General features: G+C 48.3%; 9 protein-coding genes and 2 long non-coding RNA genes across 26 annotated transcripts in view; 6 read left to right on the top strand and 5 right to left on the bottom strand.

Moving 5' to 3' along the window:
• Positions 1-7548, bottom strand: part of ARPC1A (actin related protein 2/3 complex subunit 1A) — a 15248-nt gene extending 7700 nt beyond the window's left edge. The window contains exons 1-4 of one of the 2 annotated variants that reach the window (XM_075165373.1): positions 7365-7548; positions 4007-4111; positions 3312-3416; positions 810-1032 (exon numbers count right to left, since the gene is read on the bottom strand). In XM_075165373.1, the coding sequence (XP_075021474.1) occupies positions 810-1032; positions 3312-3416; positions 4007-4070 (392 nt within the window). In that variant the 5' untranslated portion in view covers positions 4071-4111; positions 7365-7548. The remainder of the gene's footprint in view (positions 1-809; positions 1033-3311; positions 3417-4006; positions 4112-7364) is intronic. The other variant, XM_075165375.1, reaches the window with a different exon arrangement.
• Positions 7549-13601: 6053 nt separating this feature from the next.
• LOC142089202 (uncharacterized) lies at positions 13602-47672 on the top strand. Its single transcript, XR_012676127.1, has 3 exons — positions 13602-13664; positions 13791-13904; positions 46463-47672. It is a non-coding gene; the product is annotated as an uncharacterized LOC142089202 (long non-coding RNA).
• Positions 16260-45904, bottom strand: MYH16 (myosin heavy chain 16). Its single transcript, XM_075164914.1, is given in 37 exon segments — positions 16260-16371; positions 16373-16434; positions 17253-17379; positions 17381-17437; positions 17865-17894; positions 17896-17960; positions 18092-18152; positions 18154-18220; positions 19478-19579; positions 19582-19627; positions 19629-19700; positions 20974-21106; positions 21992-22188; positions 22960-23087; positions 23281-23392; positions 23724-23820; positions 23822-23967; positions 24560-24614; positions 25965-26124; positions 27447-27576; positions 27715-27788; positions 28196-28313; positions 28975-29075; positions 29078-29164; positions 29720-29785; positions 29788-29896; positions 31461-31544; positions 34038-34157; positions 38909-38926; positions 38928-38980; positions 39580-39721; positions 40910-41028; positions 41630-41717; positions 42469-42479; positions 43264-43327; positions 43976-44068; positions 45788-45904. Coding segments are annotated over 37 exon segments (3423 nt in total).
• Positions 47673-59485: 11813 nt separating the features above from the next.
• On the top strand, positions 59486-68414 carry KPNA7 (karyopherin subunit alpha 7). Its single transcript, XM_075164877.1, has 10 exons — positions 59486-59551; positions 60252-60389; positions 60955-61040; positions 62464-62732; positions 63239-63321; positions 64530-64793; positions 65159-65392; positions 65735-65917; positions 66630-66779; positions 67843-68414. The coding sequence occupies exons 1-10, from the start codon at positions 59486-59488 to the stop codon at positions 67921-67923; spliced, it is 1554 nt and encodes a 517-aa protein (XP_075020978.1). The 3' UTR covers positions 67924-68414.
• A 4368-nt stretch (positions 68415-72782) lies between these two features.
• On the top strand, positions 72783-118649 carry SMURF1 (SMAD specific E3 ubiquitin protein ligase 1). 9 transcript variants are annotated; one of them, XM_075165365.1, is made up of 19 exons: positions 72814-73017; positions 100298-100336; positions 100990-101098; positions 101706-101839; positions 101947-102012; positions 102881-102956; positions 103306-103544; positions 104333-104417; positions 105353-105424; positions 106736-106882; positions 108148-108352; positions 108608-108711; positions 110445-110559; positions 111514-111692; positions 112555-112692; positions 113064-113184; positions 114700-114901; positions 115722-115806; positions 116559-118649. In XM_075165365.1, the coding sequence occupies exons 1-19, from the start codon at positions 72963-72965 to the stop codon at positions 116656-116658; spliced, it is 2271 nt and encodes a 756-aa protein (XP_075021466.1). In that variant the 5' UTR covers positions 72814-72962; the 3' UTR covers positions 116659-118649. The 9 variants fall into 9 exon arrangements, with proteins under 9 accessions (XP_075021471.1, XP_075021470.1, XP_075021472.1 ...); XM_075165364.1 differs by having other exon boundaries at positions 103291-103544; positions 115731-115806; XM_075165363.1 differs by having other exon boundaries at positions 103291-103544.
• On the bottom strand, positions 73290-73657 carry LOC142089201 (uncharacterized). The gene is made up of 2 exons (XR_012676126.1): positions 73575-73657; positions 73290-73496 (listed from the first exon to the last, which is right to left on the bottom strand). It is a non-coding gene; the product is annotated as an uncharacterized LOC142089201 (long non-coding RNA).
• A 2601-nt stretch (positions 118650-121250) lies between the features above and the next one.
• LOC142089463 (urotensin-2 receptor-like) lies at positions 121251-122852 on the bottom strand. The gene is given in 3 exon segments (XM_075166052.1): positions 121251-121705; positions 122067-122270; positions 122273-122852. Coding segments are annotated over 3 exon segments (1239 nt in total).
• Positions 122853-124547: 1695 nt separating this feature from the next.
• On the top strand, positions 124548-207476 carry RNF216 (ring finger protein 216). 7 transcript variants are annotated; one of them, XM_075165358.1, is made up of 19 exons: positions 124550-124730; positions 125230-125445; positions 133906-134110; positions 140357-140485; positions 141686-141819; positions 142922-143779; positions 145562-145638; positions 149334-149436; positions 150337-150501; positions 151502-151616; positions 151902-152041; positions 153041-153091; positions 154111-154248; positions 155253-155401; positions 155863-155941; positions 191656-191753; positions 194245-194467; positions 203285-203354; positions 203990-207476. In XM_075165358.1, exons 4-19 carry the CDS (start codon positions 140419-140421, stop codon positions 204307-204309), a joined length of 2787 nt encoding a protein of 928 aa, XP_075021459.1. In that variant the 5' UTR covers positions 124550-124730; positions 125230-125445; positions 133906-134110; positions 140357-140418; the 3' UTR covers positions 204310-207476. The 7 variants fall into 7 exon arrangements, with proteins under 7 accessions (XP_075021462.1, XP_075021459.1, XP_075021460.1 ...); XM_075165359.1 differs by lacking the exon at positions 133906-134110 and adding an exon at positions 127072-127119; XM_075165354.1 differs by lacking the exon at positions 133906-134110.
• Positions 207477-209385: 1909 nt separating this feature from the next.
• FSCN1 (fascin actin-bundling protein 1) lies at positions 209386-221180 on the bottom strand. Its single transcript, XM_075165362.1, has 5 exons — positions 220324-221180; positions 212950-213106; positions 212336-212457; positions 211897-212064; positions 209386-211796 (listed from the first exon to the last, which is right to left on the bottom strand). The coding sequence occupies exons 1-5, from the start codon at positions 221144-221146 to the stop codon at positions 211594-211596; spliced, it is 1473 nt and encodes a 490-aa protein (XP_075021463.1). The 5' UTR covers positions 221147-221180; the 3' UTR covers positions 209386-211593.
• Positions 221181-245198: 24018 nt separating this feature from the next.
• Positions 245199-250177, top strand: ACTB (actin beta). Its single transcript, XM_075165353.1, has 6 exons — positions 245199-245404; positions 246876-247004; positions 247331-247570; positions 248091-248529; positions 248864-249045; positions 249426-250177. The coding sequence occupies exons 2-6, from the start codon at positions 246882-246884 to the stop codon at positions 249567-249569; spliced, it is 1128 nt and encodes a 375-aa protein (XP_075021454.1). The 5' UTR covers positions 245199-245404; positions 246876-246881; the 3' UTR covers positions 249570-250177.
• Positions 250178-255580: 5403 nt separating this feature from the next.
• FBXL18 (F-box and leucine rich repeat protein 18) overlaps positions 255581-280130 on the top strand; it is a 26149-nt gene continuing 1599 nt past the window's right edge. The window contains 7 exon segments of the mRNA XM_075165352.1: positions 255581-255646; positions 255648-255725; positions 255727-255885; positions 257144-257344; positions 258241-259781; positions 262629-262847; positions 274633-280130. The exon segment at positions 274633-280130 is cut by the window's right edge and continues 1599 nt beyond it. Coding sequence (XP_075021453.1) covers positions 255596-255646; positions 255648-255725; positions 255727-255885; positions 257144-257344; positions 258241-259781; positions 262629-262847; positions 274633-274789 — 2406 coding nt within the window. The 5' untranslated portion in view covers positions 255581-255595 and the 3' untranslated portion in view covers positions 274790-280130.

The following is a 280130-nucleotide window of genomic DNA, read 5'->3' as shown; positions in this document are numbered from 1 at the left end:
ATCTCCACATGGAAGACTGCACACAGAACGGTGGGCACAGACACCTGTGTTTTTACGCATGTTTATGCAACCCAAAGTAATAGACACTCAACATACTGATTTCACCTACAGATGATATGGTAAATGTAGCTCCAACACATACAGCTACAAATGTAGCTCGTTAAAAATCAGAAACACTAAGTTTAGATGCCAAAGAGAAGAAAATGGTGGAAATATCTGTGATAGTCCTGCCTGAAATCTAGAACTGTGACAAGAATATATGACAGAATGCAGAACAGGTAGATGACAAGCTTGAACATCTTCTAATAGACCACCCTGGAGATAAGTGAAAGATGTGAATTCTTTAACGACAAGAAATGGCCCAAAATAATCTATACGGAAGAAAGATTCAAGTCAAGCTTTTTTCATTCATTCTGGAAGGAGGTAGGGGGTGGGAACATTTCTCTTTTTTCAATCATACAGTTGTGGTAAAGAAATTTGTACTCTGCAGAAATTCTTGCACTTTTAGAAAAGCGACATATGTTTATGGCAGTCAGCCGGAACACATCCATGCCAACACGTATAACCTGAAAATAGGCTAAGTCCAAGGCCTTTAGGTGCTACACCAGAGTAAAGAAGTAAAAGAGGGAACCCTACCCCTAAGATGTAAAAAGTCCATGGAAGAACTGATGAGGCCTATCCCTCTATATTTCCTGAAGATTTTAGGAATTGGGAAAATAGTAACCTGGTTACCAGCATTAAACTCCAGGCTTTAGCTTTCCCGTGCAGACCTTAGAGGTATAAATGGAAATTAAACTCAAGCAGCTCACCAGTCATTTTCAGATTCAAAGTAGCACACAGATATAAGTCGAGCTCCACTTCCCACAGCAAATTTATTCTCCAAGGGAGACCATTTCACAAAGGTGGCTGCACGATTAATTCTCAGGATCACAAGGGTTGGTTTCCACACGCCGTCTTTCTGACTCCAGACATAGGCATTACGGTCTGCACCGCAAGTTACAATGCGATCGCTTTTGGGAGCCCAGTCAATACCTGCAATTTAGAGTTCACATTAATAAACTTTCCCCTTTACACTGTTTGCTTTACAGTAAGCCAAACCAGAGACAACCTCACAGCCTTCTACTACAGAAAGAGTTATTACTGTTATGTTAGTATTCCCCTTCTTCACTTATTCTCCAGGCACCATTTTAAACTGTTAGGCATATCAGTTTCTCCCACTAGCTTTCATCAAAATCGCAGATCCCAAAATTCCAGATTGCACAGAGAATTTGCCCGCTAAGGAAGCCCTCTGACGGCTGGCCAACAGGTGGAGCTCTGCAGACTGGCTAAGGCCTGTCCGCCCGCAGACTTCAAACCACTGATTTCTGCAAGAGACCTGCTTCAACAGCTGAAACCCAGCAATTCTAAAACTATGCACAAACCTCTAACATAGCTGTCTGCTTGCTGCCAGACCGCAGTCATGATCTAAAAGTTAGACAGCAGGGGTTTTTTTTGGTTAGAAGTTATCAATCTTTATGTACTGATACAATCCTTACATCTTTTCCACGCCTATTTCAGCTGTGCCATGAGAAAGAAACGTTTACCAAGAAAAAATAAATTCAAAGACTAAAACGAAGCCTTTGATAAGTCTGCCATTGCTTCTTTCTTCATTTCTCCTATGCAATGAAAGATGTTCTCAACTGGAAAGTCTTACGGCAACATTATTTTTCATCTCTTCTTTAGCATCCTTCTTTGAGATGCAGAGTGCAATCCTTAACTCTTCTGCCACAAAATTATATTTCAATGGTTTTTCATAACTGTGTCCTGTATTCAAAACATTCCTTAAGCACACAAATTGAAAAAAGGATAAAAGTTATGGAAAGAATTTGTACTAATTTTACCATATTATTCATATATGGTCTACCTCAAAATAGGCTTATGCTTAAAAAGTTCAATTTTGAAGAGGTTGGTAGCCTGAAATCATAGTTACACAAGTCAATCTAGCACTGCCTTTGAAAGGGGGACCATCCTGCCTCTTTTTACTTCTCTTTCCCACCACCTCCTTTGCACCAGCACCAGTGTTATTCTGACCCATGGCAAGTTCAGCTTTTTAGCTTAGCAGAAAACTAAGCCAGCAAAAAGAGTGAATAATGCTCTTCCTGTAAGCGAACAGAAGCAGCTCACCACAAATCTCTGAATCAAGACACAGAGGCAAGACAAGGGACTTCGTCCCTTGTGATCAGAAGCTGGAGTGGCAGCAGTTGAATCACTCCTGTCAGAGGCAACAAGCGGTTTGATCAGTCTATCTCCTGCGTCTAACCACAGTTTAAGTCTACTCTTTACAACAACCACAGCATTTAGTATTCCAAAGGTATACGCTATGGAGGAAAGCAGAGAGAGCTCTTTTCCCAAGTCATGAATATTTGGCTTCTAACACTAACAGGTACAAGTAAAATGCAGAGAAATGTCTTTGGGGAACAGCACATCATTTGTAAATTCAGCCCAAGTGACTCTTTACAAAAGAGCACGTACAGTTGTGGTCTTTGACAGCAAGAATCAGATAAATTGAATAAAGTTCCTGCAAAATGCTGTTAGGCAGATACTTCTGCCCATTAGTGAGCTGAGAACAGAATAAAGGATATTGCTGTTTTGGGCAAGTGCTTGTATTAATTACTTTCATTTCCTTAGAGAATAAAGCCCTTATAAAAATATCACCATGAAAAAATATAAAAGACTACCACAGGACAATCACATTTTAAAAATAACACCTTGTGACTCATCATGGCAGCTCTTCTTACATTTTCAGTGTGGATCTACAGATACTCAGGGCCTGCAGTAAAATGTGCTCACTGATGGTCTGTCACAAGTCCAGGACTGACCACTTCAAGTCTTTATACAGTCCCTAAAAAAGGATATTTATTGCTGTTGGAAGCCACAAACCAATGCAACAGTTGTATATTTGATGAAGTTTTAATACTAGCACTTGAAAAGGAGCAGCGTGTATCACCAGGAGAGTTTGTGACACAACCAGATTACTTCAGTAGACTGAAAGTTTATTCTCCTTATGTCATTACGGATGAAAAATAAGCAATAGGTAAGAAAGAAAGGCTCAGTTACTCTACCGAAATGTCTGGAAATGAAACAGGGCTTTTCTTCCTAACATTCATTGCATGCAGTCCAGAAAAATGCCGCAAAGCGCTCTGTAAGTGGGAATGCCAACCTATAAAAAGATCTATTTACTCAACACTTGCAGATTTCCTGTTCAGATTCTCAACTGGGGAAAACAGGGGGCAGGCAAACTTAATGTCTGGCACAGCACAATCTTCTCTTACCTGTAATGTGTCCATTGTGTTCCTTTAGCTCATGAGCCTTTACCCACTGGTTTCCGCTCTTCTTGTAGATGTGGACTTCATGATTATTAGGGCTAATGGCAATCTCTTGAAGAAGAAATAAAGCAATCCAATAGTCAGAAGGCTTTTTAATAACAAATGCTTTACTTGGAAAGACTTTTCCAATCTATTCTCAAATTTCAGAGCATTAATCTGGGTCAGAGCATGGGTTTTGTAAACAAAGGGCCAACACCCCTGGATAATCTCAAATAATTATGGTCATAACATAGTCATGAGTATAGTGCACAGAAAGATAATATATTTGAACATGACAACCCACGTTCTAGTAGAAAACTAGGCTATTAAAAGAAAGGGCTGGTTTGGAGTACAGAAATGGAGGGTCAATGAGGGTAAGGGGCTAGGTCATTCTCATGAGGTGTGGACCAAGAGGCAAAGTTTTCGGGAACACTAGTAAGACTAGATCTGCTCATACACCAGAGTTCCAGTAATGGGTTTAGAAAAGTTCAGATTTAGGAGATGCGTGCTTTTTGGATCATAAGTGGAACATTTAACATGCAGCACTATGTATTTGACCGTACCTTCCCTAAACATGATCCAGAACATTACAAGGTCATAAACTGACAGCAAAGAGAAAATAGCAATTGAAAAAAAATTAAAAATTGAAACATATTACTTACGAGTACGGTCTCTGTTCCATGCATGGCAGGTGATTGGCTCTAGTAAAAACTGATGTAGAGACATTCCGAGTTAAAGATATTCCTATGTTGTAAAAATTGAAAAAGCTGAAAGGTGTAAAATTGAAAACAAAACACTTCAAAATTAGATAATTATTAAAACAAAATCAGCCTTCAACATTTACCAAGGTTGTTTCAGTCCAGTAGTACAATTTACTTACAGAAGATCATAACTTACTCAGTAAATATGTTAAGGCTGCTAAAGGGTTGTCTTTGCCGTATACCCTGATATCTTCAGTAGGCTGATGAATTTTAACTGTCCTGCTTACTATACCTAATTGCAATTGATCCAAAAGCCATATACGCGTGCTCCTTAGCACATACTCACAGACGAGAGAGTGGGTTCTTAGGAAATCTAACAAACCTAATAATTTTACTATGGAAATAGAATACTTGGGGGGAAAAAAAAAATCTAGGGGCATAGCTCAGTGAATTGATTCAAAATCCTGACATGTATCAGGCTCACACGCTGTACTACAATAAAATCTTTTTCTTATTCTTTTTCAGATGTTAAATTGGTGTCTCCAGAACATTGATACGTAACTGTAATCTGCTGATGTATTATTTCATAAAGTCATTTATATGTATCATAGGGAAAAATTATTAAGATTAGTAATTAACTAATTACTAATTTCTTCAAATTAATTCTAGCACTAAACTGTTTTATAGTTTGGCTTTTGCCCCCATGAGATTCAAACACAAAAGAACAAGCTGAATCATTCTAGTTTGTAAGTATTTAATTTGTTTAAAAAAAAGCCAGATACCTAGCTTTTTCTTTAACTTATGACTGCTACAAGAGACAGTGCTGAACATCTGCAATTGGAAGTGCACCAACCCGCAAATACAAAGTTGTTTAAAATATTATATTGTATTCTATGTCCTGTACTAACCAAGGGCAGCATAAATGGATGGAAGATAACATCGTAAAAACTCAGGGTCACCTGTAATAATTAAAATGTGCATAGTTCAATACATACAACTTGGATTTGTCAATTCCTTCCATATATTCCACTCATTTTCATAGTAATTTATCCTTGGCTGATGGATCAAAGTCTTTTTACCCCTACATATACATCTAAAAAGAATTATCTCTGTGATGTCATTCCAAGACATCCACACCCATTATAGCCTGAAATTACAACATACCCAAGTATGGCCATGTTAGCAGAGGGTGGAGACTTCAGGACAAGGTAGGAATTTGGAAGCAAACAGGAAATGAACGGCAGTCCAACAGAAACTCAGGAGTGAATGAAAGATGAGTACATTCTTACGGAGCTTAGCAATTACTATCACACCACTACTTTAACAAATACGCTGAAAGCGCTGAATCTTGGAGCAGAGATGACACAGTACTTCGCCAATGCAAATAACTGGAGAGACTTTTTTTCTTTTTTTTTTTTTTTAAAGAAATCAAGCACTATTATTTTAAAGAAATATAACTTACTGTTACACTTCAAATGTACTTCAAATATAACTTTTAACTATATGAGCTTTAAGTCCAGTTCACAATTTTAACCAGCATGATTTTCATGGTTCTTCTAATAATCATATTCTACCAATCAAATGAAGCTATTAAATATATGCACTCCTAAGCAAAATAATCGATTACTTTTTATTAATGTGAAAACGTTGACATAATCCGAGTTACCTTTGACCTTGAACAGCCATGATTTGAGATTCCATGTGTTAATATAAGCAAAACACAACTGCAAATTGCTTTTTCCACGATCTTGCTTTAGTTCATGCCAACATTCAGTAGCAGTACATTTCCATATACAGGAAAAGTTGAAGAGCTGTTTTACCAACAAGGAATGCTTAGCCTTTTCTACTCTTTCCGAAATAAAATGTAAAAATATCCAATCTCCCCTCCCCAAGGAACACAGCTATTTTGAAACGCTTTCTAATACAACCCTGGTATTTTCTCCACAGATTGGCACTACATATGAATGATATGGTCCCATCCTAAACTCTAGCTCAGAGGGTTTTACTAACCTACATGCTGTTCCCAAAGACAGCCTAGACAAGCAATATGATCCATTCCTTCCCATTGAGTTTCCTGAGCACTGTAACTTGTAGCGAGCGACTGTTTTCCATTTTGGTTTGGTAACAAACTCATAAAAAACCACAGTGGTGATAATCTCAAAAAGCACTACTATTTCTGTCATCTGATAGTTGCAGTGCTATTTTCTTTGGGAAGATAAATCTTAATGAAGTCTTCCAGTTATATTTATTCCTTACCAACACACAGACAAAATCAAACTCATATTTCACAAGAGAAAATGCAACTGCCTTTATGAGTCTTGATATAATTCGTATGTAGTAAACCCCTCAATGCCTTCCTGTCAGCCAACCTCAGAATCTCACACAGGGAAGACACTGTTATGATAACTTTGTCAGCCAAGTCCTTAACGTAGCTATTCCTGATCTTTTTTTGAAATGCAAAGTAACTGTCCTTGAGTTTCAACAAAATTAAAAAAAAAAGAAGAAGCCTTGCACCTTTCTACAGCAAGAGTTCTTTCAGTATGTTGACTGAAAAGATCAAGGTTGGGAAGTACAGGACTCAGCTGTTGTCATCTCTCAATGGGGTGAGAAATATGTGGTATAAGGCCATCCCTGGACAAGCAACTAGCGAGGATGCAGACTCAGAAGTGGAGACAGCAAGTGTATGTGTGTGAGAGAGAGAAAGGGATCTTTTTAATCCTTGCCTATTTTCAGAGCACCTACATCACGTTCAAACATCTGGAAGAGAAGTGCCTATAATTAAGGGCTGCCTCCTACTACTGTCATTCCCTTCCAAGTCACTCAGCGCAGCTTTCCCAAGAGGGTGACTTCTCACAGGCAAGCCTACTGACACAGGACACCATTAGCATTATAAAGCCGACCGGTTTGGGATGGATTGCGGGCTGCGGCCCTGCCCCGCGCTGATAACACAGGTGCACAGCGCTGCTGCGGAGGCCACGGCGGGGCAGGGGCAGGAGGCAAGGCAGGAGCTGCCCCGTCGAGGCCCGCCCGGCTGCTCCCTCCCCCGCCTTATCCATCCCCCCGTGCGGCCCCGTCCCTTCAGAGCAAGGAGCATGAGGGGTCCCCATCGCCTCACCCTCAGAAGGCTGCCTCCAAGCCCCGCCGTGCAGCTACAGGGCTGGGCACGGCCTCCCACTCCCGGGCAGGCCGGGGCTAAGGTGACTCCCCCCGGCCATCCCCTCAGCACCGGCGGGCCTGCAGGCTCCCCCCATCCCTCTCCGGGCGGGGGCAGGCCGGCCCAGCGGCGCCGCGGAGAGACGCCCCCGGCGCGGGGACTCACCTGAGGCGGCGGGAGCGGAGCGGGACTCGCGGACTCTGGTCAGTCAACGCGACTCCGCTCCGGGCGGCGGGAGAGGGAGCGGCCGGCGGCGGAGGCCGAGGGGGGGGCCCGGCACTGACAAGGGAGCCAGGAAACGCGCTCTGCGCCTGCGCGCCGCCCGCCGGCCGCCCCGCGGGCTGCGCCTGCGCGGCCGCCGCGCTGCAGGGGCGGGGGAAGCCGGGGCGCGCCGGGGAGCCGCTCTGCGCCTGCGCGGCGGGAGGGCTGGCGGGGCCGCGCGCCGTGCCCGCGCTTCACACAAAGGCGGCGGGCGGGCGGGGGCGGCGAGAGCGTGCGCATGCGCAATGAGGTGTTCGTCCCCCTCACGGGGGGGTGGAAGGGGAAGGCGCTAAGTTCTCCCAGGGAAGGGAGGTCCTGTCATCCCTGGTGCATTGTAGCCTTGTGAGGTGAAGAAGGCCATGGCTGCCTCTGTTGGAAGGGGCATGAGCTAAGTGTCTGCAGGTCCTCTGGGTTTGGGGAGGCCCAAAGTGCTGCTGGAGGGGCTGGTTTGGGTGAGGCCTCCTGAGGTGAGGGTTGGCAGGGCTGTGAGTGGCAGTGCCAGGGAAGAGCCACAGGCTTGGGAAGGAGGTTGTGAGGAGTTGAAGGGAGATCATTTGGGATTCTTCAGTATAGGCTGACTTAGAGTTGGAGAGGTACCATGTGAGGAGTCTTTGTGACCTTCCTCCCTTTTGGAAGCTGAAGGATGGAAGGAAGGCGCTCTCCACTGCAGGGGATAACAATCCTATCTTAACTCATTCAGATGCTGTAGGACCTTCCCTCCTATCTGGCTGGAATATAGAAAGAAGTGCATTTGCAGTATATTGCCCTGCTCCTGATCCCCTTGAGGAGTTGCTTGCTGTTTGGGGTCTCATGGTTTGGCTCCTGTAAAACTTCAAATGCCATTGCCTGTGAGGTTTTGTGAGCTCAAGTACAGAAAAAAAAAAAAAAAAAAAAAAAAAAAAAAGGCAAGTCTGGGGGGAATTACTGACTCCCAGATATACTGAGGAGCAATAGAGTAGTGAGTTTAATTTCTAGTCTGAGAGAAAATAAACAATTTATAAGCATCTAGAAGGGAACAAGAAGGTGAATGCTAGCCAGTATGGCTTTGTCGTGAATGAATTGAGCCAATCTAATTTCCTTTTCTGGCAGCATAACGGGGCTTGCAGATAAGGGAGAAGCAGTAGATGTCATATATCTTGATTTTTAGCAGAGCTTCTGACACTGGCTTGCAGAATATTCTAATAATAAACTGGGAAACCAGTCTAGATGATACCCGCTCTAAGGGACTTGCAAAACTGGTTGAGGAAAAATGTACTTGATATCAGTGCTTGTACAGGGAATTACCCTGGGTCCATTACTCATCCATGATGAAATAAAGAATGTAATTACTGCATTTGAAGATGAGATCAAGTTTGAAGGCAGAATAAACACAGTCATAGAACTAAGATTCAAAATGGGAACGCTATGGAAAAAATAGAATGTGGTTCAGTAGCAGGTGCACGGCTGTAAACTTCAATGTGATCAACTTCAGAATTACGAGAGTAGAAAGAATTGGGCAGCTGGCTGTGCTGAGGGAAAGGATGGAGGGGCTGCCGTGGGTCATAAGCTGAATAGGAGTCCATAATATCTTGCAGTTGCAGAAGAGGCAAACACCATGCAGGTCCATATAGGTAAGAAAATACCAGTAAGATATACACAGGAATCCTGCTCTGCTGAGCTGTGGTCTAAGAGTATGTCCCGTCCTGGGCTCCGCACAAGAGAAACACGGATATTTGGAGACAAAGATGGCAATAATGATCAGAGTCTTTGAACACATGACTTTTGCTGAGCCTGTTGAGAGGACAGAAAACTGAGGAAAGATGTGGTAAGCCTTCAAATAGATAAAAAGCTGCTGCTATGAGGAAAGGAACAATTTGTTCTCTATGTCCGCTGGGGGTAGGGCCAGAAGTCATAAGCTAAGATAACAGCAAGGCAGATCTAGGTTACAGTGAAAAAAATTCTCAGTGATTCCTTTGAAGTAGTTGAGCCCTGTGTTGGACTGACTTGGCAGGATGTAGGGCTTTTCCTACTGGTTTTTAAGAATGGATCAGATAAATATTTGTCAGAATGGCAAAAGTGCAATATAAGATCTTGCATTCGGGAAGGAGGCTAGAGTCCATGATTTCCTAAACCAGTGTTACTCTGGTTCTGTAACTGTGAGATATGTAATCGTTGCAGCCCTTATTGGCTTAACGATAAAACTAGATCAGCTGCACAGATTAAAGATACGCAACTAGGCCAAGTAAAATTGCGTAACAGGAATGAAATTACATTTTAAGTATGGTTTTATGTTTACAAAATTATTTTCACCAGATGGGGTGAAAGTATCTAAATGAGGAACTCTGCAGAGCTTTTAAGCATTAAAAGCTAAGGCTCTGTCTCCAGTGGAGCTTTCCGGAGAATTTTCCACCTTTGTTCCTGCCGTATTGCTGAGAAAATTATGCTTTGCTAATCCAGAAAGGATGCCAATGTTTTTGAGATTAAGGCATCAGAAGCAAGGCTGAACTGATCTTAGTGAAAGTAGTTCAGATGCAGATATATATTAAAAAAAAATGAGCTGGGACATCCTTTGAGATTGTTTTTATTTTTTAAACAGCAAATGCATACAGATGGGTAGCAGGTAGTCAAAAAGAGGTCTTTTGGAAGCAGGCTGTTTTATGTACGAACAGGTAATTGTGAACAAAAATACTTGCCTTGAGAGGCATTCTAGATGTGCGTTGTTCACCCCAGGGTTTGAAAACGTAGCCATTTCCAGCAGATCGGAAAAATCAGTTTTCATCAGTAATATTCTTGAATTATCAAGAGCATTGACTTAAGATCAGATAAAGTCACTGATGATCTAAATAACTGCAAATCTGGGATTTTTAAGCAGGGAAAGTCCATGTATCCAAATATCCTGCTTTTTTGCTATTTGCCGCCTTGCCAACTCCTGTTTTAAGTTTGTGTAATGTGTGCAATGGTCATAACACGGAGTGAGAAAGAAGGAAGACTGCTCCCACTGCGTGCAGCTTCACCAGACTTTCACTGTGCAGTCTTTTTGCATACTGGCTTTCTAGGTAGTGATAAGCTTGATACTGACTGCTTTTCGCCCTGCCAGAGATCTGTGGTGCCTGCGTGCTCAGGCCGGCAGGCCCCTAGGCTCAGGCTGTAAGTGACCACCTTCGGAGCAACGTGTAAAGCATGTGACATCTGGCAGCATCTGCGCTCTGTTAGCCTGCTTTTCAAAGGTTGTATGCCTAAATGCATTTGTTTCAGTTGTCCAAGCAGGGCTTGATGAACAACAGCAAAGTGTTTGGATGACAGCAGTGTTTTACTCTAGCTCCTACAGAAAATGATCACTAGAAAAGAAACAGCAGCAGTGTTCATCACCGTTTTTTAGGTGATGACAGCAAAATTATATGTTGGCATTGTTAACATTGGCTAGTTCAAGGCATTCTAGGGGTCAGCCCTCCTAGTTCCGGAGTAATTCTCCCACAACCAACAAAGTTTCATGTCCTGCAGACTGTACCCCACTGTGCTGCCACAGGAGCTGTTTCTGCCTCCCAGCTTGTCTGAATTTGTTCTTTTTTGTGCCACTCTGCCCTCCTGTTGCAGCACCCGGCTATGTCTAGCATCTTAGGTTTGAGCAGAAACCCCAAACACTATGTTCTGCTGTCTCGCTGCGAACAAATTCAAGTTTTTCCCCATACAGTAAGCTTTATTAAGGCTATGAATGAAGGCTATTGATGAAAGGAATTATTTGCAAGAGACGGCCCAGATTGCACCTTATATCCTTGACTTGAAAAATCCCCAATCTGTGTTACTACAGATCCTTTTCAAGTAGTGTTGGATGTCTTCATTCCAGGTACTGGAATATTTGAGAAGTATTATTTGCAGGTTTTTGGGTCTGACACACAGATAATTCTTCCATCTGCAGATCATTGTACACTTTTTCTGTCTTCTGGTCTTTTTCCCAGGTAGGCCACTTTTTGGTGTCTCAAATCTGTTGTTTTAATCAGTACTACAGCATTTTTTCAATGGGCAGCTCTTGGCAAGATACACAGTACTCTGGAAGAAAAGAGAAGATTGAAGCTGTGTTGCAGTAGCATATTATTTACCTGCCGAAACCTTGCTCAGAAAAGGTAGAAATGCTATAATATCTAGGCACATGCCCATAAAACCTCTTGCTATGTAAAGAAATCACTTTGATAAGCAATGATGTTCAACCCCATGTTTTTACCCCAGGGGAAGGAGGAGAGGGAGTGGGAATTGGGTGGTGCTTGCTTTGCGTAGTTTTGGACCCTGTCTTCCCTGCTAGACTGTTGGAGTGTACAGAAGTGTCCTTGAGTGCCAGGATGAGGTGGGCTTTTTCCTAAGAGAGGTCCTTGCTGTGCAATTCTGGTGCCCTTGAGAAAAGATTTAGCCCTTAATGTGCGTTCCTTTTGGAAGTAGAAGGATGCTGCTCTTTTCCCCTTTCTATTTTACCATTAGTGAAAACACATCTGTACTAACCATTAGCCATTTCAGAACTTATCTCTGTGCGTAAAGAGACTTGTGGAATATCTCTGTTCCCTTTCATAGGGAACTGTATGAGTCGGCTGGTGTTGAGAACACACCTATGTTTTCCTCATCTCCGTCCCACACCCTTTTCTGCTCTAATAAATTCATGGCAGGTGGGTTCAAACATGTGAGCTCCAGCTTCGGTGCCTATTCCTGAGCCAGTGACACAGAGGAAGAGGGTTTAGGCACTGGATAAGCTCCCCAGTAAGCGAGTCCTTTGCTTGCTGAGACACAATGCCTGGTGTGCAGTTTGTTTAGGGCCGATTCAGCCATCCCATCTCCCTCTCCTCTGCGTCATTCAGTTCATGTACGGTGTTCCTTTACGTGGCAGGCTCTGGATAGCCTCCTGTTCCTGTACCAGAAAGGGTTTGATTTAACAAGAGAACTCTTTGCATTGGAAAAAAACTGACCTGGAACATGTCCGATATCTCTGCATAACGACATCAAGGTGAGGAATATAGTCATGACCCTAAAGAATGGTAGTTAATAGCTACTTTTTAAATTGTGTGTTCGTATCTGTGCACATATTAGAGACTGTATTTGAGGACAGAAAGTGGCTGCAAGGAAGGGAGAGGAGAGTAATCCTTTGTAGAGAATGATGCACATTTTTGGGTGACTGTCTCAGTAGGTGCTTGCAAGTCTGCAGTGAGCCACATGCCTGGGGGTGCTATCACTAGGCACTGAACATGTGCTTCCTGCACTATGTGTTTTGGAAAGGCAAAATGCCCCTGGTGCACAAGGTACAATTGTGTGATGAAACAGTGAGCTGGAGCAGGGAATATGTACAACCTCCTCAACTTGTCTCTTGTAAGTTTACAGTTTGTTCTGCATCTTTTCCAGCTGCTCCTGCATGCACTAGTTGGTTTTGTGGCCAGCTTTCATGGGAGACAGGCTCCTTTAGAGGCCTCTGGTTCTTGTGCAGAATTTTCAGTGTCCACGTGGTGTTTCTGTTTGGAGTCTAACTCTATTTCCAGTTCCTTCATCTGAAAAGGAGCAGAAAGATAAATGATTATGGAAGGGATTTGAAGTGTTGATGTGGAATTATGAGGATCAGAAAAAGAAATAGGAAGATGGTATCTGCCCCAGGAATTTGAAGCTACTCATGCTCTAGAGTTTTGTTGCAGTTGAAAAATAAATGGCAAGTCGTGCTGCTGATGACAGTACACCTTGCAAATTTTCCTTCGTGGGTGTAGATCCACTGCTGATACCAGTGGCTTGTTACTGCTGTACTCAAGCACCATAAAGATTCTGATCAATGAGTTCTGCGCAAGGTGCGAAGTGCTGAAGTTATCTTGCGCTCCAGTGGGCTGAGAGTGTCCTACATGCCTCTTTTCTGCCTAGTCTGGATTTCCTTAAATTAGTGCATTCCTTTTGGGACATGTTGGCTGTTAAATGAAAACATTCCTTTTCGGGTATTTGTGCTGAATGTGGAAGCTCAGGTGCAGAAAGAGTTTCATAGCTGTTCTGTTGGAATGATCTTTCTAATATATTTGTACATGTTTTTCTTACCCTGGAGTTTCTGATGGTGCTTTTTTTCTCCTTTCAGGGCTAACTTCTCAGCCTATTGTATCTTGACTTACGTGTCTTTTATTGCAATTTAATAGTTCTTCTTAATCTTTTCCAGGTGCACGCAATGATTCTGCTCCTGACACAGATCTTTTGCCACACAGGAAGCCTGTGAGGAAGGTATGAAACAGACTGACAGCACAGCTATTTATGCAGAGCATTGAAAGCTAGGATATGTAGACCCGATATCTGTATGTTACCTTCTGCGAAATTTTGCCATATTTTTAATTTTTCTGTGTATCATAGGCTACCTTTCTAAAGGCTGGATCCACAGTTGACTGAAATGAATGGAAGTAATCCCAGCTGACTTGGACAATTCTGGATTGGTACGCTCATTCAGTATCACTGGAGTAGTCAAAGGTATTATCCCCACCTATTATTAAGTCAATAGCTTCAGTTCTAATGACACTTCAGGCTTTGGTTTCTACCTTTCAATGGAAAGAAGGTGGCTGAGAGTGTGCTGTAGATGGAAGGTGAAGATATTGTCTGAACATGGAGTAGCTGAAAGCGCAAAGGTGGCAGAAGGCTCAGCCTCACTCTGGGAGGAAATGCTGTGCATTAAATCCACAGCTAGCTGTGATATTTCTGAAGTGCCAGTTGTCAGCACAGTGCCAAAGGAGCAATCTGCTCAGTGCTGGCAACATTTCTCCCCTCTGTGCCAATTACGAATGCCATTGACTAGCTAGAGAGGGAAGCCGGCCTACTCTTTGTTGGAGGCCTGATAGGTGTGATGAGTGGAGTTGTGTAATAAGCGAAGGAAAGGATAAATCGAGAGGAAATGGAGGAATTCCTCAGGGTGCCATCTGTGATGTAGATTACCAGGGAGGCAGAGAGGAAGTGGATTTCTTCTTTTGCAGATTAATTTTGCCAGGCTGCAATCAGTGAGCTAATGTGCATTCTGCTTTTCAGGATCATAAAAAGCAATGCAAGTGCTGACATGTATTATTAACAGTGTGCTTTCAAATCAGCACTGGAGAGAAATAACGGAATATATACCTTAAGGCTTCCAGCTACCAACGTAAAGGGCAGAAAAGTGGGGAGGTGACTTACATCAGCCACAGCTTTCCTTGCTCTCTCATCAGCTGCTCAGCACTCACTGATGATTTCCTCATGCTCATTAGTAGTGCATTGAAGGTCAGGCTCCAGCTTTCATTTAATAGTAAGCAGACTGATTCTAGAGAGCAGAAAGAAGTCTTAGAGACCCAGAATGTCTTATCTGTTCAGCTCTTCCGTTTGGCTCTCAAAGAGATGATTTGTGCATCACAGTTTTCTGTAGAGTTTTTTTTTTCTCTATAAAATTGTGCACTGTTAAGCCAAGTGGGATTCATCCCCACTGGATCTGCATTGCAGAACATTAGGACCTGTGTATTTACTTGCACGGTAAATGAGAGCTAAAATTATGATACACCTCTGAGGCAGAAATAGACCCTGTTGGGTCTAACAGGTCTTGAGTCTGAGTTCGTTTTCTTGAATTTTTGTGTGTATGAATTTGAGTTTATATACCAATATTACTTATTTCAAAGTTATGCTGCGTAGCAGCAGCTGGCTTTAGACCCAACTGAAACTGTATTTGATTGCATTCTCAACAAACATAGTCTCTGCTCCACAGTTTACAATATGTATGTGTCTTTTTATCTCGTGGAAAATATGAGCCCCACAGCTCATTTAGTGCTTACTGTTTACTGATATGAATCATTGAAGGACTGTTGTTGCTGCTGTAAAAATAATAATAATAAAAAAACACTCTAAGAAAGGAGAACTACAAAGGCTTTAATAGAAAAACTGCATTCTAGCAACACAAGCTGCTCTTCAGCAAAACAACATCAAGTAAATGTACCATTGTGTTCCAGAATGCTGCACAAGTTCTGTGCTCTGTAGGTTTTGTATAACAAATAAGTTTAAAAACTCAAATTTGCTATGGAGATAGCAGTTCACCTGCTAAAAATGAATCCTTTTATCATCAGTCAATTGGAAGTGAATATATTGGTTGCATTTTTTAACCTATTTGAATAAAAACCACATTTACGACTCAATTTTTATAACTGATGTCCCATAATTGCAGCTGAGAAATGCTTCTTGTATTATCAGTCCTTTCCAGAAGTTATACTCTTCTCCTTGGAAATGTTAGCATGTGTGGTCTTTATGGAAAAGAAATGCAGACTATAATGGTGAATGTTAAAGTAGCTTCTTAAATCTACGCACAAAATGAAATGGCAGGTATGTTACTTCATACTGCAATCTGTAACGCAAGAATGCTTAAAATTTCACTAAAATGGATCTCGCTGTGGGTTACAGTCTGTGGAAGAAATCCCAGCACCATGGAAACAACTAGTAAAACTATAGTTTCAATGGAGACAGAATTTTACACTGTCCTTTTTAAGGTGGGTTTTTCAGAAGTACTCAGCTCAGTTAACTACTGCTGAATTTGCTAAAAGTCTTTTCATAGGCCTTGCTAGGAGCAAAGCTGGGCCAAGGTGATGTTTTTTTTTAAATCCTGCTATCAGTATAATATCTCTAAAGACTGAGCTCTTCATGTTCCATAGAGTTATCAGACCTATCTTACAGACCACTGTTATATTTACCCATCATTGGCCTAATCCTGCACTTCTTACCCAGAGTTAAGATTTAATGTTAAACCACATGCACATAAACTCTCTGACAAGGTAGCTGTTGCATAAATTGTTCTACTTTCTCTGTACATGGACACTGAGTTAATTATGTGTTCCCCATGACCTCTGCTTGCTCCAGGAGTTTGCGAGAGTGCTCGCTGCCCTCCAGGCCGGTCTGTACTTCTTCCAGCTCTGACTGTAGTGGGCTGAGGCGGCACGTACTGCTGCTGCAGCTCCTCCTCGTGCTGGCGAGCATCCTCATCCGTTTGGATCCGAAGGTCCTGAAAGCAGATGAAAGATTAATGTAAATAATGAAGGGAGAGGAAGCTGAAAGATGTAGGAGGTCTCTCTGCAAAGCTGCTCTTTAAGGTGTTGCCAGATTTTTGAAAAAAAAAAAAAAGGCAAAAACCAAAACCAAACCCCGCAAAAAACTCCCAGCACTGGATCCCAGTGTCATGTATGCCTGTCTTATATCATTGTAGCCACATTGACTTTAAGAAAATTACTTCTGACTGAGAGTGATGTAACTGAGGACCAGTTAGGTTTGAGTGTGTGTGTATATATATATATACATGTGTATAGAGAGAAAGAATCTTTGTTGTTGCTCTTTAAGTCACTAAAATTGGATTTTTGGCAGCAGTTGTATCACTTTATTCCAACAAAGAGACTAACCTTTTACTTATTTACTTACTTAGTTTTATTTTAGAAATGAAGAGCCAAAGAAAGCTCCTTAGTTTTACATCTCTGTTAGTTTCTAGTCCATTTCTTGACTGTCCTGTCCAAACAGCAATCACAACTTCTGATTGTGAAGAAAAGCAGAACTTTTTTGTTTTAATTACATATGAATAGTTCTTTGGGTTTCTAGTTTGACAAAAGCTGATAGTAATGCTTGTCTTGTATAAGATTTGTTGGAGCTACTACAGATTGAAATTGGTATGAGTGGGAAAATAGAAACAGGGCTTTTGAATAGAAATTCTCAATTTGTTCAAGATGTCTGTCTAAACAAGAGTACATAATCTACTGTTGTGTTGCTTAAGCTATAAAATAGAACTGGTATGCTTTTCCATCCAGGGACCTGCTTCCACCCTCTCCAGTTTACTTTGACATGATGTTGCACTTTATTCAGTGTTCTGACAAGCTCACTGTTGTTCCTGTTGGTGTGATCCAGTTGCACTTCCATGCTGGTCAGGTCAGTGTCCATCTTCTTGAGCCCGAGAGCTTCAGCACTCCACTTCAGTCTCCAGACTCGCCTGCAGAGACTCAGTTGCACGCTGCTGATTATTTCTGTGGAGTCCAGTGAGCCATATGGTACAGCATTCTGTTATGTTGAGTCTGATCCAGCTTTTGTATCAAATTATTGCCCACCAAGTAATAAAAATACAGTAACTTCTCAAACCTGTTTAAAACCGAGATACCGGGATTTTGCCATTCATGAATACCTTCTTTTAAAACATAGGGCTGGGAGAGCTTTCAAGAGGTCATCTTAAAAATCTACTGCCTAAAATCTGGATCATCTCCTGCTAAACCAGTCCCACTGGACAACGTCTGACCAGACTGCACTTAACTTCCAATAATGGAGACTCTACAACCTCCAGACAATCTGGTCCAAGGAATAATTCCCCTTAATGATTATAAAACTTTCCTAGTGTCTAACTCAAAACCTCCATGCTGCAGCCTTTGCCTGTGGCTTAATGTCGTATCATTGCTGTACCTGGTTGTTTCAAATTCTTCCTTCTCATGTTCTGTCAAAGTCAGCTTTAACTTGAGCCAGTGTGAGCTGAGTGCAAATCAGTTTACTTTCTTCAGCCTGTAAGGAAGGGTGCAACAGATGGACAAACAAATGCCCTTTGTGGGGTTATACATACAAAATCCATCTGATGGAATGTGGGCAGCAGCCACCGGGCTGGTGTGCGGCTGTCACATCTGTAGCATTGGTACCTCCAGGGAAGACTCTTCCTCCAGTGCCACCTGCAGTTCATCCTTCTCAATCTCCAGTCTCTATCTTTTGCAGCTCATGAATGCTTTTCCCTCCCTCCCCCAGCTGATTGATTAGATCCTTAATTTCCTCTAGGGAAGAAAACGGATATTTCATATGATAGGTTTATTTCAGGACTATGAACTTTACCAAGTGCACCAGACAGATTCTTTGAATGGAAGTGGCATGAAATGTTTCCAGTCACTTTATATCAGCTGCCCTTTTCTTTCATTGCTAAATATTATCCTGGATTTCTGAATGAGCCCTGCTAGCTGCATGTGTTCATGGAGGTGGAAGAATGAAGCCTATGAAATCAAGAGATTTTTTCCAGTTTTTATCCAGCCTTTCCCTCTCCCCCTTTCAGATGGTTGCTCTTACAAAATGAAAACAGGACGCCACATCATCTCTGTGCAGCAGAACAGGGCTTTCTGCCAGCCGATGCAGGCCAGAGCAAAGGGTTGGGGGAGATAGCCCAGAAAACACTGGGTCTGTGCCAGGGAGTCCATCACTGTTTTCTGTTGGCCGCAAGGGCAGCAGATTGTAGCATTTTCTAAATATTTACAGTGTCATCTTCCAGCCTCCTGTAAGAGATCAATTTTTGCAATTTATGGAAGTGTTTTTTTAAAAAAACAAAACACAACACAATACAAACCCAAACATCAGCCAAGGCAACTGGTCTCCCTGTACAGCCAGTGGGGGAAAAGTGATGCAAAGAAGGAGACTCTGAGCAGGAGTTTAACTGATGTGCTCTGAACTGATTCCTGGAGATGCCTAATCCTCCCCACTGAGGTTAAAGGGAACGTCATCTTCCCAGGGCGAAGCTGGCCATTGTTAATAGTCCCGTAAGTGAATTTCTTAGAATTAGAGAGAATGCTGGTAGCTTGAACTGGGACTGCAGCCTGTGTCTTATTTAAGCCTAATGCTGTAACCGGTCCATTATTCCCTTATGCGGAGCTCTTGTGATGATATGTGGCCCAGCCTGGAGTGATGACCTCCTAGTATAACAGTGAGCACAACCAAGCTGCTATTGCGATCGCATTTTGAGGGTTCAGAAAGGGCAGAAGTTACCTCGATCCTGAATGTTATCCCCAGAGTCGGTTCCTTGGAAGCAGTACCTGGTGCTGGTTACAATCTTGGCTGATCCGATAGGGGTGGCGTGTGTGTGACTGCAGACTCTGTCCCAAGAGCAGAATCTAGCCTGCGACTTTAAGTCCATCAAATGTATGTTCCCAGAGAGTGAAAGCACTGCTAGAAATAAGAAAAGTGGAATTGGTGCTGGAAAACGCCACAAGAGATGATTCAGTAGGAATCAAGGGGCTTACGATTTGCAGAGTTTTTTAACATCAAACCAGGACTTAACCGTGAAGAGCCCTTGTTCTCCTTTTTCATAGATTCTGGGTGCTCCAAGGATTCTTCATAGGCAGTCTTAAGCTCAAAATTTTCAGTTGTGTACATTCCTTCTGGGAACTATCCACTTCCACCTGCAGCTCTTTGCATTTTTTGTTGCCATTCTGCCAGCATCTTATCAAAGGCTCTCTGCTTCTTGTCCAGGGCAGCACAAGCAGCATTGGCCTGGAAAGATAAAGCCAAGCATTCACCAGACACAAGTTTTCTTTACACTTCACTTCTCTGCATGTCCTGCCAGCTAGTCACAGTTAAATTGGCAGCCACTCTAATGACTGGCAGAGTTTCTCTTGGTCACTCTGAATGGATGATTAAAATGTTTACGAGGCTTTCTTTCCTCACCATTAGGAATTTAACAAGATCACCCAGTTCCCATCAGTGAGATAGTCTTCCTTGCTCCTGCGGTTATAATGATGCTGCTGTGGAGCAAATGTTTTCCACTTCAGATATTCCTTGTGCAGATGTGCTGTTAGTAATTGCCTGAGTTGATTAGTGTGACTCTTTCTATTTCAAAGACGATTCAGTTACAAACAAGATGTTATTCAAGACTATTTTAGACTGTGTTTAACTGCTTGTCATGAAGGGAAAGAGTAAAGGTACATTTTTCTTTCCTAGGAGCTTTTAATCACAAATATTCTACATATCCTTATGATCCGTACATGCGTTCAGATACCATGGTGACAAGCACACCATAGAATAAAGAACTGCTTCATTAAAGAAAGTGATGGTGAAACAGATTTTTTCAGCCCAGTAATGTAATGCTGTATGTGGGATTTTCGGCTCTTGAGACCTGTTCTAAAGCCAACTGCAGTCATTGGCAGATACCCAAGGACTTCAGTGGATTTGGAGCAGCCTTTGTGCCTATTTTAAGTAACGTTTTTATTCAAATGTCCCATGGTTGCACTACTATTCATGCTCTTACACTAAAACTAGCAAGAGTAGAAATACTAATTTAATGAAGGAGCATTTGTTGCTAGTGTTTAAACTACATGTTGTTTAGATCTGCTTTGAGTATGGTAGTTAATAACCAGTGGCCAACCCACTCGTACTGCAACACTGAAAAGTTCAAAGCAGGATATCATTATCCTTAAAAAGAAGATGAATACTTTGCCTTGCAATAAAGGAGGGCTTTTGCTTTAGCTGTACTCTTGCTTCTGGAAGTCAGCTAATGAGCTTACCAGAAGCATGCTGTGTGCTCCTAGGAATTAGCTGCGGCTCTCATTTGGGTTTTCTCTTGATGTGATAAATCTTAGCCTTGCTTCTCATGGGCATACAGATTACTTGACATTTAATAGGGAGATCTTAAAATAGTAAGAAATAAGGGACCAGTCCAAAGCTGACTTGAGTTAACAGAAAGACTCTCAGGGCTCCCAGTAACAGGTCTTAGATCTTGCTGGTCAGGCTTGTGCTGGATGCACTCTTGAATGGCTGGATTTCTTGCCTTCTCGAGGTCAGCAGCGAGGTCCTCCACTTCTTTCTGAAGCCTCTGCTCAGTTTTCTCTGTGTTGGTAACCCAGACTTGGACTGATTCAGGTGTCTCCTCTGCTTCTTGGAGCCTCACAGCCAACTTTGTCCTGAGGGAGGGAGGGCAGAAATATCCTGATGAGCAAGTAGTTCGTGGTGTGAGGAGTGGTAGGAGTCAGCAGCCCTCATCTCAAGCAGCATCACTTTTTTCACCAGTGAAAAGGTGAAATCCTGGCAGCAGGCTCGGAAAAAGGACTGTAAAACAAGTGGCTGGTTCTTTCCCTCCACTGGTGGATATGGCATATTGGGCCGCAGCTCAGCTCTTTATTGCTGGATTGTAACCTGGTGATAGATACTTCCACCTTCCATTCAGGTATCTCAAGGACTGGGATAGTGTCTAAGAGCAAAGTAGCCTCCCTCCCTTCTGAATATCCCTGGGACTCAGTACAAAGTCATGCAGAGATGTAGTAGCTTGCTCCATTTGTCTCAACTTATTCAGGCGCACAGTGAAACCCTCCAGATGCCTTAACTTTTGTTGCTATTATGTGAAAGCACCTTTATGTTAGCTCTGTTAGAGAGACTGCTACAAAGATTGGCTCAACTTCTAGACTGTAATACCAGCTCTCAAGGACCGGATTCTAAGGGGTTTAATCCGATTTGATTCTTGCTTTATTCTTAGGTAATGCTAGTGGCTTTTGTAGGGCTGCTGGAAGAGTAAAGTCCTTGTTGGAATAAAGAAAGGCTATCCAAATTCAAGCTTTTATCAGAAGGAATCAGTGTTGGTTTTCTGTTGTCAGTGTACAAGTGTTAGGTCTCAATAGTCCCTGTTTATTATTGCAAGTATTATTTTCTTTCTCTTGGCTGGAGCCCTTTGCTTTCTCTCTGTCTTACCAAATTGAGTCCTAACAGATCACATCTGTAAGCTGTTACTCAGCAGCCAAACTAAATAATGAGACTGCCATAAGTCCCAGACTCCCTGAAAGCTGAGTGCTCACTTGGTTTCTTCCAGCTCTTTGGTTTTTTCAGTGGCATCAGTCTTGTATTTAGTCCTCCAGATTATGACTTCAGTATTGAGTTTAGAGACCAGGCACTGCAGTTCAGCTTTGCTCTCCTCCTCTTCCTCCAACTACTCTTTCATTGAGTCCAAATCATGCTGGGCGTTGGCCAGGCTCACCGCAGCAGTAGTGCAGGACTAGAGATAGCACAGCCATTACTGTGTGTCTGTCCTATTGGAAGTACGAATACACTGACCTCACTCCCTAGAGCTGGAGTGCTCCCTTGGACAACTCAGCTCTGGACCAGCTAGAAACATCTCAGGCTTCAAAATATCTTCCTGGTCAGGAGCCCAGTTCCTGTTCTCCATACCTGTTTTTTACTGTACTGCAGTGAATTGAATTGAGCTCATACAACTGAAAACAGAACTTGCCTTGTCATCATCACTGTTTTCTCTCAAGCAGTGTTTCAAAAGAGTTATGACAGTAAATCCATTTGGCAATTGTTCTGAACACAGAGAGAATTCTTGCCAGACTTTTGATATACAGGTGCAGCACTAGAATTACTCTTTGGAGATAAGCAGGAATTTCCAAGACAGATGTGTCAGACAGAGACCTGAAATACTGGTATATTTAGAGCCAAACTTGTGTGATCTATGCAAATAAACTGCTGTACGATCCACTGAATGGACAGTGGACTGAGAATGAAGAGGTATGTTTTCTGCTGTTTGCTGCTGACTCATGGGAGATTCTGTATCTTATTTTCATACCCATACAAGGCTCATGTCCCCCACACTGCCTCCAAGATCAGCTGGTAACAAGCCCAGAGATTAATTTGGATGAGAAAATTTTCCTTTGTGAGAGCTAACACAAAAGATTTGTTACTCTGAAGTGGACAGCATGCAAAAGAGCAGGCACTGCATGTCCCATGACAGCAGCAACTTCGGTAGGCAGTTGGTGGTCCCCAGTACCTTTGACTCTTCATCCAGCTGCCTCTTGAAGTCATCTGCTTGCAGGGTGAGAAAAATCTCTATGTGGACAATCTGGTTATGCCTGCTCGGAGCTTCCTTGTGCTCCCGACTCAGCTGGCTGCTTTCGGCTGTGGGAAAAGTGCATAAAGAAGCAGGAGAGGAACTAATTCAATCAGACTGGAGAGAAAGAGAAGCTAAGGATAGAAGAATTGGGCAGATTTGCTAGAGGAGACAGGGCAGGGATGCCAGAGTTAGATGAAATGTAGGGGAAGAGGAGGATCAGAGGGAGGTAACACTGCACAAAGCTGTCAAGGAATTTACCTTGGAGCCTGATGGCATTAATTTCAGCTTGGCTCTTCTCCACCTCAGCCAGCTGGGCATTGGCTTCAGACAGGTTATCTTCCAGCTTGTGAACATGAGCATCTGAGTTCAGCTGTAAGACACGAGTCAGTCATATGGTGCCGAGTAAGGCTTGAAGGGCCAAAATATCCTCCCTCTCTTGCAAACTCAGTTTATTTCAGTTGGTTGTAATTATAATGGGATGACTGTAATAGCCAGGGGGAGTGCAGAGTGTTTTCTGGTCTTTAGCGAGGGAGATGCCCACTCCATCAGCCGGGACAGGCAGTGTTCAGCACCACCTGCAAACAGCTGCTTTCTGGTATCAGTTAGCTCGCACTGCAGAGGGCTGAATTCTGCCTTGCACTGATGGCTGCACCCGTGGCTGCATTGGTGGTTTGTTGAGGAATTCCCTGCTGGCCTCTCACCTTGGATTTCTGCAGAGACTCCATGCTTGCACTGAGGTCATCCATCTCTGCTTTCGTGACCTGTTTGTTCGTCTCCAGCTTCACTTTCACTCTGGGGATTCTCCACGAGCTCTGCCATCTCAGCCATGGCAACTATGTGCTTCCTGCACAGGGTAGAGCCCATGACCTTGCTCTGCAGGGCTACTGCCTCCAGCTGAAGGAGCAGCTTCAGGAGCCCAGCTTCCCGCTTGCAGTTCTGTTAGATCTGAGAAGGGGCCAAGTATGTGTTGTCAGCTGGGATCTGGCAGCCTTGGAGTCTCAGTAAGGCCCTCAGGGATGCTTATAAGAGAGGCTTCTGGAAGCCTTTTATTTAGCTTTAATAGTCTCTTTATTTGGGACAAATCCCATCTTCGATATTAATCCATTAGAAGGTCAGTGGCTGGTATCTTCCAGAAAGATTAATCATCTCTAGGCCTCCTTGCTAAAGCTCAGAGTAATTCTCTGGACTGCAGGCCGTGTATTTTCCTTGCAAAAAAATCGAAAATACACCTAACAGTCCTGCCTCCTTTTTTTACTGTGTGCTTCTGAATTAGCAACTTTCTAATGAATCTCTGATCACCTTCCACTCCAACTCTATAGGAATAACAAAGCTCACAGTGAATTTCATGGAGCCTTGGTGCTTTACCCCTTCCAAGGTCTGCAGTGTGAGAGGAAGATTAGGTAAGGTCTGCAGGATCTGGCTCGCATAAGAGCTCAGAGAAGCTGCTGAAGAAGCTTCTCCTTTGGAGAGTCCCAGTGACGTTTCTCATTCTCTGAGGAAAGCGAGAAGATGCTCACATGTGGGGAAGGTGTCTGACCTGAGCAGTTGTTGCAACACGAGCTTCTTCCAGGCAATCTTCCTTGTTTCTCCACCTAGTGGGAAAGAGGGGAAGAAATCCTTATTTCATGCCAAAGAGCCTGTGTATACTTAGAAGGATAACCCTTTTGGAAACAATGGTAGCAAGCGTGAGGCATAATCAAAGAAGGAACAGGAATTCCCAAATGCTGTGCTCTGCTTTAACCGACATTGCTGCTTTTTGTGTCACTGGACAAGTTCCTTTACCTCTGTTTTCCCACCTGTGCAAGGTGTCTAAAAACACTGACCTATCTCCTGATACAGTTGAGAATTAATTAGCTAGCATTTCTAAAGTGAATTGAAATGGAAATGTTACTTATTATTGATGCTATCAATTTGTATTAGTCATTAGAATGTGTTCAGAGCATTCTATTAAAATATAACCTTCTTGGGACTAAATTATCTTCAGGCTTTTCCATTGTTAATGAATCTGATTATATATTTAACAACCACATCCTGGCAATTTACGTAAGATTTATTAGAGTAGATCCATCCATCACTATAGAACTGTAAAAAGTGGAGGGGGTGATTTGATAGCTGAAGCACAGGACAGAGAAATGCACATTTTCCCCAGCCTGCTACTCTCTTGCTCTGTGTAGGACTGCCCCATCAGTGGCTGCCTTCTTCAGAGGTTTCTATGAAAGGAGTAGCGTGTGCAATTTATAACGGTGTGTTTGCATAGGCTAAAACTAGAGTTCAAGATTGTTGTCCATCTTATTACTCTTTCATGGGGAATTTTGTTTTTTAATTAGTAGCTTAATGTTGTCAGGTCTTTTCAGAGGTGTAATCACTCCCCTGAGGAGTTTTTTCCTCCTCAGGTACTGTTACCTGTTTTCTTATAGCATGCTCAGCTTCCAGATCTTCTTCCAATTCTTCAATATACGGGCCTGGAGGGCACACACAAGCACAGCAGTGTCTATGAGCAAGAGATGTGAGAGAAATTTGTGGAAATACAAACAAGAATCTTAATTTCTTCACTCCCTTCTCTATATGTTTGTCAGCTCTACTGGATTTTCTTTCCTGGGAGACATCTACAGCTGGGAATACCGAGCCAACAAAGCAGGAAAGACCTGGCCAGGTGTCTCAGTAGACAACTGATGTTATCTGCAGCATGGTTAGCTTCCTGTATCATGTTGGAATTTGGCCTTCGGGAATATAATCAAGCTGATTTGGTTACTTGAGGGAAATAGAGGCTTGTTCGTAGAAATAGCTGCAATCTAGGTTTGTGGGTCATGTTTTTGTTGAAATGCTGAGTTTTTAGCTAAGTATTTGGGCACTGCAATATGTTGGATGAAAAACATATTTGAATTCAGAATGATAACACTGTGCATCCTGTGAGCTGTGGCCTCATTTCTGGTTTTTTCCACCTGTCCTTCCATAGTGAGAGGGTGAGTGCCTTGCAGGAGCCTTTAGCATTAAAGTGGGTGAAGAGGTCTATCAGCCGTCTTTGCTGGCTGCCTGCAAGCAGAAGAGGAGGTCCCTGCAGCAGATCACCTTTCTTCTGGCCATAGCAGTATGGCAGGAAATCTGCCGTTGAGCGTACAGTTCCGCAGACTTCAAAGAAAGTGAAGTTTAGAGCGAGTAGATAATATACAAGACAAGCTGGATCTCAGAGCTGGCTGAAGTATTGATTCACTGGAAGCTAAAAAGGCAAATGTTTCCAAGCTGAGGGCTTCGCAAGCTCATAGAGAAGCAGTCAGAATCTGCTGTAGAAAAAAAGTGAAGATCTACCTGGGGAAAAATAAATACTAGATCTCAGCTGGTTCTGCTATTTAAGGGTTTAAAGGGTGATAGGCTACAGAATCCATTTTAACAGGGTAGGCTTAAAAAGTCTGTATTAATCTTTTATGCCAACTCAGTCTTATCAAAAAGATAAAGTTGCGCAAGCAGGCTACTGAAGGGTAAGAAAAGGTAGGATGTTAGAGCAAATGAGTTAAGCCAAGTAAGTGTTTCTACTCTGTAGTGAATAGGTTAATCTTTGTTGCAAGTGGGTTGAGAGCTAGTGTCCTGTCTCCTTAGTGGGACTGGCAGGGCTTCCTTTGTTGAAGCTCCTCCTTACTCCATCATTAACCAGTCTGCAAGTAAAGGCACAAGCACCCCAGGAAGTTGAGTCGTCTGTTTGCAGCTCTGAAGGACTAACACCAGCACTTAATTTTTCTTCTGGCACTTAAGTGTCCCAGTGGCCTTGCTCTGAAGCACAAGTATCTTGTACTCCCTGTGGAGTGCTGTGTTAGAATTTGAATTAGCAAAGCTTGCCAGTATTTATTAATGATTGTACACATTGTCTTAGCTACTTAGCTCTTTAACTAGGTAAATTAGTGGCTTGGATAATATAGAGTTGGAAATACGTATTCTGGGAAGTTAATTTCTAAGAGGAGGTTTGTCAGAGAAATGCTGGCAGACCCGTCACTAAAGTAGTCAATAGTGACACTAAATAAAGTTCTAATTTGTGATAATATTTTGAATTTCTAAAACAATTTTTATCTGAGGATCATAAGGCCTTACATAAACATGAATCATTTAAGCCTCATAACTTCCCGGTGATTATACACATTTTATATGTGGGTGAGTGTAGAAGATGAATTACAAATATCAGACAATGAGTCAGAGAAAGACTTCGGAAACAAAATCCCATATTTCTGATTCTGCTTACCTGAATTACTGAACTGTACTTCTGCTTGTCATTAAGTTAATACTGAAGAGATCAGGGTATGACTATGGATTTTGCTGGTGACTTTATGATCAGGTGACTTTTCAGGTGTAGGTAATGCTGTCAGAGCTGTGATGTAGCACAGCTGCACCCAGTAGGATCCTGGGAAATTCTGTTACAATTGACAATTCTTTACAACCTCTTCCAAGTTTGGCTCATTTCATCTCATTGAGGTTAGCAGTTGTCATTTTGAGGTCACTCTCTGCTTTATGATGAACCTTTTCCACCTTGCCATGGGTCTTCTTTTCTTGTTCCCACTTGTCCTCCAGCTAGTTGAAAAAAGTGGAATCAGTGTGAAAAAGAACTTTATAACACACATAGAGGTGGTGTTTCTGAGAAGGGCCCAAGATGTCCAAAATAGACCAAAGAGGGCCATGTAAAATATAGACCATAGGACTGCACCTCACCTCATGCATCTCAGTGGTATATTTGCTGTCGTTCTTGGTCAGGTGGTTCATCTTGTTCTCCTCACCTTGCAATTTTCTAGGAAGGGAGAGACCAAGGCTAGTGAACAGAGTTGGGTGAGAAACTAACTACCCTGCCCTGGCAACAGATTGAAAACCCAAATAATAGATTCATCTGAGGTGCTTCCTGAAAGCAGTATGCGCTTTGTGTGTGCATTTTCAATAGGCCCACAGGAACTCGGTCCAGCATTGACTCTTACAGAAGAATCCTGCTTGCCCTCAGCAATTCACGTAGCTCCTTTGGGCAGTGGTACAAATTGGCAACATTTCACTGTGCTGCCATGAGTTAATATCTAGAAAAACACGGCCCCCTTCCTGTTTGTGCAGCAAACTGTAGTCTCACAGTATTTAAGCAAGCAATGTTTTTTTTCTCCTTTCCCCAGACTGGGAGAATGAGAATGGGAGAGAGTAAAGAAAAATGGAGCAGTTATTTCTGCCTGATGAACTTTCTCCAAAGCCCTCTTCTCCTTTTGGAATTTAGTGACTGAGTCATTCTGAGCAGAGAGATCTGAAGTCAGAGTTCGAACTCTGTGGTCTAATGCCTGCAGACAGGAAAGGGAATATCACGCAGGTTTTGTGGATCACACAAGCCGTTAGCAGCACCAGGACAAAATGTCACTGGAAACTTGTATTTCTTTAGAAGGAATCTGAGATTCAGTTAATAAATTCTGAGACATATGAGGCATCTGTGAGTTTAACATCCTGTGGATGTTAACACTGACTTCAGAAGAAGCAGCAGACAGCCACATGGCTGCTACAGTACAGATTTAAAACTTCTCCAATTACATTAAATAAAAAACAGCTCAGGTGCAGGAGAGGGAGAAGTATTCCCCAAGGCTAGGTGGAAAGGAGTTACGTGGCTATGGAGGGGGGCATTTTATAAGTAGAGGCCTACCAGCATTGCCATGTAAAAGTGGGTATAATTAATAAAGAATGTAGAGGATGCAGATGTCTTTATGTAGAGAGATCCCTAGAAATTGCTGTGAAATGACTATTACTATGGGGTAGAAAGGTGAAGTGTAGAATTAAATCCATCCCGGGTTATATGAGATGCTGGAAGACAATATAAGAAACTGTGGGAGAGATGAGCTGAGTGAATCTGAGCATCCCAAAGGGTGCTCTGCCTGGAGGAGCTGTAATGGTTGTCGGGGTTCATTTCCCTGAAGGAATTAGGCAGAAAAAACTCTCTGTCATGCTTCGTACCTGCTTTTCCTTCTCAGTTTTAGCTAAGGTAGTCTCCAGCTCTTCCAAGTCACATTTCAAATTGTTGAGCTAATCCTCCAGGTTGCTGGCACTCATATCGGCTCCTTCATATCCAGGATCTGGCTCAGTAGGTCCGTCTTTGATTTCATCATTTGGGCCAGACACTCCTCAGCATCCAACAAGTTCTCTTGTTCCTAATGAAGGTGTGGGAATCCAGTGTTCATCCTATGAAAGGCTGCTACAACTCCTGCCTCTTATGGCAGCAAACTTCCATTAGCAAGAAATGCAAGATTTTGCCTCTTCTGCAGAGTTTATTAAGATTCCTTTAACATACCTGTTGTTATAGTTGATCTGAATCTCCATGACTCAGGCCATAGCTTCTTAAAGTTAAGCATCAAAAGATCTGTTTGTTTTATACACACACAGGTCCTTGAAGAAGAGTTTGTATTTTAAAAAGACGCCACTCTGACTTGCCGTAGATCACGCTAAGCATCAGTGATTGACCAGGAAGAGAACTCGGGACTTGTGACAACAACTCCTTTGCTTTAGCCATGACCCTCTCAGTCTCCTCTGTTTTCTAAGGACTTAACTTTATTTAAGATACAGTCAGGCTGTCTGTGAATCTCATGCGTCATCCCCATATGCTCTTTATTCATTACGTATTCTGAAAAGGAGCCTCTTATGAGTCATTTGAGAAAGCCGATGCCCTGGCTAAATGAATACTAAGCCTTTAACCATTGATAATGCTCGGCCTACAGCTGGATGGGGAGGTCATTCTTCTCCTGGCTGAGGGTGGCTGTCTGCTCCTCTGGTCTTTTGCGTGTTCTGTGAGCTCCCAAGTCTTTGACATGATGCTTCTCAGCTCCAATTCCGTCGGTTACATTTTCTTCTCCTGTTGGGCCACATTCAGCAAAGGCTTCACCTGGAAGTAAGGAGTTCAAGCAATGAGGTTCCCAAAACAAGCCTTTTCTATTATAATGGTCCCTGAAAGCCCTGAGGTGGTCCTTTTATTGTCAGATCCTAGTATTTTTTGCATACCAGTGGGAGGCCTGGTGTTTCCCGAAATGCCTGTTTAGTGCAGAGGGTTTCATATCTATAGTGTGAGTAATACAACTCCTAGAAAAGGTTGTTATGGTGCACAGTAGCAGATCTGCGTGCCAGCATAGAAATCAGGACTGTATTCAAGATTCTGAACTGATATAAATGCAGAATGATTCTTATAATGATCTAGATTCATACTAGTCCAAATGGGACCAGAAAGCTTTTTCTTTCTAAGGCTATGGAAGTTCCTTTGGTTTGCACTGGAGTTGGGAAGGTGTGTCCCCAGGTTAAAAGGCAGATTTTGTTTCACCTTTATGTGGAAAATTGGCTTTAACATAGTTTTGTTTCTGTATTGAGTCTGCGTGGCAAGGTTTTGGTAGCGGGGGGCTACAGGGGTGGCTTCTGTGAGAAGCTGCTAGAAGCTTCCCCCATGTCCGACAGAGCCAATGCCACCGGCTCCAAGACAGACCCGCTGCTGGCCAAGGCCAAGCCCATCAGGACGGTGGTAGCACCTCTGGGATAACGTTTAAGAAGGGGGAAAAAACCCTGGGCAACAGCAATTGCAGCCAGAGAGAGGAGAGAGAATATGTGAGAGAAACAACTCTGCAGGCACCAAAGTCAGTGAAGAAGGAGGGGGAGGAGGTGCTCCAGGTGCCGGACCAGAGATTCCCCTGCAGCCCGTGGTGAAGACCGTGGAGGTCCATGGTGGAGCAGATATCCACCTGCAGCCCAGGGAGGACCCCATGCTGGAGCAGGTGGATGCCCGAAGGAGGCTGTGACCCCGTGGGAAGCTCGCGCTGGAGCAGGCTCCTGGCAGCGTAGAGAGAAGAGCCCACGCTGGAGCAGGTTTGCCAGCAGGACTTGTGACCCCATGGGGGACCCACGCTGGAGCAGTCTACTCCTGAAGGACTGCACCCCGTGGAAGGGACCCACACTGGAGCAGTTCGTGAAGAACTGCAGCCTGTGGGAAGGACTCATGTTGGAGAAGTTCGTGGAGGACTGGGCAGCAGGGGAAGAGTGTGAGGAGTCCTCCCTCTGTGGAGGAAGGAGCAGCAGAGACAACGTGTGATGAGCTGACCGCAACCCCCATTCCCATCCCCCTGTGCCACTCGGGAGGAGGAAGTGGAGAAAATCGGGAGTGAAGTTAAGCCCAGGAAGAAGGGAGGCGTGGGGAAGATTTGGTTTTATTTCTCATTACCCTACTTTGATTTGATTGGTAATAAATTAAATCCATTTTTTCCCCAAGTCGAGTCTGTTTTTCCTGTGACAATAATTGGTGAATGATCTCTCCCTGTCCTTATCTTGACCCATGAGCTTTTCGTTACATTTTTTCTCTCCCCTGTCCAGCTGAGGAGGGGAGCGATAGAGCAGTTTTGGTGGGCACCTGGCATCCAGCATTCACTTAAGCTTGAGTATCTTGGTCAACACTTTCTTTTCTCTCTTACCAGAATATCAACTGAATTATCCATCCTGGAACTAAGTGAATAGAGGCTGAGCTGGAACTGCCCCTTCATGCTGTCAGTGTGGTCCTGCTTAAGAGAAGTGAACCAAGCAGCTTTGTTTCAGCTTTTAAATGTTAATGAGTAGTGAAATCTTGTATTGCCATGCTCATAACCTCACCACTTCTCTCTATGCTGTTTTTAGAAGTGTGAAGTCCAGGTCTTGAATTTCTAAGACACTCTCTTTCCACTCCCTGGAGGTAGCAGGCTTAGACTCAGATTTCAGGGTTTTCTCTGTTTACTAACTTTTCTGGCATTGATTTGGAAAGAAATCATTCAGGCCCCTTGCCCTATTAACAGTTAACAAGAAAGTCACTAGCTTTCTCAGTGTCTTTACTTAAGTGAACATGGCCATTATTTTTTCTCCCAGCCCTTATCTTCCCTGACCAGACATCCCAAGGTTCTCAGCATCTGTAATTGCCACTGTTTAATTCTGCAGAACAGGACATCCTCAGAGTATTTTCCTCATCCACTGTACAATTTCTGCCCTCCCCAGAAAAGCAGCTGCAGAAACTTCTGGACATTCCTCTGAATTGCCATCAGGCCAAGCCTATAGCAAACAGAACTTCTGTGGTTTAGAAACAATTCTGTTTCCAGGCAATGTATGTAGGGGAGCTCAAAGTGTTCACGCTCAATTGTACACAGCAGAATGCTGGAGTCAGTATGTAGTCTCAGTCAAATGGAGTAGACCTTGATGCCCCACAATTTTTGGCATGCAAGAAGAGTCATAGCAGTTTGCTGACATAGGAAAAAGGACAACAGAATTGAATTTGTTTGTTTAAAAAGTGCTACAGTGGATGTAGAAATTGACGTTTTCACGCACTAGAAGAGACAAATACTGCTGGAAATATACAAATAAAAATATACAAACATACAAATAAACTGGAAGCAAATTGAAGGGTGTTTTTTGCCTCCCGTCTTTCCTCTCCTCTAACCTGCAGCCACAGATACCATAGGCAGGGTCAGAAAAAGTGCACAGATCGAAACCAAAATCTTGTGACTCATACACGTATGTATTGTGGTTGAGTTCCAGGAGACTCACTGCATCACCATGTGAGTTAGGGTTTCTGGACAGGGATAATGCTCACTACAAATTACAGAGATACTCCAGCTGTTGATCTGTGGAGTGGATGCGCAGGAGGTAACGGAGCTACCCAGTTATCTAGCTGCAATATTGTTCTACTGCATGGAGCCATGTGGAAAAAGCAGGAAAGCTTTATTGCTTTGCTGTGTACTGGGTTTGTAGAACTTGGAAGTCCCAGTTTTCATTTCATGGTTCTTGCTAGTAAATGAATTACATTAGTGGTTGGTTTCTAATGCCGCCCTGGATTCACAGAAGAGTTTCTAGTTTTTTCCCCAAGGATACCTTCTTTCCAGCATCTTTTTGTACTCAATCCTCATCAGGAAGCCATGAGCACAACATTGCGGCATGGTTGTGATCTTTGCCAGAAGTTCATCTCTCATGTCTTTCAGCGTGGGCAGGATCCCAGCACAGAAGAATGTGTTGGAAGACAGGAGACTGTTAGAACCTGGAGTTCTAGGTAGCCTTCAGGACTATGAAACTCTGGACTTGCTGTGTATTAGCACTCAGAAATGAGGATATTTTACTTCTTTGGTCTTTACATGTCAATTTACCTCATTGTGATCTTGTCTCTTCTGTGCTTACATTTACAAAAAGGATAAAGTTTGGGGAGGTTATGGGAACGGAAGACTAATATTTAGGAATTGGATTCCATTCACCTTTAGCATGGATTTGCCCAGCGTTCTTTAGCCTTTTCTGAGCCCATCGGGATCATCATAAGATCTAGCTAAGTGACATGTAGTAAAGCAGGAGTGGAAGTCTTCCTTGATGAAACCCGAATATACCTTGTGCTCTCCTGTGCCAGGAAACGCACTAAGTAGTTTCAATGACAAAGAAAAAATAATAGTAGTAATCTTGCGGCTGTTGTCTTTAAAACTAAGATCAGGGGCAGTGTCCGGCCCACTTTAACCTCCATCCGTAAGTTGAAATTTAAGGATAGAATAGGCTGGAGGATTGATTAATATTGTGTAATTATTATAAAAGTTGGGAAATGCAGATTTTAGGTTCATGCAAAGAACAGAATGCTCCCTTCTGCGTGGCTGTTACAATAGCTACTTTCATTATGTTATGACAAAAACATATATGCAGAATTAATGATATATGCTGCTAATATTAGACAGCTACAACAGTCTCTCTCCATTTTCCTTTCCAATCTTAAATTGGATAAATGATCCGTTAGTAGGATTTTTGCCTGACTAAGGAATAGTAAAGAGCAAGTGAGATTTATCGCATAGCTTAAGGTGCACTTCATTTGCATTATATTCACTGTACTGTCTGATTAAAAGTCAGTTTGGAGAGCATGTGTAAGAGAGAACATTGTATGCATGAGGAAGAGGGTTGCTGTAGAAACTCTAACTCTGCAGCTATATCTACACCAAAGGCATGCTGAGTCATAACTGCCATCAATTTATTTAGCTCAATTTGGTAGGAGTAAACAGTACCTTGTTATATCCAATTCCGTACTTGTTCTCCCCCAGGTCAGTAGAGCCAAGCAGCAACTCTGATGCCTTCTTATTGTCCACAAACCGTGGAGGATTATGCTGGGATTTAGGCTTTGGTATCTAAAATGAGAAAGACGGGTATAATGATATAAGAGCTACAGTTAGCGGTAGTGCAGAAGGGCTAATCACTGCTTAAGATCTTCTCTGGTTTAGCTTCCTAGCCCCAGGGGCATGGCACTGAAATACTAGTGGTAAGGAAGCTTCCACCTGTCTGTGCAAAGTGGAAGTTGTTGGAGGGGGATGCAGAAGCGTTAGAAGTAGGCATTCATACCCACTCCCTCTGATTTCTCATGGACAAGATCACTGCACAGGATGCATACCTCCATCATCCGAAAGTGGAAATGTACATTCAGTAATAGTGCTGGAATTCAAACAACATGAGTAACTGCCTATTCATAGCAGATTTGTTTGCTGTTCACTGCTTTCCATTACTTGCCCTTCCACTTTATTATATCATAGGTGAAAACTTGCGTTGCTCTTCCCCTCTGCAATTCACTGTTTCCGTGGTTGATCCTGCAAAAAAGGGGTTGCGGGAGGCAATGCAGCCTAATAAATAATGGTGCCAATTTGTCTAGTTCCAGGTCGTGTATTTCCTAATTCTTTGTGCTTCTCTCATAAAATGAGAGGTTTATTAGACATCCTGTCTCTAGACCTGGCACTTGGAAGCGTCTCTCAGACATTCCCTTGAAGGGGTACAAGGTAGTCTGTGAAGTGATGATCCAACTTCTTTCATTCCTGAATAAAGATCTGCTGTTTAGCCAGCCAAAGCTTGTGCTGAAGGCACTCTGTGGCTTTGCTTGAGGATTGCTGCAGACACCTACCAGCCTGTTTGAATTCATTTGGAACAATGCAGTGGATGAAATGCAGGGATGTGCTGTGCAAAGCTAGTTCAGCTGCTCCTGGAATGAGACAAAGAGGAATGGAGTGAAAAAACTAACAAGAGTTACCAAGGCTGGAGAGAGACGACCTTCTGTGTTGTGAAGTTGTTCGTGTTTCACAGCTGGGAAAAAGAAAAACAAACCCCACACAACACGATAGAAAATGAGCCTGGTCCTACGTGGCCCAGGGGAACAAGCTTACATGCATGGAAGCAACTTTGGGCATGGTGTGAACCTGAAACAATTTCAGGTAAGTGTTGTTTTGTGATTCTGGCTTATAGTATTATATAACTATTCCTTCAGGGATTACCGTCATATGAAAAGTTAATAATGAAAAGTCCTGCTCTCCACTAGCAAGCCTAGAGGAATAGCTCCATGAACTGATAACAGCAGTCGGCTTTTATTTGCTGGGTGGACCAGCCTCTGGAGACAGAAGCATGCTACAGAGGACAGGCAGCACACAATAACCTCGTTTAGGCTTATGTGGAAACTGGCTGTCAGCGATCAAGAGTGCGTGAAATGGTGCATAATAAAAGCAGACAAGGATGTCTGAAAAAACTTGATTGAACTCGTCCATAACTGTATCAGCTAGCACTCAGCTTTGGATACTATAGAAATAGTAACACAGGACTTTTCCCGTAGTGTATTTCCCCTCTTCATTTGTGACTTTCAAGCCAAAACATAACAGGCTTCTTTAGATCTTTCTTGTCCTGTTTCTAGCACTCATGACAGCAAATCTAAGTACTGTGACACTAGCCTCAGAGAGATATACCACCTCCTCCGGGTGCTGGTCTGCATCTCAAGAGACTGGGACATAATTCCCTGCTCTGCCATATCCTTCCTGTGTGACCCTGCAAGTCTCTTAGAGGGGTTTCAGTTGCCTAAACATAGTGACATTTTAGATGCATCACCAGATACATGCTCCAGAAGAGCACAGGTGTCTTCTAAGCTACCTGTATAGTATCTTTTTGCCCCTTGTGGATGTCCCAGATACCCAAGGGCATTTTAAATGACACCAGTGACACTAGATGCCAAAGTTTCTGTAACTGAGCCACCCTCTGTCTTTTAGTTCTGCATTGGTAAAATCAGGGTAATGGCATTAACCAGCCTTGGGCACGGTTGAAGATAAATTAGGGAGACTGAGCTGCTGCTGGACTACAAAGGCATTGATGGCAGTTTAAGTACAAAGGCATGGATGATTGCTTACCCTGTAGAAGTTGGAGGCAGTCACAAAAGAGGGCCCTCTTTCCTGCCTCTTGCTGCCACCAGCTAAAATCAATATTATTGCACAGAATATGTGAGAGAAGCTCTTGAAAAGGAGTCACACTGAAGTAGTATACTGTAGCCTCTAATGTAAATCTGTCTTAACTGACTTAAGTTAACAGTTCAGCGCTGTCTGGATGAACTACTAACCAAATAAAAATGTGCATCATTTTACCTGCATTCTGCTTTGGTTTAGAGATTGTTCTTTCATTGTTTACTACTCTAAAGAAATCCTCAAACCAGAAGTGAACATAGTTCTTGGAAAAGAAGAGAAGAGAAGAGAGAAGAGAAGAGAAGAGAAGAGAAGAGAAGAGAAGAGAAGAGAAGAGAAGAGAAGAGAAGAGAAGAGAAGAGAAGAGAAGAGAAGAGAGAAGAGAAGAGAGAAGAGAAGAGAAGAGAAGAGAAGAGAAGAGAAGAGAAGAGAAGAGAAGAGAAGAGAAGAGAAGAGAAGCTGCATTCACAATATGTTGGCATATGCAATTTTTTGCACTCTAAGTCAGTCTCCTCTCTCTTACACTGGTGCTGCTTTACCAGTTTAGCATAGGCTGAGATGGAGTTGCACATGCAGGAAGTAGAAAAAGATCCGACCCTGTCTATTTGATAGCTTGAAATCTGAAAAGTGGTTTCCTAAACTGTTTCCCATTCACCTTTCAACTGCAGAGTCCTGGGCTGGGCTGATGACAACCCTAGTAGGCAGCAAGTTTTTCTGGTTGATAGAAACGTGACATTTGTCTGGGCAGCAGAAGGCCACTGCCAGGAGGGCATTATGTAGCCTGTCATTAAGTCAGGATTGCACTCACGCTTCCATCTGTGCAAGCGTGTTTCTGCAGCAGTGTTTGGTAGTGCCATCACTGAGCAAAGTGAACACAGTGTGTGCCGTCTGCCTCTCTTAGTGCTGGAGGGGCAGAATTTTCAAGGACAGAGCTAGATTGTCTTTCAGCCCCGAAGAGAAGTATGCAGAGGCAGACACAGGCTGTTACCTGGATGAAGAGAGTGTTACAGTGACAGGCTTAATCCTTTCCACAAAAGAATGATGGGGAAGCACTGGGCACAAGCACTGATGACATTTGCTTGCCGACACACTGAGCTGACAGTATTGATTGTACCGCATAATGTTCACTCTACCTGCGGCCTCCTCCTTTTTAAAGAGGAGGCAGAGCAGAGGCATGCTGGATTTCTGGAGCAAGCCCATCACTGCTTCATTCAGGGGATCCTCGTTCTTCTGTAGCTACTCTGTGATACTGTGTCACATCTGGAAAGGAGCAGGGGAGAAAAGGCCTGACCAGTTAAGATCCAACTTGAGAATAGCCCAGTAGCAGTGCATGAGAAAGCAGATTTCTGATTGTTAACCTGCATAGAGAGGGGGAGAAATCCTCTGTGGGTATAGGGAAAGGAAGCGAGTTAATGCTGGCATGGGAATAGCATTAATGCACTCTCTAGAGTCTCAGGACTTATGGGGGGCCCTGAATAAAGGATTCTGTAGGACTGCCAAAGGAAGGGATGTTGCAGAGAGATTATATTTTTACCTTTTAGGCTCATACTTTCATACGCTGACAGAGGGGACAATGTGGCTTATAGACTGGTATAACCAAGCACAATCAGAACATATTTTGGCACAGTCAAATGTCACTTTCAAAAACCTGCTTGGTAGCAAAGAAAGGAAATAGTTGCTGAGTGTAAAAAAGATAGAGCAAAGGGCCTGTGATTCATGCTCTGATCATGTTCTGTCAGTATGGCTGTGCAGTGGAGTATATGAATAACTGGTGGAGTTTGATAATATGCTTAAATACTGTTCCCACTGCTAAGCATTAGCATGGCTGCTTGACAACACAGCAGAGAGGCAAGTCACATACACCAGGAAAAGCTGGGCAGGCTGCAGTGAACTGCAGGACTCTGGCTCTTCCAGCAACACGTAAGCAACAGAAGCAAAAATGAATTTAATCCTTTGGCTGATGTGCCTTTTGGGTAGCTTTCCTACAGCTTTGTGTTACTAGAAACAAGCCTTGGCTTGAGTTTTTGGGGTTTTGTTCCTTTTCAGAATATCTATAAGGATTATATTTTTAATTAAGGCCAGTGGCAACATGTTGAAGAGTCATGAAACGGCCTTGCTGTTCTTTGTACGTTAAAATGCTCAACTGTTGTGTCACTGGTCAGACATTTGCACAATCACTGTTTTCGATTAATTGTTACCGGAAAGGATTTCCGAGATGCACATTTCTGTGCGGCAGAGCCAATCTCTGGCTGCAGTACTTCTTTAAGGCAACAGAGACACATTAATTTGCACCAGCAAAGTACTTTTCCCAGTGTTGCTGTTAAAACCTATGGAAGTTTGATGTGACCTATTCATGCAGGGGGCTCGGCCTCGTATCTGACCTCGCTAAGTGCATGCTCCAGCTTACTCAGGGTTAGGGGTATGGCAGAAACAGCGCTGGTCTGCACTTACAGTGCCAACGTAATGCACCGCGGTGCTCGGGGTGAACTTCTTCGCCTTTGCCTTTGGGTCCGTTGGGCTTGAGGAAGTTGGGTGATTTGCCCAGATGGTCGTTACAATGGCAGCCTTCAATGGCCATCAGTGGCCTTGGGGAACACGCACATGCTGGCCAAATCCCTCGTTCTGGCACTATAGTGCCAAGAGGGTGCCTTTCCACTCCAGCTTGTTCCCTGCTTCACCCTGGGCCTGGTGATGCCCCCTCTGGAGCTCTCCAGACTTCAGACCCATGAGCTGAGTAACTTTGTCAGCCGCTATTGGAGGGAAGGTTAACATGTTAATCTGAGTAACAGAAAGAAGGTCGCTCATTGTCCCCATCCCCTTGCTACATACTCAGAAAAATGGTTACAGGCTCTGCGCTCAGGGGCAGGCAAGCTCTCCAGCCCCGCTGGGAACTCACTGGGAAGGACAGGAGGAAGCAAGTGTCAGCTCTGTCCCTTCACACACACACCATTCAGCAGAGCTTGCTGGATGGAGCAGGGGCAATAATACACACCTCAAGGTGTCTGGGCTTCCATATGCTCTGGGAGGTATGTGCCTGTTTGCTCCACCATGGCTCCAAAAACACCTGCGAAGCAGGGCTGTTCAACAAAGAAGTATCAAGTCCTTAGCTGACAGCTTAGCCATCTGGCTAGGCCTGCTGCCCTGTGGCAGCTGTGAATGCCAGCTCTGACTCTCAATAGCACATCTGTTCATTTAAAAAAAAAAAAATCAGTGTGTTGTTTAAGGTCATTTTATATTCCCTGGAAATGAGAGTCTGGTTTTAGCAGCTTTTTCAGTTTTAACGAACTGGCTGAGCTCTTAGCATGCTGGCTTTGTCCTGGTTTGCTGTCACCAAGCATAAGATCTCAACCTACCTCCGTGTTCTCCATCTCTGCCTGCTCCTTTCTTGGCTTCTGCTTGAACTTCATAGTGCCCAAGTGCATGATACCCCTACTCAGCTTGTAAACACAGATCCTCTCTTCTGGACTGGAGCCCAGGACATCAAAGGCCACCTGGCAGAAGGGACACGGACCCACACAAGGGAATTCTTAATGTGCACCATAAGCTGGAAGCCAGCCCATAGTGCTAAACATCTAAAATAATTTTCCAGCCCATTGAAATTTGACCAGCCAGGTCCCTTCAGACTAGCGTGGGACAGAGTAGCTTAATGTTGCTACTCTGCTTTTCTTTTGTATACTGATTTATGCTAGGTAAGAACCATGTTGCTTTGACAGCAGTTGTTCGAAGTGTCTCTGATACCATGAGCAAAATGCAACATATCATCTGGGATATCAGCTCATTCCACTCTTCACCATGCTTTTTAAAATCAGCAGGACATGAGCAGCAACATCCCCTTATAGCAATTATCCCACATCTCAGCTAGCACAGATGCGGAGGAAGCGTAGCTCTGCTGGCAACATTGTGCTTTGCTCCTATGGCATGGCCGGAGAAGGGAGAGCGCACGACTCTGAACATGCCAGAGAATCTTGCAGCGTGTTACTCGTGAGCCATGATTTGGGACTGCCTGTCGTAGTGGCTATGAAAATCATACCTGCTTTGTACAAAAGGCTTGTTTGCAATGTACAAATCCTGGAAGCTGTAAAATACCAACAGCTGCTAGAAAGGGCACTGTAAGTTCAGCAGCTGGAGACTGTTTGATCTCTCTGTAGCTCAAGTCCTGCTTATAATAACAGTCTCAGGAGCCAGCAGATATTCCCAATAAGCTCTTTTCAGTAACAGATACTCTTCAAAATGATATTAAAAAGGAAAATGTGTGTCAAAAACAGACAAAGGGTCAAGTCTTCCTCTTACAAAAGCTGCTCCATGAGATTACATACGTATGCGAGATGAGCAGGTTTTAACCCATGGTCCCTGCCACAGCTTTCAGATCTGTCAGTTTTCAGGCTTCAAACAAACCCTATAACTAGCCCATTTGAAGTCCTGCAAACCCCAGGCCATTGAATGTTAACCAGGAACTCCTACGTCAAGCTCATTCGCTCTGGAGCAGATCTTTTACATTCAGGCTTCAGCTCACAAGACAATTGAACAAATCTTTAGACTATCGCTAGCTGCTCTTCCAGTAGTTTATTTATCCTCAGGTTGAAGAAGCTGAATTTTATTCCTAGAGGAAACTTAGGCCGGGGGGGGGCACCATTCTGTTTGCTCTATTTTCAATTTCAGTGATGTTTCTCCAGACTTACATTACTGAGAAGTGGCTCTTCCCCATCATCCGTGTTGTCTGCTGTGATCACACCTTGATGCACCCAGTGGTAATGGTTAGGATTGGGCACAAGAAGCAGTTTCTGCAGGAAGAGACAGACTGAAAGGTGATTACACCAATTGCCATCAGTACAATCAAGGCGTAACATGAGCTTTTTGACTGGAGACTGAGGGTTCTTCTAGGTTTCATTTCCTGAGCACGTTTTGAGTGTATCACTGAAGAAAAAAGCCTTTTGTGAGATGAGTTTCTTAGGCTACCTAGGAGATTTTAACTTAGCAGCCACGTCAAAGTAAGTGGGATTGAACGCCCAAACCTTTTCAACAGTATTGAAAAACTTGTCCTGGCTGTCTTTCCTGTCCTGAGGAGATGTAAGCAATTGACATGAGGCAGCTCAACGCTTCAGTTTGAAAATGATCATTTTTACCTTAGTGGCAGCCCTGCCAGATCAAGCGGGACCTCACCATGCATTGATCAAGATAAGGGAAGACAGCTTTCTTTCCTCACTCTGGCCTGCCTAAGGAAAAGTCACTTGCAATCCTCTTCTTCCTGGATAATTAGTAACAAACCCCCACTGCAGAGAACCTATTTCAATCTCTAGCCAAGTACAGTTCTGGTGAGTAGGTTTCTTATTCTAGAAACAGAGGATCGAGCAGGGATGTGTGCATTAAAGGAAGTGAATAACACACGCAAAGTGCCATACCAGTAAGTTTAAGTTTCTTTTTGGAGAGAATCTGATGGAAAATATGATAATATCTCTTAGCTGCTTCCTGGGAAATGACACATGACTTCTCCAGACCTGGAACACAGAGGGAAACACATCCAGGTGTAAGTAGCAGCCACAGATTGAAAAATCATGGCCCTATGGATGTCAGTGAGAATTTTGCTTTTAATATCAGTGAAATGAGCATTTCACCAAGGTCCTTTGGAAGTCCTGTGAGTGCAGCAAGAACCATAGTATTCTTCAGTGATGCTCTCAGAGCATGCTTTTAAACTTCACAACATTCTGACTGGCACAAGTTTTAGTACAACTACTTTGGTAGCTAGTGAAATGGAGGCAAAAGATGCCATCACTTGTCCAGTTATGTCAGTGCTGGGTTCAGGAACAGATCTCCAGACTAACTCATCCTACTTCTAACCATCCTCTGAATTGGATGCTCTGAACCAGTGCATGGTTTGTAAGTTTGACCTGTGAAACATGTCCTTATACTGCCCTTTCTTTCTGAGAAGAGCTCTGGAAAACATGTTTTGTACCCTGTAATCGATCCGTCCATACCTTCTGTCAGGCACTAACATGCTTAGTTTGGCTTCTCGTCTCCACAAAAAACAGCCTCTTCTAGACCTCACTGTATCAATTCATTCAGCTGTACCAAATCACCAGACCTTGCTGGCAGTCCTAGCTGGGCATTTTTCATCCTTGCCGCTCAGCTGAAGCCTTCTGTCCATATAGCTCTGCTGGTGAACGACATCATGCGAGTTCTTCAGACAAATTTGGGTTGACTCAAACCACCTTTATTGACAATTTTAGTTAGTCCAGGTGACTTCAAGGAGCACTCATACAATCCCTTCTGCCAGCAAAGCTCCAGTGGGGGTGCAGAAGGACCTTGAGCCGGTGCTGCTGCTTGCACAGTGAAGGTCTGTCCACGCCCTTGCTCTCCAGGCCAGGCTGGAAGAAGCTGCAACCTGCCAGTAAACAACCTGAAACTTGCCTTGGCCCACTGTCCAGAGAGGCAAATCCAACATATGGTCTCTGGGTGTGATGCAAATCTGGGATGAGTTGAAAGTAGGAGGGATGCAGACAATCCCACATTAAAGAATAACCGGTCCATATGTTTCCTCTCTCCTTTTTCTGTATGTTAATGGGCTTTAGTCAGGAAACGTGGTGGGGTCTTTTTACCTTGAGAGCTGGGATTTGTGGTTCTCAATTTAGTCTTGGATGCACGTGTGCAAACAAAGAACAATGCACCTTCCCTGGATAGCTATTTTTAGGGTCTTGGTTGCAAGACAATTATAGTGTTGTACTGATGAATGTGAGTAATAGTTGCAATATAATTGTAGAATGAAAAGTGTACAGCTTTTGGGGGAGGCATTGTGTCTTTTATGTGTTCACAGAGTCTCATAGGCAACTAAAGAAATAAGAAATAAATTTGTCATCATCTAAAGCACGTAACCTCACTGTGGAAGTAGGGGCAGATTTTGGTTTCATTTGCAGCAGTGCAGATCCCTCAGGTTAACAGTTTCAGATTTGCACATGTCCAATGTAATCAGAACAGGGTCCATTCAGAGAAAGAAAAAATCCAAAGCAAAATTAATGTAAAGAATTATGTACTTACTTACAGCTCTCAGTGTTAGCCCCAGCCAGCTTGCCTGTGCTACCAAAGTGAATTCAGATAAATTTGCCCTAGATGAGAAAATAAAAGATGAGTCTGTTAATCAAGATTGCAATATCTGTAGGAAAACAGAAAGTAGCTGAGAGGTTCTGAGCGTTCATCAGGGACAGACAGCATTGCCAGTAGGGGCAAATTTGCAAGTCAGTGAGAGGAAATCTAATCTTTTCAAAGATCAGATCTATAAAAAACCTCTTTCTTCTTGGATTCTGTATTAGAGCTTAAAGAAATCCTCCTTTCTCTGCAGCATATGGCAGAAGTGTGTAGCGCACAGAAACGGAGGAATGATACTTCAGTTGAAAACCCCAATGTTTTACATTTTCACTGACAATTTCAAAATTAAAAATAATCTGCAAAAAATGAAAGCATTTTGAATCTTTGCAGAAGTAAACAGTTGAAAGGGCATTGATTTGGGGTTGGTCAAAACTATTTTTTTTCTTTTGACATAAAAATATGAAGTCACCACAAAATCAGCTGACAAACTTAGTTCAAGAAAATGGGAACCAACAATGCTTCATATGAAATGTTAGTAAATACAAGCTAACTGTAGTGCTTGAGGAAGCATTTAAAAATAATTTTTCTTTTTATTTCTTCTGAGGGAACATCTTTGTATGACCTACCAGTGACCTACCAGTGAAATCCAGAGAGGAGCTGGTACTTACAAAATGGGAAGAATTGTTCTTCCTTGTAGTTTTAGCATTATCAAGGGTCTCCAGAACAGGATTCACCTTAATGATTTGATCTTCCAGGGATTCCTACAAAAAGAAGATAAGTCAGCATCAGCATCAGGATGCTCAACACTGAAGACTTGGGCTTTGAGCACATCTATTCCTCACCATCCAAAGCAACCCGTTAAATACATTTTCTGTCAGTCAGCTCCCACAGAAAGCTGAATTACTGCTGTGAGCAGTAATTCCTTCCAGGTTCAGCCCTACCGAAGGCTCTTCACAGAGGTCCAGCCTTGTGGATTTGGGGCAGGCAGGATTCCCCAGTTCCAAGAAGCAACACCAAAGTGTAATGCAGTTTTCAGTGCTTAGTACTTCAGTCTTCCAGAAAAGAGTTTTGGGATGTGCTAGGATTGAGAGACCCACAGGGGAATGGTAGGGCAACGCTGGGATCTGCAGGCAGAAAGCTAGGAAAGAGGAGTGAGGTTTATTGCTTGTAGGAAGAGGAAGGTTATTCCAAGGGTAGAGGGCAGCATAAGACAGAGCTAGGAACGCGTGTAGGGTAGGGACAGCCTCGGGGGGAGAAGTTGTGGAGGAGGAAACAGGCGCAGAGGTACAAGCTGGGACATGACAATCCAGAGCTCTGGTGGTGAGGAAGCTGGAAGGAGAAATAGGAAGCCACCGAAGGAATCCCACAAGGCTAGAATAACAGGATTTTTGCTGCAAGGCCAAGGCTGCTATTTTTGTCTTCAAATTCTGAATTGTCTGACCCCCATACTAGAGATAGAGGGGAGAGGAAAAAGAAAAAGAAAAAGAAAGAGAAAAAGAAAAAGAAAGAGAGAAAGAGAAAGAGAAAAAGAAAAAAAGAGTGAAAGAGAAAGAGTGAAAGAGAAAAAGAGAAGAGAGAAAAGAAAGGGAAAGTGAAGCGAAGAAGAGGAGAAGAGGAGAGGAGAGGAGAGGAGAGGAGAGGAGAGGAGAGGAGAGGAGAGGAGAGGAGAGGAGAGGAGAGAAGAGAAAAGAGAAGAGAAGAGAAGAGAAGAGAAGAGAAGAGAAGAGAAGAGAAGAGAAGAGAAGAGAAGAGAAGAGAAGAGAAGAGAAGAGAAGAGAAGAGAAGAGAAGAGAAGAGACCACTGCTTTCAGCCTTAGAAGCTGCAATGCCTCTCATGTTGAAGCAGCCATTAGCATGGAGGGCTTCTTTCTGTTTGCTACCAAACAACGTACTTCTTTGCTATCAGGAGAAAAAAGACCAGGTCTCCCTCCCTGATTATTGATGCTTATGTCTCTTTTATTATTTGGACAACTTGCTCTTCACAATGTTTTACCCAGATAAAACACTTTTTACTATGTTTTGTTTTTGCAGGTGGCAGGAAATAAAGTGCTGGGAAATCCCACCTGGCTGAGGATCCCTGAGGCTGCTCTACAGCACTGTTGTCTCAAGAATCTCCACGCTCACTGCACACACTGTGATTATTCCTCCCACTGCTATTTATTTCAGTTTCCAGACCACCTGCAAGCCCCCAGAGCTCTGTGTGAGGCTAGATTCATTGCAGCCACAGATCAATATCACTCTCTGTTTTATGAATGGGAGAAAAGAAATGCAGGGAATTCATTTGAAGACAGGGCAGAGCAAAGCAGAGAACTCAAATGTCCTGGTGCTTTGCCATTTGCTTTTAATAAGTGACAGACAGGCAGGGAAAAGGGGCTTGGACATGAGCTGACGTTGGAAGATTTAAGTCTCACACACACCCCCAATGTACAGCAGCACAGGCTGGCCCTCTGAGTCAGGACCGGTTCCTGTCCTGCCATTGCCCCATGCTGCTTTGCTATTCCCCTCTGCCCTTTCAAATCATAGATCCTCATGTGGGTGTAGTGCTGACATAGGTTGTCCAGGACGCTGGCCTTGTTCAGGAAGGTCATGTTTGCCATGTCATCGACCTGGTTCAACTTGGGCGGTTTCATTATCCAGCGTTCCATCCATCTGCTGGACATTCTTCACCATGTCGGTCTGCAGTGTTGGGGAACAGGAAGAAGGTGGTGTTATCCCAGATAGGTCTCCATGGACCACATGGAAGACACTTTCTTGGACGTGCTTCCACTTCAAGTCTTGTTCTAGCTGCCACTGCCTCTGGCTGGTGGCCTCAGGAAAGGAGTCCCACAAATCGGCTGACCCACAGAGCAAAACAGGTCTCGACTCAGACATGGTTGCACTTCCTCTGGGGGCAGTAGGCTACTGCTTTCCTGTTGAACCCATAAAGTAGAGCTTAGCTGGTTGATTACCATCTTCACCATGACTTTGTCATCTGGATCTCCCCAGCAAGGAAACCCCCTTTCTCATCCTTCACCCAGCAGGATGTCTTGATGTCATAGGGCTTGTTCATGGCCTCAGTTTTCTCTTTCTCAGGAGGAGCCAGGAACTGCATCATCAGTCAGCATCATCCACACACTCTTCCTTATAACCATCAGACATCTTGGTTTCTCTTCTAGGCAGAAGGTGAAACTAGAAGGAAAAGAGAAGGGGAACATTGCTTCCCACATTGCTGAGAAAACAGAGATTGAAGAAGCCTGGAATTCCCTGTGGTGCTGTTCTGTTCACACCAACAATACCTTCCAGTTCAATAGGAACCTGCAGCAGAAGGAACAGGCAAGTCAACATCCCAAACGTGGGTGGTAGTTCCTAAGAGGGGCCAGAAAGTGAGAGATGAACTGAGGAGAAATAGGGAGAATATTTCCACTTTCTCTTCAGCCTTTCTCCTTGTCCAATGCTGGGCCACTAGGAGCCTGCCTATGGCTGAGAAGGAGGGCCTTTCTCCCATCTTTTGTTCCTGAACACTGTAACACCCTAAGGCCCAGTTCTGGTGAGGGCAGTTCTTGGATGGGGGGTGCAGTGGGATTTTGGGAGTACTGAGGGTGTTAGTGGTTTTCTGTGGTTCCCAGAGAAACCCATGAAGTAGCTGTAAGTCAGAGCAACCACAGAGCTTCTCACTGCCTCCCTGGGATAAGGCAACTCCCGTGCAGATGCTCCTGTGCAGTATGGGCATAAACCCTCTTAGTGTGAAAGACTACAGCAGTGCACAAAATGGCACAAATGCAGGCACAGCTGTAAAAGGGGTTCAGAGGAACCTGAAAGGGAGGACCTGGTTCATCAGCTCCTGTCCTCAGCCATCAAAAACAACCAGGGCCACCCAGGAGAGTCCATGGCACATCCACTTCACATGCCCCTTGGTGGTTTTCACCCTTGTCAAAACCTGAGACCATACCTGTGGCAAAGCCATTCCACAGGAGGGAGCAGGGAAGTTCAAGGACATGACTCATGTCCCAAGGCTTTGCATTTTTTGGGACCTGTTCCATGTTGGGAGCAGACTATGTCCCACACTCCAGGCAGTCTTCCTTCCCCCACCCACACTAGCTTTAGAGTTGTCAAGGCAACAGTCAAACTGCTGATGGTGAGTAGTCTTTGTCAGTGTCCAGCTACCTAAAGACGTGCCTCCTGGGGACCTACAATACCTGCTCGACTTGTTGCTCCCTGCAGAGGCAAAGACGATTTCATCACTACTATGCATTACTTAGATTAAAGGGAACATGGACTATGCTGCGGCTTTGTTTTGCTGTGTGGACACACTGCCCAGGCCAAGGGCTGTTCTCCTCTCCACCTCTGCAGCCCCCGTGATGACAGCCCCAAGCAATGCTTCGCGCCAGCCTTGTGAGTCACGCTGTCTGCACAGGAGTTAGAGGAGTCAGTCTGGGGTGAGAGGGAGAAGCCCCTGGGGTGGGCGGGGGACTCTTTGCCAGCAGGGTCTGGTTTTAGAGGCTACTGCTTGGGCTGAAGTCAGAAGAGCTTGGCACTGGTTAGAGATGATGATGGCGCTGGCCCTTCTGGTGATCTCATTTTCCCCACCATCCTCCTGAAAACCTTGGTGGTCTAAAAATATATGCGTGCAAGGATTCCAAGGCAGCAGTGCTGCACCTTTGGAAACAGGTTTCAGGGCTCAAGAAGGTACTGGTGTAAGACTATCAATTGCAGTCTGCTGCTCTGGAATGAATTTCACCCATAAAGCAGGAAGGAGAAACTTTCCTCTGTCTATTTCCAGTTCTGATCAGGCAGAGATAAGGAACTATAACAATTCAGCAATCATTTCCCCCCTCAATCTATATAGTTAAATCTGTAGACATGCTGGTTTTAGATGCCCATATTTGCAGTGTATTTTGGGACTTGATTCTGTGGTCCCTTTCCACAGAAGGCTCAGGACTACACTGTGTCACCTCCCTGTAATACATGGACTAGCGTGGTCTCTGAAACAGATCAATGTAATGTTAAATGAAACACCCACAGGGGATAAATGCATGTGACTGAAAACAGTTCATACTTGCATCAAACAGTTTCTTGCGTGCAGGTCGCAGATCTTTAAGGAACTTTAAATTCTTTATGCCTCACCATCCTTTTACAGCTGGGGAAACTGAGGCACAGCATGACCACAACTTAAATCTTCACAGTTGTCCACCCATTGTCAGCCCCGTCTTTGGCAGACAAAGTATCTACAAAGAGACTGTTTTATTCTGGCCTTTCAGTCTGAATTCAGTAGGAGTGACCAGTGCTTAGCTTCTCTAAAGGCAGCCCTCAACTGTGTTGTTAAGGTACCCAGAGACAATATATGTATTTAAAAACTTAGGTGTAAATGTAGTCCCAAAAGCCATCGGACAAGGAAGTGGTAAGGCCATGCCAACAATTGGGGGTGAGTTAAAATTCTGAAATTTCATTTCCCAAAAAATTCTGTGGAATTTAATAAACTTCCAGTTAAAATACCTGTGAGTTCAAGTCTACTTGTCATAAAACACAGTGAATGTAAATCCAGACGGTCTTCATGTACACCTGCAGGCATTGTGCTTTTCTCTTCCTGCATCTGCTTGCAGTTTCTGCCCCATGGAGGTGTAAGGTCCTTGCTGATCTCCACCCCACACCTCTTCCCAGCAATCACACACAGCAAGTGCCTACCAGGCTAAACCCATGACCCTGGAAGATGTGTGTTCACAAGGGCTGGCCAGGCTCTTTAGTAGCTGTCCAAAGGGCCCGAGCCATCACGTTTTAAAAGAGACGACACATTCCTTATCCATAAGTTCAGCAGGCTGTAGTGCTGGGAGCCTGATTGGGAAAGCTTTGGTCCCTCAGGAGAGATCAGATAATGCTTTGTTTCTTGGAGATTTCTCCTTGTCTTTCCTTTCCTTATAGGGTGTTTTATGAACTCAGCTGCTGGAGTATAGGGACAAGAGGCTGACACAGAAAGACTGTCTAGTGAAGCCTTCGTTCAAAGTCACGTCTTTGGCTGTGCCCTTCTTGCCAAGGTGGACTGGATTTCGTCGGTGAGAGGAGCTGATCTTTGGCAGACAAACCTCAGACTGGATCCTTGGCAGGAGCAGCCACATTGGTGATGGAATTAAAGTTTCATTTTTAAATCATTTCTAGGCCCCTTGTTTATGATGAATAAGTTCTGTGTGTTTGCTACAAGCAGAGAGGATAAAGACTATTGTTGAGTTACAGTCTTACTTGTTTCAGTTGCTCAGTGGATGTGAACTGCCCTGAAAGACAAATGCTTCTGTACCAGCTTTAAGTATTTCTCTGCTATATTTGCCTCAGCTGGAGTGTCTGGGATGTGGTTGCTCTGCAAGTATTGCCCTGGTGGGTGTTTCGGGTTAATATGCTTGGGATAGAGTTTCCAAGCAGGAAGATTCAGATAAACAGCCGCTTTGAGGTGAAAATTAGAGAGTTCATGTTACACCCACCTCTTGAATTTGTAACTGACTATTCACCCTGAAAATCTGATTCTAAGAACTCAGCGTGTCCCGTCAGGAGCAGAATAATACCACAGAAACCGTGGCCAGCCTGAGCCTTGAATATTGAGAATTGTGATTAACTTCTCAGGAATGTGTCCGAGACAAGTCATATTTTCTGGGCTTTTTTAGGTAATTATTCCAAACATTGAATCTGTGAATGAAGGTTGTAAACAGTTCTCAACAAACATCTTAGAGAAAGACGTGAAATGCGTCAAGTAAATAATGGGTTCTGACCTGTTCACTCACATGTAACGTGCATAAATGTCTGTTCTGACCGCTTAGGAGGAATGAGCTGCAAAGGGAGCAATCGGATCTCTCCATGAAGTGATACAGGTCAAAATGGCAACCCTTAAATAGCTACAAGCTCACTCAGCCCACGGACAGATCAGCAACGGCTAGAACTCAGCCAAATTGCTTCCTGAGCAACTAGGATGCCTCTTGCTGAGTTTAATGAAATGTCATTGCAGTTTCCATAGCACAGGCCCCGTCCTATATCGTCCCTGGCCACGCTGTTCTCCAGCACATCACCGCACTCTGTAAATCCCGCTGCGACAGCCCGGGTTGGGCTGCAGCTGGTTCATCCAGCCACATCCCGTTACAACAATTATATTATCTGGTAAAGGAGGTTTTTCAACGTTCTCTTAGAAAATGAAGGAGACATGTTCTGCAGTGACATGAACTGATAGCACTGCACAGCGAGCTCTGCAGGCAACCGATCGTGGGGAGGGAGTTGTCTGCTAAGCAGGATGTTTGCCTTCAGTGTGGGCTCAGTTTCTTGCTCTGACACAGATTTCTTCATCATCTTAAAGTGAGACTAAGAGTCCAGCTTTCCTGCCTGAAGGGATGGGGAGCATAACTATGTTTTGGATTGGGAAATGGTCTTCAGATAAGGGGCAAATCAGCCCATATAATACAGACCATGTGGAAGAAAGGCTCTGATCTCTCCCTCTTAGCACTGCCAGGGATCCCAGGCTAAACACAGCAGCCCAGGTGTGCATAATGACATTCCCAGTTACAAAGAAGAAGGTTGTACATGTACAGAGGGCAGGGAGAGGAACAGGCAGTACAAAACCACTTTTGACGGCTCGCTGTAGAGCCTCAGCCTTTGCGCTGTAGTGACAAGCCTTGGAGTTACAAGGAACTCCGTTCGGATGTTGCCTTTCAGGGCTGCATTTCAGTAGCAGCAGCAGCAAACTGATCTCTGGTGGTTAGGGAAGGAATGGTATCCGGATCAGAAAGCCCTGCTGAAGGATCACAGGGTTATATAAAGACCTGGCCCAGGAGACTGCAAGATGGTTTTGCATTTATTAGTCATTTAAAAAATAATGCTGGTTCTGTAATAAAAGCTGTATCCTCATTCTCAGCTGTTGTCTGATGCTTGCTTGGGGAGGATCAGTGTATTCCTGTGAGGGCTGGAGGGGTATTGGCTGTACGGAGACACGACCAGTCTCTAACCAAAGAAGGGCAGATCGCTGCTCCTGAGGCACAGAGGGTCTGATGGAGACAATGCCAAGTACTTTCAGATCCCACTAGGTGCTCGGTGAGTCACGGGTCCTGCAGAAGACAGCCTGTGCGTTTGGTTAGATGATCAAAAACTCTACGGGGAAGTGTATGCACATGAAAGCCAAGTTAAAGTCTTTCCGGTGTCTCACTTTTCAGTGCTCAGCTTTCCAACTGTAGCACTCTTTTAATGCAAGGAATTATGGAGGCAAAACAAACAGCCCCAAAACTTCTGAAGGTTTTTTTAAAGGAAAAAGAGGGGAAAAAAACCTCTGAAACCTCTGGCATGTGGAATCAAATTGATCCCACACAGACCATTGGCAAGGTTGGGAATTTTTAATCCATAGCTTAGACTTTGGCCACTTGAGCTCAGGCAGCGACACAGAGCTCTGCTGAGTGTCTCTGCCCTAGGTGGACCAGCCGTACAGAGGGCTAAGCCAACTGTTCCACCAGGGTTTAGCTGCGACTGCCAACAGCAGAGGAGTGTTAACAGTCAGAAAACAGGTCTCTGCCCAGATCTGGAAAGGAGTGGGGACTAACAGCTAGTGCTCCTGCCCGTGCCTTCCTGTCTGTCCTACCTTAGTCCTCCAAATGTATCTGGAGATACGTTGGAGAGACAGTGGAGATACACAGAGGTCAGGAATAGCCAAAACCCTCAGAGCCCACACTAAACCTGAGGCAGATCTATCAGTTAGTCTTCCCCTAGCCCCAGCCTTCAGCCACAGGGCTCTATGTCTAGTTCTAGCCAAGGACCACCACCAACCAAATCCTTACAGTAGCCAGAGACCATCGGGAGCCACAACCTCATCCCGGACAGGGATGTCTCCCAGTGCCCAGCAGTGGAGCTGGGCCAGCCTCAACCCACAAAAGGGCCCCGAATCCCAGCCCTGTCCTGGGACTGTCCCTGGGTCAATCCCTTCCAGCACAGACCTGCTTTCTACCCCGTCTCTGACCCACCATCCACAGCCCTGGGCGAGGACACCAGTAAAACCACAGCCCTACCCGTCACCACGGGCTATGATTACCGTGGTCTCAACGTGGGCAATCAGCAGCTTCATTAGCAGGTCTGCAGGGGCTTCACCATGTGGGGACATGACCTGCTGGAATGATCCGCGGTGCTGCGGGCACCTCCTGTAGCATTCAGGAGCAGAAAAGACGAGATGGAGCGGGCAGGAGGGAGCTCTGCCATTCCTCCTCCCCTTCTTGCCCTTTTTCCCAGGGACTTGTGTACCTCAGCCTCAGAAAAATGGACCACACGGGTCACCTGCCCGCTCAGAGCGACATGCAGAATTTGAGTACATATTTTTACATATTTAATCCCCGAATACAAGCCACCCCAGTTAAAACAAATCTGCTTGGAGGATCACACCAGCTGGATGATGCTGCCCAGGGGCTGCGCTGGTGCGGAGGGAGCTGCTCCCACCGGCGTGTCGAGGACAGACCTCAGAGCAGTGGAATGGCAGAAAGGAGATGGCACAATGAGATGTAATTACTGATGGGCCTCCCCCCCTGAAAGCTCATTACCGCATCAGTGTGTGTATGAGATGTGAAGCAGTTGAAACAGAGACGAATATTGCCCCCGGGCTTCGCAAAAATTATCTTCAGCTCCTAGGATCAGGTGGAATATGCATGTTGAATCCTCTTTTTTAGCATTTCCTAAGCATGGCTTTCAAACAAAGGCCCCTCAATACACATTTTAGATAAAGACAGTCATTTCTGTTGAAGTGCTGTCCTCAGCTGTGATAATCGGAGGTGCCAGAACAAGGTGAGCAGACGCCGGGCAGCCTCCCCGCCGAGGAAACCGCAGGGACAGCACTGTGCACGCAGAACGGGAAAGCTCATCTCCTCGTCTAATGAAGCTGCACATGGACTCCCTGACAGCAAAGTGGCATCCAGAGGCTCAAGACCCCATGGTTTATATGGGTTTTCTGGGGTTTTCATGGGGTTTCTCGTCCCTACGTGATTTACAAGGTACTGCATTCCTTTATAGAGCGCCTTAGCCTTTCTCCTGCTAGGTGCCATGGAGCAAGGTCACGCACGATTTGTACAAAATTATGTGTTTTTTCAGTAATTCCAAGGTTTTGCTATCACTCTGTTGTATCTCATCCCCAAATTCACTGTAGATTTCTCTGTTTCAGTTCCTTGAGTTACAGATTCAGGGACTAAAGGAATAATTATTACTGGGCCTCGTTAGGGGGGGCGGAAAAAAAAAGTAAGATTTTTGGCCATAGGTGATTATAGTTTCCGCAGCTGAATAAATCAGTGTCCCATAACTGACAGAGGATAATGGGTTTAATAAATAGCTATGATTAAGTCTGATGTTATTTTTAAATAATTTCAAAAACTGTTACTCTAATCCCTCCATGGCTGGCAGAAAGGATGCTGCTTAGAAGTTAAAATTAGCTCCTTAATGTTCAGCCTGGTGTGGAGTTACAGGCCCTCCAGGGCTGTGCTGGTTTTCTGGAGCATCCGCTTACACCCTCCGACTAATGGACATTAACAGCTGCCTTTGGCGAGTGGGAGAGGGCTCCCGCGGCTCACACCGAGCTGTTCTCCTTCCCGGGGCTCACTCAGCGCCGCCGGAGCTCCCACCGACTCCGGCGCGCCCAGCTGATGGGATAATCGGTTGGCGTTACACTGCACGCTGTTATCCGCTTTACAAGCTCTCTTCCCGCCCAGCAATTCCCTTCTTAATTCCCAGGGAATTACCAGCTCTGCCAGGCTTTTTCTTTTTTTTTTTTCTTTCCAGCACCTACCTTTCTGAGTGAGTGATCCCGTTTCTTGGCTGCAAAAAGGCAGTGAAGAACACTTTGCCTTGAAAAGCACCACACAGAGGGACAAGTTTCCTGGTCCGTGTAACCTCATGGAAGTGTTAGGCGTGAATAATCTATTTGCTCAACCAAATAAAAACTCCTGGCAAACTTGAACTAGGATCGCAGGAATAGGGATGTCCCACAGGCGACCACAGCAGAGTTGTTATTTATCAAACCCACTTTAACGGGCCAAATTCCCAGGTATTTGGGAGAAAATTAAGTTGCCTTTAAGACAGGCTTCCCTCCTCCCAGTGCCACCCCATCGCAGAGCCCTGGTACCGACCGCAGGGACGTGGCCCTGGACTGGGGACCAGTTTGCCCTGACCTGCCGTAACTGCCGGCAATGCAAGACGCGATGCTGTGCTGCCACCCGCCCTCGGGGACACCTCTCCTCCTTGTCTCCCGGCTCCAATGGTCCCGTGGCCACAGCAGGAGCTGTTTCAACAAAACTGATGAAAAACCATACTTATTTCTGTATTTTCGTAGGTTGCTTTCCTTTCGAATGAGCTGTCTGAACTGACGCATCCGCACGGCTCCCCGGCTGCAGAGGAACCGGGGAAGAAAAAAGCAGGGGAGGGGGAGAAAAGCAGCGGAGGGGGAGAAAAGCAGGACCACTTTTTTGAGGCCACTACACTAAATTAGGGGAAACAACAAGCTGCACCTTGAGCCTTGGAAAATCCAGCTGCAGTGCTCGGCTTTGCCTCTGGCTCAGCAGTAAGACAGGGATAACAATAAATCCCTTCTCCCACCTTCTGCATGTCCTGATTAGACAGACCGTAGCGGAGGGGGGGCTGTCACTTATTATGTGCTTGTTTAGTGCCTGGCACAATGCAGCTCTGATCTCGACTCCAACCCGCGGCTGCTGCACGAACAATAGGGCTGACATGAATCTCGTGGCTGGCGGCGGGGAGGTCACCGGCTGCCTGACGTCTGCCTCCCCGGGAGGAATCGGTGCAGGCTGCAGAGTCAGCGCTGCCTCCCTCCGGGATCCTGCGCCGGGAGGATGCATCCCAACCGAAAAAGGAGGAATTTCCAGGCTCCATCCCTGCCGCGCTTGGGAATTGCCCCGCGTCCCCCAGCAGTTGCCTCGGCAGCTGGTTCAGGAACCCAGACAGATATTTCCTTGGTGTTCCTGTAACAAATAAGTAAAATTAATTTGTTGATGTTAACTTAATGGACTACGTTAGAGCTGACGGAGAAAACATGCTGTCTGAGAGCAGACGTTCAGGGGGTTGGCAGGAATCCCTGCCTTTGCTCGCTCTCTGCCAGGTGAGGTTCTCCTTTCACAGAAGGATTGCTCAGACCCGCTGCAACCTCCCGCGATGGAGCCCGGGCTCCTGCCTCGTCTAACCCCGCCTGAGACGCTGACATCTTTCCTGACCAGTACCTTTCTCCGCATGCAGTGAGGATAAACCTGTTAAAGAATCGTGAAAAAACAGAGGAGGAAAAATCAGTGCTTTTATCTCAGGGCTTAAAACTGGTGTTTTCAAACCTGCCACCATCAGGGTCTAATTAACCCGCAGTGCCCTGGTGGGAGCGCGGGGCGAAGGCTGGCAGCCACAAAGAAAACCTCTAAACTGGAACCGCAGCTTTTCATACCTGTCACGATGTGGATTTTCAGCTTGAACACACAAAGCTGAGCTCAGGGGACACTGTCATGTAGATTTAGGGTTTTATCTCCTTTCCTCTCCATTAGCTGTGATACCCTCTTATTATGCTGAAAACCGAAATGTTTTTTTTTTTTTCCTCCAGCGGTTGTTCCCTTTCCCGTTCGGCAAATATCGATCTGCCCGGGGCCTCAGCAGGGGTTGAAATCAGCCCCGCTCATCCTCTGCCTGCTCGTGGGGCCGAGCGCTCGGCAGTGCCACCTCTCATGCCATCAGTGACCGAAGCGAAGGCTTGCTAATCAATATTTACGTGTTTTTCTCTCCCCATCCTCTCCTTCCCTGCCCTGGCAGTGACAGAGGACTGAACAGGATGGGTCTGATCGTGCTTGGCAGGTGGAGAGGGAATGGAAAGGGCAGAGAGGGAAAGAGCAGCGCGGGATAACAAACTTCTTGCAGCCGTGTTGCACATTCGTGTCCTGCAGCACCCTGGGCGAGGGAGCTCTGCAGGCAGAGGAGCGAATGCTGGGGGCTGGCCTATGCAGGAGGCTGCCCCCACTTATCTTGGGGCGTGATTTTAAGCCAATTTAATTAAACTGCTTGGAAAGGTTGTGAGGATGCATCTATTTCAGCTTGAGCCAGGTCTGTTTTGATTTAACGTTGGCTGATTAGGAATTAGCTAGAACAAACCGTTCAGAAAACAAAATTAGAGGGTGCACGCTAACTTTTGCACGAGATTAAGTTGAATTAAAAAGCAATTGAAATGTAATTTTCCTGGCCCAAGCAGCCAAGAAACAAGATAATGCAACTGGTGGCACCTGAAGCTTAAAAATGCAGCATCTAGGATTAGCACAACTGGCTTTCTAATGCCCACAAACAAGAAGATTTATCTGAAGGTCTTCTCTCAACACCCCCCCATCACCTTCTGCACAAAGCTTCCTACAACTTCTTTCATTTGCCTGGAAAGGGAGAGTTGGTATGACCCTGGGATTTGAATCCATGCCTTACAGCAGCCTGGGTATTGCATAGCGTATTTCCATAGGGATTTCCATGCTGGAAATAGCCACACGGTGAAAAAGTTGTTCCCTGTAACTCATATAATTTATTTTGAAATGGCTCCCGTGCACACGGCTGGCAGGGTACGCAGGCCCAGGTTGTGTTCCCGGGGTGCGGAGGGTGCAGAGCCCGGCGGTGGGTGCTGCTCCCACCTGCCTCCCACCCCCGTCCCGCTCCCACCTTCCTGCGGCGAGCCCATGCTGTGCTCCCCATCTCCCTTGCAGAAAAAGATGTCAAGTAATTTAAAATCAGGTTTTAATTAAATATTTTAATAGCTGCTTTCCCTACCCATTTGGCAAACGCTGCTCCTTCTCTCCCCATCGGCTGGACCGGGCTGGCACCTCTGCAGACCCGGAGGGGGTCTTACGGGGCTTCGCTAAAAAGGGTGATGGCTTGGAGGGCTTGCAAAACCAGGATGCCTTCAGCACTTCAGAGTCCCCCAAATTGCCCGCAGTGCTGTAGCCAAGCCCCGCTGCGAGGGGTTATTTTGAGGGCAGGGATGCTGTTGTCCCCGTTGGCCGGAGCGGTGGCATGGGCACGAGGACAAGCTGTGCAAGTAGCCTGAGCATCGGTGTGTAACTGGTGTTGGGGCACAGTAAATGCAAAGGATCTCTTGCCTATAGGTGATGGAGACGTGAGATAGGCACGTAACGTAGTGTGGTAAGAGCTGCCCAGCAGCTCCTGGCCCAAATCTAAAGGACTCATGGAGATAACAGGTTCCTGCTGGCTTTCTCGCCATGCTACCTCCTGCCGCAGCCCCGCCGCGCTCCCACCTGCGCCAGCCAGCAGCTCAGCGCCTGCTGCCGCTCCAAGTTTCTTAATCCTGTCTCATCCCGCTTGCAACCTCCGCTCGGTCGATTCCCCCCAGCTACCGCCTGGCTCCATGGTCCCAGTCCCCGCTAGCCGAAGGCGGCTACCCGGACAAAAAAGGGGCATCCCCAGACCGCCCATCCCCTGCACTCCCCCTCACCTGCGCAGCGATGTGACTGTCCCCCACCTCACGGGGACATCGTACAGGTGCAGGCTGGCATCTCCCATGAAGGGTCTGGCCACAAAAAAGCCAAAGTGGGCAGAGCACAAATGTATGGAGGAGGTGTCGGGGGATGAGCGGGGTGGCCCAGGCAGGAGGGCAGCTGGGGAGGGAAGGCATCACCGTCCATCCTCCTCCAGGTGCATCCTGGTGGCCATGGCAAGGGAGCAGCTGGAGATAACGGGAGCCTGTCCTGGGAAGAGCCAATGGTGGGATGGAACCGGGGGGTGCGTGGCTCCATGGGGGCAATAAAAGAGGCAGTTTGAGGGGGATGGGGTATGAGAGAGGGTTGGGGTGAGTGGCTTGCTTCATCTTTGGAGTGCTGGGTGTCCGGTTGTTCCCTTCCACATGATGAGTATGGGGCTGTGCTGGGTCTCCTGCTTGGCTGGTGTCAGTGTGGGGGTTGTGGTGCAGAGGTGGGGTTGGAGGAAGCTCCCCCAAAAGAAGAGGCCTTTTGGGGTGTTACTGTGGTCCCCTGTTGGAGGGGAAACAGGGGAAGGGAGGCTGAAGCAGGTTTGGGTGTAGGGCTTAAGGCTATGGGCTATAACTGGCTTGAGCCAAGAGGGGGCTCGTCCTGGCCCCTCTGTGGGCTGGAGGAGGTCTGCAGCTTGGTGGGTGGCTGCTGTGTTGGTTGCTGGTATCCAGCCTTGGTTGCTGGGGCAAGAAATAGCAAGAGAGGACCGAAAAAAAACCCCACCAAACCCCTTAAACTTAAAAAGATGGAATAAGGGGAGCTCTTGGAGGCTGATCTGAGCTACAGGTGTTGGCTGTAAGCCTGGAGGGAAGGTGAAGATGCACCAGCTGGGTGTGATCAGCACCTGAGTGTATTTATGCACAACTTGGGTTTAGGGGGCCCTTGGTGGTGTCTGGCTGCTCTGAAAACACCCCTGCTTCTGCTGGATGGAAGCCTTGCTCTTTCTGACAAAAACCGTCCGAAGGCCTGCTCTTGGTCTTATTTGTGTGTACGTCTGTGGTTCTTACTAGGAGAGGCTTAGAAATTATTTCTACCTGTCCCTATTCAATGTTTTTCAGCTGGCAATCCTTCCTAGGAGCTGGGCTTCCAGGAGAACTCTTTGCTTAGTTGAACTTGGTCACTTAATGCCACTGCCTGTGACTTTGTGGCTTTCCTGTTGGGGGGCCCCGGTGTAGGAAGCCAAGCTGTGTGGTGGGGTAAGAGAATAGGCTTGGATGTGGCTACTTGTCCTTAAATCAGACCTTGAGCTGATGCTTTTGGAGGCAAGAGGCTGTGCCAGGCTTGGGCTGTGTTTCTAAGTAAACCTAAAAGCCCTGGGATCAGAACCGGAGGAAGGTGGTGTCACCGTGACCATGAGAAGTGGTGTGTCCAGCTTCCTCGGGGGGTTACGGCAGCAGCTGTAATTTCTGCAGCCTGGTGTTAAGTGGTAGTTTGTGCTTGCATTTAGTTTGGTGGCTCAGCTGCAGTGTGTGAGCTCCTGAGCTCTGCTTAGGGCAGGAGACCTCCAGCATCTCCCTTGCTCGGGGGGTGGGGGGGGTGGAGGAGAAAATGTGTGGCACAGGCTGTTGGTGGGAGCAGGGGGGGTCCCAGACCCCTCTGTGGATGGAGCTGGATGTTGCTGTGCCGTTGTGACCTGACCCTGCTCTGTCCTGAACCCCAAAAGCACGTGAAGGCTTTCAGCTGGTACCTCTCAAACCTGCCAAGATGCCGGTCGTGAACGGGCACAGTGAGCGGATGAGGAAGTTCAAGAACAAGGGCAAGGACGCAGCCGTGAGTACCCACCTCCACCCCGCCTCTGCCATCCCCCTCGGACAGCGGCAGAGCCCGCTGGGGGTTTGCCTGTTGGCAGGAGCTGACGTAAAGGCTTCTGGAGGGCCGTTGGCCCCAAATCTACCTGTACGGGGTAGCAAAGGGGGGGTGGCTCTGCAGGGATGCTCAGTTAGCTTTTGAGACGTGGTGTGGAGCTGGCTGGGCTGTGGTGGCAGTGGCAAGGGGGATGTGAGTCTTGGGTGGGCGACTGAGCTGCGCTGGTGAAGGTGCTGGGGAAGGGAGATGTGGACCCCTCCTGCCGAGCCCTCCGCAGCAGTTATCCCTGCGGAGAGGGGGCTGGTATGGGATGTCAGACCACAGGATCTGTCAGCTTGCTTTAAGCCAGTAGAGGAGATGAGGGTTTGCCTTTCAGGTTCAGCGAATCGACTTTTAAAAACAGCCACTGGTTGCTGGTTCCTCCAACAGCCCGTGTCCCTGGGAAGCGCTGAGGGAGAGGTTTTATTCTGTCCCATCTCCTACGTAACTCTCCAAGCCACAGCAAGGAGCTGCCCGAGAGCAGATGCTGGCGCTCTGCCTTCCTCTCTTGGGAAACCTGGGGCGGAGGGTTACAGAGCTGAGATGAGCTTCTTGGGGAATTGGGTGATGCAGAAATTGGGCGATACGGACCCCGCTGGGGTGGTGCCCTTCTCCTCCCCTCCAGGCCCTGCGGAGGCAGAGAGCGGAGGTGAACATCGAGCTGCGAAAGGCCAAGAAGGATGAGCAGATCCTGAAGCGCAGGAGTATTTCGTTCGGTTTGATGGATGAGAGTCTCTCTCTGGGAGAAGAGAAAAAAAATGAGGTGAGTGCTGGGTGCTCTGCACCCAGGCAGGATCAGTGCTGCAGCACATGGCTTGTGCAGTAGGTATCATCTACTACTTGGACCGCTACCAAGTCCATTCAGGTGACCTGGATTAAATAGCCAGTGCCATTCCTGATCGCCATGCCCCGTGCTGGGGAGTGTTTTAGACTGCCTGGCCCTTTTTCTGTGTTATTTTGCCTGGAGATGATGTCCTGTGTGGCTTCCCTCGATGGCAGGTAGAACTGGCTGGTGCTCCAGCTCGCTGGGAGCTGGCGGAGCTCCTGTCTGGCTCCTTGCACAGCGAGGGGTAATTACTGAGCTCGTAGGCCCATTATGGTGTGTCAGTGACTCCTTCCATGCTTGATTATAAGGATTAGTTGCCTCGAAGGCTTTTGTGGATTCTCTTCCTCTGCCTCATCTCGAAACTGCGTTGCATAAAGAGTAGACGTTGCTTAGATATGAAGTGGTGACTGACTCGGGTCTAGACAGCTGATTGACTGCGGAGATTAAACTGGAGGGGAGTCCTGGCTTGCCATCTGACTCTGAATCATCCCCTGTGACACAGATTGTTCAGCTGTCCTTGGAGGAAATTGTTGAAGCTGTGAATGGGAGCAACACCGAGCTGCAGCTGCAGGCTACGCAGGCCACCAGGTATGCTGCCCGGCTGCTCCGCGCCGGGAGGGAGGTGGCTGGTGGAGCCGCGGTGGGTCCTGTCAGCAGAAGGCATTTCTTCCTGTTTTAAATGCTCTCTGAAGACGTGACAAAGGGGGAAGGAGCCTTGGTAACCAAACTGCCCTGAGGAACCTCAGCTGGTGCCTGTCTTGTGCCCTGTGTGCCTTGCTTGGCTCCATCACCGTCCTGCAGTGCCTGTGGCAGGGACCTGTCTGGTCCGACCCAGCCAAGGGCTTGGCTGTGGCTCCTGGAGATGTCCCCCTCGCTGTGCTGGGACGGGGACCATGTTGGATCCCACCAGCTGAGGAAGCGGTTGGGAAGAAACCAAGTGCCAAAGGCTTGGGCAGGACAAGGGCTGGAGAGCCTGGCTCTGTAAGGGTCACTACTGAGCAGGGCTGTCCCCACCTGGGTAGGAGGGATCACAGGGTGCCATCGTCACCCAGCTGGCAGCAGGGATGTCTTCCCAGGGTCCAGGAGAGGCTGCGTTGCTGCTGGTGCTTCCTTGGCTGGCTTGAGCTGCCACATTGGCCATCTCCCCATGTGCCAGGGGACCAGTGCTGTTCCCAAGGGCCGTGAGGATGTCTGCTCATGGTGAGCAGGTCAAAAGCTTTGCTCCCAAGGTGTTAACTGGAGGCTGGCCAGAGCTGACCCTAAAGGGGCGAGTCATGACTAGCTCCCTAAGGTGCTGTGCAGCACGGAGCTGGCTTTCTGCCTGCCCCGAGAGCACACCCAGCCGTGGTGGGGCACCGCTGGCAGCACTAACGCAGCCCTGAGCCGTGGGTTCGCACCTCCGCAGGACCCTCTGCCAGCACTCACGAACCGGGCTGGGAAGCAGATCTGGCTGAAAGTGTTTCCTTTTCTGGCTTTGACTCGATCAATGCCCTGATCCCGGGCAGCTCCACGTGCTTCTGCGCCGGTGCAAGGCAGGAAACAGCAGCGGGGGGTTGGCGAGTCTGGTTTTTAGCTGGAAAAGCAGTCTGTGAAACTTCACTTTTAAATGTGAGCTCTGGTCTGGGGCCGGCCAGCGCTCCTGAGCCGGGAGCGGCGCAGGCAGGCTTGCAGGCTGTAAGAGAACAAATTGCAGAGATTGATTTTTTTTTTCACTGTCTCAAACTCCTGCAAGGTGGGGAGCATGGAATAATGTTGTCATGGTGCCAAAAGGATGTGTGAAGTATTGCATTCTAACAGACACCCTGCTCTTGCTTCAGCATCGTCTTAGATGGGTCTTCTGCAGAAGCCTCTCTATGGCAACTCCTCTGCTATATGGGATGCTGAACTCGCACCTCTTACAGGTGCCGCTTCCCTCGCAAGCCACAGCCTTGTCCATGGCCACAGGGTTATGATCTATCGTGGCACCACACAGGGCTTCTCATGGCAGGCTATGCGGTGTCCTCTCTTGCAGGAGAATGCTGTCCAGGCAGAAGGACCCCCCTATCAATCAGATCATCGAGCTGGGGATCATCCCCAGACTGGTTGAGTTCCTGACCCGTGCTGACAATGCTCCTCTGCAGTTTGAAGCAGCCTGGGCACTGACCAACATTGCCTCTGGCACCTCTGACCACACCAAGGCGGTGGTGGAGGGAGGTGCCATCACAGCCTTCATCTCCCTCCTGTCCTCCCCGCACATGCACATCAGCGAGCAGTCCGTGTGGGCACTGGGCAACATCGCAGGTAAGCGGAGGTCTCCAGGCCAGTGCAGATGGTCACTGCCCAAGCCAGTGCTGGGGAGCTAAAAATATTGATGTTCCTCAAGATAGCTTTGTCTCCCTGCAGCTTTGTCTCCAAGCTGCTGCCCCTGTTGAAACCCCTAACCCTTCTGTCCCTTCACATGGCCTTGGCAGCCTTTGAGACTCTGTGTTGGTTCTGTTGGTTCTGCAAGAGGATTTTGGCCAAAGCCAAGTGCAAGACTCCGTCCTGCTGGGATGGTCTAACCCACTCGTGTTGTCAGTAGGGAGAACAGAGTGGGTCATGTCTGGTTAGCCTGCACTAACTAGCCATGATGGCACTCCAGTCTACCTGGTAAATCCTCCTCACCTGAAAATACTTCGTGGTGTGTGGCTGGTGAGCGAGCCCAGTCGCCCAGCCCTGGTGTGTGCCTGCAGGTCTGATTGCTATTTGATGTTGACTGTCCTGTGACCTGGGCAGATGCAATAAACAATCCTTTTTCATCTGTACAGGTGATGGTCCTCTATACAGAGATGCTCTTATCAATTGCAATGTGATTCCTCCCTTGCTGGCTCTGGTGTCACCTGTAACTCCAGTAAATAACCTTCATTTTCTTGACTTAACAGCTCTTAATCACTTGGGTAATGGGTGAATGGTGGTCTGTCATCTGCCTTATAAACAACAAGCTGTTTGTATAATTGAATGAGTCCCTGACCTAAGCTGCTTTTAATGACCCCACTCCTCAGCTATATACAAAGCTGGGGGTGCCAAGCAGACAGTCTTCAAGTCAACGTGATGTCTTCTAGTCTTAGCTTTCCTATCCAGCTTTGACCATCTCAAGCTAGGAATAAAATGAAACTGGTCTAAGGTAAACTTGCATATGCGTGTGGAAGGGCTGAACTTGCCCTAAGCTTCCTTCTGCTGCTTTTTGGGTAGCTCTAAACTGCTGGATTTGCGGCTTATCTCTGCCTTTCGGCAATGGTGCCTGCCCCACTGCCTTCTCGGTCTCTGGGGGAGAAGGACCTTCTCAGAGAAGCATAAGGTGGACCAAGAAGCTCTCAGGGGCTGTAACAGTGGTACCGATGCCTCCAGGTGTCCCACCCCTGGGTGTGGTGGAAGCTGTATGCTTTCTGTAGGTGTAACTATGGCCTTTCAGGCTGGTGTTAAGAAAACACCCTCTAGGCCTTCTGTGAGTTTATATTGCAAGAGGTTTTTTAAAAAAACAACAACCAACTTTTCTGGCTGCTTTGTTCCTAGCCCAACTCACCCCTGCCTCTTAGGAAGCCCTGTGGAAGACACATGACAAAACACCAGTCCATATATACCAGTCCATATACATACACACCTTGTAGCTACGATGCCTTGAATGTAGCTCCAGTGCTCTCCTGGGAGCATCCTTACTGGGATGAACTGTCCAGCTGATGCAACTTAATCAAATCCTTGAGGTGCCCTACTCTAGAACAATGATCTGCTAATATTAAAAAAAAAAAAAACAATCTCCGGATCTTGCCCAAAGAATGCTCTGTAATTTGTCCAAGGACCCAGCAAATAGCGGTTTGGCACCTTTGTTAGTTATCATAGCTTGTCACACCACCTGAAGTTATTGGAATTTAATATTGGGGAGGGAGAGGGTGAATCTACTGTCTTGGTCACTTACCTATTTCATCTCCCTTTTTCAAATAAGCCTTAAGAAGGCTGCTTCTGGCTCCTGGGTAACATCTCTGAGCTGTAGGGACCAGAAGCAGGGTGCTACCTCTTCATTTGTTACTGCAGTGAGGGTCTTGCACCTCCCTTGTGTTTCAGGTTGGGTTCCTGAGGAACATCACATGGACACTATCAAACCTCTGCAGGAACAAGAACCCCTACCCTCCCCTGGATGCTGTGAAAAAGATGCTGCCAGTCCTCACCTGCCTCATGGAACATGAGGACAAGGACATAATTTCTGACTCCTGCTGGGCTGTTTCTTATCTGACTGATGGCTCCAACGATCGCATCCAAATTGTGGTGGATACAGGGATTCTCCCAAGGCTGGTGGAGCTCATGGCCAGCCCGGAGTTGATTGTTATGGTAGGAAACAATCAGCAGTTTCCAGCCTCTGGTCCCTTAATGTAGGAACATCTGAGGAGAGGGAAGGCATGTCTCCTTACTGTATGCGGCTAGTGTGGTCTGCTGTCTCCTCAGACTGCAGTATTGATTGCTTGTTTGTAGATCCACTGCTCTGTTCCAGCTTGCTGTGGCTGGCAGACTGGATAGAAACCGTAAAGCTGCTTAGAGCAAAATAGGAGGATGATGGGTCTGTAAATACAACGGTGATCACCCACGATGCCTTCCTTATTTGAAGGATCAAGCACTTAGTGAGGGATCTCGCTGGACTTTCTGGCATGTATCCCTTGAGGTAAGGGTTCTCCTCATCTCCTTTAATCTCTGCCTAGACTCCAGCTCTCCGTGCCATTGGGAATGTAGTCACAGGGACTGATGAGCAGACCCAGGCAGCTATCGATGCTGGTGTCTTGGCTGTCCTGCCCCGTCTCCTGCGACATGCAAAGCCAACTATACAGAAGGAAGCCGCGTGGACGCTCAGTAACATTGCAGCAGGACCTTGCCAGCAGATCCAACAACTCATCACCTGTGGGTTATTGCCACCTCTGGTGGAGCTGCTTGATAAGGTAAGGGATGGGTGCAGTGCTGCTGAGGTTCATAAGGTCCAAGATGCCTCATCTGTGAAGCTCTCAACATGTGCCCAAAAGCCACCTGAGCAGTCTGTTTCAAAGCTGTTGAGATCCTTGGAACAGCCTGGGCATTTGGATTTGTCAGTACACCTGCATGAAAGCATGGCTTGGAGCCGCTCTTGGCAGCTCTGCTTGGACACTCCAGGTGTCCATCACTCAAAGTGCCAAGGAAGGTGGGTCACTCCAAACTGAATACAAGGGAAATGGCTATCATCACCTCACACTGATCTTGGAGGGATGCTAAAGCTTGGGAGTGCCTTCACTGTGCTGCTCTTCCAGGGGGACTTCAAAGCTCAGAAGGAGGCGGTGTGGGCAGTGGCCAACTTCACGACAGGAGGCACTGTGGAGCAAGTGGTGGAGCTTGTCCGGTCTGGGGTCCTCAAACCTCTGCTCAACCTGCTCTTGGCCAAAGACAGCAAAACTATCCTGGTCATCCTGGATACCATTTCAAATCTCTTCCTGGTAAGATCTCCTCTCTCTTGCATTCCTTCCCTAAGAGAGCAGCGAGGTGTGAGCCATTGTGTGGCTAGAACAGTTCCTCCTTACAGCAGTGACTGATCTTGCAGGAGTAAGGGTTAGACTTCATGTTGAACTTGTTCTTGGACCCTCTTGGGTTGTCCAAAGGGCTTGACAAGATTAAGATCCCAAAGTGTTCCTCTTCACCTCCTGTGACTTTAGTCTCCTGGAAAGGAGAAGAGGTTATGTGTTAATCCCCAAGCTGGACAGAGGTGAAGGTCTTGCAGAAATGCAACGACAGAGAAATCCAGTGGTCCTGGGGGCATTTCAGCTCAGCTCCCTGCCAGCTGATGTCTATGTGCCTCACTTGAAAGCCTGTTTCTTGTAGCACCTTTGAACCAGTGAAATGGCTTTTGCAAATGAAATAGTGGGTGGCAGGTCACGCCTGCTGCTTCTCAGTGTGTGGATGGAACTGGGAGTAGGGCTTGGCTAGCTTGGTTGGTTGGCAGTCAAGCCGCTGTGCAGTAATCCCAGCAGGGACTGGTGTTTCATGTAGTCCTACCCGTGGGATCTCTGCTAAACACAAATCAGGTGGGGACTGTAAGTGCAGGACTGTGGTCATTTGACTTCTCTGGATCAGGGTCTTACAGTAAAGACCATCTCAGACCTGTTGCTGATGTGAGGTTGTGTTTGCCTGCCCGGTTATCTGATGTCACAGGCAGCTGAGAAGCTGGGAGAGACGGAAAGGTTGTGTCTGCTGGTGGAAGAGCTTGATGGTCTGGAGAAAATTGAAGCCTTGCAAACCCACGACAACAACATGGTCTACCGAGCTGCCCTGAATATCATAGAGAAATACTTTTCTGGTGAGGTATGTGAGCTCTTGCTGTTTCTCATCAGAAAATGTGAAGCTATTACCCACTGGAATGAAGCACAGGCTTTAAGGATGCTGAAAGAGGTTTTTGGAAGAGACCTCTACATGACTAGAGTAGTCCTTGCAGCTTGTTCCAGTTGCTTTTAAAGGTCTGTAAGAGCTCTGAGTTGTCAGCTGATGAGTTGCACAACAGATAGGGATGCCTTGATAGCATCTTGCTGCTGGAATTTAAACTGGCATCAGCTGGAGTTACTGCAGTTGCTGATATGAATACCAAATGTGGAGAATTTTCCTCCTTCGGAGCTGAGCTAGCTTATCACTATGAATGGAAGCCTCCTACTCAGCTGATAACCGTGCTCAGGTTGCATTTGGATTACTTGACCCTTCTCATGCTAATGAACTTATGGAAAAAGAGGATAGGACACCAGCTAGCAGTTGCAAGAGAGTCCTGTGACTGTCAGAGATGCCATGCTTGGTCCTAGCCTTAGTCTTGCAGATGGGGAAACATCAGGGAAGAGGCTTAGCAGTTTGACAGATCTCGGAGCTGAGGCTCAGTCTAGATGTGAACTGCAGCAGCAGGGAGCAAACGTCTGTGTTTAGTCCTCTGCCCAGAACAGGGTCTGCAGGATGTCCCTGCGAGAGGGTGTGGAGGAAGCTCTCCTACACACCGGCACCTGCCTGAGGGGCTGGATGCCAGGGGAACATCTCTCCAAAGCAGTCCTGGCTTGTTGCTGTTCCAAGCAGGCTATTTAATTTGAGCTCTGCCACCCTACTCTTTTCTTCTACTTCTGGTGTCTGAGCCTGTAGACCTGGCTGCTTTTTGTGAGATGCAGGGACACTGCAGCTTCAGTGCGCTGTAAGGAACAGGAGGACTCGGTCTGGTCTCCAAGGGTCCTGTTAGAGTCAAGCTGATCTTAACAGCTTGTTACAGCAGCAGAATTTTTAAAAACAAGAATAAAACAGTAAGCTGCTGTAAAAAGCTTTAGGCAAACTCTGGTACAAAAAACTGAGGTTTATTAAATGCAGAACCTTTAACTGATGGCTATCAACTCCCCCCTAGGAAAATCCAGATCTGCAGCCTGGGACTGGCCAGGAGGGACTATATGATTTTTCAGTGGAGAAGCAAGACTTCAACTTCTGAAGATGAAGCACTACACAGCTCTGAGCTGGTGGGTGGAGGCATCTTGGTAGAGCTCAGACATCCAAACCAAAAGGAGCAAAGGTGCTGAGTCTTTTTACTTTTGAAATTTGTCAATAAATTGCACTTCTAGCTTTGTACTTCTTGCCTTTGATTTTTTTTTTTGTCTCATGAGCTGCTGTTGCAAACAGTATAGACTTTTTTCCATGGTGTCTTAAGGCTCTGCAGAAATATATTGGAGCTCCTGGGCATGTTTTCTGGGTGGAAAGCGCAGCCAGAAACTTTCTGCGAACTGCATTAAGCTGCTGGAGAGGAGGGTGTTACCACCAAATCCCACTGGGTCTCAGTGCTCGTGCTGAAACTTCTGGGCTTGACTTGGAGTGGCTGCAGCAGCTCTGAAAAGCTATTCAAGAGGTGTTTCACCCTTCTGCAGGCAAAACCATCTCCATGTGAGAGGAGATGCTTCTAGCAGAGAAGGAAATGGGCCAGGGGGAGGTGGGTCACTCTCATCCCTGTGTGTGCTCATCCCTGTGTATTGGGGTCTGGGCACAGGAGTAAATGCTGGCCCTTTGGCAGCAAGGCTGTGTCAGAGGCGGCTATTGCCATGGGAGCTAATTTGCCTCCCACGGCGGCTTCCCAGATGCTATCCACTAGCCTGGAGCCCATTGATCTGGCTCTGCCTAGAGCTGCCCTTCACTAGAGAGGACCTGTATTTCAGGTTTCCATTGCATGTCACTGCCCCTTGCCGAGAGGAGTCCTCCCTCTCTCCAAGCCCTCAAACTTTGGTCTCTAGCTGGAGGCTGAGCAGAAGGTGAGGACAGAGTTGATGTGGCTCTTGAGTCCAGCTTGCAGCAAGCTCTGGTGCCCTGCGTCCATCCCTGCAGCTATAGGTACCGCTCTGCTAGCGGATGCATTGCACAAACATTATGCGCTGCAGGTTCATAACAAGCTGCTGGACGCTGCTCCATCCTTGTAGTGTTGATGGGTTGTAGAAGGTTCTGCTAGGATCCTTCAGTCCCCAGGGGTTGAAGCTATCTCAAGGGCTTTGCTCCATGCAGGATGGGGGTGAGTGGCAGCTTCCTCCTCCCTGTTCTGGCAGGTTTGACTCTTCAAAATAACCTTGGATGGGTTCAGGTTTTGCTTCCTCAGATGCAGTGGGAGATGTGACAGATAAACTTAATCGGAAGGGAAAAGCTTCTCTCCAGGAAGCAGAACCTCTTCTTCCACCCTGGATCTGTTCACCAGAGGATTTATGCGTTTCTCCTCTGGGCCACCTAGGAAAAAAAGGGAGTTAGGTAGTTAAAGCCTGCTCCATGCCCTGCATGGAGGTGTGCAGCCCTGACCCTGTGTGCTAGAGCTGGATATTACTTATTCAATATTAATATGCTGGAGCTGGTGAATTGCAAAGTGCTTCTTGATTTTTAATTTTTTGGATCCAAAGCTATGTACTTAAAACTGCGATAAAGCAATGCCTGAACAGGCGGCTGAAACAAGTGCCTATGAAAATCCTTTGTTTGTGCCCATGGGTTAACACAAAGGGCTCCGGCTTGTAGCATGCTGCTGCTGACGAGGCTGATGCTGCCTCTGGAAATGGTTGGATTTCACCAGGTGCGAACGAATCTGAGGCAGGTGCTTCCTCGGGGTAAGTGGAGATGCAGACCGGAGCTGGGGTCCGCGTGGCCACCCTGACTTTGCACCGTGGTCCAGCGCAGGGCATCCCAGGTGGCTCTTCCCACGGCCAGGCAGGGCTGTCCCTTACGGGTGCTTGGGCAGCAGGGCTGCTGTTTGCTGATGCTCTGCTGACTTAAAGCAAACCAAAAAGAGAAAGGGCAGGGCTATTTGACTTTTTTTTTCCTTGTTTCCTGCATGTGCTGGAGATGAGCCTGGGGGAGATGGTGTTACGCAGAGCCCTAGGACCAAAATGGCTCACGTCCACTGTTGTGTCCTTAAGCTGCAACAAAATAGTGTCCCTGTAGCCCTGACTGCGATGGAGAGAAAAACCTGCCCCTTAAGAGTATCGGTATGTGCCTACCGTCCTGTGCCGCAGGACAAGCACAGCAGAGGAGGTGTTTGGGGCGGTACCGCCGCTGTTGTCCCACGGCGGCTGGAGAACCGGGACGGGTGCCTGCCGGGATGGCGAGGTGCTGGGCTGTACCCGCCTGCTGCTGCGCCGTGGGCGTGCGAGCGACCTGCAGGCATCTGCTTGCCTGGTTAATTGGAGCTGCTCTCCTCTGATCGCTGCCGGCCCCGGCTCTCCTGCCTGGGGCGCAGGCAGCAGCCGCCGTGGCAATTTTGGCTTCGGTGCTCTGCTCCGGGGGGTTGGAGCCACCCACGGGATGGGGTAGCTTCAGGGACAAGGGGTCCGTGGGGACCACTGAGGGTGAGATGCTGCTGTGCCGCTTCCCCAATGCTTCCCCAGAGCAGCTCAACTTCCCTCTAGAGATGCACAAAAAAAGTAGTTTTTCTAATTAAAGTTTTCTAATTAAAGCATCCTGTGTCCCGACCCCAGAGGAGCACAGCGACGGCTGCTCGGTCCCCCCGTCACTGGAGAGCTGGAAAAGGTGCTGCCAGTGCCCGTGATGGCCGTTTGCCCCAAATTAGGACCCAATTAATTTATGCATACGAAGCAGGGTCTCTTCTAAAGCACTCTTATGCCTAATTGTTCATTTCCTACTGCCACGGGTGCACCCTGCAGCCTCCCCGGCACCGTGCAGACTCGTTACCCGGGTCTGGCTTTGCAGGAGCGGGTGGAAGGGGGTTTCTGGGCTGTCCCCGAGGCCGCGCACCCGGGGCCTGCAGGAGCCGGTTTGGGGAGCTCCGTGAGGGGAAAACCAAAGATTGGTGAGAAGGAAGAGGAGGTGGGAGAAGTGGCTTTGGGCAAGTTTGGCTGGGCAGGAGGCAGGGGTCTGCTCGGGGCGGGCAGCATCCCGCTGCGGGGATGGAACCGGGTTAGTGCTGGGGAAGGCTGGGGAGGGGGATTTTAAGGAAGAATTTGAATGGTGAAAAGCACTGCCCGAGCTTCCAGGTCTGCTGCTGCACCCGACGCTTGGCCATAAATTGTTGAGGCTTTCTCTTCTTCCCTATCGCTATTTTGCTTTCTCCCTGGAATTTTATGGGGAAAGGCTTTTTCCTTCTCTTGCCCCTGGGTAAGGGGTGGCCAGAGCAAAGAAATAAAAGCTGGGGTTTAAAATGGGAGATTGCCTCTGCTCGGCGCAGCGGCAGCACCTTGAAAGCCAGAGTTACTGCCTTTGCAGGTGGGGATAACAAACTTTACCACTAACCCCCTCCAAAACCTGCGCTCAGCCGCCCTTGCTTCTATTTTTGTGCTGAAAAGCGGGGATGCTCGGAGACGATGCCTCCGCAGCCCTGCCACTGTCACCCTGCAGCACCCAGTGACGGTCCCCGCTCGAAGGCAGGCAGGAGCGATGCCCAGCCTGTCGTCCTGCTCCCAGTTCAATAAATCAACAGGGGCATCGCTCTGCCTGCAGGAAAAATAGAGGACATTTGCTCCCCGGTGGTATTTACTACTTGTGCCGGGCCGTGGGTGCCCTCGGCGCGCACCGGAGCAGGCACCCCAGCCCAGCCCAGCCTCGGCGGCTCGGCGTGAAACAAGGCTGGTCCCAAGCTTTGCTTCCGTGCAGGGAGCTGGGAGGATGCTCGTGCCTCTGGAGGGCTTCAGGATTTAGGGATTTTTCCGTTGGATGTGATTTCATTTCTGGTGGGAGTGGGAGGGCTGGTTTATGGGATGCTTTGGGGTTGGTTTTTTTTTTTTGGCAGTTCATAAATCAATAGTCGGGGTTGGGTCACGGCGGAGCTGGCGGGCAGCAGCACCCGACGTTAGCGGCTGTTAGCCTGCAAGGGGGGGGACGTGGGGACCGTTCATGGCGGGTCCTGGGGGCTGAGCTGGTGGTCCCAGGGTTGTGGGTGTTGCTCCCCGACCCCACATGCTTGATGCCCATGTGTTCACACACGTCCCCTTGCCACCTTCCATGTCACCCTCCATGCCACAGCCATGTCACCTCTATGCCACCTTCCATGCCACACCCAGGCACCCCTCTTCACCCCCATGCCACCCTGAATGCCTCCCAGCACGCCATCCCCATGCACCCCTTTTCACCCTCCACGTCACCCCCATGCACCCTTATACACCCAGCGTGTCACCCCCATGTACCCCCATGCACTTCTATTCACCCTCCATACCACCCCAATGCCACCTGCATGTCACCCCCTATATATCCTCCCTGTCATAGCTATGTCACCCCTATGCCACCCCCAGGCACCCCTGTGCACCCTCCATGCTGCCCTGCATGCCACCCTGCATGTCACCCCCATACAACCCCCAGGCCACCCCCCCTGCCACTCTGCATGTCACCCCCATGCACCCCTATGCCACCTTCCATGCCACCCTCTATGCCACAGCCATGTCACCCCTATGCCATCTTCCATGCCACCCCCAGGCACTCCCGTGCACCCTCCATGCCACCCTGAATGCCACCCCCATGTCACCCTATATGCCACCCACATGCACCCCTATTCACCCCCATGCCAGCCCCAGGCACCCCCGTGCACCCTCCCTGCCACCCTGCACGTCACCCCCATGTACCCCTGGGAACCCTTATACACCCTCCATGCCACCCCCGCGCACCCCTATACACCCTATACCACCCCCCGCGTGCCACCCCCAGCCCCGCCCCCCCGCCAGGGGGCGCTGCCCCGCCCTCAAACCCTGTCCGTCAACGCATGCGTCCCACCCACCCTCCGACCTTCCCATGATGGCGGCGCGGTGCGGCCGCGCCGCACCGCGCGCTGACGTCACCACCCTCCGACGTGCGCGGGGGCGGGGGTGGGGGCGTGGCCAAGGCGCTCTCCGCGGCCGGGCCGGGCCGGGCGGGCGCGTCGGTCTGGCGGCGGCGGCGGCTGAGGCGAGCGGCGGAGCGCGGAGGCCGGGAATCAACGGCAGTCGCGACGAACCGACGGGCCCGCATGGCGGGGGTGCGTAGGGCCGCCGGTTGATCTCGGCGCTGCCGCCGCTTCCCGGCGCGATGTCGAATCCCGGTACCCGCCGGAACGGCTCCAGCATCAAGATCCGCCTCACAGGTAACGGGGCGGCGGCGGCTATATCCCCCCCCGGCTTGGGGCCCGGCCTCCCCTCCCCTCAGGCCGCCAGGCCGGGGAGGGGGTGACCGCCCCCTCCCCGGCCTGGCGGCCTGAGGGGAGGGGAGGCCGGGCCCAAGGCGGGGGGGGGGGGGCGGCGGCATGAGGGGAGGCCGTGGGGCCGAGGCGGCGGCAACCGAGCTCCGATCATTACTTAACTTTTATCCGCCGTTTTTTAGTCCCGTTTCCACCTCCGTGGCCCGGTGGAGCCTCTCTTTCTTTTTTTTTTTTTTTTTTCTTTTTTCTTTTTTTCTCCTGGCACCCCCTCCCTCCCCAAACTTCCCCGCTGTGTCCCCCACCTTGGGCTGACACAAATTTGGGGGGAGTGGGGGGCTTTTATGAGTGGGGGTGTGTGTCCCTGTCTCCCCCTCTCCTTCCAGCAGGCCAGGGCACCCTGCTCCTTCCTGGGGTCTCTTCTGCACCTTCCCCTTGGGGGGGTCCCTCTGCCCCCTTCCCCCTCCCCCCCGGCACCCTGCCCCTTCCTGGGGTCTCTTCTGCACCTTCCCCTTGTGGGGGGGGTCCTTCTGCCCACCCCCCCAGCACCCTGCCCCTTCCTGGGGTCTCTTCTGCACCTTCTCCTTAGGGGGGGTCTTTCTGCCCACACCCCCAGGCACCCTGCCCCTTCCTGGGGTCTCTTCTGCACCTTCCCTGGGGTGGGGGTGTCCTTGTGACACCCCTCCAGCAGGCTAGGGCACCCTGCCCCATCCTGGGGTCTCTTCTGCACCTTCTCCATGGGGGGGTCCATGTGACACCCCCCAGCAGGCCAGGACACCTTGCCCCTTCCTGGGGTCTCTTCTGCACCTTCCCCGGGAGGATTTCCAGGGCTTTCAACGAAGCCTTTCATAATTTGCCTTGCTTCGCTTTAATTAATAAACCCCCCCAGCCTCCCGTGTGCCGCGGAGGATAACTCAGTTGCTATTGAGAAAACGTGCATTTGGTTGCTTTCAGCTTTTTTTTTTTTTGTGTGGTTTTTTTTTCCTCCTTCCACGCAACTTGCTCTCGCTTGGCAAATCACACATTCAACTTTTGAAGTTCCTTCCCCGAGCGAGAGGTGACACCAAAAGCGGTGCGTGTGTCGTGCCTCCTGCCAGGGTGCACGTACGGATAAGCCAACTTATGTTGCACCCTGAAAGATCTGGATTAAGTCTTCTGGAAGCTGCTCCGGTCGATGCCGAGCCTGCTTCTTCAAAGGGAAGAGACGCAGTTTCTGCTTCTTGAGACTGCTGGGTGAATTATTAATAAATAAGGCCCAGTCCAGTCTTTCAAAGGCAACAGGTGGATGCGTGGAGATCTCCTGGGCTGAAGGAGCCACGGTGCTACCCCGAGTCACTGGCATTGATCTATGTAGAGCTGTTTCTGTGGGTGCATAAAACATTGTCAAATAATGAGAAAACGGCGCTAGTTAAACTTCAGTTACAGGTTAACTTGTTTCTGGCACATAACACAATCAATCAGAAGCAGCTCTTAAAAAAAAATAATCCTGGTTTTCTTTTAATCCTTTTTTTGATTCTGCACTGCTTGTGCTTTAGAAGACCAAAGTTTGTGAGGATAATACAAATCTGAAAATCCTTTTCTTGGACGTGAGAAAGCTGAAAATATTTTTAGGGTGTATGGATGATGTTTGATCTGAAATTAGTTTTGTGGTGATGTATACTAAATGTCAAGTCAGTCATTAATGTGGCTTATTTTTATGCAAGTCAGTCAATAAAAATGTTGTGAGTTAAGTAACTTACACCGTGGTCGTAGCCCTTCTTCTGAGCTGGAGGATATAATTTGAATAACAGATAGAAGCTGTTGGATTTAATTTTAAAGGATGAATGCTGCATCAAAATGCTTTTTTACTTGTAGCATGCACTAGTCTTCTCTCCTAACTGAGAACATTTTCTGGAAGAGACTGAAGTTTCAGTTTATTGAGCAACTTGGTGGATTTTTTTTTTTTTTAACTCTCTTTTTTTAACTATATTGAAGAAATCTCCTGCTTGCTCAAACACATCTTCTGTTTTTACAAGCATACAACCTGGGTGGTGTGACAAAAGTTGCTGTATTTAATAAAAAATAAATTGCTTTGGGAGAGGTTTAGCTTTAGAATCGTTAGGCAATGCTGTATTCTTGGCTTCGCTGGAGACTAGCGTGCTTGACTTACCTGTTTCAAATAGCTGTACCTAGCGTGGCTTTTGTTTTCTCATCTGTTTTGCTGTTGGGGGATTTGAGCAGATTTAAATCAAGACAGAGGACCTCTTCTGTTATGATTTACTACCTGCATTGTGTTTCTCCTGTGATTAGAAACCATTTATGTTTTGCGCTATGGAAAATAGCTGCATAAATACCACTTGGTCTGAAGGTGCCTGTGAGTGTTACTTTGTAAATGGGAAGTGAATGGTTGTAGAATCTTTCATGCCTAAAGATATAATTTTTTTCTCGTATATTGGAACGGTATTTGTATTAGCAGCGTGTTGGGATTTTTTTATTTACATGACTATATCTAAAAGTTTTGGATCCTCTGATGATTATCAGAAATGATCTTCCAGCTTATACAGAATGGTGTCAGTCCTATCGTGATACGAATCATAATGAAGTAAAATGGCAAATAACGCATCCTGGTTAGAAATATATAAAAAAACCCACATCAGCAAGTAAGTTGGATGGCAGCTTAAAATGACTGTGGATCTCAAACATGCTAATCTCTCGTCGTATCACAGTTTCTCCAAAAGCCTGTTCCTTTTATTTCCATTGGAGCTTTCACCACTGCTGGTGATGTAGGAGCCAGACATACTCAGAGCCTTGCCTCTTGCCGCTTGGAGCAGTTCTAGGCAAAGTAAGGTAAAACTTATTGTTATGTCCGTGGTCTCTTTGTATCCGTACTGTCATCAGGGTAGTGCAACAGTGGTGGAACTATCAAAACAGGGAGGGAAATAATAAAGTGATATTGTGAGTGCATGTGCTCGAAAAGTCCCCTTGGGATTTTCTGGGTCAGGGAGGAACGCGATCCACAGGCCGGGGGACCTTTGCGGAGCATGTGTCCCTCTTCCGCTGATGTGCTTCTCTGAAACCTTTGTTTGCTGCTGCAGTCGCTGCTCCCTGGGGAAGTTCCAAAGGGTTCATCATCTCCAAGGCTCACACGTGTCTTGCTCATACTGTTATATCACCCAGAAGTACTCGTGAAAACTGCAGTCTCATTGTGCTGGGTATCGGAGACGTTCCTGTTCCAGGTAGCTTGCAGGCGGAGGTTGCAGATGGAATTGGAAAGACTGTGAAGAAGTGGACTAAACATGTAATTTTTCTACCAAGAAAAGCTGCAAGTTGTCTTCTGGCTTCATTGGTACTGGCTTTTTCAGCAGGGTCTCAGCTGAGGTGTTAAAAGCTGGCTGGCTTCTGGTGCCGTTGTGGACCTGAGAAAAGATTGGGAAGGAAAAGGCATTAGTTTAAACGTTATGGATCACTTCATAGATGGAGCAGGAAGCGGGGAGGATCTCGCGTATAAGGTCAGATGGCCATGTCGAGGACTGATGGCAAAACCAGTTTCTTTAACAGAAAAGCCGGAGTCGGTATAACGGGAGACTACAAATAATCGTCTCCAAGCATCTCACTTAGCTGCAGTTCAGAGTACTGGAGAGTGTAAAAATGCATTCCTCCTCAGCAGAGCTGGCCTGGGGAGGTGCTGGGCTGCTGGTGACTGTTGTTGTGGCAGTTTTGGAGGGAGGGTAGAGGTGAGAGCCCTCCCAGTTGCGGGGGCGAGGAAAGTGCAGTGTCGGAAGCATCGGGGAGGAGTGAGGAAGACGATGAGGAAGCGAGTGGTTTCTGTGAGGTGAGGGGAAGAGCCGGAGGGGGTTTGTAGGTGACAAGTTTGATTCTTGTAGGAAAGGTGGTGGTGCTTAGCAGTGGCAAAGAAAGGGAAGAAGGAAAAAGGTGATGCAGACGAGCATCCTGAACGCCACTTTCAGTTCACTGCAGTCAGCACAGTTTAGGGAAGTCCCATCTACAAAACCTGACCAGTTAGTAGCTGGTAAATGGGTGGCTTCGGGTCTTTTTGCAGATATGCATTTGTAATTTAAGGAATACATAAAAGAATACAGCGACTTCAAGTAGAAAATAAAATATTATGTTACCTTAAGAGCAGTGTTCACGTAGGATTGTTATAAAAGCACAGATTAAAATGTGTCACGAATGTCAGTGTGTGTTGCTTCCCTTTCATGATTAATGTATTGATCAATGCAGCAAAGTTAACTGACTGATCAATAGCAACATAATATTGGTGACCTGCACAGTTTTATGTCCCGTGTTTGGAAACAATGAATATCTGTGTAGGGATCTCTGTATCAGACGTTGTAAATACTTCATAGGCTGGCTGTAGTTTTCTGTTAGTACATTAGGAAGACTACGGGTTACAGGCTAAGAGTGCTGGTGCGAGAAGGCAGAGTCGGCTGGCCGGTCAGCCCGGCCTGCCTTGGCATTTGGAATTTAATATTGAGCGGGTTTCGTGCAACGAGGAACACGGTGGGAAGCAGCAGTTTAGTAGCTGCAAATTTATTTTGCGTGGTAATCTGGGAGTATGTTGAAATCTATGTCTTGTTATTTTCTTCTCGTAAGGATTTTCTCTGCTCCACGTCTTCTGGGAGCGGGTTGCCTGGTTGTGGTTGGAGCGCTGGGCTGGAACTCGACGCTGAGCTTTGCCGCAGATTTCCTGTGCGATGCTGAGCGAGGCGCTTAAGCTCTCTCTGCCTCTCTTCCCCATTTGTGTTACGAAGTAGTAGCATTTTTGTGAAGGTAAATTCATGGCTATTCAGAGGCCCGTCGAGATGGGGATGGCAAAGAGGCTTGGGACTTATAACTAGGGGTCTTGGAGGAGGGGAAAAAAAAAAAAAATTTTGCTTTCATGGGGGGAAGTGGAGAGAGCAGCCTTTGCAGCCGGCCAGCTGGCATCTTTGGGCTGCCGGAGTGGGAATCCAAAGAGCAGCCTTTTCCTCTGGGCAGGCTATGGGTAGCGACTCCCCTTTTTTGTTTCTCCCAGTAAGTCAAAGCTGTGCCAGCACCATTGTCCTGGTGGAAGTAAATTAAATCTCCAAAAGAAGTTTGTTTGAATATCCCCCTCAGGAAGGGAAAGTAGAAACAATAACTACTTTATTCCTAACTTGAAACTTTCTTTTCTCAAATTGAATGTCTTCATATAAAGAAATGCAATTTGGGATGTGGTTGAGCAGTTACTTAATGATTTCTTCTTTTTTATTCCATACTACCCACCAGTTTAAGAACAGTTTTCTCATCCGGTTCCTTAAACAGCTTTATCACATTTCTAAAGTTTTGTAGCATCATACTTTCTCTTTGTGTTGCAAAATTAAGCATCAATTCCGGGATAATATAAGCAGTGTTTCCAATTTCTCAGCAAGGAAGTCGATTTTACACCAAAGTGTTACGTGTACCAAGTTGCTGACCTCTTACTGACAGCAACTCGGAAACTGCTAAAACTGCCATTATAAATAAAGATAAACAAGACCCCTTGGTTGTTTCTGTAGCTGGCTGGAGGTGTGGTGGGTGGGTCACAGAATGAAGAAGTACTGATTGGAAATACCATCCGTCTATGTGTTTTGGAGGCTTACCTGGATCGCTGCCCAACCTGAAGCAAGTCCAGTTGACATGCTTAACGTTGGATTAATCCGGTTAGATTACTTGCTGCTATTTATGGTTCCAGAGTTAACTACTCACTCGGCTGCCTTGTTGGTTTGGGCCGTGTTGGTTAAGGTGGCGTGATAGGGCAGAGTGGTTTGGAAAAGATGCGGTTAAATCAGTCGGTGTAGTATACTTGTGAGGTTTAGGTGTGTACACAGCAGAGCAACTCATTTAAGACTTGAGTGAAGAGAATATTAAAAAAAAGGCTAGAAGAGAAGATGGCCATCTGCCATCTTTTTCCCTAAATTAGGAATTTAATCTTTTTAGTTATGTTTTTCCATTATGATTCCTCTGGAAATAGTCAAAATATTCCTGTGAAAAGGACCAAATTCTGGAATATCATTGAAAGCTTTTACCTGTATTAGTGCTTTGATATTTTTAACAAAAACTGGTGCTGATTTATTCTCCCAGAGTGAAACAAGCTTTTATTGCCCTGTTACTGAAAATGGTTTGTTCTTTCCTACACCAGCAGTTGTAGGGTGGGGAAGGAGTCAGTGAGATCTTGTGTCTCAAGATACTTGTTGACAACCACCGCTTGTTTCTGCTGTTGTGGATCTCTTTAGGTTTTAGGGTATGTCCGTGTCGAGGTCTTGCGTGTAGTCCTCGATGCTCTTGCCAACACCGGGATGCCTCCTCTGTTGATGGTGAGGACAGCACTACAGTTCATCGACTTCCAGCGTTTTTACCTTGATATCATCTCACCTTCTTTAGCATGTATATTGGAAAGCCTGAAGTTAAGCATGTAGGTAGTCGACATCGAGCACTTGTGTTACGGCTGATAGTGAGGAAGCTCTGCGGCTCTCAGATTGGGATGTTTCAGGTGCTTACAAATGAACTCCTGCAGATGTTGCTGCAGTAAGTCAAGATGTTATCTCCTTGCTGGTCTGCTGACCTCCCATTGCCAAAAATTTGTCACCCACCATGAGAAAACTGGCGGAAGAAAACCTGTGCTCGTACTTCAACTGCTTCAGTGCAGGTTCAGCTTCTCCATGTAAGCCTAGCTCAAGAATTTAAGCTAAAATTCTGGGCTTTGAAAAGCTGAGGTATGTGCATGTGTTGCCTTCTGTTGGAGGAGTTGACTTTGGGAGGGAAAAACAGAAAAGGGAGAGAGTAGTGATTTCTTAAACCAAGCAGCAAGGTTTGCCTAGAGCTTGTTTATTAGTATATATCAATTTATAAAAGATTTATTTAAGTAGTCATGTAATATAAGAAGAAACCTGCACATATGTTTGCTAAAGAAGAGTCAGTAGGTCCATAACAGGTTAAGATGCTACATGTTTATAAATTTTGTTTCACATCACTTTGAAGGGAAATTCAGTAATTTCAGAGAGGAGATCCCTGGGGATATTCTTCTCTGTTTTCCATCTCTATCTTTCTTTGTGAAGTCGTAAAACACAATGGGAGGACAGAGCAAAAATGTTGAAAGTTTTTCTTTCAAATATTCTCTTATGAACTGGCAACTACATTGGGAATATTTGGGGATATAGGACCTGGATGATAAATTTAACGATACTCTAGTTGAATTGGCAGAATAAGCATGCATGCTGTTTTAGAAAGAATCTCTCCACAGGACTGTAATAGCTTGATGCCTTCCTCTTCAGTAAGTCATTTTTGTCAAGTTAAAGGCCAAAATTCAAACTGGCTTGTTGTCAAGGACACTAAGCACAGCAGGCAAAAATCCCCAAGGCTACCCAATTCACAGCATAGATAGATAAAGCTGGCAGAGCACGGTTTACTCTTCCTCCCCTCCCCCATGAAAAATCCTCTTGCCTGGGGTTGTTTTTTTTTTGAGGATATGGACACTATTATGCATACTAATACAATTTAACAGAAAATATTTAAATGGAAGGTTTGTTCATCTGTTTGTGGGTAAAACAATCCATTATTGTTTGGGAGTAATGTTAAAATAATGCACAATCCCCCCAGTGACTGCGTGGTGCTGCAGGCTGCTCTGCCCTTCCAGCTGTGCTCACCTCTGCCACAGCTGGAGGGAATTGTCATTGTCAGAGGACTGGCTCCAGCATCTTGTCCTGGTGAGCACTGGCCCTTTACGTTGGCTGTTGTGTGATGAAGCAGTTCAGATGGGTTAAGCGCATAATCCTAAATCGTGCTGTTATGACTGTAAGAAATGATGAAAAATCCTGTGGAATAAGGTGTTTGTAATAGCTTTCTATGTTACACTTTGGTTCCTGATTCTCTTGTAAGAATATGCAGCAGCCCATTTAGGAATAAAGGGCAATGTTAAACCACACGATTAACTTCAAGTGGTATTGACTGCTAGAATACTCCAGGAATATTATGTGTCCCTGAACGTCCTCACTAATGTGCAGTTTTAGCCATGGTTGGTTTTTTTGAATGGTAGATGTTTCTTTCCCAATTGATTATGAAGAAGCCCTGCTGAAGAACAAAAAATTTGTTTCTCTTTCTTTTATAGATAACCTGGTATTATTTTTCTCTTGCAGTAGTTTTTGCTTTTACTGGTAACCAGCAGTAGGTAAAGAAATATTTTTTGATAGTATGCAGTCTTTTTTTTTTTTCTCAAGTTGATGAGGTCTTTCTCGATACCTTTTATTATTTGGAGTAAAATGGCATTTTTGTATGAGTGAATTAGGAGGAATAGCGTTTTCTTTGACCTTTTCATACGTTTGCATTTTTGTCTTCTGTAAAAATCTGCCTATTTCCTCTACTGGTTAGACTAAAATAAAATGCATCTTATCAATTCTTATCAATTTAAAGTTTCTATCTCTTGTTTACTTCACAAAATGGCAAATTAAATTTGCATGTGTTAAAATCTATTCTTCTAATTAATCTCCCTAGTTTCCAGGACACTATATTAAAAGCTCTCCTCAGTATTTTTCTCCATAAAATAAAGGTTAAAACCCCATTGAAAATAGTTACCTTTTTATTTATTTTGAATTCAGGGCAACTGCTAACGTCAGTCTGAACTCTCTTTTTTCATCGTCTTGACTTTTCTTCCTTGCACCCCGAATGTGGTCTGTATGGCAACCCCAGAGTAAACCAGACATTACAGCAGAGAAGTCAGTCCCTGTGGTCAGTGGTTTTGCATGTTCTAGTACACAGGGTGTATGACCCAAAAAGTTTCTTGGAAAGGAAACGTCTTTTGAAATGCATGTGCTCCATTTTACTGAAGAGCAAAAGCAAAAAAAAAAAAGTCCAGACTGCATATGAAAATTAACTGAGTGTATGGATTGTGCTGCTGCTTTAACATCTCTTTTTTTTTTTTTTTTGACTAAACAAGTGCAGAATTTAGAAAACCGAGGAATTTCAATTTGATTCAGACTTGCAGTGATTGATATACTTCCAGGCGAAGCCTTGTTCTTTATCCTTATAGCTGATGTGTTTTGTTTTGTTTTGTTTTTTTTTCCACATGTGCAGACATTTTTATAAGAATGTGGGAACTTCAGTTTAACTTAGAATTAAAATCCAGAGGTCTCCTAGTCTGCAAGTGTAAGTCTAATGAGTGGATACTTTGTTGTTGAACAAGGCTTTTTGGGTACTTTTAGCATTAATGGGGAGAGAATCCATTAGATTTGGTAAACTTCAGGTTAGGAATTGAGTACGTGAATGTAAGGTAAAGCCTTTGAAAGAATAATTGGGTGAATTTTCTGGGTTCTTGAAGTGATAGTTACTTCAGCGTTATATAGTAGTAGAAATTCCAAGGAGTATCTCTTGTATCTCTCTCTCAAATGTCTGCAGACAGGTAATCATCAAGCTAAGTACTGCAGTGGGCATGTTCATAGTTCATGTGTCTGTAAATACCCTATCAAACAACAGAGCAGAGAGAATAGAAATGGCTTGGTGAAAAAAAAAAAGCCTAAGTGTTGGGGCTTTTGGAATCTGCAGAGAACTTCTGCGTATCTAATTTTCCATCTCCCAGCTATTTCTTATGTGAAGAGTTTTTATGCTGTGATTTGCTGATGCATTTAACCCACTCCTGAAATTGTTTTTAACCAGAGTGAAAATACTTATGTGGGGGTTCCTCTTTCACAGATGAGTGCTGAAATAGAGGTGAGATAAGGTTAAAAGGTGTAAGTGAAGTTAAGGAGCTAGTAGGTGCCAGCGAGTGGCACAACTGTTTGAAACACGGCGTGGGCCATCAGCCCGTGAATGTTCTGGAGTCAGAGAAGGGGTCCGAATTGTGAACTTACTCTTTAATGACTTTGTTCAACTTGGTAGTTGTGTAGTGTAACCAAGTTAAACTCAGGTTTAAATCTCTGCCCCTGCACCTTTTTCCAGAGATCCCATAATTCGTTAAACAATCTAACATTAAATTTGCTACTGCAAAAGCACAGGCTATAGGAATAAATGCCTGGCTCTTTGTACTGACTTCTGCGTATTGTGCAATAATTACCTAAAACCTAGTATGCTACATGTACACCTAATATGCCATAATAGGAGCACCTACATCTTTTATTCCTTCTTTCCAAGATTTTTAGGGAATTGAATGTTAATAGACTTTTTTCGAGACATAATTAGATGTCTGTTACAGCATGATAAACCAGCACAGGTATGAGAGTCAGTCGGACAGACTGACACCAGCGTGCAACCTCTAGATCTGCTTAGGGTAATGTAATCAGTTCCAATAATTGTGCTATTGCCAGCTCTTATTAGTAGTGCTTTTACCTGGTCTAGAAGGAGACTTAGGCAAACAAAAGAAACATGTAAATGGGCACTTTTACATGTTGTATTCTTTAGTTTAAAATTAAATACCTTCTTAGAGTTAGAAAGGTCTGTCTGGTAACAGGATAAATAATACTTCAGTATAATCCAACAGCTTGGCTTGGGCTTGCAGTCACAAGTGATTTTTTTTTTTTGTTCAATCACAGAAGTAATTTGACTTGTCTAGAAATAATGTTTTGATAAACTTCAATAGAAATTAGCAAATCAGCCATCAAATGGGATTTACAAAAAGTTGCTTGGGAAAACGTGTTGTAAGTAGTCTGCAATTCAAGGCATTTCCTTCGCAGGATGCTTATCAAGTCTGCATGTGCTACTTCCAGATTGAACTAGAGCATAGATGAGAACTATTTTTGATAGAAGGGGGGAAAAAAAAAATAAAGCCCAGTTGGAAAGTAGTACCAGGATTTTTTTTTATCATTGCCTTAGGATGTAAATCCTATAAGTGTGCGGAGAGAAAACAGACTTTGAAACACCAGAAGGAATCAGATTAATCTGTGATGTTTGAGACGATGCTGGTAGTGTAAATGTGATGGAAATAGTCATTGTAGGAGTGGTGAGTAAATATATTAGAAGCCTTTGGATAAACTGACTTCTCTTTGATAGTCTGTATACCAAGTAAAGACAAAATGTCCTGCTTGTTTCCGTGATGTTTCTTCACCAGGGTGGCTGTATCAGGCGGAGCAGCTGCCAGTTTTAAGGACAGTCATGCTTCCAGATGCCGATGTAGAGCTCTTTTTTTATGATAGCGGCAACCAAAGACTTGCGCAGGAGGTTCCAGTTGTGGCTGCCAGCCTCTTCTGGAGTGGTGGAGTTCAGATGTTGGAAGACCAAGGGGAAAAGGATCCAGCAAATGTTTTTGCGGGGATTTCTGCTAGGTTGGAAAGCTGATATTAATCAGTTTTCTAGGCTTTTGTTGGTTTCACAAATCACGGGAAAGCTGGCACGGGAAAGCTGTCTACAGATTTTGGGAGACGGTGCTGCCTTAGTTCACCATCAGGCTAATGGATAAACTTACGGGACAAGCTTAATCTTCTTTCCAGACAAAAAATACTACCAGGCTGAAAATGGGATCACACCTGCCATTCTCCTTAAGTAACTTTTGGCTCTTCATCTGATTTCAGTCACATTTGATAAGGGCAGAGATGTTATGCATACAGGGTCTCCAAGACTTGTGGAGATGAGTAGCTTGGTAGGATGAATCCTCCGTCGCTCGGCCTGCCGGTGCTGCCGGAGGGGGCGAGGAGGGGTGCTCAGTCCGGGTCCCAGCCCTGCAGACAGGAGGTGTCGAAGGCGCAACCTGGGAGAGTGGGAGAGCAGCTCTGAGGTAGGAAGGGGAGAAAAATATGTATATTAAGTCCACCGCACACCTGCAGGTAAATCGAGCTTCGTGAATTAAACTCCTAATCGCACAACTAGACTGAGAGTGTTTTGGGTTTTTGTTTGTTGTTTTTTTTTCCTCCCCAAGAACTTAACAACATTCTGTGAGGGAAACATCCAGATGACTTTATCAAGCACCTGTAATAACGTTTGTTTTGACTTAGGGGCTTTGTTTTGCTTTTTAACCCAGATGAAATTGTGTGTTAATTCCTTACACAAAGATTCATCTGCATCCTGTGAGCGTGTTGCTTACAGCATCAGCCAATGCATCAACCTCCTACTGGCATTTTTTAATTAAAAGAACAGCACTATCACTTCAAATTAGTGCCACATAGCTTATTTTAGTAAGGAGTGAAATGGTGTTTAAAGGTTTCTCTCGTATGAAAATTGTTTATTAAATTTTGCTCTCTTTTGGTTCTATCTAGTAGTTTGCCATTCAGTGCTTGGACAATATCAGATTCCTAGGTGTGCGAGTCCTGTTAGTGATACGAATGCAAATAAAAGGCTTGCTTTTAATATCTCAACTATTTGATAAATAGGAATCACCTTCTTAAAAACAAACAAACATCATATTATTTTATGGTTCCCCCAAAGCACGTGTTAGCCTGTTTACAAATGCATTCCCTGTGTTGAGAAGGTAGTGAAGAAATAGATATTTCTGGGAGCTTCTGTGTCATGGACTGTGAAGAGATGGTTTTTTGTAATCCTGTTCAGTAAAATTGTTAGACTTCCGTTACACTAAATTACTGTGAGAGCAAGTAATATATCCAGTGAGAGCTAGCCGGAGTGAGAATTTTCCTCATACAGCATTTCATTTTATCTGGAATATTAGCACTGTTAACCATCCGTGCAAAATGTAATGTATTGACTCTATTTAATCAATTTAAAATGGAAAGCAAACATCTTAGGCTTTGACTGAACCAGCTGTCCTTATGTATTGTTTTTTTTAGATATTAAATTTTGGACTTTGGACGTGTTAATATAATAGTTTGATAAAGAACTTTTTGTTCAGGAGAACTTTCTGTATATTTTTTGTTGCAGGATCCTGCAGCCGAGTGGTGTCACTTGCAAAAAATCTTATGTCTGAATATGAAACACATACGTTAAGGTCGTATAGGAAGAGGCACGGTATCTTTTCATCAAGCTCCAGTTTATTTATATAATACCTTTGATCGAGGTATCTCGAAGCAGTACTGGCATTATAATTTATTGATGTAATGGACACTGACATTTTGTACAAGGAAAATAGCAAACAGTTGCTGTTGCAGGCAAAGTGATGAATGTATAATGTTGAGAAAATTGTAACCAAACATCCTGGTCAGAGTAATGCACTAAAACATTTTCATCAAGATCCCAGCCTTTGTGACTGCAGATTCACTTGGGATTAGAAAGGGGGTTTCCTTTATTGAGTAGCTTGCAAATTGTTCTTAAAAAAATTGCCCCGGGGGGGAGGTCTGCATATGTTGCTGTTAAGCCACTGTTGAGAAACAGACTTTGCAATGAAAGCATTTGTTTTTTTAATTTAAAAAAAATATTTGCTAGAATGCTCTATGCATGCTGTACATTATCTGTTTTCGTTCTAAACTCTATTTTTATTTTGCTCTCTGAAGCCAGCCTGTAACTAAAACATTCCTAGCATCATTTGGCTGGAGATTTAGTCAAGGACGTTTTTCATCCTGCTTTCAAGAAGATGATTCCAGCCTTTCTTGAAGCTGCACCAAAGGAAATTTCCTTCCTTAGCAGGTACAGTGTCAGTGAGGGAAGTCACTGCTTATGGTCCAAAGGCTTAGTGACGTCCTCTTGCTGTTGTCATGTCCTACCATGCTTAATCTGGAAACAAATGGAAATATTTAACATAGCTAGATGGTATAAGATAAGGGTTGGAATCACTCTGTATCCATCATGTTAATTCTCCTTGAGCTCACTCAGCTCACGAGTTGGTTGTTAGCAGAATAATATGGATAAATGTTTTATGGACACGAAGGAAAGGGACTGTGTCAATGACCATAGCGACAGACCTCCTTCCCCACCTCCCGACTAAATCGAAGGGTATTTGCTGTCGCGGATTGGTTTTTCTTACTCAACCATAGATTGGCTCTAACCAGTCTGTTTGTTTTGTTGTTCATCCCTGGTGACTGTCAATAGCGCTGGGCTGAATAAACAGAGACTATTGATCAAATTTGAAGTCATTAACTTGGCAGTTTAAATAGATGCTGTCCTATATAATTAGAACAAGGGAGTAACACATAGGCTGATACGGCTTTATTCTGAATAAAAGCCTTCTTTTCATGAAATCTTGTTTGGTGCTATTCAGCTCTCAGTTTTGTGCCTCCCGTAGGACACACAAGAACTGGACATTTTGTTTAAAGTACCTAAAGTGAAGAGGATGGCTTTGCTTGTGTAAGAGAGTGATGACACTGATGTAACGTGGATCTGCTGAACTTTGATACTAATTGGAAATTGTGTTTGGAAGCAGGGGGTGCTAACGTGAGGTTATTGGTTAACCACATCCAGCTAGAGCATGTCTTGGGGAGGAATACCGCTCGATATTGCCTTCTGTCTCCAAGAGAGCAGCATTGCTTCCAGCTCTGAAGCAGTAGCGGTTTTTTGATGGTCCATCTCGCTGCTGCTCAGCTGAAACACCTGCCTGTTAGATCTGGATGTTTATACTCAAACACCATGGGTGATTAATTATTTCTGAAGGAAGAAGTTTCCTTTTAATGGCTACTGTCGTGCAATGTGCCTGTGAGCCTTCTAAATCATTTTAACATTGTAGATGGAGCATGGCCGTAAGACACATGGAGTATTTTGCTGTATGTGTTCTGGACTCCTTGAAGATCCGTTACAGACGACTGGCGGTGTAGTGTGAACACACGGGCAAGGAGCAGCAATAATCTCATTAATATATGTGCAGCGTGTGCCTGCAGACAGCCCGGTGCTCCTGAGTCACACTGCTGGGAGTCCCTAGAGAGCGTGCAAATTCAGCAGTAGGATGCACGCGTATTGACCCACATTTCCTCGGGCAGAGCAGCAGACACGTGCATCTCATTGCTTGGAAATCAGATGAGAACTGATGTAACTTGGTTCATCCAGCATTTGCATGACCCGAGCCAAAGTGCTTTTGGGGATTTACCACTTGTGTGACTAATACGTGATTAAGTAGATTGTAGAGAGTGCGTCTATGTGCTTTTTGTAGACAAGACTTACCGTATAACAACGGCAGCATCAAAAAAGTCTCTTGTGCATCATTCTCTTATTGTAGCTTTTAACTAGGACTGGTTATTAAATCAGATTTTTTTTTCTCTACATAAAAGCTTTCATACTAATTCCTAGGAAAGTTTGTTGCATAGGGATGTTTTTCCTGCAACAGATGAACAAATGTCCTATAGAAGAAAATAATGATTCTGTACTGGGCTTAATAAAAAGAACAAAAGTAGGTGAATGAATGATAAAAATTTGGCTTCCAAAAGCTATTAATATCTCTGTAATTGCAGTCTTTTTTTGGAACAAGCCTCGTTTCTGTCCTGTTCTCCTCTCCCCTCTGCCACAGCTTCCTTATTCCTGCACATACACAAGCACCCCCCTCCTTCCCCATTAACGGGTGCCACCGCTGTCACCTCCCGCTCCCCACGCACCCCCTGCGAGTTCAGCAGTGCTGGCCCGCGGCCCGGGCTAATAAGCCGAGACGAGCTTTTAGACTGGCAGGTATCCAGCCTTGCTGCTCACCTTTTAGCATCGGTGCCCTTCACAAATACAGTCGTGTGTTTGGTGCTTCCTGTGTTTTTTCATTTGTAAACAAGGAGGGTTTAAGCTGAGCTTTCTGAACAAATGAAAAAAAAACTGCTTAAAGAAAGTGGAGAGTGATGTGTAACATCTTGGGCAGATGTGGAAAGGGATTATAACAGACTGAATAATCACGAAACAAACTACTGAAGATTTTAGAGTTGAAAATTTCCAGGAATTAAAACCAATATTCAAACAGCTGATGTACTTTATTCAAAATCGGAAGTGATGCCAAAAATTTAATTTGAGCGAACACAATTTTCCTTTCCTCTTCCTCAATTTAAACTTTGCACCTTTATTTTAGGTTTTTGTATTGGAAATTACTAAAGTAATTTTTCGCCTTTTGTAGCTAAGCACTTAATCAGTTTGAATTACTTTTAAAATTTTACTTGGATAGTCAAGGTTTCATTTTTCCAGTTTTTTGCATGTGCCTCTTGAATCTTCTGGAACCTGATGGATATAATTTGAATATGAAATGGTAATGAAGACAAAAATAGATGTGTGGCTGTGTTTTGCCCAAAGTCAGTACGCAGAGTTGCTGTAACAGGCTCGCGGTTAGTGTTCCTGCAGAACGTTGGTCTGACGGTGGGTGCTGCAAGGGCGATCCTCCTCCGTACTGATCGTTTGTGTGTGACGGATAAAACTGCTCACCTCCTTTTTGGTACGGACTTGCTACAGCAGGGTATCCAGGTGGTGTTTTGAACAACTCTGTGGCATTTTTTTGCAGTAATACCTTACCTTGACGGAGTATTTCAGAACAAATGCAGTCTTCCCATTTCAGTAATCTATACTGTCTGTTCTGTATTGACAGCAGCTGAAACCCAGCAAAAGAATGGAGGTTAAAACTGTTCACTAAACATAACATGTACAAAAGCTGGTAACAAGGTAATCATCAAGAAGAGAAGTCAGTAGAATGTTTTAATTCCATCTAGCTTGGGCAAATCCTACAGTTTTCCCAACAAGACACTAAAAGCATTTATACCTCAGTACTAAGATCCAAGTTAGGATCAAAACTTCATTTATTATGGGCTATTAGGCTATGCTACTTCTTTCCAGCACCAGCTTGATCTTGATGATCCATATGTTTGCTATCCTCAGGTTGATAACGACAGCCCAGGGAGCTATGGGAAGAAAGAAGTACTTCTGAATGAATTCCAGCTGGTTCAATTTTTGGCTGTCCATTTGCGAAGTAGCCTAGAACAAAATGAACTCATGGCTCTAGGCTTTTGTACGCTGTTAACTCTTCACTGAATATTGACTTTCACCATCCTGATTTTTAAATTGGAGCTCGCTCTCGGTCTGTTCAGAAAGTACTACTCAGTCTCATCTGTTTGTTATCATGCTTACCGCAAAACGAACAACAGATTTGCGACTAAGGAAGGCAAAAGCTGTAAGAGCATGAAAAAGTTTCTTTGGCAGTGAGGCCCATGGCTTTGAAAAGCTTTATATGACAAGACTTGAAGCTTTTTATGTTTCTATCCAAACATGCCAAGAAGCACTCAGCGTACCTCAGTTAAAATACGAGCATGGAAAACAACTAGATGCGCTAGAAATTAGGGAAAGTTTGTAAGTCATTAGTTAACCCGAGGTATGTGGTTTTAAAGCAATGATATGGTACTGATGTGTTGCTTGAAAGAAAGAATGCTTTTCATTTACTTGCAAAAAAATTTTGGGTGTTGACTGTGCCTCTTGAAAAGTTATCCAGTACCTGTTGGAATTTGTTCCAGTAGCAGTTACTGAAGTTGTTAGTAGTGCTAGAAGAGGTGCTTGGTAAGTGTTATTCTTTGCAGTAGATTTCTAGCAACTGCTTGTTATAAGATTGTCTAGTTATTAAAGAAATGCAAAATGAATCTGAGTTTTACTAAAACAGCTTAATCCCAGTGCACTGTTTTTCCTGAGGTTTGTTATTTTTAAATATCTGATATTCTATAGGCTAAATTTCTTTTTCTGTGGAATTCTGTGTTGGAGATTGCTCACTCAAATGTTTCAGAATGAACGAAGAAATGTGGATTCTTGAATATTGTGACCATGGTGGTCATCAGTGATATATATATATTTAACTGCAACTTCTAAAAATTACTCTGGCAAAATTTGTTGTTTCCTATTTTCAGTGTTCTTAAAGTTTGTTGGTTTTTGGTTTGGTTGGGTTTTTGTTGGTTTTTTTTTTCCTGGCAGTTAATTTCAACATCAGCAGGGTCCCAGGTCACCTAAGCAATTCTCTTGCCAGCCTCCTGTGCTTGGTTCACGGTGCAGCTTTAGTTTAACACCGAGTTGAGCAGTCCTACTTTGACCAGAGCCAAACCTGTATATTTAGTTTTAAGGCAACGTTCCATGTGAATTGTTTAACTAAAACTCCTCTACTGATACATTTAAGCCCTCCTGGGATGAACTAATAGTTTACATAGTTTACAACTTACACATAACTTAACGCCATTCATTTTTTAAATAACAATGTTCTTGCTTCTAAGCAATCTACTTAGTACTTGATGAAAACCAGACATTAATTTTGTACTGTTTATTAAAATAACCCCCACTGGAAAATTTTGTTCCTATAAAGTTGATTTTGTACCTTATTTAATTGCAGTAAGATATCAAAGAAGCTAAATACTCGTTCTGTCTGGAAAAAACAAATCTCAGTTCTTAAATTGAGATTGAGAATGTGTTAATTTGCATTCGTTTTTCCTCCTTTAAAATAGTGTTTAACATTCAAATTGCTTTGTTGAAATACTGACACTACCTGTATGTGAAGGGCTGTAAATACCAGCCACTCTTTGGAGATACAGAACATATGTTTTAGGTTTTAAACTGAAAAATATGCTTCATTTTAGCTTGGAAGTTTTAGACCTTTTACTGTTTGACAGAAATTCAGTGTGTCTATTGAAATGTTGCTTGGCTATATCTAATGAAACTTTGCCAAGATTTTCAATACTAAGGTTTCTGCTTTCACAGGTTTTACATGTCTTGCAGTGGAAGGTCAGACTCTTTTTCTGCTTTCTGCAAATCAGGCAGATATTTTGAGGCAAGGCAATATGTATATGAAGAGAGCTGGAGATAATACTGAGTTAGAAAGTACGAAAGTTGTGTGTTCTATTCCTTCACTTAAAAAATTTTGCTCGTGGACAGGATCCCGGGGCTGGATCTGTTTTAATTGGTCTGATTGCTTGGGGTTTCTACTAATTCTAGGTAAGCATCTGCAAATGTGTTGCTTCTGGTTTTGGTCTCTTGTTCTGCACGTTTTCCTCCTGTATAAAGCAGCAGAGAGCAGTTGTGCAGGTTTTCCTCCCGGACTTGGGAATGTCTTGTAAAACTCTAAGTCCATTAATTGGATGGTGTTTCGTGGGAGAAAAAAAAAGCTGCTGTTAATACAGAAATGTACTTGTAACTTGAGTCTCACAAACTGGTTATAAAACATATAGTTGTAGTAGTGGTATGGGCAGCCCCATAGAGAATATCGGGGAAGAAGGGGAATCTAAATTTCTGTGGTTTATAGTGAACATAATATTTATTGGAAAAGCCTTTTACGTACTGAATTAGCAAGCAAATGATCAGCTGCACGGGACAGTCCTTATAAGCTTCTTTTTGGTAATGAAAATAAGGTGTTTAATGCTTTATGCATTTAACTTATGAAAGTGGAGATCAGAGGCATGTGAAATTAAACACACCTAAATTAAATGCTGACTGAGCAGTAGACTGTGCTGCACAGAGGCTCTCATTCTCCGTTAGAGGAGTGTCAACTATTTAATACGTAATTTCTGCCTAAGTATTATCTGGAGTGTTTGGGGGTTTTTTTCCCTATATTTGATTAGTAATTCACTGTTGTTCATCTAGCATTTTCCAGAGAAACACATCTATATGTCTGAAGACTTGAACAGTATTTTTAGAAAGGACCTTTTGTTTACTGGGAGTATGGGAGTAGGACTAGGTTTGAGCTTGATCCTCAGCTCTGCCTGGGACCTGTTGTGAGCAATGTTAGGTTGAGTGCATGGTCCTGTTAGGTATTGACATTTGTAGAGATTTGAAAAAGGTGCTTTGAAAACTCCAAGTGTTAAAAGTACAAAATATTTTTGGCAATCTTAGTAAAATTCAGTTTGGAATCTGAGTTATGAGCGCATGTGGGTGGAGGAACATGTTTTTCATGCTTTAGGAATTTTTTTCCAGATGCTTTCTTAGTGCTTGGGTAACTATAAAAGCGAAGTATTAAGACATCAGCATGGATTTATTCCTTAGTTTTAATGTAACTTAAGAAAATTGAGCCACATAGTTTCATGGCGTGTTTTTAACTCTATTATGGCGATGATGTCGCACAGCGCACGTTGGTGTCTGTTTCAAAATGCGAGCAAAATTCAAGTATGTGCAAGCCGTGCAGATAAGCCTATCTTGATAGACGCTACTTGCTTGAAAATATGAATTATTCAATGCAAGTGCACATGGTTGGAGATACAAGAGATGTACGGGAAGAAACCCAGAATTGTGTTGATCCCAGTAACTACGACTTAGACAATGAAGTGTGGAGTAAATGTAAAAATGCCATTTTGTATTTCCAGTAGGAATTTTGTCATTGAAATTGTTTTGTTTAGCTGTCAGCTAAGAGACTGTATTTGCCCTGAGAACGGGATATTATTCTGTGTGGTTTTAACAGAAATTTTGAGTACTTTCCAGATATTTCTATTTCTTACTAATGTATACAGAAGCTGACACTATAGCTGAAGCCTGAGCATATACTTTGTTTTCAGAGAGTTGGGAGACCATTTGTGGACACTTTAACAAAGGAAAAATTTGGGAAATCTCTCTCTACAAAATTATTATTCCACTTGGTTGTGGTTCTGGTTCTGGCAGATGTGTTGGTGGAGTGGAGGAATGAGTTTTAAAAACCATACAGGAGATATAAATGACTTTATGCTCTGTTAACGTTTTCTCCGGTGTTTTTTGAGAATGGCTGTAAAATAGAGATAGTAATAACTGACTTACCTCTTGAATTCCAGTTCTCAGATAAAGTGGTTGTGCTTTGAATGTGTTGGGAGACAGTTTGCAAAGAAAAGGTACGAGTATGTGAGGGAAGATGGTGCTTCAAGGGCATTTTCTTGATGACAGAGTTACAGTCACCAGTTCACCAGTTACAGTCTCGCTCTTGTCCCAGCGTCTCCGGCGGTATTTCTTACAGCTGGGCACTCACTGTCAGGCCAAGAAGAATGGTTAGCTGAAGGTGGTGAAGCAGCAGTTTATGAAAGGTTCCTAAAAGATAAACTTTTAAAAACAACAACAACAAAAAGCCCCTGGAAGTACAATTTGAGTGAGAAATAGGAACTTAACGTAGCTGGAGTTTGCCCCGTGGTACGTGGGGCAAATAAATTCCCTGGGCAGCTTCTGCTTTTGGAGCTGAGGCTGGGCTGAGGGCATGTCTGTAAGACTCAAGCAGTCGGAGATGCTTGGGTTTTATGTCTCTCTAGGAAATAGGAGACTGTGTAGAGAGTATGGGAAGGTTCTTGGCCTGGATTAGAGGAAGGCATAGCAAAGTCATACGAAAACTGATGTAATAGCTAGGATTTAATGAAAGATTTAATCTGGGAGGTAGCCTTTATCTCAGGCATTTGTTATGGGTGAGCAGCGGGGGAAGAAGAGAAAGAAAAGTTAGTATGAGGGATAATTGGATATGCTTATTTCCACCTCTCTGATTTGTGTGCCTTTCTCTGATTCTGTACATCAGCCTTAATTCAGCTTCCTATTGATCTCCCTTTTTTAATCTCTGCAAAGTTCTTCAGCTAATTCCATAACTCTTACTGTTTCTCCAAGTTTTACATCTCAGCCAGTTCATTCTTAAACTTGCTTTACTGGTCTTGTGTTGCATGCAGTCTCAGATAACTGGGAATTTAATGAGTCTTGTTCTTCCAATAGTCCTATGCTGGTTTTTTTAATGATTTATGTTATTGAGGGCTAAATCACCCTTGCTGGTGTGTATAGGAAGACCTAGTGTTGGTCAGTGCGCAGGAGGATTTTTCAGTTTGAGTTATTTTGTCACCTTGGTATTGTTTGCACTATGAGGACTGACTCTCGTTCGTGACGGGTTTCTGCTTAGGTAGGACGGAATTTTGATTCCTGGCTAAGTAGATACTTTAATGACATGTTAATGGACTAATAAAAATGACTTTTTCTGGGTGTGTGGTTTTTTGAAGATCTCTTCAAAGTTGTCTAGTGTTTGCAACTGGCTACACGAAGCCAAGTTCCAACCCACGAGGAAAGCATGCCTTGAAAAGAGGCTTTGATTTTTACTGCAGCCTACACAAAAGGGCCACAAAAAGCCTTCATGTATCAAATCTAGCAACTCTCTGAGAATTGAGGTTTTTTAATGAAGCATTGCTTTAATCTGGTAGTCAAGGTCTGTTTTAGCGTGAGTTCAGGTAGAGTCTTCCAGTGTCAGGGCATGATATATGCTGGTCCTGAAGTCTGAGGGGTCTCGGGGGTTTTTTTGGTCGGCTTACGTGTCAGATTGCAAATCTCGTTGGCACCACGATGCTAAGATCGAGTGAAGGCCACTCAATGTACACGTCTGTATAAAATTAGTTCTGTACAGCTAATTGGTTGATTTGGCAAATGTAACAGAAGACTTCAGTTTTGTTTATCTTTTTCTGCATGCTAGGCGCTGCAGTGATTCAGATTTGGGTACTGAGAAGTTAAAGCAGTCCGTGGATTTATGCATTTCAGTCTCAAGCACACAAAGAGAAAGACCAAAAGTATTCCTAAAGCAAACAAAGAAAGGACTAGAATAGAAACCTTGGCCTTTGTGGTGACAATTTAAACTTCAATTTGTGAATAAAGTGGTGTATTTCAGTTCAGTGATGTGGCTAGCTGTAAAGAAGCTGTATTTTTACACACTTGGTGCCTTCAGCCATCTTTCCTTTCCCATTAAACCCTTTCTTTTGTACCCTACTAAATATAAATGATTGTCACCCTTAAAAAAACCAGAACACTTAAAACCTTCATGGGTTGCCTAGTAGTGGAAATAAAAACAGACGTTTATCTGCAGTGAAGTCTCATTTAAAGTTATGTGCAGAGAATAGGAACCGTAAGCAGAGTCACTTGTAAAGGCAGTTCAGAAAGGGTGGCTTGTGGTATTCAGAGTATTTTCCACAAAATACGCTGAAGCGTTTGGACAAGACGTGATTTCACATAACAGATTCAGCAAAGATTTTAATTGTGGGCCACAGCGCTTTAGGGCGTTAGAGCAGCATGTGGTAAATAGCTGATGTTTGCTTTCTTTCTTTTTTTTTGGAGGCTTTTTTACACTTCAACCACATTAGTTTTGCCGTGCAGTCTTCTGAAAACTGTTTTTCAGAATGGCAGAATTTTTGCTGTGGAAGCCAGCCTGTAAGCTAGCGTGCACGGGGGGCTGTCCCGCTGTCATACAGTAGAGCTGGAGCAACCCTACTCCAACACAGGTTACCAGCTTCACAAGTCAAAAGCTAGGCAGACTTTGAAGCATTAGCAGAGATGTTTCCATTACTTGGATGCATCAAATTTGAGCTGCTTTGCGGCCTTTTTTATTTTTCAATGGTATGCAGTAACTTTAGTTTCATTTTATGTCAAGATCTTTATTCCTCTCTCCTCCAAAGCCTCACTGTTCTTCTTTGCTTCTTGCTTATATCTTAAAACAAACCAACCTGTGATGCTTTTAATGATTATGCTACATATCTCTATGATTAAAGATGGTGTGCACAGAAGTAAATATTAAGTAAAGTCCTTTCTACGTCATCAGCCGGCTGGCCTGTGTTTATCTTCTGTCAGAAAGTAAAACGAATGTATCCTGGAATCTAGCTGCCTGTTTGTACAAGCACAAATGATTAACCTGGAATATCAAAGGGAAGACCAAAGATGGCTGAAAGGTGTATTTGCTAGCATCGTTCAGTGTGACCTTCCCCCCTTTCCTAAGGAAGATGTGGACGTGCTGCTGGTTCGTCTTGTCTTCAGAATTAACCCGATTACTAAATTGAAGGCTGTTGTTAGCTCAGATCCTGTCCACGTGTAAAAGTCCTTAATTTGAGCAAGAAGGTTCTTACCTTTAACTCGCAAAGCATGAATGAACACAGTCCCAGGAGCGAATCTGCCTGCTATTTTGCATTGGTACGGGCTGGGACCTACAGAATATTTTCATTGCTTACCTTTTTTTTTACTTTTCTTTCTTTTTTCCCCTCCTAGGTCCCAAAACACAACTACCTAGTTTTTACACTGTGCAGCTGAAAATCGTTGTAGCATCTTAGCACTGTGCCATGGGATGGGGTATGTTATGTGTGAATAAATCCGGTGTCGATGCAGAGACAGCAATGTGAGGACTCATGCAGACTAGCGGCCATCCTTGGAGCGCTGACAATTCAGGAGGAGGAACTTGCACACGAAGGCTTTGATTTTGTAGGCTGGGACTGTTTACTAGGGGATATTTGAAATGGTTCCTCACGCAGGCTGTCTTTTCTCTGCCTCCTTTCTGAAAATGCTGGTCTTGCTGCAGAGATAGGTGTCTCGGTGATGAAGCAGCAGTTTTCTGATGCAATTCTCAGCCGGGTTGTTCAGACATTGGTGCCACTCTGTGCTTTCCTTACTACACCCATCTGTAGCTTGCTCCTGCGGCACCTCCTGAACCACAGCAGATGATTCATTTCTGCTTTGGAAGCAGGGTGGACAACCGGGGGCTGGCAGAGGAACCACTCAACTCGCTCAAGTTACAGCTGCATTGAAGACATCCCCAGGGTGAATACTGACTTTGTATAAGGCTTGTCCTTTCTTCACCTCCTGCCAAATATGCTTTCACACTAGTACTTTACCCAGCTGGCTAATTTGGCCTTTGAAATTATCTCAATAATGTCAGGTACTTAGAAAACCATTCCCGTCCCTTTATAAATATTATAATCTAGATGTGAAGACATTGTTTCGGTGTTGTTCGGGATCTGTTGTATTAAAAAAAACAGTTCTTCAGTGCTGTGCAGCAATCCAGAGCGGAGTATAAACAAATACTATGTCAAGCTGAAACAAGTTGGTTGACTTTGAGAAGGCAGAATGTAAATGCCCAAGTCAGGAGAATTAGTACCTTTTGTAACGTTGCAACAAATGCAGGGAGATTGCTCTTGCTGACAAGCCCTAACCCTTTCTTGTTTGAAAGAAAGAAAAACGAAAAGAAAAAGTTCTTTGGAAAGATGGAAAGTAGGCAAAGATGGGTTTTGTGCAAAGCTTGTAGAAAGCACGTCTCAGGTGCCTGGTTTGCAGGTAAGTATCCGTCCCATTCTCCTACACCACCTCTGACGCAGGGATAAAATTAATAACTTTTTAAGCCTTTATAGCTAGATCTACCCGAGTTCATGGGATTCGGGCTTGAAGTAGCAGCAGTCAGATCCTAGTAGCAGTCTTGCTGAAGTCCTATTGGAGGCAACGTATTTAAGAAGAAAATCTGGCAAATACACAGCTTGCAGAGCAGGGAGCGGCTGTCTGTTCTGCCGCTGGCATGGTTTCATGTCCAAGTCTCCCGTTGCTGACCTTTGTCACCTGTTTCTTTAGTGGAATTTAGAAATCTATGGCTTTTAAGTGATACGGCACTTGAAAATATTTTTTGCTCTAGTGGGTTTAATATGCAAACAGTGGAACGGAGCCAATGGTCCATCTCAGGCAGCCTGATTCTAGAGATTGCTCCATAAAGGTTTATTTCAGCTATAAGCTGTTGTGCCAGTATTTTTCTTACAAGAAAAAGTAATGATTTTTGCAACCTAAAATTGAGGGTTTCACAGGCTGCAACTGGAAAATTGGCAGCCGTGCCCCTCTACCGTAGACTGAAAGCCCGTGGCAGAGGGAAAAGAGTTAAATGAAAAATATAATTCTTCAATAATAGCTTTAGAAACCTACACTGTGAGTTAGCTCTAGAAAGCACACCTGAAATATAGAATGAAGGTAATAATTATATAGTCAGACTATATGCAGATAGTTACAGATGGCATACTTTTCCAGCTCAATAATGTATTCTTAAAATTGAGGATGGGGAAGTAAAATGAGTTATTTGATTTAAAAAAAAAAAACAACCTCCACCACTCACAGGAACTTTAAAATTCTTTTTGGCTAGTACTAGAACATACAAGTTCTGATTTTACCTGTACTTACTCCCTGTTTTTCTGGTATTTTGTCCTCTGAAGCACTCGCGACAGGAAGAGGATATTAAAGGTTGCTCTGTCATGCTTCCATAGAACAGCGGATGCTGATTCTGTAATCCTGTTTTGTTTCAAATTGAATTGCCATAGTCCTGCAGACTTCTCTTTTTCGGTCAGTTGTTAAAAAAATTCAAGAGAAGCTTTCTCTGATGCAGTTTGCCAATGTAAGAAATAAGTAATGTTTAATCCATTCTAAAAATAGTTTCCTGGTGCGGCTGCTTTAATTATTACTAAGATGGAGGGTTTGTGTACTTTTTCCCATGAACATCTGGATTAAAGAATGGACTTCTTTGGTCTGTTTGCTTGACATGTGAGGTGAGGCAGTTTTTATTCTGCCAGCTATGTTAGGTGAGGAACGGTGCTCTGAAGTTGAGAGGTGGAATTCTAATAGAAGTGTAAAAAAAAATAAAATAAATATTTGTTCCCATATTGTTGCTACTGTGTCTTCACTTTCCCCAATATAGACTTAAGGTGAGACTGAGTGTAAGTCAGGAGCAAGGTGAGATGGAGATGAGAAGAGGTCCGTACCAGGGGAAGTGGCCATTTGAGTATCTTCTGAGCATTCATTCTCATGCTGAAAGATCAGAACTGGGTAGAAAAGAGACTACCTCAGAAATAGTTACGTCTTTTATAGTTATCTTCCTCTCTTGGATTCTAGTTTTAGATAAGTTAGAGCTCTAATCTTTTCATCTTTGGCTCTGTAGTTATTTTTCTTGGCCTGTTATAAGAGATTAATGGATACTGAACAACTTGGATTCCTGAGATCGTACTGAGCAGTCCTTATTGAAAAGCAAAATTAGGCTTGTAGCTGGTAATAGACCTAGTAGAAATGGAGATTGATGCAAGTTTCCTGATCTAATTTTTGTTTAAACTACTGTGCTATTTAGTAGAATTGGAGAGAGGGAAATGATGTCTCATTTGTGGCCCTTTCAAAGGAAAACATATTGATGCAATTTTTTTTCACTTTATTTCTTTCTCCTGAGTGAGGTCCTGTCATACTTGCCCCAAAACCTTTTTGTATTTGCAGACTGCTTACGCTGCTGTGGCACACCTCCCATGTTTTGTTTTACGACGTATCACGTACCTTTTGTGTGCGAAGAGCGGGAGTTTGCACTGTATTTGATGGGACTTAGCATAGAGGTGTCCTCCAGGACTCCCAGAACCGTTCTTGGTTCAGAAACTGTTTAGTCCTTGTTGTCAAATGGGTAGGGTCTGAAACAATGCAACAAAATTCTGGTTTAGCATTTGTGTAAGCATGCAGTATAGAAAATTAGGAGGTTTTAACACAAAGGGGCATTCATTACATCTTCTGTATATTGTAACAATAGAATAAAAGCAAAGGAGTTTTCTTCTTTATGTAAATACATATTCCAATCACAGCTAGAGAAAACAATGCTCACATTTCATATTTGAGTGGTTTTTTTATGAATTATGATCAGGTAGTATTGTAGCTGGTATGATTGCTGGAAAGTTTTTTTTTATGGTTTTAAGATTTCTTTATCTGATATTTTGTTTTGCAGTATTATGTGCCAAGAATCTTGCAAAGAAAGATTTCTTCAGTAAGTATAACTTTCTGCTCTTGATTAATCAGATTTATTTGTAGATTGTGCATTACTGTTGTGGCTCATCTATGTATGTCATTTGTTCTGTGGTTCCATTTTTGCAGTAACATTGCACTACTAGATGAGTAGATGTTACCCTGAATTGTATTTAGAGAGCGTAGACTCCAGGATTGGAAGGACTGAGGACTCTCAAATTCCAGTTGGAAGTCTGGCTGATGAGACCACAAGCAGGTTGCTGCTTACAATTCTGTGTGTGGGGTACCAAGAGCATCAATCTCAAAGACGGCTCTGTTTGTAAAGCATGCCGGGGATTTGAGTAAAGTACCCCAGTGCTGCAGTCTCAGTATTATGTTAAGGACTGAATAAAAATGCCTACTTATCAGTATGCATGGGTATGCACTGTTAAATTAAGCACGTTTAACCTTTTGTTTTCTAAAAACTTTCACAACGTGTGGCAGATACCAATCTGTATCACAGAAGCACGTTATCTAATTAGGAACTCAGTTCTCTGTTTTGGATTTACTAAAATAGTTTCAGGATAATGGCAATTTTCCTTTCGCGTAGGGGGAAGCAGAAGCTCATGATAGCATTATCTTGGAAGAAACTAAACAAAAAGTACTGTTTTTAATAGCACCTTTTCCCTTCCACAGGACTTCCTGACCCATTTGCAAAAATAGTTGTTGATGGGTCAGGTCAGTGCCATTCAACTGACACTGTGAAGAACACATTGGACCCCAAATGGAACCAGCATTACGATCTGTGAGTTGTTTGTAAGGCCATAAGTAAACAATATTCCAGAGATCTATCTAGTAGGTGGATTGCAGGGCTTGGCACTGCAACTTCATTTTGCGTTAGCAAGAAGAGTCACATTTGCTGAGGAGGACTGATTTTTTGCAACAAGAAATTACCTGTTAATAAAGGAGTGGTACTTTGCTTTTAGGTGTTTGAATTTGGAAATATTTGTGTGTCAGGTACACAGCACGACTGCTTAGAGTAAGCTCTCCTGGAGCCGCGCAGTCCAGCTTTTACAAAAGATTGTCCTTGTAGTGATTTATTTTCTTCAAATTATTAGAAACATAAATTTTAAAGTTTTGTACGTTAATCGGCTTGTTGCATAGCTTTTAATGAGGCTGTCTGTAGTTAAATTCATGCTGCAGCAATATCAATTTAACATGCTGTGTGAAATCATAGTGCAGTAATTCATTAATAACACCATTTCAGGCTTAAGCACTTCCATATTTATAATAAAGCAGCATGACCAATGTACTAAAATGTATCAGAATTTGTAGCAAATAACGCATAAATTCTGTGGAGTAAAAAGAGATTATTTTTTCTAAAATTACTCTTCTAATATGTATTTTTCTAGATATGTTGGGAAGACAGATTCCATAACCATCAGTGTATGGAACCATAAAAAAATCCACAAGAAACAGGGAGCTGGCTTCCTGGGGTGTGTCCGACTCCTCTCCAATGCCATCAGCAGGCTAAAAGATACTGGATGTAAGGGCAATTCCCACCTGGTGCAATCAAGAACCTTGTATCTGAGTAGTGAATAGTATTCCCACCCCCCACGCTGCTTTGTTGATCTTTCCTATTCTCATTTGCAGACCAGCGTTTGGATCTATGCAAACTAAATCCCACAGATACTGATGCTGTACGAGGCCAAATAGTGGGTAAGAATACTCTCGGCTAAACTTTCATCTTCTTGGGTAAATACGCCATATGGACAAATGTTATATTAAAAAAGAAACCTGTAGTCGTTATTGCTTCCATGCCTTTTCTGTGTTGTTTCGTCTGACTTTAATGGGATTAAATTACATAACCTGAAAATTTTCGTTGTACTCCTACGTAGGAGTTTGTTTTCTCTCAGTTGATAATGGGAAACAACATTAAAAAGAGGGAGTGCATCTGGCAAGGTTGCTAATGCAGCTCTGGAAGGTTAAATGTTACTGTGAAACTGATTGCATTTGGACCAAGGTGACAGGCAAAGAGAATCTTACGTGGAAAAGAGCATCTGGAGGAGTTAAAAGAAATTTTGCAAATTGCTGTTTTAATACCTTTGACTCATGTAACCTATTTCCAAATTTCAACAAGGCAGTGCTAGTTTTACGGCTAATTTACCCCATCTTACCATGTTTTGCTGCCCCCCAACCCAAGCTTGTCATTGATATATAAATATATTTGGCAAAACCCAAATTCTCACCGTAATGATGACATCTAGTGGTGAGTAATGTCTTTCCAGCTTACCTTTCTGCATCCTCGTCAAACACAGATGTAGAACCTGACATTTGGTACTTACAGAAATAGACTCAGCTTAAGTTCTGATGTGGTGATGCCTCTGGTTTCTCGTCTCCATTTTTAAAAATCAATAATGCTTTAGGGTTATAGAAGGAGTTTTGGTAAGTGGTGCGCTCTCGTGTGTAGGATATAGCTTTCCTTAATATCTTACCCGTATAAATGTGGGTTGTTTGGCTTTATGTTGTTTTTAAGGGAACAGTTGTTCTTTTTTTATTAACTTGTGTTTGTGTTTTTTTATTTCAGTCAGTTTACAGACACGGGACAGAATAGGCACAGGAGGTTCTGTAGTAGACTGTAGAGGGCTTTTGGAGAATGAAGGGTAAGGATTGTTTTCTTTACACTTAATTAGAAAAATGGTTTCTATGTGGAAAGATTATAATTAACACTAGAAATATTAAATATCAGTATGACTAATATTTTGTCTGGGAATATGTAGCAGGTAGTAAGGTTATAGCTGGATACTTACTTGAAGAAAATAAGCTAGGACTTGATATTTTTTGTTACCAGTGTTCTGGCACTTCTATGAGAAATTTGGGGTATAACAACATGAAGAAAGTGGCATGTCTTGGGTTAAAAGTTGCAGTGCTTGACGTAATGGAGAGAAAGAGAAAGTTATTTCTGCATTCACTTCTCTGTGATGGAAACTCTTGAAGTTTCCCCATTTTCAGAACGGTTTATGAAGATTCCGGACCGGGAAGGCCGCTGAGCTGTTTTATGGAGGAACCAGCACCATATACAGACACTACGGGGGCTGCTGGCGGAGGCAACTGTCGCTTCGTAGAGTCCCCCAGTCAAGATCAGAGGCTTCAGGCACAGCGACTTCGGACTCCTGAAGTCAGAGGTCATGTACAGACACCTCAGAACAGACCGCATGGTCACCAGTCGCCTGACCTACCAGAAGGCTATGGTAAGAGTTTTCCAGAGCTATAAAATTGAAGTTTTTTCAAAAGACTTCAGAGAAAAATTCTCCCATTTTAATATATAGGTGTGGTTTACCTGTTAGAACATGCTGCATCCACGTGTATCTAATGGTCTGCATTTTGGAAAAGGAACTAAGCAGTGCAGATGGGAGTTTGAGATTGGCTAATTAGCAACTGGCTACGCCAGGATACACTGAGGGGTTGATGGTAAATTAAACATGAGTTTGTGGTATGATGCTGTTGCAGAAAATTCACTGCTAATCTTGGCTGTGTATCTAGGGAGAACGAATGTAAAGAGCTCTCTAAACTAGAGCAGTAATGCTATTTTTTCCTTCCCCCTTGGCATGTTGTGTAGGTTTGAGCCCACATTTGAGAAAAGATCAGGAAAATATAAAAGCAACAAAGAAGCCAGTAGTACAGAAGATTAGGGAGGATAAGATTAAGGAGAATTTAAATCTCGGAAAAGAGCACACCAAATCTAGGAGTAAAGAAATCTAGTTTGGGGATTTGGATTGTCTCAAAATCTGAAAATAAAAATACAAACTAAAACATGGTGGTGCATGGATTTGTGAGTTTCAAAAAGAATGTTGAAATATGTAGTCGAAATAAATTTGTGAAGGACAAAACAGTCCATGCTGCAAGAGATCAGGGGGATGGGTCAAGTACTTTCTCCTAGATATGATAGAAAGATAATATTCTAATGGCTTTAAACAAACTGTTTATTCAGATTTTTTCAGATTTATAATTTAGAATAATCTTTTTTCCTTTTTCATAGAACAAAGAACAACGGTACAGGGACAGGTTTATTTTTTGCACACACAGACTGGAGTTAGCACATGGCATGACCCTAGGATACCAAGGTATGTATTTATAGTTACACAGTCAGGGGTTTTTGGGGTGGGTGGGGGTGTGGGGGTGTGTGTGTATGGCAGTAAGCTGAATCTTTAAGAGCAAAAATCTATGAAATGGCCTGTCTAAATTTAAAGGGAGAGCTACGAGCAGAGCAATGATTTTGGATCTTTCTAGTTACCTTTTCACCAAACATTAAGGATTCCTCTTTTTGAAAGAAAGAATTATCTACTTGTGAATCATGTAAAACAAAAGGGAAGAAAATATGTAGCCCTTCAGGAATTCCCATTTGACAAATTCTTCCTAAAATGTCAGTGTGACTCCTTTTTTTGGTGAAGCTACAGATTTCTGAATCTTACCTAATTTTTTTGTGTGTGTGAAAACAGTTTGGACTGCAAATTGAAGAAAAAAGTGACTGCTTTCTTAAAGCCATTGTTTCTTGAATATTGAACTTGTAACTTTTGCTCTAATAGTGCTCACTTATGTATAACTGAAGCAGAGATTACTTGTCATCTTTAAACTTGAAGTGGTGTTGAGGTTTTTTTATGCTTTAGACCAATGATTTGCAGCTAGAAAATTGAACCCTCCACATGATTAATTTAGTAAAGCCTCTTTAAACCTTAACCTGCAGTTAATCCAGGTCTTTGACTAAGGTCTGGCACTCTTCCTTGAGGAGCTCTGAATCTGGGCTGTTTCTCTGGACCACCTGCACACCAGATTCAAGAGTGAAACACAAAGTTTGTAACTCTTCAGCTGCTGCGCTGGCTGGATGATACATGAACGTGGTACAGGATATTAGAAAAATGATATAAAGTAGTGTGGGCAAAAGTGTTGATAAAACCACAGTATATGGAAGGATATGAAAAATAAAGTTGAGAGAGAAAATAGCTGATGTTAGATTAGCTGGTGTCGTTGGAAGAAGAAATGACAATGCTCATTCATTCAGGTCACTCGTGTCAGGTTTGTGTGCCCAAAGCCTTGTCTCTTCTTCAAGTGATGCTGGTTGGCCTAATGAAAGGTATTGCTTCTTCTCTCCACAAATCTTAAAGCCAGGTTTTCAGGACCAGCAATGTTAAGTGGACACAGCAGTGACTTGTGAGTCACAGGTCACTCTTATTTTAGTTAAAGGTGGCTTTCATACTACCAACTTGCAGTGCAAAAACCTAACCTTGGCATTTAGCACAGATGCAGGTTAAAACTTGCTGTAATCAGATGCCTACAGTACTTTCAGATGCACAGCTGATTGAAACAAATGGTTACAACCATAATCTTCTTTAAGGAGCCTAACAAAGGCTTGTCTGTCTGCCTGTGTATCCCCTGCTGGCTTATGCTCACTGTGACACTAATGAAGCCTTTGGTGTACAAAGTGTTTCTACCTTTCTAAGGCCTCTCAGTTTACTCATTTATACTGATGTTGCACAGTTAGATTTAGGTAAGGAAATATATAGAGTGGTGTCTTCAACCCTGGATAATAGATGAATCCATGCCAGCTGTCTGGAGAATACTTTACTTAACAATAGCTTTTCTGTCTAAAAACAATCTTCAGATTTTCCTCCTTCCTTTTCTTGCCACTCTTGGTGTTTTCCTCTGTTAGGTGGCTGGGGCCTTAAGTGTTTTCAATTTTCTGGGTATAAATACATCCTACTTACTTAATTCCAACACTACTGGAAAGTGAGTGACTACCTTTAGCAGCGCTTAGAATGATACCTGAAATTTATCTAGGATGAAGGGTGAAGCCTTACTCTCAATGATTTATCAGTCAAATAGTTGGGATTCCAACCTTGTCTAATTAAAGAGGTGATTTTTTTTTTTTCTAGGTGATCTTAGTATTTGGCTGCCTTAGCCTCTTAACTTATGGGATCTTTGGAGACAGTGGTTGGTGCAGAGGCCTTTGGTTAATTGTTTGGTTTTCTGCACGTGGATCACATTAGTGTTAATGGGAACTTTTCTGTGAAATTTTTGCTATGAAAAAATGTCTTTTCCTCCTTGCACAGCCCTCAGAAGCCCTGTCATCACCTAAATGATGGTGTTGCATATTGAAGTTACTTTTAGGCTGTATGGCTTTGTTGCTTTCAAAGCCCGAAGGTGTTTTGCTGTTTTACCTTTCTATTCATGTACCTTTCTACCCATGTGCGTACATAGGGGGTTGCACTGCTTAGATTGAGGATTCTAAAAAGACAGCATTAAAATAGCTATTCTGTCCTTCGTAAGACTTCCATAGCCTAGAATCACTAAGCACCAAATTCATTCCCCCCTCTCCCCTGAAAGTAAATTGGTTTCATCTTAACTTCAGAAGTGCTTTAACATTTTGTTTGCTTTTCTTCTTAAGAGACCTCAACAGTGTGAATTGTGATGAACTAGGACCTTTGCCTCCAGGTTGGGAAGTTAGAAGTACAGTTTCAGGAAGAATATATTTTGTAGATCATAACAACAGAACCACACAATTCACAGATCCACGACTACATCACATCATGAAGTAAGAAACTGGCCTGATAAATAATTAATGTAAAGTTTGGATTCTTGAACCTTTTATTTTTGCCCAATTTTAACTACAGTCGGGGAGTCGTGAGGGGCTGAAAAACTGCATGATAACAATATTGGGGAACAGATGCAACCAGTTAGTTAGGGTCTGAGCATTGGTTCTCAGTGCTGGTTTTATCTTAGCTTTTTGCAGAGACTCTTCAAAAATGTTTTTACTATGCTTTGCAGTCCTTAGGTTTAAGGGAGGGCTTGCTTATTTCGGCACAACACTGCTCTCTTTAAGCTGGTTTGACAAAATTGCAGCAAGCTGTGCTGGAGCGAATATGCAGTTCTGGAAATGCTGGGGTGTGGGGTAGAGGGTCTGCCAGGAGGTTCCACAGCAGTCAGCTCATGCCTGTCTGGGTTAGCAGTTCCAGTTCTGTGCTAGCTATGCTAGACCTGAACTGGCTTCGTGCTCCCGTGAGCTCCAGACAACAGGAGTATAAAGCCAGCTGGAGTCTGGTTGCCTGGTGCTGTGCACAGCCAGCTCAGGTTTAGCAGGATTTAATAAGCTCTGCATCGTGCAAAGGCAGCTGAACTGTTACAGAACCGACCCTGGAAGCAGCCTGGCAGTGCTTGTTGTGCCCAAGATTGGACTTTTTCCTGGATCTGAGTTGTCTGTGCTTGAAGCCGGCTGGGGAATCTCTGTATCTAAAAAATCATTGCTCCACAACCCAAATGAAGCACCGATAGATAAGGATAGTTGAATGTATGAAGCTGCAACTATTTGGGACAAGTACATCTTACTCTTTTAATGACCATAGATGCAGTACTTTCCCTGTGTCAAGAATCCCCAGCTTTATTTTGCAGGGAGCTGGAATAAAATTCATTGCGGTTGTTAAATAGTTCCATTTATAAACCTGTTGTTTGTTCCAGTAGAGGTCTCTTTTCATGTTATGCTCTTGAAAGTTGTCACTATGTGGGAGAAATACCACACACACTTTTTAATTACTGCTCAGTCAGCATTCAGTGATCATGCTCCACAGCCTTCCACAGCCATACAAAAACTGAGCTGAAAAATGCTGAAACTCTTCTTTATTGTAAATATCTGTATTCCTTATGGCCCTGAATGTAGGGTAATGATGCTATAGAAGTTACCCAGCTGAATATACATTTCACTCCAGGTTCCTCTTAGAGAAGCTTAATCAGTTCTTCCATCATTGTTTTACATCTTCCTTATTGTTACGCTTCCAGAACAAATATTTTACTTTTCTTTCAAAGCCATCAATGCCAGCTAAAAGAACCCAGCCAGCAGCCTCTGCCAGCTCCAAATGAGGGGTCACTAGAAGACGGTGAGGAGTTGCCTGCACAAAGATATGAAAGAGACTTGGTACAAAAGTTGAAAGTTCTTAGACATGAGCTCTCTCTTCAGCAACCGCAGGCTGGTCACTGCCGCATTGAAGTATCCAGAGAGGAAATATTTGAGGTATTTGATTGACTTTTTACTACTATTAGCAGCTTTTGTAACTCAAGAGTTAAGTAAAACTGATCTTTGGCTATAGCAGTCTGCTTCACAGAAGAGATGGTGAAGACAGAGTTGTCATTGGAATTTGCTTCAGATTAGCACTTTAACAGAATAATGTTTTCTGTAGTTGAGTAACAATCTATGTATTACAGTAATGCATCTTAGTAGACTTAATTATAGGAAGGAAATAAAATGTCTGTAAAAATACACATACAGGAATCCTACCGTCAGATAATGAAGATGAGGCCAAAGGACTTGAAAAAGAGGCTTATGGTGAAATTTCGAGGAGAGGAAGGCCTGGATTATGGAGGAGTAGCAAGGTGAGATTTGGGGGTTTGTCTGACACTTTTTAACTGTAAAATTGTCCTTAAAGTGACCTGTGGCTGATATAATTCCTTTTCAAATTATCTCTTAATGGTATATTTAAGTTGTTTGTGATCTAGTTTATAGGTGGTGGTTGTAGGTTCAGTCTTCGTTTCATGGTAGATTGGAAAGTGGAAGCATGTGATTTAACAGTTGTCCCACAGCCCTCCTGGTGTCAAAGGCTGGTACTAAATTATTTTGTTTCCCTTGGATTTGGGAACGTTACTGGAATTAATGCCACATTGAGGTGTTTGTTTCCCGTCTTCCCCATACGTACTCTGTTTTCATCACCGTTACCCAGTGAGTATAAAAGGCTTGTTTAGGATAGGCTATTGATCTTATTGCAGAAAGTGCTGATCCCAGCAACAGGCTCCAGTTTCGTAAGTGAAAGTGTGATCAGCTCAAATTGTGATGTCTTTCAAGAAGCATATAGACTCTGAAGTAAAATCCAAATCACAGTAGAGGTTCTGTTAAATACACCTGTCTGATTTCCAGCAAAAGGGTTGCAAGACAACAGGGGTTCCTTTTTGTCATGTCTCAGCCACATTCAGGAGAGTCCTCTGATCTGTTGGAGCAGGAGTAGAGATGAACTAATCCTAAACAAAGGCTAAAATTTTAGAGCAGACTTGCCTCCCTCTTAAAAATAATAATAATTCCCTATGGGTCGCATCAGATCTGAAGTTCTGCAGTTGATTGTAACATCATCACCAAAATGTTCATCTTTGCGGTAGCTCAGATGCATTGTGTAAATTCACTGACAGACTTCTCAAATCCACAAAAGCGACACCACCCATTTAGGTGTCTTTCAGTAATCAGTCGCTGGACAAAGGAAAGAAGTTGGAACATTCTGAGCTGCCTTACCTGAGGCGACCTTGAGTGTCTCCGCTGTTGACATCGTGTTCCTCTGATGGCTTTCATAATTGCCCATTTGCTGCAGCAGACTCTTTCAGATCAGTACTGCTCCACTTCTGAGCGTTAAAGTTGATAGTTCTCTCAGAATATTTTGGACCTGGGATGGGTGTCCAAATTTAATAATAAAGGGGTATTTGTCATGGTGAGTTTTGGGAGGTCAGAAATAGCTTTAATTCCGTTCCGATCCTTGCATGTTACTGAGGTGGGAGAATTTACCTAAGCCCTCCTCTTTTAATGCGTTTGGGCTCTCTGCCCCTTATGGTCTCTCTGCTGAAGGCAGAGATTTTCTAGTCCTCAAGCATTTGCAGAAAAACAGCTCTTCTAAAGACCTCCAGTGATTGCGCTGATTTTGAACAACAGATTTTTCTGAATATTTCCTTATACTGTACAGGTTGCAGAGGAGCGGATCTCTTAGTCTCCAAATATCTGAACTCTGTACAAAATCAAGATTTTTTTTTTTTGGAAGTGGGTCTTGTTCAGACTCAGTTTGTTGATGGCGTTGTCCAACAGCTTGCTATAGCTTCTGTAATTGATGTTAATCCCTTCAGCACTTGTAAACTAAAACAAGTCTGCCTGTGAGTGGAGTAAGACACTTTATGGGTTTTTAAGCATACCTTTTTGGTCTGCAAATGGAGGGCAGTACAAGGTGATCTGATTTTGAAATAAGCATTTCATAACTGATGACTGGTTTGATGATTCACAATAATTGTGTTGTCTGAAACTTAAGTGGAAGTTGCACCCTTCTAAAATACTTTTTTTTTTTTCCTTTTTTTGGCAGAGAATGGTTGTATTTACTGTGCCATGAAATGTTGAATCCCTATTATGGACTCTTCCAGTACTCCACAGATAATATTTACATGCTGCAAATCAATCCAGACTCTTCTATCAATCCTGTAAGTATTAACTTCTGAGCGACACCTACTTTAACAGATGTCCCCTGCAGCTTTTTGTTGTAGCTGTTCTTCCATGACAAGAGTGTAAACTGAAGGGTAAAGCAGAATAAGGATGTGTAAATAAGTCTCATATTGATATAGTGTGAAGCAGAGGGGTTTTGTTCAGAAATGAAAAACATGAGAGAGGAGGTATCCTTTGATAAGTATCTGATTTCTTTGAGACTCCTCAGTACTGACTGGGATGCATGATGATTCTGAGAAGATACACGTAGGTGAAATTCATCTTCACTGTGAATGCAGGTGGTTGTGTAAACAGCGTTGCATCCCAAGCAGTGACTGTAGGGGCTTGTATGCCTTGCTTGCCCTTTCTCAATAAGCTGTTCTGCTTGCTTTTTTTTTCTTACTGGAGGATTTGTATCGATGCAGACCCTAAAAGGAGCAGCAATTCTGTGTTAGTACAGGGGAATTTTTCCTGACGTGACATTTCCTGACATTTGCTCTGTAAGATGGGGAAGATAGATTGGAAGAATCTCAACCATAGTGCTTACGCCTCAGTTTTCAAAAGTCAGTTTGTAAGCAACATGAAAGACGTGAAGGAAACGAGCACATGGCCTGCTTCCTCAAGAGCGAAAGGAATTTGATGGTTAAACAAAGAATAAACTAATTTGTTTGGAATTGTCATATCTTGGAGTCTGGGGATTTTCCCGAGTTTTGCCCTTTGAGAGGTCTAGAGGACTTGCATCCAATTTATTAGTCAGGTAATGCACAGGGACTTGTTTGAGACATTTAATCATTAAATGCTTCTGTTCTTGGTTACGTTATGGGGAAAAACGGTGGCTCCTCTTGCCCAGAGGGTTGCAGATAACTTGCACTGAACGTACAACTGACGGCGCAGATATAACCACAAGATGTCAGTGTCTTCCCGCTGCCTGATTTTCTCTCCTCTCCCTGCAGGACCACTTGTCTTATTTCCATTTTGTTGGTCGGATAATGGGTTTGGCTGTGTTCCATGGACACTATATCAATGGGGGTTTCACGGTTCCCTTTTACAAACAGCTTCTGGGGAAACCCATTCAGCTCTCCGATCTGGAATCTGTTGACCCAGAATTACACAAAAGTTTAGTCTGGATCTTGTGAGTACTGTATTTATATATTGCCTTGCTGTAGAGAAGATGGGGTAGAGTATGTTGGCAATAATGAGATAACGCTTTATAGAAAATGCTTGAAAAAATCTTGTAATGGGGGAGATCTGTACAAAATTATTAAACTAGTGTTTCTATCTCAGAAAGCTCAAGGTACTTCAGGAAAAGTTCTTACTGCAAACTCTGTATTAGCTCTCCTTGCAGCAAAGCAGATACTAAACTATTAAATGTTGCATGGGTGCGGTAGAATATCACAGTATCAAAATCCAAACTCAGGACAGAGTTCTGAGGGGAAGTACAGTCTTGTTCAAGAGAAAACAAACTTTGATTAAAAAGGAAATAAATGGAATTAATTTAGGCTTCTGTACACTTACAGGTCAGAACAAAATCCACTATTCGGTGTAGCTTTGGGACTCTTCAACTCCGCTTTGTATTTAAAGTTATTGAAGTCATTGAAATTCACTGCATGCTGTCTCTTCTGTGCTTCACACTGATACATGACAGCAGATCAGTTTATTGCTCTGTGTGTGTATATATATAAAAATATATATAAAAATAGAATATATATATGTGTGTGTGCATTTGTGTATACAGGGTTTAATTCATTATTGTGAGTACTACTAGAATTAGATAGATGACTCATATCTGGTCAGGCTCTTCAACATGCATTAAGCTATACAGAAATTGGTGATTGTGGCAATATTTCTCTAGTGGTGTGAAATGCAGATGGCTAGTGACTAGGTTTATCCTGAAGACTAACTAAGTGTTCCAAAAAACAAACGGTCAGCATCACCACTGAGAGTTACCTAAATATCAAAAATACTAAGTTTACCTTTTATCTTTCCATTGTCAGAGAGAATGATATCACCCCGGTTCTGGACCATACTTTTTGTGTGGAACACAATGCTTTTGGGCGGATTTTACAGCATGAACTCAAACCAAATGGCAGGAATATTCCAGTGACAGAAGAGAACAAAAAAGAATATGTCAGGTATTGCAGAACAAAAATATATCCTGCAAATATAGTGGAAAGAAGGTAGTAAACAGATTAATTTTTTTAATATAGTGAAACTAATGAAATAAGTATTTTGGGGGGAAATACTCAAGTCATAAATGACATGAGCGTTTTCACACAATGCCCTATTGTAACACCTGGGAAGCTGTGAATTGTACTTTGTTTTTTTTGTTGATGGTGCAGTAATTAATTGTTGATGGAAAAAGGAACTGATAAGCACTTCTTTCATAATAGAAAATGTGTGTATTAAAACAAGTTCCTCTGTAAAACGAGCATTTTCCAGCTCTGCTATAAAAAGCCCAGCCCTATCTAGCTCATCATTCCTGACTTTTTCTTTTCCCCCTCAGGTTGTATGTAAATTGGCGATTTATGAGAGGAATAGAGGCACAGTTTCTGGCTCTGCAGAAAGGTTTTAATGAACTTATTCCTCAACATCTCCTTAAGCCTTTCGACCAGAAGGAACTTGAGGTATATGTTTCATCCATGTAGAATATTGTTTTGTAATTTATTTGATCCACAATCAAGCACTGATTTTAAAAAACAAAACAAACAAAAAACAAACCCACAAAACTTATTCCAGTTTACATACCAGAAAGCTGTGTATTTGTTTAACCAAACCCTTTTTGGTTTATTCTGGACATTCTTTGGGTTAACGTTATTGAGAGGGCTACTTAAACAGGGAAAGACAAATACACCATGTTGTCTAACCAAGGACTAATGCTTAAAGCAGGTGGTCTGAGCAGGGAAGGGAGTACCGCAACTTTGAGGAATTGTTGGCAAGACCTAATGTGTTACCTACCCCAGAACTTGTTTTCTTCAGTAACTGTTTTCATGCATAGTTGTTTCTATATTCACACAGGGCATGGTTTACAGGGACTAAAAGTAGAAGTGTAGAGCATATAGAAGAGAAATTAATTTGTCTTCTCATTTAATCCTGAGATGCAGAATGCTACCTCTTAAAATAATTCCTGTTAGAGCAATTTTTCCTCTGTTTTTGCCTTTTTAAAGAAAATAAGGCAACCTATGGAATATGGACCATGTGTGGTATTGGAAACACTAGCTTTGTGCTAGTCGTTCGTGCGTACTGATTAATCCCATGAAGTTATTGCATTCCATTTGCTAGCTGCTTGAAAAGGCAGATTAAAAATCCATTAAATCTTTCAATACTCCCTGTGTCAGAACAGTCACAACTGTCCTAATAATGTAAATGAGTGTAAGTGGGTGCTGTCTTGGTGGCACAAAAAGGCAGCTGCTAAATGGTAGCTCTCGGAAATGTGATCCTCAATATGAAATATTATTGGAAATTTAGAATATGACGCACATTTTGTTTTGAGTGATGAAGTTTTCTCTATGCCATTTATTTGTCGTTGCCAGGGGAGGTGGTTAGATTCATGGCCAGCAGTGACTTCCTTTTACACTATGTGGCAACCTGGTGTCATCTGGAAAAGAGACTGAAGTAATATGTCTGGTCTGTGTTAGAGCCTCTCACAAACAACATCAGAAAACATGAAAAGTTTCTGTAGTTTGTTGTGGGTTATGGAACAACGAACCAACTAGGATGTTACCATAAAAGGAGCAGGATTCTGTCATAGTTGGTATTGGCACCTCTAGGACAAACCCGCATCAGGACATGGATGTGCAGCGCAGCAGATGGCATGCCTTCCTCCAAGTCTCTGCTGTACCCTCATAAAGATACGCTGTACTTTTCGGGTAGAATAGATGTAACAAAGCAGGTCTTGAATGGGCTTCTGACTCTAGTTTCTTGTGAAAATTCTGGTTCTGGTAAGTGTACTCCTTGGCCTCAGTTTCATTGCAGTTTAACCGAAGAGATTTACTGCCTGTTCTAAACTATTTTAGAGCATCAAAAAGGTGGTTCAAGAGCATAAAGAATGCTAGGCTTCGTGAAATAGTTGGATGTATGTTTTTATAGCTGCAAACCTGAAATGACTCTGAATGTTAAAGCATTTTCTAATCCTTTAACAGCTAATCATAGGAGGGCTGGATAAGATAGACCTGAATGACTGGAAGTCAAACACACGTCTAAAGCACTGCATGGCAGATAGCAATATCGTGAAGTGGTTCTGGCAAGCAGTGGAAACGTTTGATGAAGAAAGAAGGGCAAGGCTGCTGCAGTTTGTGACGGGTTCGACGCGTGTCCCACTTCAAGGTTTCAAGGCTTTACAAGGTGACTGATGTGGAGGCTGAGTTAATCTGTGGTGGGAGACAGAGATAAAAATCACATGGTATTTACTAGCCCCTTGTAGAATATCAGCGTACTACTGGATAACTCAAGCACTTACAAACTTCAGATCCCAAGAGCAGTTCTTCAGCTGTCAGCAGCTCTGCTGATGGCGAACAGTTTAGCCGTTGCTGATAGAGATAGGGGCTGGTCAATCTGTCATTCTGTAGCACTTTGACTGGGGTCAGTGTTAGCTTATCAGTCTCCTACAACTCTGTGGACTGTTAAAATAATTGCATGCAAGCACGCACATGATTGTAGAGCTGACCGAACAACTTTTTCACATGAAAATTGTATTCCCTTCATTGTTTGGCAACAAATCATTAGACTTTAAAACAAGTTCCTGAAAATTGCAATTTTTGTCATTGGAAAAGGTGGCAGTGTCCTAGGCTGTTGTGATTCTCCTGGTAACGTTCCATCCATTGGCTGACAGTAAACGGATGTTCAAAATGAAAATACATAGTTCTGTTTTATAAAGAAAACCTTCTTGGACTTAAGCCTTTTCATTTTTGAAGGTGCAACTTTGTTAATATAGCATTTAGCAGCTTTCCAAAATACTGGTCTGCAAATCCATTGTCATGAACAGCCCTAATGTTTCTGCCATCCCTTCATCAGCTGCAAATCTGATCTACAGATTTAGCCTATGACATACTTATGTTTGCAGCTGGAACTGTAATTTTCTCTCTTGCCTTTTTAGAAATAGCAAAATCTGTGTGCATGAATGATGTTTTGTTGAAGTGCATTAACTAGAATGTCTGTCTGTAAGGTTCTACAGGCGCTGCAGGACCCAGACTGTTTACCATCCATTTAATAGATGCAAACACAGACAACCTTCCAAAAGCCCACACTTGGTAAGCTGCAAACATTCTCATGTCAGTGCTCGCTTTCCCTTTGTCTTGGTTTAAAGGAGTCATCTCTGTTGGTTCCAGCTATGGATTAGCCATGTGGTATGCATAGATGAATCCAAGTGTGCTCTGCTAGCTTGGAAATATCTGTACTCTGCAGCCAACAAAATAATTGACTTCTCTTCGTATAGCTTGATTTGTCTTCTATACTTTCTGTGGTTTTCACTTATCCCAGAGTTGATTATTCTGGATAGTGAGATGTTTGTAAGTTTATTTCTACATGTTCAGCAAAAGTATTCACTGAGAAATGACTCACAGCAATGAGCCCTCATCCAGGGTTACAAAGAATAGTTTTCAGATGTAAAATGCAGGAAAAATGTGCTATTGGTGCAGTATAGACACAGAACTGAGCTCTTGTACGGAAGTCTCACCCTATCAGAGACAGGAAATCATTTCAGCAGAGGCACAGATTGTCTGCAGGCAGAGCAGGGAGTGCGCCTGTCTGATGTCTTGCTTTCTTTGCGAGTCTCCTGCATCTGCCACCTGCCTCCTCCTCCCAAACACTGCCCTATTAAGTCGTGCGTTCCTGCTGCAGAAGTACGGTTGTTTTTTATCTTGTCTCCTTTGGCCACTGAAGTGGCTGAGGTTTTCTTTGATTTTTACATATTCTATCTATATATAGCTGATCTAGATTTTTTTTTCAATAAATGTTGAATTTTAGATTCATATGCTGCAATGTGTTGTTGTTTTACCTCTAGCTTTAACCGGATTGACATTCCGCCTTATGAGTCATACGAGAAGCTTTATGAGAAGCTGTTGACAGCTGTGGAAGAGACATGTGGGTTTGCTGTGGAGTGAAAAAGCAACCAAAGGAAACAGATGCTAGCTCATGGACCACCAAATCAAAAGCTAGAAGAAGCTTGCTGTGAACTTCCTGCTAAGCTGTCTGAAGCATCGGAACTCTAGACAACTTAGAGATGGGGCTGTTTCCCTTCCGCCGCTGGTGGATGAGGGAGGGGGTAGGGGCTTTTGTTGGTGGTTTCCAACTCTCTTTTCTCCCCTTTGTTACAATAACCCCTTCCCTCTTCTTCCATCCACCATAAAACGAAATGCAGCCAAGTTCAGCATTTGGCTTTGGTTACACAGGATATTCTGCTAGATTTGTAACACATATTGTGATAGGGTCAGTGACCTGTGGGGTTTTTTTAATAGGAGAATCAAAGTGTAATTAAGAATGAGCTTGATTTGCTGAGGACTTGCAACTGGTAGGTGTACTGGTTAGTTTGTCTTAAATCAAGCTTGAGCCCTTGTAGAGTCCGGCGAGTGCAGAGTGTCTGACTGGCACTGGAATTTGCATTGCACATTTTAAACACCTGTTTAAAAAGTAAACTTCTAGCAGAAAATACCTCCATATGAACGCTTAACTGAAAGGTAAAGAAATCCAAGCTCTGCCTTAGCAGGAAGCTCCCAGTGGAAGCTGTGGCTCACCTTGAGAAAAGTGAAGGAATCTGGGACAGCTTAAATGGTATTGTATGATTTCTTTTTGGTTGTCCTGGCTGAAATCTAATTGTTTTGCACATTAAAACAATGATTTCCTCCTGCAGAATTACTTTCCGTAATTTGTTCAGATGTAAGTACCTTGCAGAGAAGCCTTGTGAGAAGGAGACAGAGGACAAAAATCTATTCAATCCCAAAGCTGTGATTTCTGTGCCACTGTTTTACCCGAGAGGTATTTGTGTGACTTCAAATTCTAAGATTCACATGGAAATGGCTAAAAGCTAAGTTAACAGAGCAGACTTCTGTTCTGAATTTTTTCGACTTGGGAAAGGTTTATTTGGAGGTTGAGGTAAAAGGGTAACTATATAGTGAGTACATTTTAAATGTTATGGAAAGCTATTGGAAGAATTTATGACTTCAGTTCTGTAGGGATGAAAACTTCTCCAGAGAGCCATATAAGGCTATTTTTTCAAATATCTGAAACTAATATTGAAAGGTTTGTTCTCTAACACATTGCTAAAATGACTTCCCAGGGGAAACAAAAGCAAATCAAATACCTGAATCACTAACATTTTTTCCAGTTTGCACACCACGATGAGACAGTATTTTAACAAGTAACACGGCTTCAGAAAGACCCAGTTATCTATCAAATATGTCTAAACTTAAGTAAAGCAGACTTGCTTGTGTAGGATTTTTTTCTTTGGCAAGCCTGATTTTTAGAGAGATTCATTACTGAAACATTTAACAGATGTTATGTTTATGGAATAGTGCATTGAAATTCAGCTGTGGGTAAGAGATCGTTCTTAGATGATGTCTACTGGAATATTCTATTTTGTCTTTTTTAATTGAATTTGATAATAGCTTTAAACTGTGATAGGACAGAAAGTAGACACTTGTCAAAACCCTGGCATCTCTATTTTGTTTGTTTGTGGTTTTCTTTTTTCCATTGACCATAATTCTTGTGATTTGTTGTCGGGAATAAGGATTGCATCGGAGGTGTAAAATTGTACCATATTGTGAGATTTGCACGGGGTGGCTAAAGATGCTCATCCTGCAAGACTGTACAGGAGAGGCGTATTTAGACCCATGTTCTGTAGGAATCTTTTGGCACTTGGGGACCAGTTTCTGCAGTGCTGGTTGTTGGGACGTAAATGAAACTATGTGACTTTTGCAGAAAAGAGAGGAAACGCAACTGTCTGCAGAGAAGCATCTGTACGGTCTTGGGCTGAGTAGCAGAATCCCCACAGCCCTGGCTTTTCAAAATGGCTGTGAAGTCGTACCTGTTCATAGAGTATATTGAATCCTTTCAGTACGTTTGAATGTGCAATAAACCAGTCAGATAGGAAAAAAAACGCAAAATGGATTATTGCCCAAAAGCTTTGCATGCAGTCTCATGTGGATTTTTCACTAAAAGAGTTTAAAAAACCAGATACTAAAGCCCACTATTAACAAAAATCCTATCACGCAAGCTCTACATGCAGCACAACTGGCTCAGTAAGAACCAAGCAAGGTGAAGGTGAAGGCCCTTGATTTGGAGATCTATAGGTCAAGTAGCTTTATGTCAATGACACAGTTGACATATGATAGTTCCTAATGTCTTTGCTAGGTCAGTGTTTTATTGAATGCACAAAATAAGAATAGGCAAGGATTGTTGTTTTGAAAAGTCCGTCTGTTTTTTGCTGTATTTAAAAGCCCTTGTCAAGGTACCTCCTCCATGCTGACAGTAACGAGAATAGGGCGCTGTCTTTTTAGTTGTTTCGGTTCTCTTTTAAACAGCTTCACACCTCTCCCATCCTGTTGTCTTTGCAATTTTGTGCCACTTCAGCGACGATGAAGACATTTTTTGTATTGTTCTGTACATGCATTTGAGGCAGGCCTTAAAGCTGGTTGGATGGATGGAGGAAAATAGAGAAGTGAGGCAGAATGGGTTTTAAGCGATGGCTCGTTCTTCCTACGGCTGGTTTCAAGGCCAGGGAAGGATGAAATGCGAACAAGAGTTTGCATAGCTTGAGCCATTGACTCTCTGAGGTCTTGGGAGCTGTTCGGATAACCTCAGCTGTCTGAATTTGTGTGTTCATTCCCACTTGGTCTGCCAGCACTTGAACTGGTTGTTACTTCTCAAACTTGCCCAAAGAATAACATCAAGTGTTCATTTTGTCATTACACGTTCCACCTTGTACACGGATACTCTTGGATCTGACCTGAAGGGAATACAAGGTACTGTCTTTTGTTCCTGTCCTAAAGGCAAACCTAAAAGCTGGTCCATTGGCACAGACCTTCAGTGCTTGCCCTGGTACTGCTCATCAGCCTATACTATATGCTCAGGGATGTAGGAAACCACCACTTCGCTCGTGTTTTAAATCGGGAAGAAACGAGGCTGTTCTATGAATGTTAGCGTTAACTTGGGCATTATGTTAGACGAGACCCTGCTTCCAAAAGGCTGCTCGAAGCTCCAGATGGTGAAATCAGCGTTTGCTCAGCAGTATGTACTTAGTTCAAGTCGAGGTGGTTATGAAATCCAACAGATTTTGTAAATTAGTGATCCAGCCACTGGGCCCTCTGGGGCCAGTGCCCAGGTTCAGGGCCGTGTGGCACAGCAAGTTCCCAGAATCGCAGTATGGATCTGTTTTTAATTTGTTAATTTTTTGTTCCTCAACCACTTTATAATGTATTTTTTTAATTTATTATTTTGTAATGTCATGTTTAAGTATTGCTGCTATCCTTGTTATTCTTCCCACTGTTTTTATTGCAGATTTATTTTGTGAAAGTTGTACACTAATGTTTCATTTTATGTCTAAATCAAAGTATTTAAAGAAATACTAGTTCTATTTAATGTGGTTATGGAACCAGCTGGAATAAACAGTGATTGTATAGTAGGCTGGACCCAGGAGGTCATGTTCATTTTTGTTACATATGCAATAAACTCACAACTTTAAAATCTTGGTATCCACCATTTTGTTTGTTAAAATATTTATGGAAGTCACAGGCAAATTGATACGCTTGTAATTAAAGTCTGGTTGTGCCGTGCTCAGCTTAGCTGGAGAGGGGGGTGGAGGATAAAGGCAGAGTGTTAAAGGCGGCAACAACAGAAAAAGGTTGCTGTCATTAAAAATTCTGTAGCATTACAAAGTACTGAGGAAGGTTAAAAAAAAAAAAAATATCGTTTGTTTGACAGACCCAGAGTTCAGTGTGATGAAGCTGTCGTGGTGTTGGCAGTGACTGGGCTCATGAAAATTGAGCGTCAGTGTTTTCTCACAAAACTGGCTCCCGCTGTTCTGGGTACCAGCATCTCTGCGGTGGGACTGTGGTTGTGGTAGCTAACTCAGTGCACGAGGTACGGAAACGCACCTGATTTAACAGATTTATAGGGACTGCCCAGATACAACTACTCCTTTCCGGGTAGAACACTTCATTTCATTCATTCTTTAACTGATTAATTTCCAGTCTTAACCTTTTTACTTTATTTGTCCTGTTATTTTTGGAAAAATCTCAGTTTTCAGGGAAAACCTGATAACCCCCCCCTTAATGAGAATTGAAGAAAGATTAATGCTGATGAATCTCTGCTTTCCTGTATTTTTTCTAATTAGTACTGTTTTGCAAGTGGAGAAAGACGAGTCTGAGGTCGGTGCTGGCAGTGATCATTCAGTGCTCGGTATCGGTGGATGCTGCAGCAGAGCCTTCGCTCTCTAAAGCTGAAAGCTAGGATTTCTTTAATCTCTGCATATTTTGTTTTTTGTTTTTTTTTTTTTTTTTTAAAGGGGGGGGGACACAATTCAATAATGTTTTTTATTCTTTGAGCAACTTCACAGTGTGATCAAATACACTAACATACAACGAGCGAAGGACTGGGGAGCTGGTTTCGCCCACCCCCTTATTTCAGCCAGCAGCAGGGATTGAACAACTTTTGCTTGATGATTTGGAGCAAGAAATGCTGTCAGTCCTTCAGTGCTCTGTCAAACACTGGTCCTGCTTTGTCTTTTCTTTAATAAATACTTTTTGGGAAGTATTCCTGATTTCTGGTATCCTTTTGGTATGCGGACATAGCCTAGAGAAAAGAGGATCCCTGTAGTCTGCTCCAGTGGATGTGGTATGCTGTAGAGGGGTTGCTGTAGGACGTCTGCACTATGTGAACTTTTTGAAGACATGATCAAAAATTCATATTTCTCTGAAGAAATCTTATAGTGCTGAAGTAATTGACTGTCTTTTTTATGGAAGCTTGGCAAGTCAATTAAATTCCTCAAGTTAAATTTTCCAGTCTCTGCCTCTTTCTGCAGGACGTAGAAAGCCAGGCTATGAGCGGGAGCACTGGTCTTGTAGTGGCAGTTTCTTTTCTGATTTATGACGATGCCCCTGTGTCCCGGGCACTCCGCCTGCTTGGGAGAAGACAGCCCCTGCCCACCAGTATGTACTTTAAAAAGACACGGCAGAATGGGTTTTAATTCACAAGCAAACCTCTTTATATTTTCTGTTGGTGCTTTACAGTTTGATGCCTAGCTGAACCCTCTTGTTTCCCTGTTCAACCTTTCTTCACTGTGGCTTAGGATAAAACTAAAAGCCCAAAGCTTTGCCAATAAATAATCCCAGATGAAATCCTTTCAGGTGTGGTGGGGGACGGAGGGTGGGAGGAGAGGGTGCTGCCTCTCTTTCTAATCATGCTAATTTGAAACAAGACCAAACAAGATCAGAAGGGGGTTATATAAATTTATAACCCCCTTCTGCAATTTCGCAACTACTGGCTGGGTGGGTGATGCAAACAACGCCCAGCGGACCCTCTCCCAGCCTCGGCCACAGCGTTATCGTATTGCTTATATCCCTCCAGTAAGCGAGCACGATGCTGAAGATCATACACAGGACCTTCTGCTTGGGACATCGGCTGGTTTCCTCCATCCCGAGAACAACAGCCAGCTGGGACCTCCAGCAGGTCCTAGCCAGCTTGGTGTACAAGCAGCAGATGATGATGCCCGGGGTGAGGAGTTGAAGAGGACGGTGAGATACACCTGGTAGGTGGGTGGCTTGGTCACCCTGTCATGGTGGCTGGTGTGCAGGATGAGGATCATGGTGGGGAGGGCGAGGAGGAAGGCCACCAGCCACACCAGGCAGGTGACCGCCCACCGGCTGTCCCTCAACCTGCGCAGGGTGTCCAGAGGCCTGACGACGGCCGGGTACTGCTCGGTGCTCATGATGGTGAGGATGAAGATGCTGGCATGCACAGTGAGGAGGTCGAGGCTGAAGGGGACCCTGCAGCCCAGGTCTCCGAAGCGCCAGTCCCGCACGAAGCACGTGCAGGCCAGGAAGGGGACGGTGGGTAAGTACAGGAGATCGGCCAGGGCCAAGGCGACGACGCACACGTACGCAGAGCGGGTGCACCTCATGGAGCCGGTGGTCACCACCAGTGTGTAGATGTTTCCCACCACCCCAACCACACAGATGGTGGCCAGGATGCAGCCGAGGAAGGAGGTGACCAAGAGGTCGTTGGCGCTTTCGGAGGAGGTGTTGGACTGGGTGGTGGCATTTTCAGGGTGGCAGCGCACCGAGACCCACGTGCTCGGCTCCATCCTCCCTCGCCGAGAGCCGCCCCGGGGAGCTCCTCCGGGGGAAATCCCGAGCCGCAGCCGCAGCTCCCTGCTCCGGCCAGCGCCGCTCTCCCTGGCGCTGCCTGGAAAAGCCATTTGCTGTCCCCACGCGTGGGGGGGACCGGCCCCGGCGGAGGGGGGGTTTGTCCCTCTGCCCTCGCCGCAGGAATGCTGGGATGCCCCAGCCGCCCACCAGCCCTTCCCGCTGCCCCTGGACCCCAGCCCCGCTCCTTCCATAATGTGTGTCAGTGCAGATGAGATGAGACTTTTTTTTAATTACTATTCTTCTTTATTTTTCCCCATCTCCCAGGTCTCTCCAGGTCTGCGGAGCAGTTCGGCCTCAGGCTGGGAAGCTTCGCGGGAGGGGGATGTGGCCCAGCCCTCGCCCTCCCTGGGGGGGCTCAGCGCCCCATAACCAGGTATCAAAGGGGAAATTGATGTCATCAAAAATTCACAGTGGTGTCTTGTCCCCAAAGCTGCTCTGTCGCATGGCCGGGCAGGGGGGACACAAGGGTTGCTGGATTTGGGGGAGTTTTTGGCATGGGAACCAGCCCCCACCGCCCCGGTGCCGGGAAGGAGGCGGCTCCAGGGTCCCAGGCAGGAGAGAAGAGTCCATGGGCCCGCTCGGTCCTTAGGAGGCGCACGTGGGAGATGGAAGCTCCTGCCTTCACCCAGGCTTCTGGGCTGAATTAGCAACGCTGGTGACGGGGGAAGTAAACCCGCCCTGGTCTGCAGGCAGCGAGGGCGCGGAGAGCACCCCAGGGGGGACCTGCCCCCCCCCACCCCCATGGCAGAGCACCCCCATAGGGGACCTGCCCCCCCATCCCCATGGCAGAGCACCCCCATAGGGGACCTGACCCCACCCATGGCAGAGCACCCCCATAGGGGACCTGAGTCCCCCCCTGCCATGGCAGAGCACCCCCATAGGGGACCTGAGCCGCTTCCCCCATGGCAGAGCACCCCCATAAGGGACCTGAACCCCCATGGCAGAGCACCCCCATAGGGGACCTGCACCCTTCCCTGACGGCAGAGCACCCTATAGGGGTTCCCTCCACCCCCCCATGGCAGAGCACCCCCATAGGGGACCTGAGCCGCTCCCCCCATGGCAGAGCACCCCCATAAGGGACCTGACCCCCCATGGCAGAGCACCCCCATAGGGGACCTGACCCCCCATGGCAGAGCACCCCCATAGGGGACCTGCACCCTCCCCCGATGGCAGAGCACCCTATAGGGGTTCCCTCCACCCCCCCCATGGCAGAGCACCCCCATAGGGGTCCTGTCCCCCTTGGCAGAGCACCCCCATAGGGAACCTGACCCCCCCCCCCTTGGCAGAGCACCCCCATAGGGGACCTGACCCCCAGCAGAGGACCCCATAGGGGTTCCCTCCACCCCCCCTTGGCAGAGCACCCCCATAGGGAACCTGACCCCCCCCCCCTTGGCAGAGCACCCCCATAGGGGACCTGACCCCCAGCAGAGGACCCCATAGGGGTTCCCTCCACCCCCCCTTGGTAGAGCACCCCCATAGGGGACTTGCCCCCCCCAGCAGAGCACCCCCACCCCTAGGAAACACGTGCAGCTCCTCGCCCCGCCCCTTCCCCTCAGGCCCCGCCCCCTCCCCGAAAACATTGAACGCCCGGAAGGGGGCGGGGCGAGGCCTCCTGGAGGACCGCCCTCCCCCGCCTCTATGGTAGATTTTCCGAGACGGGACCGCTCGGGCCGCCCGTCTCTCCCTCGCCGCTCTCCGCTCCCCGCCGCTCCTCTCTATGGTGCGGGGCGGTGCGGTCACGTGGCGCGGGCAGGCCGGAAGGAGCCGGGCAGCGGCGGCTAAATGAAGCGGGGCCGGAGGGGCGGACGGGCCCGGTGAGTGCCGGCCGCGGGCCCCGGGCGGGGCGGGGGAGAACGGCGGGAGCCGGGCGGCGGGGGAGGGGTTCGCTCCGGACGCCGGGGTTCACGTCGGGCCGCCCCGCCTCGTCCTCTGGCCCTCGCCTGCCGCCTCGGTGGGGGGTTCGGTCGCTGTCCCCGGCTGGGGTCCTGCCCCGCGGGTCCCCCCTGAGGGCCGGGTCCTTCCCCCCTTCCCGCCTCAGGGCCGGGTCCTTCCCCCCCTCAGGGCCGGGGTCCCCCCCTCAGGGCCGGGGTCCTTCCCTGGTCCCTTCTCCCCCTCCCCGGGGCCGGCCCCGCTCCCTTCTCCCCCCGGGCTCAGTGGCTGGTCCCGGTGAGGCCCTCACCTCCCGCCCGGTCCCGGGGTCCTGCTGAAGTCCCGTGTGTCCCCCCCCAATAGGGAGGTGAAGGGGGTGGGGGGCACCCAGGTACAATTTCCCGGCGCGGCTCTCCGTGGGCTCTCTTCACCGGCTCGTTTCAGGTGCCCTGCGCTGCGTGTTTATACTCGGGAAGAAAAATAGCGTCGGCTCCGGAGCTGGTGGGGAAAGGCGGATATAAGCTTGTTCGTCCCTTCTGACCCCCTGTTGTGGAAACTCTTGGTGCCGTTGGGACATCTTGACATTTCAGGCATCTGCTGTGGGAGCTGCTGCAGAAAAGAAACCCAAACCACAGCTGTCCTCAGAGTTGAGGGATCTGTGTAAGAGATACTCCTCCTCCTCTTCCTCCCTCTGTCTATTGATTTGAGTGCTCGCTCAGCTTGGTGGGAGAGAGCAAACGCTGGAAGCGCTAACGTTCACGGCGTTTATATAACGGAGGTGTCTGATGGGTGTTTCTGCCTCTGGAGCCGCACTCGTTCCCCCAAAAGGCTGGAGGAAGGTCGGGTTTTCACGCAAAGTATTTTGAGACCAAAGAGTTGTAGCTAACTCCTGCCTGTGTCTGAAGAGAGGAGCGTGAGCTCACCCCGGCCGCGCTCCTGCACGTCGATTTGGGATGGGCAAAATGTAGGTCGGCTTAAAAAGTCGCCATCGTCCCGCGGATCCGCTGGCTTCGCAGCTGCGCTCGCTGGAACCCCTGTGCGGCTGTTGGGCGGATAACGGCCGCTTGCGCCTGCGAGTCTGGTCCAGGAGGTTTTTCTTTTCATCTCACCTTCACTTTATGACCTGAAGCGTTGTCTTCAAATGTCTTCTAATACCTTATCTTAGAGTCTTACTGAAAAATCCTTATATCAGAAACGTAGCTTTCACGTGAATGAGTTTAGTTGCCGATGTTTCTATTCAGCTTCCTTACTGCTCGTCAAGCAAGTTTCAGTTTCTTATGTGGAGTGTTACATTTCGGTCACTGGTTTGAGATCTCTGATGCTTTTTAAAAAACAAAAGTTAATGTTGCTGCTGTGCACTTTTATTTCCATTATCAAGGTGTAATGCTGAGGGACCATAGCTCAGTTGTCTGTGTGGTTTTCACAGCGTCTCTTGTGTTTCTTTTCCAGCTTACTGACTGCTATGCAGAACAGCAGACTCTTCTTGCTTTATTTCGGGCAGCAATCCTAAAAGCAACAGCTAATTGCCTTGGTGGCAGAAAGGCATGGGCAGCATTAGTGCTACAACCTATGAGCAGATCCCCGTTTCTCTGTTCTGCTCTGCGGTGGTTGGTTCTTTTTGCTTACAATTTCTGCTATCTCAATCGACGTACTTTGGAGCCGTTGCAGGTTTCCAGCGGTAGCAATGGAGGAGAAGGCAGGCGTCCCCAGTCAGGTGGATAGACTTTGCATGCTCAGTTATAAAGTGGCCTCCTCCTGCTTCCAGAGAGGATTGCATAAGAGCTCTTTTCCTCCAGTGACCTATCTGGAAGGTGAGGGGGGATATTTGGGACCGATCACTCTGCAGACCCAAATCTTGAGCAGGTTCTGGTACGTCTCTGGACAGGTACGTGCCGTGGGAGCGTGCAGCACAAACCATATGGACCCATTTTCTCTAGGACTAGTAGAACTGCAGGGACAGCTGTTAATTACAGAACTGTGGGATTTACAGCTTTAATCTGAGCTTTTCATTTCTAGGATGAATGCCGTGCAAAAATTCCACTGCCTTACATCAGGCCTTTCGATATTGTAAACATCTTAATAGATTTCATGTGCTGGGTGTCTGCATGGTGTGTCTAGATGTTAATAAACAATCATCTTGACAGGAGTTTGTGCCTGGAATACCAAGACTTGGGAAGGGACTCAGACCCACTTCCTCAAGAAGATCTGTAGAGACATTCAGCCCGCTTGGTAGTGCTGCATTTTGGTAACGGGCCTTCTTCCATTTTTTTTTTCTTTCCTTCCTAGGATGTTTTCCTGTCGGCCTGGCTGCAGGCATCCTTCTCGGGCAACTGTGTAAGTCAGGGGCATGAATAACAGTTCCTGAAGAGTGGTTGGGTCAGGCTTTACTGATGATAAGGTACATTCTGGTTTCCAGCAGGGTGCTGGCAGCCTGTTCCTGGGCTTGTGTTTCAGAAGCTGCCTCGGAAGTCCAAATTCCTGGGTAGACCAATGCTTTGTCTGCCTGAGAATGCAGTGGGCGTTACTGCCGCCGGCAAGCTATGATTGCTGGCAGCGTGGCTTATGCTTTGAAATTGGACACAAATCACTAAAAAGTCCTGTGGCAAAAATAGGTGGAGCGAGCGTGCAACTCCGGCGACTTCGGTGCAGCTGGAGAGAGGCAGGAAGCGTATCTTGGGGGCCGGGAGCTGATTAGCAAGCCAGAGTAGCACAAACCCAAGTGCGAGAGATGTGGAGCCCTTTGGGTGTTTTTTTAGTGCCTGCTGGAAGAAGCTCCCATTCATTAATTTGGAATGGGCGTCTTATTTTTATTTATTTCTTTTTAAAGTCATTGTGAGTGGTTTACTGTGTCATAGCACCGGCAGCTCGGCGCGGCGATGGGCGTCGGGGCTTGCCACCGGCTGCATTCTTTTCGGGACAGTCAGAACTGCGCCACTAATTCCTCTCGTCAGAAGCTTGGGGGTTTTTTTGCACGTGGATTTGGTCTGGAGATATTTTAAGTCTCCATTTAAATTATTGAATTCTTAACTACTTAAAGGAGAGGCGCTAATAATCTCAGAAGTCTGTGCGTGCACTAAAATCAGTGTTGTGTATTGCCTGCCTTGGTTGATGGGTGAGCTTTTCAAGCTGCTACATGTAACTTCAATTACTCTCAGTAGGATCTAACCCTGGTGGGGTAGGTGCCTTTTTTTACTGCAGCGAGCAGTGGAAGGTGTGAAACATGCAGCTGACGGGGGACACTAGCTATCTTCCAGTAGCAGCCCGGGAGATAAGGTTATCTGTGTACTGACGTGGTGGTTCCTGTGTTTGAAATTGAGCTAAATAACGTGCTGATCAGCATTAGTCTGACGAGAAGTAGAGTAGTTTTGTTTTAAGCAGGTTACTGGGACGGGGAAATCTGGGAAATTGGGGAGGGGTAGGCAGGGAGAACAGGAAAAAGAAAAAAAGGCCACTTAGCAGTGTCCTGGTGGCTTGAATAAATTATCCTTGCCAAAGCACTGAGACGTGAGATAATAAGGAGTGTTTTACTGAGCTGGGATAATCTTGCTCTCAGCAGCCTTCATGTTGCTTTTATAGAATTTCACGTTTATTTTGGAGTATCTCGGGAGTGATGTTTTTCCTCTGGGTCAGTGCTTAAGAGCTTGCTGTGGTTTTAAATTTGTAAAAATCCTTGAGAAAGCTTAACTCCTGAGAACTAGAAATCATATTCCTGCTGAATGACACCTTTCTCCTAATTACCAGCGCTGCTGTGGTTCCTTCCCCGCGTTCGTGAGGGGAACTGTCAGTGTCTGATTAAGTTGAAAAAGCATTGGGCTTTGGGGACAGATTTCAACACGGGGCAGCTGCTACCCTGAGTCATGATGCCATCTCATAGTGTTTCTGACCCAGGTTGGGGGAAATTTAAATAAAGCGTGGCTTCCTCGCTGGCTTTGAGGGAGCCTGACTCCATCGCTGATGCCGACGGTGCCTGTCTGTTCACAGGGTGACTTTTGGAGGCTGTCGTCGTCACTCGTAACGAGAAGCAAAGTTGATGAGCTGAAATAAATCTAGGAACGTCTGTAGGTGTCAGGGTGACCTGAAACATTTTCACTTGGCTTCAGAGGACAGGTGCTGTATTGCTCACACTCGGTCTGCTTACCTCTGTAAGGAGGCCAAGCTGCTGTTTGCATTATTTAGACAAACATTTGGACAAGATCTGTAGAGGCATCATGTGATATTACTCTGTGGTATAAGGTGATCAGGATTTGTACTAGCTAGAATCTTTGTTTGGGGAATCTAAGGATGGAAACTGGCCTCAAGTAATATATTTTGTCTAAAGGACTTCTCACACAAGGCTCCTGTACTGCTTTGTCAATACTGACGTGCTCTTACCAAGCTGTGGGCGCTGTTATTGCTGTTTCTTGATTGGAGAAAGGAAGACAGCGGTTGGCTTTTTGCAGCCTTAGCAAAATCAGAGTTAGGAACAGATTTACACTTCTGCTTCCAAATACCATCCCGAAGATGTGATGCATTTTTATATTTGGTGGAGGGGGGAGGGAAACCTCTCTTGCAGATCATTTTTGCTTGAAGGTACCCGAAGGCCAGTAGCGGAAGGAGCGCTTACCCACATACCTGTGGCAAGTACAAAATGTCGTTGGATAAATGTGTTACAGCGGGATAGTGGAGTGGAACAGTCAGGGATGTTGACAGCTGCCTGCAGCAGAGCAGCGATGCTGCCTAGAAGACTTTCCTCCTCTCCCTGCTCCCGCTGTAGTGCTCCGTAATGCAATTTGAGGAAGATGACAGCAGCAGCATAATGGGGAAGCAGGAAAAGAAGCTTTCTCTCCCTTGCAGGAAACCAGCAGCATAGGGCGTTTCATACCTCCCCTGCTGCTAGGATTTCCAGCTACAGATGAACAAGAACTGGCAAGACCCATTAGCAGTAACTTGGCTACCATAAATAGTTCATGTCCTCTCTATATATTGTTAAACCGGAATCCTATTGTAGTGGAGCAGGCTTCATTGTGTATAAACTGGGAGGTGCCCTTGGATCAGCCACGACTAGCACAGACTAGCTTGCGACGGCTGGAACGCACCTCTGACTTGAACACAGTGTCTGAAGAGTGCTCCTCAGCTTAATGTTTTTGTGTTTGTTTAGCAGTCTGTGGCTGCTTTTACTGACCCTCCGTCCCAGATGGTTAAATAATCTGTTTGATGTTGTACTGTTGCAACACCCAGGAAAAGAATTTATATTCTGCTATGTGAAGGTTTAAACAGTGTTGGACACTTGACTGCGATGACTAAGGGGTAGGAACGCAAATTTGCAGCCTGAAAACTGTTGTGTCCTTAGCAAATGGTCTGATTGCAGCCTATGTAACCTCTTAGCTGTGGCCTGTAGTGATTTTCTTAGTCTTGCATGTGCAAAACGTTTGTTTCCCTTGGAGTGAAATTGTTAGGTACCTTGCAATCTCCTAAATCTGCATGACTGTCGACCTGGAGAATTAATGTGCTGTGCTTCTTTCCTTGCTTTTTAGCTGGCCCGCTGATAACTCATTCATTTGTGAACTTTAATAGTCTCAGAAGAGAATAATGCTGGATGTGGAGCATCTCTAAATCTGGCCATGATCCGATTTCACTGTTTTCGGTTCTGAGGTAGTGGTGTGCTTCTCTCAAATACAAACCCTTTGCTTTTCTGCTATTTTAACACATTCTGCTGAAACCCTGCAATGGCCACTGCCACGTGGCATGGATGAAGTCAGACTGGACAACTGTCGTGAGCCTGGAAGGCTGCCCTCAGTTTCTGCTGCTGAGAGCCTGCTTGCTGGGCTGGAATCGGTTGGCCGCAAGGCTAACGCGTGGCTGCAAACAAAACGAAACCCGGTTTTACAAAAGCAGTCGCTGGCTGGCTTGAAGATCTTGTAACAACTGGTCATCTGCAGTGCTTGAGCAGTAAGGACTAGTTACTGTTCTTCAGACGGGTTGGTGGCAGTCCTCGTGCAGCAGTTGGGTGCAATAGGCACCAGCAGGAATCGGTGCAGAGCATGGACTTGCTGCTCAAGTATTGCGCGTGCCTTACAAGGTTTCTGTCGGTATTTTACTCTCAGCACTTAAGGCAGTTTAAGACTCATTTCACTGTGGAGTGAACTTGGCCTGTTGGCTCAGTATGGCTCTAAGCTGGCTCTTGTATGTATTTAAGCCCTTCAATTGAACGTGTAAAAGCATCTTTCAAAAGCAGAGCCTGGTCTTGGACTAGGAGCGCGTATAGTTTGAATGCTAGTTAGGTATCGGTTGTGGTTGCATAGTGTCAACTGTTAGGCTGCAGTTTAAGGTCTTCCCCCTTCTTGCAGTTTATTTTAGCATCTTAGTTCTGTTCTCCCACTTAAGCCATGGTGGATGTGTGAGGAGAGGATCTGAGTATCTACAGATAATCCTACAAAATCCTACAAAAAAGTTTTCCAGGGCATTTCTTTTCAAAGCTGTAACAAATGCTGGCAGAGCTCAGCGTGAGAGGAGGCAACAAGCTGTGGTGTGGGAACGTGACCATCTTAAGCAGGTATTGCAGTGAAACCCTTCTTAACATGAAGCCACCGCTTCTGGCCACCACTGGCTACTGACCCCTGAAATTATGGCAAGTGCGGATGCTTAACATGGCTCAAAAAAAGGGTACGGCTATAATAATCAGAATGTGTGACCTGTGAAGTCATTCTTCTTGGAAGTTCCTAATTCTGGAATGTTTGACATCTGGAATGGCTGGTGGTAAGCTTTTAAGTCGATACGTCTAAAAGTACTGTGCAGATCGACACAGAAACCTTCCTTTTTGCTAAGGTGGGCTACTGCAGTAAGTCGGGTTTTTTTCCCTTCTGTGCCACCTCAAGGTCAAGTCTTAGCTTTTATATTGTCAGCAGCTTTGTGAAATGAGGTGAGGTGTGCTTTGCAGACTGCAGCCATCCTTGAAAGCAAAGTTTCTTGTGATAGGTTCAGGACGCATTTAAAATAAAATAAGAAAAATACCCCCTCCCTTTCCACATTTGCTCCTAGTGATGCCTTATGCTTTTTTCTGGAACACAACTTCCCAAGTGCAGCTTAGATGGTTATTTCCAGAGTTGGTCTGCTGGGCAGCAGCTTAACATCTAGGATGCCATTGCAACCTATCAATCCTTTGTGATTTTGAAGTCCTCTGGCTGTTACTGCAACTAAAACTGACTCTTTGTGCTTTCCAGTCCTCTTGACTTTGGCCTAGTTAGTCCCTCGCTGCTGCTTTTAATAGCAGTTTGCTGGTTGTGTGCAGCCTGTCTCTCTTCTTCTTGCTCCCGGTGCTCCCTGCAAACAGGGCTGCAAGCGGAGCAGGCTGCTGGTTGCTCATCTGTGTGAATGTCGGTGCCGTAGCCTGTTAGGGTTACTCTAACCAGCAACCTTGAACTCCTTTATTTCTCTGTTTCCTCTCCAGTGAAAAACGGTGCTAAGATGGTAAGCTGAAGGTCCCCGTGCATCCAACTTGTTAAATAACTACTTAAAAGGTTGCACTTGGTTTTCTTTGTTCTGTTATACCTTTTAAAGGTGACATTCAGGATCCCTTAAAAAACGAAAGAAAAAAGGAGAAAAAATACTAAGGATTTGGAGAGGAAATGCTGTGTCCTTTCTCCTGGAGAGCTCTGTGAAGTACAAGTAACAGAGGAGCACTCTCATGTATATCCTGGGGCGCGTAGGGCACTTCTCTTGCTCTTTTCTGTGTGGCCGCTGGGTTGATGGGGAAGAGAAGGCAGTTGCAATTAATGTTCTGTAGAGCCCTGGCAGGTATGTGCAGCACCTGGTAGTCCGTGGAGTCTGGCTCTTTGAGACACCAGTGGGTTTAATAACGGTGCTGCTCAGAGAAAGGAGCCTCTGCCCCCTTCTCTTGGGATACACATGAGTTCGGGGCAAGAAAAGTGGAAGTAAAACTCGCTCTGGAAGTGGCAAAACTGCAAATCACATGGTTTCACATGCTCTTCCGTTCATCCCCACCCTCATACCACAAAATTAGAACAAAACAGTTCTTTAAAGTGATGATTTGGGAGATAGGCTGTGAGCCCAAAGAGGTTGGTTTTGTGTGTATGTGGGGCCGTAGCTAAGTGCTGAGCTGCTAGTGTCGGAGTTGTTGCTTGAACACGAAATGCCAAGCTGGCACCTATGTTTGTGACGTGGGAGGCAGGGTTTGGATTTTGGGGATTATACCGTATGATCTTGCACATGCCAGAAGTCTGAGGCAGGCAGAGTACTACCCTTTACAGGAACTAACTGCAGAGACACCTTTCCCTCCCTCAAAGCCTTGAATTTTCACTTTGCTGTTAAAATGAGCTGCTCAAGGCAATGGCATTAACTGTCCTTTTTATTCAGACTTTGTAAATTTAACTTTTTTTTCAGGACTTAATTTGATAGGAGGGGCAAATGACTGATCCAAAGCTCCCCATGTCTTCTGCAGAGCGTGGTTTTTTGCACACATCAGGATTAGCAGTCTCATGCCGGTCAGAGAGATGTGACAGTATGGAGCCCTGTTATTTAGTAGAAGGACTGATGGGGGTCGTGGGAAGGCACTGAAATGTCCAGCCGTTGACCTTGATGCCAGTCATCAGGGAATAGCTTGAAGGCATCACAAACTTTCAGTTGAGTTGAATTAGCAGTTGCCCATTTTTGGAAAACAAATACATCTGTTTCAAAACAGTCTTACATTTTAGAGAAGAGCTCCCAGAGCAGAAATTGGTTTCACTAGGAAAACTGGTATCGTTGTAGGTGGCCAGCTGTTAGATGAATAAGATAAAACTGGGCAGATTTCTTTCCTCTTGTACTTTGCGTTAACAGATGCATTAAAAATGGAGATTGACTATTTTTAAAAAAATTATGATTAAGTGATACTGTCACCTTAATGGAATAATGAACTGCAAGTGAAGTTGATTAGAAGTCTTGTGATGTACAGACAGTCAAGATGTTTCCTGCAAGTCCTAAGTTGACTTGCAAAATGGGAAAAGTACAGTTAGGGATTTGAACCCAAGTAATCCCTAAAAATCTGTGCTCTCAATTGCTTCTGACAAAGCAATTTCCATTAGGCTGGAGCAGTGACACATAGAGGTAGCTCGTACCCTGTTAATCCATAGCCTCTCTTTTCAGAATACGTTCTGATGTGTTCTTGGTAACGCCGTTGACTGAGAATTGACTGTAAAAATGCCCAGCAGAGCTCTGCACGACGGTACAACACGCCGTACAGGATTTTTGTAAAGCCGGACAGCCCTGTATTAGTGAGCTTATAGTTTGCTTTTCATGGATGCAGTGATCACGGAGCACTCTGCAGTTATCAAGAAAGCCCACATCAATGGTAAGCCTTGGTGGAAAGGGCATCGCTCGCTTCGATGTGTGTTTCACAGCGTGGCTTTTCTTCTTGGGTAAGAGAGGGTGAGGAATAGGGAACCTTCATAAGGTGACTAGAAGTTGTGATTGCTGCTAGAGAAGCTTGAAGACTGCCTGTCCCTCTTGTCCATCTTAATAATGTTCTAGCCTGAGCACTTCTGAAGCCGGTTATGATGCTGGTGCGGCCGCAGAAATAGCGGCCGCTCTTCTGAGATACTTTCTGAACAACGCATGTGTTGGCCGTCTTGTACGTATGGGGAGGTAAACATTCAGTTTTGATTTACTTGCCACAAAACGCTTCTAGTGTTATATTGTCTTATGTTTTGGTGTGACAAAATCAATTCTCTGGCCTTCTGCAGTAGAACTGTGTTACCTGGCTCTTAATGGACAAAAAATTGTTCGCTTCAGCTTCTGTTCCTTGATTTTTCTCAGATCTCAGGAATCCTGTCTTCTCCTTCTTAGAGGGTGTACGTGTCTGTCCAAAATCATTTGGTAAACCAAGCCAGCTGCTCGTGTCTTGTGAAACACTTAGGGAGTGTTTTAAAACTTGTAAGCAAATTCTGTTATTAAGTGATCTTCTAGTATGTTGTTCCTCTTCAGCACATGCTACGGGTCCAAAAATTGGTGGCAGAGCTACATGGATGCAGTTGTCATAAGCCTACCCCTGTTCTGTGCTCCTAAGAGGAGCTTTTGTGTGGTATCTGTGCTGTTCTCTTAGCAAACCGAGCCGCTGCTGGAAACTAGGTGGTCTTGCCTGTGAGCCACTGCCCACACGCTCCTATCTTCAGGAGACCGGGGTAAGGCTTTTGGGTTGGGGCCAATGCTTTTGTTTTGGCGTGGTTTCCCACTTTTGCCTGAGCTGTGGGCAGGCCTCCGTGCAAACCTGCTCAGCAGAAGCCCTGCTGCAGTCCACATTTCAACCTCTGGCTCGCAAGGTGCGAGGCTGTAGCTGCCTTGTGCATAGCAAATAGGACTTGTTTGTGCACAGCGGTTCTTGTTGGGCTTACGATCAGGGGATTTCTAATTTTCGCTTGGGATGATGCCGCTTAACACGATCAACTGCTGTTAAACTCTCCCTGCTTTTGTGAAGTGACTGTTACAAGGAGCAGCCCCCAGCAAATCGTGAACCCTTTGAAATGTTTCAATGAAATGCTTGACAGTAACTCGGGCTGGTTTATTTCCCTTCTGTTGTGCTTTTTTTTTTTTTTTTTAAGGGCTGAATTTTTAGCTTTTCATTTTGCTGGTTGTCACAAGCCATGCATTATTTAAGTAGCTTCTCTTTGTTTTAGCAGCTTGAAACGAGCCAGAAATTCACCTTGCTCGCAGGCTACCAGCAGACACGTTTGCTGCCCGCAGGCAGAAAGTAGGAGTTGATGCTCTTCTGTCAACGTAGGTGAGCAACAGTGGTGTTGCTGTATGGGGGAGACGGTAAAACACACAATGATTTGATGTTGCTGACGTCTCTTTCAGGTTGCGCTTTTTTTTTCCCCCCGTTCAGTTGCAGTTTCGATTCCTACCTCCCCGGCAGTGCTTTCTGTCTAGTCCTGTTGCCTTGAGCTGGAGCTAGAAAAGAGCACTTTGAGGCTAGTCCCGTCTTGGGTATGTGGGAGTTCAAGCTTTCAACGCTGTAAGTGGAGAAAAAATACATCACACTGTGTCTAGGAGGGGGGTCTCCCCTTGACTGTCGCTTTAAATTCCAGCACTGCTTGAAGATGCTCATTGCAGCACAAATGTGAGGTGGAGGGAGCGGATTTGAGTTCTGCTCCAATTACTGCAGTTCAGAAACGCCTGCATATACCGGGAGTTTAAATATATGCACAGTACCGATGCTTGCTATTTTGAGGTTAGGCTAAAAATATGTAACATGGTGTTTGCAGGGATTTTGAATGGGTTTTGGAAATCCTTGTGTAAGCATTCTGTGTGCACCTGAGACCTGCTTCAGCTCTTAGCAGCTGATCCGTCAACTCATAGTAGTGGTTGGGACCAGTGGCTTTGTAGATTGTATTTTTACGTGTATGAGAAGCTTGTTTGGAAAGTACGCGTGACTTCAACTGCCAGTCTGAGATCTAGTCTGTTCAGAGAACAGTTATACCTAAGTCCCTGACGGTCTCTGATTTTTCTGGTAGCTGTTCTGTTAATGGGTTCTTCTCCTCTCAAGTTACTGTAGGAAAATACCTTAATGGGGAGGATTTTATTGCCTGTGCGGTGAAACAACGTGGATGTGCAGTCATGAATACATGGAGTAATGAGGGAAAATGGAGGGGGGAGTTGGTGGAACCACATCTTCAGTGTGGCAGTCTTCACTGCGCTGTCAGTGGGTGGCTTCGAGGTCGTGACAAGAGCTTTGTGTCACCCTGATACTGCATAGGGATTCAAGTCCCAAGTCCAGTTTGTGTGCTCTAGTGCAGGTGGGAGTTTTTAAGAAAAAGGGAAAGGGAAGAAAAAAAAAAGCTTCCGAAGTGTATATCTGCCTGCTGCCAGGTCTTTTTCTTTTAAAATGGTTCTAGTATCCTGTCCTTGACTGTATTGCAAGAAAGCTGATGGTCATGTTAGAGCTTGGTTATAGGTAGCCTTATTCTTTACCTATAAATAGGCACTGAAATCACTGAGGTAGTGTGGGATAGCTTCCTTCCATCTGTCTTGCTTGTTTTTTTTATTATGTTGTTTATGTAGGGCAAGACCCTAGGGGGGCTTTGATCTTGTTACTTCATGTTCTTGGAGGCCTAGTGCTATAAACATGAATAAACTTCTTATTGATGCCACTAGATGGAACTGGCCCGTGCTTATAGATATTTGTTTAAACTTGAGCTCTGTATTGAGTATTGACAAAATGAATTGGTAGCTCTCGGTGGAAGCTTGGCTTTCACACTCAAAGCAGTGCTTTATTAAGCTGCTTGGGTTTTTATGCAGTCTGTTTTGAAATAGAAAAGCGGTACATTGCCAGTTCTTTCCAGGCTTGGCTTTTTTTTTTGTTGCCTTGACTTGTGTATTTCAGTTAATGCTATTTATTATATTCCTGCTTTTAAACCATCATGAGTCTTTTGGTGATGTGTGTGCATCTTGCTCTTGTACACGGGGGTAGACAGTCTGTTATCCCAAATTTCATTTCAGATTATTTCCTGTACCTCTTTCTTGATGCTCAATGTTGAAGGTTCTTCACTACGGGAACCAGATTTGCATATAGAGAATACAGTCTTAATGTTAGTCTTGTGGCTTATCCCTTGTTCTTGGATGAGAACAGCTGTGGTTTAGCCAGCATTGGACAAAGCACCATTTGAGTGATTTGGGAGAAGATGTTTTGGTGACTGTGCCGAGCGTTTGCGGTGTCGACCCGCCCACGCGTACACGCATACCCAACTCTGCTAACGCGTCGCGTGCCCCTGTAGCGGAGAAATAGCCAAGCCACTTAGCTTTGCCCAGAGCAAATCTGAGCAGACGCCTGTCTAGCCTCTGTCACACCGCTTGATGTTGCGAGGGCTGATTTGTAGCTTTCACGAACGTCCTTCTTCCTCCCCAGCCTTTCCTCGAGTGATCCTTTGCCGTTTTTGCCTGCCAAGGGGTTCCTTTGTTGGGTGTGAGCCTCCATGAAGGCAGCTGAGACAAGGCGGGTTCTAGCTATGCAGGGGGTGCTGGTTGTTGCAAGGAGTGCTTTGTAGCACCAACCTGCTGGGAAGCAGAAGTGGTTGGCATGGGTACATGAGCTGAAGAGGCCTGGGTGCCGCTCCTGGCTTTGCTGCTAGCCTGCTTGGTGGCCTTGGCCACACTGGTCCTTTCCGTGCTTCCATTTCTCCATCTTTTAAATGGCAAGAAGCGTATTGATCTTGTTTTCTAAAGTACTGAGAGGGCTAAGGATGGAAAAATACTATGCAGGATTAGGTGGTAGCTATTCCTGAGTACCAGGGAAAATACAACTGTAATAATGTGGATGTGACCTTTTAAAAAGGACAGGTTTTTCACCAAGTATGCTTACAGTGACCCAGCTACTGAGCTGCCGCTCCAGCACCTGTCTGCAATGATGAGAACAGCGCTTTCGTGCCATTCTGGCAAATAAAGTAAGATTTATTTCTCCTTGCTTATAAGGCAGAAGCTGAAGAACTAGTGGAAACACTCCCAAAATCTTGCTTTTGAAGCGTTTTCAAAGCGTCAATATGCCCATGATACTCTTACTGGAAATAGGGTATGCTACTGAGGTTTCAGGGCTCAAATGTAGGGGTAGTTGCGTATTTGTAGTAATGCTGGTTAGAAGAGGCCTCTGCAGCTCCCTAGCCCAATGTCCCACTCAAATTGGGACCATCACCAGTGCAGGGACCAGGTGAGCGTGGCTGTTTGTAGCCGAGCCTTGAAAACCTTTATGGTGGAGGTTCCCTCCGGAGAAGGCTGCTTCAGGCACTGAGCCGTGCCACTGGCACCCTTTGTGTGTGTTAAGCAAGCGTCCTGCCCTGCAAACGGGAAAACGCTGCCGCCTTGCTCATTTATCCCGCTGCTGACGGTGCGAGGCTCTGGACCGTGTCTGTGCAGGCTGCTCTGCAGGAGGAGGGTGCGTTCCGGCCCAAAGCCGGCCGACACTCGGCACTGCTGCGCAGCGTGCGCTTTCTGTGAAAGGTGGCTTGGGTTTTGGCTTTTTTAAGTGCTAAATTATACTTTTTTATTTTTGTTATTTTATCTTGTATTAAAATATTTTGAAGATGGTAATGACTAGTTCCGGGGGGCGGGTATAGATATAAGTACATAGTATACATCTGAACTGATTTCTTCATCTTCTGTCCTAGCTGCAAATCCTGTTCCCTGCAGAGGAAGTTAAGTGTAATTATTGAGAGGAATTCATACGGCTCTTGTGTACTAGCAAACAGGATTTTATAGCAGACTCTCCATTTTCTTCCAGTTTATGCATCAGTAAATATTTAATAATACCAATTCCTCTGTTCGCTAATAATGAGATGAATACTTCTCAATAAAAAGACCTCCTTTCTCATTCCAGCGATCAAATTGTGCTCGGAGTTCACATACGTATTGAGCTGCTCTGCGATAGCGGGAATTGAGAGCTATAAGCTGACAGAGCATAAAATGGAAACCTACTGTTCAGGTTGCAGCGATTCCTCTGATCTCCTAATCCTGTGCGGGAGCCTCCAGTCGGCTCATTGTGCTTCCCTGAGAACAGGTGGGGGTAGCGAATTTTAGTCCCAAAAGCTCAGTCCTGTGAAGGACCCTGATCCCTGTTGTGCTCTCTTTTCGGTTTGAGAGCAGGTGGCGTATCCTGGAATTTGTACCAAACCCTCATTGAGGAGGGAATGTGTCATAAATCAGGGAGGTCTCTTTAAAATAGCAGATGATGGCAAGAAAGTGTGCTCTGTGAATGTGACCTGTTCCCGTGCCGGTTCACAGTGCAGGCACAAAACACGCACTTATGTACTGCCTTGCCAGGGGTGCAGCTTCCTTCTGACCTGTCAACAGCATGGATGTTGTGGAAGTGAACTCAAAGCACCTCTGGTCCCTCTGAAGTTGTGCCTCAGCTTGGCAGCACACAAGGGAACTCAGGGTTTGAATGGTGTCTCCATTTCAGCAGCGTGGCTCGCTTCACGGTTCAGCTCCTCAGCAGCTGGGCTCTCAGGTCTGACCCATAACATTGGCTGTTCACCTCGGCGCTAGCATTTCTGCGGCACTTGTGCGTGGTATGACTTCATGGCATTACGTGCAGTAGGGGATGGTTGCAGTGACGTCAGTTGGTTCGTTTGTGATGCAGGCTTACACGGTGTTTGCCCTGTGGCAGCTCTGGCAAGTGGCTTTTGCTCCTCTCACCAGTAGATGGTGGCAGAAACACCACTATGTGACTTGATGCATCAGGTTCTTGACTTCTCGGAAACAGGAGAAGATCCACGTATGGGGAGGGTTTGAGTCCTGGCTGGACAGAATTGCATCTCCCCCCTGCCTTTCTGTGAGTCTATAGCTATAAGCATCTTCGTGTCTTCTCCAGAGAGGTTTCTTGGGCCTGACTGCACTCTTCAGTCGGCCGTCTTAACTGTTGGAACAGAAGACAACAGAAACATGTCTGCTTTTAGGCACTGAGAAGGTGGTACAGAAAAATATCCTCATGGAGAGGCTGTGCTGGGAGAGCCAGAAGAACCCCTAAATAATCTAGTGGCTCAGTCTTGGGAAAGCCCGATTAGGGTGCTGCTGAGTGTGCCTTACTCTCTCCTGGTTTTATTTTGTCTTCTAGTTCCTCATGTGAGCCTGACTGCCATGCCTGGGCATTGACACTTTCGGGTACAGCAGTTTAAAATGGCAGAGAGAGGTGGAAATGAAGAGGTAATTAACTTGAACAGCTTCCGTAGTCACAGAGGAAAAGGTGAGTACCGATTTGTGCATATTTCCGAAACTCTGTTTGTAAAACTCTACTTGCAAGCGGGAGGACTCATAGATGCTAAACTTGCAAGAGTGCTGTTAATGGGAACCTGCTAGTGGTCTGTTTTGCTGTGTTGTACACTGCTCTGTGGCACTTACTTCACAGCCACCTACTGAAAATTCTCTCATTTTATGCTGACATGCAAAATATTTTGCTCTTGTCTTTCTCATGTTGTACTGCCTTAAGGCAGATTGCTAACTTCTTGGGAACACCATGTAGAGGTATTTCAGCAGATCTGAGGGGCTTATGGTGTTCCACTCTTCTGAGGACCTCATAGGGGAGAGGCTGGCTTTGCATTTATATCCTCATAGGGCTGTATGCATTGGCACCCCTTCCTCCAAGAGTGGAATTCAAAATGATGCTTTCTGTGTATGCCTGAAAGGTGATAAATGAATACTCATGAATACTTATGCTAAAGCATAAGCCAAAACATCGTGTCAAATGATAGGGAAAGCATGGTTGTATGCTGTCTCTGCGGTACAGAAACCCTCTGTTTCTGGCTGGAGTGTGTCTTCTGAGCTCAGTAGCTGTGCTCAGTAGCATCTAAATTCCACTCTTGACAAGCCTTGAGTGACGAGGTTGTCATCTAGTAAGAGGATATCTTCTGCACCTGCAGTCGGGGGCCCTATCTCTGTCTTGCATAAGGTACTCCTGCAAAGTCGCACTCTTTCAGAAGAGGCTGAATTGCACAGGGAACCTTATCTCTCCTCTAGAATCCACTGCACGTTAATAAAAGAAAATGTATTGTCCCTGAGATACTGAATGTTCAGGACTTCTCTGCAAAAATTAGGAAGTACTATGAACGTGGCTTGTTCAGAATAATTTTTGCAGCAGCTTGACTCGTGCTGAAGTTTGGGATAGAAGAATCCTTGCGTAAGCGTCAACGAGTGACTGTTTCATTCATGTGCCATTGTGGTCTCTTGAGCTCTAGTTTATGCACATAGTTTACTCAGAGGGCCGAGGGAGGTAGGAATGGCTGTAACAGTAACTTGCAGAGGAACCGGTGACCTTTGAGCTCTTCTTCCCTGTTGCTGCAATGCAAATATCTTCGAAGATTGCTTTTTCACATGTTTTGGTGCTTATGCCCTGTAATTTCAGTTATTTACTTTTAGCAAATAGCTAACTTAACTTACTTTACTACAGACTGGATAAACCGCAGGGACGAAGGTCTTATCATGATATCAGATTCCTCAGATGAAGAATTACCTTTGTTGCTGGAAACGCCAGCACAGCAGCAGCGTGAGGAAGATGATGATGATGTAGTCATCTTGGCAGAGGTAATTTTTCATTCTTGTACTTGTCCTGCTTTATTCATGGCCTTTATAGCCAACTCTTCTGCAAATATCTTGATGCATTCCTTTGAGAGTCTTGTCCAGCTACAGTAATTTACTTAGGATGTCTGAAATGAATGTTGAAATGATGGCATTTTGCTGGCTTTACATGTTTAATCATATTTTGGGCACAGGCGGTGAGAACTAGATTGTTAAACTGCGTTGTATTTAAATTTATACTTAATGAAGGCTGTAGCTTCCATAAAGTTATCTATCTTAATCCAGAAAGGTGGAGTGCTTTGTAAGAGGACTTGATGTTCCTTAGAACATCATGTTCAAAACATGGTCAAAACCATGCCTTGTTTGACCTTTCATGTTTTATATTCCTCTATGCTGTTCCTCTATTCTTGTTGGGCTGTTGCGGGCACTTACATTTTTGCAGTTTTACAAAGCCAGACCACCTGATAAATCCCTTTCCACTGGCACAGGCAGTCACAGAGAGGAGGGCCAAAGGCTTTAGCATAACTCATTTTAAGTGTCTAATTTCATATCTAAGCTATATGAAGAATATATTCCACTTTTCTCTTTAAGTAACCAGAGGCATTGAGAAAATTGGTTGTGAAGCTGACCTTTCTGTTTCTTAGTTGAAAACAGGAGCAGAGAATGTTCAGGCTCTGTTGGCATACAGCAGTCTGTCTGCCAGAGGCAAGAACAAGGCCAGAGATTAATGTTTTGAGCTTTGGTTCCTGCCGGTTTAAATAAATTGGTGAGAATGCAAATATGCTATCAGTTAGTTCCTCCTTCCCAGACTATTTACTGGGAGGGAAGTGGGGACTGAGGTGAGCTCAGGAAATTATTCCAGTCTGAAAGGCCTGTGCATCCCCAGTTCTGCCAAATGTTCTCTTAGCACCTGGGGACAGACTGAGGATGGAGTTCAGTGAAACAAAGATATGCGGGTTGCAGTTTTATGCCTTATTAAGCACCTTGCTAAACAGACTTTTCATCTGTTTCCCATCAGAAATTTGATTAGATGCAAAAGATCATCTGGAGCAAGGATTCTGACATGCAGACAAGAACTCCTACTTATTCTTGTCTGTCTTCTTTTTAGACCCCAAAGCATCAGCAGCTTCTGCGTCCCAATGTCATCAGACCTGCTGCTCAATGGCAGGGTGCAAACACTGTGGGAGAAGGAGGATCTAAAAGTGCTGTTGAGCCCTTGAGGAGTATATATCTGCAAGATGAGAACTTAACTCTGCTGTGCCAGGGAGACCGGTATAATCACATCGTGGAGAGCAGTGCTGGACCAAGCAGGGATGAGAATATGAACTTTGCCTTGCAGCAGCCTGGACCATCTGAGCTTAATGGCCCCAGGTTTGAACTTACAAGTAACCAGGAGGCTGGCCCAAGTTTGCTTCCAGCAATAAAGACGAGTCCACAGCCTGTTGTTAACAGAGAAATCATTAGTCTGGAGAATGCAGCCCTCCCACCACAACAGGAAGAAAAGGTGGAAGCCCAAGGATGGCAAGGAGAGGACTTGGAGCCAGAGCAAAACCTCGGAGGAACAGGTGCTGCAACTACCACAGGCCAGGAGATCCACGAGAACAGCCAGCTGGATCACCCATACTTCCAGCCATTGGAAGGCGAGCCTCATGCTGTAGTAAATGGTTGTGCTCCTCAGCAAGGGCAGCCTGAAGCAGACCCAGGGTCTTTGAGGGCATACGGAGAGGAGGCTCCTGGGCCAGCCTTTCCCCGACCTGAACCTCAGCAGGATGGGATTCCAGGTCCCGCTTCGCCCCAGCCGGCGCATCCACCAGAAGAAACGGGTCAGCAGGCAGTGATAGACAACGAACAGCCAGGCCCAGCATACCCTGCACAGGGCTCTCACGAACTTGGCTCTAGTAATGTGCCAGAACAAGGAGCTGCTGGGCAGGACCAAGACCTCACTGCGCTGCTCATCAGAGAGACGGTAAGTATTCCCAGGGCTTGTTCGCCTTCAATGTGCATGTTATTTTCAGACAGGTTTTTCGAGGTGTGTAGTGCTTCACATGCTCAAAGCACAGCCCTGACTTCAGCTGCAAATCCTCTTCATTTTGGCTGAGAGTCAGCTATGCACCAGGTGAGGAGCATGCAATGAACTGTCTTGGAGAACTTTGGTTTGAAAGACTAACCCCAGCACTATGGCAGAAGTGGTGAGAGGACGCGAATCTTGAGGGCACTGTTTGCTTCGAGGTGGGCTATTGGCCAGGGAGATTTAACAGAACTGATTGCAGGGTCTCAAGGGCACAGTGGGGTAGAATAATATGGGTCTGTTCCCTTAAAGGCTACTGCACTCTGAGTTCTGCTTGTTTGTTTTCGTCTGGCTGATTCCTAACCCAACTCTGTGGAGCTGCTTTAGCGATGGATGTAGAGCTAAACGGGCAAAACTGAGACACTAAACACTGGTAGAGGGATAGAGGGGTGGGGTAGAGAAGGCTTAGAAACACATGGCTGAGAGGCATGGCTGCTTTCAGCTGGCTTTTCTAGAGTACTTTGGTCCATGGCCGTGTAAAGGCCGCCATAGCGGTCAAGAGTTGCCCTTGCAGTGTGGATTTCCAAGCAGTAGCACTGAGGAATTACTGGATAAGCAGCGTGAGGACTCGCCTAATGTTAACTCTGCACGCTCCTTTCTGACTCTGCGTGTGAAGCTTAGCATGAGGGGCTCTAGCTACAAGAACTGAACCACCCAGAAGGGTACTCCTTAACCTTTGGTATGTTCAGCAGCTTGGGCAACATGGTGTATATGTAAAAAACAAAACAAATGTGGTGATGCTTCGCATGTCTCCAGTGCACACTCCTCCCCTTGATTGCTAGGGAGGAAGGGTCTCTCTTGATGCCTTATGGAATACTTTTCTGCAAATAAGCATATTTTACTGCATCTGTATCTTACAGCACCAACCCCATCCCCTCCAAGTCTTCCCTCCACATCCCATATCTGATTGTTGAGGGGTTGAGAAAAATATTCTTTAAGTAGCAGTCCAACAAAATACAGTTCTTTCCAAGTGAGACCTTGCCGATCAGTGACTTGCTTTGAGATGGGCAAGTAGATACTCTTGCATTGTCAGGGTTTCTTGAGAACCCTGACTAGTCCAGTCTTGCAAAGCAAAATATCATGTGGTGCAATCGATTGCAATACCTGTACAGAAACTCAACGAGAGAGAGCAGCAAGGGGTGCTCTTTGCTACGTGGCTAATGCTGGGAGAGCTTTCACAGAAATGCCAGGAGAGGTTTGTTGTCTGCTCTGATCTCATTCCTAGTGTGTCTGGGTGCTTTGGGTGGGTATACGTATTGTTGGGTTTTTTCCTTTTGCTTTGGAATGTTGTATTTCAGCACACAATCTGGAACTCCTTAATCTTCTGTCTGAAGGTAAATATTAGCTTTTCTTGTGTTGTAGATCATACCTACGTGCCTCTTTTCTTTCCATCCAGCCTGAATCACTCATTACACCAGCTGCTCATGGCCATTCGCATCACTATCCATACTGTTCTTGTGAGAAAGTGCTGTTAGCAATCATCTTGTGGAGCAAAGGAAAGCCAGCAGCTTGCAGTATCCAGGCTGGATGGTTATAAATGGTCTCTTGAAATCCATTTTGACCCTCGTCTCAGGAGCATGCTAGATAATTACCTATAAATCTCTGTCTTTGGTGCTGTTGCTAGGTTGTGCTACACAGCTCCTCTAATACCTACGTAACCTTTAGCTTTTCCTACTGCAGGAAGCAAGATTCCCAGATGTGAAGAAGGAATATATTGAAGAGCTAATCAGCATCAAGAACTGCTATGACTTAAATGTGTAAGTATAGAGCTAAGAGCCAGGGTGTATCATACAACAGTCTGGCTGCAGTCACGTTTCCACTTCCCCACCTGCTAACGATGCTGTTCTATAGCACATCCAGGCTGGGAGTCAGCACTGCGCTGATAGTGCCAAAGAGCAGAGAAATTTTTTTTCCTTCTAATAGAGCTTTTCTTAAATCCTCTCTAATTCTGATGTTGTGCTGTAGCTTCTCTGCTTTTAAGATCATTTGCTTATTTAAAGATATTACATATAATTTCCTCTTAACTATTAATAGGGTTCTTAAAAAGGGTGGATGTCAGGATTAAGGTGTTGAGATGACTTCTATAAAACATAGTACGAAGTTGGTGAGTTTTGAGTTGGAGAAAATAGTTTCCTACCTCTTCATTTCACTGGCTTTTGGCTTTTTCCAGGTAAAGCTGACACTGCTTTGGACTCCCTTATTTAGTGTCGTGATGTTGGCTTTTATCCCCTTTACTTAATCAAGTAGCAGTTGTACTGTTTGAGTTCTCTTACGTCACTTTTTGCAGATAGAATAGAGGAAACACATTTAAGGGCTGGTAGGATTGATTCTAGATATCTGTTGAGGGACTGATTTTGGTCAAACTGGGCAGAAATGTGAGCCAAGAAGAGAAGTAAAAGGAGTGGAAAATCAGTGTGAGGACTGTTCTTTCCCAATTGTGTTAGCAGTTCAAGAATACCTTAGTGTTCATCATGCTTGATATCTCTGGGAGTCATGTTAGAATCAAAAGTTTTAAAAAAGTCATTAACCTTATTGATAACTTGCATCATCACCCTATTCTTTTGGGTGAAGCTTGCACAGCTGAAGAGCAAAGGATTGCGTGTGTTGGCACCAGCAACACGGAGGGGAGAGTGGTTTGAAGTAAATCACTTGTGACTCGTGTCTGATGCTAGGTGACCCCTCTCTTTCTCTCTCTGCAGCTGTCACTGCTGTCTCCAACATGTTGAAACTAGTTATTATGTGATGCAAGAATGAAGAATAGGTGGTGGTTGCCAGAGTATTCACTCTATGTGGTATGAATCCAATACCCTTTCCAGTTAGCTAGGGCACTAATTAAGCAGTGTTCAAGTGCGTGAGGCTTAGAATTAGTTATTGGACCATAAATAAGTTAACTGGCAAGCAACTAAGGATGATCCCATCCATTGGGCCCAGATTTCCTATTCTGCTGCCTTTGCCTGTGTTGCGAAGTCATGTCTCCAAAGTAGGGCTTCTTGGTTAGAAAGTCATCAGACTGTAACTTCTTTCTTGTCTTTTGAAAGTGCTTCCCCTGCAGCGGTGGCGTGGTCAGCGTGAGAGAAGCTTTCAGGTGCCCGCACCGTGTACTTGGTGCACCTCGGCCTGGATGGTTGTGTTGGGAGTGTAGAAGATGGGGAGGGCCATTCCTCCGGACGATCAGGCCGTTGAAGTTAGGCATCTGGCTGCAGGACCCTCTCACAGATTGTGTGAAAAAACTCGTTATTGTGTCCTGTAGGGATTTAGCGAAGCCTGATAGAATTAAATCCCAGTATTGGCTTCTATCAGTCTTAATGTGTTCCTTCCCTTTTTGCTCCCGAAATCTCTTCTCTCCTATTGTGTGCCACAGACCCAGTGAGATGAAAAGGTGCTTACAGGCTTCCCTGTAGGCCATCTACAGTGTCTGCTCAGCGGTGCGTTACCCACTTACTGGATGATAAAGATTTCGTCTCCATATTTTTATTCCTTTAACCAAACTATCTTTTGAGTTGTCACTGCATCTTTTGTATGAGAACAAATGGGTCAAAGCACTGGTCAGCCTCACTGGCAGGGTCTCTTTGATCTCCATGGTATGTCAAGCTGAATCAGGCTTGAAATATAATAAATAAGGGTGGCTGGGTTTGGGCAGGAATGAGGCTTTTAACTGGCTCTGTGTCCTGTGGTGCAGATATTAATGAACAGTGCTGCAAGTGTGCGTGCATTGCGTGCTGGGACCCACTTAACTAATTGTCAGACATTGAAGGTTAACATCTCTGAAAATCCTGAGCATTGAAATGGCAACATGCAGAATAGTTCAAATGTATTCTCACTGCCCCAGCTGAAACCCTTGCGTTTGAGCTGCAGTGATTTGAGCTCCTTGAAGCTTCTGTTTTGTTGGGTTAAAACAGTTATCTTTTACAAAAAGTATGGGAGGGGGAGGGCTGGAAGCTATTAAATGCTCAGTGCCAAGATATTTTGTTGTTTTCCAAAACGATCATCTTAAAACTTTCAACTGATGTGAAAGATAAGGTGTGGGAGCTCCTCTTAGCAGGGTATCATCTATTCAGCTTTTGTGTGCAGAAGCATTCACACTCAGTCAAAAGCTTCTGGCTCAATATGTCAATACCTGATTAAACAAAAAGAAATGCCTCTGCTTTGAATGTGAAAGCAGGGCTAAAGTAATCATGCCTTGATAGTGGGTTAATGCTTCAAGCCAGTTCAGATTTCTTAATTAGGGACTGATTTCTGACATTAGGAATGTAAATTAGTTGCAATTATGTCTTTGCTGCAACCTAGCACCTTCTCATTCAAAGTTTTACAAATGTTAATTGCTTGTCCTAGCTCCTTTCAGAAGGATATTATTCTACAGCTGGGGAAACTGAGGAACAGCTTATGTTACTTGACCCAGCTAGCACAGCTGGTTAGCGATGGTTGAGAATAAGCTGTGAAAGTCTGATTCAGTCAGATAGCCTACAGCAAGCTTCCCTTTCAAAAGGGCTTCTGAAGTATTTGTGGATCTCCAGCAATGGGGTATTCTGAAACGACTTGCTAGAGTCTTTTCTAAGCTGAAATACTCAGTTAAACTAAATTTACCTGACAAAGTTATGATTGTTTGTGATAGGACCTCAAGTATGCTGCATTTACAGGCTAGTATGCATTTTTTTCCAGCCATTTTTAGTGATTATTTTCTAACTGCTGTTCTCACTAGACCAGTTTCTAGTGTGAATGGGACGATGCTGGTGTGATTTCAAGCTTTGTTACAATGAAACCTATGTTCAGAGTACATATTGTGTGTAAACACAGTTTAAACTTGTTTCTGTCTCTGCTCTAATGTTAAAGTAGATAGAGACTGGAGGCTTTAATTAAAATATGAATCTGTAAACTTCTGTTGAGGAAGACATCAACCTTTCACAGATTTTGTAGGGGTTCGTATGCTTTTTCCATAGATGCGCTTGTATTAGCGACAGCCAGATTTCAATTAATGCTGCTAATGCTGTGACTGTTCTTTCTATGGTCTTCATAATGTTAATTCCAGAGCAGCAGGAAGTTAGTACACCTTGACTCTTAGTCGTGCAGGGTTTGACAGGTGCTCAAAGGAGGCATCACTTTGCGTGGTTTTACCCATGGGTGTGAGTGGGGAAGTAAGCCTGGTTGTTCACTTCTGTCATGGAGAGATGCAGGTTGGTTAGTAGCTCATCTGTACAAGCTTCTCTTATGTAAATGTAGTTGTTGAAAGACGAATCTATTTGCTTTTTCTTCTGCAGTCATGCAGCTGTTCATTCTTTACTTAATTCTTAGTCATTTACTTTCAGTTTGCTCTAGTCTGAGACCTCCCTTGGTTCTTCCAGGGCAGGTTGTGACTTGCCTGCCCAGCCTCTTAATTATAAGATACTAAAAATTGGACAAGCAAGGAATGAACCTGAGCTCCCAAACCCTGAAGTAACTATATTTATCTTTTCAGACTTTGTAACTTTCTTCTGGAAAATCCAGATTACCCAAAGAAGGAAGGCAGAGTGGTTTTAAATCCCAGCAGCAGCCTGCTTGCCAGCCAAGATGAGACAAAGGCAAGTGATAGTGTCCTCATCTGCAGCATGCCTCCCATCAGTCTGTTCAGCCTGAGCAGATCTTGGGACGTCCGGTTCTATTAGTTTGTATTTGTAGAGTGCCTGGTTGAGCCTCCATATAGGAGGCCTCTGGGTGCATTTAAGTGTTAAATAGCAATAGTTAGTTGCTTGCAAGATGACTTCAAGACTTTCCTGTTTTGCTGTTGTGTAGCTGCACCATATCTGCTCTTTTGCCTTCAGCGAGACCCTCTGCCCTGCCTGCCTGCCAGCCACCTGTCTGAAGTGTTCCTTTTGATAACTGATACAAGAATTCCTTGGTCATTCTGTCACATGAGGTAGACTTGGCCCTCAGGTCTCTCTTGTGTGGCCTTTAGGCATTGCCTTTCAGCCTCCTAACTGTGAATTTCCTGACAGTTTCTTGATTTTATTTTTTTTTTAAAGTCCATTTGACAAAAATTTCTCTCTGAGCTGCTTTGAGTATGTTGAAATAGCTGCATGTGTCCTGAGAGAGAGAAATGTCGAATACCTCTTTCTACTCTTGAAAGCATCTCTCAACCTCAAGCCAGTAATGTTGTTCACCCTTTATAGCAACCTAAATGCATCCTCTCCTCGCTGTCTCATGCAGCCACACGCAATGGCTTTAAACTACGTGGCGTGGGTCCTGCTAGGAGCAGAGCTGCAGCGTGGTGCAGCTCGGGGCGGGTTACCCGCACAAGTGCCTAGACCAGTACGCTGTGCTCTCAGCTGATGTTAGTGCTGATAAGTGCTCAGAACTTGGGTGTCCTGTAACCTGAATTTTGGGTGGTCTTGCAGAAGGTCCTGATCACTGAAAGAGTGGTTTGGGATGTTCTTGTGTGTATTTATAGCAGCCTTTTTATATCTTTCACATTTTCTCCTTAGGTGCCTAAAGTGGACTACTTCGACTTTTCCAAACTTGCCCCACTTGATCAGCGGTGCTTTATTCAGGCAGCTGACCTCCTTATGGCAGACTTCAAAATGCTGAGCAGCCAAGACATTAAGTGGGCACTACATGAACTCAAGGGACACTATGCAATCACGCGAAAGGTTCTGCGGTTCAACTCTGTTTTCTTTCCTAGGGTTGTCTCTCGTGTCTGTGGAGAGCAGTGCGATGTCTTTTGCCGTACTGTACCTTCTGTTAGTGTGTGGTTATGGGTTTTTTCATAATCTTCCTTTTAAGGAGTATTAATCCACTTAGTAGAGACTTAAAAAAATTATTGGCCAGACAGAATGCTGCAGGAAGTTTTTACTTTTCTCTAATAGGAGAACTGGGGAAACACCAGCTAGTTGATGGTAGATGATGGATTAAACACAGGAGTGTTCCTGTACGTCGCTGCTGAAGTGCAGTATAATTGCCAGTAAAGCCTAGACATTTAGCTAAATCTTAAAACATCTAACTGCTGCTATTAGTAAACTGACTGCATGTAATTGAAAAGAAGCCCTAGTCTCACTGTCCTATTTCTTCTTATTATGACTTGTAGAATGAGCCCTATATTCTTCCTAAAAGAGTTTCACTGTAATGGAGCTGTGAAGAAACTTGTTTTAAGTATCAACAAACTGAATGTAAATGTGGCTTCAAGCCTTTGACTTGGATCTACTCCTCTGATATGCTCCTCTTGCTTGAGCTTTTTTCTCTACTATTCCAGAACTTAACTAAAACAAAAATTCCTTGTCTCTTCACTTGCTTGATTGAGCACTGAGTATTTGAGCTTCATTTTTTTTTTAAATGAAAAACCATACCCAACAACAAAAAACCGCTAAACCAGCTCTGTTGCATCAAAGTGGACACCAGCTGTATTAGAATTAATAGCTGAGGTGTTGTGAAGTATCATTCAACTATTTTGTTTTTATGGAATGATTGCTTTACGAGTACATAAAGCAACAAGGTGAGCAAAGGAAAGAGGTATACTTGCCTCTATATGGGGTGTTTTGCTTTCCGGTTTTGGATCACTTATGCACATGTTTGTACCGTACTTCAGTCTGAAGTATGTGCTTCTGCTTTCTTCCAGAGAACAGACAGGATTTAAGTCTGTATGTTGTTTTTTAGGCCTTTTCAGATGCCATCAAAAAATGGCAGGAGCTGTCTCCCGAAACCAGTGGGAAACGAAAAAGGAGGAAAGAAATGAATCAGTATTCATATATAGACTTCAAATTTGAGCAAGGTAGATACCAAGCCGTATGTATCGTGCTCTCTGCATGGTTATTGTAAGCAGAACTGGCTTGCAGCAGAAAATACTGTTGTTGAAAAGGGATGTGGTCCCAAAACAGCTATGTTTCTGTCACTGTTTGGTATCTGTTTTGGAGATATTCTTCATTAGTACCTCTGCTTGGCACAGTGCTGTTTGAGATGCTGAAGTTATGCAGCTGGTGGCGTACGGAGGAAGAGGGATTTAAGCTTTGTTCTGGCTGCTCCATTCCTTTTCATTGCACCTTTAACTCTGCTTTAGGAGATGTGAAAATTGAGAAGCGCATGTTCTTCCTGGAGAATAAGAGACGGCACTGGAGGTCCTATGACAAGCGCTCTCTTCTCCCACCAGTGCTACTGGAGCAGGAATTCTATGAGCAGAAAGTTAAAGAGATGGCAGAGGTGAGTGGGAGGAGCTGCTTTGGTCTTGTGGTGCAAACAGCTTCAACTACTGTAGAGGTCTTGGCCCTAAACATGCAAATCTGCCTCTTAAAGAAATTCAAATACTGAACAAAATGTGGAATAACTACTTTTGTCCCTTTACTACCTGTTAACATGTATGACTCTTCCCAAGTAACTCGTTTTTCGAGGAAAAAACCAAGCACAGAGTTTCATATTTACTTAAATATACAGCTGCTACTTTTGCTGCAGAAAACCTTCCATATATCTGCTAATGTTGATGTATAGTCCATGATACAACACCCTTCTGGACCTTTTTTTTTGCTACAAGGTAGTAAAAGCTCTACTAATTAATTATTTCCTCTAATTGTTAGCAGGCTTCTCTGCTTCTTTAGGGCTTGTAATTGCAGGTCAGTGTTGGTGGCGAATAATGACCAGGCCCAAGGCAGTCTGTCCACTCACTCTGCCCTTCCACAAGTTGGCAGTCCTGTGTCTCCAGAACGTCTTGTCCTGTGCTGAGGACCATGTGTTTTGAAGCAGAACCCTGCAACACTCGCTGGCGTGTTGTCTTCCCCTCGTAGTCCGAGGGAAGACTGAATTCACAGCTCTGCACCTACAGTCCTTTCTAAAGTAGCTTCTTAAAGATCGTTGTCTCTTAGGCTGATGGATAGTGTCTCCTTTTAAACACAAAGCTAATGTTCCTTGGGGCTTTCTCTGGAGGGGCCTATTGGGTGAGATCATCTCTGCCCATGGAAACCTGAGCCAGCAGCTCTCCATAATATAGAATTCGGTTCTTTGTTCTTGCTGCCTTTGCTTCTCCCATCTGTTTTAGCTGAATCATAAATAGCTTAATGGATTGAAAGGATGGGCTGAGTGATATTGTAAGCAGACAGTGAGCCTTTTATGGTGGTTTGTAAGTCCTGAGATAATGTAAAAGAGTGTAGAGGCTGGAAAATTGCTTTATCTATTCTGTAAATACAGATGCTTATGTCTCTCTTACAGCATGCAGACTTTCTCCTTGCTCTGCAGATGAATGAGGAGCAGTATCAGAAGGTCAGTATCTAGAATGTGGTCTCTTGAGTTCAGCTTATGCATAAACACCGATCTGCACTTACTCCTTCAGGCTCTTTTGGCTTCTGGAGTGGAGCTTTTCTGGAGCTGCATTTGTACTGTGCTGCTTTTGCTGAGCTGGCAAAACCTGCATACTGTGTGTTGGCTGGCTTTTAGAAAAGGTAGACAAGAGCTGAGTCCAGCGAGACAGTATTGATGCTTGTAATGATCTGTAGTAATTCAGTCAGCTGCTGCTTGTATCTTCACTGGCCAGAACAAACATTGCAATAGAATAGTACCGGCCTTGCTCTTGCTACCACCATTATGGCTGTTTAAAACAGATTTGCTGCTGTTGGAGCTCTGCCAGTGGAAAGGCCTTCCTCATTTGCAGAAGGGACTCTTTAAAAACCTGAAAATCAGGTCTTTCCCTTTAAACAAAGAGAGAAAAGTTAGAGATCAGTTCAGCGGCTGTGGATTACCTTTTCGTTCTCAATGCCCATTTCTCTTCAAACTTTGGAGATGATGTTGGACCTTTGAAGAAGTGGGCATGCTTACTCTTTAACAGTGGCAAGCTTCTCCACCCCTGCAGTGAAGAGGCCGAGACAAGGTCTTTCCAGGCAGGTGGGTAAATATTCCTTTAGAGGGCAACAGATCTGAAGCTTGGTTTTCCCCATAGGAGTGGTCTGTACTCTCTGCTGCTTCCCTGCGATTGCAGCTTCCCAAACCCAAGATGCTTCTCTGCCTGTGAGCTAAGAATTATTAAAAAAAAAGTGTTCTGTAGCTTTTTGGAACCTGTCAAGCAGGACATGTAAATATTAAGTTACTTAAAACTGAGTCTCTGGTTGTACTTAGTGAGTTTTGACCACCAAATACGATATCTGATGGAATGGTGTATATCTGTTGGTCTTTTTTAGAACTAATACTGGCATTGTTTATGGCTTGCAGTTGTATGTGCCTTTATGTTGCTATAGCTGTCGATGTTTTGATGATGATGATGCTAATACCTCTGTTTATGGCTGCAGGATGGTCAAATGATAGAGTGCCGCTGTTGTTATGGGGAGTTTGCATTCGAAGAGCTAACTCAGTGTGCAGATGGTCACTTGTTCTGCAAGGAGTGCCTAATTAAATATGCTCAGGAGGCAGTCTTTGGTTCTGGGAAGGTAAGAATTTCCTAACTGGATGAGGGGAAAATGGGTAAATTGCTATTGGGAGATCACATTGCTGTTTGGGTGGTGGTGTTGCTTAAATCGGATGTAACTGCACTTTCCAGGAAATATCTGAATGGAATTGTGTCCTGAAATCCAAATCCAACAAGTCAGTCTCACCATCAAGTGAAGCCAACAACTTCACAATGGGATCTTTGCTGAATAGGATTTTAGTTTTGCTAACCTCCATCTTTTGTGCTCTAGGCTTAGCAACTTGGATTACTAGGAAAACTTTCTACAGCATTCATAGTAACAGTAATAACTTGCACTCATCTGGTTTTTATTTTCTACTTAATAAACGAATGGTATCTGCACAGAGAACACTCTCTTATCTCTGACTTGGCCAGTCTCCTCCTAGCTAAGAGTGTTTGTCCTTCATAATATCACTGTGATCCCAACTTAATTTGGGGGTTGGTTGCTCTATGGTACTACTAACCGTCTTAGTCTCCAACTTAGCTAGCAATTATCCTGGTACTTAGCTGAGCTATAAACGAGTCATTAACCTGCTCTGAGGTGTGCATGCTCCTTTGCCTCGAGATATGATGATCAAATTGTGGGATGCTTTTGTACTCTGGGATCTATATTTTGTGTAAACATATAGACTGGCAGCGGTATTTTATATAACCGTATTGACAAGAATACAACATGGAGGTTGTGAGCAGAGTGCTAGTTCTCAGCAGAGACCGTACAGTAACAACGGGCCCCTATGTGGTCACAGTGGACTTGGAGCGAGTGAACTGTGATCCCAGCTTCATGCCCAGTGTTTGTTTGAGGCCTGATCTGTTTAACTAGTCTTGTTCTTTCCATAGCAAACCCGTTCTCTGGCAGTCATCTGCTGACTTAAGCTTTATTCTCTCTAAGCAAGGCTCTGCACTGGTTTATTTGGAAATATTCTGGGTGCTGAGTCTTGTTTGTCATTAGCATCATACTGAACCTGAGCTTTTTCCTCCCAACCCTAGTCAGAGCTCAGCTGCATGGAAGGCAGTTGCACGTGTTCATTCCCCACCAGCGAGCTGGAGAAAGTGCTTCCGGAGAACATCCTCTGTAAATACTATGAGCGGAAAGCTGAGGAGGAGGTGGCTGCTGCCTGTGCAGATGAGCTTGTCAGGTAAGTGTCCAGCCGAGGATGCAGACTGCATTTCTACTGTTGTCAAAAATTGTTCCCTGAAACCCGAAATATGTGCTGACTATGAGATAGGTAGCTTTCAAAGAGCTGTGTTATAAATTCAGGCTTCTGCCTTCCCAGGCCTATTTTTATTCAGGTTAGTCTGCCTTTGACTAGGAGCAGATTAAAATTCAATAGACTTGTCTCCCCCAAGACTTGCTTGCCAGCTCTGTGCTGATCCTCTAAATAACATGGTCAAAAGCAGTGCTGAGCATATAATATTTTGATTGCAAACAGGGAAGTGATCGAAGAAATACGAGCAAAAAGGCAGTAGTCAGCACATCCTGGCGGCAAGCGTTTGGTTGGCAGCCTTATTAACTACCACATAGCTATTTGACTAAATCCGCTTTCAGCAAAGATATGTTTGGCACTCTGCATTAATGGCATCTTATTTTGGGCTGCAGGTGTCCATTCTGTAACTTCCCAGCTCTATTGGACAACGATGTGAAGCGGTTCAGCTGCCCTAATCCCCGCTGCAGAAAGGTAATTGGGGGATACTTTGCCATTTGGTCTCTTCTGGAGCCTTGGGCAGGAGAGCTGGGAGGACAACTCACACTTCCCAGTAGCGGGTGAATTAATATCTAATGTGACTGCATGGGGCAGCAGTCAAAGTATTTGCTGGATCCTACTGATGTTCTATAAAATTATGTGGCTGGACAGATGAGACAACAGTATTGCTTTCTTTCCTTCGAAGATGTTGGCTAAAAAAGCTTCTAGATGCCTTAGGTTGCTGTCTTGCATATACAGAAGCATTGTAGGTGAACGGGAAGCTGGGTGTTTAAAAGGCATAAAACCAAATTGTAATCTTTTATCTAGTGAAACTTCTGCAGAATGAGCTGAAACAACCTTACGTGCTATCCTTAAGAGAATTAGCATCTGCATTTTTCTTTCATGCTGTCGCCTGAATACAGATTCAGTTTGAAGTGACAAAAAATTTGTTTGAAGAGCTCACTTAAATGTGTCCATTCAAAGGGCAGAAGATCTTTGTGCTTCTCTCAAAGTTTGCTAACAGCCATGGCCGGAGAATCGTCAGGCCCAATGGGGGGACGGAGTGTGGAAAGCTTGCCGCTGCTGCTTCTGCACCATCTGTTCTGGGGAAAAATAGAAGCATAGAAGTGTGTTTCCCAGTCTCCTGAATGTATGGAGAACCCCGCTTACATCTGGTGCCAGTGAGCCAAGGCCAGTACAATCAGTGTTTAGCACTGAAGCTACAAGGCGTCTTGTGTAACTTTGACCACAACAGTGAATTCTCGTGTGATATTCAGGGAACTGCCTGTCCCCCAGCAGAGATTTCTGCTAATCACTGAAATTCCTCTTGAGTGCATTAACCTTATGCTTGTGGCTGCTGTAGCTTTGGGTTCTTGTTTTGACGTGATACCACCATTTGCCTGTATTGAGAAAGTAATAGGAAGTCAAATTCTGTTGTCTGGAGAAATTGAAGTTACCAGCAGTGAACTTTGCATTCTGTAGTGAAAATTGAACTTACTGGCAGGGGAAAGCTGCTTATGAAAGACGCACAATTCCATTTTAGATCTCTAATCTCCAGATATGTTTTGCTAACATCCATCTCTAGCATTTGGGAAAGAAATGTGATTCTGATGGATCATCCAAGTGTCATGAGCAAGGAGGTTTGCTAGTCACTAGGTGGCAATGTTGATTCATGTTTAAATATTTTTTTTTTTTTTTTTCAAAAACAGTTGTTTTCAAAATGTACATATGTCAGCACCACAGAATAAAATTCAGGCTTGAAGAACATGAACGCTTCAATGTGCAAAATGAATTGAAGTCGCTTTTTTTCCTAAAATGTGTAATGCGGCACAGTAACTGTGGTAAGAGGGGTCAGTGCTGAAATATTCCTTTCCTTCTGGTTTGCTGTTTCATTTCCTTCCTAGCGTACTGCCTGTCCCCCCTCCCTGGGGTTGCAGCATTCCAGTGGGCTGGATTTCTGGTTTCCTGGACAGCTTGTGTTGATTCATTAGCTGAAAATCTGCTGAGTAGCTTTGTGCTCTTCTTAGAAGTCTTGAACGACTTTAGGATTTGAAGTCGAGGGTGAGGAATTCAGATAGCAGGATGTGGTGTTGTCTCACAGCAGCAACTGCAGTGGTTCTTCATCTTCCTGCTATCTTGTCTCTCTCCAGAATGAAGAATTTCGGTTAATGCTCTTGCTTGCAGGAAACTGTTGCCCTTAGGGAGGAAAGGGCTAATCTAGGGAACTCTACAGAGGTTGGAGAGGATGCATTGGCTTTGCTAGCAGTGCCTCTGGCAGGCTCTGTGGTGGTGATGACTGATCCTGGAAGGAGTCCCTCTCTGGTTGGAAGGACTGCACTTGCACAGCTGAACTTAAGTGAGGGGAAGTGTGGAAAGGGAAAGGTCAAAATGTGCCTCTCCTGAAACCTCAAGGCTCTTCGAGGGTGGGGAGAGGAGGACCAGATGGTGGTCCTGTTGTATTTCTGTGCTCCATCACCTGGATCCTTTGTCCTGCTTTGAGAGTTCATGTTGATACTCTCAGGCTTTCCTTTAAATCTTGCAGAGCGGTTGATTCATGTTTGGGGCAGCTATGTATGTATTGTAAGTGATGGGAACCAGCTGGAAGCCTTCATTTTGGCTGTATATGTCTGTTGGGCTCAATAATAAGAGCTCTAGGCACACCCAGGACACTGCTTATGCACCTCACCTGTAGCTCCAGTCATTCGCACCTTGTGGGGACCAAAATGTGGCTAATGGTAACCTCAGCAACAGGCAGAGCTGCCGGTCGCCTTCTGTGACTGAACGGCTGCATGGAGAGCATGCAGATGAGCCTGCACCATCTGCCAGGGCTACTGTGGCTCCAGCTGTGTGGCGTGAAGTTTGGCTCCTGGTTAGGTGGCCAGGGCTTGAATCTTAATACCACGAACTGCAGGGTGGAGGAAAAGCTTAATTAGCCAAAGGAAAACGTTGCCCAAGCCACCCTATGGATGCGTTCTGTGTGTGTGCAGTATGAGCTGGTGCTGGGGGAGAGGCAGCTTTTGCTCAGACCTTTTTGAGTCTTGAGGTTTTGCTCTGGAACGGGTCGCTGACCGCACATGGAGCCAGGCTTCCCAGTGTCAGGAGTTTTTGCCAGCCCGCTCGGTCAACCTCCATCTTATTCTGCGCAGGGATCCCTGCGCTTGAATTTCTCATCTCTAATGATGCATGTCTCTCCTCCCTCTGCTCTGACAGAGCAAACCAAAGCCGGCAATTCTGGTAAAACTAGGAAAGGCACATGTTGCTTGTTGACTTGTGCAGCACCGGGAAGCGAGCGTGCACTTTTGCACGTTGGGGGAAGTACTGTTTCCCACCAGAAAAGGAAGTCCTTCCTTTCTGCTCTGCCTCCCTCCTCCCGAGACCCCATATTGTTGGTGAAGACAAGGCTTTTGTTCCCGGGCTGCTTGCTGCTATCCCCGGCGCCGTGTTGCGGGTGGGGGAGATGTCTCCCCTCTTTGCAGTCTCAGCACAAAGCACTGCAGGGCTTTCAGCCAGCGAAGAGATGAGGAGGTGAAAGCTGCCGTTGCCATGGAAATAATGCATGCACGGAACTGCGCTGTCCCTCCGGTGCTGGAGAACTCGAAACCCTCAACGCTCGTTTCATAGCCAGGCCACATTGCGGGGACTTGTATTTCCAAGACTTTTCCTTAAAACTCCTTTGCATAGCTTAAAATTTTTGTTACTTTATTTTACGGAGTTGTTGTCTGCCTCGGTGCTGGCTGGACGCGAAGAGGTGATGGCGTATGGTTGCATGGTGCAAAATTGCGTTGCCCTCGGACGGGGCAGCTGCCCCTCTCGTTCAGGGCTCCTCAGTGCCCTGTGTTAACGAGGCCGTGTTTCAGGAGTGGGTTTGCCTGCTGGGTGTCTGAACTGTCAGGCTGGAAAAATGAGCATTGATGTGCCTGCGTCAGATGGATAAAATCTCTGCTCTTTTGCCTTTTCGTCTTCGGGTTAGGCTCTCTGGCCACAGCAATCCTTGTGTGTACTTTTAATTTTCAGGACTAAGATGTGGTATTTTTAGGGGACTTCTTTTTAAGCTGCTAGAATGTCTCAGGATTGATTTCAAGGTGCTGGTTAGGAAGAGATGCACCCAGCTGCTTTTAACCTTCATTTTCTCTTGGAAGCGAGACAGGTTTAAGCTTGTACAGAGTTCTGCCTAGCAAGCTGTGTCTGAACACTGCTGCTCTTAGCAGGGTGCTAACGCTGCATCCACAACCTATGTTAATAAGCATAAGTCGCGTTGTACGGTTTGCAGCAACTTTGATGTGAGTGGCCTTGCTGAAATAAATTGTTGCATGATCAACAAGACTTAAAGTTACAGGAGGAGCTAAGGGGCATATTGCAATGCCTGTGATCTCTGTACCTGGTGCGGTAATGGGGCACGCAGCTGCGTGTGATTCAGAGGTAGGTAACAAGGCAGCCCCAGCCACCTATGATCCAGTTACAAGTGTTTTATAGGGTGCAAGGGGAAATGTTTGTGTAATCAAGTACCCAGCAGCAGGGGATGTGTTCAGGATGACATAGCCTTCCAAGGGTGTCAACCAACACATACCCATTACTTCTGTGCTAGAGGCTGGCCCGTTGCTGCCCGGAGCTGCCCTGCCCAGCTCCAGATGCACTGTGGTTTTCGGCTTAAACTGTATCAAGATTTGTCACTGGCAGGGTGCGTGTGCAACATGGAAAAAAAAAGAATTTGTTCTGGTTGGAGAAATTGAGCTTGTCCAAAATGCCTCAGAGTAGGATGTGCATATGGAGAATTACTTAATTCTCCTTGTTTTGCAACATGTTTTCCCAGCTGTTGAAGTCTGCTGTCTCATTCAGCTTCCTGACAGCAGTGCAAACATTTTGATGGTCCCATGGCCCTGTCTCATTCTCTGTTCAGCCATTCTTATTGCTGTTCTCTGTATGCTTTTCCTTGAGCCTATTTATTTAGATTTGATTGTTACTTAGAGCTTAGCCCCACAGCTTTAGTGGAGAGCAGAGCCAAAGGTGGCACTCAGTTATGGCAGACCCCTGTAATTTCTTTCTGGTGGCAATGACCTCAAGAACCAACTGCCTCGTTTAAATTTCCATCCTCTTGCGTCTGTGTGAATGCGGCTTAGCAGAATTTGTTGGGATGAGGAAGAAAGGGAAATGCGGTATGGAGGACCTTGCTACGTGTCTTACTGGGGGGTTTGGAAATGGAGTGCTCGTGCCTGCATACACTTTTGTCTGGAGGCCTGTCTCCCACTTGTCTGGGCTGGCAGAACAGTCTGTCATCTTTTCATGACTCTGCCATCTTCTTCCTCAGCGCTGCATCCCTGAAACCTCCTGCGCTGGAGCTCTCTGTTCTCTTCCAGCTCAGTGCCTTCGCTGCACCCTTTTTAAATGAGCGGTGCGCATGGGAACACGCTCCACTCTATTACTGCCAAAACCACAACAAATGGCAAGTTTCCGTCTGTCATCTCGGCTCGGCTCTGAGGCACTCCGCGGCTGGGCAGGCGATTTTCATTTTTCTTCCATAAAAGGACATTGAAACTCGTCTGCAGCGGCGGTGCTCTGTGCTGCAGGCAGGGCGAGCAGCGATGCTATCGACGGCAGCGCCAGCAGTACTGCAGCGGGAGCGCTGGCGATTTCCCTATCGCTCCTCAAAGGGATGGGCAGGAGGGAGGGACCAAGTCCGAAGGTGGGGTTGAGGTGATTGTAGGCAGCGGATAACACCCCAGTAGCTTTTATTGCCAAGTCCTAAAGGAAGATAGATAACAGGAGAGTGCTCCTGGTACAGCAAAGCCTTAAAAGTACAGTCCCATGTAGGAAGAGTGCGCGCATGCTAAACCACGTGGTCCGTCCCATCGAGGCATGTAGGGTCAACGTTGCCTGGGGAGTGCTGAGAGTCAGGAGATCTTCTCATCCCCAGCTTTATGCACAAGATACTTACCTTTTGGGGAGGGCTGCAAGGGGAACAAGGGAAAGCCACGTGCCAGGGGCTCTCTTTCATAGAATCATAGAATCATTAAGGTTGGAAAAGACCTCTAAGATCATCGAGTCCAACCGTCAACCCAACACCACCATGCCCACCAAACCATGTCCCTAAGCGCCTCATCTACACGTCTTTTAAATATTTCCAGGGATGGTGACTCAACCACTTCCCTGGGCAGCCTGTTCCACTTCCCTGGAAGCTGGACAGTGCATGCCCACAGCTTGCTCCCTGGCTGAGAAGGAGCATCTAGGAAAGCCAGGAACTAGGAGTGATTTGTCCCCCTTGGGGGAACTCCCGAAGCTTGCTTTTTGGTGTATGCTTGGTCTGGGCCAGGAGCACCTACAAGAATTGAGTGGTGCCAGCACTAGCTTGCTCCTAAATGCCCCTTTCCAGAGAGGAGGCACAATGATCAGCCCAGAATCGCTCCCTGCCTTGTCTATATTCCTGCCACCCTTCCTTGGGAGATGTAGGAAGGGGCTGTAGGAGCTCTGAGAATACCTCACCTGAAAAGAGGGTAGGAGTGGGCTGGATTAATTGCTGTGGTGGGGTGGAGAGACTCCATCAGTGGGAGCTCAGGTGCTGCTACTTTTACAAGGTCAAGTGTATTTATGCAGTGGTATGTGGAAATGCTTCACTTGATAAATGAGTCTGACAGAGGAGGAGAGGGCGAAGCCCAGCCTGGAAATGGACCTGAGGAAAGAGGTCAGTGTAAATGGGGTATCTGTCTTTTAGAGGCAGGGGGGGAAATGCTGCTGAAAGCAAGAACTCAAAGTAGTCTCTTTAAAAATAGACCATGTAAGTCAGTGCAATTTCAAGCAACAAAGCTTGCTTTCTGCCTTATATAGCAATATCCATTCAGGGAAAAGGCAATTCTCCCACTGTTTACTGACCAGTGAATACCTCTTTGTCAGGTCCATAAGAGGTAGCAGTGCTATCTTCCCTTCGTATCTTTGTCCTTTGCCGAGGAAAGGTCCAGAGGTAATAAGCTGAACGCAACTTCATGTGGGGATGGAAACTTCAGCCTCAGCAGTCTGGTCTCGCCTTCTCTCTCTGGGCACAGCCTGCAACCATTTAGGCAAAGGAGCCACTGTAACCAGCTGCAAACCTGCGGTGGTCGGTGCAGACCTGTGATGACAATGTCTTCATTGGAGATAAGCTGATGGACTCCAGGAGGGGTTGGATAAGAGCACCATGGGTGGGTGGTGCTGGGGTGTGAAAGGTCCTTGGCTGCCTTGAACGTGGCAAGTCGCCGGAGTGGTCCCGTAGCCAAACTGCTGGCACTGGAAGGAGCCTGAAATCTGTAGTGCTAAGGGTTGAGCAGAGACCGAGACCTGCTGCAGGCTGAGATGAGCTGTAAGTTTTGCTTTTTTCCTCCTAGGTCCCTTTGAAAAAGAAAGGGAGGAGTGGTGTTCTTCCATTTCATGCAGGGAACAAGAGAGGGAGTAATGTAATGTGATTGCCTTAACATCAGGGAGACGCCCTAAAGCTCTGTATGGACCAGTGTGCTCAGATCGCTCCATTTGTTTGATTTTTAAACAGTGAAGTAGCTTAGCCTCTGTCACTTGTCTGTCCTCACAACAGGTAGCGATGCCACCGGGCTGCCCTGGGACTGCTGTGGGAGCTCAGTACAGGTACCCTTCACGGCAGAAGATGTGAGTTTAAGGTTAAAACTCTGCCTGGTGCTACTTGTATTTGCAGAGCATTGGAGCAGGGTTATCGTTTCGCTGCTGCAGTGGAAATAGAGGTTGGAGAGGATGGAAAAAGGCTGTTCCCAAGCCAAATTAAAAACATTGTTCTGACCTTAGTCAAGAAGCTACATCTTCCCTCTCTTTCCTCCCCCTCACATTCCTGTCGTAGTAATCACGATCTCTAACCTCAGCTTCATCTGCCACAGCTAACCACTTAAAAAAATGCCCTCAAAACCCCCCGACTCTCTGCATACACCTTCTCTTGCTGTACCTTAGTGCTTCCAGGGCAGAGTTATCGTTGGAGGGGCCTGAGTCAGCAGCGGAGGTTTTGAGTAGTATTGTGTCAGGGCAGCTGATGACTGTCTCCTTTGGGCCAGAGCACTGAGATGGCCTAACCCGGCGTGTGTAGTGCAAGGAGGTGTTTTGCTTCTCCTTTCTCTTTGCACATAAACAGATTTCAGCAGATGACACAGTCATCAGACTTCCTGAGCTAATACAAGGCTGCTGCAGATGATGTCCATTTTGGAGGCTGTCAGTAGAGTTTGTTTCCTAATTTGGTCACAGTATGCTCAGGGCTGGCCTGCTTTCCTTTTTTCTTTTTTTTTTTTCTTTTTAAAAACACCCATCCTTTTATATCATTGTCGTGGAGGGGAAGCTGTTTGTATCGGAGAACCTCCAGCTCCTCTCACTTCTTCTCTGCAGAGGAAGTGATACTTGAAAGGTCTCTTTGAAAAAGCAATGCAGTTCTGAAGCTGATCTTTCCAGTTTTTTTCCCCTCCTTTGCCACTCTTTCGTGAGCTCATCTCAATGAGCCTGCTGGCTTTTTATCCCTTCTGGGTGGTCATCTGAGCCCTTAGTGCTAGAGGACTTTGCAATAGTTCTCTTAAGTGACAAAGGGAGCTATGCTGCAGTTAAATAATAATATTGATAAGCTGATATATTGGAATATATACTGCAAGGGGGAGAGACGTGTGATTTCAGCTAATGGAAAGAGCATATACTTTGTTTTGTTTCATACATCGCCACTAATGAGGCCTGGTACCATGTAGGAAGCTGTAAATGCCAAACACTGGGAGACCAATAGTGTGGCTGGTCAGCTCTGCTAAATGACCTTTAAAAGTTAGCTCATGTGTCTTGCAAATCCTCAAGAAAACCAGGGACCACCAACCCCTTTAGAAGATGCCTGCTTTTTGGTGTTGGACCGGAGTCAGCCCCAAACAAGGTGCCTTCCTGGCGTGCAGGAGACAGTTTAGCCCTTCCACTGTCAATGTGAGTTTTCATTTAGCAACAGGAACAGCTGAGGAATGAACACCAAACCTGTAGGCTCCTTTTTTCTTTTATTTCTGTGCTTAGAGGAAGGAAAAGGAGCAGGGGGGAAGTTTCAAAGTGATGCAGTCGAGGGTGCAGCTCCAGCAGCTTTATTCAGTGCTATCAGGAGGCTTGTGTGCCTTAGGTGGTGGTGAAGCTATTGCTGTTGAGGGAGCTGCTGTCTGTGTTGGGGAAGACTCCCTGGCCTTGGAAGCACAGGGAGATGCTGGGTTACCTACTCAAATTCAGCACTATTTTAGGTTCAGAGTATCTGTCATAAACAGCTTCAGCAGAGCCTCAGGTTAAGGTACACCAGGAGCAGCTCGATTACTGGCGTTAAAGGTTTGGCTGTAGATGGGCAGGTATGGGCTGGCATCTGCTGAAGTTCCTCTGGAGAGATGAAACTTCAGTGTGAGTCATGTGTTGGATGCCAGGTTACCGTTGACCTCTGAAACATGAGTAAGAGAGAAATGGGAACGTGAAGTGGTGAGGCAGCAAGTTTAGGGGGGGAAAGGGAAGGTGAAACAGAAGTTTTCTTCTCATTTAGTAAAAATCACCTCTGTGTGTCATTCTTATTTGCATATTATCTTCTAATTAGCCATGACTGACTCACCCACCACTTCCACCTGAAAGGAATAATGTGTTTTGAAGTATATGGTTTATAATCTCCGTAGGCCAGCATTTCTTCTCTTCCTTCTCCCTCCCCTTCCAGTGCCCCCCAAAATGCATTCTCTTACTGCTTTTAACCTTCAAGCCTCTTTCCTTCTGCTCTCGGTCTCTTACTACTCTTGCATTATTAATAGGACTGTAGCAATCCAGCCAGCACACTGACATTACTAATTACTACTTGTAGCAGAGGAATGAGGAGCAAGATAGAAACCGGGTCAGGAAGTGTTGTCATCGTAAAATGATAGCTTCAGAACTGGGGAGCAGAACTCTTTGTACGAGCGGGTTTGCACTGGAATCGGCTCCTTCGCCCGGTGGCATACCTGTGCACGTTCACCACGCGCATCCTCCTTGCTTGTTTGCTGTGTGCAAGTGGGAAGACGGTCTCGCACACACAAAAAGGTTAATGGACCTGTAATTTCCAGGAGCAGAGGAGTGGAGTGATATGTTGTATTCTGCCTGATAGCACTTCAAGCATCACAAAATTCATGTGCTCTTCGTTGCTGGCGCTGTAGTAGGAAGCCCCTTCCCTTGTTGGTGTGAAAGGCTGAGGAATTGTAAGTGGCTGCGTTTATTTTTGCATTCAGTGAGAGGCTGTCACACTCGATGCGTTCGGATCGTCCTTGGTAGTACCAAGGGCATCCTACAGCAGCAAACAGCTCTCTGTGCTCCATGTGAGAGAATATGGCTGCTATGAAATCAGAACAAGAACATTATTTGGGGGATGCAGCCATTAACTTGTGAATACTGGGCTGCTGTAAGCATAAGGAATTGCCTGTTTCTGGTTAATGGAGCTGTGCCTCTTCACTCAATTGGGCAGAGCATCCGCTTGGGAATCTGGCATCCCTGGGAGGCCTTGAGAACAGTTGCGCTGTCCCGTTAGCTTGCTCCTTGAGAGAAGGGCACATGTGAAAAGGGAAGTGTCATTTACTGTAAAATGTATCAACTCTTACAGTGATAGTTAGAGAAAGTAATCTCTTTAAACGCATGCTGTCTTCTTTGAAATAGTTAAACCAGCTAAAATACGTAGGTCAGCAAGAAAACAAATACAAAATTGATCAGTGTGTGCTGGCAAAAGACTGAAGTCTGTCTCCCAAAAAGATGCTTTAAAATTAAAAAGACAAACTGAAGTCTAGTCTCTCCCAGAGGTATAAATTTGCTTGCTAGTGATGAGGGGACGAGAGCACGTCTCTGGGTGAAATGGCTGGCTCGAGGCGGCAGATTCCTTAGAAGTCTCTTGGAGACAGGGGAAGGGACTGCGTGTTTCTTCCCTCTCTGTGTTGCTGGTCCCAGTATGCGTGACCGCCTGTGCGTGCGTCGGCTGGGTGACACTGCTTTTGGATGAATATGGGGAAGCATCGAAGCAATTTGCGCTCAGTCCCTGCTAGGCGGTCGTGCATCCAGATAAACTAGTAGCGTGCTTCATTTATATTCTTGACAAAGCCGGGAGGCCGGCACATGAGCAGCATGACTCCCTCGCAAGTCAGATGGTAACTCGCACAAAGCGAGCTGGATATTTAGGCTGGGCAGACTTGACAATATCCCCTTTCAAAGATTATCCTTTAAACTGTCCTAGTCGCACACCGCCTTTGGCGCCTGCCTGAGCCTTTTGTAAGGATGAACAGTATTTAAAAGAGAGGCTGGCTACGCTAATCTCTTCTCCGTGGGCTGAAAAATTATCCTGCTGTAGCTAGCCAACTTTATTTCTCTATTTCTCTAACTGATCATAAGAAGTGTAGGGCTTTTAAATCCTGGCTCATATTTTATCCGTGGTGTTGGTGGGGCTGTCTGTTACCTCGAAGTGAGCCCAAAGCAGAGCTTTGCTAGTGCAGCTTAGGGCTTTTGAGGGAGAGCAGACATTCCCGTTAAGCAAGAGCTGATGATAGGCACTTATTTCTACCACGTATTTAATAAAGCCATTGTGGAGTGGGAGAGGTCTAGAGTTTACAACCTCAGTATTCTTTTTTTAAAAGGCAAGTCCTGATTTGCCATTAAACCGAGCATTGTCAGTAGGGCAAATGCTTTCTCGGTCCAAAATTTCATGTGCACGTATTTGATTAAAAGGCGACAGGGTTAATGAAGCTTTGAGTGCATAAGGCCTCATTCCCTGAATTTAATTTTCTTTAATTGCTCCAGAGATTGAAATTCCCAGCTGTGGTTGTCCCCTAACATGTGAATTAAGGAACTGGAAAGGGACAATTTGAGTTGTCTCATTCAGTGCCAGCTTCTTCCTCTTCTACTGATTTTTCATCTCTTTGGTTGAAAGAGGATTAGATAAAAATGCTTTCTTAAGTCAGTGTTTTAGCTTTGCGGTGGAATTGGCAAAGCTGTGAGCTGCCGACACCTTGGACACTGGGAACGAGGTGAAAAACAGGGAATGTTTGGGCAGATTGTGTCACTCATCCCTAATGTATTACAGAAGATCGAGAGCAAATAGAGTTTTTATTCTCTTCCCACCCCAATACCTGCCACCACATTCAGCATTGGGGTTGGGTTGACTGAATTGCCTGCCACAGCCCAAATCAAACCAGCCTTCATTAGCGTGCAGTTTAAAAAGGAAAAAAAAAAGGTGGTTTGGGGGTGGGTTTCTTGCTTGTTTACAGGGGCGTTTGAATAGTGGTTTTAGTGCCTAAGACCTCTGTGAGAATCAAGGTCCTCTCCTGTTAACTGTCGTGTGAGCTCATAGTCCAAGCTCTGCAAAGCTCTGTAAAAGGGCAAAAATCTAAAATGCAGCAAATCCATGTACCAACGAAATGATCAGTGATGGAAACAGCCGATCGTGTTCCTGATTTCATTATAATAAAATCTTACGACCCCTTGCTGAATGTCCCCGTATGTGGTGCTCTCTGTCTCTATTTGTGACAGATGCTGTCAAATATTCCAAGGCTACTGTATGTTTTTATGTGTCCTCCTGGGCTTGTTAGCAACTATAGCCTTGACTAGATGGTTAATAGAGAAGAAAGCTTCCAGCAGCAATAGAAGACATCGGGGGTTAATTTAATGCACATCTAACATTGGAACAATGGGAGCAACCAGTGTATTCGGGTTTTGCCATAGGTTTGACTCCTTTTGGAGGTCTTAGCTGTCAAAAGTCCTTGGGAAAATATGTAGTAGCATCCCCTTGATCTGGTGGAGATTTGCCATAACCAGCTGGCATATGGTACTGATAAATCAGCAGCCCGTACATGAAGAGGTGTTTTGGAGCTGTCAGGCTTTCCCAGTCAGAAGCTGGTGGCTGCTGGTAAGCTGTGGCATATAAGGTGGTGCCTGGTGTGCTTTTGGGGGCCTGGGGGGATTGTTTTGGACGAGCTGTGCTTTGCTCTGGGGAAGGTATCCTGTTTCCTCCCATTGCTGCAGGCAGAGCCGCCCCGCAGGTACCCCTGCCCCAGAGGGGTGCGAGGGTGGGTTTGGCACCCAGCACCCTGGTGCATTTGGAGAGGAGGCACGAGGAGAGGTGCCCTCCAAGTGTGAGCCCTAACCTGCATTGATCAGCCGTATCCATTGAATCTCTGCCTGAACACATAAATCCGTAAAACCATGGGGTTAAAAAAATTTAATTTTTTTGGCATTTTTTAATTCTTTCTTATTTCCAATCAGCCTGTTCGAGTTGGCACAAATACCTCTCTCAAGCTTGCCCTTCTGGCCTGAAGGAAACCACCTTCTTTGCTACTAGATAACACCTCTCCTGCGCCTTGATGGTTTAAGCGACCTCTGCGCTGCCGAATAACTAATGGCCGGGTCGTCGTGCTGGGGGCCGGGAGGTCCAGGGCGGCTGCTCCTCCCGCCATGGGCTCGGGGAGCAGAGGTGATGCTTAAGTGGTCTCCGTGCTGCTACCAGTGTAAACAGAGCAGATGTTTCCCCGAGTCGGGGGAGCATTAATGGAATGCGTCGGCCCCGGCTGATGTAAAACATCGCTGCGAGTTTTGGGGATGAGGTCAGCGGTACTGAAAGCTGATGGGAGTTTAATGTCGAGTCTGCCTCTCCGAGACGAGGGGTCAACAGAGAAAGCCGCGGCTAATGGAAACGCAAGTACACTTGTCATAAATCAGTGCCAAAATACTGAACAGGCATAGCTGCCACTGGGTCCTGCAGCCAGCGACGTTTCTGTAACCACCCATGAGCTATTCTGTGGCTGCTTTCCTCGCTGGGTGCTCGTAGTGTTTGACTTCAGAAGGGACAAATAGAGGCTGAAAACGGAGGGTTTGGGGAAAGCTTTATCTCCGTGTGCTGGGAAGGCCCTGCCTGCTTCACTGCCTTCCCCCCGGTGTTTGTTGGGGTCCCGTGGCTACTGCATCCCACCCATTTGGGGAATAGCAGGAGGGCAGCTGGGATCTTGTTTTAAACAAGTCCTTCTGGTAAAAGGAGATGGATCGTGTTTCTGCCACGAGGTTGCTAGGGAGTCCCGAGGCATCCAGGAAAGCATCGAGAGGCAGGAGGCAAGGCAGGCTTGGCGCTGCTTAGAGATCATATGGTTTTTTTAAAAACAAACAAATCTTGTAAAAAGTAAAGAGCGGCATTTTTCTAGACAATGAAAAGTCAGTTTGCTCTCCAGACCGACCAACGTATTTCCCGTAAAGCTGGACCATTTGCCAACAAGATAAGATGGTCGTATTTGTTCAGTGATTTATCCTCTGTGAAGCTAATCTGAAAGAATGCTTTATTGCTCTATTTATTTTTTCAAAAGAAGCTTCTTTGACCTCATTTTTTGTGTTGGAAGCATGCATGCCTTTAAGCTAAATCTCAAAGCCTGGTCAAAATTGGGGTCTGTCTTTAGGGTTGCTGCTTAAAACACAATATCCGTGGGCTGTTCGTGGCAGAGATGCCATTCAGAAGCAGAGAGGTGAGCATCTCTCCCCAAGGCCTTTTCTGTATTGAAAAGCCTCCCCACGATATCCAGCCCCATACAAACCAACAAAGCCAGTCTGCAGCTAGAAGCGTTTCGGTTGTGTGTTGTTTTTTTTTTTTTTTCTTTCTGGGTCCTCCTTAAAGGGCAGAGGTTAAAACAAAACAGATGCTCTTGGATGGTCTCTCTGCTCTGCTAAGAGGCAGTTGCTGTAAGAGGCCTTGGCTCCTGGCACGTGAAGCGAGGATGCTACCTGCTATTTGCAAGCGGATGTCAGGTTTAATAAAAAAAACAATCTGAAAGAGCCAGATGATCCCCCCGAGTGGGGCGAGAGGGGAGTATCGGTGGTGTTACTGCATTACCTCCATCCTAAAGTTTGTGTATGCAATTATCCACGTAAGTAAAACCCGAAAGTGCCTCCTTATGGCACATTTTCCCCAAACAAGGGAAAGGATTGCAGCTATCGGAGTGGCCGTGAAGAAAGGGATGGATCTTTCAGGTAGCTGGAAGCCGTGCCAGTTTGTGTGTTTGCTGGTAGCCTGCTACTATATTTAGTTTCTCTTGGCCTCCCAGAATGAATGCATTGAACCTTTCTAGATATGGAGATAGGCACACCACCAACCAGCCTGCCAGCTTCTCGGCTTTATAGTTGTTGTTTTCAGCCTTGGTCCCTGCCGTTCCCGTCTTTGGGGTAGAGGATAGTTAGATGAGGTTATGTGAACGAGAATTGTTTTTGTAGCTGTTCTGTCTGCACATGAAACCTGGGGTATTTTTTTTAAGAAAAGCTTCTTTTTGGAGTATGTTTTTATCCTGTGACTTTAACCCTTTGTGGTGTGTTTCAAGTGTGCAGGGCGAACAACAGGCGCTTTGCAGGAGTCATTGGGAAACTTTTCCAGTTTTGTACCACAAACAAGCATGCAGATACTTTCCGAGGCAACTTTATTTTACTGTAAGAGATCCCTGTCTTGAAGAATTCTGACTTACCCATGTAATTAAATGAAGCATTTTTTTCCTCCTGGAACTTTATTCTGGTTGCAGCTGTTGTTCAAGCTATAGATTTCTAGATTTGTGTCAGAAAACCATGACTTCAGACCACTGGGATTTTTGTGGGTGGGTGAAAGTGATAACAGATTAATGAGTTTTACTTAGCATCTCCATCTGCCAGACTAAACCATGTTCTGCATAGGAGATTTAACACAGCTGTTTTGAGCTGGTCTGCTAAAAGCAAAGCACCCTTTACCTAGTCAAAGCTGACCTGTGATCTAAAAAAACAAGCATTGCTCTTTCGACAGGCAGTGCCTTATATAATCATATTTACTTTCCTTTTCCTGATCCAAGCACTGTGATGAACTCAAAGTGTGCAAATGAGGAAAAGCGATGATATGGAGAAATGCGGGTGATCCCCTTAGGACCAGGTACAAGCCCCGGGTACTCACCAGACACATGGATCAGGTTCTTTGTCTGAAATTTGAACTCTTACATGTTGCTGTGACACTTGAAATTACCTACCTTGTGCTTTACGTCCATAAGCAGATAAATTAAACCGTGTAGTATAAAATCGGTTATCTCGGTCCCAATGTGGGCGACTCGTACCAGAGCAAAATGACTGGCAAGCAGTGCATGGCCATATGTGTAGAAGTGTATGCGCTTTCTCAAATTGCAGTTGGCTCAAATCTCTGTCGCTGCGAGGGGCAGCCTAAAAATCCAGCTGCGAGCAGAGCCAGGGTGAGGAATGAGATGACCTGATCAGGCAAAAGCTGCTGTGCATTAGCTGTAGCTGTTAGCTTTTCTGTTCCCTCCTGTGAGCTCTGAAAGTTAAATGGGAATGAAGTAGCTGCTGAATAAGAGACATGTTATCCTTTGCCTGCATCCGTTTGTATGTAGTAAGTTGCCATGGCTAAGACACCGATCAATTATTGTTATTTTGAAATTGGGGATTATTCTTCAGGGTTTTTTTTATGGAAATGGATATCTGTCGTCTCCAGTGTCCAGAAAGTATCTGCAAAAGCGAGTGCTGATATTAATGTGTGTGTGCCTGCACATACACACTCCCCAGCCGTTCCTGGACACCCTTTCTCTAATTTTTTCATTGCCTGCGAGGCTGGATAAACAGCCCCGACCCTGAGGAGCCCAAAGGCGCTGGCGAGTTGGACGGTGTGGGGGAAAGGCTGGCTTGGCTGATTTGGCTATGTAAAACTAAAGGTGTTTACTCAACGCATTGGGTGGACTGTTCTTGTATGTAACGAGTTGTGCAACTGCACAGCTGTACCAAAACAGACCGAGGTCCTCTGACTTGTCTCCCACATGGACTCATTACAACTACTTCTCAGGAAGATGCAAAATTCCCGTGATCTGTTGCATGTGTTAACTCCAGATTGCTTTCTGCTCAGAGTGCCTCTCTGTTTGGAGTATCAGTGGGTCTTCTCACTGCTTTCTACGGGCTTGATGACAGGTGCTACCCTAAAAATTTGGACTGGACAGTTCCTCTGAAGTACCTCACATCACCATGGAGAAGTGAAAGCAAGCAATGCAGTTACCAGGAAAGCTGCTGTAGTCCTTGGACTTGCATGCTGGGACATGTAGAGTTGGAAAAAGATCGTATTTTCTTTACATTATGGCATTAGTGACACCAAGTGTTTTGTTCTGATTCTTAGTAAAGAATGACAGGAAGCTAGAAGACCCTTAGAAAAAGTTTAAAAGTATTCTCTGCAGTCTAGAAATCCTGCCTTATGGTAAGATGTAAAAGCTAACTCTTTAAAGAGAAATGTTATGATATCACACAGGCTGTAAATGCACCTTCAGAGATGTATGTAACATCTTAAATGTAGCAGGTAATGATAAGATAGTCTAAAAGGTAAAGCTGGTTGAAAACCTGTGCTTTGAGTCAGCCTGGAGCTTTTGGATCAAGTTGGATATCTTGATTGAGAAGGAGGAAGGGAGATTTTAGACTTAGTTGTTGTCACGGTTTAACTCCAGCCGGCAACTCAGACCCACCCAGCCAGTCGCTCACTCCCCCCCCGGTGGGATGGGGGAGGAATCGGAAGGGTAAAAGTGAGAAAACTCGTGGGTTGAGATAAGACAGTTTAACAGGTAAAGCAAAAGCCGCGCACACAAGCAAAGCAAACCAAGGAATTCATTCACTACTTCCCACCGGCAGGCAGGTGTTCAGCCATCCCCAGGAAAGCAGGGCTCCATCACGCGTAACTGTTACTTGGGAAGACAAACACCATCACTCCGAATGTCCCCCCTTCCTTCTTCTTCCCCCAGCTTTACATGCTGAGCATGACGTCATATGGTATGGAATATCCCTTTGGTCAGCTGGGGTCAGCTGTCCCAGCCGTGTCCCCTCCCAGCTCCTTGTGCACCCCCAGCCCGCTCGCTGGTGGGGTGGGGTGAGGAGCAGAAAAGGCCTTGACTGTGTGTAAGCCCTGCTCAGCAGGAACGAAACATCCCTGGGTTATCAACGCTGTTTCCAGCACAAATCCAAAACACAGCCCCACACCAGCTACTGTGAAGATAATAATTCTATCCCAGCCAACACCACCACATTCATAAATGGAATTTTTGATATAATGACTAGATGCTTTTATAGGACTTCCTACTTTAATGGTCACTTTTGGCTTCATTCTGGATTGAAGTCTATGGCTTTAACATCATTGCAATCCGTAGCCCCACCATTTCAAGCTGTGATTCAGCTAGATTGTCCAGGCTAAGCCGGGCTAGATGTGAACAGACGTGGCTGGCTGACAGCCAAAGAGCCGAAGAACTGCAAGAAGTGGTAGTCTGAATTCGATAGGTAATGCTCTCCCAGGGATTGTGTGCTGTGTTAATTAGCACTACCAAGGGAGAGACAACCTTGGAACATGTGTGATTCAAAGGCCACGGGACAGACTCAAAGAGAGCCATTAGACAGACCACCGCCGATGGTGCAGTAAGTCCCTGGCCCACGGAGAGCAGCGTGCAGGAGCAGCACGCCTGCCCTGTCCGTAGGATCAGGTCTAGACGAACTTCTAGTGTATGATACCACACTAGGTCGCTAATTTTGCTGGTGGAGAAAACTAACACGATCTTGATATTCAGAAGTAAGAGATCTGTATGAAAAGGGCTGTAGGTAATCACTGCATCTAAAGCTCCGCAAAACTCTGAACTCTGCAAAACAGCCTTCCTTTTGGCACAGTGGTTTGTTAAAGGGCTGTTGTTCCAGGCTGAAGGTAGTCGTTTCTGCACATATATACTGAGAGAAAGGTTATGCTATAAACTGGGGTTCCTCGATTTCTGCTGCTACTGAACCGATGCACGTGGATGTGGGCGTGCAGGAAGGTCCTGCTGTGGGTTCTTCTCTGCCTGTTTCTGTTTGCGACTCTCCACTTAGCATTGAATACAGATGTTTACGCACATTCTTAGAAAAGGCTGGTCTGGAAATAAACTCCTCTTTGCAGCACTCCACTTCCCGCTTTGTATTTTAAGACTTCATTCTCTCGTAGTAATTTTCCAAGTGGATTAGTGCAGGTCACCAAGGCATCCGCATCAGTAAAATACAGCGAGATGTTACTGTCATCTCCTGAAACACTCCAGCACCCCACCCCATCGCTTATCAACCCACACTCCAGTAATCCTAATAGCTATGTCATAGCAAGATTAACAGAAAATCCAGGCAAGTATTTATGGTTCCCTTCAAGGTACGTATTAATCCGAGAATGTGAAGTGGGATAGATGCATTATGAGGAGAGCTTGGAAACCTTGCTCCCGTGGGCTGAGAAGGGGTTCTGCCAGGCTGGGTAAGCTGCCGCTTGCTGGCTTGGGGAAGAGGCGTGAGGCAGCCGATGCTGCTGCGGTTTTAGTGAGCGTGGAGGGGGGATGCAGGGGCTGGGCAGCCTCGGTGTGTAGCATCCCCCAGGTGGGGATGGGAGAGGAGCAGCTGCAGCTCACATCGGAAAAAGGGGGGACAAGAACTAGTCTCGGTTGCTCTCAGTGCTTTAGCAGCATTGTACAGCAACTCAGGGATGAGAGTAAAGGAGAAAAAACACTAAGGCAAAGCAAAGGAGGAGCAGCTTGAGGCTGGAAGAAAGAAGCAAAAGAGCTATACAACAAGGTGGCATCTAATAAATGCCTGGGCAGGCAGTATTGGATGGGAGGTGATAGTTTTAATCATGGAGAAGACTGATTCTTTTTTGTCTGTGGGGCTGTGCAGGTTTCTGGAGACTAGGGAGTGACACGAGAGGGCTAACGAGGTGCGGCCTCCTTCCCCAGAGCACCTTAGTCCCAAGGTGATCAGGTGCCAGACTCCAGTCTAGCTAATGGTGAGGATACTCTCCTAGTTTTAAAATCCCTGTGCTCATAAAAAGGTCTAAACTAAGATTTTAATAGCAGCATGTCAACACATGTGAGCCATGCACTTGGGAGCTGCCGCGGAGGAAGACCTAGTGAGGAGCGTGGTAGATGTTGCAGTTCAGCTGAAGTCAGGCAGAGACCAGCCTCTGAGAGCTGGAAAAAGAAGAGAGTCGGTCTGGCTGCAGCTCTAAACTCTAGGAGATACTTGTAATGTCGTTAGCGTGCTATAGTCAAAGAATGCTTTGTGCTTGGCAAGGCTGTGGTAATCGCTAATGCTTATAAATATTGTCCCCTCTTTCCCAGAGGTGGGGAAAAAAGCAGGATTCCTTGTAGTTTGTGTGGGTTTGGGGAGTGTTTTTATTCTGAATCAGCTGCAGAGCTGTGACACCAGAGGGAGTAAGTGAGCCTGAAATAATTGCTTTCAACAAAAACCAGCAGCAAATAATCACAGCCTTTGCAAGAAGTAAATTAAAACCATCTCCAGCCTGGGAAACATGCACAGCTCAGCATCTTTCCTCCATAAATATTTCCCTGCTCTTGAATCTTTGTAACCCCTTCGGCGCCCAGCAGCCGTGCTCTTCCCTGCTAGCAGCGAGCCAAGCGCTGGGCAGAGATTTTGACCCGTCGATAACTGAGCTCTGTGGCTCTGTTGGACCTTACTGGCCTGGAGAAGTCAAGTAACGGGTTGGTATGAAACCAGTTCAGCCTTCCTGCATGGCACTGGGCAGCCTAACATCCCTGTGGAGCGGTCGTTAGGACTGGAGCAGTAAATTTAGTAATTTCCTTAGCACCCCTCATGCATTTCTGTAGCTAAAGCAACACTTTAGCTTTGGAGGAGGTTGATCTCGCTATCTTCTGTTACCCCCTTTAACACGGGGGTTGTCCAGTCTTTGCACGCTCATCAGGAGCAGTCAACTAGCTGGAAGTGTGGGTTTTTAACGTTCGTGTTATCAAAGCTCAGTCCCAGCCAGGTGATGTTCTTTCCCACCCTATCTCAATGGCGTTGCATCCTTGTCTACAGAGAGATACCAGGAGGCATACGTGGGATTTTGCTCCGAGGAAGCTGAGAGCAAGCTGCCGTAAGAGGGCTCCAGAGCCCTGTTCTTGAGTACGCTCCTTTGTGGAGCGATCTTCCCCTTTTTCTTTACCAGTATGTACAAGCTGCCTTAGCAAAGCTCTCTTACACCTGCTCTAAATATTTTTTTTTTCCCTTATATTGCTCAGACTGGTTATGAACCCGATCTCTTTATTTTAACCGGTATAGATGTACATACTACAAAAATGCCTTGTGCTAATAAACCTTATTTCTTTGTCTGCATAGAGAAATTTGACTTAGTAAGACTCCCTCCCTTCTACTGTTGCGACTATACCCCATAGCTGTGTCGGGTCAGCTTCAGGGAGAGGAGGCCTGAGACCACTTTGAGAGGCGCCGTTCATCTGTATGCAACGTGCTGCGTGCCTGTCTGGTAACGAACACAATGAGCCTCGGGGATGGGGTTTGGGGCAGGGGAGGGAGTTGTGTTGCCATGACAATACAAATTGCAATGGATGACTCTTCAGATAAAAGCATCGCGTTTTTCAAAAGAGGAAAAAAAAGTAGGGTAAAATAATAGCAGTTGAAATATGGTGAGAATTCTAGCTTCAAGTAGATGTGGCTTGCTAGAAAAACGTGGGGTTGTAGGTGTTAATTCTGGAAATGTGCTTCCCCTTGGGGTGTTGAGGGAGCATTAAGAAGATCATGCAGGAGCCAGGCATCCTATGAGTAAGCGTCCAGCAAGTTTTCCATGCAAATATTTGGACGTGCAGTAATGAGTGCCAGTAATAGCCGACTGCTGACTCGTACCATGGGAGATACTGGGAGAGTAGGGACCGCGCACTGATAGCGTGCTTACAGAGAAGATACAGCTGCCAGTCCGGTACGTCAGGCGCAGCGCAGATGGCTAACTATTTATATTTCTGCTGTGCCTAGAGCAGATTCCTCCGTGTTACCACTGTCTGGGGGAAAGTAAATGTCCCCTGGAAGCCAGAAGCGGTAAGGATGTATTTACGGTAAAGATAGTGAAGTCCAATAGACCTAGTCCTGCTCTAGGGAATCTCCTTGTTGATCCTGTTTAGTGGAACATTTCTAATCCTGCTGTGAATCCCTGTTAGAGGCTGGTTTTGTTTTCAAGCATGGCCAGTGTAAGATCTGTTTCTGCTTTGATCTGGCACCTAGCTATAAGCTTGTCCCTTTTTAACATAGACTCCAAAGACTACAGTAAAACAGGCTTTTTTAAACTGTTGTTCTCCCAAAGTTGTTCACAAGAGAAACTAAACTTATCCAGCTGCCTGTAATTCAAGATGTGCGATGATTGCACTGGTGAGGCAGCCTGTTGTGTCTTGTTAAGCACAAATAGAAATTCCAAGGAAGGATGGGATAATTAGAAGCAATCCAGTGATTCTTGTGACTGTATAAAAATAACAGGACTTTTTAAGGATGAGTTATTTTTTAAGGCTGACTTATTTTTAGCAGCCTCATGTCAAAAAAGCTTTGTGAGGTTTTGCATCTGAAAACAGTAAAATGAGGTATTGTACCTGCTTTTTTTTTTCTTTTTCTTTTTGTTCTCCGAGTATGATGTGTGCTGAGGCTCTTGCTTCATAAAATAAATCGGCTTCGGAAATTGTTGGGGTAGCCAGCCTGCTGGCTGGCTTACAAGGGGACATCAGCACCAGGTTTAGCAGCAGGACCCACAACTGGCCAAACACTTAGTGGGTAGTGAAGGTCTGATTTAAGAAGAATATGTTTTGAACAATACACCCAAAGAAACCTTGCAGCCTGAAGCTGCCTGATGTCCATCTGATCTGTATTTAATTTTGGTGTTTTATTGTGTCTCAGGGAGGCTAACTTTTTTCTGTTCGCCTGTATTCTAACGAGACTCTTCTGTACGACAAGGTGTTTTTCAGGCTTGTTCTTCCAAGGGAGATGTTCCAGATTGGTGGCCAAAACCAAGGAGTGAAGGTTTCGTGGGTTTTCTGTTATAGTATATCCTCTTTGGAAAGTCAAGTAATAGTGTTTATGTATATATAAAAAAAAAAAAGCTGGGGGGAGAGGGTTGAGGGTCTCAATAGCTGCTCACTCTGGCTGCCAGGCAGCCTCTAACCCGCCACACCAAACCGTTTCACGAAGGTGCTCGGTGGTGTTGTGTGTGTGTTACCAAAGGTTAAGCTTATGTGCCTGAACAAGGCTAAACAAAATTCAGGATAAACACTGGAAGTGCTTTTGGGTGCTGTGCTGGGAGGACTTTTGCTGGAGAGCAATCGGTGATGTTTGGGAGCTGCACAGAGTGAAGCAGCTTGTCCTAAGGTCTGGCGTGGGACAGAGCAATATTTCCTTCGGTATAAAGGGGAAGGATGCCGATCCTTTAGTGTTGTCTGGCTCCCTTCTTGCTGAAAGTCTTCTGGTTTGAGTGGCTGATGCTGGGCAGGGGGATGCACCACAAGACTCACGCACGTGGGCAGCACAGTAGGAGAGAAACTCGGAGACATTGCGAGTACAAAATGATAATGCTTTCACTTTCTCCAAAATGACTTTTTAACATAAAGCTCCAGCGAGGTAGTTTTCTCAGTAATAGCAACCTCCTCCCAAAAAACTACGATAGGTGATGTCTTGGGATCTTATCGTGCCCTATGAGCATTACACTGACTTTTCTCCCCAAATGCCGTTGTGCAGACATCATCTGCTTTAATAAGACTTGACAAACCGAAGCTCGGGTTCGTTTTTAATTCTGGAGTCATAATCAGTTTTGTGGTTTCCACCCAATACTGCTGCATTGTTTTATGTGATTCTGAAAGTGAAACTAGTGCCAAACAAAAAATGAAATTGTCCTGTCAGCTTTGCTTGTTGATGCATCTGAAATGCAAGGTGTACAGTGCTGATGGCAAACACCGAGCGATTTTAACTGCAGGGCAATTTGGCCTTCATCTTTGTGTAAGTATGGTTTGTGTAAGTAAGGGTTTAAGTATGGCTGTGTTTAGTGGTATAAAGGTAAGAGAATAGTTTTTCATTTGAAAAAAAAAAAAGAGCATAAAAGCAAAGTTACTCTTCCTGAATAAAATTGCTTCTGACTGCTCTTATTTTTGGATTGAGCATCTCTGCATTTAAGGTCAGGAATTCGGAATAAGATCTGATGGAAGAAACTTAGGGGTTTGTTAAGCAAACATAAACATGCACTAACTGAAAGGCCAAATGCCCTCCTGATTTAAATGAAATTCTCAGCTTGTTAAACATCGCAGATGCATAAGTAGAGTTGCGTGGAAAGGAGCATCTTGGGTCACCTGGCAAAATGGTGCCTCGTGCATCTGAAGTGCCCTCGCAGAGGCTTCCCAGGCCACGCGCGGGAGCCCAGGGCAGAGCTCCCCGAACGCTGCCCGACTCTGCCTGTTTGCTGCCGTCTTTTTTTGTTTCCCCTCCTCTTTTGTCTTCCTTTAAAACGAGACATCTGTGCTCCTCCACGGTCTGCTCTCATTGCCCATGTGCATCCCTGACGGAAATGGGAGAAAAAACCCTTTAATCCTTACGAGGGGGATGGCGGTGGCCTCTGGTGTTTCCGGAGTTTTAAGGAAGTCGCTGAAGTTCCTCCTCGTTGACTCCTCTCCGCAGAAATGTGACAGATGGGTCTTTTCCTTTTATGGCCAATAATGCTGGTTTCCCTTTGCAATAAAATCCTGGGTCAGAAGTGGATGCGAGAAGTCGGGCAGGGGGAAGGGGCTGGTCTTACCAGCTCCGAATGGGTGGGGATGTGATTTGCGACATAGTAAATTCTAGGCTAAAATAAACCAAGTTACAACATCTACCCGGAGGTGCTGGTTTTGTTTGCTTGAGGGTTGCCTTAGGTTTTCAGTCCTGTTGCTCAAGACAGCAATTAGGAATTGTGACTCTCCATAATTTCGTGGGGAGAGGTTGATCTGGTCCAAACCCAGGATGGTTTTCAGATAGTCTGAGTCTAGATAACCTGATTGAATCTAGGTAAGCACAAGAAGACAATACCCACTTCTTTTTGACTATCACCTTCAGTCCTTTGCCAAGTGAAATGTCTTGGCCTCTTATGGATGTCTTGGAATAGTTTTCTTCCTGGACCCTAAAGTGCCATTTTCTACAGCGGTTAATGTGGTCTTTGTGCCTGACACTTGGCACTGGCTTCACTCATTAGCTAAGAACAGGTAATGTCCCTCTAGGTGGTAATTGCCCATGGTGTTGGTAAGCCAAAAGCCAGCGTTGTCAGCCAATAATGTCTTTTACAAATCATCCATGGCTGCAAATGGTTCGATGAATTTGAACCTTAAAAGTATTTTTCTAATAAAATGAATCTCCTGTTTCTTGCTACAAAGTGCTTCATATCCTGTTTCACGACGTTAATGCAAATGGCTTGTTTGGCGATTGGTTAAACTGCTCCATTTTTGAGTGGTACAGCTCGTGTTTCTTCCCTGCAAAACCTGTTGGCTGCCTCTTTAGTTTCAGTTCTTATTCAGCACTTGAGCTCTGAAATTAGGAGGGGGAAAAAAAAAAAAAGAGTAACTGGTTAGGAGAGTCCATTGTGACGTTCCCGGGACTGTCCGTGAGCCTCCTTTGCTTCTAGTAGTCGCTGACCTAAACAAAATGGTTCATTTATGGGCTCCCCCGCTCCTTCCTCTGGCAGCAGCTGAAAGACCATTCTTACCCTGGTCCAACTGGTTGTTGTTTCCCTACTTGCACCTTTGAACAAATGAATCAGACATTCAAAGTGAAGAGCGGTGAACGTGGGCTCACACAACCCTCTCAGTACCTTATGGATCTCGTGTTTAATTCCAGGCACCTCTCATTAGATCACCGCTTCCAGTTGCGGGTGTACGGTTGGGGCTTGTCTTTCGGAGAAAGGTGTTTTGAAGGGTTCCATTCCTTGGTGGTTGGCTGTAGGAAGGGCAGTGGGGTTTGCTGACATGGAAGGCGTCTTCCCCGGGGTTACTAACTGGTCAGTAGGAGCTAAACACTTCCCCACGTGTTGGGGAAGCACTTTGGAAATGGTTTTCAGTAGCATCTGCATATTCTTCAACTCTGTTTTAACGATGGTGTGTTTGTGATCACACTTCCCCTCCCACCCCCCCTTCCTCTCCTTGCCTTTGCAACAGAGGTCCCGGGAAAATGAGAACAGGATCTGTAAGCTACTCTGGGGCTGGGAAATGGCCAAAACCAGGCCTGTTTCTAAATACTTCGCTTGTGCTGCCAAAATTCTTGATTTAATCTTTCAGTATCCCACACTCTGCGTTTTTGTCTGTGGTTCGTACCCCTCAGAGGGTATTGTACTTAATCCTTTCAGAAGAGCTGCATGTACAGCATAACTTAATAATCCACCCTTTTGATAAGGTAACCCCCAAAGCACCAGTCTTCATCCTTACCTACATTCAACCATACCAAAGCACTCCCTACTTGCAGTTCTTTTTAATTTTTTCTTACTGTATGGGTGTAGAAGGAGGGGCATGGTCTGTGTGCGGTAAAGGTGACCAGCGGACCCCCGTCTTGCAACAGGAGCGTCGTTCCTCGGTGGCCGGGGGTGGTAGGGTGGCTTTCCTTCTCCTGAACCAGCCAGGATTCTCCCCTCAGAACTGAATTGATGTCAGCGATACAACATGAAATATTCCGGGGTTTTTTTGCCGTTGTGGTTGGGTCATGGCAGAAATGACTGCTGCTACTTGGCAATGAGTGCTGGGTCTCAAACAGATCCCTGGAGATGAGGTGGCTTGTGCTTGCTTTTTTTTTTTTTTTTTTGGCTTTTACAGAAAACAGGCTTGCAACATCTCTGGTTTATAGTTAAGTCATGCCATGCAAAAAGTTGAAAAGTGCACTTAATTAAACTTCTTGTGTGCTCTACTGAAGCAGGGGGAGAAGAGGGGAACCGGTCTTCCTGATCAGTGTTTGTAAGCGTAACAGAAAGGGAACTGCTTGCCCTGGGATTTCACAACGCAGAGGGTTGCAGCGCGCTCTTCCCGTCTCACTTCTGTTGCGATGGGTCGTCTTCTGCACGGCGCTGGGACCTCACAAACGTTTCAGGGTTCAAGGCATCGTTTTCGGTCCCGTTTTCCCTGCCTCTTGCCCGGTCTCACATGATTGTGCGGAAGCGAGCCTGTCTTGCTGGATTACCAGCTTTTGTTTCAGAGCTGGTGCAGGTGGAGAGGCTCCCCTTGGAACTGCTAGCTCAGTTTAGCTTCGATGTCCGCAGATCCGAGGTGGTCTTCCTCTTATTCCAAAGTGTCTCCAAGCCCCAGATTTTTCTGTGACTATTTAAAAAAAAAAAAAGTGAATCGAAAGGGATTATATGACTTAAATGAAAATTAAATTACAGATTAAACAACTTGTTTAATTAGAAGACAAATGTGTCCCAAGTTACCCTTGTTTGGCAGGATATTGCAGCAGCGCTGTTATTAACCTGCCCGTCCTCCCTCAGGAGCTAAGGCGGCTGATCGGCTTTGGTCAAGATTAGACTGGTCTGGGGGTAAGCAGGCACTTCGCGCGATGGCCTCGGATTGCCGGATCCCCTCTGCCGTGCTCCTTGCCGGGGCCGGCGGGTTTGCGGGGTGTGCGCTGGGCATTCCTTTCTTACTTCAAAACCTATTATTTCAAACAAAAAAAGGTTGGTATGGTCCTGCCTGCAGAATACCCCTATTTGTTCGCACGGTGCTGGTGCAGTGACCTACGGGGATGTGACAGCCTACACCTGGTAAGGGCTGAAGCTGGTGTTTTCCCCCATTGCAAGGTGTGCTTTGGGTAAGAGATGCTTTTGATCGCTACAGCCTTTGCTCGATGGTTTTGGACATCACTTTTCTCACTGCATCTCCTTCCCAGTGTCCCTCTGCTCCCTGCAGCCCTGGGGAGGCACGTTACATCTACCGAAGCTGCAGGGCCAAACGGCCTTAGCAGGGCTTGAAAAACCACCTCCAAATTGCAGGTTTGAGGCTTCTTTGCCACCTCGGCACCAAACAGAAACCCAGGCCCAGCTGGTGTTAGGCTGGTCTCACGGGTGCTTTAGGTACGGGAGGGAATGGAAACGTCATCTGGGGGCTCCGAAAGAGGAATCAGTGAGTTGCTGGCACATCTATTTCCCTGATTAGTTTTCAGTACTTTGCTTTATTTTGGTGCATACTCGCTTGATATCTTTTTTTAATTATTATTATTATTTTGAACAGGCATCTGAATAGCTGCTGCGGTGCGGGAGGAAATCCAGTGAAATCCAGTGCATGTCTGCACTGGAGTTTCAGGTGTAAACTCTTCCATCACGCTGCACTTCTCGGTGGTTTCGGCTTTTTAAAATCTCACGCAGCGCTCTTTCTTGCTGGGATGTTTCAGCAGGCTGCTGGTACGGGCCATCGGCTTTGGTTTTACCACTAGCTTATTTTAGCGTAGCAAATGAGCTGCAGATGACTCACTGTCACATTGGTGAATTTGGAAGATGGAGGTTAGCAGTTCAGAGGGCCATTTTCAGTTTATCTGCCGTAAATATTACAGCTATAAATACTATAGTTACAAGGCTGGCTGCTGTGGCTCGTGCTGTATGGCTCGGTTCAGGGGCTACAAAGCTGTCCTCTTACTGTCTGCACAGAGCTCTTGTCAGGAGCAGCAGGTAAGAGGTAACTCTGTACCAGGTAGGCGTTAAAACAATAAATAATCTGAACTTCTGAGATTTCAAGGAGGTCAGGTATCACTTTGCTTTCATTTTTCTTCATCCTTGCTAGTTCTCTCACGTTTTTTATTTATTTTCCTTTTACTATGGTCAGTATAAAGCTAGGAGCGCCTTACTTCTGGAGTTTAATTTCCCTGGCAAAGCAAGCTGTACTTGCCCAGTTTCTGAGGCTGTATTTGTGCCGAGACTAAAGCTATTTACCAGCATGGCTTCTCTGCTCAGACAGTTCACCTTTTCTCACTCCTTGCTGGTGTTATAATGATCTGGAGTGTTAACTTCTGCTGGAGGTAGAGAGTACGGTTAAAAAGGCTCTAAACTGAAAACGAAGTGTGTTAATGCTACTAAATTACCATCAAAATTGCCATATTGCAGAGACTCATTAAAAGCGGCTGTAGGTGTGTTACATAAACCTGGGTCTCCACGCAACTGTTGATGGAGGAGAGGACATCTGTAACCGAGTTTCTTGTGCGATCTGTCCGAAATACAATAAAATCTGGGAGACGGTAGGGGGAGAGAGAACCACGAGAAAAATAGGACGGGTCCGGAGGAGGCTTTCTCCAGTTCCTGCCACCGAAAGCCCTGGGTAGGGATTTGTGTCTGGGGCGGGGTGACGGGGCGGGGGGGGATTTGTTTATCATGTGGTGGTGTAAGAGGGAAGTTTCAAAATTAACTTCAGTAATTGTTCCTCCTCTCAGTCTCACAATGCATCGTTAGCAGGTACCTCTGCAAATAAGATACCTCGCTTTTCTTACACCTTAACCTTCTTGATGTCACTGGGTGCAACCCCTTGAGAGACCTTCCAGAGTTATCCTTTAAAAATCAGGTTGCTTGTCTTGAAATCTAAATCTTTCCTCTGCTAAGGTCACTATTGTTTCCACCAGTTCCACAGTTGCTGCCACTGTTATTTAGCCCCGCATGATTTCATCAGCGTTCCAGCTATTGGAAGCAGCATCCCTTTTTGTGTGAGGTGTGTGTAGGATTAAATCGATAACCTCTTAGATCTCCTCTGCTGAATGGGGTAAGGCAATTTGCATTGGGGGAAGATGCAAGAGGGTCACCTGCCGAGTGCTTTGAACTAGTTTGCTAGTATTTAATTATTTACGTTGGCTGGAAAGGCATATAGCTATTATCTGCAACCAGTTCACCAGATCTAAAACCTGGGCTTAACAGCTACAGATGTATTTCCAGTAGCATGTACTGAATTTCTCTTAACTTTCTGCCCTGGGAAGGAGCAATATGACCTCAGGTATGCTGATTTAGACGGCATCTTCAGTGTGAGGTGCCAGACTATCTTTAACCTGCCTTTATAAAGTGACCAGGCGGTGGTTTCCTTACCTTCACTGCAGGCTGACTCAGGTTGGTGGGTGACCGCCTCTGGGTAGGTCACAAAGGCAATCCACGCTGGCTGTATCCAAACTTCCCGGTGGGCCGAGCTGGAGAGATGCTGTGTGCAACATCAGTCTGCTCAGGGCAGGGCACTAGCTTCTGAAACATGTTATTTTTAGGGAGGAAAGCTTATCCTTATGAGAAACACTTGTTTCTCAGTTTCTCGGTTTAGGGGAAGGGATCCCGGTGCGATGAATGTGTGATGCAAATACTCTAGTGCTCATTTACACAGCCGGCCTGCCGCCTGCAACTTCTGATGTATTCCTCACATCTCTGGAGCTTGAGAGGAAGTAGCTTTGAAACAAAAATTCTTCTTTCAAAACATCCCAAATAATGAAAAAAACTTTGAAGTTTTGTACAAGGTCAAATTCAGTCATGATCCTTCTCAGTGAAAGAGCTGTTTCTCTTACTCTGATTACACTACAGTAAGCGAGCATGAGATCAGTGAGCAATTTCTCGTGGTAGCACAGTTTCCACTTCTGACCAGCTGTAGGGTGATATTGGTGCTGAGCAGCACTTCTTGCGTGAAGCTGCAGATATTTTTGCTCTACAGGTCTCTAACCACTGCACCCAAACCAGCAGCTGATCTAGCCTTTTAAAGTCAGGCTCTGGGGAGGGGAAGAGCTTGCTTTGGTTTCATATATGTGTTTCGGGAACTTCTGAATTACAGATACGAGATAGTCCTACTGACTTAGGCAAGCGTGGGGTGGGAGTTCCCACATGTTTCTGGCTCTCATATTTTAACGCAGGTGTCCCAAACCTCTGTGGGAACCGGCCTGCCGGTGTGTTTCTGGAAGCAAAAGGGCATTGCGTATCTCCAGTGTCTTAAAGATGGGGAGGGAGTACAATATGCTTGATTTAACAAGAACATGCAAAACAGGAGGCGTTGGTTGGGGTCATCGTTTTTGGTAACGGGGTTTAATACATGGCCATAAAAGCTTTAACCAACCCTCCTGTTGGGCATCGGATATAAATGCCTATTTTCCTTATCCAGCTTTTAACTCTCCCATCACTCGCAGGTCTCCATTGATGTTTAAGCACATTCTTCCAGCTTAGTCCAAGGATTGTGCCTTTGCTTTATTTCTCCCTGCAACCCCTCCCCTCCCAGAATAAATGATGGCCGTGCTAAGGAGAGGAGACCTCAGTTTTTCCTGGGTTTCTCGTAGCTGCTTGTCTCCTCCTTTCTGTCCCGGGGCCCGGAGCTGCGGTGTGGCCAGCGGCCGCTGAGCGGCAGCGCTGCCCGGGGAACAGCCTTGCTCGGGGACCCGGCACAGCTTCCTGGGGGGAGCAGCAAACCCACCCAGCACCGATGTCCTCCCAGCCCCTTGCTCCTTGCCCCCTCGCCCATCCGAGGCACGGCGTTTGTTTCTCCACGCCGGGGGGATTTTGAGTGTTTGGAGTTGGTACTGCTGCCCATCTTGCCCGTTGCATGCAGCAGTGCCGGTGGCTGCGGAACCGGAGAGCTGCTGCAGCAGTTTGTGCTGGAAGGAGCGCTCTCTGTACTGGGTGGTCAGGTACCTGTGGAGCTGGGGTCCCGCATCCCTGCGCTGGGTGTTTGTACCTCTCTAAAGAGGGGTCTGTCACCAAAATGGATTGTCTTGAGCTGGATTATAGCCTCTTTATCCCAGCTTAATGTATAGGAAATCCCAGAAACAGTCCTGAAGGAGTTTGCTCATGAGAGCTTATCCATGCTTAAAGGTTGCTTTCATTTAGCTACTTCTGCATCCATTTTTAGTTAAGGTCAGTGCAGCTTTATGGACAGTGGAGACTTTGTGGAGAAGACGACTGTGTGGTTCTTTGTTTTCCCATTAATTCGTCTGGTTGGGAATTGCAGCCCTTTAATTAAAGCAGCGCAGTATGGACTGGCCCTGAGGTGCTATTCTAAGCCTATTGCATTCACATCTGCTTTTGGGTAAAACTTGGCCTGTTTGAGGTTAGCCTGCGCTATTGTGTGTCTAAAAGCAGGAAGAAGCAGAGAATCAATCACTGGGGCTCCGTCCCAGCGTGCATCGAAGGGATACACAGTATGTTTTACCTCCCTCGCACTCCTAGCAGGGAGCGCAGCAGCACGTGTCCCCGTGTGTGCAATCGGCAGAGACCGCTGGAGTGTGCAGCTCGCCCTTCCTGGGGGATGCGGGGAGTCGCACGGCGCAGCGGCAAAAGGATTTAATTAACCAGCATATGGAGAGCTAAGGCAAGTGCTGGACTCCGCTCAGAGCCACCACTGAGAGCTGGAGGGCGGTGATGACAGCCTAGTCCATCGCCTGCTGTTGTTTAAGTTGAGCTTCCCCTCCTCCCTTTGCATTTTGCTCGATCAGTAAATGGCTTCGTGTAAACTCCTACAGAAGAAGCGGGCACGCAGGAATGCCGTGGGCAGTCGGTCAGTGATCTATGTGTATCATCTGATGTTTTTGTCCATGTGGCATTTGTTTGGGTTGAAACCGGGAAAGCTGGTGCATCTACATTGCCAGCAGTGCGTACAACAGCCTGACTGTAGCCAAAAGGACCTGGAGACTGGCAGGGAGAAGTCGATTATTTGGGTTTTGCCCCCTACTGATATGTGGGCTGGACCTTGGAGAGTTATTTTTAGTAGATGGCGGAGTGGGGAGAAAAAACATTTAGGCTGTGTTTTAAAACTGTAGCATCCATTGCAAGTACCTTTAGAAGTGCTGAGGGAGGTGGTAGGTTCCCACAAAACACTCCCTTCTACCTTCATTAGGTGCTGGACGTTTAAGGATCGCAATGCCCGTGCTAAAAGCAAACTGGCCGCCCTTAGCCAGGCTGGCCCTGAGCACAGAAAGCTGCGTATCCGCACCGCTGACCCTGGGAACAAAGGATCCTCCTGAACCCAAACATGTTTGTGTTAATCCCGGCTGCTTCCTGGCGGCCAGCGAGAGGAAACGGAGCCACTACCTCGAACAGATGTACAGTGAGGAGATTACAGTGTGCGATTAAACACCCTCTCCATCACATCCTCCTCTCCGCCGTCCCAGCCCAGCGCATTAATGGACTGTCCCAGGCTGCCTGCCAAGCTTGGGCAGATGTAACAGGCAGCAGATACTTAATCTCCTGCATCCGTGCCTGGTTTGGAGCCGTTTGCTGATGCCAAGGCTTCTGCAAACACGCCACCCCTCGCACCGAAAGCGTGAGCTGTGTTAGCTGTACCTGCGAGGAGTGGGGTGGGGAAAGGCAGGAGAAACACATGGAGTTCACACCATCCAGAAACAACGAATTGAACTGAAAAGCTGTTAAAATGAAAACAAAACGTGCTTTCCCACATCAGGTAACCCCTATGCTAGTAGTAAGCCAGGGCTTGCTAGCGGACAAGGCGCTGGAGGAGGAGTTGGGCAGGGTCTTGGTTTTGGTGGACTGACTTGCTTTGCGGCTGTTAGGTTTGGAGTAGAAGATTTCAGGGTTGGGAAGGACTCATTCCCGCTCTGTGTGGGTTTAGGCGCTGCCTTATATTGCGGTAGCCAGTCTTGGTGCCAAGTGCTGCTCTTACAATAGAAATAATCTAGGCTGGTTGCAAAAAAAATCAGCCATCCTACTGTCTGTTTAGGTTAATTAGTATGGTAATGGCAGAGTATGTTTCTTTATCAAACAAAAAGCTGTTTCTAAAATAAAAGAACCCCCTGTGGAAATGGTAGAGATCACAATTGTCATCACGTGAGATGTGCAAAACCCTCAGCAGCCAAGCGAGTTGGATTCAAATAAGAGTAAAAATTAAAAAAAGTCACTTTTCTTGTCTCAGGCGAGAGCTGTGACCTCAGTTATGGCGCTGGAGCAGTTGCCTTTGTCTGAACTGTGGGCTTTCTCCCTGCTTTTGTGCAAAGAGGTCCAACACAGGTTCCTGTAACTGCCAACAATGTGCCATTGTCTTGGGTAGAACAAGGGGAGAAGTCGCATCGAGTTCTGCTAACGGCACATGTATTGTCCATTTTTCCCCTGCCTCTGTTTTGGAGAGGATGTGGCTTGGTCAGAAGCAGCACCAGGTGACACTCGGAGTTAGGAAGCCTGGGGACATCTCCTTCGTGGGGTGCATTGGAACAGGCAGGCAGAGCTGCCCGTGGGTTTGCAGCTCCCCATGGCCAACACGTCTTGGGAGGGATCCCAGAAACGTGCACAGCTGCGATGGCACTCGCGGTCACAGTAACGCGGAGAACCGGACACCTCCTATCTCATGCCATCCCAGCGCATTTGGGAATCTGCATTGCCGTGCCTCTTCCCTTTCTCCTCGCCTGCAGCGGAATCCCTTTTCCCGGGTGTAGGAGACAACTGTTTGGCAAATATCAGCAGCCCCAGCTCAAGGGAGAGCATTGTTTTTAAATAGCTGCAGTGTGCAAAGCAAGGCTGGTGGTAGTAACAAAAGGCAAAGGGAACGACTTGGTACAAAAGTGTAAGTGGCACCATCTGCTTCGGAAGGGCATCGTTTCTAATTCGGCAGCGAAGGAGGCTCCTGGAGTTAAGTAATTGGGAATAGTAGGCTCCTGGCTGGAAAATGTGCCAACCCTTCTGGCAAAAAGCTGTTAAATCTTTGTTGCTGGCGTGTGAAAGTGGTTCTGTGTGGCAGGGCTCCAAAGAGTGTTTTTAACCCTTGATGTATGTAAAAAAAACCTACAGCACTTTTGATCTTGGAATGGCATGTGGCCGGGTGTTGAGAATAAAAGGTGGGTCCTCATCGAGGTACGCGAACGGCTCCAAGTCTGATCCTCCCGTGCTGATAACAGCCAGACCTGGCCTGCCACCAAATGCGCACAAAATGGTGCCTGTTTTAACAGCTTTAGCAGGAAAACGCAGCGTATGATGAATGATTCATGAGGATCAATAGAACCAAGGCATTTACTGCCCCTTAAAACTAGTGCCTGCTTGCCAAAGGGTGCATTTGCAAGGTGAGTGGTCACAAAATCCTCTGCTGAGCTTTTGGGACGCAGTCACACGCTTGGCCCTCCTCTTACTACAGCCCATACTCTGCAGTCTGCAAACATGTCCGGCTTACCAGCCAGGACGAGGAGCCTTTAATTCTCCAGATGAAAGCACAAGCTGTTACGCATCTCCCAGCAAGCACAAATACAAACAAGTCAACATTTTGCACCCTCTCCTAGGGGTGGCTTCCTTGGAAGCTTTGGTCTTCATCCTGTTTGTCTGATTTGCGATCAAAAGCGTGTTGCTGCCTACGTGTGTCTTTAAGCAGTTACTTCTATCGGATCTCATATAAACGTCCAATTTCTTCATTAGAATAAAATGAAGGTAATGCAATCAAAAAAGATCTATCTCTGCAGTCGTCGTCTTTCACTAGTAATGCGACCAGAGCTGAGCAAAGCTCTTTTGGGACCTTCTTTGGTGTGGAGGGGAAGAGGATGCTTCACAGCCCTGTGGGTTTTCCTGCCAGGGGGAGAAAGTTGGATTTAAAAGCCTGAGCCCCAGCCATCCTGAAGATGAAACAGTTGGATTGCAAAGCGTGTACTTTTTCCAAGTTTGATTTGGATGTTTTTTAATCTTCCTCAAATTAAAGGAAAATCTCTTGTTTGACCCAAAACAAAATTATGTTTTCTTTGGCCAGCCAACTGAAAACATCAACTCTATCCCCAGTGTTAGTCCAAGTTCCCTTGCCAGTAGTGCCTCCCCAGCTCTCCCGCTCCACGCAGCTTTACCAGTCCCGGATTACAGCCTCTTTCCTAAAGAGTTTACAAGAACAGGAGAGTTCAGTCACTTGCTCTAAGTTTAGTTCAGCTGTTCTGGTTAAATTCATAAATATTTGTTCATATTCCATCTCTGTTTTATGGACATTTGTCCACATCCTGCCTTTTTAATCTGTTTACTCACATAAACTGCTTTAACTTCATTTTGTGAGGTTTTACAAAGCATAATATGGATTTGCTTGTGTGCACGGTGAAGCAGAGTTTTTGATGCAGCTGCAAGGTTTCCATCGCCGGCTGAACTAGAAGCCCTTTGTATGAAGGTGAAGGATTTTGGTCAGGAAACAGATGAACTTGATGTCCTTTAGCACCATGTTTTTATCTCCGTAGTCTCCTTGGGGAAGTAACCAGTGGACCTGGTAGCTGTTCCATGAGTTTTAGGTGAACTAGGATTTATGGAGTCATTTCGTACCTGGGTTCTTGTACCTTGGAAACCCCTTGGCTCCTGTTATTGACAGACTCATCCTCGGTGGAGGACAGACCTGCAGACCTCTATACCATACTGCCAACCCCATCCTCAACTGAGAACCTGCAGCGTGGTACGGGAAGAGATGGGAATTTTTCCAATTCCTAATGCTGATCGTGGTGTGCTGGGTCTTCTCTTTAATACTTGTTACCCTCCTCAGGAAACATGTCGGAAGTGCCAGGGGCTGTGGAAGGAGCACATGAACCTCACCTGCGAGCAGCTGGCTGAGAAGGACGACATCAAGTACAGGACGTCCATGTAAGTAAACTCCACCACCAGGCAAAATGGGGCGGGTGGACGAACTCCTAATCGCAGTACGCTAGGCAATACTCTCCGGTGTGGAAGGAGGGAGAAACCCCTCTGTTCTTGTAGAGGCCCTCAAGTTCTGCTGGGTGTCACTACCTTGCATCAAAGGAGGTCCTAGGGATGTCAAAGCCGAGGGGTCAGAAGGCACCCAGGATGGGATTTCTTTCTGTGAAAGATACTTGGCAGCAGATCCAGCTGGTAATTTGAGAACGTGGGAGAGTTGTCACCAGACCAGCCTGTTCCTCTGGCTAGCCCGGTGTCTGCAGGCTGGCACCTGGTCCTTCTCGGAGGTGAGAAACCCCCATTAGTCTTGCTTCAGGGGGGGAGAAGGGAGGTGTTGCACAGAGGCAAAGAAGTGTATTGAGTCACAGTAAGGCGTTATTACCCTTTGAACATCTAGAGTGGAGACAACGCGTGGTTTGCTCAGCTACTACTTTCTGGCTTCGTGGGAGGGGATGTGTTTTCTTACAGAAGCTTGTCTCTGTTTCTAACCGGTTTGTAGGAATTGTTACCGAATGGAGTCATATTTTGAAATACGCAGGTGTAAATCCTGAGTGTTTCCCTAAAATCTTTCGATGTTTGATCTCTCTCGTTGCTACAGTAAATGACAAAATCCTCTGCCTTTAGGAAATAAGGGAAGGTTCATCCATGGAGCTGCATGTCTGGTGCAGTCAAATGGGACTTGCCCACGTTGCCCAATCCTTTCCTCTCTGATTTAGAATCTGTCTGGCATAAGTAGAGGCTGGAAAGCTCCAACACTGGGAGGCTGAGTGACTGTTGCTTGCTCATCCTGCAATCCCTAATTCAGAACAAAATCTTTACAGATTTGATATGACTTTTTTCTCTGCCACTCCTTTCCCTGGAGGAAAGAGGGGTGAGAGGGAGGAGGAATGAGTTGTTATGTCCCTAATAAGGAAAAAAAAATCAGTTTCAAAACCTTTAGCAGGAATGTTTCTGTGGATAGATGAGTCTTGCTGCCTGATACAATAAAAGCTTCCTTTTGAAGCCCTGCGTAAGGAAAGGGAAGCACAGCTGGAGTTCAGGCCAAACTTCCTGCCTTGCTCAAAGTTTCCAAAAAAAAAAAAAATCTGCATCAGCAGCATCCTGTTGAGTAGCGGAGGGAAGAGCAGCTGCAGCTCAGAGGAAAGTCAGTCTCAAGTTGGTTTTTTGTCGTCTCTATTCTTAGCGTATCTCCAAATGCCTGCGTGTGGGTCATGCCAGGTATAACTGCGTGGGAGCTTTGTGTGGCTGCAGGGCAGCCGAAGTTCCCACCTCGCCATTCCCTGCTCCTCGGGTTGTGCTGACGGAGCGGTTTGTGGGGCTGTGCTGTAGCCTGGTTTGCTGCTGTGATCCTCCTCCCTGTCATCTCCCAAACATATGTTGACTTTGCAGGTCCGCTAAAGCAGTTGGGTGGAGATGCCTGGCTGAGGACGATCGTTCCCCACTGTCAGGTCAGCACAGCCAGAGAACTGTGCTTCCCTCAATGAAAACACAGTCTCCTTACTCTTCTGTCATCAGATTTCACTTCTAGGTTGTGAATTAAATTGTAACATGATCTCCAGCGGTCAGAAAATTGGCCCTTAGGATGACAACTTATATTCTTAAGTCTTTTAATTAAATGACCGAGGCTTTCCTCCATTTCTGTGCCAAAATAGTATTGCCACGGGCTGAGCCGTTGCGCTGGGGCGCGTGTCGCTGCCAGGATGTCTCTTGGGGACAGGGACTGTGCTTTGTCCTGGATTCCCATTTGTGCTCCGTTAGAGTAAAACCCGTCTCTTGAACCTAAAGCAATAACTTCTGGAAAAATGTATGTAGGGAATCATAAGAGAAGGGGGAAAGCCCAGTCTCTGTGGGGAAAGATGTGATTATTTTTCAGTTACTGATTTAAATTTAACAAAAACCAAATAGATCTGGAGCGTCGCAGCCAGGGTTGGGGAAAAAAAAAATAAATATATGGTCGTGGCAACTTTGTAGCCAGAGCAACAGGCAAACATAAAACTAGCTTGCCGATGACAGCCAAGGGTTTGCTTTTCCTGAACTTTATCTCCCAGGCTGTATTTCTCCGCAGCCAAGTCAAGCATCCACGTGCCCTTTGGCCCTTCGACTTACGGCTTAAATTCCTCCCAAGCCAGAGCCTGGCGCTGCGGCGTCTTGGCTCGCATGGAAACCAGGATCGGGTCTGCAGAATGCAGCCAGTGATTGACTTTCTTTCACTTAATTTGTTCTTGAGTTGTCATGGGTTGGCTCCAAGTGGAGCTGAGCCCAGACCTCCTTGGAACAGCGGTGGACCATGGGGATGGCGTAGGAGGAAAGAGGAGGGGGAGAGGTGCACTGGGGGAAGGGGGGTTAAAGCATTGCTGGGATAGCCTAAGAGTAATTTTACTGCAGGCTGGTGGCTGCAAACACCCCTTCTCTAATTCTTCTCCCTCCTCTTGCGTTGCAGAGAAGAGAAAATGACAGCTGCCCGAATTAGAAAATGCCACAAGTGTGGGGCTGGTCTAATTAAATCGGAGGGTTGCAACCGCATGTCCTGCCGTTGCGGTGCTCAGATGTGCTACCTCTGCCGGGTTGCCATTAACGGGTACGACCACTTCTGCCAACACCCCCGGTCGCCCGGGGCTCCCTGCCAGGACTGTGCAAAGTGCTCTCTCTGGACAGATCCCACAGTAAGTAACGAAGGACTTTTGTGAATGATTCGCACCCTGATTTCAATTACCGTTCCATGCCAGCGCGTTGAAATACATGCCTTCCACCAGAGGAAAATGTCTGTTTTTAGACAGCACAACTTTTTTCCTTTCCCAAGGCAGCTAAAAAACACACTGGAAGCCAACATCAGCACAGAGTCACATCTGACCGCAACTTGGAAGGAACTGGTGTTGCTTTAGGGAAAAACAGCTCCTGTTAGACGAGGGCTTTGGTTGGAAGTGCTCTGAATGTTGTTCTGGGGAGTGGGCCTTGTGGAAGGAGCTGGTGGGGAGCGTGTGCTGGCACCAGGCACGGTAGCCAGCATTGGGATTACTGGAACTCGTTCCTAGTTTTGCAGCTGAGTTGCAGTTTGGTACGGCTTTGCGTCTGGAGGCGAGGGGAGTCTCGTCTTTTTGGTGCCCAGATCATCTGCTCGCCCTGCGAGTCCCTTCGCAGAGATGGAGAAAACTGCCTGCGAGCCAACGGTCTGAAGTTACAGTTGGGTCTGTTCTCACGGCTGTTATCAACAGCTGCAAAGGGAGAACTGAAGCTTGGACTGAGCTGTGAGGGAAGCTGTAGTAACTCAATACACCTTGTAGCTGTGACAAGCATGGGAAAACTCAGTGCAGCATCTCTGTAAATAGAGGTCTTCAATACCAGAAATCTGGAAGGGGTGTAGGTAGGAGCAGGAGTTGCATTCCCTGATTTCAGCAAAGCAGTAGAGCAACGTGAATGTGGATCTGCCCTCCCAGGGCTTGTCTGAGCTTCGTTTCTCCCAACACTTCTTTGTCTCGGGCTGCTGCAACTTGCCAAAGACTGCTACCAGCCCCTCTTTCTGCAGGGGATGCGCGCAATCCTGCGCCTGCACGGAGCGAAGGAAAAGCCACTCTAAATCTCTCCGTTCTACCTGCAGGCTCTTGGGGTCTCCCAGCGGGGACCCAACGGGCGTAAACCTCCTAGTCCTCTGCTTGCCTGCCTTTATTCCCTGCATTATCCTATCAATGCGAGGTGTTAAACTGAACAGACACCTCCTTCTAGGCACCCCTCTAGCATTTCCGACACCTGATTATGCGCTCCCTGGATTCCTGTCCCGCTCCTCGCCAGTTTCCACCAGGATGCGATGCAGGGTTCGGCAGCGCTGGTGTCCTTTGTTCCCATCGGGCTGCTGATTGTGCTGGGTGATGGCATTTGTTCAGAGCCAGAGAAAACATGGGGCCTCTCAAAAAGCTCGTACTGTACTTTAAAATAAATAAATAAATAAGCAGCACAAAGAGGGCACTGTCACCAGGCACTTTCCAGCTCTTTAATTAACCAATGTTATGGCAAAGAAAAATTTCCCACCGTCAGCAAAGAGCTGGCACTGCCTGCTCTTTTTTTTCTTTTCCTTTTTGGATGACGGAGCACTGGTGGGCTGGGGAGGTGAGGTTGGGTGATTGTCCTCGCTGCGGTGCAAAGAATAACGTGAAACTCAACTGTTGGCTTCTAAGACCAAAATGACGGATACCTGTGTGCATTGTCCCCCTTCGTAAGGGACTCACCCAGCGTAAGACACTAACCCAGTCCCACCTGGGTGATCTGCCCTCTTGTATGGGACGTAAACAGGAGTTAACGTGGTAGGTATGAAGAGGGGGAGCGAATTTGAATCTTGACACGGGGATACGGAAGAGCAAAAGGCCATTTTATCAGTAGTGTCTTGTTCTTTGTCAGGGACAACGTCCATCCAAGGGATTACCCCATCCCAGCTCTGCCGGCTGCTGCGTTGGCATCTTCTTGTGCCTTTCTCAACTCCTCCGTTTCCTCTTTTGGCTCAATTTCTTTTATTCTGTTGAAGTCAGTAGACGGCTGGTGCTGCGCGTACGGAAAGAGAATATCTGTTGTGGGCTTGTGCGTGTTTGCAGCCATGTTCTGTGTGTGTGCCAGCACCGAGAAGACAGGACCAGGTCATCTCGTCACCTGTGGAATTAGGAGCCCATCGCTTAGGAGCTGGCGCTCCTCTCCCTGGATTAGGGAGAGTTCCTCTCCCTCTCTGTTGCAAAATGGGGAGGGCACACGTCTGGCACCAAAGCTCGGTTTATAAAGGGTGACAGGGTGTTTTTGTTCTGATTTCTGATGCAGTCATGTACAGCCTCAATTAGAACAATCTTCACAGCAGACCAGCGGCACCGTCACAGTACTATGGTCTTGTCCATTTGCGTTTCACGGTTGTAGACTCCAGCTTTCTGTCAGACCTGGATGATTTAATACCTTTGTGAAGGATCTGTTTTGGGTCTCGCTCCTCATTATTTACAGCAAAATTCAGGTTTCTTTAAAATAGGGAACCTTTGTTCTTTTCCAAATGTTTAACGTTTTCCGAGTCTGAAATGATTCTTGTGAAAGTATAAGTAAACCTATTCATTAGCTTGGGTTAAAAACAAATTAAAGACAGTCCTCTAGGAACTGCAGCATCTGTTAGTCCTTGTTTCAAATGATCTTGAGAGAGTAAAGCAGACGCTTCAAAATTCCCCATAATAGAAGGTTAGTTAAAATCTTGTCCCTATGCTGTAATCAGACTTGAGTCTAATTCAAAAGTATTGGTGCAATATTTGCTGGCTCAGAGACAAGCTGCAATCGGGCTGTGGTCAGCAGCTTCCAGGATAGCAGGCAGTAATCACTAAATCACTGCATTTCTTCTGGAGCTAATTGGTGCCCTGCACCCCCATAGGATAGGAACACGGGCCAGGAGCTCTTGTCAGTAAGCTGCTTGGCCAAAAGTCCTCGTGTGCCTATTCTGCAGCCTGTGCTAGCTTTGGCTCGGCTCGCTGAGACGTTGCTGGCTGCAGGAGAGGCTGATGCAATACTGCCAGAGACAAAGCTCGGGACGGAGCGGTGAGAATTGGCTCTGCAAACAGCAGGCTCTGGGACTCGGGGGCTGTGTTGTCCCTGATTTCTAAATATCTGTAGCAAACCTGAGGCCGATGTGTGCATTTTAGCTGGTTTGTACAAATTCTGTGATGCAATTTGACTAATGCATTCTGACTGTTTTGGTAAACCAGGTTCTGCTCTCATATGTAGTCGTCTTTGGACTATCAATAATATTGCATAGCAGCTTTTTTGGCTTTAAAGTTTAAGATGTTTTCAGTAAACTCTTAAAACACTCCCAAAGGCCCATCATTAAAGTTCAAAGCAGAAGACTAATCATTATAAGGTGTTTGCAATTATCCCTCCTTCTAGCGTTATAAAAAGAAGATGTTGAGCGAAGACTGTGTAAAACTTCAAATGCATTAAGGAAATGCATGAAGTACACAGCACTGCCTTTAGGATTCGGAGGGAGGGAAGCACCCCTAAATTCAGGGTGGTGGTGTTTTTTTTAACTATAAAAAATAGTTATAAAATGCTATAAAATGCCTTAATCATAAGCAGACGGTTAATCCCGCAGTATTCACAGAAAGCCATCAATATGGGATGCCTCTTGCTAAAACAACTCTGCATTTCTTAAACACCAGCGTGTGCTTTGTCCCCGTCCTGGCCCCCCTTTTCCTGCAGCACTGCGGATGCCCTGTTCCAGTTACAACACAGCCTGCTTTTATCCCCTGCTTCCTGCTGCATGGAGGAACACGCCGGAGACAGCCGATGCCTGTTCTTGCTCAGGCTCTCCGCAGCTGATCTGGGAATGATTTGAAACAAAACCCCTTAGTCCTTTGGAAGCCTCCATCGTGAAAAATCATTTCAAGTTTATTAGTAACGGCTGCGGCCACACGTACGTGGAAAAAGAAAGCAGTAAAAAGCCAGAAGAGGGGAGGCAATGGTGGCGAAGGCACTTTCTAAAGACAGGGGAGGGGTTGCGCAGCCCAGAAATAGTTACCAGGTCTCTTGTTTTCCCTCTTCCAGGAGGCGGGCAGCCGCTTTCCTGTGACACTTAATAATTAAAGATAACGAGAAGCGCAGTAGATAAAAGCAGAGCTTTCAAAAGCTTCATCGGTGGCACTGTTGTTCTGGGAAGAGGAGGTTTTATTTGGGGGGAGGTTGTCTCTGTGTGACTTGCGGAGCTTTTCTCTCCTTTGCTGCTGTATTTTCTTGTTCCCGATGGGCTGTTTGTTTCTCCGGCGGCTCTTTCTGCGTGCGTGCAGGGCCCTGCACGGATGCTGGACGCGGCTTCTCTGTACCAGCATTGTTGAAATGGGCCTCCCGGCCATGAGAAGGTGCCTCGCTTAGCAACCCAGCCCAGCTCCTTCGTTAATCCATCCACAGACCCCAGCCGTCCTTTCTGCTGTGGTTGGCTCCGTGCTCGCCGCATTTCCTGGATTCAGTGGGAGAGGGCTGAAAGGAAAAGCCTCCTCCGGGCTTGAGATCCTCTTGCAGGTGGGGAAGGCGAGGGCAGGCTCTCAGACTGGCCAGGGACAAACACTTTTTTTGGCTACGGGACTGGGGCTGGTTCCTGCAAAGAGCATCCTGCTGTCGGGTTTGCGGCAAAGCTCGGCCCTGTTCTGCCACTTAAAATGCAGCTGCTGTTCATAACCGCGTTTGGTTTCTGCAGTGTTTGCAGATAAGAAGGGTGAATACATCTCCTAGATCCTTTGCATTTTTCTCTTGGCCACCTCCCTTCTCCCGTGATGCAGCAGAGCATGGGGAAGGGCCACGCTATAGCATTGCCCTGCATTTCCTCTCTCAGGAGGAGAGCCAGGTTACATCCTTGCCCAAAAAACACGCGGGCTGGCCAGTGCTGAGACCCCCCAGGGTTTTTGGGGGTTGCTTTTTTCTTTTTTCTTTTTTCTTTTTTCTTTTTTCTTTTTTCTTTTTTCTTTTTTCTTTTTTCTTTTTTCTTTTTTCTTTTTTCTTTTTTCTTTTTTCTTTTTTCTTTTTTCTTTTTTCTTTTTTCTTTTTTCTTTTTTCTTTTTTCTTCCCCCTCTTCCCCCTCTTCCCCCTCTTCCCCCTCTTCCCCCTCTTCCCCCTCTTCCCCCTCTTCCCCCTCTTCCCCCTCTTCCCCCTCTTCCCCCTCTTCCCCCTCTTCCCCCTCTTCCCCCTCTTCCCCCTCTTCCCCCTCTTCCCCCTCTTCCCCCTCTTCCCCCTCTTCCCCCTCTTCCCCCTCTTCCCCCTCTTCCCCCTCTTCCCCCTCTTCCCCCTCTTCCCCCTCTTCCCCCTCTTTTTCTTTTTTTTTTGCTGAAGGCAAGGCAGCTGACAGGAAGATGACTGTTAACCTGACAAGATAAATCCCTTCAATCCACACAGCCTGTGAGCAGCCTATTAAAATTATAATCTAATCCTTTATTAAGGGACTTGAACCCGCTCAGGAGAACGGACACAAGAGGCTTTTGAAATTGTACTGCGGCCTCCACCCCATGTGACATTAAATGGTTTCTTACCACAACAGCCAGCCATAAGTGCGCTAATGAAAACTTAATTTTTGGTGTGCATGCTTTACCCCTAGACGAATCGGTCATCTCTTTCCAATTACTGTGGAATCAAAAAAACAGCCTTTGCTTCTCAAAGAAGTAACGGCATTTTGCAAAAATCGCTGTTGTATGTGGTGAATATTTGCAGCACTGAGATTTGTTTTTTAATTCTGACCTGTGTCGGCGCAATATGTAATAGCCAGAACTTGTGGCATCAGCTTTCCTTCACAAATATCCAATACCCTAAAATTATCTTGCTGTGCACATATCATCAATTTTTTTGTTCCAGCTGGGACATAGATCTTTCCTAAATACTGCAGGTATTGAACTGTGCTCTGTATTCATCACTTGCTAAATTTAATGTCAGCATCTTAAGCAGGAAGGTGCATACTGTGTAGTGTATCTTTGTTCTTTCTATATTAATGGATACCAGTTTTTCAGAAATACTGATCCAAAAAAAATTTTAAGCCAAGACTTGGTATTTGGGATAAATACTTCTTAAAAGTGTATTCTCACATTGGAAGGTTATCAGCAGGGAAGCAACAAAGCTGGTAACTTCTGTTCTTGGAGATGGGGTTTGTTAAGCCTCTGCTGTGATTTGCAGTTGCAGAACTACTCGGGAACTCATCATCCCGATCCAGGTCTGTTCTTGGCAGTTTTTTTGCATCCAGGGTGTGCTGCAAGGTTTGCCCGCTCTTGAAGACCAAGAGGGGATGGGATTGAGTAGGGATCTCTGGCCGTTGCATTTGAGGTGATGTGTTTTATGTTGTCCTTGCGAGATAGACGTCATTTTGGAGACCTGGCAGATGGGGTTTGCTGTTATGCATTTCCCCGGCGCTCTGGGAGCTGCAGTAATTGAAGCCAGCATCACCTTGGGTGTGCGTGCAGCTGGCTCGCCAGCCCCGGGGACAGATGGCTTTGTCGATCCGTCATTAGCGTGGAGGTCAGCTGCAGTTTAAACTGCGGGGGTCGAGTAGCCCTCGCTGCAGGAGGATCTTGTAAAGTTGCGTTGTTGATGTGTCCGATTCCCCAGACTTCTGCAGGACTGACCAGTATCAACAGCGGGGTTTGCAGGAGCTGCAGCATCATGGGTGGTGGTGGTTGGTGATGTCCCTGGAAAGCACCGTTTCAGAGGGTTAATCACAGACTTAGACTAAAGTAAAAGCTTTTTTTTAGGTTAGAAGGGGCTTCTGCATGTTTCTAGGCTTTAAGGTGAGGTTTATGCCTTTGTGTGAGTGAAGGAGATAGGGTGATCTTGTTCAGTTGAGCTTAAAATATGTTTCTTACTTGTCATATAACTAAAAAAACCCTTCTGGAGCATCTTTTCCAGTAAGCGGCAATAAGATGGGAGAGGTGGCTATCTCCATTTTCCAACAGCATTGCAAAAAATATTCTGGGAAGAAAAAAAAATTGCAATCTTGAAGCTTTGGGGCCATCATTTGAGAGCACTGCTCGGGCAGCAAAGGCGCAGAGGATGTTTGGTTGCCTGTTGCAGAGCATGCCCAGGTTGTTTTCCAGCCAGGGAACGTCGCAATCTGATACTTGGGGGGTAATTAGAAGTTCTGTATAGGCTCAGAAGAGCCATTCTTCAGCAGTTTTTATGGAGATAGATAGGCTGTAATTAGCAGTCCGTGGAAGCAGCCTGTTTGGAAAACAAAAAAGCATGTCCTGGAAAGTCTTAATTTTAACCATTGACTCACAGAATAATAAAAGGGAGGGAAGTATTGAGGTTGATGGCTTTCTGCAGGTTAAGATAACTTCAGTCTCCCAGGGAAACCTTATCTGGTGGCAGGAGGAGGGGACATCTTAGCAAGCTTCCCAGGCGTTGCTGCTAGACATGTGCAGGACCCTGAGATTGGAACTGGGAAGCTGGCTAGACTTAAAATAATTTCAACGTAGCTGCACACATGAAGCATATTTCAAATTTAGTCCCAGAGCACTCTTCAAAATACAGGATATTTTCCACATTAAGAGTTTTCAGGAAGAAATTTATGGGTTTTGGCAGTACTGGAAATAGGATGAGTAAAACAAAGCAGAGTCTCGCACATTGTGGGGTACGTGGGGCTTGGGGTTTCCCTCCTGCTCCCCCGTTATCGCTTGCAGATGAACTGCTGAAGCAAACAAAATGCTCCTTTGTGCAGAGGTAGACCCAGAGTGGCCGATGCCTGATGCAGGTGTTGTGTGTCATTCAACAGCTCCTGTGCTTGGCCTTCTTCCCTAATAACTAACTGTCCAGGAGGCTTAGCTAGTCTCATTTGTTTTCTGAAAGTGCCAGGTAGTGTTTCATCCCAACGGACACGAAGCAGCAGCAGATGCAGCCCTGCAGAGACCAGGAGGACCTCTGTTGCCATCGCTGCGCATATGGCCAGCAGAAGCATCTGCTGCCTGGCACTAAAAGGGAGTTGTCTCTTCAGTTGCTCGGTGTGATCTTTGTTACCTGATAGCTGTTGCATGCTGTGGTGCAGCGAAGAAACCCATTTTTCACAGCCTGGGAGTGGACAGCTGATGCTGAAGCATGAACTGGGTGATTCTCTGGTTTCATGCCAACGCTAGCATGGCCTTGTGTAAACCCCGAGAGCTGCCTGGACCCTACGGGCTGTCGGTGCCCGTGACCGTCCCTCCAGCAAGCCTCTCCTAGCTCAGGAGTTGCACAGTCTTCTTCCAGGACTTTGTCCATCATTCTCCCTTGATCTAATAAAAAGTGGGATAAATACCGTCTCTCTAGATACCTGCAGCCACCTGAGGCTTCGCTCCCTTGTTTGGTCTCTCTGCTGCTACTTTGGGTTGAGGAAACTGAAGATGATGAGAGACAAGACACTTCCAGTTTCTGGCTTGCCCTTGTGTTCTTGTTGAGCAGCGGGTCTGAATATTCTTGCTATAACCTCTAGATAGACATTAAAGAAACACACTGCGATTTATGCCCTCCTCAGAGTTACAGATAAGATCTAAATGGCCTTGTCAGAGCACCCTTTAGCTACTACAGCCAGGATTTAAGTTGTGTTAATTCCAGCTGTTGGGCCAAAAACTCTAGAAGTGCTAGCATAATGTAAATATTTAATAGACTATTGCCATTTAAAAGATTAACAGCTTTCCAGCAGGTCTTCAGATGGGCGGAGCTGGGTTGCAGCTCTCTGGTTTCCATCAAGTCAATGAATTTTAGCACTGATCTCCCTGGAAAGCTGATCTAAGCCTCTTAGTCATACTCCGTAGAGTAGGCTTGGCTCTGTGCAAGTTACTTGTGCTGCAATCCCCCATCGCAGCCTTGCTTTTGACTAAGCCTGGGTTCACCCCAAATGAGGACATTTCAGCCAAATTTACCTTTTTATTCCCGTGCAAACATGTGCTGAAAAGAAAAGCAGCATTGAGAGAATAGAAGGTTGCTGCAGCAGGAATTAGCCCACTGACTCCTGATACTCCTGTGATTTCTAGGAGGATGATGAGAAGATAATCCAGGAGATTCAGAAGGAGGCTGAAGAGGAGCAAAGGAAGAAGAATGGAGGTAAGTCACAGTTTTTACCTGTGCTTTGAGATCAGACTGAGGATGACCGGAGAGCATAAGGTTCCCAGCTACTGACAACTCTCTGGATCTTCATTGGATTTTTCCCACGGCCTGGCTGTTTGCAGGCTTCTCCGTGCATTGCTGTGCTGCACCAAGCATCACCCAAATCTTGCTCCAGAGAGGAGCGCGAGCCATCGCCCTGTTCCTCCTGGGAAGCGGTCTAGCTTTAAAGGGCTGTTGCCTGCAGCACAGGGACCGTGGGGAGGCACAAGGCTTGTGTCCAGCTCTCACTTGGCGACGGGTGTCGTGGATGCACAGACCTGTCTCCTCTGCTTGGCAAAGTAGCTGAAGGGCAGCATAACCTCTGTGCTCTGTGGTGGGGGGCACAGGGGCACTGCAAAAGTAGGTGTTCCCCCTTTGTGGTGTGGTATCGATGAAAGGAGCCAACCTGGAAAGCTAGCGCTGCGCTCCACGGTGCCCGGAGCATGGACGGGGCAAGCAGTGATGCTACAGAGAGCATGCTTAAGGAACGTGCTGGGGATGGAGGGTGCCGATTGCAAATGTAAGACCGTGGATCAAGCTTGGTGTGTTTTCGTTCGTGGGAATACTGGTTCTTTTCTCTCCTCCCTCTGCAGAGAACAGTTTCAAGCGGATCGGCCCTCCTGCGGAAAAGCCCATGGAGAAAATCCAGAGAATTGAAGTCATCCCTAGACCCGTTCCTCAGAACTTCCATCAACCTCGGATGGCTCCTTATCCGTTCGTGCACCCTCCCCTCCCGCTCCCTCCTGTCCGTCCCATGTACAATAACATCCCCCTCAACATCGGCCCCATCCCTGCCCCCTACGTCCCTCCGTTGCCTAACATGAGGGTGAACTATGATTTTCCCCAGATCAATGTTCAGCTGGAGCACAACTTGCCTATGCACTTTGGCCCTCAGCCTCGACACCGGTTCTGACCTGGTTCCAACAGCACTTGGCGTAGAGTCACTGCAGGGCAAAGCCACCCCAATAACGTCACCCCCCCCTTCCTGCTCCAGCCCCTCTCGGTTTAGCCAGCTGCAGGGGGATCTGCTCTGACTCACACTGCACTGCACCCCCCTCTAGAGCTTCTCTGAACCTTTGCAATCAAACATTTCAACCTGTGCTGCAACAGGGCTTGGTGCTGCACTTCCGAGAGGTCTCTCCTTATGTTGGGGATCCAGATATTTTGATTTGACAAAGCCTGTTCAGGCAGCTGTTGGGAGGGAAAGTGAGACTTTGTGGAGCACAGGGATGCAGCCATTCCTCGGGGACTTTCCAAAAATCCTGCCTTCCTGCTGGCCAGAGCAGCTGCTGCACAGCCAAGTGAGTCTTGGGGGAAGGGAGGAGAGACTTGGCATTTGAGTAAGACCTTCAGGAACAAGATAACAGGAGTCAGCTGCCCTAGCCTTCTGCCTGCGGAGAGGCACGAGGCTGGGGTTCCCATGTTCTCCAGCATCCCTGTAATCTGCTAGCACCTCCCAGCAGAAATAAATTGTTCAAAACCAAGTCGATCTAGTGTTTTTAGCATTTCTCGCTCTGCAAGTAGAGTGAGGGGATGCAGCAGCCATCTCATTGCTGAGATCTCGGTAGGAAGCCCGGAGCCATCTTCTGTCTCAGGGCTTTAGGAAGTAGCAGAAGACTCGAGCACCCTAATCTTGGGCTGAAACTGAACTTGCCCTCTTTGAAAGGCTCAGGTTTTTTTTCCCCCAAAGGTGGGTGCCTCTCAGCTTCCAAAACGTGGCCTTTGCTTTGCTGTTCTCATCTGGCATCCCAAATCCTCCTGTCATCAAACAGCTGGTAGAAGCACCCAGAGCCTAAGCTGCACCCTTCGTTGCAACAACTGCTTGGGCAAATACCTGGTTAGATGTGTAGACAGTGGTGTGTGATGTGTGCTGTGGCAGAAAAATTAGGAACTACCCTGTAGTTGTGCACGCAGGCAGCGGTGAGCCGGGAGCCCCCTTAGCCGAACCCCTGCAACCGAACGGGCAGCTGTAGCCCTGTGCTGCAGGAAGCTGGCTGCTTCCGCGGCACTTAATAACTTCTCAAAATGCGTGTTTCAGCTTAATTGGCCTTGGAAAAGCATATTAAAAGGCAAACATGAGTATTGCTGGGCTTAGGAGGCGCGAGGGTTTAGGAAAAGCAAAACTTCCTTGTAAGAAGCGGGGGGTGCAGTTGCTGGGCTGCGGGAGGAGCGTTGGCACGAAGCCTTTTCCCCACAGCCCTTGGCTGTACTGTCTGGTACAGGCCCCCTTTAGAAAAGAAAATGGTTGGAGTGGAAAAAAACCTCCTCCCAGACACGCTGGGCTAGCTTTTAGCAGCCCAGTTGCGCTGTCGTTCCCTGAGTGGTTTGGTCTGGGCCGCATCCTGCTCCGTCCTGCTGGGACGCTCGCTGCACTGCCCCTCCTGGTATCCCCCCCTGTATTTGAGCATCTAGGTGTCTTTCGGTTTTATTTGTTTTTCAGGTAAAACTCCCTGCCTCCGCCTCGCGGCTTCTGCCAAACCCTTGCTTGCAGCTCTCTGTAACTGCTCCCGGCACAGCATCTCCTCGGGCGTGCGGTGAGCGATGGGCGCGGAGCTGTCGGTGGGATGCTCCCGGAGGGACCCAGCTTCCACCGTGGCCCAGGTCAGCATCTGGGGGCTGTTGTCCCCAGGAGGGTCTCCCAGAGGGGACTTCCACGCTTTTTGGAGCTGAGTCAGCAATTTCTCCCCTCTCGGGCATTGCCTATGGGTTGAACGTACCCTGCGGAGCGCTCTGTTCCGGCTCCTCGGTGCCGTGGTCTCTCTAGCATTAATAACCAAGTGGTATTCCCTTGCTGCTATCATTTTCTTTTTTTTATTTTAATTTATTTCTGGAAGTAGTCTGGGGGCTGCAGGAGCTTGCTGCTTGGCTGGGTTTTAGCCTGGTTTAAATCCCAGCTTGCACTGAGTGATTCCTGTGGTAGCCAGGAGCAGGGCATCCCGTTGGATTCGGGAAGGGCTGTGTTCACAGCTACAGGTGAGAAAAGGGACCCAGGTCGGAGGAAGTGCGAGTGGCTTCCCCTTGCAGAAAGGGTGTTTAATAGCCGAGATCTTGTGGGCTGAAGGGCCGGTTTGGATCAGCCCTCCAGGCTTTCTGAAGCGTGTGCCTTTCCCTGGCAGGGTGGTCGTGGTTGTCCTCCAGCACCCGCCGGTGCAGCGGGGGGTCAGGCAGTGGAGGTGGGTTGGGGGGCCGGGGCACAGCTCAGCTGCTGTTGGTGGTCCAAACGACGAAGCAAACGTGGCATGATCTCTTCCAGTGTCCCGCGGTGCTGGAGCACTGGCAAAAGTGATGGTCTAATCCCATCTTTTGGTGCATGTCTAGAGATGCGCGGGAGTAAAGAACTAAGCCTTGGCAGGGGGAAGTGCAGAGATGGAGCGAGAGGGACGGAGAATCGTCAGGCAGAGGTGGGAAGGGGAGGTTGGCGTCCGTGGTCCATCCTCGTGGTTAGGATGCAAATGTCTTCTGCTGCCGTGGTGCAATGGTCATGGTCCTGGAGGAGCCCGGTAGAGGTAGGGGGAGAGAGGACCGCTGTCCCCGTGTCCCTGCAAAACCATGAGCTTATTTGTACCTGAGAAGAGAAATGGGTGCTTGCTCTGTGATGTGGAGGTGCACTGTGCCCAGCAGCCCCGAGCGATGGGCTCAGCCCTCCGCCAGCCCTGGGCGATGCTGGGCTCCTGGCGATGCTTCTCCCACCGAGGAAACACCCATTTCACCGAAAATTACTCTGCAGCCAAAGCGCGTGGCTGCTCTTCCCCTCTAACCCGAGAGACCTTGAGAGGTTGTTTCTGATAGCACTTGGGTCTCTGTTGATTTATTGGAAAAAAAAAGAAAAAAAACCCAAAACTTACTGCACAACCAGCAGAACCATCTGTGATCTGATCTCTCAACTCCTGCATCCCGTTCTCCTCCTGCCTCGCAGTCCTTGAAACCATTTGTCCTTTAAAAGGCGACGGGGAGGTTGCTGTGCCCAGGCTGATCCCGTAACAGGTACTTCTTATGGTTAATTGCAGTGTCCCATTTTACTTGCCTTAAAGGTGGAGAGAGAAACTTAGTATTTGCACTTAGCAAAACATTATATTAAAAGCAAGAAACCCTGTAAAGATGTGCATGTTCTGCAACTTTGTATAACAATAGCTGAAAATAAATAGGTGGTTTATTAAAAAAAAAAAAAGAAACAAAAACAAAAAATATTTTTCTTTACCTTCTGGTAGTAAACCGTTCTAATATTCTGTGTGTAAAAAGTTCCTGTATTATATTGTAATTTGAATTTTTGTAAATAAATTTGTGCACTCTGGCTTTTACCTCTGTGCTTTCATTACAGCCAAAACATCATCCTTCCATCCCGACTGCGCCGGCTTGACGCTGGGGCTAATGACCGGCAGCAGCAGGCAGCAGGGGCGAGCAGGCAGGACTGCGTTGCCAGATCTCAGCCTGCGCGGTTGAAAACTCTGCAAGTTGCAAGGCAAAACCCATTTGACCCTCCTGGAAAAAGCTTAATACGTTCCACATGCTCCCGAGAAAAAACTGGACGGGATAGAAAATGGTTTCCAGTTGCTCCTTTAAATGGAAACCAGGATGTGTGAGGTGGGGGGGGGAAAGGCTGGGGGGGCTTTTCCCCCCTTGCAGGGGCGATGGTAAATACAGAATCCAGCCTTAAAAGCAACAGGAAAGGGAGATGGGAAGGGCGAGGGTCCTCCCTGCCACGGTGCAGCAGCTCCAGAGCCCCTTCCCCGTGTGGGCACCCCCCGGCTGCGCTGGCAAACCTCCTCCCTGCCTCCTCCCCGGGCCGGGTGCCACGGCCGGGTGCCACGGCCGGGTTTGCTCGCGCACACGCGGATGTCATCGGGGGGGCGAGGGCGAGCGTGTGGCAATCGGAGCTGCTCAGCGTTTCCTGCGCAGCCTTAATTTCGCCCTGTTTAGAGTAAGGAATGAACGTCCTTCCTTTGTTCGGCCCTTGCTGCGGTGCTTAAACCCGTGTCTGAAGCTGGAGGTCCCTCTTGGCGATGCCCTCCCACTGCCCCGCCCGGGATGTGTTTTGGGGGGCTGTGCAGCCCCTCTTCCCAAAATTTGCTTCTAGCAAACCAGCTTTAAATTTTAAAAGCCAACCAGGAGCCCGTCGGTGACCTGCAGGTGCCGAGCCGGGCTGCGGGAGATGAAGGGCAGCGAAGGGGCTGGCTGCTCTCGGCACGGGGGATGGAGTTGGCCCCCCAGCCCCTCCATAAGCCCCTGCTGCACCCCATCTTCAGAGCTGACGCTGAGGTTGGCCCCAGCATCAAACCTGGCTGGTTTTGGCTGTCTCGGGAGGGCTGGGGGCACATCCCGGACATCCCGGCTCCTCCGGCCGGACGCCGTGTTTTGGCCTGGGCTGCAGCGGATGGGCTTCCCACCTCCTTCCCGTCCTTAGATTTTTTTTTTTTTTTTTCAATCTTCCCCTTCTCCATATCACCGAGCAGAGGAGGGGGCTTATTGCTGACCCCCGCCATGCCACACACCCAAAACCAGCCCCCCATCGCTCTCCCTTCCTGGAAATATCTGAGCCAAGCGGAGAAAAAGCAGCTCCTTCGCAGCGCTGCCAGGCTGAAGGGCGGCACGGCTTCGCTCCCGGCTGCGAGGGCAGGAGGAGCTGGTTTGCAGGGGGGGGTGATTTGCGGGAAAGATGGTCTTGCTGGTGCACCTCCCTGACCCGCGCGTGGCTCACCCGTCCTCGGAGATGCCCTGGGCTCGGTGGCTTAGGGCTGCTCTGAGCATCTCGAGCGGTGACCCAGCCTCCAGCCAGCTTTGGCTTTAAGCCTGCTCGGTGGAGATGAGCCCGGTGGTCACCGTTCCCTTCCCACCAACTCATCGGAGCCCTCCAGAGCCAGCTCAATCTTTGTGAAGCAATTTGGCCCCCAAAGGCTCTGCCACCCCAATTGCTCCATGCTCACTCGTGCCTCCCATTAAAAGGCCGTGGCGGCCCCAGCCGCGGTCGCCCCGACAGACCACACACCACTGCTTGTATCCCAATGCAGGTTTTATTTTTTATTCATCTTTCTCCATTTGAAGCTATTTTTTTTTTAAGTTATACAAATGGCACTTACAAAAAAATAATAATAAAAAAAAAAAAAACCAAAACCAAAAAAACGAACAAACCCAAAACTTAAATTTTCAGAGTGAGATGTTTTCAGAGTCACGACACCCGATAAGAGGAGACAGGAGAGATGTTGACCTAGTGTCACACGGAAGAAGCCGGAGCGGGAGTTACATGGTTCGAACTGCGACGGGGGACGGGGAGGAGGCGACACGGGGGAGGGTGAAGGCCAGCGAAAAGTGTGTGCCAAGTCACAGGGTCACTCAGGGCTTCATCAAGACACTCGGTCCTTCGAGGGGCATCGTGGTCCCCGGGCGGGCGGGCGCGTGGTGCCCGTGCGAGCGCAGGCAGCCCCTGGATGTGAGCGCAGAGCCGAGGTAGAGTCCCAGCCGGGATCCCCTGCGCCGGCGAGGGACCCCGGCCCGGAGCCGTCCCCCTGGCAGGGGACGGGTCGCTCGCTCGCTCTCCCAGCTGAGAGTTTAGCACCAAGCTCCTACGGAGGGTTATCCCTCCACATGGCTTTAAGGCTGACGAGCCCCTGCCTTGCCTCCGGCAATAGGGACCGGCCCTGTTTTGGCACGGCAGCGATGCCGCGAGCACCCTTGGCGTGGGGTGGGGTGGGGGGGGACCAGCGCTCCCTCCCCAGCGGGGGCCCACGGGGGAAAAGGCTCCTTGGTGTGTTTGCAGGGAGCAAATACCGGCCCCGGGAAGGCCCCAAAGGATAAAGTGCCTTTCCACACCCTAACGAACACGTCAGCATCACCCGTTACAAACAGCGTTATACTCTAATGCAGACCTAGTACAGACAACAGCTGGTAACACAGTGCCATGGAGAGCATATATAAATAGAGACTAACAAAAATACTGTTTTGGTCTTTTTTTTTTTTTTTCTTTTTTTTTTTTTCCAGTAGGGTTGCGATGGCATGAGAGCCGAGCCCAGGTGCCCCGGGGGCGGCGGGACCGGGAGCTGCCCTCCTCGGGGGAGCCCGCGGGAACGGGCGCTTCCTAATTCAGCATTAGGTGTTCAGTGATTCGCTTCACTGTTCCAGTATTTTATGAGAAAAGAAAAAAAAAAAACAAAGGTACTGAGCAAATATCACTGTGCAAAGTTTGCTAAGGAACTTTTCTATTCTGTAAACCAAAATTTGCAGTTTATGCTTCCAGCCACCACCCGGGGGAGGTTGCATCGGCCAGCCGGGCTCCGGCCGGGACCAAAGCCTGCTGGCGCTGGAGGTGGGCTGGATGAAGCCCCCCACCCGGCATGGGCTTGCTCTGTGTCCCCCCCACCCCATCCCCTCCCAGGCACAGCAGCAGGACCAGCCTCGGGGCAGGCGCCGGCCAGGCTGGACCCACCATGGGGGTCTACGATGCTCCTCCAGAGCCAGAAGCACAAGGAGGGGCAGAGGGACACAAGGAGCGCGGGGCTCCGCGAGATGAAAGGCTGAGGCTTTCCAGACGGGATCACCCTAAAAAATCATTTCCAGGTGCATGGTTGGGGGGGGTCAGCTGGCTGGCCCTACCGCGGGGACACGTGCCAGCACACGCCAGCCCCGTCCCTGGGGATGCTGTGATATGTAAGGTCACCTCTTATGGCTCAGCTGGGGATGAATCCCGCCCCGAAAGGCAGGAGCAGAGAGAAGGAGCTGGGGGGAGCTGGCTGAGCCCAGCACCATCGCTCTGCCCCTGGCTGGAGCGAGGCGGGATGGGACGGGTGCTCCGGGGGACACTGGCAGCACAGACCGAGGCAGCGCCAGTGCTGATATGGCAGAAGCGAGCACAGAGGTGATCTTATTCCCTTTTTCAATCGAGGAGAGAAAATAAACTACCTAAGGTGATGCTCGGGGCCGGGGCGGGGGGGTACGGCAGTTTCCAAGCCCAGCAAACCTGGAGGGAGGCAGGGGGGTGGAGGGACAGACCCCTCTACAAAGCTATAGGCAGGCTGCCCCATCACTTTTCCAGTTCTTACCGAGATTTATGGAGACCCACCTCCCACATAACGCACCGACTCTACGGCGGGAGGGAAGGGCAAGCCGATCTGAAAATCCTTTTACAGAGAGGAGAAACAAAACCCAAAAGAAAAAAGGACAGAGGAGGGAAAAGAAAAGTTGGCAATGGGAGGTACGCTAAAGTGCATTAATATTCCCAGAGGGTGGAGGCGTCAATGGCGTCGGCGGATGCCTTGAGGACCCCGGCATGGTCGCCCTTCAGGTATTTGCCATTGATTTTGATAGCCACTTTGTTATAGTCGCAGAACTCAAAAAAGAAGTCCACGGGGGTGTCGCTGCTGCTGGTGACGGACGACTCGCTCCCCACCATCCAGTACTTCCCGGTGGCATCTGCAGGCAGAGGGAGAGGGGACAAGGTGGCCCCGTGAGCCACCACGAGGACCCTAATAGCCATCACCCCCCCAGCCCGTACCCACCCCCGGGGACTCACCCTTGATGTTGTAGGCCCCGTCGTTGAACTCCAGCTGGAAGACATCGTAGGAGGAGCGGTTGGAGTCCAGGGTGCCGGTCACCTTCCGGCACCCGATGAAGCCATGCTCGCCGCGGAGGACGATGATGGGCCTGTTGATCAGCTTCATCACGAAATGCTCCGTCTCGCCTGCGCCGGAGGGGAGAGGGGCCGTGAGAGCAGCCCAGGGGGGCGCAGAGCCCGGACCCCGCGGCTGGCAGGCAGCGGTGAGAAGGGTGGGCTGGTGCCCCCCACCCATTTCTCACCCACCCCATCTGTCCCCCCATCCCGCGGCACCTTAAGAAAACCTTATTGCCTGCATCCCTGAGCATCACTTGGAAGAGGAGCCTGGCTTGGGGAGGAACTGTCCGTCCCCTGCCGCCCCAGCGCGGGGGCGGGGGTCCCTGAGGGGGTCCCTTACCCGCCGTCTCCATGGAGGCCGCCAGCTGCCCGTTCTTCTTTGCCGTCACGTACTTGCCGTTGGCAGCTTTCAGGGTGATGCGCTTGTCGCACCACTCGATGTCGAAATAGCAGCTCGCGTTCCTGCGGGGGCAGAGAGGGCGGTCAGCGGGATGCGACGGACGGGGACCCTGCTGGTGCCACCCCACCGGCTCGGAAAGGGCCACGGCTGGGTCGGGAGACCCCGATTTGATCCATTTTTGCGGGATGAGCCACGTTGTGGTGACCGTCCCGATGGGAAGTGCTCGCCCCGCAGGCGGGAGGCAGGCAGGCAGCCAAATGCGCTTTTGGGGTTTCCGCCCGGCTCTCAGCTAGCGAAGGGTTGAACTGCAGGGTAAAGCATTTCGCCAGTCCCAGCCGGCCGGGAAGGATGACGTGGCCTGAGGGACTTCCCGAGCATCGTGGGCGGCAAGCCTCAATCCAGCCCCTGCTCTCTGGGGAATTCACTGCCTGCACTGGGAAGCATTTCAGGGCAAGCACCTAGGCTGGAAAATCCCCCTTGGATTCCCCTGGGAGATGCAGAGAGGTCCCCGAAGCCCAGACATGGCCCAGAGCCGCTGGGGACAGGGGACTCACTTTGTGGAGGCGGTGGACTGGATGCCCCCGTTGGAGGTGAGGGTCCAGTACTTCCCAGTGTAGGTCCTGAAGGCGCATTTCTTGGTGTCCTTGTTGATCTCCAGCTGGTAGGTCTCCTGGTCACCCTCCTCGTCTTGGTTGGCCGAGAGGTCCATCCCTGCGGGGCAGAGGCAGAGGGAGGTGGGGGGCGCCGGGGAGGGACCCCAACCCACCTCCAGCAGGTCCGGGTGCAGGGGCAGCCCAGGAAACCCAACTGAGAGGGGCTCCTGCACCCCTGGGTGAGCTTTGGTGACTCCTGAATCCCTCACACGCATCTCCCCTCTGGCATTTTGGGTTCAAATCCAGGTTTTCATTTGGCTACTCAAGTGTTAAGGCCAGAAACAAGGGCTGGACTGAGCTGAGGCAGCCATGAGCTTCAGCTCAGGACTCTCCGGCTCCATCATCATGAAGCGCCAAGCAAAGACCAACTTAGATATTTCACACAGAAAAGGGCTGTAGTTTTTTTCCCCGAAGGTGACAGCCAGGTTATTCAATCCATTAGCAGAGGCCGCCGCACCACCTATGAATCCCCAGCTCGTGGCGTGTTTAAGGACCGTGGCACCGTTTTTCATCCGTAAATTGTCACAGCCCGTTGGGGCGGCGAGGTTGGCAGGGAGAGGAGGCTCGGGAAAGCCCTGGGGCAGCCAAGCCTTTCCCTGGCTCCCAAAAAACCATCGGCACCAGCCTGTCCCCCAGCTCTGCCAGCCGCGATGACCCGTCCCTGCACCAAAGGGACCAGAGACAGGATTTGCCCCAGCAGCCTCAGAGGTGGATGCAGCCGGTCCTGGGACCACCAGCCACAGTCCTGGGGCCACCACTGGCCCCCCTGGCCACGTGCACATCCACCCACAGGCACTGAGCCCAAGCAAACCTGCTTAGTCAGGGCTAGTGGGGCCAAACCCTCTCCAGAGCTCTCCTGCTTGGTGGATTTCTGCCTAAAAATACTTTTGGGATGCGAGTCACAAGCCGTAGCCTGGAGCCAAAGCGAAGCGGCCCCGCTGCCACGCCAGGTTTGGGGGAGGGAGCCGAGGCGCGGAGCTCAGCCCCGCTCCTCCCTGCCTACCTGCAGCTGGGACGAGTGCAGACGGGCCCCAGTACCACCAGTGGGGCATGGATCCATAACCAGTAAGAGCAGCCCGGTAGGGGATAGCGATACGGACTGCGGTTCAGTGGAACCAGATGAGTTTTTCAGAGCAGAAAGCACCCGCGTCCGTCCCCTGCTGCATGGGTGCTACAGGCTCGAGTCCAACCATGCACCTGGTCCTGGAAAGGATGCAAAGCCTGTGTGCAACCTTTCCGCCCAAATCTGCCTTTTCCTGGAGCCGAGAACCTCCAAGAACCAAATGCGGGGCTGGCAACACGTTCAGCCCCTTGCACCTCCGCAGTGCATTGCCTCCCAGTTTCTCGGCTGCTGGGATTTCGAGTACTGCAATACATGGTCACTGGGAGGGCTTCAGGGACTGCAGCCTTGGTGGCCCTTCTGCACTGGAAAGCCATCAGCAAGTCCTACCAGCTGCACCCAGTGGGTGCTGACCCACCAGGGGACCATCTACCTCCACGCACCAGCTCTGGGTCTTGGAAATGGAGATGCCTTCCCCCCAGCTCCCACAGCTGGGGCAGACACAGCTACCTGGCGGCTTCCATCACCCTGCCTGCATCTCCAAACAGACATGGGCGTCCAGTGGCCCCCGGGGAGCAGCCTTGCATATCAGTCTCCCACCTTTCCCAGAGGGATTAGGCTTTGAAGGTTTTGCTTTGTGGGCTGGAATCTTATCTCCCACGCCCAAAGTCTCCTATGGCTGCCACACCGCTGCCTGTTCACAGCATCTCCCCTCCCGCCAGGAATCCTCCAGCACCTTCTGCAGCTCCCGATGGACACGCAGCCACCCCCCCCGGGGTATCTGGGCAGAGGGGTGCTGCACGGCCACCAACCCCGGCCCCACTGGCCAAAATCCTCAGCTTGTGTGGTTGCCCCACTCTCGCTGCCTCCCAGGGCTGCCGGGGGCCGAGCCAGCGGTTGGAGGAAACATTTGGTTTTGATTCTGCACCCCCGCCGGGAAAGCAGCGCCGCGGCAGGCTGCTCAGCCCCTCTCGAGAGCCGTACGACCGCCCGCTCGCCGGAGCGGAGCTGGAGAAGGGGAAGATGGGCTCTGCGGGGGCTCACGGAGAGGGGCTGGGCTGCAGGAGGGGATGCGGGGGGACACGGCCTGCCACCCATTGCTGCTGGCACCCCCAAACCTGCAAGAGCTGCTGCTGCAGTTTGCATGGGGGGAAGCGGGCAGTGGTGTTCCCTCCTCACCACGTTTTTAGGTGAGGAGCTCCCCGACCTGCAGGCGATGGGGTGACCCTGGGGAGATGCTTTGTGCCACAGAGCAGGATCGGATGGGCTGGAGACGGGACAGTGAGTGCCGGGAGCTTCCCAACACCGTCCCCTCTCCCCCAGAGACCCCCACTACGGAGCACAGCGAACCCACCAGCCTCCCCCCAACCCCACCACCGTGCAATGGCCCACGCTCCCGCCGTTGTGCAGAGGTTTGGCTTTCCCCGGTGCCTTGCAGGGCCCGGCGGCAAGAGGGTCTCCCACCGCCCCCTCCCCGAAAGCGGCGCTGGGTTGGGTTACACCGACTCAGCAGAAAGGAATGCAATTACAGCTGGGGCAGGAGGAGGCTTCAAAGGGCTGTAACTGAGCCGGAGCAGGAGGTTTGGGGGGTCAGAGGCGGTAGGACCATGGCAGGTCCAAGAGAGATGTCCCCGTGTCCCCGTGGTGGAGGACAGAGGCTGTCCCTCCAGCCACCCCCACCCCTGCTTTTTGCAGCCCAGGGCTGTTGCAAGGAGCTGGCGTCTCCCGCAGCGCCCGGCCGAGCCGCTGCCGCTCCAATCACGCTTTAATTACCGCTCTTGGTAAATTTACAGTCTGGAGCCGGCACGACTGTGCCTGACCTTGACGAAGCTGCTAATTGCAGCTGGAGGCGGGAGGGGGGCAAGCACGCCGTGGCAGGGCGGCGCTTTGGGAGGGGCAAGAGGGGAGGCACGGCTGTGCCCCCCAAAATTCCCCGTGTGGGATGGCCTCCGGCTCCGTCTGCGACACGGGTTTGCTACGGGAGTCTTGGGGAGGATGGAGAGGTGGGAGCAGGGGGGGCTGAGGCATGTGCCCCCAGGGCTTCCTACACCGAGCCCCCTCCAAACAAAGCCCCTGGGTTGCAGATGCCCAGAGAGGAGAGCTGGGGAAGGGCGATGGGGAGGAGAGCCAGCGCTGGGGCAGAAAGGGCTTCTCCAGTCCTCGGCTGCCGAGGTTTCCAGCCACTGCCAACCCCTCGGGTCTGCAGGACCGATGCTCTCCAGCCCAGGATGGCGGACGCACACAGAGGCCCGCGGCCATCCCAGAGCACGCATGTGCCTTCCCGCACCTCCCAAAGAGACAAGTTTCTCCTTTAGGAGCAGCAGTTTGCTGGGGCAACCTCCACGCCATGAGGGGCTGCAGACCCAGCACGGGGGGGGGCATTTTACAGCACGCAAAAGACTTTCCCTCTATATTAAGTTCATGCAGAGGGTGTCCCATGAGCTGTCCTGGGATGCTGGTGAGACCCAGTGGGATGCTCCATGGAGAGGAGGTCAAGAGCCTGGAGAACCACGGCCAACCGGTGGGACAAGCCAGCTGGAGCAGCCCCCATGCCCGAACCCACGGGGGGTAGATCCACACATCAGGAGCTGCCTGCTGCACGGGCTCTGCTCGCTGCCTTTCTACGGCTGGGAGCCGGCAGGGCCCGCAGGCAGCTGCCAGCCCTGCCCCGCACCGGGAGCAGACGGGAGGCTGCACCTTTCCCATCCTCCAACTCCCCAGGGGCCAAGAGGCTCCCTTCCAAAAAACCTAAGGTTATGCCTGAAAAAAACCCGCGCCCGCCTCCCTCCGAGGGAGCGTTGGCAGCACCCTGCAAAGCCCCCGAGCCCTCGTGGGTGGCAGGGCAGGCTTTCGGGTGCTCGTGCCCCAGCAGCTGGGGTGGTTGCACCCAGTTCTGCCTGCGCAGGTCGGGTCCGGTCTCCCCGCAGGGCTCTGGCACCCTCCACCCCACGCTGCAGCCGCACACGTGCCCTGAGACTTGTCCCTTCCCTGCCCTTCAGACGAGCTTATGTTGCACCCGTACATAAATCCAAGCATGTTTTTATCTAAAAGCAAAGCCTGGAGCACCCCGGGATCGTGCAGCTCCTCTGCTGGGGGTGCAGCTCTGCAAGGGGGTCACAGGCGGGGGTGAAACACGGATTTCCTGGAGAACCCACCCCTCCTTCCCTATGGATGTCTTGTGGCTTGACATCTCCGGATGAAAACCTGCAGCCAAGCCCACGTGCCCCCAGCCGTGCCCCCAGCCCCGGAGCCACATCTCCCCCCATCACTGCGGCACTGAGATGAACTGGGGGGGGGGGGGAACTGGCTGCGGCTGCAGCCAGCAGTGACCCACCCCGTGCCGGGAGGGCTCCTGGCCCCGGAGCAGAGCTCCCCACGGTCAAGCTGGCATGCCCAGGCGCGCTCCTGTCCCCGCACTGCTCGCCCGCCCCCCTCCCCGGACCCCCATTTCCCGAAATGCCTCGCTCCCGAGCTGGCCCACCCTCTCCCCGCATCACGGTGGGGGAGGCAGGCGGCACACCTCGGCCGGGCGGGGGGCTGGCAGGGGCCCAGCGGAGCGGGGAGGACGCCAGCGCTCTGCCCCCGGGGACCCTCGCGCCCACAAAGGGCCCTTTGTTGCCACAGCCGGGGCTAGAAAGGAGCCATTGAGCCGGGGAGGAGGCTGCTTTCTGCTGGCAGCACCCCGACTCAGCTCTGTTTGAAGGTGCAATGGGGAGACGGGGGCTCTCACGGAGCGCGGGGCTCCCCAGGGACCCCGTCCTTCTGTGGCTGGAGGCAGGGGAGAGATGCCAGGGCCACCCCCAGCCCCAGCGCTGGTGGAGAGGCAGGGCTGGCACCCACCTTATGCCCCCCCTCCGGGATTGCTGGCGTTGTGGTTCCCAGTGCCCTGCGCGCAGGGGATGGCGACGCCGGCCATCCCGGGGACAGGGAGGAGGCTCCAAGCCAAGAGCTGACTCGGCACTCGTGGGACAGCGCTGTCCCAAGGCTGGACCGGCTCCAGCTCCCAGCCAGGAGCCACAAAAGCCCCATGGCCCCATCCCTGCTCCTCCCATGGGGCAGGGAAGGGACAGCCACTGCCAGCCCTGCTCCCTCCCTGACTCCACACGGGCACAAGCTGCCTTTTCCCATGAGCCTGTGCCGAGCCGCAGCCGCTCCCTGCCCGCATCCCGCATCCCCCATCCCCGGCGGCCTCCGGCGCATCTGCCAGCAGCGCGGCGCTTATCAGCTCAGCGGGGGGAAAGGGCTGTCTGCAACCGCTTCCTCCGACGGCTGTTTTTCGGCTGCCTTCTCCGTAACCTTGGGACAAGGCACTTTCCCGATGGGAGAAGGGAGGGCGAGCCCCAGAGAGCAGCAGCTCCCAGCCGCTCACTGCTGCCAGGCAGGATACACCGGGTGGCAACGGCTCCTGCGGCCAAAATGGACTCAAGCGAGGATGTGCAGCCCCAGCGCACTCCTCCCCGCCGTGTTTTCCTTGGAAAAGGGCCGGGCACAGCCCAGAGCCCCCTGTTGCTGGGGAGATTTGCGCACACCCCCCCCTTTCCACCCTCCCCCCATCCGTTCCAAATCACACAAAGCCGGCGGGTCCGCCAGCAGCGCTCCCACCCGCGCCGTGGGGTCCCCCACCGCCGCCGCCCCATCCCGCACATCTCCCCCCCACATCTGGTTTTCCCATCTCCGGTGACAAAGGGCTGCAGCAGCCCTTCCCCCACGGCGCTGCCGCAGCCTCCCACCATCCTCCCGCCATCGCCATCCTCCTCCTCTTCCCCAAACCCCTGCGCCTGGGCAAATAGTCCCCGCTGCCCATCTTTGCAGGCATTTTTTTTTTTTTTAAAGGGGTTGCTTTGCAGCGCAGAATTTGCTCTCGGAAAGGACAAAGACAGTGAGCTCCCTGCAAGGAGCTGCCCAGGCACGGAAGAGGGTTAAGCTGCAACCTTGAAATATTATATATACACACAAAAAAAATTCCCCGCTGCTTGTTCCTCCAGGCTTTGCTGCAGCGAGACATGCTCACACCCATCCCGCGCCCGGCGTGCACCGGCCTGACTTGGCACGCCGGTGATGCGCCCCGGGGCTCCCACACCAGCCCGGCCACGGCAGGCAGCCGTGCACCTCCAGCATCGCCCTGCCCGCTCCGCGGGGACCCCCCGTCCTCCAGCAAGCACCCCTCAAGCTGGGGGGGGTGGGATGCACGCTGGGTGCTGGAAGGCGGGCGGGCAGCCGCGTGCCCCGGAGAGCTGCGCCGTGTGGCCGCGATGCTCGAGGCAGGCGGCACGGTGGCCTCTCCGGAGAGCGGAGGGGATGGGCGCGGGTGCGGACGAGCGACGGCCTTTGTGCGGGTGGCTGTAGGTGACGGCTCGACGTGGGCATTTTGGTGAAGCCATTTATGTAACGCTGCCAAGGCCAGGGGGGTGGGCGGCACCCACCCCCCCACCCAGCGGGGAGCGCAGCCCCATGTTGGGGAGCGCAGCCCCCCCAGGGCCCCGCTCTGCAGGGCGCGTGGCTCAGCAATGCTCGGGGAAGGGGGAGTTTGGTGGAGGCTTTGTTGGGTGAACAATGAGCTCCGCAGGTAGGAAGGCGAGAGATGGCAGCTCTGCCTCCTTCACGGCAAGGGAAGACCCCATCCACCCCCCCATCCATCCCTGCACCCCAAGGCAGGCCCCTCACCATTCCTCCCCCACCCAGGGCGCCCTGCGGAGGCGGTGCTGCAGAGATGGGGGTGCTGGAGGGATGGGGGGCCCCCAGGCAGGCGATACTGGAGGGATGCGGGAGGGGGAAGGGAGAGGGATGTGGGAGGGGTGCGGGGGGATGATGATGGAGGGATTCGGGGAGGGACCGCGGGCAGCCATGCTGGAGGGGTGCAGGGGGGTGCCCTGGGGAGACGGTGACTTCGGGGGAGGGGTGTAGGGACGTGTGTGAGAAGGGGTTCAAGCAGGGGGGGAGAGACCCTGAAGAGGTGATGGCAGAGGAAGGCAGGGGAGGGACGTGGGGGGCTGCCGGGGGGGCAGTGCTGCAGGGGGGGGCCACTCCGAGGTGGTGATTCTGGGGTGATGCAGGGGATGCGGAGGAGGTGATGCCCGAGGGATGCAGGGGGGCAGCTCGGGGCGGGCGATGCCCGAGGGATGCCGATGCCCGAGGGATGCAGGGGGGCACCCCGGGGCGGCGAGAGCCCAGGGACTTGGGGCGGCCGAGGTTCCCCCCCTCCCATCCCCTCGTACCTTGCCGGGTGGAGACATTCCTGTCGTTGCCGGCTCGGAGCACGACCTGCGGGCAGCTCTGCTCGAGGGCGAAGAGCTCATCCTTGCCCACCTTGGCGCTCTTGCCCGCCTTGAGGGTGCCGCTGGGTCCCGAGGGGGCGAGGTAGCGACCCTCCCCGTCGCGGAAGGCCACCTTCCCGCAGCGAAACTCGAGGGTGAAGGCGGTGCCGGGCTCGGCGGCGGGGACCAGGCGGCCGTCGCAGCGCAGCAGGCGGTGGTCGCAGCTCTGCAGGCTGTAACGCTGCTCCACGAAGAGGAGGGTGATGAGGGCGTCCACGCCCCACGGCACGTCGCGGTCCACGGCCAGTTCGTCGCGGCGAGGTCCCAGGTGGGCGTAGCGCTTGCGGGCCAGGCTGTAGAGGTTGGCCTGGGGATGCATGGCCAGGTGGACGCTCCATTTCTCGGTGGCCGAGACGGCAGGGGCGAAGCAGGAGAGACGGTCCTCGGTGCCGCCGAAGAAGCGGCGGTGGGGCTCGGACTGCAGCGACCAGCGCCCGTCGCCGTGAGCCACCACCAAGAAGCGACAGTCGGGACCCGGCTCTTCGCTGTCGCAGCTCACCCGGCCGTCCTTGTCGGCTGCCAGGTACCGGCCCAGGTGGCTTTTGAGCAGCACGGCGCTGGAGTCCTCCCCGTCCTGCTCCAGCGTCCAGATCTGCTTCTTCTTCATGCTGGCGGCCGAGGCGTTCACCTTGAAGCCGAAAGCCTCCGCCGTCAGGTACTTGTTGCTGCAGTTGATGAGCCCGAACTGGATCTGCACCGGCTCCGCCGTCCCGTTCGCCGTCATCCTGCCGCTGCTGCTGCCGCCGCCACCGACCGCCGCTGCCGCCGCGCCCGCCCCGCCGCCGCCTTTATATCGCGGCTGCCGCGGCGCCGCCCCCCCCCCCGCCCGCCGGGGCCGCCCCCCGCCGCGACCCCCGCCCGCCCCCCTCCCCGCCGCCCCTCCGGCCGCTCCGGCCTCCGCCGCTGCTCCCCCGCCGCCCCCCGCGTCGCTGCAGAGCCCCGCGGCGTGGCAGGACCGATCCCGGCGTAGCAAGAGCCCCCTTGAATTGCAGGACCATCCCCTCCCCGCATTGCGAGACTCCACCGCATTGCAAGACCCTTCCCCGCATTACAAAAGCCCCCTTGAATTGCAAGACCCCCGTTATTGCAGGACCCCCACTGCATGGCAAGACCCCTCCCTGCATTGCAGGAGCCTCCTTGAATTGCAAGACCCCCCCCCCCACAATGCAAGTCCTCACTGCATGGCAAGACCCCTTCCGGCACAGCAAGAGCCGCCTTGAATTTCAGGACCCCCCCCACGCTGCAAGTCCCCACTGCATGGCAAGACCCCTCCAGGCATAGCAAGAGCCCCCTTGAATTGCAGGACCCCCCATACCTTGCAAGACCCCTTGGCACGGCAAGACCTTTCCCTGCATTGCAACAAGTCCCTTGAATTGCAGAACCCCCCCTACATTGCGAGACCCCCACTGTATAACAAGACCCCTCCTTGCATAGGAAGAGCCCTCTTGAATTGCAGGACCCCCCACATTGCAAGAATACCCCTGGCGCGGCAAGACCCACCCCCACATTGCAAGGCCCCCTATGCATTGCAGGATCCCCCCACATTATAAGACCACCCCCTGCACTGCAAGACACTCCCTTGAACTGCAAGTCCCTCTCCTGCATTGCAAGAATCCCCTCTGCATTGCAAATCCCCATCCCACTGCAAGACTCCTCCTACGTTGCAGGACCCCCCCTGCACCCCTCTGCCCCTCCCAGGCTGTTGGCCACGCTGCAGGGCTGCAGGACAGAAGGGGAGAAGGGTGAAAGATGCCATGGCCCCCCACCACCTCTGAGCCCTCCCAGCGCCCTGTGCCAGGCACCAGCAAGGCTGGAGCATCTGGGCCCTGGGGAATCTGCATTTCCCCAGCAAAGACAGAAGCAAAACACGGGCACTCCTGTGCAAGGGGGGGATTTCGAGGCCGTTTCTCAGGGTGTAGGTGAGCAGCGTTGCTGTGCACGTGCGAGGCCGTGCTCTGGTGGCACGTACAGGATGGGGAGGCACCACAGCCTGGATGCAGCATAGGGAGAGCTGCCTGTGCTGCCCACCTTGGGGACAGGGACACTTCTCACATCTATAACGTGGATACGAACACAGATAAAGAGGAGCGTGGCTGGGGTGGCAGATTTGGCTGCACACACGCTCCTGTGTGCTCGCAGGGGGGAGCCGGCTGGGGGAAATGAGCTGTTCGCTGGGGAAATGTGCAGAAACAGAAAACTGGAGAAAGAGGGATGGGAGGGACACAGGGGATGGTTTTCAGGCGGATCAGGGAGCTGAACCGCCTGCCCCAGCTGACGCGGGACAAGGGAAGGGCTGGAGCGTGGGTGTGGGTGGGAGGGTGCGACAGGGTGCACTCAGGGATGGCTGGGACAAAGACTTCCCCCAGGCTCACAGCCCCCCCAGGGCAAGATTGCATCCAGCCCCCATCTCCCCAGGCCCTCCAGGCTCCACTGGTTCTGCACTGGCCATACTGGTTAGAGCCACTGCTCCACCTCCGAGCTGCACCACAACCACCCGCCCCTGCCCCGGGGGTGGCTGGCACAACCGCCCCGGGGCAAACCTGCGAGCTCTGGATGGGGTTTGTTTTCCTGGATGCCTCCGCCAGACCCGCTGTGTGCTCGTGCTTGCCGCGCAGCCCTGCAAATCCGGACAGACAGACAGACAGACAGACCGACCGTTTGCAACCAGAACCAACCCCACAGCCTCTCAGCTGGGTTGGGAACAAATCCCCCCCAGCTCCAGTGAGGCAGATCCACGTTTGTCTCGCAAAGCCGTTTTGCTCGTTTTGCTAAAAGCACCCGGGCGTTAGGACCCGGCCACGAGGCCGAGCAGCTGCCCGGGCCCACAGCTGCCGGGATCTGCCTTCTCCTGCCACAGCAGGCAGATGGTAGCGAGGCTGAGAAAGAAACGGCTTTTCTGCTCAACAACAACAAAAAAATAATAGCAATTATGCAGGGGGAAAAAAAAAAAACCACCCTGTTTTCTCCCCACCGCCCAGCCGCGCGGCGTGGCTAGCTGGCACTGCCTGGCTCAGCGGGGCCTGCCCTCACTGAGCGGGCAGCCTGCCTGCACCCGCCCTGCCTGCACCCTCTGCTTGGGGGGGACGGGAGAGCCCCAAATGCTGTCTGAGACATCCCCACTAGTCACTGCGGTGGCGAAGGGTACCGGTGCCCCTCGGCTTGGGGATGCAGCGACCAAAACACATCTCCCATGTGCATCCGTGCGTGCCGGGTGCGCTGGAGCAGTAAGAAAGGCGCTGGGTTTCCCTCTATATATTGCATTTCCCGTCGTCTTTGCAAGCCGCCGTGACTAAACGCTTCTGAGGTCACCCTACCCCTCGCAGCCCTCCCACCGCCGCTCCCGCAGGAGACCCAATCCCCAGCACACGGCTTCCATGACAAGGGCTTTCCGGAGTGTGGCCGTGTCCCCTCCGGAGGGGCTGCGTGACTCACCCGCTGGGATTTCAAATAAACCCCGGCTCCAAAAAAGAAAAGCAAAGAGAAAAGGAGCCCCGGTCATGGAGTGACCCCTGTCTTGCCTGCCTCGGGCACAGAAACGCCCTCAGATTTTCATGCTTGCCTGGATACTTTTTGTTGCAGCTCAGCTTCGTTTGTGAGCGGTCCCGGGGCTTTTAGTCGAGCTCGTGAAATTGGGGTCGAACGCGGAGCTGGCGGCCGGGGCCGCTGCAGGGAGGGCAGGTTGCAGGGCACGCCGGCACGGTGCCAGCGGCAGGCACAGAGGGGCTCGGCGGGGGGCAGAGACGGCAAACACAGCAATGTCTGGTGAAGCATTACAGGGGTGCAACGGGTTGTTTGCTCCCTGTGTCCCCCGGGAGGGCAGAGGAGCCGTCCCAGGGCAGCGGGAGAGGTCCCTGGGCGAAGGGGCAGCGTGGGGGCAGAGGCGGCAGCCCGAGGCGCAGCAGCCGGGGGATGCTTCGGGCCGTGTGTCCAGCCCTCTCCTCTCCTCCGGCACACACAGCCACTTCGGGCACGGCTGTGTCACGGGGTGTCTGGAGCTGGTGCCACCGGGGTCACCCCTCGGAGCGTGGCTGTCCTCTGGCTTCAAGCCACATCTCAGCTGCCAGCCTGGCCTGAGCCCTCCTTGTCCTTGCTGAAGCGATGTTGGGGCTCGCTGCGAGGGGGCTGCTCGCAGGTTTTCATCCCAGTGGCACCATGACGGCACAGGGGACACGGGCTGGCTTACGGCCGCCTGCTTCCCCCGGGACCCCCGTGCACTGCAAACCCCGGCTGGGTGTCGCTGGCACAGGCAAACAGACGTCCCGGGGGTGTCGATGTCCCTTATGGTGGTGGCAGCGGCTGCGAGACGGCCAAGGCTGGCCTGGGAAGCCCCCCCAGCGTGGATACCCCCCTCAATCCCAGGCGGCCACCATCTCTCTAGCCACCTCTGTCCCTAAGTGAGACAGGGCTTGGGGACAACAGGAGCCCTCGCGCAGAACCGGGTGACCTTGTGCAGCCCAGCGAGCTGTCCTCCGGCGGGATAAAGGGCCTTGCCAAAACCACCCGGCAATCAGGGACCCCCGGACTGGGGCCAGGAACAAGCCCCAGGCACGGACCCAACACCCCGACCCGAGTCTGCATCTCCCCAGGGTCACCAATATGTCCCTTGCCGCTGCTGGGGGCCACGGGGGACACCCCGGGGTGCCCGGCTGCCCCGGCCTTGCTGCCATATGCCACCAGGCAGCTCAGCAGAGGTTCTCCGGCGGCTCTCCCGACAGTTGGCAGGCGCCCCGGCCTCATTAAAATTGTATTAGGCGGTATTTAAAAAAAAAAGCACCAGGGAAAACAAAGGGCAGCCCTAAGAGCGGGGCTTGGAGCAGCGGATCATGCTCCAGGGGAGTTTTCCCATGGGATGCTGCCCCGAGGGGGCTTGCTCAGCCCCACGACCGGGGAAGCAAGGGACAGCAGCGGAGCATCCGTCTCCTTGGGCTCAGACGTGTCCCCGCGTCTCGCAGCCGTCAGGAGTGATCATGGTATCGGTCGTGGCGCTTGCTCGGTGCTTTATTAGCCAGGTTTATCCTGTTATCCTAATTTAATTGCATCCAGAGTGTAATAAGGGAGGGAAATGCTTGAGGTGCACTGTTTAAAAAGGTTTGGGTGTTGGGCATAGGCAAGCCTCAAAGAAATAAAGGAAAAAAGTGGACAGGAAAGCACGTACGGCCGGGCAGTCCTGCGCCTGGGCTGGGGACTTTGTCCCTCTCTTCCTGCTCGAGCTTCTTTGCCCGTGTGTTTTTTACATTATCAGAAGCTAAGGCGAAAACCTGCCCTTTCCTCCAGCTCCCCCCGAGGACCCCGCGGAGGTGGGATGGGGGCCGGACCCTGGTTCATCCAGCAGGAGAATGAGTTTTATTAGGAAAGCTTAAAAGACCTTTTGTGTAGCAGTTATTAACCTCGGCGGCGGGGACGATGCTCTTTGTCCTGGACCCAGCACCCTGCCTGGTCCCCGGGGGCTCTGCCGGGGCACCCATAACCCCATGGAAGTGCTCAGGAGCAACAGATGAGAGACACAGGGTATTTTGTGGGCCAAAATAATCAAGTAGCAGGGGATGCTTTCCAGCCTTTCAAAAAAAAAAAAGACAAAAAAAACAGGAAAAAATGCAAAAAAAAAGGGACATCTCCACTCTTTGCTGCCCATCTTGCAGCAAAATACAGCACATTTTGCGAGCGGAAGGTGTGAGAGCCCTGAGGGCTTTTTGTAGTCCTTTAGGGGGAAAAATAAGCCGTGTCCGTGTGACGGTGGCAGGTTCCCGCAGTGCCGCCCCGGCCCGCGGTGGGGGAGGCTCTTCCCGGCTGTCACGGTGTGTTTGCTTCTTGCTGGCCGCCCACGTGCCGTGAATTTTGGCCTCAAAACCACTTCAGAGGAGCCTCCCGCAGCGGGCGATGCCGGCTGCCCTCCTCCCCTTGGCTGCTCCAGCGTGGAGCTGGGGTCGGGTCTGTCCGTGGTGGCAGGAGGGTGATGCCGGGGGAAGCCATGGTGGTGCCGCTGCCCAGAGGTGCAACGAGCGCGCACGTGCTCAGCTCTCACCCGCAGCTTACACCCATCAGCGCAGAAGCCGCAGCCACGACCCAAACCAGGGGCCCAAGAGGCAGACTTCAGCGCCAGCCCCATCGCCCAGCGCGCATCCCCGCTTTTAATTCCCCCGCTGCAGCACGGAGTCAGCGCGGAAGAATTTGCAGGGAAGAAGAAAGTGTGTTATCAGCATCTGCCCACGCAGCTCTCCAAAATAACACGGCCCCAGCCGCTCGGCAGCGCCAGGCGGAGCAGGTGACTCAGCTTGCGACAGCAGCTCCTTTCTGCTCTGATTTTCTTGCTCGGTCATGCCCAGATCCATGTTTCCCGCTGCGGCCGGTGCACCGTGCCCAATGCACGGCCCCAGCACCGCCTCCGCTCATGGCCTCGTCCAGGGCTGCTGAAAGGTTTGGCGGGCAGAGGAATGGCACTGCCTGAATCCCCAGGGCATGGTTGCTCTCTCCAAACCCACAGTGTGCCAAAAAGCTGGTCTGAGCATGGCTGGGGTCCCCATCGCCGGCACGACACCGCTGCGATCAAACACAACGCATTGGCTCCGTCCTCACCTTGGGATGGTGCATGGTGCATCCCAAAGAGGATGTAAGAGGGATGGAGAAGCCTTGGAGCGGCTGGAAATGAGTCACAGGGTGGCAGGGAGGGACATCAGGAACAGGGGACAACGGGAGCAGGCCAGGAGGAAGCCGGCCAGGATGGGGGATGAGGATGATGAGGAGGCGGCTCATGTTTTTGTATTTGCCATCATCCCAGCATCTTGCTGCGGGCTCGAGGCACAGATTTGGGGAGGGTGCACGGGCACCCTTTGCAGGATGCTGTTGCAGGGGGCTGGCGCAGAGACCCCCGTCCCTTTGGGGGCTGTTGCACGAGTTTGTGTGCAAACCCCTCCAGCGAGGTGAGAGGGCTGAGGCTCAGCCTGGAGAGAAACCAAGACCAAACCCTAACAGGACCAGGGGGGTTCCCCCCAGACACCCCTGGAGCAGCAGGGCCGATCTCTTTAAGGAGGTAGCAGTAATAGGAGCAGTAATAGGAACCAGCTGGGAAGCTCCGGGGATTCATGTAAAGGGAAGGGGTGGGAAGGGGGGGCCTTTTACAGTCCGTGGCTTGGAGGGAGGTGAGGGCGTTATTTGACTCCTTGGTGGAGGTATCAGGGCACCCTGGGGTGGGATGCAAGGCTGCACCAGCACATGCACCCATACCTGCAGTGGGGGGCACTGGGGTAGGTGGGGGCTGGGATTTTGGTCCAGGGAAGAGGCTGGAGGCAGCGGTTTGAGGATGGGGGGGGTCAAACCTCACTGCCCAGGCACGGCCCCCGCCAGCTGTGCCTTCCTGGGCCCGGAGATCCCCTTCCAGATGGATAACTCCATTGTTGATGGTGAAAAGAGTCCATTAGTCAGGATTAGGAACAGGGCCTTTAGGGATTAGCCCCGCACCTCCCACCCAGCCCTCCCCTGCCTCCTGCAGGCGCTGGGTTGGGGGGCAGGGGGCCACCTCTGCCTCCTTGGGGCACCATCCCCCCTCTCTCTTTTCAGATGCAGGAGGGAATGGGGCTCCCGTTGAGCCGTGGGGCTGAGAAACAGGGGAGCTGGCGGAAAGAGTCACTTGCGTCCCCAGGTGTCTCGATATCCTGCTCCTCGTTGCATTTTCTCATGTGCTTGCAACCCCCCCCCCAGCAGCAGCAGCCCGCGGACGGGGGGTCTGCAGCCCATGGCACTGCTCGTCCCGGTGGCACCGCCGGCAGCCGGTGCACGGGACCGTGCCACCTCGGCCGCTGACCCACTGGTGGAGATCTGCTGCTGGAAGGGAGGAGGGAGCCCTTGGGGCAAGCAGGGACCTCCCTGCTCTCGCTCGGGGCAGGTTGTGCTTTTGTAGGGTCAGGGGCTGGGGGTGCTCCAGGCTGCAGGAGGGAAGGGAGTGTTATCCCAGACCAGGATTTTGGCTCTTGGTCAGCTCGGGAGTCCTTGCAGCTTCTCATTTCTCCCCTCAGGTACATCCATGCCCATCTCCTTTAGCATCTGGGCTTCCCAGGCATCCTTGTAAGGCCCCAGTGAGGCTGGAGGGAGGTTCGCACGTGGGGAAACTGAGGCAGGAGGAACCGGTATCCATGCCGGCACAAGCAGGGGGTGCCCAGCCATGCTCACCATCCGGCACATGGAAAACCACATCTGGGATGAAAACTGAGGGTGGCCATCCTTCCTGCAGGGTCTGCAAGGAGGGGGGGTAGGGCTGGGGTGGGGGGGGAACACCCAAAATTTGGAGCCCCTTGTTGCATTGAGCGTGACTCCCCATGCGCTCTGCAAAGAGGTGCCAGCTCCGACCCCCGGCTCGGCAAACCCGGGGGCTCCCGGTGTGAAACCGGCTGTAATGGGAGCCGGGGGGGGGGTCGCCTCCCCCACCCCTCCATCCCACCGCTGCCTTCGCTTCCCATTCCAGGGGCTGGCAAGCCGGCTTTAGCTGCGGGGGGGGCTGCTCGGCAGGCCTGCGGCCGGGCTGGCTGCAGGGAGGCCCCCGGGAAGGCAGGAATGCGGGGCGGGGGGGCCGCCGCTGAAACCCAAAACCTCCGCGCAGGGGCCCCGGGTCTCAGCATCCGGCCCCGCGGCGGCTGCAGCCGGGGGGCCCCTCGGCTCCGGGTGGGGAAGGGGCCGCTGCACCGCCCGGCACGGGGCTCTGCGCCCGCGGGGGGGGGTCGGGGATGGGGATGGGGGAGGTCGCGGCTCGCCTGTGCAGCCCCCCCTTTTAGTGAAGGTGCTGGTAACCCCTTCCCCAGCCCCCTCCTGCGGTGCCCCGTCAGCCGGGGTTAAGCCGTGTGAGAGCTTCCCGGCTGGAAATGGAGGCGAGAAGGAGAAGAAAACCCAGCTGATGTGGGGCTGGGGCCCCGGGGGGAGCAGAGCGGTTCCCCGGTCCTGGGCATGGGTGTGTGCCCAAAAAACTGGGCTGGAGAGTGGGTTTCCTGCACTCTGGAGACGGCATTGGGTGCCCTGTGCAGAGCCACCCTGAGGGTCACTGCGGGGAGAGGGGATGGGACAGGGACTGCTGTGGTTTTGCAGGGCAAAGCGTTTGGAGGGGAGCGGGGACCACGTCGGTGTGGTGGGGCTGGAGCTGGACGAGGTCCTTGGTCAGTGCATGGTCCCATGTGTAGCGTGCACAATCCCACATGCAGCGTGCAGCTCGCTGCAGGCAATTCCTTGTGCAACATGCATGTGCGTGATCCCATGTGCAGCATGCACTTGCTGTGTGCGCTCCCATGTGCAGTGTGCACCTCTGAGTGTGCAATTTCTTGTGCAACATGCATGTTGGTGTATGCAATCCTGTGTGCAGTGATCCCATGTGCAGTGTTCAATCCCGTGTGCAGCGTGCACCACAGTGTGCAATTCTTTGTGCAACACGCATGTTGGTGTGCACAATCCCATGTGCAGCATGCACCTGGGAGTGTGCAATTCCTTGTGCAACACGCATGTTGGTGTGCGCAATCCCATGTGCAGCGTGCACCTGGGAGCGTGCAATTCCTTGTGCAACATGCATGTTGGTGTGTGCAATCCCATGTGCAGTATGCACATCGGTACATGCGACTCCATGTGTGTTGGGATCACGCACGCCGAGGTGCATATGTGCAGTCTGCATATGTGCAGCGTGCACCTCGGCGTGCATGATCCCGGGTGCAGCGTGCATCTTGGCGCACGCAGTCCTGCATGCAACGTGCACCTGGGTGTGCGCGGCCCTGCGTGCAGCTCTGCGCAGTGCAGTGTGCATCCCAACACTGCCACCCAGCAGCCCGGCCGCGCTTTGCAGCGGGTCGGGCGGGTGTTGCAGCTCGTGGAAATCCTTGGCAGGGTGGACAATATGGAGACGAACAAAGCGGCTAAGGGGAGTGAGCGCAGAGGCTTTGCTGGGGCCTCTCCGGCCTCTGCAGCACCAGGAGGACAGAGGGATGTCTCTGATCCCCTCTGGGATCAGATCTCTCCAGGAGCAGATCCCTTGCTTGTGTGCATTGCTTGCAAACACAAACCAGGACTTTTAGCAGTCTGGCTGCTGGTGCTGCAGGATTTGAGCCCGGGGTGGGAGTGAGCATCACAGCAAGGGGAACTGGGTGTCCCAGCACCGTCCAAATCCCGCTGGTGAAACCGAAGGCTCGGTGCTGCTGACAGCAGACTCCAACCTGATCGCTTGGGCTGCTGCTTCTTGAGCTGTGATTTCACAAAGTGATGGCGTAACCACTCACTCCGTCACGGCCTGATCCAGGTTGTGGTACCCAGGGCAGGGACAAGAGAGGCTGTGCGTCCCCCAGTTCCCCACCCCACATGATGCTCTCAGCATCCTCCCCACTGTTACTCCCCGTGGCTGGTGGGACTTGGGGGGGGGGACACCTGTCCCCAGCACGGACCTGCTCACCCTTCACCAAAGCATCCAGGAAAACTGCACTAGAAAAGCACAAACTACCCCAAAGCAGCCCGGGCCATCCCTCGGGGCTCCCTTTGCCCCCAGGGTGCCACACACCCCGTGGCCCCGCACACGCCTTTGGTGCTGTGGGACGTCACCAGAACATTTCCCCAGTCTTTTATCGCTGGGGTGAATCATTTACCGGGGCGGGCAGGCTGCCTACAAAAGCCTCGTAACAGCCGGTGCCAGCGGAGCACGGCCAGGACGGGGGTCTCGCTCCCCCAGTGGAGCCGCGAGCTGAGGGGTCATCGTCGGTTCCTCTGCCCGGCACGGGGAACCGGTTGCAAAAGGGGAATTTAGGGGATGGGGCGGACGGTGGGTACGTGGCTGAGATCGCTGCCTCCCGGGGTTGGGGCTGCCCATCCGGGGTGGGTTTGTTTAGCCAGGATTTGGGAAAGCTCTGGAGTGAGAACCCCGCTGAAATCCCACTGCCGGGGCGATTGCAGGGTCGGCTGTTGCCCCTTCGCTGCTTTGGCCTCCCCATCAGTATTTTGGGGTGTTTGCCCCATCACGCAGGTGGGGTTGCCAGCACCCCGATCTCCTCCCAGCCCCTTGGTCCAGGGGAAGGCTCCGAACCGCAGGGCACTGCCATGTCTCCGTGGCGAGGTGACAAGGGATGCGCGGGTGACACGGCCACCCGGACCAACACCCGGGCTGCCTCCCCGGGCGATGGGAGAAAACGCTGCTTGCTCCCTCGCGCCCTGAGGCATTTGCTCCTGCGATGTACACCCGGGCGAATGCCTCAGAGGGGCGATCCCCTGGCAGGGACGAGCCGAGCCGTGGCGGTGCTGAGCCCCGGTCGCTTCTTGAGGGCTCGTTAAACCACCCTGGGGCAGAGCGGGCGATCAGCCCTGCTTCCTCCGTGGGGAAATGGAGGCAGAGACAGGGCTGGAGGAGGCAGCAGGGGGGAGACCCAAGGATGCTGCGCATCTCGCCCCGGGCATGGCAGGGGAAGGATGGGCCGGCTCGGGGGTCACCCTTGGTGCCAGCCCAGCACCGGGATGGGACCAGGATCCAGTCCCTGTGTTCTGGGTGGGCTGGAGGTCCGTTATATTTCTGGTGGGCTCTGTGATGCCTGTGCCACGGGCAGTGAACGGGCTTCGCCCACCAAACTCCAGGTGCTTCAAGATGCTCCCAGGTGCATTTACTCTTCCGTGCCTCTAGACCAAATTCTTTGCAGAAAGTGAGATTTTGGTGCCTGACGGACTGCGGTACCACTGCACCAGGTGCCAAGCTTTCTGTTTTCCCCACGCCTGGCCCCAGGGTGCGCATTTCCCCCCGGGCCTCGCGTGGGACCACGGCAGCATCCCCCCAAGCCCAGCGAGTCCAGCAGTGGCCCTCGGCCAAGCCCGGCGCGTCGTGGCCGGCACAGCGTGCTTTCGGCACGGGGTGTTTGCCGAGGCAGAGCCGCTCCTCCCTGTCCCCCCCGCGCGGAGGGGAACGCAGGGAGGAAATTGCTGCTGACGGAGCTGCGAGCGCTGCCGGACTGGGGATGACTAAGTTTGGCAGTGCTACCTGCCGGCTGTTTTTCCTTTTATGGAGGATTTGAGCGAGCCGCTGGAGCAATTCTCCGAGAGAACCCAAAGGGATCCACCCTGACCTTGGGGACGGGCACTGCCGGGTTGGGGACAGGGTGGCTGGAAGTGGCTGAGAGCAGGGTGGGTGGCGAGACGCCGGGGCGGTGTGCGGCTGGTGGAGGTGGGGATGGAGTCCCCCTCTCCCCATCCGGATGGGGCACCCGAATGTTTTCACTTTCTATTTTAAGGAGCTGGACACTGGCCCTGAGTGGAGGCCTGGCCCGTGGTGCCAGCCGGGGCCGCGGCTGCTGGCACTCTCCCTGCCACCCTTCTTCGAGGCCACCCCTCCATCCCACGGCCATCCCAGCGTGGTTTTCCCACAGGCTGGGGGTCCTGTGGGCGCTGGGGTGAAGGGGAGAGAGGATGCGGAGGGACGTGTCTCTGCAGGGGGACACATCGCTGCAAGGGGACACCGCTGCAGGGGTGGGGGCATCATCTGCGCAGGGACGCGTTGCTGCAAGGTGATGGCATTGCAGGGGACACGTCGCTGCAAAGGGCAGGGGGGCACCGCTCTGCACCCCGGGGCTGCTCCGTGGGGTAGAGGTGGAAGTGGGGCAGCCCAGCCCTGGAAAGTCCCCGGCTGGTGAAAAATGCAGAGAAATAAAAATAGCACCTTTCCTGCCAGCAGCCGGGGTGGTTTACGGGGCCGGGGCCAGGCTTTGGCCAGGCTCTCCCCGGCACCCAGGGCAGCTGCCCCCATAGCCCCCAGCCCGCGCCGGGGGGGCCGGGACCAGGCTCCTCACGTTGTGTCCTGCATTCTTGGCATTATTCTCCTTTTTTCTCCTCCTCCTCCACCCCGGGGACGCGCTCTCAAACCTCTCCATTTATGGACAGGAGGTTAGGTCAAATGGGAGAGTGAGGGGACGCCTGGGTCCCTGGGGAGGGATGGGGGTCCCGCGTGGGGGACGGGGGCCACGGCCACCCCTGGGGATCGCAGCAGCCACGGTGTGTGCAAAGTTGGGGGACACCCAGGCATTGCCCCTGGGACCCCCATCGTGATGCTCTGTGCCACTGGGACCCCCTCCCAGGGTGATGGTTGGGGTCACCCCCGGTCCCCCCCAAGGTGCTGGAGCACCCTGAGCTGCTGCAAGCAGCCAGGGAGAAAACAGCCCCCGAGGGTGGGGAGGGGTTTTTCCTCTTGTTTTATCATTTTATTTTGAAGTCAAACACTGCTGGTTTGGGGGCGAGGCTGCAGCAGCCGGCCTCCCTGGGGGGGAGACTGGATGTGTCCCCAGCCCCAGGCCACCGAGGAGTCACTGGGGCAGGGTGAGATGACTCCGAAGCGGCTCCAGATGATGAAATGTCCTGATTCATTCGAATCATTAATATTTAAAAAAAAAAAAAAAAAAAAGAAAGAAAGAATAAAGAAGAGGTGACTCAGGCGGTGGTACCCTGCCATTTGGCGGTGACGGAGCGGCTGCTTGGGGTTAGGCTTTTGGGGTGGATTTTCCCCCGGTCTCTAATAACACCTCGGGGTGTTGCTGAAGGCAGTGAGGTAGAGGCAAACACCCAAGGAAATGCGCTGCTGGGGACAGCCGTCGTGCTCTGCCATGCGAGGCAGGGCTGGGGAGCGAGGATGATTTAAAGGGCAGCACGCACAACCCCCCCCAGCCCCGGGACGTCCCAGGTTGTCCCCTGGCTGGCGAAGGACCTCTGCACCTCCTTGGGAAGGGCGAGATGGCCGAGCCTCGGCTGCCCTTTGGTGTATTGAGCAGCCCTGCAGCCCCCCGGCCAAAACCCTGTCCCCGTGGGCTGGGGGGGCAGAGGGAGGGACCCCAGGGACTCATCCCTGCACCCTGCAGGGGCCCATCGTCCCCTCCCCGGCTCCCGGCTGACTCAGCCGGACGGGATTCCCACAGTTTCCGTCAGGTGCTGCCTGGAGTAAATGGGGAAGAGGTTTCACAAGCCCCAGTAATTAATGCTAATTACAGAGCAGCAACATGGGAATCATTTCTTCCCCAGGTGTCCTTCCAAAAATGGCTTTCTGCAGGTGTGGCACCATCCTTCGCTTGTCATTAGGCACTGCTCCGCCTCGGAGAAGGTGAAACCTTCGAAGACTGGGACTGTGGGAACGGTGTGACGGAGGACGGTCCCCACGGTCCCCGCGGGCGCCCGGCCCAGCTGCGGCTGCTGGCAGCTGGGTTTGGCTGGAGGGCAGGGCTCGCTCAACCCTGGGTCAAGACAACCCATGGGGAAAAAATACCGTCCAACCTCCTTGAGCAGCACGACTGCTCCTGGCGCCTGCCGGCAGAAAAATAAAACCATGGAGAAGGGGCTCTGAGTCCTTTTTTTTTTTTATGGTTTGGTTCTGCTGCCGGCATTGGAGGGACAATGAGGTCCCCGCAGGACCAGGAGCTCATGCAAGAGGGGCTGAGCTTCTCTGAGGCTTGAAAAAGATAGGGTGAAGGGGTTTAAAAATCTTTTTTATATCTTTGTTTTTCTTCTCCTTGCTGAGCTGGTTATGCTTAAACCCCCTGCGTGTGAAATATTAGAAATAAAGCAGGGTGGAGGTGAGCTGGGAGACCTGAGCTCCAGATCCAGCTGTGATGGGCTGGAAAAAGCTTCACCTGCCTTAGAAACGTGCTGAGCATCCCCAGTGCTTGGGCTGCAGGGAACCTCCCCTTCCCCTTTTCTGTCTGGAGAAAAGAAGTTAGAGGAGATACAACTGGGCAAGGTGGAGAGGAAGGAACCACCTTGTCCTCCATGACCACAGTGACCGATGGCAGAAATCCTGGGCTGAAGCGTCAGCGGCAGAGACGCGGGCTGGAGGTGAGGAAACCCTTCCCATGCAGACTGTGAGGTCTCCGTCCTCAGAGCCTGATTTTGTGTGATTTTTCTGCAAGATTGAGCAATGGGAAGCAGCTCGGAGGTGACCCAGTGATGGAGGATAACAGCCAACTGCTGGTGGTGGCATCACCGTTAACGGTGAAAATCATCCACCCTGGACAGCAAAGTGCTGGAAGGCTGCAGGGATCGATCGATCACTCTGCTGGTCTCCCGCAGCTTCATTTTATTATTTAAAATTGGGCTTAGAATTATGGGATTTAGGTATCCACCCAACAGGGATGGTTATGTCCTATTTAACTTAAGCCTCAGGACTTCTGTAGCAGAGGGAGATGAAGGGGCTGCTGCTTCCCTGTTTGATGAAGTAGAGCGTATCCCATGCTGGAAACATCTCCTATTATTTAGGAGTGGAAACAATTTCAAAAGACTTGGTTGAAGCTCACAGAAGAGGAAATCAGACAGGATTAAATCCACCCAGAGCCAGTTTCCAGGTCGTTTCCATACTTCTTCTCCAGGAGGAAACGCTCCCAGACCAGGGGCTGCGGGTGCTGCGACTCCCCGTCCCCCGGCCAGCCGGGGTGGGGACCCTGCGACAGAGCGGGGCTGGCGGGCGAAGCTTCATCCCCACCGGGCTGGCGAGCTCGGAAACCGGTCCTGGCACAGGAGAAACCCATCTCCTCTGCAGGCTCACTGAGAGCTGTAGGGAGGTGACTGTCTGTGTGGTTTTTAAATAATCGTGACTTTGCTGAGATTATTTCTTTTTGATGTGTGCAGACTTCTCCCGCTGACTTTTCCTTTGCAGATTTTCCCTTGCAGCAAGGGGAGTTGCTGCGTATATCCCAACGGACGGGTCTTCTCCCATTGCTCGGTCCTCGTTCCCATCTGAAGGTGGAAAGGAAAAGGGCAACGCCAAAACCAGCGCTCCTGTGTGCAAGCCAATTCCCCCAAGGACGGTTGCTTTAATGAGATGTCACAGCTAACGAGTCTGCTGGCAGAGCGCTCATGGAGAAACGTGCTGGGAAATGGTAACGCAGCAAGTCTCGGCGTTGGGATCGCGCAGCTTTCCGGGCTGTCTGTCCCATCCCAGAGACATGAATCCATGGGAGCAGCTGGGTGAAGGACCTTGCTCTCCACCCCAGCATCAGCCAGGAGAGCTTGCTGACGGTCCACTGCCCACTCGCCATCAGGATGTGATTAGTCCGAGTGTAGGAAATACGCTCATCCAAAAAAAAAAAAAGGGATGGCAAATAAACCAGCCAAAGCAAATATTGGGAGCTCCCGACACACCGGGCAGCAGCGCAGGTTTCATTAGGTGGGACTGGTGGTTTATGGGAGGAAATTCATGATGCTGGTGGGCTTGTCCTGCACTGTGAGACCCCCCTTGCCCACAACCCAATGGAGAACATCAACCTTGCAGAGGGGCTCAGGCTGCCGGCAGGTCGGTGGCTCTCCTTCACGGGCGGCTGGACTCGAGGGGGCACCTCGAAAACCCCAGGAGATGAGTGAGCATCCAAGCTCCTTCCCATGCCAGCACATGGAGGCTTCGGGAGCTCAGAACTGTTTTCACTGCTGAGCACGGAGTTATCTTGGAAGCAAGCACAGGCCTGCAGCGCTTCAGCAACTCGTGCCCTGGCATCTGCTGCAAGTTAACGTGCAAAACTAACAACGGGGGGTCGGGGGGGGGCTCTTGTCCGTCGTTGTTCCTTGAGCTGATGCACAAGGGAGGGGAAATGCAGAGACCTTTTCCCACCGCGTGCCTGCCTGGGGAACAGGGGTGCAGGATGATCCAGGGATGCAGGATGATCCGGGATGCAGGATGATCCAGGGCACCCATCCCGCAGGAGGGCACCCCCACCGCTTGGACGGGGCAGAGGAGGGAGGGGATCATTTCTAAGGTGTATTCCTGGTGAATTTGGGGTTTATGAAGCGATGGGGGGCGGCGGCGGCGGGCCTCAGCTGCGCTCTGGTTTCCGGTTTCCGCTGCCTCTCTCTCCGGCTGGTTACACAGAGACAGGGCCAGGTTTTGCCATTTAAGGCTTATTTCCCCAGGCCGGCGGCTGTGCTGAGAGCTGCTGGGTAGGTCGGTCCCTCGGCCACTCTGTGTTAATTAAAATGTGCGTCCAGAGAGGGGTGGGTGCTCGCGGGCGAGGAGGGGGGACCCTCGCCATCCCGACCTCCCTCCTTCCCAGGTCTCCTCCTTTCACCGACCTCCGCGGCAGAGGAAGAAGCTGAGGGAAGGGATCCGCGTTCGGCTGTGTTGGATGGGCAGGAGAAAACCTTTCCCGGTCCCAGAGGCTGCAGGGTCTGGGCAGGGGGCTCTGGTCCTGCGGGGCTGGGGGAGCAGCCCCCCTGCCCACCGAGCCAGACTCAAGCGAGGGACCCGAGCTGGGCGATGCCAGGGTGAAGGAGGGGCACCCACTGTTGCCAGGACCAAGCCCAGGCTGTGCCGGGGGCCGGAGCTGCCCCGTGCTCGGGGCTTCCTCATTCCCAGCACCGTGGCTGGTTGCTGCGTCTTCCTCTTGCTTGTCCCTCCCCCTCCCCGAGCTCTTGCAAAACAAGACCGAGGACTCCCAGAGAATGAAAGGTGCTGTGCAGCCATCTCGCAGCCATGGGTAGTGGTATTGGGACCAAGGGGGCTCCTGCAAAGCCCTCCATGGGAAAATCACTCCCTGGTTTTCTGCTTGCTGGCTTGCCTCTTCCTTGGGCTGAGAAGCTGTAGAGACAGCAGCCCGTTCATGTCTCAGCCCGTTTTCCGTCTGAGCCCCATGGTGGCCCTGGTGGCCCCTGTGTCTGCTTGGCTTCCTCTGCTGCTCTGCTGCCTGTGGTGCTCCAGCGATGGAGAAGGTCTGGAAGCCGCTTCTGCAACCCCACACGGCTCCGGCTCCGGCGTGGGGAAGGGAAGAGAGCAGGAATGTGGAAGTCTTAATCCCATTTATCGTTAAGAGCAGGAGGAGGGAGAGATGTGTTCATACACCATCCTGCACGTGCCAGCACGGGGTCCCTTGGGGGACACCCGGGCCAGGGCAGGCGGGGAGTCCCCAGGGCGGTGCCATTGCTCCGGTGAGTGACACCCGCGAGCTGTGAGCCCTCGAGGTTTTAATGGGACTTAAGTGCATTTTTCAAATATTCTCCGAGCCGATAACACCTCCACCACCCCGGAGGGGCTCAACGCCCGCCTGTGCACACATCACCCCCATGGGACAGCCGAGAGGGCACCCAAGGGTGGCAAAGGGACCCTGGCGCCAGGAGAGAGCAGATGCCTGCCGTCCTCCTCCTTGGGAGCAGGAAGGACCTGACAACTCACGAAACCACCCGAGCTCCCTCACACTTTCTCCTTCCAGATCTCCATCCCACGGAGCAGCCCGCGGTGGGCTGAACATGGGGGTGTCCTCGCTAGTCCCGGGTCAGAGCTGGTGAGGAGTGGGCAGGGTACCTTAATGCGTCAGGGGAGTGACAGTCAGCACATGGCACCTACAGCTTTTGTTTGCCTTTCTCTTGAGATCTTATCTCCTGCCAGCAGGAATGTGTGAAATGAGCCAAACAAAGCACACGCGGAAATACTGTCTCGAGTGAGGGATGGAAACTTAGGGGGCAATGGGCTGAGACGGTAATAAAATGCAGCAGAGATCGGTGCTTCTGCACACAGGCTTTGTGGCGGTGGTTTCCTTTTGTCCCCAGTTTGTGTGCGGTGTGGCCTCTGGATGATATCGGAGGGGTGAAATCGTTGCAAGCTCGCCGGCTTGCCCCGGGTGTGCTGCAGATCTGGGCGAGAGCCGGACCAGAGGGGCTGGCTGGGAGCGGCGTCACCCCACGGAGTACATGGGCTCTCTCCGTTCCCCACCGACTGCCCGTCGTGAGTGGCATCACCCCGCTGTTATCCCTGCCATGGGGACCAGAAACGAGCCCGGTCTGCCCGGCACCGGGTGAAAACCTCCCAGTCCTCCTCCCCTGTACCCGCTCCCCGGCGGGGAGCCAAGGTGGGGGGAGATGGACGGCAGCTGGGTTTCATTTCTGGTGGCTCTGGTGAAAGTGCTGAGCGCTCTGTACAGGCCCAATCACCCCTGAGGGTTTATTTGAACCCGGAGGATCACGGGGAGTGGAAGGGGCATCGACAACAGCAGGACCCACTCCTCCATCGCCGACTCCCCGCCTGGGGCGAGCCGCTTGCGTCAGGGCTCGGCACCGGCTGCGCAAACAGAGCTGGGGGGCCAGCCCGGGCAGGGATGGGGCTGGGACGGGGCCCAGAGCGGCTCCAGCGGGTGCCTCCGCATCCCTCCTTCTAGGAACGGGCAAACCCCGCCTCGCCTGCCCGTTCCCCGAGCATCCCTGCACCCGCGGGCGGAGGAGCTGGGTGCGGGTCTGGGGCTGCCGAGGGGTGGGGGTCCCCGTCTGCGGGTGCTCAGGGCTGCCACAGCCACAGCAGCACAGCACGGCTGTCTCATTCTCTTCCATTTAATCACTAAGCCAAGATGACCACCGTTACTGGAGATAAATGGGGATTACGGCCCCAAACCCAAAGCAGGATTCCCTGCAGAGTCAGAAGCGGTTTATGTTACCTGGCACGGGTGGGAGAGCCATCCCGACCGGGGGCAACGGGCATCCCCGCGCTCTGCTCCTTCGTTTCCCACACCAAAAACAAAGGCAGTGCTCTTGCCTTCCCTCTCCAAGGTGGACAGGTCACCTCTGCCAAAGGCTTGAAGCCCCCACATGAAAAGTGCCATTAGCCCAGCAGAGATCAAAGCAAATTTCCCGGCGTGCTTGGGTAGCCCAGGATCTGTTTCATTTCCTAGGTACCGTACAAGCGGAAAACTCCATCCAGCTGCCTCCCTGCCTTTATCCTGAGCGACCGAGAAAAATCAATTCTCAAAGTAATTAAGAAGCAATTGAAAATACACCGTATGGCTCGGCATAGCGCCGTGTAACATGTGCAGGAGCCTTTTGGCGGGCCAGGTAACCGAACCCTGGGGAGCATCCTTTGTGGGAAAGTCCCCCCCAGGGCTGCATCACGATGGAGGGGACATTCAGTGGTGTTTGGGAGGTGATGTGGCTGGGGTGAGCGGGGCCAGAGGGCTGAGATTTGCAAAGAAAGCCCCGGGAGCATCAGCTTTTTCTCTTCCCCTTCTGTTTTTAGCTGGAGGAAATATCCCCCCCGAAGCTGATGCTGGGCCTGGCTGGAGGAGCAGGGCTGCTCCGCCGCTCTCAATCCCTGCGGGGAAGCTCTCTGCCCCGGGGGAAGAGGCCAGTGTAGGGCTTAGCTTATACCTGTCCCTTCGCTGTGGGAGAAGTGGACCCTAAAGATGTGCGGGGCGGCCGGGAGGGCTGAGGCTGGGAGCCCGGCTAGCATCGTCCTGGGGGTCTGGCTGCGCCGGTGTAATCGTGCTGTGCTGGGGAATGACCTTGGGCCGAAAACAATTCAACACTTGGGCCTCATCGGCTCTTGCTGTCAAGGTCAACCAAGACAGCACCAGCAGCACATTTAACCGGTGGGGGAAGGGAGGGCTTTGCTCTGCTCTGGCCGAGCCAGCTCAGCCCAGGGAGGGTGGGAGGGCAGCACGGCTGCTGGGGGCCAGGATGGAGCTGGGCAGAGGATGCCCAGCCCCAGCACTGGTTCCCCCGCCAGTGTAGTGTCCGGCCGCTTTCCCGGCTGCCTGCAAGGCTGGGAACACAGCCCTGGTCTCCTGCTGCCTGCGTGGGCTGGGGGATCCCGGGGCCAGCGTCACGATCTGGAAATGTTGGCGCAGGGATCAGCCCGGGGGTACGCAACGAAGGGGCTGGGGAAGGAACGGGGGGCACGGAGAGATGGGGCTGGAGGCAGCGAGGACAGGCACGGCTGGGGAAATGGAGGGGAGAAAAACCACTGCTCAGTGCTCCAACCCCTCCAGCAAAGTCCTGTTATCAGGGACAGCAGGCTATAACCAGGCACATGTCCCCTTCTGCCACCTCCGTTACCTGGGCAGGGCTGTACCCTTTCCAACAGCCTCAGCAAAACCTGGCACGGGATGTCTATCGGTGGCCCGAAAATGGAAAGTGGTGAATTTCTACAGTTTTCCAGCGTGATACAATATAATGATTTACCTCCGTTGTGGATGGGGGAGATGTTCAATGCACCACAGACACAATGGATGGGGGGAGAGCAGTCCCTTGCACACAGAGGTCTGCAGAGGGAAAGGCTTTCATCTCTCTCTGCAAAAGGCACTGATAAATCAGAGAGAGCTGGAGGATCAATAGAGAGGAGCAGGAACCTCGGGGAGGGATGTACGAGAGTGGGGAGTGATGCTTAAAGGGGGAGAGGAGAGTCTGCAGCTCGTTGGAGATGAGCTAGCATCGGGGATGCAACGCAACAAGTCAGGAAGATGTCAGGGGCTGTTTTGCTTCGGGTTTTAACGCTGAACGTGTCCCCGTAATGGGAGAGGTGGGGGCTGCGGTGAGGCCCCCGAACACCTCCAAAGGGGGAGATGGGCCTGGGCCTGGGGTTCCTGCTTAGATTTTACCTCCTGCAAATTCCCGTTGGAGCTGATGCTGCAAGGAGTGAACTGAAAAAGAGGAAGGCGCTGGGATGGTCCCCGAGCCTGCGAAATAGGGGATGTGGCCAGCACCTTTCCCTCTTCCCCTTGGGGAGCGGGAAGGGAGGGGAAAGGCAGCGCTCCAAAAAAGCACTGCGATTTTTGCAGGAGGGTGATTTAAAGCGACTGGGCTGGTTTCAGAAGTTTCCACCTTTTTTCTCATTGTCACGACAGCAAGGGGGAGAGAGCGGAGGCCCGAGCGCATGGCGAGGGCAGCGACGGAGGAGCTGAAGGGGATGTGCAGAAGTTCAAGCCAGCCCCAAAAGCTGCTGGGATTATTTCCTCCCCTTGACCTTCCTCTCCCCAAATGTGCAGCAGACGCCATCCCTGCGTGAGCACAGGGCTTCTGCTCTAGGGGAAGGGCTGGAAGAAGCGAGTGGAAAGGAGAGCTCGCATGTTGTCCCACAAGTGCAGAAATTCAAGCCCGGCCATATCAGCCAGTGAAGGGCAGGAGGATCCTCCCCCGGATAGTTTTGTCCGGAGCCAGGGTGAGCCGAGCACCAAGGACGAGCAGGGAGAAGTGAAGCAAAACAGGGAAACTTGGGAGCCTGTGATGTCTGCCCAAGGGTAACACGACAGCCGGGGACCTCTGTGCTCGGTTCCCCTTTCTCTCCTCTCGGCTCTTGCAACACCCCAGGAGCAGATGGGAGGAGAGCCCTGAGCCACGGCCAGAAGAGCCGGCTTGGTCCGTCACACCGTGCATGGTCTGGGTGGTGAACACGGTGACTGGCTGGTGGCTTTGCTATCAAAGTGTCTTCAGGCTTGGAGGAAGCGGTGGTGCCCGGCCATGTGCTGCGGACCACATCCTGCCGTCCCCACCGAGGCCAAATCCCACTGCCCCCGAAAGCCAGGAGACGCGGGGCTGGTGTTACTGCCCGCCGGATGCTGGTGGATTGATTGCTTTCTGATTCAGTCCAATAATCAGGAGATGCTAATTGCCCGGTGATTCCCCTCCCTGCCTAATGGGCTGTCTTGCATCCGTGGCTCCCCAGCCCCGCTCCACCTGACCGGCTCACCAGGATGCAGCGGAGCGGAGCATCTCATCCCTCTGATGCAGGCCCCTGTCCAGCTGGCTGAGACCCCCATGAGCCATGGTGGCCTCCCCACCTGGTCCTGACCTCCTGCTGATGTCCCCCAGTGTTATTGTAGGACTTTTTCCTCCTGCTGTTTCCTGCAGACCCCTTATCAGCACGTTCGTGGACCACGCTTTGCACCCGCAAGGGCCATCAGCTGTACCCATGCCTTGTGGCTCCCCTTATTTGACGTATAATCTTCTAATTAATAATCAGCCTTTTCAAAGTGGAGCACAAACATTAATTAATTCCCTGTCAGGTAGGTAATTAACAGCGATGACTCCCATTTTACTGCAAGGGAAGCTGCGATACAGAGATCTTGCATGATCCACCTGAGGTGGTGGGGAAACGACCGTGCAAAGGCAGCTCTGCTCCAGCACGGCCCTGCAGAAACCCCAGCTCACTCGGGCTGGGTCCCCTTCCACTGAGGGCTTCCCATGGGGACAGTCCCCTTGTGCTGGAGTATCCCTGCTCCATCACCATGGTCATCTCCAGTGTGGAGGGGACGGCATGGTCCCAAGGTGGCCTGGCAGGGCAAGTCCATCACCATGACCATCTCCAGGATGGAGGGAACTAGGCATGGCCATGGTGTGGCCTGGCAGGGCAGGTCTATCACCATGGCCACCTCTGCCCTGAGGGATGAAGCATGGCCCTGGGGTGGCCCAGCAGAGGCCTCAGGGCTCCTGTTTCTCCTCTCCCCACCATCCCCTCCGAAGCACCCATCTGGGAGCAGCCATGGTGCTGGGTTTTGGGGGACCTCCACCAGCTCCTGGACAAACTGCTCCTGGGGAAGGGGATGCCATCCCACGGAAAAGGGCTGCTCCTCATGTTCCCACCCATCCCTGGTGTCCCATCCCCCCTGCCCTCCCCCAGGTAACTGCAAATCTCCATCTCAGTAGGCTTTTGCAGGTTCCTCCTGCTGCTCTCCTCCTTTGTCCCACAGCAGGGAGCAATGCTGGAGGGTGGATAACGCGTGAGTTCCCCCCCTTCGGCCGGACCCCCCACTGGGGAGGGCGCCTGGCAGTTTGGGGAGGGGGCCCATCCTTCAGGCCCCATCCTCATCCTCAGGGTGATCTCTGCAGCTCCCTGGTGACAAAGAGCTCGCCGGCCGGCATGGGCTGCAAGACCCCGATGGCAGGGCTGGCTCCCCCAGCCCACCCCCACGATGCCAGGCGAGGGGTGTCCCATGGAGAACAGGCTTTTTTAGCATTTTTTTTCCCTGTCATTGCTGTTTTCAAACCGCTGAGATTAGACACGCAAGGTCCCCACGCCGAAGTCTGCGCGTTTCCAACCAGCAACAGATTGCGAGTGGCTGCTGCTACTTTACTTACAGGGCTGCTTAATTAACTTGATTAATCAGCCCGCGTTCGCACAACGCTCTGGAGACGCAAAGCCCTCTTGTCACTGCTGCCTGCTGCTCCGCGGACGCTGCCCTCGCCTTTATTTCCAACCAATGTTTGATCGTAACAGCCAAGGAGGGAATTGCAGCCCCGTCTCCCGCTCCCGCAAGCTTTGGATCAAAGAGGACAGAAACAAATATTGCCCAAATCTGACCAAATCGCTGCTCCCGCGGTGACCCCCCGCCAGCCCAGGGCAGGTCGGGGAGCGGGGACCCGGACCCCCCGCTTGACTCAGTGCCCGAGTCAGAGCCGGTGGAGCGTCCCCTTCTCCCCGGTATCGCCGCCGCCGTGGGGACACGGCCTTTAACGGTGCCCGCAGGCGGCCGCGACGTTCCCCGGGCGGGTTCAAGGGCCGAAGGCCCGGCAGGGGCTGGCAGGAGCCGTCTCGCCGCCGCCTGCTGACATCAGCAGTGAACTTGGCCCCGCGTCCCGCTCTGGGCTGGGACCCGCCGGGGGTTACCGGTGTTTGCCCCGCGCCTGGGGGCGCAGGGACGGGCCCTCCCCATGGCCAGGGCGGTGGGCAGCGCTGCAGGCAGGAGCCACCCCCGCCTCCACCGCCCCGGTGGGAGCGGGGCCCTGCAGCCCCCAGGGGTACCCCCTTCCCCTCCCGGGGGGCTGCAACTGCCCACCCGCCTCCCGCACAGCCCGGGGGCGAACGGGCCGGGCCCCCCCCCGCCGCGGGGCTTTGTGTGAGGGTTCCAGGGCGGGGGGCGGCTGCACGGGGGTGGCAGGACCACCGCGACTCCCGGGGGGAGGTGGGGGGGCCCCGAGCACGGGGGCAACAGGCCCCTTCCCCAGCAAAGCGGAGTGGAACTGGGGGGTCGCACCCACAACGCACTCCCCCCCCCCCAATATTTTTTCTCTTTGCAGGGCGGGGGGCGCTGCCGCGCGCGCCGGGGAGGCGGGGCGGCACGAGGCGGGGAGGCGCGGCGGGGGCCAATCAGAGAGGCGCGCTCCGAAAGTTTCCTTTTATGGCGAGGCGGCGGCGGCGGCGGCCCGATAAAAGGCGGGGCGGGCGGCGGGCGGGAGCCGCTGCGAGCTCTGCCTGCCTCCCGCGCGCGCGCGCCCCGCTCCCGCCGCCGCCTCGCGCCGCCCGCCCCGGCTCCGACCGCGCAACTCCCCGAAGGTGAGCGGGACCGGGGGTGGGGGGGGCGCTCCTGTCCGCGCTCCGCCGTTAAATCGTTGCTATTATTAATATCTGGTTAATTAAGGTTATTAGAAGATGGCGTGCCTGCTCTCGAGGCCGCCCTTTGTTTGCTGGGGGCGGGGGGGAACGGTGGTGGGGAGCCCGGCCCGCCGTGCGCTGCAATATTTTAGGGGATGGGGAAGGAGACGGTGCTTTCACGCGGGTTTCGTTGTGCTGCTTGCGTAGGGGGCGGGGGGGTCGCCCCCCTGCCGCCCGTGGGGCTAATCCGCCTCCTAAGAGGATTGCTGGCGGCCGTGCGTAGGGCCGGGGGGAGCGGGCGGCTCGGCTATTGTGTCCCGGGAAGCGGTGGGGGGGGGGGGGGGATGGGGCGCGGGGCTTTGTCTGCTCCACGCTGGCCTCCCCCCCTCCCCCCGGGGAGGGGGGAGTTTGGGGGGCCCGCGGCGCGGTTGGGCCTGGGGGCGTTGTCCCCCACTGGGGAGGGGCGCGGTCCCCCCCCCGCCCGGGCACATGCAAACGGCCTCGGTGGGTTTTTCTTGCAGGGGAAGGGAGGCGGCACCCCCTCCCGAGGGCGAGGTTGTTGCATCGGAACAAAAGCTGCATGCAAAGGGGTGGGGGGGGAGGAGAACGGGGAGAAGAAGGGGAAAAGCCCCTGTGTGCCCGGGCAGCGGCCGTGCCCTTATGCCCGCTCCGGGCAGCGACTACACTTCCCAGGCTGCCCCGTGCGGGGCTGGCACATGTGCCGGCAGCTGCCGCCGCCCCCCCTCCCGCCGTTGCCAGCGGATTAAACCGGCGCTGTCGGAGGCGCCGGAGCTGAGCTCGCCCTCCTCGGGGCGGGCGGTAATTGCATAAGACCCTGGCTTTAATCCCACCTGGGGCAGCGCCCCGGTCACGCTTGGCTAGCGGGCTGGGCGAGGTGGCTACTGCTCACCCCGCCGCAGCTCCCTGCAATGGCTCTCTGAGGCTGCGGGAGCGCTTTTGGGGCGGCTCGGGCTCGCCGAGCCGCTTTGCACCGGGGTGAGCACTGTGCATGACCCGCAGGGGCTGCACGGAGCCTGGCGAGGCGTCGAGCCCCGCTGGCTGGCACAGGGCGGGGCGCTGGGGCGTGGCAGCCCCACCCACCCGTGGGGAGTGGCTGCCGGCATCCCCCCGAAAGCTGGTGGCGGGCGAGGCCGGTGAGGCGCGGCATGCTCCATCCATTGCCTTTTATGGTAATAATGCAAGAGGGCGCAGGGACTTCCTTTGTCCCAAATCCGTGCGGCGCCGAAATCTGGAAGGCGTCGCACCCTCTAGCGGGCGCTGGGCGAAGCGGTGCCGCGCCGGCAGGAAGGAAATGGGTGGGGAAGGCCTTGGCGGCATCGCCTTCCCTTCCCCGCCTGCCGCCGCGGGGCCGGGTGGCCGGTGCGTGAGCGGTGATGCTCATCGTGTCTCTTTCTCTCCTCTTTTTCTGCAGCCAGCCATGGATGACGATATTGCCGCGCTCGTTGTTGACAATGGTTCCGGTATGTGCAAGGCCGGTTTCGCCGGGGACGATGCTCCCCGTGCTGTTTTCCCATCCATCGTGGGTCGCCCCAGACATCAGGTAGGTGGCTGGGGTGCCTGTTATCGGACAAAAGAGAGGAGCTTTTGGTGGAAATGGTTCCCCTAGAGGCATTGAGCTTCAAGAAACCCTTTCATTTAGCTTTATAACACAAGAGGTTTCTGCAGTCCAAGACAGCTGGTGGGGAATACAGCCTCCTGCAGAGCTCTTGTGTGGTGTGTGTTGGAGCAGTTGGCTGAATGCCTTTCTTGATAGAGTGGGGACAGTAGAGGGACAGTAACTGGAGACCCAGATTCGGGAAAAGCAGGTTATCCACCCAGTGAGGCTTGCCCTTCAGCTGTGCTTACTGCTTTTTCTTTGTTGTGCAGGGTGTGATGGTTGGAATGGGCCAGAAAGACAGCTATGTTGGTGATGAAGCCCAGAGCAAAAGAGGAATCCTGACCCTGAAGTACCCCATCGAACACGGTATTGTCACCAACTGGGATGACATGGAGAAGATCTGGCACCACACTTTCTACAATGAGCTGAGAGTAGCCCCTGAGGAGCACCCTGTGCTGCTCACAGAGGCTCCCCTGAACCCCAAAGCCAACAGAGAGAAGATGACACAGGTGTGTAAAACTCTGGAGCTTGGAGCTACAGCAGATGTTGCTGCAGGCCAGCTCTCCTCTTCCATGTTGTCCTCTCTCCTCCTTCACCACTATTCTCCCTTTTTGCCATCTTTACAGGGTTTTCCTTTCCTGACCTGAGTCTCCTCTTTGCTGGACCTTGACAGGTTTTGTTTGCTCTTCTAAGCTGGCTTTCTCTGAGACTGAACTAGCAACTTGTCTAACTGCTGTTTCTGACTAGACACACTAATCCATTTACCAGCCTTGAGTGACTGTACTGTAGTTTACTTGGCATCTGTTTTGTTCCTTGCTGTGACATGTGGATGGGTCTGTTGGGGTGTCCCTGCTCAGGCTCTGACCTGGCAGGTGTGGGTGGAGACCAGGCAAGATAAGCATGGACTTCGAGGGGGAGAAGTCCCTTATCTAGGGACAAAAGTAAAACCACCTGCATGGACTTGGTGTAGACCTGTAGCGAGAACCCTGTTTTTTGCTGTTGATTCAACCCCTTCTTTTCTCTCCCTAGATCATGTTCGAGACCTTCAACACCCCAGCCATGTATGTAGCCATCCAGGCTGTGTTGTCCCTGTATGCCTCTGGTCGTACCACTGGTATTGTGATGGACTCTGGTGATGGTGTTACCCACACTGTGCCCATCTATGAAGGTTATGCCCTCCCCCATGCCATCCTCCGTCTGGATCTGGCTGGCCGTGACCTGACGGACTACCTCATGAAGATCCTGACAGAGAGAGGCTACAGCTTCACCACCACAGCCGAAAGAGAAATTGTGCGTGACATCAAGGAGAAGCTGTGCTATGTCGCCCTGGATTTTGAGCAGGAGATGGCCACAGCTGCCTCTAGCTCTTCCCTGGAGAAGAGCTATGAACTCCCTGATGGCCAGGTCATCACCATTGGCAATGAGAGGTTCAGGTGCCCTGAGGCCCTCTTCCAGCCATCTTTCTTGGGTAAGTCCAACTGTTTTAGGATACCCTGTGCCCCTCCATGTTCCTTTCTGTAAAGGGTGACCTAGAGCTCATGGCAGCCAGTTACCATATTATTGCTGGTCCATAGCAAGGTCTGTGCTGTCCCACCAGTTAGCCTCACTTTCTACACAGCCTAAAGCTGTCTGTTTGAGAGTCTTGGGACAGTAGAACAGGAGGTTGAGCATGTCAGAGCCATGGCTTTGTAGTGCCTTCCCACTGAAGGGGCTGCTGGTCTCTTGGTTGCCCATAACAGCTCCTCAGGCTTCCTTGGCTGTGTCTGAGCCCTTGCTGACTTGAGACTGCTTCTTCCTCGCAGGTATGGAGTCCTGTGGTATCCATGAAACTACCTTCAACTCCATCATGAAGTGCGATGTGGATATCCGTAAGGACCTGTATGCCAACACAGTGCTGTCTGGTGGTACCACAATGTACCCTGGCATTGCTGACAGGATGCAGAAGGAGATCACAGCCCTGGCACCCAGCACAATGAAAATCAAGGTAGGATGGAGTCAGGGGAACCTCCCAGCACCCCTGTTAATGTTGAAATGCAGAGTGGGTGGAGGGAGGGGAGGTAAGCAAAACTCTTCTAGAAAAGATAGAAACCATACTTCTGTGTCTGGTGCAGCCTTAATGGCCTTGCTCTGGACAAGATGGCATCCACCCAGCTGTATGAACAATGGGATTAGTGTAAATACTGGCTGCAAAGGGAGGAGGAGGGAGGTGGGTGTGTGAGGTTGTGTCTTAAGCCTGTTTGGACTTTATGGTGTCTTGGCCAAGGCTAGATAAGGGAATTGGGCAGCTCTGTCTCGCAGGGCCATGCCTGGGCAGTGAGTGTGGTGTGACACTGTGCATCTGACTGATCCTCCTCTTCCCTGCAGATCATTGCCCCACCTGAGCGCAAGTACTCTGTCTGGATCGGAGGCTCCATCCTGGCCTCCCTGTCCACCTTCCAGCAGATGTGGATCAGCAAGCAGGAGTACGATGAATCCGGACCCTCCATTGTCCACCGCAAATGCTTCTAAACCGGACTGTTACCAACACCCACACCCTTGTGATGAAACAAAACCCATAAATGCGCATAAAACAAGACGAGATTGGCATGGCTTTATTTGTTTTTTTTTTGGCGCTTGACTCAGGATTAAAAAACTGGAATGGTGAAGGTGTCAGCAGCAGTCTTAAAATGAAACATGTTGGAGTGAACGCCCCCAAAGTTCTACAATGCATCTGAGGACTTTGATTGTACATTTGTTTCTTTTTTTAATAGTCATTCCAAATATTGTTATAATGCATTGTTACAGGAAGTTACTCGCCTCTGTGAAGGCAGCAGCCCAGCTTGGAGGGAGCCGATGCCAGTTACTGGTGTTAGGTTATAATTGCTTGTCTGTAAATTATGTAACCCAACAAGTGTCTTTTTGTATCTTTCCGCCTTAAAAACAAAACACACTTGATCCTTTTTCTCTTCGATTTGTCAAGCAAGCGGGCTGTGTTCCCCAGTGATAGATGTGAATGAAGGCTTTACAGTCCCCCGCAGGGTCTAGGAGAAGTGGTGCCAGTATGTGGGGGAGGGAGGGGCTACCTGTACACTGACTTAAGACCAGTTCAAATAAAAGTGCACACCATAGAGGCTTGACTGGTGTTGATTGTTCATTTTCTTTCTTCCATGCCACTTCTTGACGGTTGCTACGTGCTCTGATCTAGCCTTGCCAGGCTGCGCAGGTCAGCTATCTGATGGGGGGGTGGATGCTGGTGCTGCAGGCTGGCTGGTGTGCAAGCCAGATGGCTTGTGGTGATACAGTGGGGGAAGAGCTGAGCCTGCCAAACCTGCAGGTTTCCAAGGCTGCCCTGGGCTGTGGAGCTCTCTAGAAACTGCCAGTGTGTGCAATTGGAAGCTGCTGGAGGAGCTGGGCTGAGCGGGGATCCAGCTGCACCCTCTGAAATGCTGCCTTGTGTGCCTCTCCTTAGTGCAGCGTGGCTTGCTTTGGCCTGATGAAAGCAAGCGAGGTGGCGGCGGTGCCCTAAACATCATGCCGGAGCAGCTGGCTTCTCCCTGAGCTGAGGCTCCTTTGGCTAGTCTGCAGCTGCCCACAGAACAGTGTCCCCTCTTCTCCCTGCATCAGGTGCCTGAGCTGGTTTGTCCTGGGAGGGAGGCCTGGGTTCAGGCTGGGAGACTCATGCTCTCTGCCAAACTGCTTGTTGGGTGGAGCAGCTTTCAGGAGAAGGTGAGAGAAAGTTGTGAAGTGGAAAAAATTGACTTCAGAGAGCAGGGCCGCTGGGCTGTTACACATGGTTGGGCAGGGGTGGGGCTGGGAAAAGGGTGTGGGGAGAGGAAGCTCCTGCACAGTGGGTGACACCTACAGCTCCAGGACTTGGTGTGGCCAGTGCAGATACCTGCCTCTCGCCCAGCCTCTGCCAGGAAGGAGGTTTGCATGGCTTCTTGGCTCTGTCCCCATCCTCTGGGCTTCTGAATCTTCTGTGAACCTTCAGCCTTGTTTGACGGATCAAGTTCTCCAGTTTCATGAAAAGGAGCAGCCACAGCGGGGGCCCTCACAAAGCTGTGCTGGGAGCTGAGACCCTGCTGGGCACAGCAAAGCCTGCAAGCCCCAGGAGCTGGAGCCACTGCTGTGGAAGGAAGGAGACAGAGAGGACCAAGGCTGCCAGGTCAGGGACCAGGGAGAGCAAAGCCAGGTGACACTGCACGTTGCCAGCTCAGGCAGACCAGACCTTGGAGCCTTGCTCATAGGTGTGCTGGCTTCCCAAGGCTCCTCCAACCTGCCTGTCTTTGAAGAGCTAATGGCCATGATTGTGTCATGCTCACAGCAGATGAAAGGCAGGGAACAGGCTCCATCCGCTCTTTAATCCCCCTCTGGCCTGATCCTGCTCTGGCATCGTGCTGTATTCAGGGTGGACCTGCCGGTTTCTGCCCTTCATCTCCCCAGCCTCCCTCCCGGCTGCCCTGGGTGCAGTAGGATCCTGGCCGGGCTGTAGGTGCAGACACTGGGCTGGACAGACGAGTTACTGGAAGCACCAGTTTGCAACTGGGGAGGTGAAACAGGTTGGAGCAAGGCCCAAACTGGGCTTATAACCTGAGGTCTTGGGGAAATGGGTTGAGGAGGAGGCAATGGCAGCCTCTGAGGAGGGAGCTGGTGGGAATGGGGCAGGAAAAAGGCCAGGAGGCAAGAAGAGATGATGGCAATAGGGAAATGGGGTGCCAGTCCATGTGTCTCCTCTTCTGCCGTCAGCCCTCCCTGAAACGGCCACTGATCACTGTGGAAAGATGTGTTGAGACACAAAGAACAGAAAAGATGATGGTGGCGGTGGGGAGAAACCACAGAGCAGCAAAACGCCAGGGGCTGAGAGCAGCTTAGGTGGGGAGAGGTGCAGGCACAGGGAGAGGGCAGGCAATGGGCTGGTGCAGAGCCGCAGGGGAGCCGGGCTGATTTTCATGCTCCAGGGCACAGCAGGTGAGGCTTTCTATTAGTTAACAGTTTGCAGGGTGTTTTTTCTCCTTTCTTCCTATTTCACTTGCTGTTCCAGGCAAACAGCCCCCCAAAAAAATGAGGCTGAGCCTTTCACAACCCTTCCTGATGTCTCTACGGTGCGAGGCCGCAGCGTGCACAGCTACTCTGCAGGCTGCTCCAGCAAGGCTCAGTTTATTCCTCCTCTGGGCCATTACATGCTGGAGAAAAGAATGTGGTGCCGGGCAGGGAAGCCTGCGAGCATTACTCACTGCTCCAGACTCTGGCGAGCAGGGGGGAGCCCAGGGTGGTTTCCTCTCAGAAACGCCAGGCGCTGAAAGAGGGGGGATTTTTTTTAACCTCAGTTTCTCCGTCATTGCGTTTCGGAGGGCTTGGTTCACTCCTCGCTGTTTCACAGAGGGGCCTGTCACAGGACGGGCGGTAGAGGAGTTGGTTTAGCCATGTCCTGGCTCTTGAAGCCACCAGCCGTGGTCAAGACTCAAAGGAGATGTGTAGCGAATAATCAGCTCCCTGGCTACCTGCTCCTCCCCTCCAGCACACAAATAGCCAGGGGTTGTGGGGAGACCAGGAGGTTTAAAATGGCCACCCACGGGCCACTGAGTGCGGCCCCCCGTCTGGCTCAGCGGCAGTGACTACCAGGATTTCTCAGGCTGCAGAGACGGCGGGACTCAGCCGTAGGTCCTTGCAAGCCACCCAGCCCTTTCTCACCTCCCTTTAGCTGCCTGGGGGGAGCTGGCTCAGCTAAAAGGAGAGGAGCAAACACGTTTTACACCTTTTCTTTCCCCAGAGCTCCCAACTTTCGCTGCTGCTGAAGACAGTCACTGGCACTTCACCTGCAATTAGCTAGTGACCTGGAAAGTCACCTCGCTGAGCCGCTTACGGAATCAAGCCACCGCCAGGAATTAGTGATGTCCTTGGCAAAGGAGACAGTTGCGGCTCTTGGGATTTAGCCCTGAAGGGCCTCATTGTCTCTTAGCCATCTCAGGGAGTGTTGACCAGAAACGGTCCCCTGCTGGGGGGGGGTCCCGTTCTCTCATTAGCAAACGTGTGCTGCTTCAGGAGAGGTGCCAGCTGCATGCAAAAGTCCCAGGAAATCCCAGAGCATTCAAACAAAACCGGCCTCCTTGCAGAAGTCCCCTCCAAGGGTGCAAAGTGTCAGCTTCAGAAAATGGGCTTTCCGAGGTATCAGTTCAGGGATGGGACTGTGGTATTGGCTGTGCTTGGGGCAGGAGGAGTTCTGGTCTTTGAAGTTGGTCTTTGCAGAAGGATTGCTGACCTGGAGCCTGCCTAGACTTGTATTATACCCATCTGTAATCTGCTTTAGCAGGCCTTACTGTACTAAACTGTATCAAGTATTGAAAAGCCCTTACGGCAGTGGAGCTAGCAGTTTACCCAAGCTTACCAAGTGCTCTGGCCACTGTAGTCCAGCTGGGCTTTAGTGATGTTGACAGAAAGATGACATGTCCAGACTGTATCAGTCTTAAGAAGAATCAGAGGAGAGAAATGACCCAAGACTTTCCAGAGGGAAAAACATAAAATCCCCAGGTCAGTCTGGCCTTGAACAGTTAAGAGATTTTGTCTTATACAGAGCGAAATATCTTGATACTAGCGTTAATTTGTTTGTTTGCCCTCCTGGACTGGGACAGCATGGTATGTGCCTGCCTTCTTTGGGCTGTGTATTAGTCATAAGATGATCAAAGTCTGCCCTGAGATGGCCCAGCCCTGAACTGAACCCATCTTCATACAAGGCTCCCAAGTCTTTACACTGAGAAGAGTGTTCCTGAAGTGAGGCGCAGTAGGGAGGGTTTCTCCTCTCACCATCTGGCCACTTCCCAGTCACCGTCAAGAGTAACGCCAGAGTTCAGTGTAGCTGTTCATTTCCTTCCTCTTTTACCGCCCATCTGATGTCCTGCCGCTGCCCTGTATTCAACCTCCATGTCTTATCTACACCGCCACATTGCTCATTTATTTGGTGGATCATGAGTCCAAGCGCAGCTCCTCTTACAAACTGCTGCGAGCCTGGTTTCTCTTTGGGAGATTCGTATACCTATCTCCGTTCCCAGCTCTTATTCAGGGTTGTCAACTGCTGTCTGGTCCATGTACGCCCCAGGGCTGGAGGGAACCCGTGGCTAGTCCTAATGCAAGCTCTCCAGCCGATCTGGCGCTCTGGGCAGGGCTTTGACTCTGCTTACGGGCCCTGCTGATGATTTCATTTACCATTTGCATTGGAAATGCAGGTCTCCTCCACCCTGGTCTCTGCTTTCCCTGATGACTGCAAATATGGTAGGTTGGTATTTTTCCCAGATGTCAAACAAGTTGGTCCTGACTGAAGGGCCTCCAGATTTAATTTGTCGTTACTTTCTATTTAAGTGAAACACATGACAAACAAAGCAGGTACAGATTCTCTTGCTGAGACTCTCCCTCATTTAGGGGCTAAGCGGGATTTTCCTCTTCAACTCCACAGCCTCTCACAGGCCTAGGTAATCAAGACTTCAGGCACTTGCTATTTCTAAGTGAAACCCCTAATCTAATTCATGGCCTTAAATGGCAACAATCAAGCAGGAGGAAAGCAGCAACCTATTTATGTTCCTTTGTGGGTCATCTTTGAAACACATTTTCTATGAACAAAATTCCCAAAGCATACACGTAACTGGAAATTCCAGCGCTCTGGTCCTGTCTGTACTTGAGATTTGGGATGAGGAGCTAATAGTAACAGTGCTGAGCCAGCTGCTCCCCTTGGATGTTGCTGTGTGCAATGGCTGCGCTCACAGCAGCTCTGGATGACTTCTGCATGGCCCTCTGTGCATCAGCGAAGCGAAGGATCGTATCTCACACCTGCAGCCAAAGCTAGAATATTTAGCCTGGTTAGAGCCCAGATTGCTGATCGTTGCGTAAATGACCGGTGAACCTGAAACTGATGGGTTTATATTTAGGGTTTTCCTGGGAGGAAGGGCGTGGTACTCGCAGCCCTCTTGTTAGCACCAACCCATTCAGTGCTCACGGGTGTCCCGTCTTCCACGTGCTGGCTGCTTCTAGCCCACAGCATGAACCGCGACAGGATTGTTCTCCCAAATGCTCTGCTGCCTCCCCGGAAAACAAGGGTGCTAGCCCAGCGAGCGCCCTGGGGGCCACAGAACAGCCCGGCGGGGGTGTCCCGCCAGCCCGCCGGGGCTCCCTCTGCCCCCCGCTCGCCCGCTGAGTCACCGCTGCGCCCCGCGGCTCCTTGCAGGGTGGATTTACATTTTCGGAGCCAACTCAGCGCTTCGCGGGGCGCGGACCCGGTGTGAGTCAGCTGCCGGGGTGGCAGAGGGCCCGTGGCTGGGAGCCACCGAGGGTGGAGGAGGCCGAGCGGCCGCTCGCCTGGATCCTGCCGTCTCCGATGCCTTAGCACCGGTGGCCTTGGGGCAGAGGCGAGGGAGCCAGGGCCTCTAGACAAGCCGGATTTCGCCTCCGCACCCGCTCTGGGCAGAGAGCTGCCGCCCTCAAGATGAGGGCGCCTTCAGAAACGGCTAAACTGTGAGGGGACGGCTCAACTCAGGCGGGCGTACCAACATGGACCCGCCACTCCCATCATGGCGGCGCCGCTCTCAAGATGGCGCCTAGCAACGGCTGGTACCACCCCTCCCTCCCGCCGCACGCAGGGCCACGCTCAAGATGGCGGCGCGGGGCGGCCGAGGGGGCGGTGGGGGTGTGGCGAGCCGCGGCGAGCCGCGGAAGCCGGGTCATGGCAGCGCCGGAAGAACCGTGCGGCGGCCGGGCCGGCGAGGAGCCAGGCCGGGATGCGGCCGGTTTGAGCGGTGCCCGGGGGAGGCGGCGGCGGCGGCGGGACCGCGCGGCCGCTGCCATGTTCCGCTGTGGAGAGGTGAGCCGGGGCGGGGAGGGGGGTTCTTCCCGCCCTCCGCTCCCCCCTCCGCTCCGGCCCCTGGGAGGGCTGTTAACCGGGGCTGCAGCTGGGCTCGTCCTCCGCCGCCGTCTCTCTGGGCTGGGGTTGGGGGGAGCCTGGCCCCCCTCAGGGATGGGAGCGAGGCGAGAGCGGCTGGAGCCGGCCCCGGAGGAGGTGAGGGGGCTCAAATGGCGGCAGCGGGGCCGGGAGGTGCCGGCGGCCCCTCTCTCCACGGAGCTCGGCCCGGGCTGCCCGGCGGCGTGGAGAGGGCCCGGGGACTCGGTTCCTGAGGCGGACCTGCCGCCGTCTGACGGGGCTGGGTACGGGCGCCGAAATCGCCCTCCTCTGGGGTGCCTCTGGGGAGGGGTTTACAGGGGCTGTGAAGTGGGACCAGCTCCCCCTTCCCTTTAGGGGGATGCCATGGCATTAATGCCAATTTGAGCTTTATTAAAGATGGTGCTAAGGTCCCAGCCACCCCCCCAAAACCACCATCATCACGGTGGGGTGGGCTGGGGGCTGTCCAGTCCTTGCACCGCATGAGGCAGTGCGCACCCCGTCGCCTTCTTGTCGGGCGGTCCTGGTGGTTTTGGGGTGCAGTTGCTGGGGTGCCTCTTGTCACCTCAGTGTCAAAGGAAGGCAGCTCAGGTGGAGGAGCAAAGGGGCTCTCCTGTCCCCTTTGGAGCCCAGCTGTCAATCGTGTGGTTTCATACGGTTAAGGTGTAAGCACGTTGCAGAAGAGCTATGGGTGATCGGATGCTGGACTGCAGTTTTGTTTGTGTATGTGTATATATATATTGTTATGTAACTCAAGCTATTGAAATGGATGGCACTTACTTAAAGGAAAGAGGTAGAAAGAGACTGCTGCATTATATTTAGAAAGAATCAGAGACGGTCACTTTCCGATTGCAAAGTAAGTGGCAAAAGTGAAATGAATGTAAACTTTTTTTTCCTCATGGTAAAGTAGCCAACAGCGAAAGAGTAAGTGAAGGTACTGTGGCTTTGTGTGAAGTTTTGCACTACCTCCATATTGTCTTCTAAGGGAAAGCTTTTGGTTTCTTCATGCAGATGGAATTACTTAAAGATTCAAGCATTTCTGTTTTGTCTCACTTTATAAATCCTTATGCGACTTGGGGTATCTGTTTTCTCACAAGTGTTGCTGAAGTTTCTGAGCTAGTAGCTTTTTTTCTTTTTTCTTTTTCTTTTTCTTTTTTTTTTTTTTTTTTTTTTTGTCCCCCAGGAGATCGTAAGTGGGGAGAGCGAGGAGGAAAGTAATGGCGTCAACTTGATGGAGTTCTCAGATGAGATCCTTTTGCACATCCTCAGCTACGTCCCTTGCACAGACCTTGTCCTGAACGTCAGGAGAACCTGCAGGAAACTCGCAACGCTTTGCCTTGACAAGAGTCTAACCCATACAGTTTTACTTCAGAAAGACTATAAGGTGGGGAGAGTAGCTTGCTTCTTCTGTTAGCTATGAAGACAAATCTGACTTCTGAAAAAATGCCAAGAAGTAGAACTTTCCAATGTGTCTGCATAAATGAACTGCTCTTGAACTCTGAAATCAAAAAAAACAATAAACTGTTTTATAAAAGCATTTGTTTTCCAGAATGCTTTGTTAGAACAGCTCTGTGCTCCCTTAGTTATCACTGACGGTATTTTATATAACTATCTCCTCTGTGTTTCTGGAAGCTAAAATGAAAGTAAATGTGACTTTCCATTTGTAGTTGTGGTGGTGTAAAGTTATCATTTTCTCAAAATATATTTTCCATGTTGTTGTGCAAAAAAATTTTGTGCATATTGCTGTTGGGCATGCAGTCAGCTAAGTCAGAAATTGTGTATGTATTATAACAAAAATAAAGCTTGGGAATGAAGGGTGATACGTTTTATGAGGACTGTATCACCAAGTGCAGGCAAGGGGAAGCCTCTCTTACTCATTTCCAAAAGAGGAAACTGGATGAAGGAGAATGGAAACATTCTCCTTTCAATTTGACTTTCCATAGATAGCTAGTTCTGCTGAAATAGCTTTGCTGTTGGAATGGAGGACCATCTCCATTTTCTACTATCAGTTGCTGAACAGATTTGGCCTCTCAGTCAGTAATGCAGAACTGTACAGACTAAGAAGCTAAAGGAAGTATAATCTTAAGAGTCCAAAGCATGGCAGACTAAGCCAGCTACCAGCAGTATAATAATTCTTAGACTGTGCTAGCGTCCTGAGACCTTTGGATAAGCCATGTAATCTAAGTGCTAACCACTGTTATCCCCATCTTCAGATGGGAAACTGAGTCAGTACACACCATTGCCATATATCTCATTGAATCTGGTTTTGTTTGAGTACAGGTGAACAAAGACAAAGTGAAGCAACTAATGAGGGATATCGGAAAAGAGATTTACCATCTGAACATGGCTGGGTGCTATTGGCTGCCCAGCTCCACTATTGATCATGTAACACGATGCAAGAACCTGGTAAAACTGAACTTGTCTGGGTGCCACGTCACCTCTCTCCGTCTCTCAAAGATGCTGTCCACGCTCCAGCACCTGCGCTCCCTGGCGATAGATGTAAACCCGGGTTTCGATGCCAGTCAGCTAAGCAGTGAGTGTAAAGCCACTCTTAGCCGTGTCTTGGAATTGAAGCAAACCCTTTACACGCCGTCGTATGGTGTCGTTCCATGCTGCACTAGCCTTGAGAAACTGCTGCTTTATTTTGAGATCCTTGATCGCTCGCGAGAAGGTTTTATGCTCTCTGGGCAGCTAATGGTAGGTGAGAGCAATGTGCCCCATTACCAGAACCTCCGCATCTTCTATGCCAGGCTGGCTCCTGGCTACGTTAATCAGGAGGTGGTGAGGCTGTACTTGGCGGTGCTAAGCGATCGGACACCTGAGAACCTTCACGCCTTCCTTATTTCTGCCCCTGGTAGCTTTGCAGAGACGGGAGCCACTAAAAACCTCCTGGACTCTATGGCTCGAAATGTACGTCTGGATGCTTTACAATTGCCCAAAGCCTGGATTAATGGCTCTGGGCTCCTGCAACACTTGAAGTTCAACAACCCTTTCTACTTCAGCTTTAGCCGATGCACCTTATCTGGTGGTCACCTGATCCAGAGGGTTATTAACGGTGGGAAGGATCTTAAAAGCTTGACCAGTTTGAATCTCAGTGGCTGTGTTCACTGCCTGGCTCCGGAGTCCTTGTTTCGAAAAGCGGAAGATGACATTGATAGTAGCATTCTGGAAAGCCTGGTAGTGTCTTGCTGCAACCTGAGACACCTCAACCTCTCTGCAGCTCACCATCACAGCTCAGAAAGCATAGGGAATCACTTGTGCCAGCTTCTGTCCAGGCTAAAGCACCTGCTTTCCTTAGCACTACCGGTTTGCTCCATCACAGATGTTGCTGCGAACGTGGAAAAGCCTCCCACAGCGTCTAATTTGGTGCCCCAAACATTTGGAAGGAAAGTTCGGATTGGTATACAGACATATCCGAGGAACTTAGCGGACCAGGCAAATCAGAAGATAGAGTCTTCGGTATTCTGGGCTCTGATGGGAAGCCTCCGATTTTTGGAAACCTTGGAAATAATTGGGTCCAGTTTTTCCTCTGCCATGCCCCGCAACGAGCCAGCAATTCGGAACTCATTGCCTCCTTGTGTCCGGGCACAAAGCGTGGGGGATTCAGAGGTGGCTGCCATTAGCCAATTGACTTACTTGCAGAGCCTCACCTTAGCACAACTGCCAAATATTCTTACTGGCTCTGGGCTTATTAACATTGGATTGCAGTGCCAGCATTTGCGGACTCTTTCGTTGGCCAACTTGGGCATGATGGGGAAAGTGGTCTATATGTCTGCTCTCATGGACATGCTGAAACACTGCAAGTGTTTGAGAGATCTCAGGTGAGGGGCTGCCGTTGAACATCTCCATTGTGTTTGTGGATCTCCAGAAATGTAGTGCATGGTTTGTTGTGGCTAGTGTCAAAACTGTTTTCAAAACTGCGAGTGTTCCTGTTCTGGTCAAAAGTAGCTGCAATGGCTTGAAAACTGGGTATTTTCCTTCCTGACTTGTGGAGAACAGGAAGGCATCGCATGCTGTCCTTGAGGGCTCAGGATATGCTCTTTAACCAGTGTTTTAAGAGCAAAAAGTCTCTATGCTGCAACGCCTTCCTTTTAGATAAGGAAGAGTGGATGCTGCATATTTGGGAGCTAGCAGCCTGTTAGGGCTGGGTTAAATACTACATGCCTTTGCTGACTTTTTGCCTTTGTGTACATGTACATCTCCTAAACTTCCAGGAAGGAAGAGACTCCTACAGTGTCTAAATAATGTAGAATTCTCCTTAGGTTTCCCAATGAGATATTTTTCTGCCTTTGGTTTGTATTAAAATCTTGCCTCTTTATTTTTTTCTTTCTTTTTCTTTTCTTGATAATATATTGAAAACATTCCAAATTTAGAGTTTGTCCTGTTGGTGTTCCTCTCCTGGTAGGATTTAAAGGATCCTACTAAGGATCTGATCCTAAAGGGTGCATAAAGGAGCTTCACAGTAGCCAAAATGTGCTTGTGAAAGCAAAGGGCACGAACCATGATGGTTTCCTTGCACCGGTCCATATGAACACAGATGTTATTGCTTTGGAAAGATGCTTTTTTTTCTTGTTTTTTCCTGAAATCAGCTTCTGTCGGTGAAACTGCTAGACCTGTCAGTCCTGTTGTCATCCTCTGTTCACAAAATGGGTCTAAAATGCCTAACAGTAGTAACAGCAAGGTCACTCCTGTCATCACAAAAACAGTTAGTGTGACTGAAATCATTGCTCATCAGCTGAGACTGGTGTTTGTGTGCATGTTCCTGATCCATTGCAACAGTGAAGGGAGCCAAAGTGGCTAAAACACCTCAGGAGGGTTTTAATTTTCCACCAGTTTCCATTTATAACAGGCAAGGAGCGTGTTGGTCTCTCATCCAAGGGATGACAGCTGTTGGAAATTCAGTTGCTTAATGCCCTGGGTCATGTGAATGTATCTTTAACCTTCAGGAGACTAAATAGCCATGGAAGAACTAAGACCTGGGGAAGGAGGTTTGGGTGTGCAGTGTTGCTTCACTCAGTCTAGGCCCTGTAGTTTCCGGAGACTTTGAAATGGAGGCCAAGAGCGATAAAGATGAGAGGCAGCGTAGAGCCTTGAATAAAGGATAAACGAGAGTGTCTCCTTGTAACAGCCAGGCGTTTTGATGTAAGCTGTCATTGTTCTTTCTTGAGTAAAGTCTAAGATTTTATATAGGTTTAAGAGGATTTTAATGTTTAGCACTTCCTCCTGATAATGTAGTTTCCTTTTCATTTGACTAATTCTCTGCTGCTTCTACCCTTTTTTCCCCTCCCCATTTTCCAGGCTGAGATGCTACTTTAAGGGGATATTCCAAAGCAATATTGTCATCTAGCGAGTGAAAGGCAGTATTGCAAGTATGGCTGTCGTGTCACAGAGATTAAACTAGAAACCTGCTGTGAGGTTGCAGGGGCTTCTGTGCTTTTTGTCCTAAACTTATAATGGACCAATAATGCTGTTGAAAAATCGGAGAAGCTTCCTATTTCCTTAGTATTAATTTTAAGCTATTACCCAAAGCACTCGTGGGCTGTTAGGATCTCTTCAGGCAATGCTACCTGACCAGCAGTCGCAGGCTGAGACTCTAAAACAGAATTTATCAATTAACAGGATTAAGTGGCTGAGATACCCCCACGTACTACAAAAGCCTACACAGAGATTATCCAGATCAGGTTGGCACCGACAGCTTGTTATCACCTAGTGGATTAACCTTCTTGGAGCTCTTGGCCTTGGTGACCCGATGACTGGGATTCCCAAGTGTTCTGAGGCCCAGTAGTAAATCTGCACTAAGCAGACGTACTCTCCTGGTGACACCGGCCCCGAGCAGGTTCTGCTTGCTGCAGACTGGTTTCTGTGAGGGAGTCATCCAGTTATGCTGCTAGTTAAAACATGGACCCCTTGTTGGTTGGGTATGGCTTCACCATGTCATTTTGTTGTCCTGCTCTGGGCTGTGACGTAAGATTGTGGATAGCCACGGTAGAGGATCCTGTCTCTCTTCTCTGGGCCAAGTGTTTAAGATAAGGGTTGAATTGATGATGGTTCTTCTTCCTGTGGGAGAGCAGTAGCTTTGTTCCTTTGCCATCCTCTGACCGGGGAGGGCTGGCTGTGGTCACTCTGTGGGCTCAGAGACCCAAGTTCTGCATCACCATGTGTGCATTGTGAATTTTTCATGCCTGCTTCTTTCTAGGCAGAGAGATGACCAGTTTGATCAGTGTTTGGTGCACTGGACCAGTAAGTCTCTAAATTGACATCAACTGCTTGTGGATGTCAGGTAGCAAAAACCAGGCTGTGCTTGTCATAAGATCAGAATGGATCTGCTGGTCAGGTCTAAGGCCCATCTTACCCAACGTGCTTTGTGGAAAACTTGCAAAACCAGGATTACTCCCTGTGGGTGCTGGAATTCTGCAGTTTAGGGCCTTTCTGCCTATTTGTGTCCTTGTCCTTTAGCACACACTGTTCAAGAGGTCTGAGCTTGCAGTGTCGGGTTGGTTATGCCGTACCGCTGGCACAAGCAGGTAGAAGGTTATCACATGTGTAAGTGAAACAGGCGGTGGGGGACACTGGTTGCTCCATTTGCCAGCCCCGCATGTCTGTCTTCTCGCTGGTCTGAAAGTGGCCCAATGAATTGCCCATTGACTTGTTTTTGTTTATTCTTGCAGGCTGGAACAGCCGTACTTCTGTGCGGGCGCCCAGTTCTTCCAGGCACTGAGTCATTGCTCCTCTCTCCAGCGGCTTTGCATCGTCTCCCGGAGTGGGACTCTGCAGTCTGACGCAGTGATGTCATTTATGGCCAACTGCCTTGAGGTCATCATGTGCCACATGTTTATGGGAGAATCTCTTACCGTTTGCAAAAATCTCCAGCAATCTATTGTCCGGAGGTGAGTGCGGAAAGGGGTTGATGTGGGATTTCTGGAGCTGTTGAAGATTTATCTCCATTTCCTTGCTTGCCAAGGTTTATATGCCTTGGAGCACTTGTTCCAAGAAGCTAATAGGTACTGTGTAACCGCTTGGCACATGAACTAGCCTCTTATTAAAATAAGAGTGAATCAGTGAAATATTTGAAGGTATTATATGAATTTTTGATTCCATTCCCACCCATGTTCTCTGCAGTTCCATTGGCTGAGTTGAAGTTCTGGATGTAAAGCTCCATCATAAATCAAATGACACTTTTTGTGTAAACAAAACATCTGCCGACATTTTAAGTACTGAGAGATTTGACCTTGAAGCTTTCCTCCTTTCCCACAAGTGACTAAGATAATTCTCCGTCCTCTAATCACTTGTAAATGTCACTTACTGATAATCCCCTGGCAGCGCAATTCAAAGCCTTTAAAGGGTTGTTGTGAAGGGTTTTTCTTCGGGGGGTGTGTGGGGGGGAGAATTGGTACAAACTGCCTTTGCACGTTTGGCAGTTCTTAAATGCATTTTGCTTGGCCCCTTGCAGTGTTCTGAGGCTCACGTGGTGGGAAACGTTTGTGTGTGAGCCGTGAACTGCATTTGAAAAGAGAGCTTTTAATTACGCTTGGCATTTTGAAATCTTCTAATAGTGGCAGTCATCTTACAAAATATTTCCCATGCAACAGACTTTCCATTATTATTTTTTTTTCTATAAGGCTTTTTCTCCGCCTTCAGTCTGTTTTCTTTGTCACCTACTGTTGCTTTGCCGTGTTAAGCTCTAATAAAAATTTCAAATCACACGGCGTTATTACTGCATCCTAAAGAGTGCTCCTCCCCCCCAGCCTTTCTCCAGCTTCAAGCTGACTTATTACACTTGGCTTGTTTCCACGGATCAAATCCAGAAGAGCCTATGACTATATTAGCTACCTACCAAACTGCACACGAGATTGTTTGTTACTGCCTCTAAAAGGCTCTGTGTCCTTCTGGGATAGTGATTGTTGGAAACACCTAAGTAAATTCCTTGTGATGTGACAAGGATTCTTTGAGTTTGTTTTTCACAGGGCTTCCTATCTGTAAAAACATTTCTTGGTTCATTTCAGTTGTGCTTTGAGTATCATTGGAAAGAACCAAAAATCCACAGTTCCCGTTGTTTATTTTGCCCTCCCCTCTGAGATGCCATTGCAGTACTGGCGAAAATTTTAATGTCCTCTTACTGACTGGAAATACGCTGTTCTGCAGTCCTTTCTCCCTCTTTTTCTCTGTCGTGGACAGATTCTCACTACGTTCTGTATCTCTTAATAATTTAAACCCTGGGAACTTTCAAAGAGCAGTTGATGCCTCGTGGAAATGTTAAAAACTATTTTTATATTTAGCAATGGTTCTGGCTGTCATACTATTTTTCTTCTTTTGTATTTTATTAATAGAGACGTTTGTATGAAAACAGGATTTTTGAAGTGGGTGTTTTTTTTTTCCCCTGAAGAGAGCATCTGCTCCCACTGCAAATTCTACACCTGAAGTCATAATCCTCTATGACATTGTAATTGGTGGCTCTGGAAACGATTTTGATGTCACGTAAGATTATGACTTCAGGAGGAGGATAAGCAGTGGGAGCAGATGCTCTCCTAAGCAACAAAGATCCTGTTCTCATGCAACTGTCTCTAGTAATAAAATGAAAGGAACAAAATACAGAAAATGATGTGTAAGCAAAGCCTGGAGTCTTCCACGAGCCATCAGCGAGTCTTTAACCACGTGGCTTTTCCAGTGATCCCATTCTCATCCCTGCACAAATGTGCCTTCAGATGGAGTCAGGAATTGGCTTTCTCTTGACTGTATTTTGTCTACTACTCCAAGGGCAAAGAGACATGCAGTAAAATCCATGTGTGAGCTAGTTCACTGCTTAAACCTGTGGAAAGGCCCTAATTCACATAGCATGGCTTCCTCTAAAAATGTGCTGCTAGTGTATCTTTAATCCAAGTTTTAAATTGGAAGAGCCCATTGGGCAGCAAGTTTGAAGTTATATATCCTTGTGCCAGAATGAAATAAGGTGATTGATCCTGTTTTGTTTTTTTTTTTTTTTTTTTGGTTTGGAATGTGTGCAGATGCTGCGTGTGCGGGGAAAACATGGAGAGTGGGTGGGAAGGAGGAGGCGAGAGCAGGGAAGGCAAGACTGAGAGCCGTTCTTTGTTTGCTCCTTTTCTTGAGCTGGGGGAATTGATCCATATTCCTCGGTTCCCATTAAGGGTTAGAGTTCCTGTTTTAGGGCTATGAGGATGGTCTTGTTTAGATTGAAAGCAGCCAAGTGATTGCTGTTTTTGAACAGGGAGACGGAGCCAAAGTGACTCCCATTCTCCCAATGCCTCTAAAAAGAGGGGAAATGCGAATGGGAACTGGGAAGGCCTAGGGCTGGACATGCACCAGTAGTTTGCTGCAGGTGGTAGAGCTGGAAGGGCTTGAAAATGCAATCTAGTGCAGTGCAATCCTTTTTCAGACGTGGGTGCACAGGAGGGCTCGGATCACAGACGAGGCTGGGACCGATTTGGGGAAAACAGACTGGTTTCAACTGCTGAGTGGTACTGGAAGATGGTGTATATACAGGGTGTGGTGATGAGAGCCTGGGTGTTAAATCTCCTGCATCACACCGATGGCTTAAAGCCTGAACTGATTCTCAAAGTCTACTCCTCGACTGTAAAATAGGGATAGTATTATGTATTTCTGTTCTACTGGCCGGAAAAGAGAGTTGTTCTCATGTTTGTAGTCTTGTGACAGCTCTAAACCAGGCTCTGTGGTGTCCATTTTTCTTGTGGGCAGTTTTCTGGTTGAAGTTTGCTGCTATTTGGGACAGATTAGTTTACGTATTTAAGTCATTAAAAGCCTCTGATTCAGTTCTGCCTCTTTTGCAATGAAACACAGTAAGCAGAACAGCACTCATCTGGAGCCCTCATCAGCAAACAAGAGGCTTGCAAGGGCAAGGTCTCCTCTGAGCTTTAGAGAAGACTCTTTCCCTCTGGGCAGATAAATCATTGCAGTGTTTTTCTTTATTCTTTTTTCTTCTGTGTGAATGGGAGGGGTAATCTCCTTTACGGTTCAGGGAGATACTCTGTGCACATGAGAAGGGCCTAGTGGTTAGAGTGGCAGATGTGGCTTGAATGATCCATATCCACTTCCCTGATCTTCCTCAGATTTCACATGTGACAGTGGTCTAGTCTCAGTTTCTCTGTAAAATGACATTTTTTTTTCCTATCACATGGTGCTCAGCTGCTGCCACACTTCAGATAGTGGCAGACCTAACAAACACAATGTTTTCCCTTTTATGCTTGGACCCTAACTTTGCCAAAATGCTTAGCTTCAAGCACGTGTTGTCTTTGTTTAAATAACTCTTCTGTTAAAACCACTGCAGCGGTAATTCCAGAAACGCTAAAATACCACAATTCAAGGACCCACAGTTGTAGGTTCAAGCGTGACCCCAGACCTGTTGCTGTGCAAACAGGCTTCTTTGCAGAAAAGGGAGATTTGCTTCTGTCTTTTAATCGGAGTTGCTGTGCTGTGATTCTTTCTAAATGTTTGCAAAGAGCTGGGTGTCCAAAGCCCAGTCCGGTCCGAGGGGACAGGGCTTGCTTCGAATGGCTTTCCCCGAGGGTTTCCACACTGTTATTTTGTGAAACAGTCAGTAGATGGAGCTGTGACCTATGGAAGGTGTCCTCCTGCTTACTGATGTGTTGCATGCTAAATAATCGTATTTATACGCCTGTATTTCTCTGCCCCAGAAATCTTGCGGGCAAGGAATTTGGATGACTTCAGAGTTACACAGCTACATGGCGTGGTTAGCGGGCACTTCACAGATGTGCAGGAGAAGTTGCTTTCCTGGTGAAGCTTACCAGCAGAAAACAGGCTGGAAGAGGGGATGGGAAATGCTTTGGCAAATATCTCCTTGGCCTCAAGGACGGATTTTATTTTCCAGTGTGTTCCTTTAGAATTGTGTCGGTTTTAGCTTAAGTGTTTAGATAGCTCCTATCATTGTAATGATTTCAAGGACTCTGCAACACCAGACAATACAAGCCTGTGAAAAGTCCTTGAAAAAACACCTTGGAAAAGATCAAGAAAGCAACAGTAAAAAAAAAAAACCCAAAGCAAAACAAAAAAATCTCTGAAAGCACGATGTCATTAGGGATTCTTCGTACATAGGGGGAAGGTGTCAAGGCATGGAGGTGAGTTGTGATTTATAGAAATGCAATCCAAGTTAAGCCATGGCAGATAGCGTGGTCAGGAAGCAAAAGATTGTGGTGAAGCTGAAGTGTGTTTTGGGGAGGTGGGTGGGTAGCTGGACTCAGCTGCTTACGTCTCCCAAAAGCGCTGTCGTCATCTCCTGGGGTCTGATAGCTGTTGGGAGAAGGTGCAGAAGGCTGGGGCTGGCTGGGGTCCTGGTGCAGCATCCCCCAAGAGCTGCGGGGTGGGGAGTGGGGGGCTGGCAGTCCTAGCTCAAGCTCTCTGCCCCTGTTCCCCTAGCCACATTGGCTACCTGTCTCCAGCAAATGGCTTTGCAAAGCGAGTGTGCAACTCAGGTGACTCTGAGGGTTAACCAGTGCTGGAAAGTGCAGAGAATTTTACTGTTTTAGGACAATCTGCCTGTTCTGGGAATCCAAGACCCAGAGAAAGAGGCACACTAACTTAACCTTCCTTCTTCTGCCGGTGTCAGGTATGAGCACCACTTAGTTTGAAGTGACTTTCACAGTAGGACTCCTGCCACTTTCCAGGAATAGCTATTTCAGTCTGAATTAGATCTTACTATTCAAGCTTCTGTAGCATCACCTAAATTTTCCCCTGCTTGTTATTGTCCTTTTTTACCATGAAAATCTTGGCTGAATCTTACCTTTTCTTAAACTGCTGATTCCAGCGGCCCTGTGTGGCCGTGAGAGCCGTGATGCTCGCTGAAGGGATGAAGCACCCTCCTGGGATTCAGTTGCAGAAATAGGGCTTCCAGGTGGGAGCATGGGGATGAAGCTGAGTATTTGGAAAGTGCTGAGTGAGCCAGTCCCTCTCCTGGCGTTTGGCACAGGACTGAACTATCACAAATGAATTTTTGCTCACCTCAGAGCTAAGCATTCCCCCCTCCCTTGTTGCTATTGCCCTGGATATCGCTGCAATATTCCTCTTGCCTGGATTCTCATTGTGGGCTCAGCCTGAGAAAAGCTCTTTTGGGTAATTCTTTTTACTGTTAGATTGGGTAGGAAGGGGCTGTTAGGGCAGTAAGCGAGTGCAAGATCATCTTTGAATTCAGCAAGATCATCTTTGAATTCCAACATCCCTCCTGCACTGCCCGCCTGACTGGTGCAATTGTATTGACACTGCAAAAAGCTGGTATTACCACCCAGGGCTTATTTGAGATTTTCAAGCTGTTTTTGCATCCCTTCACCACCTTCTCTTCCTTCTGACCTTGAAAAAGTCCCTCTCGGTACACTGCTGGCTTTCCTGGATCCCAGAGCCAGCACGGTAGCTGCCAATCCCACTCCGCTAGCCTAAGCATGTTGTGGGCTTAGGCCCTGCGTCTGATTGCAGAAGACTTAATGTATCGCTAGGCTGGTGTAGTGAATCATTAGCATCCTGTTCTAGCTTTCATTGTCTGTTTCATTTCCTGCTCTTAGAAACCCCTGAATCATTCTGTCACAGACTGAATAACAAACTGCATCCTTGTCAGCTTGCGTTAGCCAAGAATTCGTTGGCGGGCTTGGCGAAGGCTGACTCTGCTTGAGGTGTGGCCCAGACACCTTTACTTCTACCAGGGATGTTGTTTACGGGTGGGTTCAAATACTTTACAAGCCAGCACGGCTTGTGGGACCATCCCCAATTTGGCATATTAATGCATCTTCTTTTGGGGGTACTAACGTACTCTTTTCTTAAATGCATTCCTGTGGTTGACCCAAATGGCTTGTTCTAACTGCTAGCTCATGTGTTTTGAAGGGAATTCAGTCCCGAAACCTTCCTTAGAGGGTAGATTGGTTTGTGCATGAAATAGGTTTCAAGGAGTGTCCTCCTCTCTCTCTTGGCTGAGAAATAATATTGGAATAGTACTGTCGTGCTTTCTCTTCATGAGGGTGTAAAAGGCTGAACGGAAGCATTAACTGCAGCTTTAAAGCATTTCCATAGTAAAATAAATCTAATTGAGCAGTTATTGCAGTAGCTTTTTAATTTGTGGAAGAGATTAGGAAATAACTTTCAGCTTGCTCTGGCAGAGCACTCCCCTAGGATGTGTCCTGGGCGCTCTGGCATCGCTCTTTGGGTTCTTACTCCCTCCCTCTCTAGTTGTCCGGTCACATTTGACTGATGCAGAGTTCAGCTGGCAAAATAGTGTAAGAACCTCAATCTGCGAGCGTTTTTGATATAAACCTCGGTTCACAGGAGAAGTAGCCGAGTGTCACTTATGCCTTAGAGAGAAACCACAGTAGAGAGATGTAATTTTCCTCTACTCAGGATGAGTCTGAACGTGTATTGCTCATGACACGATGCAGTGGCAGAGGATGCTGCATTGAAGATAATGGGAGAGTTGGTGGTGTTGTGTGCAAATGACTTCCAGTGTCCCATCTACGCCCGTTGGTCTCAGGTTGGAGGCTGTAGTGATGGGACTTAAGGTGAGGGGAAGTCGCAGGCCTTGGGAGAATGCCGGTTTGTCCGTGTGGACGTGAGGGGATGGAAGACACCCATAAAGGAAAACACTTTATGGAGGAAATATCTCATTGTCTGAAGTTAAGAGCAACCTGTGGAATCGCAACAACTTTCCTTGGGAACTTTTGAAGTCTGTTTCTGACGTTAGAAAGAGAAGTCTGCTCGATGCTGGTACTCTGGTAAGGTTTGAAGTGAGAATGGCACTAAGGAATGGTCTGCTTTAGGGTCAGTGTGTAGAGGCTTTGGACCCCTCTTGAGAGGCTTCTGGGGGATGAGTGGGGGGCAAGGGTCCTCCCTGCTCACAGAGGAAGGGGCCTGGGGGAATCCCACCCGCAGTTTCTTTGGCGTGGCTGGAAGATGCTCTGGAGAAGCTTCATTTTATGCTATCGGCAGTCACTGTAAGCGAGGAGAGCTTTTGCAGTTCCCTGGTACTGAGTTCAGGGCACGGCCTGTGGAACAAATTTGAAGTGTACGTCTGGCCTTCCCCGAAAAGATGAGAAAAGTGTGTGTGTGTATGTTGGGTCATGCCACTTGTCAGCTGCTGCAGCTTGTCCTGGCACTTCCTCCGTTCCACCGTGCCATGCTTCAGGGGTGGGAGTTTCCAGCCTGGCTCAGGTATGCTGGCTGAAGCTTTCAAGACAGATGCCACATTTGAACTTTCAGATATGAGCAAGTCTTCCAGTAAAAACAGACTTATGCTGTGCCTGGCAGAGGATTAACAGGGTTTTTGTGCATGTAGGTGAAAGAGCTGTGTACAGGGCAAAAAGTGAGTTGGTCTGCATTCTCCTTTCTTGGGAAACTTGTGCCTCTCCAGAAGCAGCTCACCAGCATGTGGGGGAAGTCTAAATGGAGGGGGGAGAAGGTGTGCGACTGCAGCAGAGGTTGCTTTGCATTTGTCATGCATTTTGTCATGCAAACCAGAGTCCACATCTGCTCTGTCCCCACTGTGCTTTGTTCCCCCAAATCAAGTTTCTCCTGGTTTCCTTCCTTCCTTTCCTTCTCTAGAGCCTCTTTTCCCGTACGCTCATCTCAGTTTGCGGAGTTCAGAAATCTGGCCTTGATCCACTCCTGATACACTGTATTTCCTCGTTTTATCTGGTGTGTGCTGCTTTTGTTGCCAGTGCTTAATTATACCACCTTGTGTGCCCTTATTCCTGCTTGCCAGCTTTTGTGAAGTGGGATGTGCTGAAACGCCTGAGTTTGGCGTAGGGCTTTTCTTAGGTTTCTCTGGAAATCTCAAGGGGAAATACATTCTTCAGTCCCAAATACCGCCTTATCCTTCCCTTACAAGTAAGAGGCGGTAAGTTTGAGCAGCACCTAACGCAGTGGAGCTGTCGTCTTCTGGGGTCTGTGGTGCGGAGAGTTGTAGGGGGGCATAATCCATCGCTACGGGCTGGCTGGTGAGATTCTCCTATGGCTTTGGGCTGCCCTTTAGCTCTTATCGGCAGGTGGACTCGCTGGCCTCTCTAGAGAGGTATGTCTGAAAACACACGCTGAGAGTGTTTGCCAGGAGATAACTGCATTCCAGGGAGTGACTCTTTTGTCTTGCTAAAATCGAGGAAATCTGATCAAAGTGCAGCCTTGCTTTAGACTTTTTCTCTTTCTTTTTGACTTTGTCCCTGACCTACATATTGGATCCTGCCACGCTGGTTGGAAGTAATTGAGATCGTAGTGTTAGGCTATTTACCAAGCTGTTCACTTGAAAATAACCTTACTGTGTCCAGTCCACACCTGTTCTGGGATAATTTTGGAGGCAAATAACAAAGCGCCATTAACCCTTTCAGCCACATGCAACCCATTCAAGATCTAACTGTAGAGTGAGGTTATACCTCTGCTGATATCAGGAGGAATCTGTGGCACAGGGTGCGCTTCGCTGTTCGTTTCGCAGCTCCATGGATGATTCCAGCCAGCTGCTGAAGCCAGGCCCACTGTGTGTCCACATCCAAATGAGGACACTCCTTGTAAAAGTTCCCTCTGGGTGGTTGTTGGTTTGGTGTTGAGTCTGCTGGACCAGAGGCTATGCTGGAAAATATGTGTATGGGGGGTATTTTCTTTGTTATCCCAGTGGTTGTTTCTGATTAAAGGATCTGTTTTGAAGGGGCTGCTAGTCAGTTGCCTAGAAAACTTGCTTTCATTTAATTAATCATGATGAGTTTAGTCTGGAGGTTTTGTAGGAGAGAGCAAGCAAGCATATCCTTGGCTTCTTTCCCTTGGAAAAAAAGCAGGGTTTCATGTCTGAAACTGCAGCTCTTTTGTCTCCCCAGGTCGACATCCTTCTCTGTCCTTCGGGTTTAAATTTTACAAGCCATGCGCTTGCAGAGGTAGATCCAGTTTGAAGTCCATCCAGGTGTGGAATGAGGAAAGAACCGTCAAGAAGATTACAGGAGCTATTCTGCAACTCATTAACTCAATCTCTTCCCCTTCTTGTTATCTCCTCCCCATGCCTGAGGCCTTTCGAACTAGTGCTCTAAGTGCTTCTCACTTAATCTAGCCCACCTGGACAGGTGTATGAAGAAAGGAATTGCCTTCCGGGGAAGGACTAAAGGAGCATAGATTGCAGAGGGAGTCTGCTTTTGGGAACTGCTAATCCCAGTTTAACATTATGACAGCTGCTCGTTAAAATCAGGGTGTTTTTTAACAGGCAGTTAAAGGAGAGGCTTTGCACGCACATTTAGCTGAGAATAATAGTGAACCATGTGTATTTGATTTTTTTTTTTCTTAAATCACGCAAATTGTACATGGAAAGAATTCTCCGGCGTCAACTTGCTGGGGTATGGAATTTACAAGGTTTGCAGTAACATACAGTTTCCTGTTGAGGGGGGGAGAAAATTACAAAGCTTTCTTTTTTTCTTTTCTTTTTTTTTTTTTTTTTTTTTTTTAAAGATCAAGTTCAAACCTCTAATATGAATCCGGCCTCTTTGGACGGTATACTTACTGTGTTGGGGTTTTTCAGTTGTCTTGGTGGCAGATTGTCATGTAAACTTGTCTAGGTTCTCGTTTTTATAGCTACATGTAAAGGATGCTTATAAACTACAATTTTGTATATGGTGAGAAGGCAGCATGCAGATCTAATTTGGGAGAGTCTATATACAAAGAAAGAAGCAGAGTTTTCTTTGCCTCGGGGAGACGGCTGTTTCTTCCTAGCTGAACTTCAGTAAACTTGGTCTATTAACATGATTTTCTCTGCAGGACTGTGGTGTTGGATAAGAAACATGAAGAACTGAGGCAGAGGAAGGACTATCAAAGAGACATTTGCTGTATTTTATGTAATTTCACTGCAGACTTTACCAACTGCCTCCCAGATCAGCGGTTATTTGCTGGTTGATTTCTTGTAGGCAGTGCTGTGGAACTAAGAAACTGCGCAGCTCCTACACAAGCCCCCAGATCCACTCAAGGAGCGGTGTCCTTTTCTGCCAGCCCTTAGGCATGAGGCATGAAGGGCAGGTCTGTGATGCAGAAAGATATAAAATTGCCCCAGGTAGTTTTGTTGCTGGAAATCCTTACTCCTGCAGCTACTTAGGTTCAGGCAAATTAATTTAACCAGCCAGGACTGAGCAACTAGCCTTGGAATGGGAGTTTCTCTGCTACGTTTTTGGCAGCTCTACACCAAATCATTTGTGGATGGGAACATCCTTTCTGTCTCCCTGGGAAATGCCAGTCTCTTGTGGTCCTTTCTTCAGCTGGCTGTCTTGCTACCTGGGATTTTCACATGTGTTTCCAGCAGTCGAACCTCCAGCCGTTCCCTCTCTGTTTGACAGAAATCTGGCTGTTTCAGAGCTAGAGATGAGCTGGGAATTTTCCAGACACACATCTGTATAAGAGAAGTTTGTTGAGCAGTGAACTTCTCTTTCGACCCAACACAACTTGGTTCAGCCTCGGGACTGATGCTGCCAGTTTGACTCTGCCTCCTTTAGAGTGATAATGAACTGGCTCTTGTCACACGGTTCGGAGGAAGCATCTTGGTGGCACGGGGCTAATAGTCACAAGTCTTTTAATCTTAAGGGTGTAACTCTTAAGCCATAGCATAACTTCCCTTTACCTCCCAGCTTTAAAAGACTGAACTCTTGTTATGCTACACTGAGTAATACTATTTCTCTTCCCCCATGTTCTCTTACTCACCAGGTTGCTATCATGTAGAGTACTTGCTGATGGGGACTTGGACTCTTTTTGTATGGCTCTTTTTACATTATATAAATGGCTTTAACTTTTGCTGTTCTCTCCTCTGCTGTGTAGTTATAACCCTGCTGCTCTTCTCTCATGTTGTCGTATCAGGCCTCTCGCTTGCAAGGTCTGGGATGTGTGCTGGAAGGCAGACCCAGTGGTGTGATGTTGGCAAGAAGAGCTGGGAGAGCAGGAGGCGAATGTAGATTTCTCTAAGAGAGGACCAAAAGGCTAAGGCTGTAGATTCGGAAGCTGGAACCCAAAATTCAAGTGGCAAACAGAGATACTTGTGTGCGTTTCTGTTAGGGCAAATTCCTGTGGTGCCAAGACAGGTTTTCTGCAACTTGGTTTAAAAAGGAGGCTGCGGTGCGTGCGTGTGTGTGTGCATGCACACTTAAATGCTTATCTGCACATCTGAGCTTCCTAAACTTGCTTGTGCTCTAATTGCAGAGTGTAGATTCTGCATGCAGAACAACCCAGCCTGAAGGGATAATCCCAGGCTCAGCCCCGAGGGAATGCCTTGGCCCTGCTCTGGCCTGATTTTCTTAATGTCTCTGCAGCTTGCCGCTGGTTTGTAGGTGGTTTAAATTGTTATCTCTGAGCACCTTGCCCAGCTTGGGCAGAGCTCTTAGGATCTCCGGTCCTCTAAGAATACCTGTATGTTGTGATTGATTTAGTTATTTATTAAAACTTCTTCCTCCCTCCCCATGTTAGGCCCAATTTGGGCTTGTTTCAGCTCAACAGACTCACTGAAAAGGGGTGCGAGCTCAACCTGTGCTCCCCGCTGACACACAGGAGAGTGGGAGACCTTGACTTCCAGCTGCCCCTCCTGCCTCCTCTGAAGAACCCTTCCTTGCCCCCACCGCTGCGTGATCTATATCCGTGCAATCCCCTTCGCTTGCACTGGAGAATTTGTGTTTCTCCGCAGCTAATAACCTGTGTCTGATTTAGTTTCCAGGCGGACCGCCCTGCATTAAATGTCGTCATTTTCCCTCTGCTTCATGAGGACTTGACAGAGGTCATCAGAGATGTCCCCATGCGGCACTTGGATGAAATTACCTTGTTTAAAAGCAGAGTGGCCGAGGAACCTCCCAACTTGTGGTGGTGACTGTCAGAGCATGGAAAGGACAGTCAGCGTGAACACATGAAATAGCTTCTTGTTGGCCTGGATTCCCCATCATCAGCGCCTGGCCACCTCACTGGATACTGTACAATCACTTTAAATAGGTGCAATTGCAAAATAAAAAAAGCTGGTCCTTTACAGTGGGGAAACGTCTATTGGATATTGCTTGCATCTGAAAATCCTGTCTCAAAAGCTTCTGGAATCTGATGAGTATTTCCTTGTGGTTAATATGAATTGCTTTGTTATTTTACTGAAGTTAAAGGTAAGAGAAACTGACTTAACGATGCTCTTTCCCCTGTGTTGCCTATATTTCCTAAGGGCCCCTGTGTGCTTTGGCAGTGTGCTTTGTGATATTGGTGGAAATCATTCTTTGCTTCGGTCGATTTTTGGCAAAGTAGGAAGCCTAAGCCAGCTAAGAGGCACAAAAATGTGTAGCTCAATTGAAGTGCATCACATCTTTTCTATGTTACAAATACACGTTTGTAGTCACACACATACAATCACAGATATTTAAAGGTTTTTTTTGATTGAGAAGTACCACAAGGACTCTTTTTTTTTTATTTTTGAATAAGGTCATTAGCGCCTCGACCATGGTTTGTTCTTGCTGATGCTGTTTCCATCAGTTGGTCTGGTGGAAGAAGTTCTCAGCTCTTTTGGAAATCCTTGTCCTAGCATAGATGGTGCCTACAGTGAATAAGTGGAGGCTCAGATCTGATTTAAGCGCAGTCTGTCTTGCAGTGTAGATGGGAATGTAGTGTTCTGGTTCTGTCCTTAGATCCCATGCCTTGAGATCATGCTAATTTTAGAGATGTTATGAAGTATTGTCACAGTGTGATTTCAGTCAGCTTCTCTGCTCCACAGAACTTCCTCAGGCATCAGTAGTGGTCTGGATCACTTTCATATTGCCTTATTTACTGAGCACTTTTGAAAGCATCAGACAGCTGTACCAAAAGCCCGGTTATGAATTCCTGGAGTGATGTTTCTGGGTGGCAGTTGGATTTCCCTTTTCTGGAGTATTTTGTGGTAGCGCACTGGGTCTATCTTCTGCAAAACAGCTATCAACCAGAGCTGTCTAACTTCTCCATCTGTAATCTCCTAAACACTCCCTAATGTGTTGAGCAGCGCTTTTCTGGGGAAACCCAGTGTCATCCAAAGATGATGTCCCCATTCCTTGTCAGCATTTTCTACACAAGCTGCCATCTCAAAAATGCTGTTCTGTGGTCAGTGGTTCCTAGGAAGCCTGGTCTGATGGGATAGATTTTAGAGCAAAACGCACCTCACAGCTTTGGAGGACTTTCCCTCCTTGCTTTCCCATTAGTCAGGTGTGAACCTGCCTGGAAATCGGTCTTGCTGGTGTAAATCTTGAGCCAGACTGCGGTAACCCTTGTGCTTAGATATGTTAGGGTGTTAACGAGCAGGTTAATGTTAGTCTTTTACTAGCACAAGTCTGTGCATTGCTAAAACTAACTCCTGCTTTTGCTGTCTACCCTGAGTTTCTCTCCCTTCCCCACTCAGGACAGGGTGCCAGCAGTGGGTCTCTGATTTGCAGCCGGTAACAAGGTGGTGTGGCCAGCTCGTGCTCCTCCGAGAACGGCTGCAGCTGAGCCGCGAGCGTTCCTGAAGTATTTGAGACTCTGCGTCGAGTTAGACACCGCGCGGGTGAGTGCGAGGAACTGGTGCCCTGTTCTTGGCATCCTGCCACTGTTTTCTCTCCCGCTCTCCCAGCGAGGTCATTCTTTCTACCTCTTGACATATTGCTCGCCTGTTTGAATCCCTCTCTCCCTCTCCAACATCTTTCTTCTCTCATCCTCCCTTGCTTCAGCAAATCAGATGTACTTTTCGGCAGAAACACGAGCCACTGCTCTGTCCAGTTCAAGCCACTTGAGCTCTGCCTAGTTTTTGTCCGTGTTTCTTTCCTAGAATAAATGGCGAGGGTTAGGCAGGGAGCTGTTTGAAATGTTAGCAAAGCTGCTTTCTCCTTGTGCCTCTAGCCTCAGGGCAGGGTAGAGGGAAGGCTGAGGGTATGGAGCCAGCTCTCTAGTGCTTAATGTTCTGTCCTGTGGAGGGATCCCGATGCTTGGTACATGCTGTAGGAGCGAGGCCATTCCCACCCTCAGCAGGAATTTTCCCTTCACATACACGCTGTGGCACCGGCAAGAGTTTGGCAGAACCGCCAGCTCGCCTGTTCCTGTCCTGCTGGAAAACCTGGCTTGGGGGACAGTGGTATGCAGAAAACTCCTGTTGCTTAATGGTGATGTTAACCCTTCGGTCTTGGGGGTTAGAGTAACCTGATGAAACATGCTGTGCCTTTTGCTTGGCAAAGCGATACCCATCTGCCTCGTGTCTTGCTGGACCGGGGCAGGCAATCAGGCATGTTTTATAACCCGTTATTCTGTTGCCTGGAGTATGATGTTTAGACATCTGTATTCACGCAAGCGGGTCAGCAGTCCTGATGCAAATGCTACCAGTTATAATCGGGGCTAGGAAAGGTCACCCACAGGTAATAAAGATAGCACCACAAACAGTGATAAAGAGCTAAAAACTCCTTCCACCCCCGACTCCCCAACTCTGGGCCAATGCTCGATATCTCTACTACAAATCCTCTTATGGTGAGTGAGAATTTCCGCTGCTTCTGCACTCCAGGCAGGATTCACCAGATGTTAATAATGTGCTTATTTTCTCTAAGTGCTATTTTGGCATCGGTGTTAATTACAATTTATATTCTGCAACATTTACACTGGGAAAAGAACCCACCCTAATAGTCCCCAATTGGCAGAGCCGGGCTATTAAACATAGCACCATATGTTCTGAGCAGAGCAGTATATGGGACTCGGAGCCCACTCAGCGCTGAGACTCCAGCGTGCAGTGTTAGAGGAGGAGAGGAGAACGGAGAGACGGGTGTTTTGTTCCTAGCTTTTATTTAATATGAAATCCCCCCTCCTTTTCTCTGGTCTCTGTCCCCATCTCTCCAGAAATCTCTCTCCCGCTCTCTATGAGGAGAGCATCTAATGAGGTGATTTCTGAGCCTGCTGATGCCACTGTCCGTAGTCTAAAATAAATGAATTCAATTATAGAAGGTGCCCTTCTCGCAGGGGCTGCCTCTGCAGGATTCCCAGTCCCTGCTGGCGTGTTTCTTGCTGCCCTCCAAATCAGACCTCCGATCTTTGGGGACTGCAGAAGACATCTTTTCTTTGACCACCAACGAGGTGTCCGCGCTTCTTTGGGAGAAGGATGTTCTGGGACAAGTGCCATTAGAGGATAAAATCAGAAGTTGTTTGCTGCTCTGCTAATGTCCAAAGTCTTGTTTAGCAACATGGCATTTGGTTCCTGCAGGCTGGGAGGGTCTAGACCTCAAGAGTGACTGTGGTTTTGGTGTGGGGAATTTGGTGGAGCTAAGTCACCAGCGTTTCGGTAGGTTTCTTAGAAGGACTGTAGGTTAAAGGATTGCTTCCTCAGCTGTTTCGCAAAGCTGATTTCGTGGTCTCTTTAGAAAATGGCAGCGTATCCACTGCTCCGTTTGGAAAGGGGGCTGTGTGGCAACGGCCTTTCCCTTCGGGAGAGCTTGGATTATAGTTGCTCGTCTGTCGGGGAGATGGTTCGGCAGGAGGAGAAGCGATGGGAGTGAAAGGAGGCCGGCAGAAGTGTGATGTGGACCTCGAACTGGAAGTCAGACACGCACTGTAAGACTTGCCTCAGTTTCCCCGCTTGTGAAAGGGGAGGAGGGCTCACCCGCCTCGCGCAAGGGAGCTTGCAGGAGCGCAAAACGCTCTCCCCACCCCAGGCAAGGTGGTGCTCCCTTGGGAGGAGGGGACAGGGCTGGGGTTGCTAATGCAGGTAGCAGAACAGCGACCCTGCTCACTTTAATTCGCATGACTACCTCCTCCTCTGCCGAGGCCTGTGAGACTCCCAGGGGAGCAGAGCAGGATCTGTCCCTTCGCCTTCCTGATCTTCAGAGGCATGAAAGTCCTGGGGTGACGCACAGGAGCGGGACTGTGCATTGTGAGGTGCTGGGTGCTTTCTCCCAACAGCCCTTTTTTAGGATGGGGTATCCCCCCATGGCCGCAGAACCGTGGGGCTTTTCCGTTGTGGAGTTAATCGGTGCAGAAGGGTTGTTTCGTCTGCTTAAGGGAGATGCAATCCCCCTTGGCCGATCCCAGCCGAGAGTGCCCAGCCAAAGCTCCTCGCCCCTGTCTGCAGGGAGCCCCGTGCAGGGAGCCCCGCGAGCCATGCTGGGCAGTGCGGAGGCAAATCTCCTTCCTTTGCAGCTCTCCCGCCTCTGATTAGATGCGCAGACAGCCGGGGTACTCTAGCAGGAGAATCATTTCCATAGAAACCAATTGGGATGTTGTACGGGGAATAATGATTAATAGTGAAGGGATGTTGCCTCAGGCCCTTTTCATTTTTTAGGGGGCAGCGAGGGACAAACCGGAGCACAGGTGGGGGGACAGGCAGGCTCGAAAACTAATGGAAACCATCCCTTCCATTAATTTCCAGGGCAGCTTCCCCTCTTCTCCTCCTGCCCTGCCCCCCACTGCTGTGTCCCAGCTTTCGTCAAATTTTCAAAATGGCTAACCTGGTTAGAAATAATCATAATAATAAAAAAGGATGGATGAGGTCTGACTACTAACATTGTTGCTGTTAGCAGCAGGATTTCAGCCATAAAACATGAAGCAAGGGAGGCATTGACCTTTCCACTGTTTGAAATGAATGGAGACATCAATATCTATTGTTTTGTGGCATTGACCTCTGACGCTCTCGTTTTGCCCTCTCCTTTCTTTTTTTTTAATTTCCCCCTGACACTCGAGGAAAGGGGTCAGTTTGTACCATCTATTGATCCCGATCTTACTTGGTGATAGGGAAATAATTAGAATTTTAAAGATCTCTGCTCCACACTGGCGAAATACATACACAGACGCGCACGCTAAGCTCCTGCTTCCTGCGTTGCGTTCTCCCCCCTTCCTTGCGGAGATTCAAAGCTCTGAGATCTGAAGGAAGACAGATCAATATAGGTTTAATCATGATGGGGGTTTTATTTCAGTTTTTTAAATGGTAAAGTGTAACGTTTTATGTTAATGTTGTCAGAGTCTGGCTGCCTGGTGCCTTGTTTTATTTATTGTTTTAAGTAGCCCCTTCTTTTGTGAACTTCATCTATGTACAGAGAATGTGAAATCAGGCATTGCTAATTAGCTGTATGACAATTAAGTAATGTAGCACAAAACCATTAGGACACTGGATTTGTTTTTGAAGTTTGTCCTTTGAAGTGGAAGCTGCAACTCCCTGCCCAAGGCTGCTGGGGAAAATGTTTTTCTATCAAAACTTTCTTTGA

This window comes from Calonectris borealis, chromosome 16, assembly GCF_964195595.1.
Source record: "Calonectris borealis chromosome 16, bCalBor7.hap1.2, whole genome shotgun sequence".
Classification (NCBI taxonomy): Eukaryota; Metazoa; Chordata; class Aves; order Procellariiformes; family Procellariidae; genus Calonectris; species Calonectris borealis.
The sequence above is the reverse complement of the archived record's forward strand: the minus strand, read 5'-3'. Positions and strand labels throughout refer to the sequence as shown.

Excerpts from the sequence above, each read along its gene's own strand:
- KPNA7 (XM_075164877.1), top strand. The coding sequence starts at position 59,486 with ATGCCGGTCGTGAACGGGCACAGTGAGCGGATGAGGAAGTTCAAGAAC. Across the intron at positions 63,322-64,529 it reads TGGTGTCACCTGTAACTCCA|GTTGGGTTCCTGAGGAACAT; the intron begins GTAAATAACCTT and ends CTTGTGTTTCAG. Across the intron at positions 66,780-67,842 it reads AGAAATACTTTTCTGGTGAG|GAAAATCCAGATCTGCAGCC; the intron begins GTATGTGAGCTC and ends ACTCCCCCCTAG.
- SMURF1 (XM_075165363.1), top strand. The coding sequence starts at position 72,963 with ATGTCGAATCCCGGTACCCGCCGGAACGGCTCCAGCATCAAGATCCGC. Across the intron at positions 102,957-103,290 it reads GGGCTTTTGGAGAATGAAGG|TTTCCCCATTTTCAGAACGG; the intron begins GTAAGGATTGTT and ends AAACTCTTGAAG. Across the intron at positions 103,545-104,332 it reads TGACCTACCAGAAGGCTATG|AACAAAGAACAACGGTACAG; the intron begins GTAAGAGTTTTC and ends CCTTTTTCATAG.
- RNF216 (XM_075165355.1), top strand. The coding sequence starts at position 140,419 with ATGGCAGAGAGAGGTGGAAATGAAGAGGTAATTAACTTGAACAGCTTC. Across the intron at positions 145,639-149,333 it reads AACTGCTATGACTTAAATGT|ACTTTGTAACTTTCTTCTGG; the intron begins GTAAGTATAGAG and ends TTATCTTTTCAG. Across the intron at positions 203,355-203,989 it reads GCAAAGGAAGAAGAATGGAG|AGAACAGTTTCAAGCGGATC; the intron begins GTAAGTCACAGT and ends CTCCCTCTGCAG.
- FSCN1 (XM_075165362.1), bottom strand. The coding sequence starts at position 221,146 with ATGACGGCGAACGGGACGGCGGAGCCGGTGCAGATCCAGTTCGGGCTC. Across the intron at positions 213,107-220,323 it reads GAATGTCTCCACCCGGCAAG|GGATGGACCTCTCGGCCAAC; the intron begins GTACGAGGGGAT and ends TCTGCCCCGCAG. Across the intron at positions 212,065-212,335 it reads GGCCTCCATGGAGACGGCGG|GCGAGACGGAGCATTTCGTG; the intron begins GTAAGGGACCCC and ends CCTCCGGCGCAG.
- ACTB (XM_075165353.1), top strand. The coding sequence starts at position 246,882 with ATGGATGACGATATTGCCGCGCTCGTTGTTGACAATGGTTCCGGTATG. Across the intron at positions 247,005-247,330 it reads TGGGTCGCCCCAGACATCAG|GGTGTGATGGTTGGAATGGG; the intron begins GTAGGTGGCTGG and ends TTTGTTGTGCAG. Across the intron at positions 249,046-249,425 it reads CCAGCACAATGAAAATCAAG|ATCATTGCCCCACCTGAGCG; the intron begins GTAGGATGGAGT and ends TCTTCCCTGCAG.